This window comes from Balaenoptera acutorostrata, chromosome 6 (assembly GCF_949987535.1).
Source record: "Balaenoptera acutorostrata chromosome 6, mBalAcu1.1, whole genome shotgun sequence".
Lineage (NCBI taxonomy): Eukaryota > Metazoa > Chordata > Mammalia > Artiodactyla > Balaenopteridae > Balaenoptera > Balaenoptera acutorostrata.
Genome location: NC_080069.1, coordinates 121,723,361 through 121,938,544, shown reverse-complemented (window position 1 = coordinate 121,938,544; position 215,184 = coordinate 121,723,361). Strand labels below are relative to the sequence as shown.

The 215,184-nt window shown below is 49.2% G+C and overlaps 4 protein-coding genes across 13 annotated transcripts; 2 read left to right on the top strand and 2 right to left on the bottom strand.

Annotated features, from left to right (window-relative positions):
* Positions 1 to 22,178: 22,178 nt before the first annotated feature.
* TSC1 (TSC complex subunit 1) lies at positions 22,179 to 69,109 on the top strand. Of its 4 annotated transcripts, none has more exons than XM_007194443.2 (23): positions 22,179 to 22,237; positions 31,950 to 32,012; positions 38,655 to 38,840; positions 40,285 to 40,388; positions 41,500 to 41,652; positions 43,591 to 43,735; positions 45,280 to 45,434; positions 45,819 to 45,892; positions 51,589 to 51,764; positions 52,384 to 52,499; positions 52,886 to 52,997; positions 53,315 to 53,433; positions 55,179 to 55,248; positions 55,660 to 55,764; positions 56,052 to 56,610; positions 57,692 to 57,735; positions 58,332 to 58,498; positions 59,297 to 59,479; positions 60,381 to 60,491; positions 61,964 to 62,086; positions 65,083 to 65,270; positions 65,352 to 65,513; positions 65,922 to 69,109. In XM_007194443.2, the coding sequence occupies exons 3-23, from the start codon at positions 38,735 to 38,737 to the stop codon at positions 66,418 to 66,420; spliced, it is 3,471 nt and encodes a 1,156-aa protein (XP_007194505.2). In that variant the 5' UTR covers positions 22,179 to 22,237; positions 31,950 to 32,012; positions 38,655 to 38,734; the 3' UTR covers positions 66,421 to 69,109. The 4 variants fall into 4 exon arrangements, with proteins under 4 accessions (XP_007194505.2, XP_007194504.2, XP_057404149.1 ...); XM_007194442.2 differs by having other exon boundaries at positions 22,184 to 22,237; positions 31,810 to 32,012; XM_057548166.1 differs by having other exon boundaries at positions 22,214 to 22,266.
* On the bottom strand, positions 27,554 to 28,225 carry LOC103009869 (40S ribosomal protein S8). The gene has a single exon (XM_028161953.2). The coding sequence runs from the start codon at positions 28,199 to 28,201 to the stop codon at positions 27,575 to 27,577; it is 627 nt and encodes a 208-aa protein (XP_028017754.2). The 5' UTR covers positions 28,202 to 28,225; the 3' UTR covers positions 27,554 to 27,574.
* A 3,230-nt stretch (positions 69,110 to 72,339) lies between the features above and the next one.
* On the bottom strand, positions 72,340 to 82,465 carry SPACA9 (sperm acrosome associated 9). 4 transcript variants are annotated; one of them, XM_057548868.1, is made up of 5 exons: positions 81,572 to 82,271; positions 80,206 to 80,398; positions 76,503 to 76,680; positions 74,165 to 74,367; positions 72,340 to 73,406 (listed from the first exon to the last, which is right to left on the bottom strand). In XM_057548868.1, the coding sequence occupies exons 3-5, from the start codon at positions 76,647 to 76,649 to the stop codon at positions 73,013 to 73,015; spliced, it is 744 nt and encodes a 247-aa protein (XP_057404851.1). In that variant the 5' UTR covers positions 76,650 to 76,680; positions 80,206 to 80,398; positions 81,572 to 82,271; the 3' UTR covers positions 72,340 to 73,012. The 4 variants fall into 4 exon arrangements, with proteins under 4 accessions (XP_057404851.1, XP_007194508.2, XP_028017812.2 ...); XM_007194446.2 differs by having other exon boundaries at positions 81,602 to 82,271; XM_028162011.2 differs by lacking the exons at positions 72,340 to 73,406; positions 74,165 to 74,367; positions 76,503 to 76,680 and adding an exon at positions 77,070 to 78,025 and having other exon boundaries at positions 81,572 to 82,465.
* Positions 82,315 to 214,948, top strand: AK8 (adenylate kinase 8). Of its 4 annotated transcripts, XM_007194447.3 has the most exons (13): positions 82,315 to 82,473; positions 85,101 to 85,185; positions 91,768 to 91,817; positions 94,038 to 94,151; positions 104,564 to 104,632; positions 129,519 to 129,600; positions 130,124 to 130,195; positions 130,690 to 130,890; positions 134,298 to 134,429; positions 141,909 to 141,998; positions 162,381 to 162,522; positions 213,111 to 213,191; positions 214,375 to 214,946. In XM_007194447.3, exons 1-13 carry the CDS (start codon positions 82,333 to 82,335, stop codon positions 214,610 to 214,612), a joined length of 1,497 nt encoding a protein of 498 aa, XP_007194509.2. In that variant the 5' UTR covers positions 82,315 to 82,332; the 3' UTR covers positions 214,613 to 214,946. The 4 variants fall into 4 exon arrangements, with proteins under 4 accessions (XP_007194509.2, XP_007194510.2, XP_057404848.1 ...); XM_007194448.3 differs by lacking the exon at positions 134,298 to 134,429 and having other exon boundaries at positions 214,375 to 214,947; XM_057548866.1 differs by lacking the exons at positions 91,768 to 91,817; positions 94,038 to 94,151 and having other exon boundaries at positions 82,423 to 82,473; positions 214,375 to 214,948.
* The last annotated feature ends 236 nt before the right edge of the window (positions 214,949 to 215,184 follow it).

Genomic DNA, 215,184 nt, shown 5'->3' with positions numbered 1-215,184 from the left:
CTCCCCCTGGGCCCTGAAATGAGGGGGTGGGACCTGATGGCCTCTGGGGTCCGGTCCAGCTGTCAGATTTTGACCTCAAGAGGCTCGGCCAGCCTGCTGTCCTCCACAGGCTTGTGGGGCAGCTCTTATCTCCCAGGGACAGTCTTCTTCCTCATGCCTCCTCCCCTCCCCCCGCCCAGGGCTCCCCACACTCCCCCTTCCTTCCCCCTTCTAACTCTTGGCTTCAGGAGCCCCCCTGAAGAGGCCAGAGCCTGGGCAGAGTGAGAGGAGACCCCCACGTTCTGGGGGAGGGCTGGGAGGCTGGGTTCCCCTCTCCTTCTGTTCTGGGGGGACCTCCGTAGCCATGATTTTTTAAAAACATAGTATTTTATTAGTCAATCAACTAGAACCAAAAGTAGGTATTAAAGCTGCTGAGCTAGAACACCAAGAAATACTTCTTGCAGCCTGGATCTGCAGAGCCTCAGCTCTGATAATCCTGGCTTGTGAGCTGAGTGGCTATTACCCCATTTTACAGAGGAGGAACTGAGGCTGAGAGACGGGCTCACAATCCCAGGGCAGAGTGAGGCGGAGCTGGACTCGGTCCTCTGCCTCCCAGGCCTCCGTGCTCTTGGCTGTCAGACCACGGGGTGGGCTCTTGTTCAGGGCGGTGGCAACTGAGCTGACAAGCTAAGGAGGAAACCAGGACAGCACGTAAAGTTCCCCAGTGTGCACTGTGTCACTGAATCTGACACCCACGGGGGCAAGGGAAACAGTGATTGTCTTCCCGGGTCACGGGGGGCGGGTGGAAACTGAGGCTGAGAGAGGCAAGTGGCTTGTCGAGGGCCTCATAGCAGAGCCAGACCCAGAGCCCCTGCCTGCTAGGACTTGACTCCTGGCCCCAAGCTCTGCCCATCTGCACCTGTAGTCCTTTCGACACCGGATGAAGATAGCCTGCCTGGAGCAGGGAGGAGAAGTCTCATTGGTGGGGCAAGATGGGGGACAAATCAAATTCCCCTGATCTTTGGACCCTTCCAGGATCCAGCAGGCCCCACCTAGGCTCGTGAGGAGTTTGGGGTGGAGAGGCAGGCGAGGGAACAGGCTTCTTTTAGGAAGCTTCGGTGATCCCTTGGGCTCAGAACCCAAGGAGACCCTAGAGGTCAGCTGATTGGAACCTGGGATGACAACACAATGGCCCTCTGGGGTTCAGAAGCACGTACACAGCGGAGCAAGGGGGTCCCAGGAAGGTGATTCTCAGGGCCCACTCTAGTGATCCCCCCAGCGCCCCCAATCTCTTCCCCTTCCCTCCCTAGAACATTCTCTCCGCTAAGCCTGGCAAAGTGACAGTGGCGAAGGCAACGCTACAGCTGAGCCATCAAGCTCACTGTGGAGGCCAAGTGCACCCAGAGAACTTCCTTTTGACCCCTGTGAGCTGAGTTAAAAAAAAAAAGGAACCAATCACCTATACTGTAGTTAATTAACAACCACACTGTTTGATTCACACTAACCTGTCCTGAGAAAGAGCTAAGAGCAGAGATTGTGAAAGAAGCCCAAGATTTCTTCATAAAACAGAGGCCTTGATGGTATCGGGCCTCCGGAAAGAGCCTCACTGTTAATATCTCTTCAAAAACCCCCAATCCCAATAGAGGGTTCCCCGACCCTGAGTCAGAATCTCGGCCAGTACTTCTGAAGAGGGGCAGCCCTGCACCCCGACTTCCAGGTGGAGCCAGAGCCGCAGGCCTGTGATTTCCGTGCAACGAGGCACCTCCCGTGGGGCTGAATCGGATTCTGTGACCTTGAGCTTAACCACGTCAGCCGCCAACCTGGGGCTTGGTTTTCCTATCTCTCAAAAGGGACGGTTGGACTAAGAGATTTCTAAACTTCCCTTTTGCTCTAAAATCCCATGCTGGGGTTCGTTGACTTTTAGCACGGGAGCGACCTACCTTGACTAAGAAACTCATCACTCGGGTTCCCTTTTTGGGAGGGTTGAGTAAGACTCCGTTGTTTCTCAGAGTCTGCTACGGAGGACCCTTTGGACTTCCTTTATGTTTAAAGACACGACTCAAGGGGAAACACAAACAAACAAACAAAAAATCACCCTTTCCATGTAGGAGTCAGGGGACGTGAGCCCAGGTCCTTTTTGGGGCCCCAGCAGAGGGTAGTCATTACTTTTATTCGAAATTTGGAAGGAGTTCTCACATGTCTCTTCCTAAGTTCAGAGGATGCAATGTCAAAAAGAGGTGAATCCACCTCTGGGTATATAAAAGTATCGAAAGCAGGGACTTGAACAGATATTTGTACACCCAGGTTCATAGCAGGGTTATTCACAATAGCCAAAAGGTGGAAACAACCGATGTGTCCATTGATGGATGAATGGATAAACAAAATATAGTATACACATAACAATGGAATATTATTCAGTCTTCAAAAGGAAAGTGATCCTGACACACGCTACAACATGGATGAACAATGAGGCCATTATGCCACTTGAAATTAAGCCAGACACCAAAGGATGAATACTGTATGATTCTACCTATGTGAGTTACCTAGAGTGGTCCAATTCAGAGACAGAAAGTAGGATGGTGGGGGCCAGGGGCTGGGGGCATGGGAGGAATGGGGAGTTATTGTTTACTGGGGACAGAGTTTCAGTTTTTTGCAAGATGAAAGAAGTTCTATAAATGGATGGTGGTGACGGTAGCACAGCAATGTGAATGTGCTTAATGCCACTGAACTGGCCACTTAAAAATGATTAAAATGGTCCGTTTCATGTTATGTGTACTTTACCTCAATAAAAACAAAAAGGAGTGTACAGCAACTATACTCCAATAAAAATTAATTTAAAAAGCAAAAACAAAACAAAACGGAGTGAACAAAACATTTCCTGAGCATCTCTGAATTAGAGGCTAAAGCAGTTCCCATTGGTTTGAATTCCTGGAAACAAAGGAACAAAAACCACCCTCTAGACTGAGGAAGGGTAAAGTTTTCTGTTGTTTCTGAAAAGGGTTGAGAGGTTGTGTCACAGTGAAGCATCACATGTGATCAGGCTAGTTTTCCCAGGGGGTGCGATCTGGCCCCAAAGGCTTCGGGACCGCTTGTACTCTCCAGTAGGACACCGCCACCCAGTCTCCTGAAAGCCTTGAGAAAATGCTCTGCACTGGTTTTGAGTGACTCCATCAATCAAACCTAACCCAAGTATAACTCTCTGGTGGTCCCCAAGAACTTTCTGTTGGGAAACTGACATACCAACCCACAAATCTTTTTTTTTTTTTTTTTTGGCCGAGTGGCTTGCAGGATCTTAGCTCCCCGACCAGGGATCGAACCCGTGCTCCCTGCAATGGAAGCACATAGCCCTAACCACTGGACCACCAGGGAATTCCCTCCGATCCCCAAATCTGAGTTGGAAGAAACCTCACACATCTTCTTATCCAAAGAATCCCTTCTGCACCACCTCTGAGGACAAGAAACTTGCCCCTTCTCTAAGACTGAAGTCTTCCACCCGTTGCCCACTAAGAAATATGCAGAGGAGTGAGCCCGTGTGGGCAGGTGCAGCTCAGCTGGCTCCCACCAGATCCACGTCCAGAGACCGAAAATTACTTTGCACCTCCCACCATAGTATCTCACGAAAGCTGCGGACTTTCTTCCCAGCAAAATGTACACAGGCACATACCCACAGTGATTCTGTGGACTGCCCCCCTTAACAAGCCCTATGTTAGAGCAAGCACCTCTCCCCAGATGCCCAGACTCTAACTTGGCTTTTCTTCAACATTCGGTAGAAAAGGCTGAGGCACCGCCTCCCCATCTCTTGTTCCTGGAGGCTGGGTGGGAGGGTGCAGTGGAGATGGCAGTCCCCTGTTCCCCTTAGGAGGCTCTGAATGTGCAGCGCCTCCCTCTCAAAGTGTCCCGGGAACTTTGGGGAAGGTCGCCTGGGACTACGGGTGCTGAAGCTAAGACTTCCTTCAGAGTCCTCAATCCCACGCTCTTATTTCACAGCCAAAGAAAGGCTCAGAGTGCCCTGGGGACAGAAGCAGTCTGTCCCCGAAGATGGACACCAACTCGGGCACCTCCACGTGTGTCCTGCCTCGCCTGCCCAGGTCCCTGGGAGAGCTGGGGTGTGGGTCTGACATCGTGCAGGTAGGTGATCTCTGTCAGCCTAAAATCAAATCTTGAAAGGGCGTTCATGGGACCTCCCTGGCGGTCCAGTGGTTAAGATTCCGCGCTTCCACTGCAGGGGGCACAGGTTCCATCCCTGGTCAGGGAACTAAGATCCTGCATGCCATACGGCCAAAAAGCAAAAACAAAAATAACAACAACAACGGGTATACACGCACAATTGGCGGAAGGTAATTCCTCCACGGGTACACGGGGGCTCGCAGCATCTCAGAGAAGACTGTCTCCTTGCCACCTCTTCTCTGGGTTCAAGGACTGAAAGCCACCTCTCATAAAAGAGATTTTTCCAGCCCACCTTAGTCTTCCTAAGACTGCCAAAGGGACTAGGTAAACCGCTTGGAAACGATCTAAGTCGGATATGCAAATTTCAAAAGAAGAGGCCGGGGCGCTCTACTCACTCACCTGTCCGGAGCTCCGCGTCCACGGTGGGAACCTCGCCGCTCCCTCTGGGGACGGTGCCACCCGGTCAATTCGTGACTCTCTGCTCAAGTTGATACTTCTCCTTTTCCCCCCCTTCTGTGTGTGTGTGTGTGTGTGTGTGTGTGTGTGCGCGCGCGCGTGTGTGTTTCCTCTTCTGTTTCCCTACCTGATTTTCAATCTGATTATTTGTGTCAAAATCTGGCGGTGAAGAAACAGCCAATAGAGAGCGCGCCAGAGCGCTGGGCTGTATTTGCTTATCAAAGCTTTCCAGGAGCCAAGACACTCCATTCTCCTCTCTAACCCTCCACTCCTGCAGCGGCACTCACTCTCCGGAAATTTTTAATAACATGTGGATTTAAAAAGTAATGGCTAAATTATTAAATTTTAAAAATTGAAGTTAAAATAAAACATTTACTTATAAACCTGATTTTGTGTAGAGAACTCATAAGTTAGTCTCTTTCTTTCTTTCTTTCTTCCTTTCTTTCCTTCCTTCCTTTCCCTTCCTTCCTTCCTTTCCTTTTTTTTTTTAGATGACTTTTTTTTAAATTTTTTAAACATCTTTATTGAAGTATAATTGCCTTACAATGGTGTGTTAGCTTCTGCTTTATAACAAAGTGAATCAGTTATACATATACAATATGTTCCCATTTCTCTTCCCTCTTGCATCTCCCTCCCTCCCACCCTCCCCATCCCACCCCTCTAGGTGGTCACAAAGCACCGAGCTGATCTCCCTGTGCTATGCGGCTGCTTCCCACTAGTTATCTATTTTACATTTGGTAGTGTATATGTGTCCATGACACTCTCTTACCCTGTCACATCTCACCCCACCCCCTCCCCATATCCTCAAGTCCATTCTCTAGTAGGCTTCCTTTCCTTCTTTTTCTTTCTTCCTTTCTTTCTTTTCCTTCCTTCCTTCCTTCCTTCCTTTTCTTTGTTTCTTTCTTTCTTTCTTTCTTTCTTTCTCCTTTCTTTCTTTCTTCCTTCCTTCCTTCCTTTCCCTCTTTCCTCTCTCCCTCCCTCCTTCCTTTCTCCCTTTCCTTCTTCTCCTTCCCTCCCTCCCTCACTCCATGAGCTCAGCACTCAGCATCCCCAGCCTGGAGCACTCGCCTACAAAGCCCTCGGCTTGTGCTGCTGCAAACTGCTTTTAGAGTGGCCCCTCTTGTCCTTGCAGAGGTTGCCGTTGAGAAAAAAGTCAAATTCACGCTTCCCCAGACTTGACCCTAGACCGAGTGAGGAGCAGCAGGTGTGATACTGAATGTGGGTGATTCCGGCATGTGCGGGACCCTCAGCCGCTCAGGCCCACGGGCAGGCTGCTCTCGGGTCCCAAGGCCCGCGTGTGCTGCCATCTGGTGGCCGCTGTGGAGGACAGGGAGGGCCGGGTGTTGGGGGGTGCCTCCAGGTGTCCGTCACCAGCGGGAAGGCTGGGATGGCCAGTCTCGGACCTTTCAGCCCACTGGGCACAGAGGCCACCTCCTGATCACCCCCACCTCCTTCCCCCTCTGCCCCTCAAGCCTCCTCCAGCTTATGGGATGGCTGATTTATTTCAGGAGGTTTTGCATATGAGAACTCACAAAATAGAGCACTCTTAGGCTGATTTGCATGCTCTGCCAGCCCAGAGCTGGATAGATTATGTTTCCCTCCTAAAGAAAACAAGTTTGGCGACAGGAAGCCCCGACATAACTGAAGTCCAAGGTCCGACATGGAGAGAAAGGCGGGGTTTCGGGGCAGGGTCTCACTGCTGCTAGGCCAGGCCATCGGGGGAGCACCAGCCTGGGGTCACCCTGGTCTGTGCAGTGCTGGTGCTGGTGGACCGCAGGCCAAACACAGGAGACGACTGGTCTCTCTTCTTGGTGGAGAGAGATTAGTGGAAACTCCTGGAATATTCTTTGGATGCCGCAGTTTGCCCACAGTCAACTAGAACTCTTTGTCATTATACAGAAAACTTGACAAAGGATTCAAGGACGTTCAGAAAAATAAAAAATAATTAGAAAAATGATTACAGTAGAAATAAAAAGAAAAATAAAACTTAATTCAAGGACTCGTCCCTTAATTCACTTTGGTATACACACATGTCCACATTTTGCTATTGTCAACCAACAGGTCTTTTTTTCTTTTCACTGAATGTTATTTTGTTTCAGGACCTCCTAAATTCTCTTGTGGCTTTTATTAACATGTTTAATGATTTCACGGTTTTTCATGGCTTACCTTACCAACCACCTTCTCCATTCAGGGCATTTAGTTTTTGGGGTATTTTCTAGTGTAAAGCTGCTGTATCAGGCATGTACAGTTCAGCTGTTGTTCTAAAATGTAGGCCCACTTAGGGTCCTTCTCTTCCCCCTTGAGTAACCAACTCAGGGACTCCTTTCCTAGACCAGGATCCCAGCCTGCAAGTAAAGGCAGGCCTTCCCTGGAGGCACCTGGGAGCCCCTCTATGGGAGAGCACTGTCCAGGCCCCATGAGCACATCAGCTGAAGCCAGGAGGCCCCAGGCAGCCTCTCATAGGCTCTTGCAGACTGAGACCACCCAGCCTCTGGATCCCCTCCAGGGCTGCCTGCAGAGCCATCACCACTCCTCTTGGTAGGCAGCCCTGGAAATGAAATGCCTTCATTTAGACTCTTCCAAGGGCTAGGTCACATCAGCATCCTTGTGCCCATTCATTCATTCATTCATTCGAGTTCTGTTGGTACCTTTCACGTGCCAGGTCCCCCCCTTCTTCCCCCCTTCCCTCCTCCCAGCTCGGGCTGCCAGAACAAGACACCACATGCTGGGTGACTTAAACAGCGTTTATTTCTCACAGAGGCTGGGAAGTCCAAGGTCAAGTTGCCAGCAGGTTGAGTCTCTGGTGAGGACAAGCTTCCAGGCTTGTAGACCGCCACCATCTTGCTGAGGCCTCACATGGCAGAGAGAGGACAAGCTCTGGTCTCTCTTCCTCTTCTTAAGAGGACACTAATCCCATCATGGGGGTCCCAACCTCATGACCTCATCTAAACCTATCTCCCATCCAAAGGTCCCACCTCCAAATACCATCACATTCATTCATCAACATAATGAATTTTGGGGAGACACAGACATTTGGTCCATTACATTCCCTTAGCTAATACATGTTTACTGAGTACCTACTAGGTGCCAGATGCTAGGGTTTCAAACAAGAACCAGACAGGAGCCCTAGTGAGCTTCTTCTTTGTCTAGCAGGTGGGACAGAATACCCAGAAATTTACAATTTGGGCTAAGAAGTGCTGTGATGTGAACGTGGTTTGCATGTAAACAAGGAGCTTGGGGCATGGGGAAATGGACCCAGACTTGGAGAGTTAGTGAAGGAAGTGGCATCTAAGTGGACGCCAGGCTGAGTTAGCTGGGAGAAGGAAAGTAGGGAAGGATGTGCAAAGGGCTGGAGGCCAGGACCTTCAGGGAAGTGATGGCAGCCAAGTTCAGTTTGAGTGGAGGGTGGCAACTGAAGGAAGGGGAGGGAAGGATAGGACATTCGAGAGACGAGCCTAGAGAGGAAAGAAGGAGCAAGATCAGGAAGATTCCTCCCTAGTTTAAAAACCTTTAATGAGTTCCCTCTGCCCACAGGACAAAAATCTCAGCTTCAGAGATTAGCGCTCAGTGTTTTCATGGTGCCAGAACTCTTCCAAATGATGGAACTTTTTCAGGTGCAAGTTGCAGAAACCCGATTTAAACTTGTTTAAGAACAACAACAAGGGACTTCCCTGGTTGTCCAGTGGTTAAGAATCCGCCTTCCAGTGCAGGGGACGATCCCTGGTCAGGGAATTAAGATCCCACGTGCCATGGGGCAATTAAGCCCACGAGCCGCAACTACTGAGCCTGCGTGCTCTGGAGTCTGTGCACCGCAACTAGAGAGAAGCCCGCGTGCCGCAATGAAGAGCCCGCGCACCTTGATGAAAGATCCCGCATGCCACAACTAAGACCCAATGCAGCCAAAAATAAATAATAAATAAGTAAATAAATATTTAAAAAGAAAATGGTTCCCTGTGGTCAGGGGCCACACAGTTGTTAAAAAAAAAAAAAAGAACAACAACAAAACAATTACTTCATGTCACTGAAAAGTGTCTGCTTCAGGTATGGCTGGATCCAGATGCTCACATGATATTGCCTGGATCTCATTCATTCCAGCCTCAGGACATTTGCATTTGTTGTCCCCTCTGTTGGATGGCCCAACCCCAGATCTTTCTATGGCTGACCCCTTGTCATCCAGGTCTCAGCTGAAATGTCACCGCTGTAGCGAGACCTCCTTTGCCATCAACTAGCGCCTGACTTTCCCACCCCAGACACTTTCTGTTTCATCAGCCTTGCTCTTCTTAGCATTCATAATTAACTGAAAATATCTTGTGGATTTATTTCCTCTTTATTTATTTATTTTTGGGGCCTCACTGCCCACAAGGAATGTGGGCACTACAAGAGCAGGGGTCTCCTTTCCCTGGCTCACAGCTGAATCTCAGTGTATGGTGGATACTGATGATGTAGTTACAGAATGAATGGATCAATCAATCAATGCATGAATATCTCACTTTCCATCTCTCAGCTTTACTTTATCCTGCGGCTGAGATCCTCAGCATTACCAGTTTGAGTCTATAAGCTTAGAAACTCCAGTGGAAAGAAAGCTGCTCTCTCAATAGTTTCAGTTAGAGGCCAGGGAGTGACTCTGATTGGCTCATCTCTGCACCACTCACTGTAGCGGGGAGAGGGATATGGGCCTCCCATTGGCCCGGGCTGGCCGACCTGCTAAAACCACGGGAGAGTGGAAAAAGGGTTTGGGCAAGGACACAGAATAAAACCAGAAAAGTGTTTGTAGCTGCCACCTTCTAACCATCTTCTCACTGTCACCTCAATATGCTGTGTCCTTCCTGCTGGAGTAAAAAAAAAAAGCACAACCTGCAAAGTTGAGAGTTATATTTTATTTGGGGCATTACTGAGAACTTAAGCCCAGGAAACAGCCTCTCAGGTAGCTCTGAGGGACTGTTCTAAAGAGGTAAGGGAGGAGCCAGGATATATAGGAGTTTTTGCAAAAACAAAACAAAACAAAACAAAAAAACAGGTGGTCGAACATCAAAAGATTATTGCTAATTAAAGAAAAACTGGGGAACTTCCCTGGCGATCCAGTGGTTAAGACTCCGCGCTTCCGCTGCAGAGGGCGTGGGTTTGACCCCTGGTCGGGGAAATAAGATCCCACATGCCACACAGCGCAGCCAAAAAACAAACAAACAAACAAACAAAAAACCCAGGCATCTCAAGTTAATGAATTTAGGGCTTTTCTATGAATGGGAAAATGCAAGAGTCTGGGCTTAATGAAATTATTCCTTTGATATGCATCTTAACTATCTAGGGTTAGTATCCTGTTTTTCTCCATCCTGAATCCCCTGGGGTGCACCCTTGGGGGTGGCTGCAGTGGCTGAGGGCTTGGTGGCCACAACATCCTTTGTTTACTGATATGGCAGGTGACGTTCTTTATCCACCAGACCAAATTCCAACTCCTGCCTTTGCCCTTCCTGTTCCCCCTGCCTGGAATGTCCTTTTTCTTCAGTCTACTCCTCCAGGAAGCCTTCCAGGCTTCCTACCATCTCTGGGTCACCTGTAGTACAAAGAATTTGGCCCACCACGACAACCCTTGGATTCTTGCCTCTATCCATTGTCATGGGCACTCAGCTGCTTCTTAATAAGACCAGCAGCTATCTGTGGGGAAGGACGCTGTGGAATCCTGTCTCAGCAGACGACAGGCACAGACTGACCCCGGTAAGGCTGGCCTGTGTTGTGCTGGGTGTGCTGCAGGGTTCAGCCTCTGGTCCCAGCATCAGCTGGCAGCAGCTCTGTGACCTTGGGTACATTTATGGCCTTGGCTTAGAATGGCCACAGAATGCAGCAAACGGGAGCTGAGCTGAGCCCACCCGTCCTGGGGACGAGAGGATGGACCAGGTGGTCTTTGCCCTGGGGGTGAGGGCTCCCAGATGCTACCCAGCGGTGCCCCTCCTACCACCACCACCAATCCTCCTCTGTCTCCTGGCGCCGGAAGGGCACCCATCGCGGTCCTGCTGCGACTCAGTCATTCCGGGAGACTGGGGAGCTCTGTCCAAGCCCAGGAGCTGCAGGCAGCTGAGGTGGAGGGAGCCCCGCGCTCCCGTGCGGGCCGACCCCACCTCCCAGGCGCCCAGGCTCCGCGGGAGGCAGCAATTCGCCACATGGTGGCGCTCCTGCCTACTTTTCCTCTAGCAAAATCCAGCCGAAAACTGTCTGTCTATCCATCCATCCGTCTGTCTATCCATCCATCCATCCATCCATCCATCCATCCATCCATCCATCTAATTACTGCTTAAATTACAAGAATGAAATATGATCAGAGCAGAAAGAAGAAAATAAAATATGCACCTCGATCCTGACGTGTATCCTTTTAATTTCCCTCCCTCTCTCCCTGCCTCTTCCCCCCTCCCTTTCTCTCCCTCTCCTTCCTCTCCCCCTCTCTCCAGTCTCCCTCTCCCCACACATACACATGTGTGTATAATATTTTCGATTCAAACAAATCTTTATTGGCCCTTTGCTCTTGGGTACCACACAGGCAGTATCTCCCTCGGTCTGTGAGCTCAACCCTCCCATCCTCCCGCCTCCATGAATCTCGAGATGGGGACGGGCAGCTTCCTGGTGGAAGACCACGGTGTGAGGTTCTGGGGTGCCTTCACTTCACAAGATGGTTGGTTTGCCTAGAGGAGCACGACAGGAAAGAGGGGCTTCGAGAAATCAGGCAGGGAAGCAGGGGGTACAAGAGAGGAGCCTTCCAGGGTCAGCGTTCCTGCTTGATGCCTCCCAGCATCCCCGGCAGGGGCATCAAACAGAGCGCCAGGACCCTGTTTCTAGGTTTAGGAAATAACCAGACGATCAAGTAGCTCATCTGCTCTTTCTACCCCACAGTGACTTCATGAAACCCTCTGGCAGGAGGCTCGTGAGGACTGGCGGGGCAGGGTGACTGCACATCCCCAATTCAGCCGCCTGAGGCTTCAGAAGGGGAAACTGAGGCCTAGAGAGAGACCTGTCAAGGTCACACAGCTCCCAGGAAGCAGAGCCAGGGCTGGGCCTCTGGCCTCCTAACTCTTCTTGACAGCCCTTCATAATGGAGACTGGTGTTTTATTGCCTCCCATCTAGATGATTCATATATGTTTTATAAAACATAAATCCCCGGTGGCAATTAACAGAGCGGATAACTTCGGATTCTCCAGAGTCACTTGGGGGCAATGGGTGCATCGTGCAGGTACTCAGACCTGGGCTTGCTCCTGGCCTTGACACACACCCGCTGCAGACCATAGGCAGGCATTAGCCTCTCCGAGCCTCAGACTTGCCGTCTCTAAAACAGGGCTAAGATAAAGCTTCCCTTGGAGCCGTAGGTAGCAAATGAGATAATACATGCAAAACGTTTTATAAATGCTAAGATGCTTTAAATGTGTAAGTTATCACATCTCATCAGAAATATTCAACTGTGGAACTCTGCCCTCTCTTTCATGGGATAGTCCAGAAGCCTTAGCTGCTGAGGGCAAACAAGCAAACAAGGCGTGTCAGCCTGATTCCTACCAGCTGGGTTGTGCTAATTTACATGGCAGGCTGGTTATTAATGAAACACATGGCATCTGGTTACTGCTCCATAAACTCCCGGTGACTTCTGCGCTTGTGTTCTCTGGATACTCACAGGAAGCCCTCGCGAGGCTGCAGGCACAGAGGAAGGAGTGAGAGTCTCGTGAACATTCACCCATGCCAGAGATGGTGCAGGGCCTTCACAAGCCTCGCCTCTTTTAGTCCCAGGTAGCATTTGGTCACTTGGAAGTATTGACCGAATGACGGGAAACCAAGCACCAACCCCCAGGTGCACCTGGCACCACAGCCAAGCCCACTCAGTGATAAGTGGGGGCATCTGCCTGATCCACCAGGGCAAGGACCCCACCTCCTATTCCCCAGGCTTCCTCCAGCACCATGCCTCGCACATCCCAGGATCAGTAAGCTTGTGATGCATGGATGCAAGTTTGTATTCTTCCCAACAAGCACTGTACGTGTGTGTGTGTGTGTGTGTGTGTGTGGGTTCATTAGCCAGCCTGAGGAGGGTGAAAATCTCCCAGTGGGTCCTCACCTCCCCGGTCAAGCCCCATCAAGTAGCCTCAGGGAGTGGTGGCCTTGGTGCCTGCGTAGTTTCAGCCACCAGAGGAGTTTTCTGTGGCTGTTGAGCAGGGAGAGGCCCTGTCTTCCCCGACATCCTACGTGGGTCAGGGGGCTTTGGGCCTGGGGCATGGCTTCAGCCTCCAGACCGAGGAAGCAAAGCCTCAAAGGAACCCATAAAGAAGTGAGAGCCGAGGAAAGACATTCAGGACGACATACACCTCTCTGCAGAGAACTCGAAATACAAACCCATCTGGGAAAGAGCAGTCTATCTCAAGGCTGATCAGCACTAGGAGTGACCTGCAGGGGGCGCTGCCTTCCAGCTTCTAGGATTTGCACTCAATTTACATTTATTTTGCCTGTACCTTCAGAGGTTTTCAAATTACCATTTTATCATTGTCCCCTGAAGGGTGAGCATTTTTCTCTTCCGGTTGTTTCTTATCTACCCAAGAGCATGTAGGGAGGTCTCCTTCTCTGAAGAAAAGAATGTAGAAGCTGGGGAGAGGGTGAGGACGTAGCAGTCTTGTGACTACAGTTGGTACATCCTTGAAAGGTGGTCTGTCCACACATTTCTGCAAGATGTGTGGTTTGCAGTTTAAAAGGGCACGTGTAATAAGCTCATTTGGAAAGCAGGAAAGAATCCTTTACAAATCACCCCACCCAGATCCAGCCATTCCTCTCCTGGGTATGCACCTGAAGCATCAAAGGGGGGACTCAAAGAGATACCTGTATGCCCGTCTTCCCAGCAGCGGTATCCACGACAGCCAAGCGGGGGAGACTACCCAGTGTCTATCGACAAATGAATAAGTAAACAAAATAGAGTATATCTGTGCAATGGAATATTATTCAGCCTTAAAAAGGAAGTGAATTCTGACACGTGCTACAACACAGATGAACCTTGAAGACATTCTGTTAAGTACAATAAGCCAATCACAGAAAGATAAATACTTTATTCTACTTACACGAGGTATCTGGAGAAGTCAAAATCACAGAGACAGAAAGTAGAATAGTGGTTGCTAGAAGCTGTGGGTGAGGGATGAGTTATTTAATAGGTATGGCGTTTCTGTTTTGCAAGATGAAAAAGTCCTGGAGATGGATGGGGGTGATGGTTGCACAGCAATGTGAATGTGCTTAATGCCACTGAACTGTACACTTAAAAATGGTTAAGATGGCAAATTTTATGTGATGCGTAGTTTACCAAAGTTAAAAACAAACCATCCTGCCGAATGCTTCATTTTCACAGACACAGAGAGTGAGAGTGAAGCCTGGAGAATCTCACCGTCTTGTGATGAGAATCTCAGATTTCCCTTCGCTGCACAGTCCAATTATTATTTTCTGATCTTCACGTAGTTTTGCAAGTTTTTATTATGAAAAATTTCCAAAAAGAAAGCAAGTGAAACATGTCTAATGAACACCTATATATCCCTCACTGTTATTCAACAATAGTTATCATTTGCCAACTGTGCTTTATGTCTCTATATGCATATATATGTACATATAAATGTGTTTCGTTTTGATAAAACATTTTGAAGATGTATTGCAGACATCATGACACTTCACCCATAAATACTTGAGCATATATCTCCTAAAAACAGATATTCTTACATCATCATGTAACTGTCATTATCACACCTAAGAAAACTGTCAATAATTTCCTAGTATCATTGTATATTCAGTTCAGACTCACTTTTTTTTTTTGCAATCTCCCCCAATTTTCTTGTAGAGTGGCTCTTTTAGAATCAGGATCATGCCAAGTTTCAAGCATTGTGTTTGCCTGTTTCTTTAGCCTCCTTTATGATAGAACAGCGCCCCCTACCCCTTTCTTTTGACATTGATCCCCCCACCACCACCCCCCGCCCGACCCACACCCCCTCAAAAGAGCTCAGGTCAGCCTGGTAGAAGGGCCTGCTTTCCGGATTTGTCTGATTGTTTCCTTGAGGTGCCGTCTAACCTGTTCCTCCATTCCATGTATACCGGACGTTAGGGCCAAGGCTTGATGCAGTTCAGGTGAGATGTCTTAGGCAAGGATATTTCTCAGGTGATGCTGTGTGCTCCACAGCATTGGCGGTACCTAATGTCAGGTTGTCCCACCTTAGTGATGTTAAGTTTGGTCACTGGGTTAAAGAGGTGACAGCCAGCTCTCTCCATCATAAAGGTGAGGTGAGTAGTCCTACTGTAGAGTAGGACTTTGTCATCATGCAAGCATCCTGTTCCCCACAGCTTCTCCTAATGGGTTCAGCCTCCACTGCTGAATCAACTGTTTCATTGATGGTTGCAAAATGGTGATCCTTCTATCACCCCTTCCACATTTATTATCTGTTTGTTTGTTTTTTTCTGTAAAGAAGAGCTTTCCCTCATCAACTGTGGATGAGCCAGAGTTCTTCCAAATATCAGGGTGTAAATGATTCATCTTTTCTTTTTAATTGCTGATTTCCATAGTAAGGTGTTGGCATAATTGGATTTTTAAAATCTTCTCTCTCCTTTTTCCCCCCTTAATTTTGAGTATCACTATGAACTCATGGATCTGTATTTTTTCAATGATTTACATTACATTCCAAAAATTCCTTTTTATGGTCAGTGTATTAGTTTCTGAGGGCTGCTTTAGCAAACGACCACAACTGGGTAGCTTAAACGGCAGAAATGTATTCTCTCTCAGTTCTGGAGGCCGGAAGTCTGAAATCAATTACATCTCTTTTTCTGTGAACTTTCTGTTCATGTCTTTTGTCCTCTTTTTCTATGAAATAAGTGAGTTAAAAAAAGACTTTAAGGAATTCTCTCTATATTGGAGGCTTATTTGTGAAATAAGTTGTAAATATTTCTTCTCAGCTTATTTGTTTTGTCTTTGCTTGTTTTCTTTTTGCCTTACAAAAGGGGTTTTGTTTTGTTTTGTTTTTTACTTTGTTTTGGAGGTCGTCTGATTCATCAGCCATTTCTTCTTTTGCTTCTGACTTTTCAGCCATTTTCAGAAAGGTTTTCTTCACTCTTTTTTTTTTAACGTTTCTATTGGAGTAGAATTGCTTTACAATGGTGTGTTAGTTTCTGCTTTATAACAAAGTGAATCAGTTATACATATACATATATCCCCATATCTCTTCCCTCTTGCGTCTCCCTCCCTCCCACCCTCCCCATCCCACCCTTTCACTCTTGATTACAGAAAATTCACCTGTGTTGTTTTCTTCTAGCACTTTTATGGTTCCACTTTTGACACCTAAGAGCTCTGATCCCTTTGGAGTTTTTTCCTGATTACAGGGTGTGAAGTAGGGATCCAGATTTATCTTTTCCAAATAGTCCCTGTACATTCTTCAAGGGAGGCCCAGCTAAAATGAAACCTCTGGTTGTGAATGCTTCTGCTTTGGGGAAGGGGGACGGTCTCATGATGACCAGGAAACTCTTAAACATGGAGAATACTGTGTAGTGTGGTCCTACACATCATACTGCAAGGGGTGTACAGAGATGTGCTCGGGGATTTGGGTGAGGAAGCGGCCTGCCAAGGAGACAGATAGCCCAGGATTTCAAAGTTACATTGGTAGGCATGAAAGTCAAGATTGAGCCTTTGTCAATATTCAACAGACAACTTCCGCCTCTTCTCTCTTCAACTCTCAAACCTTCAGAGGATCCTCCTTGCCTCCAGATACAGTTCAGGCTTCTTTATTTATTTAACATCTTTATTGGAGTATAATTGCTTTACAACGGTGTGTTAGTTTCTGCTGTATAACAAAGTGAATCAGCTATACATATACATATATCCTCATATCTCCTCCCTCTCACGCCTCCCTCCCACCCTCCCTATCCCACCCCTCTAGGTGGTCACAGAGCACCAAGCTGATCTCCCTGTGCTATGCGGCTGCTTCCCACTAGCTGTCTATTTTACATTTGGTAGTGTATATACGTCCATCAGGCTTCTTTATTTTTTTAGCTCGGGACCCTCCATGCCTTGCCTTTCTTATCTCCTGTTTCATGTATACCTTAAGTCTGACAATTTATCAGCCAATGAGCCTTACGTGGTCTTACGTCCATGCCTTTGTTCAAGCTGGGTCTTCCTCCTGAAAAGCCCACCTGCCTCAACACCATTTATCAGACTTCGGATTAAATTGGAAGCAAAGGTCAAACCTCATCCCCACCAATAAGTTGCCCTCATCGTTCCAAGTGCAACCACTGTGCAAGGTGGTTCTGGGCTGGACCTGACTCTGAGTCACACTATGGTGGGTCCCCCTTCCATCTCATCTGCTGGACTCCATGCACCTTAAAAGCAGGTGTAGGGGACTGACTAGTGTTCCCCCCCCAATTCACACCCACCAAGAACCTCAGAATGTGACCTTATTTGGAAATAGGGTCTTTGCAGATGTAATTCAGTTCAGATGAAGTCATACTGAATTGATGTGGGCCCTAAATCCAATGACTGGTGTTCTTTCTTTCTTTCTTTACCGCGCCACGTGGCTTGTGGGATCTTAGTTCCCTGACCAAGGGACTGACCCTGGGGCCACGACAGCGAAAGCGCCAAGTCCTAACCACTGAACCACCAGGGAATTCCCCATGACTGGTGTTTTTATAAAAAGAGAGGACACACAGTGACACATACAGAGAAGTGTGTCGCCTCTTTGTTGTCACCTCTTTAACCCAGTGACCAAATTTAGGCCACGTGGAAACACACAGGGAGAGAGACGGCCACGCAAAGATGGAATCAGAGAGTGGAGGGATGCAGCTGCAAGCCAAGAACATCAAAGATGGCTGGCAACCCCCAGAAGGTAGGAGAGGGCATGGAACATTCCCCATCACAGACTCCAGAAGGGACCAGCCCGGATGACCCTTTGATTTCAGATTTTTGGCCTCCAGAACTTAGAGAGAATACACTTTTGTTGTTTAAAGCCACGCTGTTTGTGGTACTTTGTCACAGCAGCCTGAGGACACTCATGCATCAGGGAACAGTAATGACGATATTCATAGGTGCCCACACTTTGGCATGCGCTCTGATAAGCATTTACATGAGTCTCTCACTGGACTGTCCTAGTGACCCTCTGAGTTGGGTATTTAAGGTATTGGTGGCATCCCCACGTCCAGGTATAGAAACTGAAGCTTGGTTACTCATCCAGGGCACACTGCCAAGCTGTAGAGCCAGGATCCCAACTCAGCCTTGCTCCCTCTGTCCTCCCCAGGTGGCCTGGTTCGTGCACTGCACACCTGTGGCCGCCATGCCAACTGTCCTTTATGAATAAGGGCTGGAAAAGGCATTCTTGAACAAAACCTCAGAAACCCAAATTATAAGTCAAAAAAGAAGGGGAAGGAGTTGATTACATCAAAATTAATGTCTCTTTTCCAGCGAAGTACAATATAGTTAATAGGAAGATAATGGATGGGGGAAGACACTTGAAATATCTATAGTCAACGAAGGACACATTTCTGTGTGTTGCAATCCTGCAAAGCAACAAGGAAAAGATAGTAACTCTCCTGGGAGAAAAATGGTCAAAAGATAAGAACTGACCATTTATGGAGGATGAAACCCACAAGACTAACATGAATATTAAAAAATGCTCCATCTCATTAATAGAGAGAGGTAAAACCAAGAATGGGTCACTACAGCCCTATTATACTTTACAATTAAGAGTGTTGGCAGGGATGTGGGCATTTTTGTAGACTTCTAGTGAGACTGTAGCCTGGGGCAGCTGCCCTGGAGAACAGTTGGGTGGTGTTTCTTGAAAGTAAGTCTGTGTACAAATTTTGGAGGTGACGGGTATGTTTAGTACCTTGGCTGTGGTGGTGGTACCACAGGTGCATGCCATGTCCAAAGTCATCAAGATATAACATTAATCTTCTGTGTATCAATTATACCCCTGTAAAGCTAATTTTTTTCCTCTGAAAACAACAGAGTAAGTCCATGCATACTCTATGATCCACCAGTTTTACTCCTAGTTACGTATCCCAAAGAAATTCTCAGCTGGACGCATACGGGAACACCTAGTGAAGTTTATCAGAGTGTTGTTTCTGGTGGCACTATGGGTGTCGTTCCCTGGGAGAGTGGAGGGTAGATCAGGGTAGATCCACATCATTGAATAATCGTCAGCAGTTAGAAGCTACTGGCTGCACGTATACAGGGCAGGGTGCATGAAGCTTCAAAACATAAAGTTGAGTGGGGAAAAAAGTAAGAAGCAGATTGCCATCTATGACATAATCCATTCAACTAAGTTAAAGATATATGCATATATTTATATACATATGTGTCCATTCGGACACAGTGCTAGACAGCAAGGGGACAATGACAGGACTGGAGAGGCCAGGGCTGCCCAGAGTCTCAGGGGCTACTGTCAGGAGCTTGGAGTCCATCCTCCAGTAAATGTGTGACCCCTGAAAGCAGGGGGCTGCCACACAGAAAGCTGAAGCAAGAGAACCACTCAAATGGATGAACTTATGACATTGAAAAGGACATATTTTTGACTAGTGGTGTCCTTCCAAAGGCCTTCAAATCTCATTGCATCTGGAAGGTCTTTTGTTTGTGAGGGACAGAAACCCAACTGAAACTAGCATCAGCGGAAATAGTTTTTGCCTCATGGAACTCGGAGGACCAGGGTGAAGCTGGCATCAGGGACTCCGGAGTTTGAGGGGGTAGCAACCTACATTTCTCTTTCCATCTCTGTCTCTCTTTGTCTCTGTTTCTTTTCCATCTTTTGGCTGGACTCCTTACAGCGCTTGGTGTAGGGGAGGGTCACAGCTTTCTCATCCCAGTTTAGTGACCCCAGAGGAAAGACAACACCTCTTTCAGCATCCATGTATAAAGACTCAGGGAAGCACCCTGATTGGCCCAACTTGGGTCACATGTCCAACTGTACCAACCCCTTTGGCTGGATGCCCAGGATCTTGGATTGGCTAGACCTGGTCCAGGTGCCTGTGGCCTGAGGGTGATGCTGTGGTTGTCCCCAGGAAGGGGAGGGGGAGAGGCTGCACGGATGAATGCCACAGATGTGCCTCACACACATCAAGTGGGTGCCACCTGCCTCCGAGGGCCCACCCCTTCTGTTTTCCGTCACACTCAGACAGGCTGGACGTGACGGTTGGAGAAAGCCCGGTCAGGAAGCCCCTGCCATGGGGAGGCTCCAGGGGGGTACGTGGAAGGTAGTGGTCTGATTAACGTCTATTTAGCCAATGACAAAAATCAACCCCAGAAAAGCAGAAAATAGCAAGGCAGCCCCTGGGGAGTGGACGGAGACAGTGGTAGGGTTGCCTCTGTCTTTCTTCCCAGCTTCTTCTCACAGCCCCTGGTGGTCCATATTGAGAGAACAATTACCATTCTTCTTCCAGACACTGTATAAACAGTAACAGTGTGGTTATGGCCCCCTTGAGGTCCAGGAGCTGATGAGCCTCCTGTATCATTGCTCCCTTCCATGGAGGAGAGCATTGCAGCAGGATGAGATCACGGAGCCCAGGAAGACTGTGGGTAGGGAAGGGGGGTTCCTGGGCTGGAGCTCTGGAGCAGTGCCCATCCCCCAACTCCATCCCTTAACCTAACTCTCCCAATCACTGGTGGTCTCAGAATGTGCCTGAGTTCCTGCCATGGTGCTAATGCAAAGGCAGGCATCTGTTCCTGAACCCAGACCGCCCCGCCCCTTCTCCCCCAAACTTTCCATCTCTGGGCCCCAAGCCGACTATGTTGGGTGACTACACAGCAAGTCAGCACTGGGTTGAGGGACTCCAGGCAGTGACTAGATGCTGACTGTGAGTGCAGTTAACAAATCAACAAAACTAACATTTATTGAAATAGGTTCTATGCTGGTTACATCTTAACGTCTCATTGAATCCACCCCAAATCCCCATCAGGTAGGCATTATTATTACCCCTATGTTGCAGATGAGGAAACTAAGGCTCACCCAGTCAGCACGATGGCAGAAACCTGCCTTCACACTCTCGTCTGTTTGAAACACGACCTCTTGGCTTCCCCTAGCTGCCTCCATGATGTGTTAGGCTGGTGGAATTTCCAGGTCAATGCTCACCTCCCCCATAAGCCAGTATGATTATAAAGGATGTGCACGGCTCAAGGGTCCCCAGGAGGAGTCGGGGTGTGGAGAGGTGGGTACAGGCCAAAATACAGCCCGGGCTCTGCTCACGTGGGCTATGGGCCCAGAAGGAGTGCCTTTTTTTTAATTCTCACAAAGGCAACCCACGGGCTAACAGCAGCCGACCCGCTGGGCCTCTTGGAATTCTGACAGCACCCACCGTGCTAGCCACTCACACCGCAGGCCCCTTAAGCCATATGCTGCCTTGCCTTGTGACCCAACTAGTTCCCAGGACAAAACTTGTTATTTCCATAACTCCCCCAGCGCTGATTGCCTGCAGGCGCTTGCTTCTTTCAGTTCTTTTCTTCCCAACCGCCTCTCCCATTCCTATTTCATGAAACCTACCTTTCCTTTAAAACCCAGCGGGATGCTCACTCTTTCAGAAAGCCTTTCAGACACCACAGCTGAACTGCGGCCTCTCTCAGGCTACTTTGTATCAGTCACAGCGTCTACTATACCCTGCCTCTGATAAGGACCATCATCCTTCGAGCATTCACTCGGCGAGGGTCGCTGTGCTAAACACTCTCCACACTTTTTCTCCCTGCATCCTCACTTCACTCCCGTTATTATGCCCATTTCACAGAGGAAGAAACTGAGGCTCAAGGGACTTCAAGACTTGCCCAGGTTTACACTGCTAGGAAGCAGCGGAGCAGGAACTGAACCGAGGGGTTCTGCTTTTAAAGCTGCCTGCTCTGATCAGGGTGGTTTTCCATAGACGTCGCGATCAGGTCTGAAACGCCAGCAATCTGAGGGTAGAAGCCACTGTGGGTCTCCGCAGGCCCAGAGGTGGGCTTCTGTAAATACTCGGCGAAGGAAAGAAGGCTGCCCTGGTGCAGCTTTTCTCTTTCCCCAGATGAGCCGCCTCTCCTCCAAGGCTCCACAGCAGACCCTTCGCCCACAGGGGCCCTACGGGCTCTTCGGGAAACATGAACGCAGCTCTGAGGCCGGGCACACGGAGACCCTGGAAGGGGCACCCGTAGACCCTGGAACAGGCACCCGGGTCTGCGAGCGGAGAAGGAACCTCCGGAATGCGCGAGGCACTCCAACCACACCCAGCCGGGCCAACTTGTTTACGCCTCTTGCCCGGCCCGGCCCGGCCCGGCCCGCCGCCCCGCCCCTCGATCTCTCGCGTGGCTCCTCCCGCCGCGCCGGCCCTTCTTTTTGCCTCCTTCGCAGTCACAAGATCTCTCAGCGGCTCCCTTTCGGAATCCTTCCGCCCGTCCCCGCCCCCCTACCTTACAAACTCTCCTTGGTTCTTTCTCGACTGGTTAGCATCATCAGTAATGAGCAGAACTGCTCCTTCCTTCCAAAGGTGCTGCCGACCGCGGTCATCTGTCGTCGGGTTCGACGGCGTTGGGGGGGCGAGACCCCGCTGGGACTCTTTTTCGTGGCGGAGGCTGCAGCGGCCGCGGACATTTCACGACGGGGGGGAGGTGCTGTACGTCCAAGATGGCGGCGCCCTGTAGGCTGGAGGAGCTGTGAGGTAAACAGCTGAGGGGGAGGAGACGGTGTGTGAGTATGAGGGTGTCGCCCCCTCCCTTTCATGGGGGCTTCTCAGGGCAGTCCTAGCACCATGGCCTCAGTCTGGGAGGCCCTGTGGGGCTGGGGCAAGGGGCTCTCTTGCCGGAGAAGGGACTCCGGGAAGGGGGGTTCGGAGAGCTTTCCCCTGCCTCTTATTACGCGCTATCTCCGGCGGGGCCCGGCCGGGCTGGCGGCTCTCTGGGGAGGAGAGGCGGCCCCGGCCGGCACGTCGCCCCTCTTCGGCGACGGAAGGGACGGCTGCAGCCCCGGGCCGCGGAGCCTAGGGCAGGGGTGAGGTGGGCCCGGTCGCCAGCCCCTCGCTGGGTGGGGTGACAGGTTCCCGCGGGGTGCGGAGAGCGGGGGAGAGACCCTCGGCTGGAGGGCGGAGCCGGGCGGTGGGGCTGGTCCCCGGGCTTGTTGAGAGGGGTCAGGGGTTGGGGGGGCGGGGGATGAATGGAGGCTGCCTGTGGGCATCAAGGACCCGCCTGGACTCGGTGTCTCCGCTGAAATTTGCATGACCGAGCGCGTCGCTCCGGGTGTGCTCGTGGGTATTTAATCGACGGTGAAAGACAGTTGCTTTCGAGTCAGCAGAGGTGATTCTTAAGAGACAGCTATTTGCAGAGGCACTCCTAGACGCTCATTCATTCATTTGAGGAACTGGAGGGCGAAGAGCCCGCAGTCAGAGAGCCCTTGGAGAATGAAAGCTGTTTCTTTGTGTCTCCTGTTCAAGAGTTTTGCTTCGTGTGCTTTGGATTTGGGGGTGTGGGGGGAGGCTTTGGAGGGGGCGCGGTCCTCCTGACAACAGCAGCTTGTTTATGGGGCACTCGCTGTGCAAGTGCTTTGCACTCATCCTCTCCTGTAGCCCCCGAGACAAAGGGGAGAGGCAGCCACTCTTAACGGCTCCATTTCTCAGATGAGGAAACTGAGGCCCCGAGAGATGAGGGTCCCTTGCCCAAGGTCACCCCTCTAGGATTATGTGAGCCAGGACGGGAACTGGGGTCTGACTGCCTCCCAGACTGTGCTCCCGTCTCTATTTGTACACTCATGACTCTCTCATTTATCTCTTATTTGATCAAAGCTGGCCCGTCTTTCTTTCTAAGTAGGTGATTAGAATTAATCAGTTGGCCGAGGTCTGTGCATAAGTGCCTGTGTGTGTGTGTCTTTAATTTTGAGGAGGGGCACCCTTGCTTCTATACCTTAGCTTTTGTTGGGGGTGGCAGTGTTGTGCCTGTAAACATGTTAGTCTAAATTACGCCGGAAAGTATTTGATGTTTCCATAAAACTCACACGTTTACTTGCAGAAAGAAGTCGTGCTAAAATCCTTGCTGGATTATTTTATAGAAAGCATGGAAATAGCCCTTCACTTTACATAGCGTAAGCTGTAAAAGTACTAAAATAGAATAATACTCTTCTGAGATTCATAGGTTTATAATTTGGGGATCAACTTGGAGTCGTCTGAATTCACACATGCTGGCAAAGTGGAGCTGTAAATTTCAAGAAGCGTCATAAAACCAAACCTTGTGGGAGCCCTTGATGTACAGAGCAACCACCTGTGATTCTTAAGTTGACCATTCCTGAGTAAACCTGGAACATGCACGTGTGAAAACTGATGAAGGGTCGTGTGGGGAAATGCGCCTTTAACAGTCACGCATCAGGCTAATGAGGTGCCTCAGAAACACTGACAGATTCTTTGCTGTTGCTCTGGGGAGTCACAGGTTCTCCCTCTGACCACCTGATGTAAACTTAAGGGGTTTTATAGAGGGTGTCAATGGAAACTGTCCTCTTACCAAACTTCCTATCTGACCCAGACGCTCTTACCTCACGTGCATGGAAGGGCGAACGACGTAAGCTTTCTTTGCTTTACGCATTTCCTGGCGTCATAAAGACTTTGGGATGCTCCTAAATGCCTAGCTAGACAGATTCCTAGGCAGCTACACGCATTCTTACTTGTTTTCATTCAATTGGAGTGTCTCAAATCCTGTGACTCAGTTGTACTCTTCCTCACTGGTTTCTTAAGAGCAAAGACGTCCCATGCCGCTGCTGTCCGGGTGTAATAAGATGCCTTCTGTGCGGGCCTGTTTTCATTTGTGAGGCGAAACTGAACAGTCTTACTAGGACAAATCAAAGACATGCCTGTCTATGGGATGTTTATAGAGTAATGAAATTACCGGAAACGAGAGATCTCTAACAGTAGCGTCCATCAGAACCTTCATGCACAGGTATCTGGCCCCATAGTAGGTAGATTTGCATATTCGGTCTTTAAGGACACCCTGGATGTGTATTTTGGAAGAAGTCATAGGTGATTCTGATGTGCACCAGGGGTTGCGGACCAGTGGCTAAAGTAACCACTTCGGCTATTTTTCTTTTAATTTATAATTTACTGCAGAGGCATTTCTTCAAATAGCTTCTAACCTCTGGTGTATATAGTGGTGGGTAAGTTTGGGGCTCTGAATTACAGCTGACTTGATCTTACAGATCTGTCTTCTTTCAGAGTTTGTTAAGGTACAGGTATGGTTCTTTTCCAGGTTCTAGGGCCATGGTAGACTAAAGTTAACTTTTTCTGGAATTAACTGGATATTCTTGGCTGCAGATGAGCCAAATACAGCAATACATCAACCATTTCAAGCTTTTCTAAAAGTCAAATAGCTTTCGACTTCTAACAAGCCACTAAGTTCTCTGAGCTTCAGTTTATTCATTTGTGAAATAAGAGAGTTGGATTGTAAATGAGTATTTCAAAGTCTAAATTTCTGAGATTTCAAGTCCTTCTGGGGCTTCAGTTAAAGATTCTACATTGATTGAATCAAAGTGTTAATGGCTTTATAATAACTGAGCAAATGGATGACTTTTAGCGCGACCTGTTTTTATCCTTTCCTTTATATCACATTTTTAAGAAGGTATTCCTTAAAAGTTCCTCATATTATAAATCTCTCTTCGAGAGATTAGTTTTACTTGTATTAGTTTTGTTTGTTATTTAAGTAGCTGCAAGCATGAAAGAAAAGTATACTCGATAGCATTTAAATCTCGAGCTTTTTGCTTTAAAAATACATATATATTTATAATTAGCATATACTCAAAAACTGAATTTCCCCCTTCTGTGTTTAGTTTGCATGAAATACTGATTTTTTTCCATTGGTCTGAAAAAGGTTTTAGACCAGTTAAATTGGTCTAAAATCACCATCAGCAATTTTAGATTATTCTTTTTCTGATTTACTTGTTAAGCATGTAGTTCCTAGACATTAGTAATTTAATATCTAGTGTCTATTTTTGGGAGGGGGAGAATTTTTAAAAAAATATGTATATATAAAACATATATAATCCCAGGACCTTGCTCATTTCTTCTTGTCCATTCTCTTGTGCAGTACTAACTTTTGTTCTATACAGGGAAGTAGCAAAAGGTTATAGAACACTTTTTAAGGTTGAATGAATTCAGATTGTCATCTAATGAGTAAAGTGCGCTAAAAACCTAGCTTTGATACAGAGCAAGACATGGTAGTTACTGGCCTAGAATTCACAGGTCACTTTCTAAAGTAAAGATAATGGCAGTAGAAGCCAAGAAGTATTTGAGTAACAAGGGACAACTTTACCCTTTGGTCGGTGATGGAGGACACAATGGGCCGTGGTAAGAAAAAACAGATGTGGTGACCGTAATGTCTGCAGTTGTTAAGACCTGTGCTGCTCTGAGTAGTTCCACAGATCCCAAGAGTACAGAAACAAACATGAAGTGTATCCATTCTAAGCTACAGAATGACTGTATCAATGTTTCAAGTATAAGTTATTAAATGTAGACTTCTAAGGCTTATGTACCCATTTTGTTTAGTAGTAATATTGTTATAATAAAGTTTATATTTATTGGCACAGTGCCAAACAGTGTGCTGTGTTTTTTACGTGCGGGATCCTGTTAGCTCTTCCCACAGCCTTAAGGGACGGGAGAGAGAGATGAGCACGCTGAGGCTTAAGGCCACTTTTTCAGTGGCTGAGCTGGGATTGGAGCCCTGTTGCTTGACTCCAGAACACACACGTTTAATCTTTCACTGGGATAAATTGTCTGAACTGCTGATCTCAGAAACTAACTCAGAGGTCAATGGTTCTTAAGTTTTGGGGGGGCCTCCGTTACCCTCTGAGAATTTGTGGGAAGCTGTGGACCAAATATCCTTTTCTGTCCCATCAGCACCAAGAACAAAATTCATACAGATATGAAATTTTGGATATGGCTTCAGGAACTTTACAGACCCAGCCTGAAGCCCAGCTGATCATTCTAGATAGATTACTGCTCTTAAAAATGGACTTGGGCTTTAAAAAAGAAACAAACAAACAAACAGCAAACAAAACAGTAGATAGGAAAGGCCCACGTCTTTTAAAGATGGACTATGTACTGTTTGTATTATAAATCATTTTCTTAAACTTTAATATTGGAAGGTTCTTTATACTTCACTGGAAGATCAACCTTAGTTGTCACATTAAAAAAAAAAAATTATAAGTGGAGAACTCAGGTGTGTAACTTGCTAAATGCTTGTCAAGCTTGGCATTCAGTCTGTGTGTACGTTTAGCACCTGGCAGAATTCCATTGGGCTTTTTTTCCCAAGGTTTATGCACTATTTTTTTTTCCCTTTGAACCTCAAAAGTATATATACAATATATATTAAATATATATTTTTAATATTTCTTGCCTTCATCCTTCTTCCTAGGCTAGTGGTTCTCAACCTTTTGTGGGCATCAGAATCGCCAGGAAGACCCCACTCCCAGATTCAGAGGTCTCTGACCACCAAGGCTCAAGGCCCAAGAATTTGCATTTCTAACAAATCCCCAGGGGATGCTGACGTTGCTGGTGTGAGGACCACATTTGAGAACCACATGTTTAGTCCTAGGCTATCAAACCCTCTGCCTTTATTCCCTCAGATATTTCTGTTTTAGTCCTGTGAACTTGAAACCTAAAGAAATCGTCACAATTTTCCTCAGGTTTCTTTTAAGGGAAGCTCTGTTTTTGAAACATACATGATATTTGGTTTATTTTCTTGGTAAATAATTTTGTTCATGCTAATAGAAAGTTAAAACATAAGAAACATGATTTATAGAAGAGCTACACCTTACCAAAATCAAGCTCTGTCCCTGCAGGCAAGTTACTAGAGGATTTACCTCTGAAAGAGGGTATACGCTTCAGCAAATTGTCCTTCCAGGTCCCTCATGGCAAAAGTTCTGAATGGAGAATCTGGAGCTCTCCTGCCCCTGTTTTTTTTTTTTTTTTTTTTTTTAGAACAATAAACACCTTTATAACATGAGCTAAGATAGGAAAGAAGAGGATTTATTTGCCTTTCCGGGCCTTGATTTTCCTCAGATAGAACTCCAGCTCCTTTCCCTCTAGCACATAGCCATCTGCTCGGCCACACTGGCCTGGTCTTGAGGCGATGCAAGCAAGAAGTTTGCCCTGCTGGAACTGCTCCTCTAGAAGACTGCTAATTTTGGCATTCTTTTTCCTTTCATCATATTTCTTCTGAATTTTCTTTGATCGTTTTTTGTTTAAAATCTCTTCCTCCTCAGGAGTCAGCTTGGCCCCCTTCTTGCGGCCCAGGGGCAGTGCATAGTGGGACTCGTACCACTGTCGGTACGGTGTGCTGTCAATGAGCACGATGCAGTTCTTCACCAGGGTCTTGGTACGGACCAGTTCATTGTTGGGTGCATTGTAGACAACATCAATGATCCTTGTCTTGCGTGTACAACACTCCGAGCCCCAGGAGAAGTTCCCCACGTCCAGCCTCAAGGCCCGGTACTTCTTGTTGCCTCCCCGCACACGGACTGTGTGTATGCGGCGGGGGCCAATCTTAGTGTTGGCAGCGGGGCGTCCCAGCTCATACTTCCGCTTCTTGTGGTAGGGCTTTCTCTTGCCCCCGGTCTTGCGGCGCTTGTGCCAGTTGTCCCGAGAGATGCCCATCGCTCGGCGCTGGCTAGAAAGAGCCTGCCCCTGTTTATACAACCTTGAGAGGGGCCACAACTGCTGAGACCATGCAAATCACACGTGACTACACATTTTGGCAGGTTTTGCTACCAGCTGTTTTACTTTCACACACTGAGTGGTATTTCCTACCCCTTTCTTTCCTTCTGTGCATTGGTAGGAAGAGTGAATTGGAGCTTGTATCTTACCTTTTTTGGATGCATTTGTGCTGAAGGCAACTTTATTCACTTGATAGAATATTACTCTAAGAAGTCACCTGAGCGTTACTGAGCCAGAGTCAAACATAATTGTGTAGTAGTGTATTATTAATTTTAATAAATTTATTTATTTATTTATTTTTGGCTGCGTTGGGTCTTTGTTGCTGTGCGCGGGCTTTGTCTAGTTGCTGCGAGCGGGGGCTACTCTTCGTTGTGGTGCGTGGGCTTCTCATTGCGGTGGCTTCTCTTGTTGCAGAGCCCAGGCTCTAGGCGTGTGGGCTTCAGTAGTTGTGGCACTCGGGCTCAGTAGTTGTGGCGCACGGGCTTAGTTGTTCCACGGCATGTGGGATCTTCCCGGACCAGGGCTCGGACCCGTGTCCCCTGCGTTGGAAGGCGGATTCTTAACCACTGTGCCACCAGGGAAGCCCAGTAGTGTGTTATTGACATATTATTATTATCTGTATTATCTGTGTAATGTTTCTGTTCTACCTATACTGTACTTGATAATGAAATAGTCCATCTATGCCTGAACCTGTATCTGAATTGTCTTTGAACTTTTTTAGGTAAAAACCTCAGTACAGAAAACAAGTTACAGTGAAGAGACATCTGCTTTCGTTTATACCTGTAGTTGTGTTTTTACATCATAGAAAAGTTGTACAAAATTATCTAGGCGATGTGATATGCAGTTACATATTTTATGTGATTTGGGCTTCTGAGGAGTCCTAGGGGATAGAAGGCCACACACAACACTGATTTTCCAAAAGTCTGAATATTCAGCTGATATTTTCAGATAAAATACTTCGTGAAGGCATTTAGGTACCTGCCACTAGTATTTCATAAAGGTATATTACAGCTCTCAGGTCTCTCATGGCTTGTAATGCATTTTGCCTAGGGCAGAGATGTGTGAAAAAATGTGTACAAGTCCTGCTTATGACTCTCTACATGGCTGTTCAGCTGGAGTTTGTGTGTACCCCACATATACACACCATCTCTCTGTAAACACCTACAGAATGAAATGAAGGTGAAATGTGAAAACAAGTTGACCTGTGTTCCTTCTGCTTAATCTCAAAACACTAAAGCACAGAGCCATCATCTTCCTCAAACCTACCCTTAATTTCTATTCAAAAAGACTTGTAGAAGTGCAATTACAGTGTTGCTTTCTGGTGAGAATACACCTTTTGGGTCCAAGAGGAAGAGTCCAGATCTGAGGGCACGTTTCTTTTTTAATTTGGCTTTCGAAGATAAGAACATGGATTGGCCCTGTTATGCTCTGACAGGTGTTTCCATCCATACCCCTCAGGGGTACACATTTTTGAGGAGGGTCTTCGCCATTCCTCACTTCTGATCAGGAAGTTCACAGGTCGCATGATTTTACCTAGTAGTACATCCATAGGGCAGGATTTAAATATAAATGAATAAGTAAACACTTAAAAATATAAATAATGCCAGGTAGCCCCTGACTGGCCAATATTTATCACCATTACCATTTTTTAGCATAGCAATAAAGAAGGTAAGAAGTCTTAATGTCGAGCATTGGACAAAAAACATTCTGATTTCCTATGCCAGTTCCTTTATCTAGGACAGTGATCCTGGCTAGGCAGGCTATAAGATCTCATCTTGTATACATCCTAATTTTACCCTTGCCTTAGATATTCCTTTTCAGGTAAAAGATCCAACTGGAATTAATTGCAAGAGGAAGTCTACATGACTCAGTGGAGTAACAGCTGAAGTTAAGATTCTGAAGATTAGAGGCTCCAGTGTTTTAATTCTAGCTCTTTTGGTTGAGTGACTGTGGCTGGGCAAGCACCCCCTGTGTGAATGGTTTCATTGGCCTTTTTGGAAGGCCAGCCTGCCTTCCAACTCTGCACACACACTTGCAGTATGCCACTGAGGACCACAGTTAATGGCATTAATGCCTAGAATGTGTTCTACAAGGAAATATAATTACCCCGTCATCTGGAGCAAGAGGTTTTAATTGTTAGAGAGCCGCTCAACACACTAGTTCAACTTTGACCAGGATTGTATGTGGAAGGGCTTGTTTCCAGGCTCTTCCGTGTTCAGTGTAATTAGGCATATATAGTGTATGAGGTTCAGCTTTTCATATCTGTATTCAACCCTGGAATGGCTACCAAAGAAGCTGATGAAGTCTTTGTTGACCTGAACAGGGTATATTTGCCCCTTGTGTGCCGGATGCTGCAATAGGCCCTGGGTGTCCACTGGTGGTCCCCCACCAGTGGGGGTCCCCGTCCCCATGGAGCTTACAATCTGGTGATCAGGCCGTACCTAAACGTAGTTTGAAGGGCCCACATTTTAAAAGCAAACTGGAATGTATTTACATATACTCATATTTAACAAGGATATTTAATATGAGGTAATTTAGGTAGAAGGCAGGGCAAAAAGGGAAAGAAAATAGGGAGAAATGATAGCTGTTCTCATATATTTTATGCTCGTCATGTAGAAGGATTAGATTAAGGTTGTGTGGTTTCAAAGGCAGAATTCAACTTTGTACATTTATTTAAGAAATATTTTAACTCCTGATCATTCAGTGAACAAGTCCCAGGCACTGTGGCAGCTGCAAGAGGCACAGTACTGGAGAAGCCCCTGTCTCTCCCTGGCTGGAACTGCTGTTCTGGTGAGGGGGACATATTCAGTAACTAATTGCACTTGCTTAGTCGGGTGTGGTCCCTGACACCAAGAAATACAGGCTGCTGAGAGTACGTGACGGTGCCTGACCTGGTCTGGCCCTGAGTGGAGGGAAGTGAAGGCTTCTCTGATGAAGCGCATGTTTAAGCTGAGGTTTTTCAGGGTGAAGACTGAGCTTGGGAGGGGGCAGAGGTAGAGTCTCTCGGGCACAGGGACAACATGTACCTGGTCCTGAAGTGGGGACGTGTGTGGCTAGTGGGGCAGGGCCGTGGGGAGGGAGGGGGTGTGGTGGGTTTGAGGTGATGCGGACCCACCAAGTGCTTCATGCCTGGCGCTGTTCTTCCTCTCGGGCTCCTTGGTTGGTTTCTCTGTGCCACGCACCATGCCGAGGGCTATGGACGTTCATCTCCTGCAGGCCTCACGCAGCCTTAGGAGGTAGACGCCACCGTTCTTCTCACTGTACAAGTGACGTAATTTAAGGTTGGACATTAGAGACTTAAGATAAATCACCCAAAGTTACACAGCTACTCAGTGGCAGAGCTTGGATTTCAACTCGGAGCTCTAATTCTGGAGCCCATCCTGCCCATGCATTTCCTGCCCATTCGTTTATAGCTCTAATAAAGACAGTTAACAAAAGGCAGAGTTTACAAGTTCAGCACAATATAAAGAATTTTCCAGCAACCAACTGTTCAGAAATGTAGACGGGGAGAGGCACGTGCACCCACTGATTATAAGTGTTCATTCCAGCGGAAACCAGATGGCCACCTGTCAGGGATGTGCAGTAGGAAAGAGGTGGAAGCCAGCGAATCCTGAACTTCCTCTGTTGTGTCTGGGATCTCACTTCATCGTGCGATTGGTATTGACAGATGCGTGTTTCTTCTCTTCAGTGACCATGAAAGACACCAGGTTGACAGCACTGGAAACTGAAGTACCAATTGTCCCCAGAACAGGTAAGGTACAAACTCAGTCCAGTGGTTGGGGGAAGGTGGAAGAGAATCATTTATCCTGTCTGTGGCTGTACGGGGGCAAAGATGTTTCTTTGCATTCAGGATTAATGTGGATGGTTTTAGCTACTTGCCAGGAACTAGACCTTCTGTGCCGTGAAGTAATTAGTCAAATTACCGGTAATTTATTAACTGCTTATTCAGTGCCAGGCATGGTGTTAAGTGCATTCTGTGGTTATTTATTTTTTTCTTCACAGCCACACTTTTGGTGTATCTCCGTTTTACAGATGAGGAATTGGGCTCTGAAATTACGTAATTTTCCTAAGGTTGTATAGTTAGTACCTGGTGTACCTGCGACTCAAATCAGTTCAAGCTAGCAGCAGAATTTGGTTCTAACGCCTAGATAAAATTGAAACCTGTGTGTCTGAGCAAGTCATTTAACTAGCACAGAGGTTCTCAAGCCTGGCTGTGCCTTAACAATCCACACAGGCCTGTAAAACAAGCCAGATGTCCTGTCTGGACCCCACCCCTTAACCTGCTCAGGATCGTGTGGACTCTCCAGGTGATTCTAATGTACGTCCTGGGCTGAGGACCCCTGAGCTAACGAATTCGCATTTCCATTGTAACATGGCTTTACTTATTAATTGTCTTAATTTGTTTTTTGGGGATGAAGTTGCATGCTATCGTGGTTTCTAGGAATTGGAGGATTCTCAGAGTCCTGGAATATATCCTTCCTAAATATTGAGGCTTTGGCATTTCTGTGGATACTAATGTAGTCTGAGTGACCTGACTGATCCCTGAGCTCTAATTTTGAGTTTACTGGCAGGAGTGTGCAGTGCAACAGCTTTCCGTGTCTACAGGAAGGGTGTAGGGGAGATAGGGAAGTGTTTGGTCTGCTGTCTTTATGCACAGATGGCTAATGGGATTCATTTAATGCCTCACTGGTTGCTATTTGCTGTATTCTGTCACTGTCTGCCTCACCTTACCTCGTAGGAATTGTGAAATAAGGTGGAGATTTTTGCCTTAAAGATTGGTGTCTGTTCACAAACAGGGACTTAATACAGATTGTAGACTGTCTAACAAGAAGGTGGAAGTATTGTTCCCTCACGAGTAGGGGAAGCTTTCTAAGTTTGACTTTTTACTTTCGAATATTTTATGTGTACTTCACCCTGTCCTTTGTCGGAAATCCACTGCATATGAATTTGAACCCAGTGTCAGATGGTCATGATCAAATCATTGAGGCCCAAGCTGAACATCACACATCACAAATCTCAGATTTTTTTTTTTTAATTTTTATTTATTTATTTATTTATTTATTGGCTGCATTAGGTCTTCGTTGCTGCGCACAGGCTTTCTCTAGTTGCGGCGAGCGGGGGCTACTTCATTGCGGTGCGCAGGCTTCTCACTGCGGTGGCCCCTCTTGTTGCAGAGCATGGGCTCTAGGCGCACAGGCTTCAGTAGTTGTGGCGCACGGGCTTAGTTGCTCCACGGCATGTGGGATCGTCCCGGACCAGGGATTGAACCCGTGTCCCCTGCATTGGCAGGCGGATTCTTAACCACTGCACCACCAGGGAAGTCCCACAAATCTCAGATTTTATTAAACATTTTTCAATATTGCATTTGTATTCCGTTTTAGTAGTCAGATTGTTAAAATTTGAAATTTTAACAAATTGGTCAGCTGTGTCAGCTGCTAGATTGCTCCTGGGTTAACACGTGTGTGATACTGGAAGGACATTTGTCTTCAGCTGCCACGTTTAGTCCCATCACTAACCTTTTTAGACAAAGCAGAATGTAATTCGGGAGAGTTTCTGGTAAATTGTTTTCTGGAAGGAACCTGTACCTGGGATTCATAGCTTGGGCAAGCCTCAAGGATCCTTCATCTTCAGCTACTAAAAATTGTTGACAATCTATACCAATCATTTTGAAAAGCTTTTTGATTAAATTTTTAGCCTCCGTATACACACAGCTACAAGAAATTGTCTTCTTAAAACAGTTTTGTAAAGTCTGTTTTGAAATTTGATTAGTGAGTACAAAATGTGTTTGAGTATTTCATTTTTTCTTAACATTGTTTTCTTTTCTTCATACTCTATATATCCTTTATGTTTGGCTTGAAGATGATTTATCATGGATATTGTTGACTGTGATTTTTGGTTTTTTTCATGTCATAAAATTGAGGTGACAGGTTGGCATTTTATTTTTAATTCACCCTCACAAGATGTGAGGTATTCCCAACTATGACTTTTTCTTGAAAGACTACAAATCAGGACTACAAATTAAGTGAAGTTCTTAAAGATTATTCTGTTTGTAATAAATGTTATAAAGCAATTCTATAAAAGTTAGAATTAAAATATAGTTTAATTTCTGTTATTTAGCCATGTGTTACTAAAATTTTTATAAACATTTGGCTCAAAGAATAATTACTGTTATTTGTAAAGCTATCTAGCGAATCTACCTTAATACTCATAATATTAGTTAATATATTTAACTGTTTGAAAGTTCTTAATTGTTTTTGAACATAAAAATCACATCGTTAACTGAAGCTTTTATTTTTGTAATAATAAATGTATAAATAAGTATTGTATTGACAGAATTTCAACTTATAAAACACAAAACTTAGGTGTTACATCTAGAATGTTTTTACCTTTATTCAGATATTAATAGTAATTCCGTATGCATGCCTTGTCTGCATTACTGGCATCATGTGGATTAGGTCTGATGGTAACATTAACATATAGTTGTTGGTCACACATGCACAGTCAAAGGTGCCAGAAATGCTGCTGAGGTGGGCGATTGCTCAGCTTTCAGTCCTAAAGACCAAGGTGCAGCCAGATTTTGGCCAAGTATAAAGACTAACATCGAACTTTGGTAAATCTCTATTTTCCAACCATAAATCTCAAATCTGGTTACCAGTGTAGAGTTTCAGTTTGGTTTATTCAAAGGTGGTGACTAAGAGCCCCCCTGTTGCTTTAGATTGGGTGGTCGGGGAGGCCTCTCAGAGACGGTGTGACATTTTGAGCAGAGACTTGAAACAAACAGCCACACGAGGATCTGGGAGAAGAGCAACAGCAAGTGCAGAGGCCTGAGCAAGAAGCTGTTTTCCTGAGTTTAGGAGCCTGAGACTAGAGCAGAGAGACGAGGGGGTGGAGTGCTGTGAAACGAAGGCAGAGGGAGTGGGGACTTCACAACTGGCCCAGTCTGGTGGAGCCTTGCAGGCCCCTTGGGAGCTGGCGCTTATTAGCCCCGTGGGAAGCCACTGGATGATTTTAAACAGGGGAGTGAAAGATTCTGATTTCCCTATTTCAGAGTCTTTTGTGGTTGTTTGGTGGCAGGTAAGCTGTAGGGCGAGGGTAGTGAGGGAGCCTGGTGCTCCCTTGTCTCCCAGCGGGGATGAGGGGGGGCTTGGGCTGGGGTGACAACAAAAGGGATAAGTCAGTGGGTTTGCCAGCGGATTAGATGTGAGGGTACGAGTGGTGGAAAAGCACGGATGTCACCTAGACGTTTGCTAGAGACTGATGATCATGCCTTTTGCCGAGGTCCAGGAGGCTATCAGAGTGACAGGTTTTGGGTGGGGAGTGGGCGTTGAAAGTCACGGCTCCCTAATGTAAACAGCGTCATCGATAGCACTGTACTGTGGCTTGTGGCCGCCAAAGGTAATAGTAAACTAAATGGAATGTTGCTTTGGCGTGTAGGATACAGAAATGTATTAACTAAATATTGGCTTTTGGCTTCTCCTGTCTCCTATTTTCTGTACTTGGTTACTTCCAAAACGGAAGAGAGACTTTCATGGCTGAAGTGGATGCTTCATGTGCCTGTGGTGCTAACCTCTCAGGGACTTTCCCCTTATCTTCCCTAGGCTGTAAAGTGTGTTTAACACGTGTGCAACTCACCCATTCCCACCACGTCCAGGTGGAGCTGGTCCCTTCCCTCCTTTGTGTACTCACTACATCATGTCCATTTCCTGCTCGTGTACATATAGTTCTTCATTGCACTTGCTAAGTCTGTCTTCCCTACTTAGCATCCTGCACTCAGTCCCTCCAGAAATATTTGAATAAGTTTAAAAGGGGAGATACTCCAATCATGGACCTAATTCCAAAAGCTTATGATTGAACTCCCGTGAGGGCTTTTTAGAATGTCAAAAATCCTTGAACTTGAGGCACTTAAATGAAGAATCCCACACAAAGCCCATGATTTATATTTTTTCTGAGGTTTAAAAAATATGGTTAAAAGGTAGAATTTTCGAACTGGAGAGAAGAGCAACAAAAGCTTGTTGCCAAAAAAAGATACTAATGTATGTTAGAATAAAACCTTATTTTTGCTTTCTATAAAGCATTTGGAAAGAGTAGGCTCCAGAAATCAGACTTTTATACCTAAATTACATTTACAATCTGGAAAACAAGCTAGGTGACCCATGACGGTCAGCCCTGAGTATCGCCAAGGTGACTGGATGGGCGCCATCTTTGTTTAGATTTGAGCTCATGTCACTCTGCTCTGGGCTGCTTGCATTTGGAGGAACAGCTCTGACATTACCGTCTTCTGAATATACAAAAGACAAATGCGGAGTGTCACTAGCCTGAGACTGGGTAAGTAGCAGTTTTATTGGAACAAAACCAAACTTAGGGACAAATTACTTTTAAGCCTGAGAATCATTTGTGATTTACCTGAAGTAGAAATGAATGTGGAGGCTAGCTAGATAAATGTGCTATTCCTGTCATCTTGAAAGTGGTGGCCCAAAGGTTTTTACCAGTATTCTTTCTGACAATACGTGAGTACTACTCAGTGAGTGTGTATCTGTGCCAGGTGCTGTGCTAACTGTGTGATACACGCTATCTCATTTAATCCTCTTGATGAACAATAAACCCTGACAGGTTGGTATTATCTTCACTTGTAAATTTAATTTAATCCAACTCACAATAAGGTGAAATTTTATTGTTTTCAGCTTTGAACTTTTACAATAAAATCTTACCGTTTATGGTCTCACATTTCTGAGTCCTTTGAAATTGACTTCCTTGATGATTTACCTGTAAGATTTATATTTACGTAAATATAAATTTGTATTATATTCCTACATCATACTTTCTACATCAGGATTTGCTATCAAAAATGCATTTATACATTTTAATTGATTTTTCTGGCTAATGAATTTTTGATTCACCAAGAGCAAAATCAGTGAATATCACCAGGTCGTAATTAAACAAGAGCATAGATGATAGTAAGTTAATACTCACCAGTTTCAGGGGTCATTGCTACTTTAAATTTGGCATCCTTGTAGGAGCTTAACTCTTCAGCGGAGTTTTTCCTTAGTGTGGTGTTTCTCAAACGCGGCTTATTTATCACCCATATAAGAATTGTTCTGCGGTGCTTATTAAAATGCATAATCCTAAGCCCACAATTCAGTTCTGGAATGGGCCCAGGAAGTTAGATCCGAGGTAGTTTTGATACACACTGAAACCTGAGAACTGCTACTTTAGCTTACCCAAAGACAAGCAAATAGAAAATAAGAATATATTTTAATGTGACTGCAAGTGACGTATACAGTTGTTGGCCTGGGAGCTGAGGCATCTAAGTTCTGCTTTACTATGTGACCTTGGCAAAATTATTTATCCTTTTTGAGTATCCATATTCTCATTTGTAAAATAAGGATAATATCTGCTTACCTCACAGTTACTGTGAGGATCAAAGCCACAAGTTAGTTTAATGTCACATTTACGGGCTTAGTGCTTTGAGTGAAGCAGATTTCGGCTCAAATTTCAGTTCTCCCTGGTTTTGCCTCCTGCTAGCTTTTTGACCGTAGGCAAATGGGGTTGATCTTTGTTCCTCTCCCTGTAAAATGGGGACAAAAGAACCAATCATACTGTAGTTATATAAGGAGTGTATCTGATGATGTTTGTGAAAGGTGTCCAGTGCCTGTCTAATAAATGGTAGCTGTCTTTACTTGGTTTTGAAAATATAGCTTTAGGGACCATAGTGGGGAGAAATGAATAATTGTAAATGTGTATAGTGACACTGGAGAATGAGCTGCTTTTTCTCTATAAAGATAAGGTGACTGCTCCACTGCCGTGAAGGACTGAGTTTTTGAAGGTGCAGGGTTCCCCCGTTCATGCCTACTTCCCTGTAACTAGCAGCATTCGAGTGTGTGGTAGATGTCTGGGATGAGGAGCATACACTAAAAATAGAGGAACCATCCCTGGTTCAAACGAGGTTTACGCACTTGTGACCTAACTGGCCATACTAACTTCTAGACTCTGATGGGCTTGTCAAGAAGAAGATAGCATGCTTTCAGTTCTTTTTCTGAAAATAATTCATCTACTCTTTAGATCACTGATTTGAAACATAAACATAGTGTTAGCCAAAACCCAAGGTAGAATCAGAGTAGGAATAAAACTTAGATTTAGTCCCATTATTAAGTTGCTGTGATGATTCCAACGGTATTGTTTTTTTTTTTAAGGTTTCTCTCTGTTGCATTCCCTAGAACTCCTCTTCGTAAATTTGTCAGGGACAGAATTATTTACACGCCCTAGCTTCTTTTATCAACAAAGCTCTGGACAAACTTTTCACTGCTTCGAATATATGCTCAGTTTGTCTGGCAGGTAGTTTTTTGTGGGGAAAAATGGGGCCATTTTGTTACACCATTCCTGTTCTTTTTTTCAGTCTGGTAGTGGCACCAATGAAGAGCCTTCAAAGTCTTTAACACACATCCTGGACCCAGCACAGCGCATTCGTGTAAGATAATGGCCCAACAAGCAAATATTGGGGAGCTCCTCTCCATGTTGGATTCCCCCATGCTGAGTGTGCGTGATGATGTAACAGCTGTCTTTAAAGAGAACCTCAATTCTGGTAAGCAGAATCGTACCCTGGTTAGCTTATCTGCTAATCAGACGAGATTGACCTAGAGGTGACTAGAATCCTGCTGATAAATTTTGGTTTTCATCTTCTAAAGAGAGTCTTTAAAACCACCAAGGAAAAGCATACATCGGTGGATTCATTCTACATGTGTTTCAAGCTTTTAGTTATGGAAATACTCAAATATACACACAAACATAGAAGTAAGAGTCACATAATGAACCCCACATACCCAGCCTTTCCTGTTTCATCTTACCTCCCTGACTTCCCCCCACCCAGGTATTTTAAAGCAAATCCCAGGTATATCATTTCATCTGTAAATCACATGTGATTTTTAATATGAAACATGCTTAACCTCTCTTTTTATCAGAGAAATATAAATTTAAACAGTACCCTTTCCTGCTTGCCGGGTTGGCAGAAATGAAATATTGGTCATAGAAATGGGCACTGTTAGCAGGCCAATACATGGGCGCTCTGCCCTTTTGGAGCATCTGTCATCGACTTGAAAGCATGTGCCATGTGGCTTACAGACTTACAAGAATCTGTATTTCTTTATAGCCTTGAATGAAGTGTGGTGGAAACTTGGGAAAACCTACGTACCCTTCAGCAGGTGAATGGTTAAATTAATTATGTAGGGCCATGCAGTGGAGAACAAGGAGCTCAGGAAAGAGAATGAAGTAGGTCATAGATGCTGTCGTGGAAAGGTGTCTACAACACCTCGCTGAGAGGAAAAAACACACATACACAGACCATGGATATATGGACATGGGGCCTGGGTGTGTGTGATTGTACAAGTGTGAAAAGTTTTGAAAGGACATGAACCAAACCCAAGGGTGTTTGTCTCTGGAGAGTGGGTTGGGAGGCAGGTGGTGAGGAAGATGTTCACTTGTATTTTATGTACTTTCATATAACTTGAATTGTTATAACAATAGACATGAATTATTTTGTAATTAAAAAAGCAATAAAAAAAGAAGTTAGGGGACTTCCCTGTGGTTAAGAATCCACCTTCCAATGCAGGGGACGCGGGTTCGATCCCTGGTTGGGGAACTAAGATCCCACATGCCTCGGGGCAACTAAGCCCGTGCTCCGCAACTACTGAGCCTGCGTGCCACAACTGGAGAGCCCGTGCGCCACAATGAAAGGTCCCACATGCCGCAACTAAGACCCGATGCAGCCAAATACATAGATAAATTAATTAATATTAAAAAAAAAAGAAGATAGTATTTCATGTGCTCTTACGGCTATTTAGGCAAATAAACTTGGTATTATCCTATTGTTAAACCTAAATTCATTTAAGGAAGCAGAAATACAACACTTCATGTAACTTTGGGTAGCATGCAAAGAAACGTTTTCTGGATTTTGTGACAGGCAACTATTTGAGGTAAGTTTAGAATGTTAAAGGAAATAACTATTATAAACTGCCCTTTTCTTTCTTTAGACCGTGGTCCGATGCTTGTGAACACCTTGGTGGATTATTACCTGGAAACCAATTCTCAGCCTGTATTGCACATCCTGACTACCTTGCAAGAGCCACATGATAAGGTAACTGCTGGAACTAATGGTAGAGATTTGATACATTTTCTATGAGTGGTGTGACAGTGTCTGTGTAGCCCCAGTGCACAGTCTGTCCAGAGCTCACTCCTTCGACTTATACGTGCCATTGATCATACTGCCCCCAGATTATAACTACATATAAAAACAATTGTCAGGACCTATGTTTCCTGAAAAGTTTTCAAAATACAACACATTCAAGAGGCTTTTAAGGTTCTTGCTGCTTAAAGAAATCCTGTAATCCTAAACTATAATTGTATAGTGACAGTTTGATCCGTAAGGTACCCATCTTTAAACCCATGCTCTGAGTAGGATTTTCAGACTTTTGATCAACATGGCAGAATCTGTAAGTGTGGCAACTAATGGGGCTAATTGACTAGTGCTGTTTCACAGCACCAGGCACTTGGAAGACTCCTTCATGTTTTTGCTTTTATTTTTGTTGATGGTAAATAGCTAACAAAGCATTGCAATTGCAGATTTTGATACGTCTTGTGTTTGTATGTGCTAGTGATTTACTTTACTGGGATTTGAAGGCCTTGCAATTGTCTGCCTTGCCTTTTACAGGACATCTTGGGGTTTTTTTGTTTTTTTTTTTTTACTCTGGGCTGAATTTTGACTTCTACTACTACCTGATTTATATCTGGGGCCAAATCCATGTAGGCTGGGCTATGGGAGCACTAAGTAACAGCTTCCAGCAGGATCCTGTGAAGCTTCAACAACCTACCACAGGCTTACTATAACATTGGTTATTATAAGAAGTGGCCTATATGTATTTCAAAAAGAGGGCCTATGAAGGAGTCCTCCTCCCCGCTTACAGACCTGTATTGTGGGATCCTCTTTCAGGAGTTGCAAACTGGCTTCCCTCTCTCAGACCAAATGCAACAGTGGGTTGTTTGCTAGCATGGTTTTAAATAATTTTGAATTTGATCTCTACCTGCATGAGCCTTTCTTTACATCAAAGGGAAGACTTGAGAGACTGGGCTATATCACTGCTGCCTCTCCTTGTGTGAACTTCATACATTCATATATGCGTGTCCCTTGGTTCCCTTGATTTTTCCCAGCTTTACTGAGATATATTTCTCTTGTTCTTGTGCATTTTCAGCACCTCTTGGACAAAATGAATGAATACATGGGCAAAGCCGCCTCTCGGTTATCCACCCTCTCGTTACTGGGCCACGTTGTGAGGCTGCAGCCGTCTTGGAAGCATAAGCTCTCTCAAGCACCTCTTTTGCCTTCTTTACTAAAATGTCTCAAGGTACAATGTTTGTAAGGATTTGAACGAAATAGCTTTGTGAATATAATTTCTGAAATTCTGAGTACCTTAAAACAAGCAAGCTAGATTTTAACTTTGAGAGTTTGAAAACTTCTGGTCATTTGTTTTTTCTCAAATGTAACGTAGTCCAAAATTGGTACTTAGTAAGCTCTCAGTGCATCACTGTGACTATTGCAATATGTTTAGTCCAAGCAAATGTGGTTACATTTCGGTCAGATTGGTTGACATTATGCTGTTCCAGCCCTCTTTGATTTCATCATTGTCTAGCCTTTCCTCAGTTGAAAACATACTGGTTTGTCTTGGGGGAACCCCCATTTCTAAGTTCTCTTTTGGCTAATAGAAAAATGGCTGAAAGGCTCTTTCAGCTATTTAGGAACATGTTCTGGTTGCAGCTGAGTTGCATTCTACTTTTTTGCACTAACCTTAGTGCGTTTTTCTACAGAGGGAGTCAAAACCTGAGTAGAACTTTGTGCTTTTGGTTTTGACCATGGCTTGCTGAAATACTCAGTGTTATTTGCTTAGTCTGTTTTAGTTCCTGGACTTGTTTCCTATCTATAAAATAAGGAAATGTGGTTAATATGAACTACCTGTACCTCACAGAGATATGACATGAAAATATCCAGTAGTGTTTGTTCCAGAATGTCAGTGCCTTTGGAGTCATCTGACACAGCACCATGCAAATTGATTTTTGTCTCTGCCAACAAGGGTAACTGTTTTAATCTCCCTAGAGGTGGATCTCAGGGAGTCACATTGGTAGGGTATCATAAAAATGTGCATTTAATGTTCAGGAAAAGCAGGAACAGTTTTAACAATTTTTTTAAGTGAATGGATAGACGAGAATATAATCCGATTTTGAGGCACACTGTTTAGTTCAGATTGCAAAATACTTACCTTTTCCAAAAAAATAAGCCTTGAAAATTACTTACGGACTGTTATTCAAACCTTCAGTAAGAATGTTTTGTTAACCAAAATTAGGGTTAGTCCTTTTTACCCGAACTCATTATAGATTCTTGATTCTCCTACCAGGATTGTATGTTCTTCCTACTAGATATCCGCCATAACAAATGGCTTGGTGCTTGATGTAAAAACTAAATATATTTAAAACTTTATTTCCAGACTCGTAGATTCCTTTTTTAGTAGGAATAATGAATGTCTTAGCCTGCATGGTAGTCTTTTGATTACTATCTTGTTTCTTCAGTCTGAATTCCAGTTACTTGGCAAACATTCATGACTTAATTGTGGATCACATGAGCTGCTGTAGCTAGTCTGAGTTGATTCATTATTCATTGGTTATTAAGTATCTTCAATTAGTCTAAATTTATATGACTTGATATTTCAACTGTAGACATGGTCAGAGGTCACCATATCTTCTTTTATTTGCTGGTCTCTAAATATTGCTGTGAAGGTGAGCCATTAAGTAGACTTGTTAGTGCTATACCAATTTCTTATTAAATTATACTTCTGTTGTAATACTTTGAAAATAGTGAATGACTTGTCAATGTATAAGGTTCTTTTTAATTGACTTTAAAAAAGTAAGTATTTTATGATTTGGTTGAATGAACAAGAATAGCAACATTCTTTCGTTCTGTTAAAAAGCAGCTTCTTGTGCTTCCCTCCAAGGGCTATAAATAGCACATCCTAAGTCTCTGGGTTTGGGTGTCCCCAAGCCCCGTTTAAGCCCCTACCCCGGATGAGTTTGGTGCATCAGCGTGGTCCCTGCAGACTCAGCATGGTCGCGCTGGTCCCCAGTGGCTTTTGGTTGCGTGTGTTTCAGTGTTGTGCCCCCACCCTTAGGGGTAGGAGGATAAGTCTGTGCTGGGCGTCTAACCTGTGACGCCTTGGTGGTAGACCCTCCAAGTGGGCGGATTCTAATGCTGCACCTGACAGGTGTTTCTTCTTTCTTGACCTTCCCGCCTGCAGATGGACACTGATGTCATTGTCCTCACAACAGGGGTCTTAGTGCTGATAACCATGCTACCAATGATTCCGCAGTCGGGGAAACAGCACCTTCATGATTTCTTTGATATTTTTGGCCGTCTTTCGTCATGGTGCCTGAAGAAACCAGGTAAAGATCTCCTTCTATACCTGTCATGCCCCACCAAGTGAGTGCTTTCATAATTGATTAAGAGGTCATGTGCTGGAAGGGAAGGTCATGTAGAATTCTAAAGATGAAATGGCTGGTTGTCACCAGCCAGATGAGGAAATACCTCAGGTACGTCCACCAGAGGCACAAATAAGAAGCATGACTGTTGGGACTTCACTGGTGGTCCAGTGGTTAAGATGCCATGCTTCCAGTGCAAGGGGTGCAGGTTCGATCCCTGGTCAGGGAACAAAGATCCCACATGCCGTGTGGCACGGCCAACAAATTAAATTAAAAAAAAGAAGCAGCACGACTGTCGAGATACCTTCCTTATTTTGTTGGCTTAAAAGGATTAGTTGTCAGAGAAACTGAGTGGTAGGTACAACTTCCTGATTTTCAATAAACTGATAAACAACTTCAATCTGTGTCATAGCAGTATAGGACTAAGCTTGTGGGACATCTTTGTCTTCCTCTGCCGGACTATAGTGACAGAACACAAGCTTCTGGTTCAGAGAACTTGTCCATTGTAAATGTGGAAGGAGGAGAGAGAATGCAGCACGTCCTAATTAGTGTTCTAGTTTCCAATGCAGTGGGGTTTTGTTTCCATATCGACAGGTAGTACGGCTCTATCAAAATGATTCAGAAGCTATATAAACACGTGAAATTTGGAATCTTTTGGTCATCCCAGCATGAGATATTCGTGTTGAAAGAATGAAATGTGTAAGCCCTGGGAAATGGAATGCGCTGGCTTTCCTGTGCAGGGTTAAGTGACAAGCCCGAGGCGCATATGATGCCGGCTTGTCTCGTAGGCTTTTCCTGGGGAGAAAGAAATGGCCTGTCCATTAATTTCGAGGAGCTTTATGTATACTGTGGACTTGGGGTTTTCCATAGGGTCTAGGTAAGGCTAGATGAATTAAATTTTCTATTTCTCCCACTCTTAGCTCTTTAAGCTAATTTCTGGATGGTAGTTTTTCACTCTATAGTTACAAATCTGCATAGCTAAGACTACAAACTGATTTTAAAACGTTCTTGCGCATTCGTTCCACACACATATGAACACCTCTTACGCATCAAGCCCAGTGCAAGGCACTAATGAGGGTACAGAGGTGAGTGAGTCAGTGCTGTTCTCAAGAGACGCGTACTGAGTAGGGCCGTGGAGAAGCATGATTACAGATTTCAGAGAGTACCGTTGTAAAGGTGGTTCAGTATTATGAGAACGTCTGGGGTCCTGTTTTAGGGGTGACTGGAGAGGAGGGCAGAGATTAGATCAGTGTGAGCTTTTATGGGTCACTCTGAGTAGATGGGAGTTTATCCAGAGGCCATGGGGAGCCACTGATGGATTTCAAACAGGGGTGTCCGGTGTGTTCAGATTTGGATTTTAGAAAACCGCTCTTACTTACCATCTTTGGAGCGAGGTGGGAGCACACGTACGTGGAGAGTCATGCTGGCAGCCCTGTGCTCGTGTCTGTTTCGCACACATCAGTCTTGTGTCCAGCTTGGTGACTCCTTTCAATGGTTTTCTTTTTTAGGCCACGTAACGGAAATCTATCTCGTCCACCTCCACGCCAGCGTTTACGCTCTCTTCCATCGCCTGTATGGGATGTACCCTTGCAACTTTGTCTCCTTCCTACGTTCTCACTACAGTATGAAGGAGAACCTGGAGACTTTTGAAGAGGTGGTCAAGGTAAGTAGCAAAAACTCATTTATTAGCTACTTAGCATACTGTGTAAATAGGCTGCATTTATAACTTTTGTATTAAATGATAGGGAAATTTTGAAAAGAAATTCAGCCTTCTCCCTGTGCTGCCCACTGCCCCCAGCCCTGGTAACCACTGATCTATTTTTTGCCTTTATAGGACTTGCCTGTCCTGAACATTTCATTTATATGGAATCATATAATATGTGGTCTTTTGTTAACGGCTTCTTTCACTTAACATAATGTTTCGGGATTCATCCACGTGTGGCATGTATCAGTAGTTCATTCCTTTTTATTGTCAAATAATATTTCATTGTGTAGAAATACCACAGAAGTTAAGCCTTTTATAACTTGTCAACCCAAACTCTTCTAGCCAATGATGGAGCATGTGCGAATTCACCCAGAATTAGTGACTGGATCCAAGGACCATGAACTGGACCCTCGAAGGTATAGAAACTGAACTAGTGACAGAATTTTATAGGCTCACTTAAGAAATTGAAAATGTGACCTCGGAGATGTCCCTTTTGAGGTGTTGTTGGGGGAGGATGTTCTTCTATTTATGGAATCATTCCATTTTAAAGGACTCGTACAGTAAAAAAACTTTGTATGTGTGAGTCTAGAGCATATTCCTCACAGGCAGGATGGAGGAGGTGCAGTGCAGGCACCCGCGCCGCAGAACCCCAGAAAGGCTCACAGCTCAGTGTGATTGTGCAAGGCGGGCGCTGAGGGGTGTGGTTGGAACCAAGCGCACTGTGGAGAGTCTGGACGTCGAGTGGCCGGGCTCCCCGGGTCCCTTTCTCTGTCCTGCTCAGCCAGGTGACTGCCATCCTCCACGGGGCTTGGCAAAAGTGCCCAGGTTCCTTCTCTGGGGGAGTGGAACCTGCAAGGCTCCTGATTTGAGGACGCCAAGCATGATGGAGGGTGGAGCTGAGTCATGACTGGAAAGGAGGGACCAGGGTGAAATCCTACACACTGAGCTGTGAGAGGCTCAGCCCCTCCCCTCCGCTTCTCTCTGGCTGGCTGCCAGCCTCATGCTCCCCAGGCTGGGGATTGAAGCCTTCTGGGGGAGAAGGGGTCCACGGTTATTGACATTGGAGGATCTCCCGCTGGGAAAGGTGGCTCACTGCCTGATCCCCCTTCAGCCAATTTCACTTCTCTACGAGCCCTCCTTCTGCCACACGAACCTCAGGTTAAAGCAACTTGCTGTGAGATATATGTAGAGAAACATAGCAAATGTGTAAGAAAAGTTTAGTAGTAACGCATGGATACTTGTGTAGCTGCCAGTTGGCTGAAAAAAATGGGACATTAACCTCCGCAGTTGCAGCCATCTTTCTCCCTGTTCCATGTCTCACCTCAGAGGCACCTACTATTCTTGCTTTTATTTTAATCATTCTCTTTCTTTTCTTTATAGTGTGACCACATGTTTGTTTCATTTTGAAAAGCTAATTAGGAAGCAAAGTCTGGCCTTGGAAAAGGCCGTCTTGTCATCATGAGGTGAAGGTTCCCAGGAGGCGAGAGGAGGAACTGAGTGTCTGAGTCTTGGTTGGGCGTCCCCTTCCTTGAGAGTTTACAGGAGTCCCTTCCAGGGAAGTCGGCGGGCAAGGTCATGAACAAGTCCTGGGAAACATAAGCCTTCCCCTAGTCAGGGCATCTGGCGAGGCCAGATAGTGAGGGCCAGGGGCTGGATGTGCTGCCGAAATATGGCAGAGGGAGGGGACTGCTCTGTTTGTGCTCCTGAACTCACTGCGGCTGCTTCCAGGAATAGGTCAGAGCAGAATCATTTTGTGGGATGAAATGAATGTCCTCAGCTGATCCTGGCAGAGAAGGGAGGGTAGGAACTTCATTAGTGCATAACGAGACAAGCTCAGTACCAACAAGTTATCGTCACCTAGACCCTCCCTCAGTTAGAAAGAGGGTATGGTGGCAGCAGAAACCTTAGAGAATGGCCTGCAGCACGCTTGTCTCTTGGCATGTCTGTTCTGATCTGACCGGGTTGTCTTCTGTGCCTCGTACACAGCTATCATCTTGTTCTCCTGGGGCTTCTCTGTGCCTCTCTCCTGTGCAGGTTCTCCCATTTCCTGTATCTCATGCCTTCTTTTTTGGGTCACTCTTATTTTCATGGAATATATCTTCTAGTAGCTTTTAGAGAAAGGATGTCATTTTCTGTGTAGGTATAGATTTCTAGATTGGGAGTCATTCTCATTCAGCAATTTGAAGGCATTATTCTATTGCTGCCTTGCCTCCAATGCTGCTATTGAAATCAAAAGACATTTTGATTTCTGATCATCTGTGTTTACTGTCTTCTGTTTGTTCTTATAATATTCTGAAATTTCCTAGTGATGTCCCTTGATATGAATGTGTTCTCATTGTCCAATCTGGAAGCTCCTATCTTTAAATTCTAGGAAATTTTCTTTAATTATTTGTGCTTGATTTCTTTTCCTTGACTGTCTCTGTCTTTCTTTCTGGAACTCTTAGCATTCTGCTTGGGACTTCCTGGAGCGGTTCTCTGCTTTTCTTTGCTCTCCTCTTTAGGAAATCTTCCTAAAGGTTTCCTTGTCTTTAGCTCTTAATCTTTCTATTATAGTTCATTTCTGCCACGTTTTCAATACCTAAGAGCTCTTTTTAGTCCTCTGAATGCTCCTTTTTTACAGTAGCCTGTTTTTATTTCATGGATGCAGTCTCTCATGTCTTTGATAAGATTGATAGGTGTTTTGTAAGGTTTTCTTTTCCCTACATAATCTGTTTCCTTTAAACTGCTCTTTTGTTGTTCTTTTTAAAAATTTGAGGCTTTCTGCAAAGATTGGTTTATATCTGGGTGAGGAGACTAAAAAGCTCTGCTCACAGGGATGGGGCTTGTTGACTTTGAGCTTCCTTGTAGGTCGATCTGAGCATCTGTTGGAGATGCTGGTGTCAGTATTGGTTTCCATTTGAGCTGGTCGGACTTTTTCAGGAAAGGGTCTTCTGATGTCTAGTCTGGCAAGGATTTGGCTACTCCTAGAGGGAAGAGGCTGCTTGGTGGGGAGAGGTTAGTGGTCTTGGCATTCAGAATGTACATGCTCACTTAATCCTCTTGTTTGAATAGTACTCGTGCCCTCAACCATTTCTGGAGTACCTCAATCCCGATACTCTCTGTTTAACCTCCTCAGAGAATAATCTGGATTTCTGGTGAGAAAAGTGGGAGTGTAGAGTCAGGGACAGAGTCTCAGGGCTCTAACTGCTCCTCAGTAGATTTTACCCTGTCTTGCTGATTTTAGCTGCCCTCACCTACCTGTCACTCATCTCCAGAAGTACAGGTGTATAGAAGTATACTCGACGTATACAAATTCTTTAGCTTTTTAAGGGTTCCTCAGTATAAATCAGGTTGACTTTTAGCTTTGAAACATTGGCAGCTTAGGATTCTGCTTTCCTGGATTCACTGAGTTAGTCACCACTTGCCTATCTGCTTTCTAGTTTCAAAAACATGTGGTGCTGTTCTCTTTTTTCTCATTCTTCTCTTTCTTGTGGGTTTATATTTAAAAGGAAACAAAGGAATCTTTACTCTAGGCTTGGTGGGGTTTGGGGAGAGTCTACAATTGGACATGTATGTCCAATCTACTGTGTTAACTCGGAAGCCTCCTGGATCAACTTACGGAGCCTCCTTCACCTTGGATAGATGGGTCATCTGGCCTTTGAAGGAAGTTCTAACACCAAAGATAAGAGACAAATGTAAAGAGAAGAAAAAGGAGCTAGAAACAATGATAATACAGAGAGCAGAAGAAAACATCTACAGTAGCTACAGAGAGGAAGCATTTGTGCATATATAAAGATCAGGATGCCACAGAAGGGCACAGTCAGAGACTAAAGAAAGCACTGTTGAAAATGAAAAATGATAGCCAAAATAAACATTACAGTAAAAGAATTGAAAGATACAGTTGAGAATATCTCAGAAAGCAGAATCAAAGGCTAGAGATGAGTAAAATGAAAGAAGAAATTTAAAATAATCAGTCCAGGAAGCCTAGTAAAGAAGAGTCTTTAAGGGGGAGGAGAAAACTTTGGTGGGGGAAGAAATTGTGAAAGAAATAACAGAAGAAAATTTCCAATACAAGTATAAATGATACAAGAAAATACAATAATACAAGAATTGAAGGACGTGAGTTTCCAGATTGAAGGTGCTTATCTAGTTCCCAGCACAGTCAATGAAAAAGAATGCTACTAAGCCTCAATACTGTGAAATTTCAGAACACCAGGGATAAATCTTAAAGAGAGAAAAAACCAAAGCTATAAAGATCAGAAATCAGAATGAGGTTAGCTTCTGAAACACCTTCAAAATTGAGAGAAAAAAGGTTATCAGCTTAGAATTCTATACCCAGCCAAACTGCCTATCAAGTATGAGACATTTTTAGATATGCAAGGACTCAAATTTACCTCGCATATACCCTTCCTCAGTGAACCATTGGAGCATGTCTTCCACGAAAACGAGAGTAAAATCGAGGAAGACACAGAGTTCACAAAATGGGGGACCTGACTTAGGGTCTTGGTCAGGGGAAGTCTTGGTATAACACAGCAATGTTGAGAACAACCAGTGGGAGAGGGAGGGCTGCAGCAGGGAGCTCTTTAGGAGAGGGTGAAAAATCCTGGTAGACTATTTGCATTTCATTATGAACAAATTACATTGGGCATTATTTCAGAACTGCTGGGGCCACATTAGGAAGGATTAGTAATAGACACACAGAAGACTGAGGAAAAGGAGCAACAGCATTCAGACTCCAGGAGAAACTAGATTGAGCAGCAAAGGAAATACTGTAGTATATGAGTAGTGCTTATCTAGTCATTATAATGAATTGTTCAAAATCAATTTTGAAACAACCAAACGATATACTATTTTGAGAGCACTGGGGAGAAGGGAAAAGGATATACGGAAGTGACCTAAATCCTCACCTACTATAAGGACCTTAATAGTTGATGTCTTGGGACATCCCTGGTGGTGCAGTGGTTAAGAATCCACCTCCCAACACAGGGGACACGGGTTCGAGCCCTGGTCCGGAAAGATGGCACATGCTGAGGAGCAACTAAGCCCGTGCGCCACAACTACTGAGCCTGTGCTCTGGAGCCCGTGAGCCACAGCTACTGAGCCCGCGTGCCACAACTACTGAAGCCTGCACGCCTAGAGCCCATGCTCTGCAGCAAGAGAAGCCACCACAATGAGCAGCCCTTGCACCGCAACGAAGAGTAACCCCAACTCGCCGCAACTAGAGAAAGCCTGCGCACAACAAGGAAGACCCAACACAGCCAAAAAATAAATTAATTAATTTTAAAAAATAGTTGATGTCTAAAAATTCAGACATCAGGAAATTTGAAGCATAGAAATATGGAGGTAGGGTAACAATTCAGCTGGAAGCAGCTAAAATTGGAAGCTGCCCAGAAAGTTCCTTCATGCCCTTTGAGAGGTGTTCAGTCTCCTCTCTCACTCCTGGCAACCACTGATCTGCTGAAAGCATGCTTTTTCATGGTGGTGTAATAAGTTTTCTTCTGCAGAATCTACCTCTTTGGTTGGACCTTTCTTCTTTCTATTACAAGCTGTGATGAGTGTTGTCCATCTTGATGTATGTCTATTTCCATAAGCTAAATTCTTAGAAGTGGAACTCTGGATCACATAACAGGACTCTTTAGACAATTCTTCAAATATCCTCAGGGGCTTTCTCTCAGTTTGAGACTTGCTGCGCTGTATTTCTGGTCTAGGGATGGATTAGAATCCTGAGGCTTTGATAGGAGACCTTAAGTCAGCCTCAGCTACCTGGCAGTTTCCAGGTCTCCCTCTTGTTTGATTACCTTTGTGCCAAAGGAGAGTTTCCCCTGGTGACTGCTCTGCATAGTTTGTGTTCTGTTCTGAGGCTATGCCTGATCTTTTGTTGATGGAATTTTTGTTTCGGATTAGTTTCTGATAACTTGATATAACCATTTTAAATAGGGAGGGTATAGGTTTGTAGAATGAATGGCTAATTCTTTATATCATAGTGCTGATTAGTGCTTGGGCTGGCGTGGTCCTGCCTGTTCTTTGCTAGTCAGAGTTCAGTGGCTGGCATTGAGGTAGCACTCTTCAGTATTTGATGGCTTGAATAAATGGATTATAACTTGCACTTCTTGACTTTCGTTGCCTTTTACAGGTGGAAGAGATTAGAAACACATGATGTTGTCATAGAATGTGCCAAAATCTCTCTGGACCCTACCGAAGCCTCCTATGAAGATGGCTATTCTGTGTCTCACCAAATCTCAGCCCGTTTTCCTCATCGTTCAGCCGATGTGACCGCCAGCTCTTATGTTGACACACAGAATAGCTATGGTAAAAAGTGACTTTGGTACTTATCTGCTTTACAACTTTGTCTCTAGAAAGCATTGTTTATTTTTGTTGACTTTTTTTCCCTTTCCTAGAATAAGACTTAGTTCAGCTCCTAGGAACTGTTTCCCAAATATTTAAAATTTGAATTTGCCTCCATTTTCCCCTAAGTTTAATTTACAGTCCCATGTCCTTGATCTCCTTCTTGATAGTATGTCAACAGACTTGGGATGTGTCAACATTTAACAAAGAAAATGGATTAAAGGATTTGGCTTCTAGGCTCCAGCTCGTAAAGGAATCTTAGATTTTTTTCAGACAACTTTTAGTGAGGCCCTCTGGACTGTCACATTGACACAGTTTTGAATGAATCTGTACAATTCAGAATTGGATTCATGTAAAAGTCTAGGCTTATCTATAGGTAGCACCCAGCGAAGTTGTCATACAGGTTGTGCTTTTTCAAGTTATCCTAAAGCTTAACTAGACATCAAACCTTACTAAACTTTATTTCCAAAGGGTATTTAAAGAGGCTTTTAAATTATCAAATGGTCTCGAGGACCATAATTCTTTATCAGAATAATCTGAAGCCACACACTGACCCCCCTGTGTTCTTTCCCTTCCATTGTAGGGAGTGCTACTTCTACCCCTCACTCCACTTCTCGGCTGATGTTGTTAAACACGCCAGGGCAGCTACCTCAGACTCTGAGTTCCCTGTCGACACGGCTGTTAACTGAGCCGCCACAAGTATGGTGTCAAATAGTGTGCCTGCTTTCTTCTCTGCTTGCTGGTGAAGCTGACCATTTGGGTCAGGATTTAGCCTATGGTTGGGAAAAATCTCTCACTGCTCATTTCAGGAGTTAGTTTTTAAGGATGCATGACATTTGCAAGAAAAGTTACTGTTGCCACTTGAGTTTCTCTTGGAGTCTAGACTTACAAAATGCAATGTGTCTCTTGATAAGGCTTTAATAAGATGCCTTTTTCCAGTTGAAAGGCTAAATTTAAGATCATTGGTCATGGACTTAAACCTCGGGAAGTTGCCCTCAGGGGTATTCGTTAAACCCGGGGGGGGGGGGGGATATACCCTCGGGGGTATTCGTTCCTCATCGCTGACCTGCCTTATTAACTTCCAGGCTACTCTTTGGAGCCCATCTGTGGTTTGTGGGATGACCACTCCTCCAACTTCTCCTGGAAATGTCCCACCTGATTTGTCACACCCTTACAGTAAAGTCTTTGGTACAGCGGGTATGTATGTCTTAGGTTAGATTTGACTGGTTGGTTCGGGCCAGCCTTTTATGATAAGGAACTATCTCTTAGGTCGAATAGTGAGTTTGAGAGCCATTTGTAGTAGTAAACCTATTTTTGACAATACAAACCCCTGGAGCTTTCAGAACACATAAAGTGAACCTAAAAAAAAAAAAAAGAAAGACTGATCTAGATCCCCAGAAAGTTAACTCTGGCAGCTTTCTTTGCAGTAATAGTTAAGCTGAAAAAAATTTGGCAGTTTTCCTAATTGTTTTACTTCCTCAAAGTGTGTATATTCTGCTCTTGTCTCTGAGCAGGTAGAAAAGGAACTCCTCTGGGAACCCCTGCAACCTCTCCTCCTCCAGCCCCACCCTGCCATTCGGATGACTACGTGCACATTTCACTCCCGCAGGCCATGGCCACAGCCCCCAAGAAGGTTTGCCTGGGCTCCTCTGCTGCCCTCCCCACCCGCCCACCCAAGCACAGTGACTTGCTTCCAGCCTCACTTTGTGAAGCCTGTTATGCCAGATAGAAGTTTGACCTAGAATGTAATGGGTTTGAATCAGATCAATTCAAAATAGACTAACCAGCAGCTCTCAGAGTGTGATCTGCTGACTGCAGGGGTCTCAAAACACTTTAAGGGCATCTGCCAGGTCAGAACTACTTTCACAGTAATATTAAGTGGTTATTCGCCCTTTTTACCGCATTGGCACTTACACTCATGGCACAGAAACAATGGTGGGTAAAAGGGCTGGCCCCTTAGTATAAAATCATACTCTCCTAGTAGGCATTGCATTCTTCTTCCTCGACGTGTTCTTTCAGTTTAACAGAAGAAAAGAAACAACAACAACAACAAAACAAACCTTGAGTGTTCCATAGAAAGAACGCATATGTTTAATATTGTTTGTGATGAAGTAGGAAATAGACATAAAGCGCCTTGAGTGCATACCAGTGTGTGGTGGTCACCACAAGCACCTGTGCCATTATTTGAGTTAAGAGCTGAACTAGTTGCTTTTTTTTTCATGGAGCAGCAGTTTTATTTGAAAGAACAACTGGTGACAAACTATGGTTACTCATACTTGAGTGTCTGGCAGTTAGCTGCTTAGATGACAAACTGGGTCTGTCACTTCAAGATAAACAACTGACGGTATTTGTTGCCAGTGATAAAAAGGTGAAATTAGAATATTAAAAAACTGATATCTGGCACCAAGAGCTTAATAGTTTCCCCAAGTCTTTTATGATGAGATTGAGAAGTCTTGGGAAGCTTGGTTAATAATTTGAGTTTTTGATATTGTATAATGAAATGTTGCCACACTTAGAAGATCTGCATAACTTGGTGACCCAGTATTCTACATGCCCAGTATATATGTTATAGAATCACACGTAGGTAAAAGACGCATTTGGGGGACAAGGCAGACCAGGGGATCTTGACCCAGTGTGAAGAGTGAATTGCCATGGTTTCAGATTTTGCATTGTAACTAACCTTGAAGAAACACCCCTTGTCGAGTTCTGGTGGAGCATCAAAGATGCTCATCCACCATTATCTAAGAAGTCTGTTTACTCTTTATAACTACTTATCTGTGGGCTCTAGAGTTTCCTTCATACACTTGAGCCAGAATAACCTAGCAGCAGAGCAGAGGCAGACATAAGAACCCAGCTTTCTTCCCCTAAGCCAGATATGAAAGGGATTGCAAAAATGTGAAACAGCTTGATGCTTCTCACTAAACTTATTTTTATTTATCATAAAACTATGTTATTTATGTTTACATGTATTGGGTCGGTTTTTTTCGGCCGCGCCGCACATCTTGTGGGATCTTAGTTCCCTGACCAGGGATTGAACCCGCGCCCTCAGCAGTGAAAGCCGGAGTCCTAACCACTGGACCTCCAGGGAATTCCTGGGTTTGTTATTTTTAAGTGAATTAATAATTTTAAAATTCTGTTTTAGTTTGTAACATGGTAACTATCAATAGGTATAACCACATAAACAAAGTCCTTGAGATTCTCAATAATTATTAAGAATAGGAAGGTGTCCTGAGACCAAACAGTTTGAGAACCATGGGGCTAAACTTTAAACTCCTTTATAATATGCTAAAGTTTTAGGTGTTTAGGATATTTCTCTAATATTAGAGAACATGTACACAATTTTCTGCCTTGTGATGTAAATGGTACCTGTCTTTTCAGGAAGAGAGAACAGATTCTGCAAGGCCCTGTCTACATAGACAACACCATCTTCCGAATGACAGAGGATTAGGTAAAATCTCTGGGTAACAGTAGACCTTGCTTGATTCTTGATGGGTTATATGTGGAAACAGGGAAATTCTGGAACACCACAAATCACTGAAGCCCAGAGATAACGAAACATATAATTAATTCTAAAAGCCAGCCTAATAACAACATCCCCCAAAGCTTTTAAGTACCTGTGTTTTGAGCTGGTCAAACTGTGGCTTTATCTGTTCTCTGAGATGTTAAGAACAGAGAGTTATATTTTCTGTGGGATTATTTTTTGGTACCTTTAGTTAGATTATTGTAATATTTTGGCTTTCTGTGGGAGCTTCCTCTCTTCAGCAGAAGGAATCATAGTAGACCCATTCTGTTACAGTGGAAGCAGTTTTCACAGTGACGGCGATGACCAGTGTGTGTCTTTGTCTTTGTTTTTCTTCAGAAGAGCTACCTGGGAGCAAAGGGTCTGTCACTCTCAGTGATCTTCCAGGGTTTCTAGGTGACCTGGCTTCTGAAGAAGATAGTATAGAAAAAGATAAAGAAGAAGGTAACATGTGCGGGATTCTGGGCTTGTGTGGGATTGCTGCGAGTTGATAAAGCCCTTGTTCTGCCCTAGTACCAGGATTTAGCGTCAACACACACAGGCTTGCTTGGTCTTTCTTCTCTTGGGGGAGGAGCTGGGAGTTGTATTCTGAGTCCTGTGCCCGGTAAAGGGAGGCCACTGTGTACCTGTCCCTCTGGGGGGCCCAGGGCGGCGTGCGGCCCCACACTGCCTGGCCTTCCCCAGGTTGGCCTGTTGACTGTGCTGTCTCTTCTCTCCCTCCCTGCTCGCAGCGGCAATATCTAAAGAACTCTCTGAGATCACAACAGCCGACGCCGAGCCCCTAGCTCCTCGCGGAGGCTTTGACTCTCCCTTCTACCGGGACAGTCTCCCGGGCTGCCCGCGGAAGACCCACTCAGCCGTCTCCAGTGCCCAGGGCACCGGTGCGAACCCTGAGCCTCTGAACTCCACCCTGGACAGGCTGGGGCCTGACACCCCAAAGCAAGCCTTTACCCCCATAGAGCTGCCCTGCGGAGGCGCCGAGGAGAGCCCTGCCGGGGACAGAGAGCGCCAGGCCTCTCTGGAGAGCGGCATCCTCGCTCCCAGCCCTTTTAAGATTCCGCCTCAGAGGGGAGTGGGGTTTGGCAGTGGGCAGCCTCCCCCATACGATCATCTTTTTGAGGTGGCACTGCCAAAGACTGCCCGTCATTTTGTCAGCAAGAAGACGGAGGGACTGCTAAAGAAAGCAAAAGGGAACACAGAGGAGGACTGCACGCCCTCTGCCTCCCCCATGGAAGTGCTGGACAGACTGATACAGCAAGGGGCGGACGCGCACAGCAAGGAGCTCAACAGGTAAGGCGCGGCAGCGCTGTTCTCTTTTTCTTTAAATGTTCCGTTTGATTATAAACTACAAGAAGCCGGTGGTTGGAAACAGGAATTATTCTTGTGCTCGCCAGAGGCAGCTGGTTCTCTGTTTTGTCAGGCGTCCTCCTAGCCTGTTGCCTTTCACGTACATGAATGTGTGTATCCTCCACACAGGCGCGTTAAACTCGGCTAATTCCTTAGGTAACAGGCCATTTAAAAATGAGTCTTTTATATTTGGGCTGTTCTGTGCCACTGTGCTGTGAGGAAGCTCAAATACTTTCATCTTTGCTCTCTGGAAATTTGAGGATGAGGTTATGGTGTTCAAATAATACAGAAAGAGCGGTCACAAAGTGTCCTTCTCCAGCTGCAGATTTGTTGTTGTTCTGTTTTGGTAACATAGTCCATTAGATGGAAGATAAAAGCCGTCAGCATCTCAATGCAAGTTCATGGTGGCCTGCCCCTGCTCACATGGCTTAGGAACCTGTCAGAGAGCGCTGTTTTCACCCCTTCTTTATTACACTTTTAGAGGTGATCTAGAGAAAGAATAAGGGAATCACTGGTCCACAGTGATGCCATTTCTAAACAGGCTCTTAGGGAATGCTAGTTTTAATTTTTCTTCTGTAGAATAACCTAATGTGGAATTTGACAGATAACTGTAATGTTTAAGATATCTTTTTGAGTGAAGTTTAGTGTAATAGACTCAGGTAAATTACGTGCTTTTTCCTTAACCGTGGGTGACAGTAGCTTCTCAACAGAGAGGGTTGAAAACAGCTCTCAGTGTGTTTGATCACTCAGTTGCCTTGGAGAGCTGACCAAAATTCAGAGGCTACAGTATGAGCTCCGAGTTAGGGCATTTCCACTCTGGAAACTTGGTCGTGCTTAATGGGGGCCCCTTCCATCTGCTATAAGGCCCCTCATCTTACCCCATGTGGGCTTTGTGTTTGAAACTTTCTCATGCCTGTGCACTTGCGACCACAAGGAAGTGATCTAATGTTGCTGCAATTAAAAGTCCAGTTAAGTTTTTCTAGGTAAGATCTGTAACCTTGTCACTCAAAAACTTTTTTCCTAGGTTGTCTTTACCCAGCAAGTCTGTCGACTGGACCCACTTCGGAGGTAAAGTTGTTACTTTAGCTCCAAATCCAGCCCATAGAGATCCTGCTTGCTTGTTGCCTTTTCTGTCCTTGAAGGAGGTGCCCTGTAGGAAACATCTCCCCTTCCCTACTGCTCCAGCCAGGTTATCTGCTTGGGTACAGAGTCACTCACATGTTGCAAAGTCAGCATTTCCTATTTTTGTAAAGTGGCAAGTACCACGTGCTTGAGAGCAGAAGTGCAAAGAGGCAGGCCTCATGCCAGCCTTCCCTAGAAAAGATCCAAGTGAAGTGAGTGGTGCTGGGACAGTTCTCGAGCGAGAACCTACCAAGAAGTAAGAAAAGGAGTCATAGCTAGCTAGCTAGCTAGCTAGCAGATTTGTGGGGAAAAACACTTGGAGCTCTCAAAGAGCCATCCTACATGTACCCCTGTGCGTTCCTTTAAAAGGAAGATGGGTAGTAGGTACTGCCCCTCCCCGTTCCCCAGTGAGTGACTGTGGCTGGAAACCAGGTGGTCATTTGCAAAGGGAGTGACTTTGTTTCTTCAAGAATCGTGGCCGGGGCTTGACTGAACGCTATGTAAAAGGCATCTCTGCCGCCCTCCCTCTGCTTTACAATCAGGCTCTGCTCCCTCAGATGAGACCCGCTCCCTCCGTAACCAGTTGCTCTTACTGCACAACCAGTTACTCTATGAGCGTTTTAAGAGGCAGCAGCACGCGCTTCGGAACAGGCGGCTCCTGCGCAAGGTGATCAGGGCAGCTGCTCTGGAGGAGCACAACGCTGCCATGGTGAGCACCTCGGGGCCCGGGCGGGGCTCGAGGCCAGAGCTCTCCGTCCTGGCGCTGCCCGCTGGCGCGGCCTGGGGCAGGTCACTCTGTCTCTGCGGTTAATACGCGAACGGCCACATCCCGGAATTCCCTTGCAGCTCTTCGAACCCATGGGGACAAGTGTTTTTTTGTGTGTCTGTTGGTCTGTAATTGGCTGTGATGGTAACAGAGGCAAAAGATGATTCTGTTTCTCCAAAGGTAAAACCAGCTCTCCTGGAGCAGTTTTATGGCAGAAACTTGGAGGGCAGTTAAGCCAGTCAGACCTGGAGAGTGACCTTGGCTCTAACACTCATTTCCTTAGGAAAGTCATTTAGCCTCTGGAGGCCTCTGTTACCCATTCTGTAAAATGAGAAGAATAATTGCAGCATCTACTTTCTAACTGTGATGGTTAAAAAAACCGTGTCAGTAAACATTTGCCCATTGCTGGTGCAAGGTAAGCTTTCAGTCAGTGTTCGTCACTTTAGTGACCTTGGCCAGTACCAGCACTTACTTCAGTGCTGGGGCTTAGGACTTTTGAAAGTATCAGGAGCAAGTTGATCGCTGAGAAAAGTCCTTTAAGCAACTTTTGATCCATTTGCTAATGTGGAATTTGGAAACCCTTGACCAAAAGCCAAGTTAGACAGCAGTGAGCTCTCAGATTCTGGGCCTGTGGTTAGCTCGTGCCTGTTCAGATGAAGCGTCTGCAGCACGCATTGTACTTGAGGGTCACTGCCCATGCTGGAAGGCAGCTAAAATGATGGCCTCTTTGGTCTCTGCTAGAAAGACCAGTTGAAGTTACAAGAGAAAGACATCCAGATATGGAAGGTTAGTCTGCAGAAAGAACAAGCCAGATACAGTCAGCTTCAGGAGCAGCGAGACACGGTGGTCACCCAGCTGCACAGCCAGATCAGACAGCTTCAGCACGACCGGGAGGAGTTCTACAACCAGAGCCAGGAGTTACAGGTACGAACTGCAGCGCCCAGCAGAGGCCGCCAGGAAAGGGTGGGAAAGCACCTGATTCATCTCTGAAATCGTGGCAGGTAGATTTCACATCAGGTACATTTTATTTAGGGCAGAGGGTCCCCAGCTTTCTGGGTTCACGGTTCTGTTAGCATTTCAGTAATTTTTTCCTGGTACTCCACAGCCAAAAGAAACATCTAACAGTTCTGCCTAGTAAGTAGATCCAGACAACTTAGGCTTTAGGTCCTAACGACTTAGTAGCTGTTAGAAAATAACACACATACTTTATTTTTCAATTTTCAATCTCATTTTTGAGTGACCATGGTCACTTACAAATGCGGTATGTGTACCTGTTGGGCACTGCTGAGTCTCAGACCTTGGAATCAGATGAGACACTGACGCCCTCAATTCCTGTTTCACATTGGTTTTCTCATGGTGATGTTTGTCACAGCAACCACCTACAAGCCCAGCTTTGCAAAGATAATACGTGTTCCACAGGCACGTAGAACACCTGATACTGAAACGCTGAGCTCCCTCTAGCTAGTAGTTCACATCATGACCAGTAGATGTCGCTGTGTTTCCCTCGAAATTTAAAACTAGCCCCACAGCGCCTCTGTGAGCCTGCTGTGTAGCCCTAGGGCTCTTTGGTGCACAGTTGGGGAACTGCAGATTTAAGGGTTTTTTTTTGGTTTTTGTTTTTCCTTTTGATAATCAGTCAGAAACTCAGAAATTAACTATAACTTACTTTTTAAAACTAAGAAGTTAGTTTTAAGCCTGATGGCCCAAGAATAGTAGAGCAACAGAGGCATGAGGCTTTCCTGGTTCTCTGTGGGCCGATGGCCAGGTGCCCCCGTGGCCTGGCCTGCTGGCACTCTGTAACTTCCTGGCACGTCCCCTTGGGCAGACGAAGCTGGAGGACTGCAGGAACATGATCGCGGAGCTGCGCGTAGAACTGAAGAAGGCCAACAGCAAGGTGTGCCACACCGAGCTGCTGCTCAGCCAGGTGTCTCAGAAGGTAAGAGGCGGGCAAGCTGGGCCGTGCTCACACCACTGCTGATGTTCTTCCTCCAGACGGGACACGTGCATTACTTGTGTGTCTGTGTCAGGCGTTCCCAGCAGGGGGTGACGCTGCTCCCCTCCCCCCAGGGGACACTGGGCAATGTCTGCAGACATTTTTGGTTGACGTTTTTTGTTTTGTTTTTTATTTATTTTTGGCGGTGTTAGGTCTTCATTGCTGCACGCGGGCCTCCTTTAGCTGCAGCAAGCTGGGGCCACTCTTCTCTGGAGTGCGTGGGCTTCTCATTGCGGTGGCTTCTCTTGTGGCAGAGCATGGGCTCTAGGCACACGGGCTTCAGTAGCTGTGGGACGCGGGCTCAGTAGTTGTGGCTCGCGGGCTCAGTAGTTGTGGCTCATGGGCCCTAGAGCGCAGGCTCAGTAGTTGTGGCGCATGGGCTTAGTTGCTCCGCGGCATGTGGGATCTTCCTGGACCGGAGCTCAAACCCATGTCCCCTTCATTGGCCGGCGGATTCTTTTTTTTTTTTTTTTTTTTTTTATTATTTATTTATTAATTTATTTATTTTTGGCTGTGTTGGGTCTTCGTTTCTGTGCAAGGGCGTTCTCTAGTTGCGGCAAGCGGGGGCCACTCTTCATCACGGTGCGCGGGCCTCTTCACTATCGCGGCCTCTCTTGTTGCGGAGCACAGGCTCCAGATGCGCAGGCTCAGTAGTTGTGGCTCACGGGCCCAGTTGCTCCGCGGCATGTGGGATCTTCCCAGACCAGGGCTCGAACCCGTGTCCCCTGCATTAGCAGGCAGATTCTCAACCACTGCGCCACCAGGGAAGCCCTGGCCGGCGGATTTTTAACCACTGCACCACCAGGGAAGTCCTGGTTGACATTTTTGATGCTACTGACACCGAGTGGGCAGGGGCCGAGGTGCTCCTCAACATCAGACAGTGCGTGGACGGCCCTGCAGCAGGGGACTGCCTAGCCTGAGCCCTGGTCTGTGTGTATCCCGGGAACTTGTTCTCAGTACTTTGTTTACATAAATGTGAAGAGTTCGTTCAGGCTTCTGAGCTATGATCTTTTCCTCTTTGGAAGTCATTGCACTCGTAGGTAAATCACTTACTCAAGAACCTGTGGGTTTATCCCAGGGCTTTATCCCCCTGGACCTAACATCCCTGCTGTGGTGGTTGTGTACATACCCATCTCCTCGAGGTGCCCTGTGGGTGGCCAGTTTTGATGTGGAGCATTTGTGCCTCTTCCCCTTTGCGTAGGGACAACTTTGAAGTACGTCTCTGTCCATTTTTGTTGCCCTTGTATGCCTTCCTCCCCAGCAGCCGTTGCGGTGTGGCCTTTGAAACCACGGGGGTTGTTTACACCGACTCAGCCCTGAAATAGTGTGCTCCTAGCTGGTTCCCTGTGTAACGTCCATTTGCTAGCTTGGTGTCGTCAGATCTCTCACTTCGCTTGTTTCTGTGTTTTTGTTAGCTCTCAAATAGTGAGTCGGTCCAACAGCAGATGGAGTTCTTGAACAGGCAGCTGTTGGTTCTTGGGGAAGTCAACGAGCTGTATTTGGAACAACTGCAGAACAAGCATTCAGACACCACAAAGGTATGTGGGCTTGGGGAGCCAGACCCTACCTGGGACGCTGTTAGGACCCAGGCAGTATGCCTGTGGCACAGGACAGAGAATGGCTTATGAATTGTTTCCTGAAAGATGGCATGGCAGACCTAGTGTCATTTCCACCTCTCCCTGGTCTGGCAACACAGGCACTTTTCAGCTATCACACAAGCTTGTTTCCCTTAGTTGGGTTGCTTTGAAATTAAATCAGTTATATGTGAAAGCACATAATGGTAATTGGTACAGACTAGGTGATAAAAAATGTTTTTCTTCTTTTTTTTTTTTTCTCTTTTTTTTGCCACACCGCGCGGCATGCGGCATCTTAGTTCCCTGTCCGGGAATCAAACCTGTGCCCCCTTCATTGGAAGCGTGGAGTCTTAACCACTGGACCACCAGGGAAGTCCCAAAAGTGTTTTCCTTCTCTTACCCATGCCCCCTTCTTTAAAGAGAGAGAGACAGGCTGACAGATAAAGAAAAAGGATGGGGAGCCAATTCTGTTTAGCATATAACTCTCAGGGCTGTGGGTTTATACTGCTATAAATATTTTTTTCTTCGTAACGTTGAATTTAATTTCAGCAGATGGTGGTTCAGTCCTGGCAACAAGGCCAGCGTCGGGATGGTCTTACATTAATTAGTGCCTTACCAGTGGTGTCGAGGCAGAAGTTTTATGTCACTTTATAAATAGCCTCGGGTAATGTTGGTGAATGAGTTGGGAATGGAATTTTAAGAATAAATGCTTAGATGCCTCCTGTCACTAACTTCTTCATCACACACAGGCTTTCTTTTTAGGATTTTTTGGGCTTGTGCTTTGTAAAGCTTTTTTTTCTTTTTCCTTGGCCAAATATAGGGAGTAGTCTTAGAATCAGAGAGGTGGAATTTTCATAATAGTTATTCTTATTTCTCAGCTTCTCTCAACTCTCAGATTCAGACTCCCTTTAGAAGGATGTTAAATGTGGAACTTTCTCTAGAAACCAGCTCTCACTTATTTTGGAAGTATAATGGCCTCAGAAAAAGAAAGAAGGGAAAAGAGACCTGAGGGACTGGAGAACCTCTGAAAAAGCTTACTTAAACACACTCCTAGCTCTCCCAAGAGAAATGTGGATGGGCGCCGCGGTGCTGTCTTTTGGTTGGAACACTGACGCCCTTGGGGCCTCAAGCAAGCCACCTGACCTCTTTGGGCCTGGCTTCACAGTTCATAAAATGCGCATGGTGATACTGACTTGCAAACCTTCAGCTGTAAGCAGCAACAAAAAAAGACTTCACTGGCTTAACCATAAAGAGTTTCATTATTTCTCTTGACAAGAAGTCCCCAGGCAGGTGAGTTCCAGGTTGGTCAAGTCAGCAGCTGAGGGACAGCAGCAAGGAGCCTGGTTCTTTCCACTCTTCTGCACCACCCGACCTATCCTCTCAACCTTGTCTTTGGGCTGTCTGTGCTCCTGGTTGCAAAGTGTGTGCCACAGTTAACACTGTCACAGGTAGATGTCATGATGTCCCCTGGAGGCGGAGAGCATCGCCTCCTGCAGGTCTCTCTCATCAAGGAAACCTTTCCCAGGAACTCTCCACCAGACCTCCCACCCTTGTTATTGGCCACGATTATGTCATGTGTCCATCCCTAGCCAGACATGGCTTTAAACCTGTTTTTGGACCTGGAGCTGGGCTTCCTCTTGTTCAGTCAAGTAGGGGACGAGAAATGGGTATCTGAGCATCAGGTGGGGAATGGCTGGTAGGTACTGGGTGTAGCCCCTCTTACATGGCTGTGAGAGTTAGTGATAGTGCATAGATGTTCCTAGTTCAATACTTTGTTTGATTCTCCGTAAATACTTACTGTCGTTTCCGACAAAAGTTCAGTTTGTTCACCTAACCTATGCTGAAGTCTGGAGCCATTAGGCATAGCCGGAACGGCCACATTATCTGGTCCCAGTCCTGAGCTTAACTCGATCCCGTTCTGACCGAGGAAGCATTGGACTTGCTGGTCATCTTCGAGGTGGGGTGTCTTCAGGGAAGCTCATCTCCTTGCTCCTTATGGTTTATTATCTTTTTTAAAAAAACAAATGTATTGTAATTTTAAGTTTATGTATATTTTACCACCATAAAAAAGCCACACAACACAAACATAGCATATACTTGTTAGAAAAGCATCCTTTCCACTTCTCTTCTGAGCATAGTGCACACTTGCTGTTTCCATCGGTCAGCACGCAGGTTGTCTTCCTGGCACGATTGACAAACTTTGTCAGGGTACCTGGTCTGCAGATGTTCATTCCTGTTGCGTCTCTAGCTTTATCTTAGTTGGTATTAGGGGAGGGAGAAGAGTAGAAAAGAAAACAAACGACCCATACCGCCACCGTGCCGGCCCACACCGCCACCACGCTGAACCGCACCGCCACCACGCCGGCCCACACTGCCACCGCGCCGGCCCACACCGCCACTGTGCTGAACCACACCGCCACCGTGCCGGCCCACACTGCCACCACGCTGAACCGCACTGCCACCCTGCCGGCCCACACCACCACCGCGCTGAAATCATAACTGAATATTGGCGTGTTTTCAGAATGTGTGTGTTAACATGGTTGATCACACTATTCATGTGGCTTTATAATCTGCTTTTTTATCTTTTACTGATACACATAATTTTAAAAAACTTATTAAATAGAAGGTGTACTTTAATTTACTTATTTTCTTGACGTTAGACTTCATAGTTTCTAGTTTTTTGCTCTTCTGAATATGCTGTGCTGATTATTTTTGTGCCCAAATGTCTATTCATGTTTCAAATGATTTCCTAAGGGATAGATTTCAGGGAAGGATTAGTAGGTACTTACTGCCAGCCTACTTTCCAGAAAGTTGTACTAGTTTCTATTTCCACTAGCAATATACTAATAAAGTACCTTCTCAATGTTTGTTACATTGCTTTTGCAAAGTGGGTATGGCATTTTCATTTTCTAAAAGTACTAACTCCAATTCCATTTTTTGTTTGTTTGTTTTGTTTTAAGGAAGTAGAAATGATGAAAACTGCATATCGGAAAGAACTAGAAAAAAACAGAAGCCATGTTCTCCAGCAGAATCAGAGGCTGGATACTGCTCAAAAACGGATTTTGGAACTGGAATCTCATCTAGCCAAGAAAGACCACCTTCTTTTGGAACAGAAAAAATATTTAGAGGATGTCAAACTCCAGGCAAGGTAACTTGGAGGGGGAAAGGTTTTTGTTGTGATGTATTTAAGTAGAACTTCCCACATTCTGGGGTGGTCTGTATCTTTCAGAGGACAGCTGCAGGCCGCAGAGAGCAGGTATGAAGCTCAGAAGAGGATCACCCAAGTGTTTGAATTGGAGATCTTAGATTTATACGGCAGGTTGGAGAAGGATGGCCTCCTGAAAAAACTTGAAGAAGAAAAAACAGAAGCAGCCGAAGCAGCGGAAGAAAGGTAGGAGCAAAGAGTCGGCAGCCGTGGCCTTGTCGTGAGGCTGCCACTGACAGAGCGGGGAGGCATCGTGTGGTGTTAGCAGCGGTCCCAGCCGGACAGGCGAGCCTGCAGCTCTCAGCTGCGTCCCTCAGAGCGCCCAGCCATCCTTCTGGGTTCCTTGTCCTGGGGCCCGAGTCACTTGATAATGGTCCTGGGAAGCGTTCCTATTTAAGATCGCCGTCCGATATCCCTGGTTGTGGCTTAGCTTTCTCTTCATGAGCTCTCAACACGGGAGTCCTCTCTTCTAGAACGTAGAGCGGGCCGGCAGAGCTCAGCGTCGGTACGAGCGCGCGTCCGCATAATTCCGTGCTTCCCAAACACGGGCACTGCAACCACCAGCTCCCTTTCTCGTCCTCGGATTTCTTACAGGCTCGACTGTTGTCGTGACGGCTGCTCGGATTCTGTGACAGGGCACAACAATGAAGAGGCATCTGGCCCTAACGGGGAGACCAAGCCCCCCAGGTTCGGAGGCAGCAGCAGCAGCAGCAGCGGCGGCAGTGAGCTTTCTACCCCGGAGAAACCCCCAAACCCGAGGGTGGGCCCGCTCAGCAGTCGCTGGGAGACTGCTGTGGGAGAGCCCACCGCGGGCATCCCTGTGACTGTCGGCTCACTTCCTAGTTCAAAAAGCTTCCTGGGCATGAAGGCTCGAGAGCTATTTCGTAATAAGAGTGAGAGCCAGTGCGATGAGGACAGCCTGACCAGCAGTAGCCTTTCTGAGACCCTAAAGACAGAGCTGGGCAAAGACTCGGGTGTGGAAGCCAAGCCCTCCCTGAACCTAGACGGCCCGCAGCCGCCTCCCCCGAAGCCAGACAGCGTGGGGCAGCTCCGTATCATGGACTATAATGAGGCACAGCACGAGCACAGCTAGGGACGGTGCCAGGCAGTGTTACCGCGCAGCGCCGGCCTGGAGCGGGACGTGTGAGCGCCCGTTTCGGAGCTCTCCCGTTTCCAGGGTTTGAGGGGCTAGCTCCCGCAGCGGAAATGGGGTGGGGGGTCCTTTGACAGTTGACTGAATGCAGAACGGTTTTTGGATCTGGCATTGAAATGCCTCTTCAGTTTCCCTTCGGCCACCCTCTCTTTCATTTACCTGGCAGCGTGTACTAACCCGAGGGCCAGGGTGCGTTCCTCACTAGCTTTATTTTCTTCCTTTTCCCCCCAAATGGTTGTGTCCTGTGCAATATGAGGCCAAATCTAATCCTGGAGTCTCACACACCACCCGCTCCTTTCCTGAAGCTCAGTTAGCTGGGCGGGCTCTCTGTGAGCCTGGGTCCTTGTTGGCATCACAGGTAAGTCTGGCTTTGTCCCTTTCCAGGAGGATGTGACATGCAAAGCTGATCATCTTCACATGAGAGCTTTCACATGAGATGTTGTCACTGCTTTTGGTTCTAACATCCATCATCTAAAGCCGCAGATCTAGAAAAGCAATGGTTTATTCTCTCTTAAGTTCTTTTGGCGGTTCTGATAAGCTTCCTAGAAAGTTCCATGTGAACAAAGGTCTGTTGTTGGAAAAGTCTGGAGCTGGCACTGTGGAGACCATGCTCCCCTTTGGGAATGCTCTGTCCCCCTGCCCCACTACCTCTTGCTTATGTGGCGTTTGCTCGAAAGCTGGTACTGTTCTGATTACAGGCTGGGGTGTGGGTGGTCAGGCGTGCTCTCTGCAGGAGGGAGGATGGTGGCTGGAGCAGCTCCCTGGAAAGGAAAGTGCTGGGGATGAGGACCTGCGCCTGCAGGCGGGGCGGTGCTAGCTGTTTGCCTCTCTCCCCTGTCCCGTGTGCCTCCTGTTTACGTCAGCTTCTCTGGAATGCTGCAGCAGAAAGGCTCTGAAGGTCCAAAGAGTTTCTTCAACGTTTTATGACCATCATGTCTCAGGCTGTGAGAGTTGCCTCGCTATAGTAGATTCTAGGCCACCAAAAAGGTAACAGCTTTTTCACACCAATGCTGACTTTCAGGGGCCGACCCTGCAGGGGGCTTGATGCTGTTCCCCTTGCACGTGTTGGTCATGGCAGAGCATTAAAGGAGAGTCCTGGAGAGGGTTGACAGAGCTGACTGCCTGGGCCCAGTGGGCTGCCTGCACGTGCTTGGGAGAGGTGACACAAGTCAGAACATGGGTCGTGGCAGAGAGTCTGAACTCAGCAGGTGCTCCTGAAATGAATGCTAGAAGCCTAAGACTTGTTGCCTAGTGACCCAGCCGAGGCTGAGGCGGGTGGGGGGAGACTGGTAGGAAAGAGCCAGTGAACTTGGCTTTTTTCTTTCTCATCTTTCAGTTAAAAGTGTAGAAGGGTTCATCCATGAAGAGGGAAATGGCAAACTGAAATGGTACGAAACTTTAGTGCATATGGAAGCTTCCAGCACATGAGGGTAAAAGTCTCTTTTTTAAAGTGTGGCAATAAATATTCTAGCCTCCCAAATAACCAAAGGGAGCTAGAGAATGAGACTCCACGTCACCATGGCTGTACTGGCAGACCACCTCCTTGGGACAGGATTTCTGGGTGTGACTGATGGATCCCAGCTTGAGGGAGGGTGTGTGCCCGACTGCTGCAGCCCAGCGCGGGGCCAGCAATTGCCGCTGGATGCCTGATGTGGAGTATTAATGACACCACGGATGTTTAATTCAGCTTTTTCCAAAGGAAAGCTTAAAATCCAATATGTTCTGGTTTCCTATTACAGTTTTATTTAGAAAAGGAAAACATGAACAAATCCAGGGAAAAAAAAGTTACCAGGTAACTCTTAAAACTGTTTCTAAATGCTTATCCCCTCCCCAAGCCCAGGAGATCTGTGCCACAGAACAAAGATACCAGGCACTTAAATCAAAGCCTTTACCCTAACTGCAAAAGCAAGGAGGCCAATGTAAAGAAAGAAAAAAAAATTTTTAATGGACAGATTGTAAAAATACAGGGAAGAAGGAGGCAGCGTGGTAAAGTGGACTGGGGCCCGGGCTGGAGGGCCTTGGCATGCTCCTCCAGCCGGGGCATCCGTTTGCTCAGCTTTATAACCATGGCTGACCCCAGCAGCTGCAGTCAGCTTCCTTTGGGCTCTAGGAGGCCATGGATTTCATTCAGCCAAGGCTGGGGGATGGAGGCCTGGAGTCATGCTGAAGTTACCCAGCCTGAAAATTTAGGCTTTTATATTGCAAAGGACTTGAGTCGATAATAAAGTTTGGTTTGGTTTTGAAAATCATAGACTTGCCAAGAGTCAGCGGGTCACTTGATTATGCTGCAGTGAGTATTTTTAAGGATGGAAAGGTGATAGTGGTAGAGGAACCCCCGAGAGAGAATTCAGGCCTGGCAACAGGCAGGGCAAAGGCAGTAGAACCGTCACATTCAAGGCAGAGCCTGTATTCCCAGACGTTAGGGTTAAGCTCCACTGGAGTCACTTGGAGCAGGCTTGCCTGCTTCAGAGCTGTTTGGCCAGTGTCCATAACCTGCTCCGCTCACCACCTGACACTAACCAGGGTCAGCGTAGACCCTGAGAGAAGATGGGAGTCTGTTTCTTGGGAGTCTTGGGAGCGTGAAACCTTGTTTTAAAAGGGAGCACTACAGTATCATTGCGGGGGGGCGGGAGGGGAGATGATAGCATGGTCTCCGTAGAGAAAATGAGTTCCTGAATCTACTACAGGTAAATAAGTACATGGATCTCTATCAGACAGAACTTTTCATGGATTTTAAAAAAGCTTTTGACAAGGTTCTGTCACAAGCCTATGAAATTTGTTACTGTGGAATTGGAAGAAATATCTGGTCATGAATAAGAAAACTAACTGAAATCCAAAGGTAGGAGATGAAGACCATTTCTTGGGTCAGAGGTTTCCTTGGAGATGAGTGCCGGGACCAACCCCATAAGGTGGGTGGGTAGATGTGACCTCCCTAGGTTTGTCAGCAGAGTTTTTCAGGAGGGAAAACTACCCAACCTTTGGGAATAAGCTGCTGAAGGTTCTTATTAGGCTCTGTGAGTGGAGAGAGAAATGATAGATAAGCTGCTTTGTGAGCCAGAATATATGTCATGTGTTTAGGTGGAAATAGTCCAAACTCTTCTTAAAAGGTAAACTGTTACAATCCAGGGAAATGTCCTGGAAGCCACTGACAGTTGGAAAGATTAGCCCACCGTGCCACCATGGCCACAGAGGCCAGCTCCCCACTGGGCAAAACCAGGACAGTGGGAAACAAAACTCCAGACCTGGGCCGTCCCCATTTGCAACAGCACATGTAGTTTCCAGTGTTTTTGTTGAGAAAGGTAAAACTCTAGTAGTTTTGTAAAAAGGATAAATAAGACGATCATGATGATGAGAGGGTCCGTGGAGACCACAGAGGTTCAGACTCACAGTTAAGAGTAAAAAATTGGGTGTTTCTGTGTAGAGAATATGACAAAAGTGCTATGACCAGTCAATGTGAATTTTCACCAAATACTAGAACATACCACTTGAAGCCAGAAAGAAATAACTGAAGAACAAGTGAAAGAGAGTACTACATGGAGATGCGGTTTTTCTAACCAAAAACAGTAAGAGGTGTTAGAAAGTGTGGACAGGTCTAAGGAGGGTTTGGGCAGAGTGAAGACTCAGTCCAGAGCTGCTGTCGAGGTGGAGTGCCACCCACCTTGTGCGGATGCTCTGAGAGGCTGCCGTCTCCTCAGAGTGGCTCCGGGAGCAGCCCGAGCCCACCCAGAAGTGTGTGTCTCGCGTGGGGAAGAAAGCTGTCTTTCGTGGAATGACCCAAATCGGCATGTCTCACTCTGGGCATTTTCACTGTTCGAGGTACGTGCGTTAAAATTGACCAGCCATGAGTATGGGAAGATGTTTGCGTATCTGTTTACATCCAGAGTTCTCTGACATGTGCCCCTGCCCTCCCCCAGACTGTGACAGAGGAATTGATTGCACTTGATTAAGCTTTTCTTTATAGATGAAAGAACACATTGAGGTTGGGGCCTGGCCCCCGGGCTGCTGCTGTGACCCTTGTCCCCACGTGGCTCGTTTCCCCGTCCGTGACTCTGATGTGCCCGGGGGAGCGGTGTTTCCGTCTTCTCCACTCCGTCCTGCAGTCTGTATGTGCCGCCCTGAGAGAAGATGGCTGTAGCTACAAGGGGAACCTGCCTGCGATAGTCGAACACCTGGGCCCACGACGGCTTCTGGCCTTGAAACGAGTTAACGAAGGCAGAGGAGCTTTCTCTCCCCCTTCCCGTCCCGGTGCCACAAAATTGTCCATCCTTGGGGATAAGTAGACTAGTTGAACCATTGGAGTAGACGTTTAGAGGAGACCCTTCCCCCGCAGGCCAGCCCCTCCTCCCTTGCCCCACCTTGATACAGTGTTTGGACGGGAGGGTACGGCGCTGCTCTTGGCAGCAGACACTTCGGCTTATTGAAGAGGCAGCCAGGCATTTTGCACTAGGAAGAATCAGTGATCACTTTTCAGAAGACGTCTATGGACCATAAATATATTATGGAGGAACAGATTTTGCTAAGACATAATCTAGTTTTGTAACTCAATCATGGATCAACCATATGTGGCTAACTTGCAGTTTAAAGGGGTCCCATCACTGAAAAAGAGATTTTTTTTGGCTGACTGCTTTTAGCTAAATTTAAGAAAGTCATCTCGTCAAAAGGTTTACACCTTCCCGTCTCGATCTTAAAAGCATGTCAAACAATCCACATCAGATGCCATAAATGCGAACTGCAAGAGGAAATGGTACAATCTTAGTGAATGGGAATTGGAATCAAAAGGGTTTGCTGTCCTTCTTAGAATGTTCTAAAATGTCAAGGCAGTTGCTTGTGTTTAACTGTGAACAAATAAAAATTTATTGTTTTGCACTACTTTGCTGTATTGACATGAAGTGACTCAGGTTGGCCTCTGAGGGGCTTATAGGCAAAGTAGGAACTTGTCCAAAGATGGAAAGCCTCAGGGTCTGGATTGGTTGGTTACCTTGGGTGGCCGGAGGGGGTGCTGACAAGTGGAATCTGGCTTTAGTCCCTGTAAGATCCTTTTGTTCTGGCAAACAGCCACAAATCCTACCTTTATCTGCCTCAAATTCACGCTCTTCCCACAGAGTGTCATGGTGGTGTTGGGGGAGTTGACTGGAGCCATCTCTAGCAGAAAGCTCTCAAAACCAGGCGGCGGGCCGGGTCTGCACAGCCATCCAGCCTCGCTTTTGGTGTGTGCTTGCCTTCCTAGGGGCTGGCCGGCACATGGGGCTTCACGCAGCCCTTTTGGAGCAGCCCAGGTGGCACCGAAGTTGTCAAACGCTTACAGACCCTGAGCCTTGCCGATTGTGTCTTACGAGTGTGCTGAGGAGGGAGTGCAGCTCGCGTCCACCCCCTTCCCTACGCCGTCAGGTGTTTGGAGGAAGGCAGGAAACTACCTTTAAACGATTGCAAGGTCCACCCTGGCCTTACTGGGAAAGGAGCGGTGGTGAAGAGCCATGTCTGCAGCGTGGTTTTCCACTGCTCGCTTCCGCCCAGCTGCCCTGGAAACTGGTCGGCTCTGCCCAGTTAACAGCGGAAGCAGCTCCTTTGGGACAGGACGTCGAGGTGGCAGTTGTAAGTTTTGTCTGGAAAATTCAGATGTTCTTGTCTGAGTGGGTCTCTAACTATACCAGGAGTTACTGGGCTGGCCTTCTGCGGGCCTTTGGCAGGAACCTCTTCACAGCGGACCCCGTTTGGAGCGGGCTGTGTTCCCCTCCACAGTGGTAGCGCTTTGCTAGTGGTTTTGCTTGTGAGGCTACTGCCCAGCGTCCTCTGGGGTCTTAGGGTGAATGTCGTTTTCTTTAAGGGATAAATCCCAGGAAACCAGGCCAGGCAAAGAGGTGGCAGAACACTTTTTATTCTTGACCGTCGCCCCCGAGGAAGCAAGAATACAGAAGCTAAGTCGCCCCCTGTGAAGGCAAAAACCAACAGTCAGACAGTACTTCTGGCAAGCCCGGAAGCCAGTGACGCATTTTACAACGTCTGGGCCTCAATTATGTTGTGGAAACCAGGTAACTGTCCTCGGATGGGAGCCACAAAGTCAATTCTTCCGGCTTCTCTCAGTCTCCCTTCCAAGTAAAGGAGAGGCAAGGCGGGCTCGTTCCCCCTTGGGCTTTGGTGCAGAGACCTGATCACACTGAGCAGTGCAGCAAGCTGCCCTCAGCACCCCGGGAGGCGGGAGCAGCTCTGTCTTGCGGAGAGTGGCGTCTCGCCTATGGCTGCCGCCGCGGCGGGAAGGGAGCTGAGTGGCTCAGCTGGGAAAGCTGGGCCTGGGCGGCACAGTCGGTGCCCTAGCCCTTTCCCAGCCTCCCCGGGACACCCTCTACCAGCAACACTAAGTGACGGTCCTCTTCATCAGCACGGAGCCTGACGCTCGGAGGCGAGGAAAAGTTAGAAGTTAAAGCACGAGAGGGAGAGAGGTTCTCAGACATACATGGGGTGGTCCCCTTGGGGGTTAATAAGGGGCAAAGACTGTGGGCACCAGTGAAAATGGATCAACTAGTGGAAACTAAGCTTAGTAGCAAAGTGCCCCACGGGACGGGATGGGACAGGATGGGATTGGGATCAAGCAGGTCACCGGCTGAGTTAGTTTCCCACCAGGTGGTCTCCAGGGTGGTTTTGAACATTCTTTGTTTTTCCCCCTAGGTTTGAGGCTGTCTTGTGTCGGTTGCCCACACTTGTCTTTTCTTAACCGAGGCTGGGTGCCTGTGGCCTGGGGAGCACGAGCGGCTGCCCTGGTGGCTGCCTGGGGCTCACTCACGTGCTGCAGCGCTTTGCGGGGCAGCTTCTCCGAGTGGGCGACCCATTCTTTCATCAAGTCTAGGACAATGGGGATGAGGCTCACCACGCCTCCATAGTGGTTCCTGGCCTCGTGGCAGCTGAGGTGGTTCACCATGTCGTGAGGGTACCTACAGGGCGGCAAGAGGGGCCTGCTGAGCCCTGCTCCGGGGACTCCCGTGCCGCGGCCCGGACCTCGGGCAGGGGTTTCTAATGCTGCCCCCACGGCAGAACCCCCTTGGGAGGTTTTAGAGCTGTGCGCCCACCAGGCCAGGCTCTCAGTGCCAGACATGGTGGTTGAGCGGGTTTAGGGCCCAAGAGCCCCCAGGAGATCCCGGTGTGAAAGGCGTGGGTCACGAGCTGTGGAAGCCTGCTCTAATCACTCCCAAGTACACCGTTTAGCCCCTCTGACTCTTCTTACCCTAATATCTCAACAGCTTCCTCCAGAATTTGGTACTCTGTGCTGCAGATTCCCCAGGGCTCAGAATCAGGGAACCACGCTGGTGGTGCTGATGCCCATGGGACCGGGCTCCAGACATCCCACTTCTTCCCGGGCTTCTGGGAACAACTGGTCTGTGACCCCCTTCTCCTGGCCTGGTGCAGGCTCCAGCAAAAGGATTTGTGTCCTACTAGATCTGGGCCTCAGAATCCCCCATTTTCAATAAGACGATTTGTTGGGTCAGAGTCAGTCCACTAAATCAAGGGGCCTAGGACTTCCCAGCCGGGGGCGTCTGGACAGTCGCCTGTGATTCACCAGCTTAGACTCACCTGCCCTCTCAGCAAAAGCCCGCCCTTCCTCCAGGACCCCTCCTCTCCCGTCCCCGACCCCTCCCCGCTCCTCCCACACGCAGGCGCTGAGGCCTCGGGAACCGGATCAGAAGGGTCTTACTTTGCTCGCAGGCTGCTTAAGTCGTTGCTTTGGCTAACGAGGGTCTTGCATTTCTCGAGGAGGTCGTTGGTGACAGGGGTGCCCGAGTGCAGGGCCTCGAAGTGCTGGCACAGCTTGCCGAGCTCTGTGCAGATGTCCAGGAACATGAGCAGGACACGCCGGTCTGTGGAGTTGCCGCAGTGGTGCTCCGTGTAGCTCTGCACCTGCACGGGCCGCGCGGAGTGAGCCGGGAGGACCCGGGAGCACCTGCCTTGGCCCTCCCAGAGTCATGAGGGACATGCCAGTAATGTGTAAGCATTCGGGTCTATAGACAGCGAACATCTTGAAGTGTCCCGGGCACCAGGCAGAAAGCTTTGCAGGCCTGAGCTCACTCAGTCCTCACCTAAATGCCATACACTGGGTACCTTTTTAAGTCCTCATTTTACAGATGGATACCGAGGCCCAGAGAGGTGAAATGCCCTGCTTATTCACCCCAGCTCGAGGGCTCTGAGCCCCATACGTCTCACCAGTCCCAGGCACCTAAGCCAACACCTGAAGCAAAGAGGGCTAGTCCCTGACTCTATATGCCATAGTCCCACCTAGAGGACCCACTTTGAGAACCGCTGGTTTGGGCCACCCAGATTGAGGAGCAAACTAGAATCCCTTGTAGTTTTGTTGTCCTATGCTTCCAAGGCTAGAGAAAGGAGGGACAAGTCAGTAAGTAGCTGGGAAAACGATCTATATGAGAAAAAAATTGTAGTCTCCACATCACACCACAGACAAAAATCAACTCTAAGAGAATGGACAGCTTAAATACTAAAAACAAAACGAAACCTCCCATGTGAACGTGTTTTAGTGGGAGGGAAACCTTTCTTAAGCCATAAAAGGTGCTAAGAATAGTGATAAAATTGATCTAATTTCAACTCCTTTCCTTGGGGGGCAGTGGGGATCCTCCCCGGCCCAGGACTCTCTCCACACCCGGGACCCCCAGTCACTCTGGATCTGAGATTGGGCAAGGGCTGGGGAGGAGTTGGCTCCAGTCCAGGCAGGATTAACTGACCCATTTCACATGGTCCTACTCTCCACGGTCTGGTGGAAGGGGGTGTCGCCTACCTCCTCCAGTGCCCAGAAAGTTCTAAGACAACCAGGGTTTTCCTGCTGCCACTGGTTGACTTTTTGTCGCTAAGGATGTCTCCCCAAATGATCTCAAGTAGTTCCTTCCCAAGTACAATAGCTTTGTAGGGGGGTAGAGGTTTTTGACACCCACGGTATATGCCCAAACACCACACACACCTGCCCCAGGGTCTGGGGCAGGGCGGGGGGTAAGGAGGAACCTGCACTGTGGCGTAACTACAACAGAGCAGCGTCACTGGGCTACCAGGTGTGCGCGCAGGTAACCTTTGGATACCTCAGTCCAGGAAGGGCAGGGTGAGGGTTGAGAGTCAACACACATGGGGCCATTATCTACCAAAAGCCTTCTTGAACGTAAGGCAAGGAGGAGTGGGTCGGGGTCACTCAGCCCTGATGTAGATTCTGAGCAGAGGTGGGGGGCGACTCAGGTGCTCCTTCCTGATACTGAAAACCTGTTGCGTGCCCTTGGAAGTCTGAACCTTTGGGGGATAGGCTGAAAAGGATGCAGCCAGTTTACTTTCAAATAGTTCAGAGGAAAGAGGGTACATACAAACAAGGGTGCACCCTAAATATTACAGACTGATGTATCTAGGTGAAAGTTATACGGGTGTTCGTTTTCTGTAGGTTTTTAAAATTCCAAGTTAAAAAACTGGGAGAAGTTTGTACAAAAATTAAAAAAAAATGTTTGAAGGATGCTGCCAGGCAAGGGTCGCACACATCTGCAAATGCGACCAGCAAGGTGCGCGGCAGGTCGCAGTTTCTAAACCGCAGTGGAACCCAGTGGCTGGGCCCGTGTGCATCTGTTCACCATACATCCCTGCCCTGAGCCCAGGCCGATAGCACCAGCGGCTGACAGAGTGGGTTCTGCTGATGATTTCATTAAACCCGCGTAGCAGCCCTAGGAGGTGTGTGCTGCTCTTCGTACATTTCCCAGACGAAATGTATGAAGAGGTGAATCGCTTGCCCGCAGTCCCAGAGGTGGCATGTGGCAGAGCCGGGACCTAAACCCTGGCCGGCTGAGTCTTGTGGGCTGAGCCCACACTTTGCAACCGCTTTGCCGTTCACTCACATACTTGGTGAGGGAATGAGTGAACGGCTTATTCCACCAGCTAGGATCTGAGTCCCGATGCTGGCACGCATGCACTGGCCCTCTCTGGGCCTTGGTGGTTTTCAGCGTTCTAGTGAGGGGAGGAGGGCCGGCCCCGCCCGCGAGCCCGCGAGCCTCCACCTGCCCGATGCTGGAGACGGGCCGGATCTTGTCGTGGGCATTCTCCCTGCAGTGCTCCAGGGCAGCGATGAAGGTGAACTGCTGCTGCTGGAAGAGCCGGTACTTCTGCTCCACACTTCGAAGGGATTCTTTCACCTCATTCATCATCCTGTCTGCTCATTCACAGGCGAGAAGGAGTCTGTGCGAGGAAGAGGAGAGTCGAGCTCCCAGGGCCAGACCCGCGGATCCAGCTCGGGGGTTGTGAGATGCCCACGGCCCCTCTCAATGGCGCACGGGGCTGAGCAGCTCCCCGCAACCCTGGGGAGCAGGGACGATTTTCATCCCCATTTTGCAGAGAAGGAAACGAGGCCCTAGGAGGCTGTGCACTTGCTCAAGAACCCAGCAGGCTGTCCGCGATGGAGCCAAGCCCGACCCAAGCCTATTTACCCTCCAGGGACACATTCTTTGCTGTGAAACAAGACTTCCTTCCCTCAGCTGTAGACATGAGTTTCTCCGGGCCTCAGTTTCTCCAGATTGTGGGTGTCTCTCTCTCTCTCTCTCTCTCTCTCTCTCTCTCTCTCTCTCTCTCACACACACACACACACACACACACACACACACACACACACGGCCTCCAGCACCTCCCTGTGGTGTCAGCAAAGGCCGGGATGGAGAAATGTGTCACAGCATGTAAAATCTGTGATTTTATCAGTTGGGACCAAACTGTTTTAAAATATCTGCCACTCTGCAGCTGGTGGGAAAGTCTAAGGATTCTTTCCAGGCTAAGCAGGGGAAGGGTCGGCACTGAGACCCTTCTGGTCGAGTCTGAGGACATGCCGTTTCCCTACTCTGTGCTTGGGGCAGGAGCCCTGAGTTGAGGTCCTCCCATCCCCAGGGTGGGGTTGGCCGCTGGTGCCCCCTCCCTGCCTCCTGGGGAGTTTGCAGGTATGACCCTGATTGGAAGAGTTGACGCTGCGGAGAGTACTGTCTTTTGGTGCCTCACAAACTGTCCCAGTGTCATCCAGGAGGTCCACGACGTGTCCACAATCTCCTCTGAGCAGCAAGAGGCAGTGGGTTCTGCCCTCCATGACATCACAGTTTTGCTGAGCACATGCAAAACGCTCCAGGTCACGGATTTATGGAATGTTAGGGCTGGAAGGAAGCTCAGCAGATCAACTCCTCTTAACTTCCGGGGGAAACTGAGGCCCAGGGGGTCACAGCAAGCTTGTGCCAGAGACGCACTAGGTCCTGGGTTTCCTGATGTCTAACCAGCATCCTTGAAGGTGTCACAGCCATCTGTTCCTGCACCACGAGGCCCTGGCACACATGGAGCCCAGGCTTGGACGTGCCCCGCGTCAGTCAGAGGAGGCTGCACTGAGGTAGGGCCCCAGTGGGATGCTGCAAGTGGAAGGAGCCAGAACACTGGGGTGGGGGGGCGGAGAACACATCCAGGCTTCCTGCCAGGTCGCAGGTGGAGAGGAGGCTTGCTTTCTGCTGGGTCTCCCTCAGCATCCTCACACAGCAGGACCGGAATGAGGGAGTCTCTGGTAAGAGGAGACGGCATCAGGGGGATGAAAGGAGAACAGACCACCAGGTGGCCTCCACGACACGACAGGAGGGGTGAATCAGAGAACTTCAGAGGGCTGGGGACCTGGAGCTGGGAGCCGCAGTCCTGGGCTGGGAGCTAAACGCAGCCCCGCTGCCGTAAAGGAGCCATGCCAGGGAACTCCCTGGCGGTCTGAGCTTTCACTGCTGAGGGCGTGGGTTCAATCCCTGGTCGGGGAGCTAAGGTCCCGCAAGCTGTGAGGCACAGCCGAAAAAAAAAAAGGAGCCATGCCAGGAGGGGGCCCGACAATCGTGCCCCACCAGCCCAGGTGGGTCTACTGCAAACTGAATGGAGCAGCTTCAGCGGCAGCGTCCTGAGGCCACCCCTGGGAGCCATAGCCTGTGTTTGCCAACAGAGCAGCGCAGCTCCACTGGGGACAGGCCTGGTCCAGGGCCACGCAGGGCAGTGGCCTCCTTCTACTCAACCTCCTCCCCATTCAGCACAAGCTGGGAGGGGAGCCGGGCTGTGGGGACGCGGTGGGACCCGCTGTTTGTGGAACACGTGCCACAGCCAGCCAAGGCCCCCCTGCCGCCCCATCCTGGAGGCAGAAATGAGTCGACCCGGGGTGCAGCGGTTTTCTGTCATCTCCCATGGAGGCAGGCTGACCAGGACCTGGCCTAGGGCGAGGAGAGCGAGGCCCACACCTCACTACAAAAGGTAAGGGGGTGCCAGAAACGCAGCAATGAAGATAGGTAAAAGCAGGCGTGATGTGCACCCTGAAAGAAACCAAGGCTGCTGAGGGCTCGACCTCCTGGGGGAGGGAAGGTTTGAAAAGAAGGCCAGGGGCTTCCCTGGTGGCGCAGTGGTTAAGAATCCGCCTGCCAGTGCAGGGGACACGGGTTCAAGCCCTGGTCCAGGAATATCCCACATGCCGCGGAGCAACTGAGCCCATGCGCCACAACTACTGAGCCTGCGCTCTAGAGCCCGCGAACCACAACTACTGAAGCCCACGCACCTAGAGCCCGTGCTCCGCAACAAGAGAAGCCACCGCAATGAGAAGCCCACACACCGCAATGAAGAGTAGCCCCCGCTCGCTGCAACTAGAGAAAGCCCACATGCAGCAATGAAGACCCAACGCAGACAAAAATAAATAAATACATAAATAAATTTATAGAAAAGAAAAGAAGGCCGGCTTTGGAGAGGAGGAGGGCAGGTGGGCGGAGGGGTGGGACCCTGGGCAGAGGGTGGGAAGAGGGAATGTCGTGAGCAGGTGCAGGGGCAGTGGGCAGGGCGAGGCTGAGGGCCCACTGCCAGGCAGAGCTGTGAGAGCAACCACGGAAGCTTCTAGCCAAGGAGGTGCAGAGCACTCCAGGCGTTCATTCATTCGTTCATTCATTTATGCTGCAGTGCCTACCAGGTGCCAGACACCTGTGCTGGGCTGGGTACACAGCATTAACAAAATAGACAAGACTCCCTACCCTGGAGGGACTTTAAGAATGGGAGGCAGACAATGAGGATAAGTGAAGTGAACGGTAGTTCAGAGAAGGAGGAAAGCAAGCAGGGAAGCCAGATGGGAATGGCCAGAAGGGCTACACAGTCTGCAAGACGGGCATTTGCAGGAGGTGGGTGGGTGCAGGGCAGGGCAAACTGGAGCCGAGATTCAGCCTTCAACGAGATCCCAGATGGCTCGGCCCAATCCTCCTAATAACAGCCGGTTCGATGAGGCCCTAGGTAAACCCTGGACAGGCATCACCTCAGATCCTTGCTACAGCCCTTTCAGCGGGGTACCACGATCACCCCCACGTGACAGATGACAGAGCTGAGGTCAGGCAGCTAGGATGGGAGCAAACCGGCATCCCCACTCAGTTCTGCCCGACTTTATTAAGCCTGGGATCTTAACTTGGATACCTCCCTTCCTTCCCCCACCCCCCAGTGATGGTCCATTGAGAGAAACACGCCAGATACCAGATTGACTGTGGCTGGGGGGGTGGGGTGGGTGGGGAGTGGATACCAAGGGCCTGCACTACCTAGACCCTTGGGCCTCGCTTCCACTCGAGTGAGGCTGTTCCCTGTTCCCCATGCCAAAGCAATGAGGACTAGCATTCAGGGGGCTGCCCTGTGTGCCCAGCTCCCTGCCACCCTCCTGGGACTGCCAAGTTCTCTAGGGATACAGCCTACCTTGACTGGTGGCCCCAAGAGCCCCTGAGAGCAAAACCGACTTGGTTCTTGATCCTATCGACTTGTGACATGCACACCAGGAGTACCGTGAGAGGAGCTGTAATAAGCTATCCAAAGTGATCGTCCCTTGAACAAGAGTCACTGCAGCCAGATTAGTCTGGATGAAAGGCGCAGGGTGCAGGCACTTCTTGATCTGCGGGAGGAGGAAGGAAAAAAATGATTACCCGATAGGTTTTAGGCTTTAACTGATTTGTATTTTTTCAGGCTGCTAAAGATTAAATCGTGGTATGAAAAGTGCCTAGGGCTTAAAATAAATGAGGAGGAAGGCAAGTCATTTCAGAAATGTCCAGGAAGCAAACTGAGCCTCTCCAGTGCAAATTGCAGGCTTGGTGGTTATGTTCTTTGTTCAGGGTGAGGCAGCTTCCTTTTCTTCCCCAGCTGTCTTTGCAGTTGAATTTGACAAGCCTACCAAAGTGTGTACGTGCTTTGAGAAGGCAGTTCTGAGGGGGAGCGAGCCTCTTCCCCTTGGAGGGCATGTCTCCGGGCTGGCAGCTGCTGGAAAAGGCTTTGGCTAGGAGTCAGGACGCCTAGTTCCAGCCTGGCTCTACCTTTAACAAGTGACCTTGGCCTAGAGTTTCCCCCTTTCCAGGCCTCAGTTTATCCATCTGTAAAATGAGGGAGTTTGGATTAGAGGCTTTTCAAGGGCTCTTCTGATTCCAATGCTCCATGATCAACAGCTGATGAGGAAAGAGGTCCAGAAAAGGGAAATGGCTCAGCTAACAAATTTTTACCGTTCTGAGCCTCCAATTTCTCACCCGTAAAATGGGAATGAGGGTACCTATTTCTCAGGGTTGGTGCAAAGATTAAATGAGATATATTACTAATAGTAGCCCCTCTGCATTGTGCACTTACTACACACCAGTTACTGTCTAATACTTCTGACATATTAGCTCGTGGAAGCCTTCCATAATCCCCACTTAATAGGGGAGGAAAGTAAGGCACAGAGCAGGCTTGCACAGCTAGTAAGAGCGGAGCCAGGATTTGAACTCTGGGCAATCTGTATTGACTATGCCATACTCCCTCTCCATAATGTTCACGTTACGGTAGCTCCTCCTAAGAATAGCAACGGACAAGAGCTAGAGCTCCCCGTTCAGTGCCGCGTCAGATACCAGGCTACCCACCGGGGATTAACACGATTCGCAGACCTCCTTCCCCCCTCCGCGTCCCACCCCAACTCTCTCTCTCGGGGCAGCGGCAGCAGCGGCGGCCCCCTCCATTCTCCACCCCCCTCACCCTCCAGTTTCCAAATCCAGGGCTTGGGTGGGCCCTCCCGGGTGGGCCCTCCCCTCCCCGGGCCTGCTTTAACCTTGCTTGTCCTAGAGCGGCCTTCACTCACAGAGTGCCCTGAAGCTGGAGCGTCTCCGTGGGTGTCTGGGGCTCCGGAGGGGCGGGGAGGCCCTTCCCAGGGCTTGGGAGACGGGGTGGGTGGGGTGGGGAGATCTGAGGTGAGAAGGGGCGGGGCCGCGGGCCTGATTGTTACCGCCGGTGCCATAGCAATCGGGTCACGGGGCAGCCCCGCCCCGCCCCGGGAGCAAGTGGCGGGGTCTCGGGGGCTCAGAAGGTGCAAGCTGGGCTGAGGGTTTCCGACGGGACCCTCGACCCTCCGCCCCTCTTTTTTCAAGCACCCTGCCCCACATCTACTCAGCGTCTTCATTTTAAAGATGAGGAAACTGAGGCCCAGAGAGCAGAGCCGGGGTGGCTCAAGGAGCTCCTAACGCCTGGGCCAGGGCGCGATGACGGAACCAGAAGCAGGATCCGCCTCCCGCCCTCTCGGGGGTCGACGTGCCCTCGGGGTCTCTCAGCACAGGGGGGCCCTATCAGGGGACACGTCTGACCCCAGAAGGCCACAGCTGGAGGAGACTTGAGGTGCCCCGCTGGGGGCGCGCAGAGGGGCGCGGACGAGGCCAGGGCAGGGAAGCACTTGCCCCAGGCGGCTGAGCTCGCCGGCGGAGGAGCGGGGGCCCAGGCCAGGCGCCAGCCTCGCCGGTGGGCGGGCGCGACGCGTGATGATGACGCAACGGCGCGGCACCCCTGGCGACGGCCGTCACCAGTGAGCGGCGCGCGCTGATGACGCGCGGCCCTAGCGACGGCGGTCAGCAGGGAGCGGACGCGTTGCACGGCGATATGGACGCGACCACCGCCCCGCACCGCATCCCCCCGGAAATGCCCCAGTATGGGGAGGCGAACCACGTCTTCGAGTTGATGCAGGTGACCCGGGCAGCCCTGCCCTGTCGCGACACCAGGCGGTGGCCGGGGAACCTCTTGCTGCGGTCCGGCTGCGCGCCGGCGACGCCGCATCAGGGAGGGGTCACGTTTGTTACCCACGAGGACGCCCAAATTGGGTTGTTCGACTCCTGTGCCATCGTATCCCAAGGGACCGCTCGACCAAAAGATGCTCCCTGACCCTCCCTGGAGGGAGGAAAGGGGGCAGGCCATGCTGGCCATGATTTGGTCCTGGCCCCGCCCCAGTCAAGTCCATGATCTGGAAGAGGTGTCTTCCTTTTCTCAGTTCCCCCATCTGTGAGACGCCAGGTTGCAAGAGGTAGTGTCCAAGGGGCTCATCTGGTGCTGACAATTCCCAGGGCGTCTGCAGTGTTGGTTTCTGAGCTGGGGAGTGTCTGCGTTTAAGGTGGCCCTCTCCGTCCTCTGAGAGGGCCACCACCTGGGACAGCAGCAGCCCTGTGGTTTGGACAGCAGCATTTCCTACCTGGCCCTTCCTCCTCAGGGCCAAGAGTTCAGGGCATCTCCCAAGCCCTCATCCTGAGTTCCTGACCTGACCGACCTACTCCCTGTGTGACCTTAGGCAAAGCCGTGCCCCTGCATGTGCTCCAGGCTTCCCTTCTGCATCTCGTGGAAGTAAAGGCTTTCAGGAGCTGGACCGGAGGAACTTTCAGCCACTCCGAGGTTCTGAGGGCCAAAGGGAAGCTGGAGCGTTTGTCTGCTCCTCCGGGTACACCCAGTCCCCAGAGGCACCTCCTTAGTGATGCCAGTGGCCGTTTGAGCCTCTGACAGCGCTGAGAGAAGAACTCAGACTAAGAAACCTGAATCTCCATCCCTCCAGCAAACATAGGCCTCCTTTGGAAAGTGTTAACTGATAGAGGGCACACGAGAGATTTCTAAAACTGAGTGGCCAATCTAAGTGAAGAAGATGGCTAGCTGAGTCCTAAGTCACCGGGTGGTGGGCAGGATGGGGCAACTCCTGGGAGCACTGTGCCCCGCTCTAGAGAATCTGGTGTATCTCATAGCAGTTGTTGGAAGGAGCAGCCTGAGGAAGCTTTTGGTCCAGTATTTCCAGTCCTTAGTCATTTGTGTGCTCCCTCCTTGGTTTTTACCATTTCCATTTTCTGGCTTTTTTTTTTTTTTGCTGTGCAGCGAGGCTGTGGGATCTTAGTTCCCTGACCAGGGATTGAACCTGGGCCCCAGCAGTGAAAGCACTGAGTCCTAACCACTGGACTGCCAGGGAATTCCCAATGTTTTTATTTTAAAATAATTTTAGACCCACAGGAAGTTACAAAAATAGTACAGAGTTCTGATGTACCCTTGATCCAGCTTCCCCTAGTAGTAACATCTAAGGTAGTTGTAGTACATTGTCAAAATCAGGAAATTGACGTTGGTACAATGCTATTAACTAGACTACAGACCTTATTTGGATTTCATCCATTTTTACCAGCATTCATTTTTTGGGTATGAGTCTATGAAATATTATCACAGGTATAGATTCATATAACCAACACCATATTTCCATTTTAACTTAATCATTTCTTTAAATCAACCCACTTAAAAAAATTAACTTATTTCACCTCATCCTAAGCAATATCCTTGAAATCGTAGGTTTGACATACTGATTTTTCTAATACACATTAGATATGCAACTGTGTAAAAGTGAAATTTAAAATATTCATCTGAGAACCATCTAAAATCAGCTCACACCATCTCACCAGTGATATGTGACTAGGGATCTCGTCCAACTGTGCCTTTTAATGAGCAGGGAACCTGAGGCCCAGAGAAGGGAAGGGTCTTGATGGTGAGAAGTGGAGTGGGGCTAGGACTTCTCATGGTTCATGCTGTTTTTACTGCACTGCTCTCCCTCTGCCCCCAAAGGGCTACAGCCCCTCCCTGCTTGTCCCTAGGGCACAAGGCTGCTCCTTAGTGCACCAGCCCTGCTGCTGTCAGCCACCTAGTCCATTTCTGAGCCTTTTGTTCTGGAATCGTGGAAGCTGCTTTCCCCTAGGATTAAATAACCAGACAATCCCAGGACTCTTTTAGATATCTGTTCCACTCTGGAGGGACACAGGTAGCAGCGATGGCCACGTCCCCCAGCAGACATCCGCGTGGGGCACCTACTGGGATTGTGCCGGGCACTGGGACAAGGGGGAGGCGATAAAGGGGATGCACGGGGGCTGCAGGAGCATATGACAGGATTGACCTAGTGAGTATCATCGGGAAGGTATGTTTCCATTGAGGCCTGAGGAAAAGTGTTCCAAGCTGAAGGAACAACATTTGCTAGGGCTCTGAGGGTGAACGGGTGCAGCGCGGGAGAGAAGGCTGATCTGGGAGTCACCAAGGAAGTGAGGGGCGAGGGCCCTGAGACTGCCTGCTCTGAGTCAGGGGCGCCATCCCTCCAGCTCCGCCTCCGTCCGGGTGCCTCCCCAGCAAAGCCCACACGGCCTGCTCACAGGGACCCAGACAGATGCCAGCTAGGGTAGGGGGCAGGGGAGAGATCAGGCCCCGTAACTGGTATCCACTGCGATACCAGGGTGCTGGGCCACCTGAGCCTGGGGCCTTGGGTGCTCATGCAGGTGTTAACCACCTGGGTGTCTGCCCTGTGCCCACAGAACATGCTGGAGCAGCTCCTGATCCACCAGCCCAAGGACCCCATTCCATTCATGATTGATCATTTGCAACGAGACAATGATTACGGTGAGCACTGGAGTGGGCCTCCTCCCCCCTCCCCAGCTGTCTCCCTCCCCTCCTCCTCCTGGGAACCTCTGGGAACCACTCTGTCCTCCCTGTGTCTAAAGGGAGGTCCAAACAGGGTGGGGAAAGGTTTTGCCAACTTGGGGAGGTGGTGAATTGAAAAATGCCTTAATTTCTTTTGGAGCACAACTTATACAAATTCTCCTGCCAAGTGATTAAAATGAAAACCTCAGAATGGCCCGCGGAATTAATTATTAATGCCTTGGCACGCCCCAGCTGATGTCGCCTGTTGGGTTTAAGCTCTGTGATCACTCCACTTGTCAGGTGTAAATGTGGTTTCTGGTCTACCCAGACAGGCAACACTCGGGTTTTCCTGATGGTCTCGTTGTCGGCGCCCGTTAATGAGTTCCAGAGCTCCCTAAACCTCGCCCAGGCGAGCGCAGGCCGACCAGACCCAAGGCCGGCGCCCGGGACAGGGAGGGGGAGAGGAGGCGCTCCGTCCCACGGTCGATTTGCCAAGTGGAGGATCGTTGCCATCCTGTGTGAGCTGTCAGGGAGGCCAGTGTCTCGGAGCTTTGATGTTTCTTTCATTGGAGCATTAGCCGCTTTGAAGGAGCTACCAGCGCACCAGTGAAATGAGGGCTTGGTGCAGCCGAGAGGGATGGAGGCCTGAGATGCCCCGTGGTGGGGTTCAGAGGCCTCAGATGAGAGAGGATGCTAAGTAGTTTAAAAAAGAAATGGTGAGAGAGGAGACTCCAAGCCTGCAGGTTGCCAGGGATGCGTGGCCTGGGCAGGGTCAGGGCATCGGAGTGAGGGGCCGTTTCAGAGACCTAAGCAGGGTGGTTCAGTGTGGTGCGGAGAGCCCCAGGAGTGCCGTTTTCTGAGCCTCCAGGGAGGCATATTCGAGAATGGACGCTGAGTGTGAGGGCGTGTGCCCCAGGTGGAGACCGATCAGGGGTGACGGAGGTGGGGGATCCAGTCTGCCCCACGGAGAGTCTTCTAAGGGGCCTCCGTTCCCTGGTGCTCTGGTCAGGGCGGGAGGGAGGCTCACCTGCTCTGGGGGGTGAGAAGCCCCCTTGCTTCCTGGTGGTCCTGCTCCAGACCCCAGCTTGCTGCCCGGGCCTCACCAAGTGGCCTCTGTTGGCCAGAAGAAGACGTTTCTACAGCCCCCTGCCCCCACCCCCGGCTGTTCGCGGGGCCCGGTGTTGCTAAGTTCTGTTACTTGAGGGCTGCCGGGAGCACTTCTGCCCGTGTTCCCCTCTCGTACTGCCCCCGCCCAATCAATACAGCAAAGCAAAGTCAAAAGAAGTAAAAGTTAAAGGCCAGATAAAGGTAAAGTAACAGTGAAGTAAACTCAAAGTGAAGAGTGAAGCAAAAGCAGGGAAGTGCAGGGAAATGCAGTTCAGGGAGGTGTCCCTTCCCGCCATCCCCCCCACCAGGGAGCCTCCAGCACATCTGTGCTCACATCTCCTAGTTAAGTGCGACGAAATGGCGAGAGATCTTTGCTCTCCCTCGGCCTCAGTTTCCTCCTCTGTAAAATGGGCATGTCTGGTAACAGAGATGGAGGCGGCAAAGCTCCGGCCTCATCCGTGGCGACTGGTCAGTGACACCGTGGGAAGGGATGACAAGGCCCTGATGCTCCCGCCGGGCTTCAGGTGGTGTCATGCAAGTGTCCACTTGTGAAAAGCTTAATGAGGTTTTTCTCAATGGAAACCATACTTGATAATAATAAACCATTTGAACCCTAAGTTGGGTTGTGGTGGCACTTGCTACTTATGGTTTGAAAAATTCTGTTTAGGGGCGTGTGTGCCACGCTGTGTGTTCTACCACAGACCTCAAGGCTTCGCTGGTCTCCCTGCTAGAAATCCAAGAGCCTGAAATCTGAGGCACGGTCCCTCTTTATGCTTTAATCTTCCTCCTCTGTGTGCAGAAATGATTTTCAGTGTCAAACTATCCACTTGACCAGAATTTTTAAGTTCAAATGTCGTCTGATGCGGTGCAGTCAGCGTCGGCGGGACAGTCCTCTCGGGCGCTGGCCTTACAGCCACCTGTAAGAGCCTGCTTCTCTCCCCTTTCCCACCTCCTTCCACCCTCCTCAGCACCCCTTTCCACTCGTTCCTGGGCCTCCTTTCCAAGGCTGCCCTCCACAGAGCCCTTCCTCCTTTCTCCACGTTACACCTGCTCTGTTGCTCTCCAGTAGGGGTGGAGAATTCAGACCCTCCCCGTTCAGCTGGAGCTGGGGGCCGGCCTCCTGGCTGTCCTCCCCCATGGCTGGAGTGCAGGCTTTTGGTCCAGATGCTCTCTCAGGGAGTCGAGCCACTGGATCCCAGTAACCACTGTTTTGAGGGGTTGATTTGTTCCCAGAGCCCTCCATCCCCACTCCCAGGCCTTGGGCCGGCAGCTCTGAGGGATGCTGACACATCTTTGCCCTTTGGCTCAAGTCCGTCCCAACCACTTAAATGAAGAGAGGGGCATCTCTGGGTTTCCCTCCTATGCCCAGGCCTCCACCTACAAGTGAAGAAAAACGTGGGAGAAGGAGGGGGGGAGGAGGAGGAGGAAGGGAGAAGACCATGCTTTCAGGATTTCTCTAGGAGAGGGGGAAGGTGAAAAGAGTTTCACCCAACCCTCGTGGTTCTAGAAGAGGACAGGAGGCCTGGAGAGGTCCCCTGATGTCCAGCGAGCACTTCTGCAGCCCCAGGCTAGTGGGTCAGTCGGTCCTGCCTTCTCCCGGCCATGCAGTGGCCCGTGTTAACTGCAGCCGGGCGCTCAACCCTCCGCCTCCTGGATGTGGGTGTTGGGTGGGTAGGGGTTCGCTGTGACGCATGGTGGCATGGCCAATGGCTAGTGTAGAGGGACAGAAGGCTCTGGACTCTTGGCGGTGAGCGTGCACGTGAGGGAACGAGGGGAGCCGCCGGCACAGGGGCTGGCAGCCCCTTCGCTGCGAGAAAACCAGATTTAGTACAAAGTGAGCATTTACAGTAGCCCTGGGCAATATTAAAGCAGGCGATGGTGTATATAATGGTATGTTTCGTTTTTTATCAAACGTTTGTCCAAGAAAGCTGTGTATTAGAGCTCCAATACCTAAGGGTTTTCTTGTGAATTTTAAATCATGCTCCTAGTTAAACCTCAAAAGGCTCTGTGGATGGAAAGGTTTTTTGATTTCCTTTGAAGTGGGTTGAAGAAGTTGATTACTCTTGGCAGTCAAGCAGCCTTTTATGACACTGTTTATAAATAATTACTCATGAGCAGGGCTGGAGTTTCAAGGTGTTAGATTTTAAGAAACTGAAATTAATCACATAAATGTGTGCGAGAAATTAGGGGGGGAGAAAGGCCGTGGATGTTCCCCTTTTAAAGTATTTCCATAGATGTGTACAATTTGGGTGCCACTTACAGAGCCAGGAAGGGGAGGGCTTCCCCAGCAGCCGTGGCGCCTCACGACTTTGTCGAAATGAACGTGCAACCTGGGAGTCGGCTCGTTCCCAAAATGCTCTCGTCAAGGTGCAGGCAGCCCCTTCTTCTCGGTCCCTCAGGCCCCGAGCCTTGTTGCGTCTGGCCCAAGTTCTAGGGAGCTTCAGCGGAGGCCTGGGCTTAGAGCCCTGGAGAGGCAGCAGGGCGTCGGCGCCTGAGCCGGGCCCCCCTCCTCCCCACGCCGCCCCACTGCCCTTTCCTCCTCTGGCTTCCGCAAGCAGGCGTTCTCCCCACGGTCCGGTCCGAGCGAGCTCTTTGCTTCAGCGCACCGGGCCCCTCCGCCCTCGCCCTCCCTCCCTGCTGCCCTGATGCAGCCCCTCCCCGCGAGCCTTCCCTGGCGTCCCAGCTCCAATCTCCCCCGACCAAGTGTTCCCAGAGCCACCTCGTTTCCAGACTCGTCCCATGAGCAGTGTTTTCCGCCCGCTGTGGCTTCTCTCCTCAGGTTGCAGGGCCCCCGGAAGGCCTTGCCCCAGGTTACAAGGCCAGAGCAGAGAACGGGCTGCGAAGCCCCGCCCTGGCTCCCACCCCCGCAGCCGAAAATGCCTTGCCTGCCCTGGGCCTGTGCCCTGAGCTTCTCCGCTCGCTGGAGCCCCGAGTCTGGACGTGGTCTGGCAGGTGCTCTCCCTGGCGGCCCTGCAGAGCCCGGCTCCTGGCGGCCGTGGCCGTGCCTGAGCGGCATTCTGGACACAGGCTGCAGTGTCAGGTGCCCAGTGCAGCTCCGCCCACACCCCTTGGTGGCCTCACGTGGGGCATTGTTCCTGGTAGGTGGCCCCGGGCCTGCCTCCCGCCTGGGCAGGATTCTCTGAGCCACGCTGGCCTTTGAATAAACCCGCCTCTACCCGACTCAGCCATGTCTGGTTCCTGCAGCTTGTAACCAAGAATGCCAACGGGCAGAAGTTGCCTTTGTAAGGAGGTAGTGATGGTGGTGACGAAGGTAACCAAACACTCAGTGGCCACAGAGAGGGGGGCAGCCGAGGAGGAGGCCACCAAAGGCCCTGCTACGTGACTCCTCGCAGTTCTGGCTGCAGGAAAGGAGGATGAGACTCAGTCCCTGCCCCCTGGGGACCTGCTCAGCTGCTCAGCAGGGGACAGAGCTCACCAAGGCTGCAGCAGCCCCTTAGTCAGGAGTGGGCTGAGAATCTCAGAAGAGGAAGTCAGTGGGGCTGGGGGCTGCTGGGGTGAGGAGGACATTCCTGATGGGGAGGTGACAGGTGACAAGGTAGGAACATGGGAAGAACATCGTCAGGAAGAACGAGCAAGTCCAAGATCGAGGGAGAGGATTGCTCAGGGCTCCTGGGCGACCTTCTGGATCCCCAGCTAGGCGAGGCTGTGAGGATGCCCAGGACACAGCCCAGCCTCCTGTTGAGGTCAGGCCCCTCAGCAAGGGTCCAAGGGGACTTAAAGGAGCACGGAGCCCCTTGGCCAGAAGGACACTGGCAGCTGAGTCCACCCTACTGAGGAGGCCCGGAGGCTGCCTTGCCGAGCGTGACTTGGAGAGAAAGGGTACATGCAGGGGTTTGCTGAGCTGGAGCCTGGCAGCGCCTCCTGGCAGCAGGCCAGGTGCTGCCCTGACCGGGGCCTTCCTGTCCCACATCCCTGATTCACATCACCAGCCCCAGGAAAGGCTTCGGGCTTCCAAGAAGCAAGTTGCTTACATTTCACAACAGTGGGGCCAGTGGACCAGATTTAGAAACATGGGCAGCGACAGTGTTTGCTCTAAAGCCATCAGCTGGAGGCACACAGACATCAAGCAGCAGCAGAAAGCTGTGATGCGTGTCTGACATCATTCCTGGGCTTGAGGAGGGGTAGTTCCCTCGCGGAGATGGGGCAGAGACCGGCCCTCCCTCTCAGGTGTGGTCTAACGCGATTACCTCGCTGACCCGGTGCGGGCCTCAGGCCACCTTGCTTTTCTCGGCAGCATTCAGCCCAGGGCGAGCTTGGATGAGGCGCTCGATGAGTATTTGTGGAGTTAATCAGTGAATTATCCTGAACTTGCCCTCTGCGTTTCCCCTGAAAATGAGAAGGTGCTGTGAATTGGGGCACAAGTCTATTTAAACCCAAGCAGCCTGGCTGGGTGTAGGTCTGCTGATGATCATGAACTCGGGGGCCAGACCCTCTAGTTCCTTCCCTGTGTCCACTCCCAAACTAGCAGGTCCTCCACCTGGACGAGGCTCCCTCTCGGAGGCCTGGGAGGAACGGGCTCCGTGAGTTGCTGTGCACACCTGTTCATCCTTCCCTGTGGGCTGGGGCCAGGCTGACAGGCCTAGGCAGAGGCCTGGTTCCCCAACCTGGGTGCTGCGCCCCTCGCTTCCCACAGCTGGGGGAGGGGTGACATAATCAAGGTGGCACTCAGGGAGGAACCAGCGTGGGTTCACCTGTCCAGACACCACATTCCGTTTCCTTCATTTTGACCCAAGCACACGCCTTCCAGCACTTTTCTTAAGATGCTGGGTTTTTTTTCTTTTCCAATGACCAGTACCTACTCGCTAGTCTGGTAGTGTCTTCGGGAGCTCTGCAGGGTCGGGAGCCTTCCAGAGCCAGGAGTATCACACTGAAGCCAGCGGTTTCCATCTTCATAGAAATGCCCGTATTTGAAAACAAAGCCTTTTCTATCTGGGGTTTAATAAATCTGGCCCATACACTCCAGGCTTTTCCCTATTATTTCCCTCTGTAAAATGATGGGGAATACAAGTTGCTAAATAAAAAGGCATAGATATTAAAACAACAACAACAACAACCCACCTTTGAAGGTCGATTTACATAAAATACAGCTTCATTTGAGAGCGTGTCCCTGAGACAAAGTCCCTGTTTAAAATGCTTTATGGTGTTTGAAATCCCAATTGTTCTTGATATTTATTAGTTTGGCAAACAAGTTACCGTGTCCACATCCCCTTGGAGACAGAAAAATAAACCATCTCAGTGATCGCTTACCTCTCTAAACACAGAGCGTATGTTCTGTGGTGGGAGCATCTCGGAGCCACTGGGTTACAAACGACTGCGTCACTCCCAGAAAATGAAATCTGGGGAGGAAAGAAATAAATACACCCAGAGCTCCGCAGACGCGGGAGGTTGCTTTGTCATATTGAATGGTGACACTCAAATCTCCTTATTCCACAGTGCCGAAGATTGTGATATTAGGTCCACCCGCCTCGGGGAAAACAACTATAGTAAGTGTATCATATTAAGTGTTGTAATACGGTACTATCTCATTTGTCCTGCAGAGACGGAATGAGACTGCACCTCTGCGAATTTTCAACATAACTCAGCTTTTCTTCATCTTTTCTCTCTCCTGCTTCTTAACTCATTTTCTCATGACAAGAGGCAGTATGTGTTTGTAGTAGAAAACCTAGAAAATACAAAAAACAAAAGTAGAGTTCCCCAACCATCCAGAGATAAGCATTCTTTGAATGTGTGGGATATTCCTTCCAGGGTTTTCTCATGGCTACATGGCCACCATCATGGCAAACCCTTCGTTCCATCCTTAGGATACGTTTCTAGAAGGGGAAGTGCTGGGTCAAATGGTGCACACATTGCAAAGACTTTTGGTGTGGAATCTTCAGATGCACTCGTAAAATTTTAATTATGAAATGTTTTAACCAGTCAGAAAAGCAGAGAAACTACACCAGAGATACTCATGTATCCCACTCCCGGATTTTACAGGAACTTATCCTTTTGTCATACTTGCTTTGACGACTTTCTCTCCATTTCAAAGATAGTAGAACTTTAAAGATACGGCAAATACCTCACCCCACTTCCCTCACTCCTTTTTGTCTCTCCCTCCTTGGAGGCAACCCCTGTCCTGAAGCTGCAGCTTCGTTCCATGTATGGTTTTAATCTTTCAGCTCCTTTTTTAAGTGCCAAAAGCGTCTTCAAATTATTACCATCTGAGATGGAACTCTGTTTTTTCAAAAGCCTGGTTAGTGAGCATCAGGTAACATAAGTTAATGATAAACAACAAGGTCCTACTGTAGAGCACAGGGAACTGTATTCAATATCTCGTAACAACCTATAATGGGAAAGAATCTGAAAAAGAATATATATGTATCTGAGTCACTCTGCTATACGCCAGAACCTAACACCACATTGTAAATCAACTGTATCCTTTGCTTAAAAAAATAAACATTAGCGAACTCTTCCTCCATCACTGTGTCATCGCTGTCAGCTCTCCTCCTGGGCCCAGATGATGCAGCAGGTGGTTTCCCCCGACTCACTGGCGCCTGGCTTTATTCTGAAAAGGAATTAAGATGTCTGGTCCTTACGTAAAACCACGTGCATCGGCCCTGCTTTTGGAGTTAGGATAGCCAGTTCTTCTATTTGTCTGTCATCCGTCTGTCTGTCCATCCGTTCATCCATCCATCCGTCTATCTCTCTGTGGTTTTTCTGCTTCGTTCCTCAGGGTCAGGCTGTCAGCTTTCACTCCTCTCCGCAGTTCACCCTCCCGATCGCCATTTCACTGTTAGAAACCAGGGGCTCCTGGACCTGGGGACCTGGCAGTCGCTGGCACTAACTGGTGTTTCAGCTACAAGCCTTTGGGCAAATTCACTGTTCCCACCCCTGTCTGCTGTGTAGGGACACACAAATCTAATTTACAATAAGATGATACATAGTGAAAGCCTAACGGGCTATTTCCTGGTCTTGTCGCTAACATTTCCCAGCACGAGGAGCAGAAAGATGAAGGTTCATACCTGCCCTGGGGGACCTCTAGGGCCTTCTTTTTCTTTTTGGCCATGCCGTGCGGCTTGCGGGATCTTAGTTCCCTGGCCAGGGATTGAACCCCGGCCCCGGCAGTGAAAGCACCGAGTCCTAACCACTGGACTGCCAGGGAATTCCCCCTCCGGGGCCTTTTGAATCATCCCACTGCTGAAATGGTCATCAGTCTAATCTTGGTGTTAAGAACATTGTGTTGCACGATTATATCTTAAAACGTGTTCTTCCCTGGTACAGTATATATAGTGGTCATTGGAACTAAACATTCACTTGGCGAGAATATGCCATCCCCCATTCTTTAAGAAAAAATGAACATTGAGTATGGGTCGTGACCCCTATTAGGGCCTGTCCCCGTGTTTCCTGTTCTAAACCTTTCTTGAGTTAAGAACTCATGGTCCACGGAGCTTGAAGAGGCAGGCCCAGGGCGGTAAAGCATAGGTTTCCCAGGTCCCTTTAGAGTCAGTGGCTGGTTGAAGAAGAAATGGCAGGCAAGCAGAATTCCACGGCTGGGAGGGACTTTATGGCTTTGTCTCCCTTGGTGGCCTCCTTCCAGCCAGAAATAATTATGCTTCCCTGTGACAGCCTTTTCTAGTAGCATATGGAAGTACCCGGGCATTGTAATGGCGTTCTCTTAATTATTCCTTTCACAAAAATTTTCTTTTCCCCTTTCCTTTCTTCAGGCAATGTGGCTTGGCAAACACCTGAATAGCAATCTCCTCAGTGTGGAGAGCTTGATAGCACAAGAATATTCCTCTCTGGCTGCAGATGCCAGGAGGCATTATCAGAAGTTCCAGGTAGGATGGGTCCTGGGGAACAGGAGGGGGTGAGAGCTCCCAGTTCTCCCCCATCACCTACCCCACTCTTTCCATTTCCTGGTGGATGAAGTGAGAGAAAATACTGGGGTAAAATGAAATACAGGCAGGATGTGACAGAAGGAAGGAGAGGATTCTTCAGTAGGGCCCACGGATCCCGGTGGGTACGGAGGTGAGGGGTTTGTGGTGGGAGAGGATCAGTAACCGTGAGGGTGCGGTACCGAGGGAGCGGCCCAGCCCTGCTCTTCTTAGGGTCACCAGGTCACGTGGGTGGGGGCGGGGCGGGGGTCTCCATCCCACAGGTGGTGCGCCTGCCGACCTGCACCAGGACCTGCAGGCCTGAGCTGGCGGGGGGTTTAAAGGGCAGTGGTCCAGCTCTCCCCAGAGTGGAAAGACCCTGAGTGCTGCAGCTCGGGGGCACTTCCTTCCACCCCTCGGGGTGGGCACCCTGTGGCATCCCAGGAGGATCAGGGGTCTGTTTCTAAAATCCCACCAACACTATATTGGAAAGACTTTTTTTTTTTTTAATTTATTTTTATTTTTGGCTGCGTTGGGTCTTCGTTGCTGCACGTGGGCTTTCTCTAGTTGCAGCGAGCAGGGGCTACTCTTCATTGCGGTGCGCGGGCTTCTCATTGCAGTGGCTTCTCTTGTTGTGGGGCATGGGCTCTAGGCGCGCGGGCTTCAGTAGTTGCAGCACGTGGGCTCAGTAGTTGTGGCTCGTGGGCTCTAGAGCACAGGTTCAGTAGTTGTGGCTCATGAGCTTAGTTGCTCTGCAGCATGTGGGATCTTCCCGGACCAGGGCTCGAACCCGTGTCCCCTGCATTGGCAGGCGGGTTCTTAACCACTGTGCCACCAGGGAAGCCCCGAAAGACATTTTTAAAAGGGAAATATAGGGCTTGATCATGTTGGTTCTCTTAAATGCAAATAGAAATGTCCAAATATCTTTTCAAAATCCCCTTTGGAGCGTAAGCAGATGCCTCAGTCCACTCAGGCTGCTGTCGCAGAGACCGGGTGGCTGGGAAACAGAACGTACCTCACAGTTCTGGAGGCTGTGAAGTCCAAGGTCATGGCGCCCGCAGACTCAGTGTTGGCTGACGGCCGTCTTCTCACTGTAGCCTCACGTGGCGACAGGACAGGGAGCTCTCTGGAGCCTCTTTCTTAAGGGCACCCGAAGGCCCCACCTCCCAGCACCATCACCTTGAGGATTTCAACACATGAGCTTGCGGGGACGCAGGCCTTCAGCCCAGAGCAGCACGGGTGCCCCTTCAGGCGTTCTTCCCGGACACGGAGACGGCTCAGAAGCGTAGGGGTCCTGGTGTCTGCTGAGCGCTAAGCGTGCGCAGGCCCCCCCTCCTCCCCTCACGATTTTCCTGCGAGGTGTGCTGATACCTGGTGAGGTTGAGTAAGTGCCCCGGGCCGGGGCAGGATTCAGGCCCCACCCGGGGCTGCCCAGGGCTCGGGCCGCCAGTCGGGGTGAGAACCCTGGGTCTCCTGCCCGTCTGCAGAGGCCGCAGCCGAGAGCTGGTCGCCGCCCGTCTTGTCTTCATCTTCGTTCATCGGGCCGAGTCTTGACCATGTGGCCGTGTGGTCACTGTTCCTCCAAGAACTCGGAAGGAAGCTTCCGGGCCTCGTGGGCTGCCCATGAATGATGGCTGCTGGGACAAGTAGCAGAGATGGCCCGGGCTGCCCAGGGCAGAAGAGGGGATCAGAAGGGGAACGCAGTGACTCCTGGGCCCCGGATGGAGGAAGCGCCCGCCTCCCTGGCTCTGTGGCCGGGAACTGGGCAGCACCCTGGCCTCCTCTGCCCTGTGCGGCTGCTTGTCTCTGTCTCCGTTCTCCCCGTGGTTCTGCCTTCCTTTCGTCTTCTGCCTTCCACGGCCACTCGTGCCCACCACCCTCGTCCAGGTTCCCGTGTCTTCGGTTCACACCACCCACAGAGGCAGCTCCAAGGCCAAATTTCCAGGAAAGGGATTTGTGTGGCCAGCTGGTCAGGTGGCCCCGGGGCCGGGCCAGCTCTGGGGAGGGCTGTGCACAGCAGGCGCATGGAGGCCATGGAGCACGGCCTCGGCCAGGAGGGCCCGCAGGGTGCGGGCAGTTCCTGGAGATGAAGGTGTCACTTAGGCAAACTCCCAGCCTCAAGTTTGCTGATAGTAACAGTTTGAGGGACGTGAAGGAAAGCCTCCTTCAGCAAGGTCAGCGCCCACCCCCCGCCCCGCTACCCAAACGGTGAACCGGTTCTAACACCGCTTAATCCAGAGCGCTTCCGGACCCCACGTCGCCTGGCCGGGGCTCTCAGGGCAAGCAGGTGACGCCCCTGCACTGCCCTGCCATCTTGCAGGGGTCAGAGTGTGTGGGCAGAGTTTGGGGGATCCCAGCTTTTGGGGTGGGAATACAGTTTTAGAAAGAAAGTGGCTATCATTTCCTGCAGAAGATGAGCTTTTCAGGGTGGGGGAGGCAGGCTCATTTCTAGGATAAAGATGCTTTTATTAGGGTTAGAAAATTCAACGGCGAGGAGGGCGTTTAAGGAAATTCCTCCTGGGTTTCATTACTCTAATTATCAGCGTATTTCAGACCACATCGAAGTGCTTTCAAGGGTGTCTTGTTGGGGTTCTTTGGTTCAGAAGCGCGGGTGGAGGGAAGATGAAAGGCCGAGGCGTCAGGACTGATCAAGGAGGGAAGGGCTCTGAGGAGCCGGGGCGGGTGCGTGGCCTTGCCGCAGACGCCGCCCGCCCGGCGAGGCCACTCATTAAGTGTTGTCTTTAAAGCATCTGCTGATCTGGAGCCTTTATAGCTCTTTCTGCAGGCAGCAATAATACCTTCAAATACGTAATTTTCTCCTGCTAATCTTGGCTCTGCCCTCCTGTACAGAATTCTCTTATGTAGCAGGTGTTAACCAAGACGCTTCCATCTTCAGAATTTCCAAATGGTTTCTGAAACACTTCCTCATCACCTCCTGTATGCCAAGCACCGTCCTGCGTGCCGTGCCGTGGGAGACCCAGAGATGAGTTCCTTCTCCTCGCCCCTGGGGACTTCTAGCCAGTGGGGGAGACCGAGGGTACCCAACTGAGGGTGCAGGGCCAGAAAGCCCTCATGCAGTCGGTGGCTCGCTTGACTAATTCATTTCCTGAGTGTCCTCTGAGCACCTGCTAAGCCCTAGACGTGGCTCTGGGCAGGGAAGAGCGTACAGGTGGCAAGATTTAGGGGCTCTGTGGAGCCATCACCAGAGTCATGCCGGACGATGATGTGGAAGAACTCAGAATCTGGCAGAGGGTCCCAAAACCCGCATGGGCAGGCATAGCCTGAGGAGGCTGGGGGCTCAGGGCAACCAGGGGTGGGAAACGGCTTTGCTGTTGGCTTGTTTCTAGCTTTATTGTAAGATATTGTAAAGAATTCTGCTCAGGAGCAATGAGAACAGTATAAGAACCACCACGGACTCATCGCCTGGCTTCAACTAGTATCAGCTCACGGCAATCTAGTCGCAAGTAGATGCCCCTTATCCCCTGCTCCCAGGTTATTTGAAAGCAAAACCTACGCAGCACTTCATTTCATCCCTGGGTATCCTGGTCTACATCTGCTGAGAGGCTGAATGTACAGTGACCAGAGACCAGGCTTAGAAAGAGACCTCTGCGCCACAGCCTCAGCAAGCTGCCCAGGAAACCAGCCCACTGTCTTCAGGAACCAGCCCAGGAGGCCGGGCTGAGAGTCAGACCCGGGGGGAAGTCAGCCTGCGCCTCTAGTTCAGTCCAGGAAGCCCAACAATAACCCCGGTGACAGTCGGTCCCAAATGGCCAGGACTTGATTCATATTGAATTGCCAGCTTCCCTCGTCTTTGTTCCCACTTCCAGCCAGATATGCTCCCCTAACCAAGCACATAGGATGCCCTGCTTCCAGCTGGCCACCCGCAGCCTCCATCAGGGCGCACCCATAAAGCTGTCGCGTTGCTCTGCCTGCCTTTGCAGGCATGTCACTGCGTCCCCCTTCCGATCCCCTCTTCTGCCCTGGGCAGCCCGGGCCATCTCTGCTACTTGTCCCAGCAGCCATCATTCATGGGCAGCCCACGAGGCCCGGAAGCTTCCTTCCGAGTTCTTGGAGGAACAGTGAGCACACGGCCACATGGTCAAGCCCAGGCCCGATGAACGAAGATGAAGACAAGACGGGCGGCGACCAGCTCGGCTCAGCACCTGCTAAGCCCTAGACGTGGCTCTGGGCGGGGAAGAGCATACAGGTTCCGTGGGGAAAGGACATTTCTTTGCAGCAGGAGCTGGATGGAGCTGATTGCTCTAGAGTGTATTAGATTTTTACTGAAAAAAAAAAGAAAGAAAAGAAAAGCTTTATTATTGAAATCCCTGCAGGAAGCGTATGTATTTGCAAATTTAAAACTGCAGAGTCCGGAGGTGCTCAACCTGAGCAGCACATTAGACTCACCTGGGCCCCACCAGACTCTTTTAGTCTGAATCCCTGGAAGTGGGGGACCAGGCATCTGCATTTAAACATGCTCCCTAGGGAGTTCTCATCTGGTCATCTGGGAGCCCAGCCCAGACACCATTCCCCTTTTCTCACGGCAGTTATTACTTTTACAGCACAGTTATTGCTAAATCAAGGTTTCTTTGGAACGCAACTGTTGCGTTAGAGCAGAACTGCCTGTGTTTGTTGAATGAATAAATGAGCCACACTCTAAAGGCTGCTCAGACCAGAAGGAGCCAAAGCTGGATTCTTCCTAACTTCAGTTCCGTTTAATTCCCAACTTCAGTCCCATGTAAAAATCAAGAACCTGATGTAACATGATGTACCCAAGCGGCCAGTTGTCAGTCACCATTCTTTAACGCCCAAATAATAGCACTCGTGCCCTTATCTTGCCTCTGTCTACACAGAGAGGTGTAGTGCCCTGCAAGTATTTCTGAGGATTTCCGGCGTTGCCCGGCAGTCCTGGCTTCCAAGTCCTCTGGCTTGTCTCCTTCCCCTCCGGCCATTCCATCTCCCACCTGGCTGCTCTCTGTCTTGGGGGCTGTGTTCAGACAGAGCCAGCAGGAGCCCGCACCCTCTGTCCTTCCCTGTCCGACACCCAAGGCAGTGGTGCGGAATGGTCCCTTTTGGAAGGTTTGGGGCGGGGGAGGATGGGGACAGAGAAACCCAAAGACTAGTCTCCGTAGCTCCTTTAAAGTTCGCTGGCCTTTCCCACCGCCGGGTCTCCCTTCCCAGCCACCTCCCTCTGCGGGCCCGTCGGTGCCCCGTGGTGGGGTCTCCGCTCTCCCTTCAAAGCCTCATCTCCTGTCCTCTCCCTCCTCTCACCTCCTGTTCCCGTTCCAGACTCTGCCTGGGCCCTGCCTCTCAGAACCAGGAGAGTCCCTGCCACGTAAACCTGCCCTGACAGCCCCGAGAAGCAGCAGAAACTTTGAAAGGAGAGTTGTCTTTAACGGATTCTCGGATCAGTTCTTAAGTGAGCGCAAGTCCAAGTAGGGGCCTTCCCTCCCCCACCAGCAGCCCCTCTAGGGAGGCCCCTCCACTCCTGGCAGACCAGGAGTCTCAACTCTTCCCCTTCCCGCTTTGCTCCAGATGGAAGTTCATACAGTTGATCAAGATGCCCACAACTCCTGAGCAAGCGTTACCCAAAGGTGACACAGCGACGTCAGGGGCCCTGAGGCTGGGGCCTGGTGATGGGACCATGTGAGCTGCTGTCATCCTGTGGAGGAAGCCCAGGCAGGAGAAGCTCAGTGAGGTGCCCCGGGGGCCAGAGCCAGGGCTTGGGAGCTGGGAGGAGAAGAAAGGTCCAAACGGGGGCCAACGCAGCTGATTCTGCCCTTTACGGCAAGGAGGCAGGCTGGCAGTCTTGTTGCCACTGAGTGGGATGCTGAGGGGCCAGGGGCCTGCACCTGGGGTGGGCCTTCTAGGTGACCAGCAGGGGCTGCACTGGGCTCCATCCGTTTGTTTGTCCCTGATTCTCTCCCAAAAGCCAGGCTCTGGGGGCTGGGGTGGGAGAGCACAGCAGAGCTCGGGAAGGAGGGAGCCTGATTCCTGCGAAGACAGTTTGGCAGGGCTCCGAGCAGCGGCCCCTGGGAAGCCCCCGCTGCTGACGTGACACATCAAAGCTGGCACCGAGACAGCACAGAGGCAGTGAGCGGCGGGGGGTGGGGGTGGGGGGCACTCACGAGGGGCCGCGCTCAAAGTCACCGGCCTGTCCCCCGCCGCCGCGCGGGCCATGGGGGGCGCCGCGCTCCACCCGGACCTGTCGCCTTTCAACCCGTGTTCTTTGATTGGCTTGCACCCCCCTCGTCCCCCGCGTCCCAGAACCTGTTTGAATGCTGCTTCCCAAATGGGTGATGGCAGGGAAGGGAGAGGAATCTCGGGATGGAAACTGGCTGCGCCTGGGGTCGGCGGGGGACACCAGGGGACACAAAAGGATAGAAGCCATGTGGAGGGGAGGGGCAGGGCTGCTTCCTGTTCCCCTTGGCAGCCCCGGGGGTGGGGCGGCTCCTGGGATCGTTGGGCCATATGGGCACCAGCAGGACACTCTCCCTCTCCAGCAACTTCTTCCACGTGGGGTCGGGTCTTGGGTGCTGGAGTTCGCTTAAGTCAATGGTGGTCCAGGTGTGGTCCCCCAACCAGCATCCTCAGCATCACCAGAAAACCTACGTGAAATGCAGATTCCCAGCCTAACCTGGACCTGCCGAGTCGGAAACCCTGGGGCGAGGCCAGTGATGTGTGAGTTAACAAGCTCTTCCGGGATGCACGTTCAAGTTGAGAACTCCTGGCTTAAGCAGGAAATGGGCAGAGGGCAGATGTAAGGACACAGAGGTGTCTTAGGAGATCCTGAGACCAGGGACCAGGTGCCGGCCAGCCTCCCTCTCGTCTCCGGGCTACTCACTCATTCATTCTCTCTCTCCCGCTCACTCTTGCTCTTGACTTTTGCTGTCCACTTCTAGAAGCCATAGCGGCCCCATAACTTTCAAGGGGAGACATTGCAAGTTCCCATTGGAGGCGCCCCCTCCCTTATCCTCTTGCTGTCTGCTCTTCCTCGTCCAATTCCACATCCTGGAAAAGCCATTCTGGGGCTGAGAGGCCTGGTTTCTCTCTCTCCTTTTGTGCTGGTTTTATTCCCTTATACTCCCCCCATGCCTGCAAAGTGGCTGCTGCAGCTCCAGCTGTTACATGCTCTCAGCTTCAGATCCAGCGGAAAGCAAGGTTCCTGCCCCTGATGATTGCACTCATGTCCTGGGCCTGACTCTCACTCGCTGGGACTGGGCCTTGGGCAGCCTCTGAAACAATCACAGTGGCCAGGAGTGGGATATGCTGATCAGCTTGGACCAATCAGGGCCCTCCTCTGGATCCGATGGTGGGCTTGACCCCACAGAAACTGTAAAGGCTGAAGGGCAAGACAGTGTGGCCTCAAAGGAACTTTGGGGGACTGTATATTACTGGAGGCGGGGTGTATGGATGCTGGGCAGAAAATAAAAGCAAACACTGAAGTATTGTTACTCATTTCTACTGGTGTAGTGTGTGAGGCCTGAAGAGGGCAAGACCCAAGGTCACCCAGCTGGTTGGAGCTGCAGCAGCCATTATGTAGGCAAGAGGTGGGAGTTTGAACCATGAATGGAGCCAGCCTTGGGCAGGGGTTGGGGGGATGAGCCCTAATGCTGAGGGTGAGTCTCTGCTCTACATAAAAACGCCTGTTCCAGGAATCCCCCACCCCCCAGCAATGGGCCTTAGCATTTGGAATTTATTTTGACTTCCCACATCTTTTATCAGAGATGTGAGTGGGCGTTGGGAGAGATTTGGGCCCCTGGTTGTACACTACAGGGGTAGGTGACACAGACCAGGCATCAGTGGCCCACTGGGTAGAGCTGCTTCCTCATCTACATCCTCGCTGAGGAAGGAGGTGCAGGATTTATTAAGGGGGCCTGAGGGTAACAATTGCCATAGCACTTAGCCCTTGCTGGGGGCCACGCATGTCCCAGGCGTCACATGTATTACCTCATTTAATCCTCATGGCAACTCTTTGAAGCACTTGGTCTTCGTCTCGTTTACAGACGTGGAAAGTGAGGCTCAGAGCACTGAAGGCACTGTCCAGAATCCCTCAGCGGGTGACCAAGGTCCAAATCATGCGTGCCTGAGTCCCCAGCCAATCCAGTGGTCCCCCAGGGTTCTCCCTGGGAACATTCTTTCCCCACTCAGGCCATCCTTCTCCTGCAGCCGGAGAGAACCTCCTGGATCACGGCTCACAGGCCTTCCACCTCCTCCCCCTCTAGCCCCTGGCCCTCCCCTGTGAGCCAGTTCCCGGGACACCCTTCACTGCCACCTCCACATGCCCAAGCCCAGCCTGCTCTTGTCGGGGAACCCATTCAAACGGCTCAAAGAGAAGACAGATCAGGGTGCTGCCTGTAGAATCCAGGAGAACTTGAGCCCCCGTAGGGATTGGCCCCCTACCTCCCAACCCTTCTCTGCACATCTGGTACCCCACTCCCTCTCTCGGAATTGCTCTGTGTGCGAACTGACCGAAGCCGGTTCACTGTGTGCAGGTAAACACGGAGGGGGCTGAGTGTTGTCTATTGCCCTGACTCTCGCTCCCAGGACGTAACGAGAGTGAGGCGTGGATGGGTTCTGCCACGTGCATGGATGCTTATTAAAACGCCATTTCTAAGTCAGCAGCCCCGAACATTCCCACAGCCTCTCCCAGAGGCTCCGTGATGTCCCAGCTCTCTGTCCCTTTAGGTGCTCCTTCATCACTCCAGACAGACACGGCAGCATTCCCAAGGCAGGATCTGGTCACTCTGGACACTGGCTCTAAAATGAGAGGTCCAGACTTTTCTCCAGCATCACTGACGTGTTGCCAGGCCCACCGCTTGCCCTAAGGATACTTTGGGAAATTAGGGAAAGGTGCTCGTCCCCCTGGGCCTACGTGTTCCCCCTTCAGGGTCCCCAGCTTGGCAAAAGGAGTGTAAGGTAGATTTCCCCTGCCCCTCGCCGCACAGCTGGGTGCCTCTGGGCTCCCCTGCTGGGCCGTGGCCCTGAGGGCCCTCACCCGCACCTGGCAGAAGCCCTGCCCCCTCCTGGAGGCTGGTCAGCCTGGACGTAGCTTGGGATGTGTGGCCTGGGGCTGACCCAGGAGTCTCCCTTGGCTGAGTGTTGGGGAGTTTGGGGAGAAGCACCCGCTTTTAGTGACCGGGGGTCAAGGGCACACCTGGGAGCGGGTTTTCCAGGGGCATGGGCTCTGGGGTGTTTGAGGCTTTGTTAGAAAGAGCAGAGCCGGTTGTGAAAAATGGGATGTCACTTCCGGTCCGAGAGAGACAGCTGAGAAGAGGGGAAGCAGAAGGAAGGCCGCTCTGGGTATCACTCCCGCGTACCCCCCGACCGTTGCTTGTTTGTCCTTCCCGAGCCTGGCCTGCCCGGGTTCAGGTCCTGCCTCTGCTCCTCCCTGGCTGTGTAGCCCAGGGAGGTGACCTAACCTCTCTGGCGCCCAGCTTCCCCATCCGTATAAAGGGGATGAAGGTAGTACAGACCGCACAGAGCTGTAGACATTGACTGCTGTAGCCTGACACAGTGCCTGGCACCCAGCACACGCTCAGCAGAAGCCACCAGCATTTTCAGTACTGACTGAGCGAATTAGGGAACATGGAGTTTCGTTAAGTCATCAGTCAGCAGGGGCTTCCTCCACCCCTGACGCTGTTTTGGTGCAGGGGAAGAGGTGTGCTGGTCAATAGTTCACAACCAGCTCTCTGAGGGAAAAAGCCCTCCTTGGTAGCATTTGCCCATTTCCGTGGTACAAATGCCATAGAATACCAGGGCCCACTTCAGGCTACCACCGTGAGGTCACGGAACGTGGGTTTGGGAAGACATGGGCACCACCGACTCCCTCTCGTACACCATTGCCTGGGGGACAAAACGAGTAAGACTCAGTCCCTTTCCTCCAGGAACTGTGAAACTTTCTGGGGAGACAGACATGTGAGCAGGCCCCTGGAAGGACGTCTGGTTAGTGCAGTAACAGAGTTTGCCATCGAGGATTATGGCAGCCGCCAACCCAGCCTGGGAAGGGTCAGGGAGGGCTGCCTGCAGGCAGTGGCACTTGGGGCTGAGGCTCAGCGGGAGCCTGGAGTCACCCAGGTGGCGGTGGGGCAGAGCATCGGGGCGGGGGCACAGGAGAAGCCAGAGCATGGAGGTGGGCGCGCGTGCATGTTGGGGGGGGTGGTCATCAAAGAGGAGCCCAGGCTGGACGAGGGCAGGGCCACGAGCTGGGCCTGGGCTTCATGGAGGCCACAGGGCCCTGCTCCGGGACCTGGAGAAGCTTTGTGTCCACAGGGCCGGGTCCTCGGTTCTTAGCGAGCCCGCTGGCCTGCCAGTCTGTGTCCCTTTGAGCCCCACACGGAAGGTCAGACTCTCATCCTGTGTCATCTCTCCTGTAGACGTTGCCCAACACGCTGCTCGTCAGACTGGTTCAGGAACGCCTGAGGGAAGAGGACTGCGTCAGGCGGGTGAGAAGCCCTGCGTGGAGCCAGCGGGGGCTCCGGGGAGAGGGGGCCTCCTTTACCAGATGAAGGAGGCTGAGGGCGGTGTGTTTATGACCCAGAGCAGAGGTGACCTGCAGAGAAGGGTAAGAACCGAAACTCGGGGAAGGTCAGGCTGTGCACGTGGATTTCACCTTGGATGGAGGAAAAATAACAAGGTGGCATCTAGGGAGCCCATTGGGGTTCCTGTAGGAAAGAGCTGGCCCACCCCCACGCGGTCACAGGAGAGCCTTTAATGGAAGGACAGCTGCAGAAGTGGGGAGGGAGGCGCCCCGGACCTGGAGGGGCAGAGGGAGGATTGGGGGGGCCCCGAGCTCTCCTTCCATCCTCTGACCTCTCATCAGCACTCTCTTCCGCCAGACCCCGTGAAGCCAGAGGGCAGGGGTCCAGGTGAGGCCGTCCGTGGAGGTCAGCCTCCTGGGGCGTGGACGGGGGTCGTGACACTCTGATTTATAAGAAGAAATGTGTATCTGGTCTTCGTCCAATTTATCAGTTGTTTGGGATTTTTTTAGTATTCCATGTTAATTTTTCGCTTGTGTGTTTTACTGTATCTCTTTGTAGGTTTTTTTTTGTTTTTTTTTTTTTAGTGGATGACCTAGCGATTACAATATACAAACTTAGATTTCCACAGTCTACTTAGAATCGGTATTTTACCATTTCAGGCAGAATGTGCAATATTGGTCTCTTTCCTCTCTTCTCTTTATGTTGTAGCTGTCTTACGTTTTCATCTATATGCATCAAAAATCTCATCGGGCAAATGTTATAATTTTTGGTCTCAATCATCAAACATATTTTAAAAACTCAAGAGGAGAATAGTTTGTTATATTTATCCAGGTATTTACTATTTCTCTTGTTCCCCCCTGCATTCCTGATGTTCCAAGTGTCCCTTTCTTCTGAAAAACTTTTTAGCAATTCTTCTAGGGTGGGTATACTGGCAATGAATTCTCCTGCTTTTCCTTCATCTGAGAATGTCTTTATTTTGCCTTCTTTCCTGAAGGATATTTTCTTCTGGATACAGAATTCTAGGCTGACAATTTTTTCTTTCAGCACTTTGCAAAATGTTTCACTTTTAACACTGTGGTTTCTGGTGAAAATCCATAGTCATTCAAACTCATAAATAATGTGTCCTTTCTCTCTTGCCCCTTTCAAGAGTGTTTTCTTTGTTTGTAATTTTCAGAAGTTTATGATATGTCTAGGCATGAAGTTTTGGGGATTTATTCTTTGTGGGGCTCCTTGAATTTATACGTTTATGTTTTTCTCCGAACTTGGGAAGTTTTCAGCCGTTGTTTCTTCAAATAAATTCCCACACCATTTTCTTTCTTCTCCCCTCCGAGGCTCCACTGGCATGAAGGTCAGACCTTTGGGTGTTCTCTCATGGGTCGCTGAAGCTCTATTGTTTTGTTTTGGTATTTTTTTCTATCTTTTTTTCTTTCTGTTGATAAGATTGATAATTTGTATTGAACTAGCTTCAGGCTCATTAAATCTTTTCTCTCTCATCTCCAGGCTACTCTTGAGCCCATCAAGTGAGTTCTTAATTTTGTTTATTGTATTTTTCAGTTCTAAAAATTCCATTTGGTTCTTCTTTCTGTCTTCTGTTTCTTTGCCTAGGATTTCTATGTGTGCATTCGTTTACTGGGAGCTTTGTCATTGTCGTTTTTTTAGTACTAGCTGCTTCACTGTCTTGTCTGACAATTCCAACCCTTGAGTCATGTTGGTAGTGGTGTCTAATGTCCCATCCCATGTGAGCTGAATTTTCCTGGTTCTCCCTGTGCTAAGTAATTTTGTACCCTGAACATTCAAAATATTGCCCTCAGACTCTGGGTCTTGTTTGAACCCTATGACGAATGTTGATATTTTCGTCTTAGCAGACAATTGATTCAGTTGGGCTCGGGTCGCAAGTTCTAACCACCTTCTCTGGGCTGTGGTTTCCACCTCAGTTCTGTTCGCAAGCCTTTGCAGTGCTGTGTGGTTCTCTACAGCTCTGTGCTGTGTGGGTGCCACTCGGGGGCCTGGGCAGCGGCTGTGCTGTAGGTCATTTCTCAGGAAGGCTGGAAGGCTGTTCGGGGTCAGCCCCATGCGTGCACAGCTCGGGGGGGAGCCGGGAGTCCATAAACAACTTCATTTGGTTGCTTTCCTGCGCTCCCCTCCTTGCCGTCTTCTTGGTGACCTCTAGTTCCCTGGTGTCCCTCTATTTGGTCTTTTGGCCAGAAAGCTGGGCCTTTATCTACCTGGCTCTCTCACAGGCTGCCTGTGACAATGCTTGTGACCAGGGCCAAGTGGCGGGAGGACAGTGAGAGGAAAAATTCATGGGGCTTTGCTGCCTTTTCTAGGGACTGGAGAGGAAGGGTCCCCTGCACTCTAAGAGTTTCAGGCCCCCTCAGGCCCCCGCAGGCCCCCTTTGTCACGCAGGATGGCCTCAAGGCAGGAGTGCAGAAAAACAGAAAAGAAAAAAAAACACAGGGAGATTTCCCCTGCTCTCTCTGCGTGTTGGGAGCCCCCTTTCTTACTGCTCAAGCCGGAAATAGGGGCTCCTGGGTTGTCTCTGTCCCTCCCTATTGCCCATCTCAGGTTTCAGGCTGCCTGGAGAGACCAGCTCGGGGATACTGGTTTGGTGGGATCTTGAATTTTGATCTTCTTCCCCAATTCACCTACTACTGTATACTTTCTGAGTCCTCTAATAGCCGCCCTTTGCATTCTGTCCATGCATTGCAGCTGCTTTCAGTGGGGGTGACAGGTTACAGTGGGCTTACTCTGTCTTGCCCAGAACCAGAACTCGTGTGCACACACACACAGACACGTACACACATTCTCTTGCTTAGAAATTGATTGAGAGGCCCACATCTGGAAAGATGCCTGGGCACCTTCCCAGGGCACTGGTGAAGGAGGGGCAGTTCTCACAGGCTTGCTCTGCGTGGTCCTCAGCCATGTGGGTCTAAATCGCGAGAGAGCCTCAAGTAAGCTGCAGTCTGAGTTTCAAAGTCTGGTCTGAACAGCCTGTTTTCCTCTGACTTCAAATTCTTCCCAGCGAGCTGATTGTCTCCTACTGCCCAGGCCTAGGCAAGCGCCCAGAGCTCAGAGGCCAGGCTACAGCGGGGGTAGACACATTTTTTTCTGTCCAGGCTAGATTGTAACTATTTTAGGCTTTGCAGACCCTACGGTCTCTGCTGTAATTTCTCAATTCTGGTGTAATGTGAAAGCAGCCATACGTAATATATAAATGAAAGGGCATGGTTTGTTCCAGTAAAACTTTATTTATAAAAACTGGCAGCAGGCTGTAGTTTGCTAACCCTTGTCCTAAATGATACTTTCACATGATGATAAAAACACTTCTACCCTTTCTCTTCAGTTCTAAATAAAAACCAGACTTCCACCTTCCAGCAATGTTAGGAGAAAGACCACTTAACCACAGACTTTCGTTGTAACCAAGTTCCCTCCTTGTGACCCGGCTCCCAAGCTCCCCGGCTGGATTCCACCCACTCCAATCAAGTGCCCGCTGTAGGCACTGCATTGTCCATCCTGCTGGGACCCTGCCCCCTGTCCCCGCTCATCCTCCTCAATCCCCCATGGGCAGGGTGGTACCCTGGGCCCCAGGCTCACCACCTTCAGCTGGAGACAGAGGCTCATGTGCCCAGAGCAAAGCCGACTGGGAAGGCTTGTGATGGGGCCACAAACACAGTGTGAAGGGAAACCAGGCCCAGGGGAGTCGAGTTGTCCCCGAAGCCTCTCGAGGTGGGGGCGGGGCAGTCGGCGGAGGGGCCGTCTTGGGCAGAGGGGCCGGCAGGCAGACAAGGCAGGGCTGGGAATATAGCTCCCCCGACCCCTACCGCCGCCTTAGTTCAACCAGCCTCAGACCAACTCTTCCTAAAACTGACCCACCCATCGGTCACCCTCTTATCTGGGAAATGGTGAGAGAATCGTTTGTCAGGAGTGGAGGGGAGGGCAGAGCGCCCTAAGTGACTGGAAACGGGGCGGGACTTTCTCGTACAAAACGCCCTATGCCTTAATCCGTAATTGGTTATGAGTTGCCGAGTCTAATTCAACTCTGGCCTTGCGGGCCCCCAGGCAGGAAGCGTTTGGGTCTGCCTTTCGTCTCCTTGCCCTTCAGAGCTGAGCCGTCTCTCCTCTTCACCAGCACTGCTTGTCGCATGGCGGGCGTCACTCCTTTGGTATGAGTGCACCCAAGTCACCCAGACCGGAACCCCTCAGCGGGATGGGGGCTGTATTTTTTTTTAATTAATTAATTTATTTATTTTTGGCTGCACTGGGTCTTTGTTGCTGCACGCGGGCTTTCTTTAGTTGGGTTGAGCGGGGGCTACTCTTCATTGCGGTGTGCGGGCTTCTCACTGCGGTGGCTTCTCTTGCTGCAGAGCACGGGCTCTAGGCGCATGGGTTTCAGTAATTGTGGCACGTGGGCTCAGTAGTTGTGGCTCGCAGGCTCTTGAGCGCAGGCTCAATAGTTGTGACGCACGGGCTTAGTTGCTCCGCGGCATGTGGGATCTTCCCGGACCAGGGCTCGAACCCACGTCCCCTGCATTGGCAGATTCTTAACCACTGCGCCACCAGGGAAGCCCTGTATTTTTTTAAATTCAAGTATAGTAGATGTACAATATTATATGTTACAGGTGTACAGTATAGTGATTCACAATTTTTTAAAGTTGTACTCCATGTATAGTTATTATAAAATATTTGTGATATTCCCCATGTTGTACAATATATCCTTGTAGCTTATTTTATACATAATTGTTTGTACCTCTTAATCTCCTACCCCTATCTTGCCCCTCCCTGCTTCCCTGTCCCCACTGGTTACGACTAGTTTGTTCTCTAAATCTATGGATCTGTTTCTTCTTTGTTATATTCACTAGTTTGTTGTATTTTTTAGATTCCACATATAAGTGATATCATACAGTATTTGTCTTTCTCTGTCTGACTTATTTCACTTAGCATAATGACCTCCAAGTCCATCCATGTCATTGCAAATGGCAAAATTCCATTCTTTTCTATGGCTGAGTAGTATTCCATTGTATATACACCACATCTTTATCCATTCGTCTGTTGATGGACACTCAGGTTGTTTCCCTATCTTGGCAACTGTAAATAACACTGCTATGAACATTAGGGTGCATGCATCTTTTTGAATTAGTGTTTTTGTTTTTTCAGGTATACCCAGGAGTGGAATTGCTGGGTTACATGGTACTTCTATTTTTAGTTTTTTGAGACACCTCCATACTGTTTTCCACAGTGGCGGCACCAATTTACATTCATGGGGGCTGGATTTAAAAGTACAGCTGGGGGCTTCCCTGGTGGCACAGTGGTTAAGAATCCGTCTGCCAATGCAGGGGACACGGGTTCGATCCCTGGTCATGGAATATCCCACATGCCGCAGAGCAGCTAAGCCCGTGCGCCACAACTACTGAGCCTGCACTCTAGAGCCCGCGAGCCACAACTCAAAAAAATAAATAAATAAAAGCACAGCTGGACACAGCCTTGCCCATCAACAAATTCAGTGTGCCAAGAGCTCCTGGTAGCAGGATATCACGTGACTGGCTGTGGCCGTGAACAGTGGGCGGGGTGCACGTCTGTCTTCAGTTCCTGTCCCAGGGATTGCACTTGCCCTGAGGAACACGGGCTGCTCGGGAGCCATGGTCACACCCCACCAAACAGAAGTCCCGGTGGAGACAGCTCCACGATCTGGCTCAGGCTCAGCAAAGGCAGCAGGGCCTCCCACGCCTAGTCCAGATTTCCTTTCAAGACGCTTAAACCTCCAACCACCCTGTGATCCAGGAGCTTGAGCGGGAACTGCCGGGTCCCAGCTGTTCTGCTTGCAGGCCCTCCCTCACCCTCAAGGGTGTTCGCTTTCACTGACTGCCTTGGTGCAGCAGAGGCCCGGGGCCCAAGCCCCACGGTGGTGATGCAAGAGGCCCTGTGGTTCGGGCAGGCGGGAGCACAGACCCAGACCTCCCACCAGGCCCTGAGAAAAGCTGGGGGCCCTGGACCAGGCACCACGCTCAGTGCTTCACCCATCCTCACACAACCCTGTGAGGTCCCTGTTACTATTATTATTATCGACCCCATTTTGTAGGGGCAGGACCTGAGAGCGCCCAAAGCCACAGCGCGGAGTGGCAGTGCTGGCCGGTGTGGACCGGGGCCTGTGGAGCACAGGGTGGGCGCTCTGACTGCTGGCCCCAGGCTGTGGGCTGAGGGCTCCGAGGCCGAGCACAGGCCGAGTGAGGCGCCTCCTTCACCGTCAAATCCAAAGGCATCGCCAGGCTTTGCCGACCCACCTGCCGGAGTTTCCGTTTGTTCATCTGTTTATTCTCTTGTGCAACAAATGCCAAGGCAGTGAGCAAAAGAGTTAAATGCCTGCTGTCAAGGAGCACAGATTCTAGCTGTGGGGAGACAGACGATAAACCAAAAAAACAAGTGGGGTGTGCAGTCAGGATGTTAGCTAGAGATGGGCGCCCGGGAGGATATGCTTCCAGAAAGAGGGCCTGGCAGGGGACTTCCCTGGTGGCACAGTGGATAGGACTCCGCGCTCCCAATGCAGGGGGCCCGGGTTCGATCCCTGGTCAGGGAACTAGATCCCACATGCATGACAAAACTGAGGGTTTGCGTGCTGCCACTAAGGAGCCTGCATGCCACAACTAAGAAGCTGGCGAGCCACAACTTAGGAGCCCGCCTGCCGCAACTAAGACCTGGCACAACCTAAATAAATAAATAAATAAATACTTAAAAAAAAAAAAAGTGGGCCTGGCAGGTACTCCCAGCGGAGAGGTGTATGTAGGAGGAGGGAGGGATGCCTCTGTGGGACCCGCCCCAACCCACACCTGCGAGCTGTGTGGAGGGCCAAGGGCCTGTTGGAGGTGGGCAGGGAGGAAAGAAAGGAAGGGAGGAACCACTGTCGTATTACTTATTGGTGACCCTGAACCGACTGGCATGGAAGCCGGGCGTCTGGACCACTGAGTGACCCTAGAGACGCCGCCCTTCCCAATCTTGAAATATTTGGAGCAATCTCGTTTTGTGAAAGTTATTTTTATAATTGACTTGCATCCCAAGTCAAATGTTTCCGGAGTGTAAGCATTCAGCCTAGAATTCAGAGGTGTGGAATCGTGAGGTTGGGTGCATCCCACCGGTGAGATAAACCCCCTGGGACTCATGCTGCGAAGATCCAGCCACTAGATCCAGACACAGGAGCCAGCTGGCCTGGGCTGATTTGTTCATATGATTGTCTATGTTTTTAAATTTTTAATCTCTGAAAGTCAGTGAGTCATGGTTTCTGGGGAAAATATAATGACTTTCTCTGTGATTTCAACTGGGCATCCCAGATTTGCCCTCAGTAATCTAGAATAGTCTCTCAAACACACATTTAACTTCTATAAGCCTTTCTTGAGCTTATCTGAAAGCCCAGGCTGCACAGATCACCTGCAGCACAGACAAAGCGTGAGCCCAGGCATCCCAGGTCCTTGCCGACAGCTACCACCATCCTCAAAATGGTCATAACATTTAGGAGCATTATTAATTAATTATATCATAAGGGATATTACTATTAGTTATATTGTACTATATGACTGTATTGTGCATTATACTTAACACTGTTGGTTGAATTAATACTATTTGTATTAATATTTATCGTATTAATTATCATTATCATTCCTATTTTGATGATGGTGGCAGATGTTGTCTGGACTCCAAACAAAGGCTTGGGAGCCCCGGTCTGGCACTTCGTCCCCTGCACCTCATCGAGAGTACACCATGCAGAGAGGCCGTAATTATTATACTGTTGATGGTGACCACTGATTGGGGGTTTAGGGCTGAGTGCCACGTCAGCGATCTCATTTAATTTGTACAACAACGCAGTGGAGCCTCGCGGCTGTCATCACCCCTGTTTTAGGGATGTAGCATCTTAAGACTCGCAGAGTCTTGCACAAAGCCCCACAGTCAGTCCCAGAACCAAGATACAAACATGGAGTCATGCTTTTGGCCACTCTGTTCTTGCCTAACCATCACACGCTGTGTGTCTCCAGTGAGTACTTCACTTCCCGGGGTCTCTGTTTCTCTATCTGTAAAACACTGGACTCGGGGTTGAGCACTGGAGCTCCTTCTGGCCTGACATTCTGACTCTGATCGTGTCCAAGCCGTTGTTGCCTGCAGAGTAAAGAAATATCTTCTTTAATTTGTTTTAAAATTTCTCTGAGCTTCGAGGGACATCCAGTACCTTTTTCATCTCTTCCCGGTGGAGACAGGATTTCAAGAGTAAGAGATGAGGCTCCTAATTATGTGCTCTGGTTGTTCAGAAACAAAACAAACCCTCATCCAAAATAAACAGGCTTTCTTGCTTTTAGGGAGAAAAATGACACATATGCATATTCATTTATATGGTAATTATTATTATTTAGCTTCGCAGGGACTAGAATTGGTAATTTAGAGCACAAAAAGGAGGCAGGGAATAGTGTTCAGGGAAAAAGAATGCAATCATAACCCATCAGGATTCTGTAGTTAATGTTGCCTTTTTTCCTTTTCTTTCTTTCTTTTTTTTGGTCTAATGCAATCTCTTTGAAGAACGTCTTTGAAGTGACCATCAAATACATTAGAGAAAGAGAAATGAGCACTTTGTATTGGAATTATCGAAAGCAGGTGGGCGCTACGTTCAGGGACCAATTGGCTTTTCTTTAGGGGCAGCCGAGTTCTTGGAGTCCGGGAGTGCCCAGTTCTTGAGACTACATCTGTAGGGCAAAGGGGAGCTAAGAAGTAAGGCAGGGAGTCCAGGAAATGTGAGGGGAAAGGCTCAGTACCAAAGAGAATCTAAATCTCACCTTCACCATAGTCACCGTTTGCTCTCCATTTTTTTTGGATTACCAAGAATCCCTTTCCCTTCTTTGACACCTAATCCATCTCCCTGCAGCTACCGTGGTCTCTTTCTTCCTAATCCTGTCTTCATATCGCTGCCAGAGAGAGTGCTTTAAAACAATGAACAAATTTATTTCTTGACTGCAGAACATTCATATTGTTCAAGATTCAAAAGGTCTCCAGGTGCCCCTCAAACTCTTGTCCCCCAGCCACTTGGTTCCCTTCCCTGGAACCAAGCTGACCTGGAGTCAGCTGCTGTTAACACTCCCTTGAAAGGACATCCTTCTGAAGAGTATTTGTTACATAGAGAAGCATCTGTCTTTTGAAAACAAATGTCGTGTGTCCCTCCACCGCTGAGCACCTTCCCTGCTTCCCATCCCTCTTGGGGTGCGTACTCGAAGCCCTGAGTGAGGGGCCTGGGCCTGGGTGCAGCCCAGCTTCCTCCCTCTGCCTCTCTCATCCGTGCCCTCTGCCTCTCAGACCTCCTCCAGCTTCAGCTGCACTTGCCCCGTGCAGGGCCTGTGCAGACCCTGGAGGACAGAGCCTGAGGGGACTCCCAATGGTGTCCCCCCTCCTGGTGTCCACACCTTGGAAAATCCTCTCCCCTTGCATGGGGGCAGGACCAACAGAATGGGGCAAAGGTGATGAGGATCTGCTCTCGTGATTACACTGCATTATCTAGGACTTCATCTTAGCAGACCAGAGAGAGACATGCTCCTTGCCGGCTGCCATGTTGGAGAAGCCTGTGTGGGCTGCCTGGAGGACCCCACAGCCTCCAGCCTCCAGCCAGCAAGGAATGAGAGCCCGCAGTCATAGAGCACGTGGAAGGAAATTCGTCAACAACCTGAGTGAGCGTGAAAGCAATTCTTCCTCAGTTGAGCCTCCAGATGAGAGTGCAGCCCAGCTGACACCTTGATTGCTGCCCTGTGAGACCCCAGCAGAGAACCCAGCTCAGCAGTGCTCGGACTCCCGACCCATGGAAACCATGAGATCAACGTGTGGCTTTAAAGCCACTACGGTTGTGATCATTTGTTATGAAGCAATAGAAAACTAATACACACATGCTCTTTTCACTGAGATACCCCACCCCTCCTGTCCCCTAGCCCTTAGTCTCAGGTTTAAGTCACTTCTTCAGGGAGGCCCCCTGACCTCGCCCAGCCCCAGGGAGGATGGGTTTCCTGTTACACGAGTTCGTAGCATCCTGCTGTCCTCTGTGAGTTCTGGGAGGGCAGGGGCCCCGTCTGTCCCATTCACTGCAGAGTCCCCCAGCATCTCACATGGTACCTGGCACGGACTCCAAGCTCAGGAAATATTTATGAAGTGAATGAGTGAATGAATGCCGTTCAGATAATTCCCCAGTCTGCACCACCATGGCCATGAAATCCTTTGCCAACTTGCTATTGGCCCAAGGAGGGGTAGGTGTTTAAAATCCATCACGACTGCTCGATGGAATCTGAACATCCTAATGACGGTTTCGACCATAGGAACAGATTTGTCCTGAGGCTTCTCTGGGGAGAATATTTGGGGGTGTTGCCCTGGCTTTTTCTGAATTGTGGAGATCCACTTAGTGACTTTCCCCATCACATCTGAAGATTATTTTCCATTATCAGTGTTTTCAATGTTCTCATTTGGCCTTGGTCTCCTATAGCTTGATCAAGTTCAACCACTGCACCCAGGGGTGGCCATGCACACCAGACCCGGGGTTCCAGTGTTTGGGAACCTGTCTTCCAACTGGATCTTGTTGCCCTATGTCAAGACTACCTGTGCCCTTCTCCTTCATTCCTTTAACTGACTGTAACAAGAATCAACCACCAGGACAGTTGATTTTAAAATATTAAATAACAGCATTTCATAGAAGTCACTGTGCCTTGTGGATGAATTCCAATTTGTCTCATCAACTTTTTTTTAAACATTGTCTTGAGAACTATTCCTACCTGAAACCTTTTATGAAAGGGGAAACTGAGGTCCAAATGGAGGAAGGGACTTAGCCTAGGTCAGGGGACCAGCGGGCCAGGACAGGTGTGAACTGCCACCACCCCTGGCTGCCAGGCCCGGCTTCAGCCCGGGACCCCGTGATCCTGTGCTATCCCTTTGACAAAGGTATTTCTGCATCACCAGGACCAGGCCGATTGGAATGTCACAGGCAGGGACTGTCAGGCTAAGAGAGACAGAAGAAATGTTTCCGTGTATGGTCGGCCACCTCGCCCAGCTGTGGGGAGGAAGCAGCTGTGCCCAATTACGATGGCTTGTCAGGCGCTGGGAGTTTCACCCCCCCGTGAAAAGTCAGAGGCCTCCACGGATGGCTCGTGTCTGCCCCTGCTGGCCTGTGCCATCCCTCGCACATCTGGGCTGGTGGGCGGCAGCGGGACCTGGTGGGAGAGCTGGGCGGGCCTCGGTGCGGCTCGGTGTGGGCGCCCGGGGATTGCAGGCTGGCCTCGGGGGCTCTGGGGTGCGCAGCGCATCGTACAAGCACCGTGCCTGGCCCTGAGGCCCACTAGACAGGGTTACCCCGCTTTCCCATGCAAAGTGAGCCAAGTGAGAGCAAACCAGGATCACTAACAGGTGGGGGAAGCCTGCTGCCCCCATGGGCCGCCTTGTGTGTTAGGCAGGGGTCCTGTACCCTCCGGGGTTGGCTCGTGACCCGCCAGCAAGCCCACAGCATGCTTTTGGAATCATTGCTCCTGTGCGTTCTGGAACATCCCGTACCTGCTTGGATGAGAGTTAGCAGTCTTTTTTTTTTTAATGTTTATTTTATTTATCTATTTGGCTGTGCCGGTCTTAGTTGCAGCGTGTGGGATCTTTAGTTGCAGCATGCGAGCTCTTAGTTGCGGCATGTGGGATCTTAGTTCCCTCATCAGGGATCGAACCCAGGCCCCCTGCATTGGGAGCGCAGAGTCTTAACCACTGCGCCACCAGGGAAGTCCCAGCAGTCTTTTAATTGTAGTGCCTGGAGGGAAAAACAATGAAATTTCAAAACTACCTGGAGCCTCCCCGGCCCTGGTTTCTGTCCATTGCCCTTGGCTTTTCTTTCCTTCTGTGAGCGTCCACTTGGGCTGGAGTTCACTGCTCCGGAGGTTAGGGCTGGTTCTTGCCAGGTGTAAGGCAAGAAGCCCCTGCAGGCTGAGCCGGGCCGTCGGCAGCGACCTTTAGTGTGACCTAGGCAGGGATGGGCACGCTCGGCGCCCACGTGGGAGTCAGCGCCCTCCTCGGTCGTGCTCTGTGTTGCAGCACCTCTCCTTTCTGTTTGCCAAACCAGGGTGCTCGGAGTGCCACACACCGGAGCGGATAACACAGCCTGATAACACAGATTGACCTGTTGCGCCCGTGTCCCCCGGGGCGGCCCGGCAGAGGCCTGCGGAGGGACACCGCCCCAGCCTGCGCTCAGGGTGCTGAGTTCTAACCGTCTCCTCATCCCCAGCTGCTGGTCAGGAAGTCTTCCCAACGCCTCCACAAAAAGCAAAGGCGTGAAAAACGGAACGTTTCCCCGGAGACCTGTGGTTACTTAAATGGGATGCAAGCAGGCCCCTCCTTCAGCGAGTTCAGAAAATATCAACCCACCCCATGACTCGTCAGGCCTGAGACTGTGGTGAAGATCAGAAGAATAAAAATCGTGTGATATCATTTACGTGTGGAATCTAATAAAAAGTGATACAGAGGAACTTATTTACAAAGCAGAAACCGACTCACAGACTTCGAAATCAAACTTATGGTTACTGAAGGGGAAACGTGGGGTGGGGGAGGGATAAATTAGGAGATTGGGATTAACATATACACACTACTGTATATAAAATACATAACTCATAAGGATCTAGTGTACAGCACAGGGAGCTCCACTCAATGTTCTGTAATAACCTATATGGGAAAAGAATCTGAAAAAGAATGGATATATGTATACGTATAACTGATTCACCTTGCTTACACCTGAAACTAACACAACATTGTAAGTCAACTATACTCCAATAAAAATTTAAAAAACAAAACACCGAAGGCCAGCACTAAGCCCAGCACAGGTGCTGGGGAGCATTGTGGGTCCATTGAGGTAAAGGTACCAATAGGCGTGAACCAGCCTTGACTGGCACATGGTGCAAGTCACTGCCACGCTCGGAGGCACTTTCTGGTGAGATCCGCACAGCTGTCCTGCGAGGTTTTCAACAACCAAGACTTAACAGGCACCTGCTGTGTGACAGGGACCATTCTAGGTTGTGTGAGGGACAAAACAGAACGAAGGAAACAGAGTGCCCGCTTTCACGGGCCCGTGGCTAGTGGTGCAGGTAGGCGTTTAGCCCTGTGATTCTCCCACTTTACAGAAAAGGAGGCTGCAGTGCCGGAGCCCCGCTGCTGACCCAAAGGAAGGATACGTGTGTTGCCTGAAAAAAGAACTGCTCTTCCAGAAATCCAGCAAGTGCCAGTGTCTGGCACCACGTCATCTCCCTCCTTGAGCTGCAGAACGACATCACCACAGGCAAAACTTTGACCACGTCCCCAGCTTGCTAAGTCAGGGAGAAGGTCTCCGAGGCACCCCGGAAGGGGGTCGCTCCCCCCCGCCTCCCGTGATCAGTGCAGGTTGGAGGTGTTTCCTTTACAGAAAATGCAAAGTGAGACTTTGCGTTCACAGGTTAACTTCTTTTTGATCTCATTTCATATCGTGGAGACGCTCCATTACTTCATGATAAAGGAGGTGTCGCTGGAGCACGCTTCTGACTGTGGAACCGAAAGTCTAACATTTACTTGGCAGGTTTCTAGACTCTTGTTTACTTTTTCCTGTCTGGTCACAGATTGACGCGTCCCCGCCCGTAACGGGAGTGAGTATTTTATAGTGGAAACGCTAACGGAACGCCAGGAGCCCGATTCTGGTCTACAGAACCCCCCGCTGTTTGTTTTACTTCTCCTGGCGGCGTCACTGGGCTGGCATGAATTACGCAGCTCTCATCCTCTGATGGTGGGAACACGGGATTTTCTTGCCGTTGTTCTGACACTCGCGGGTTTGTAGATGTCAATCGCATCCTCTGAGGAGTGCGGGTTTATTGATCAACAGCTCTGCTGAGGCCCGGGGCTGTGTGTTCCTCTAACACAAATGCAGTCAGGATGGCTGGGCATCTGGAGGGGAGGTCTGAACTCCACTCGGAGAACTGAACGGCATGCATCACGGCAAGGCAGGGCTCTGCGGGCCGGGCTGGAGGCCGTGAGTACCCCCTTGTGGGTCCCTCGTTTGTGGGTGTTTCTGGACCCTGCGGTGTGGTCTCGGGCTTGTTCATGGCATGTGTGGCCCACTTATCTGCTGGCTAAGCAGCAGGCACCCCGGGTGCTCTGTGGGCCTCAGATGCCTGGGATGCCCTTAGGATCCTTCTCACTGCCGTCGGGGAGGGAAAAGAGATGGCTGGAATGCAGGACAGAGCCTGATGTTCGAGCCACTGTAAATGGGCTTCGGAGCAGCAGAGAGCGTTGGAGAGGCCCAGTGATACTGGAGACCGCATTGGACTCAGAACCACCAACCACGTCACCCTTGGCAGGTTGAGGTCGGATCCAGGGGCCGGATCAGAGACCTGCCTCCCGAGAGCTGGAAACGCCCACCAGGAGGACGGAACAGAGGGGCATCCTCAATCCCCCATTCCCAGGCTCTTGGTGTGGCTTAGTTTTGCAGCTAGCTGTCAACCGTGAAAACATGGCGTGTGCCAGAGACCGGAGACGGTCGCAGCTGCCGTTCTCCAGCACCTGCAATTGGCCAGACCTCGAGCTGCATGCTCACCACTGCACCTAACCTTGAACACCAGGAAGTGTGGGCCCATCAGCATTAGCCCTACTTTGCAGATAAGGAGATTGTTAAACAGTTGGTATGTGGGGGTCTGGGGGTCCCCTTGTAGCTTAATACCGTCAGTCAGTGGGATTTGAAAGAACTGTGGAAACTAAAGTGGATGATTTTTAGCTATAATCTGTAACATATTAACTACCCCCAATTTTAATTATAAACCTACTACCTATAATATTAATTATAAATGAGAGTATTGGTTAGAATACCAGAGCAAGCGTATATATATATTTTGGCGTGCCTTTTATTTGTTGAGACTGCGTGGAATTCACTAGTCTTTAGACTGATGTGTTCTCATTCTCTGAACACGTAATCGATCCTCTCACGTTGCGCTTTCCACAGCTGGTCAGGTTGGGTTTTTCCTGGAGCAGCGCTGTGGTGTCTAGCCTCTGGCAGCAGGAGACCACAGGCCCGAGTTGAGATGAGCTTAGGAAGATGTGGAAAGCGGTCCCGGCCTCCGGGTGGGCTGAGAGTGAATGTCCCCAGGGAACTGAGCCCGCGGGAGAAGGCTGTTTTGACTGGGAGAGAGGGAATGAAAATGGGATGTGTTTCTGAAGGAAATGACCCAGACACGCCGGGGACAGCCAGAGAGAGGGAAAGTGACCAGTGGTGGCCAGCACCCACCGAGGGAGGGGATGGAGGGACAGCTGTTCCTGGGGAAGGTGAGGCCCAGAGCATCCCCCAGACTACTGCCCACCTTTTGGGGCCTGAAACGGCAGCCTTGTAAAGTCAGCCACTTGGAGATTCAACCTCTTTCGCCTGCGGAAATGCAAATGCCCTTGCACCGCAGACGGTTCTTAGGAGAGAGAAAGGCACCGGCGTCTGTGAGGCGCCTGCTTTGGGTCAGGAGCTTTGTCATCACACTTGTTATCAATAATCTTATGCAATCGTTGCAGGGATTTTCTCTTAGGTAGGTCTGACTGCCCCCATTTTACAGACTAAGACTCAAGGCTTAGGTGATTGACGATCGCAAGGCTCCAGAGTTGTGACCCAGCCACAACTCTGCCCATGGCCAGTGCTTTCCCTGCACCAGGGCCCGATGGACAGGTGTGGCGGTCCCAGGATAAGGCGGAGAGAGCGCCAGCTTGAGGAGGAGGCGTGAATCAACAGGCTGGCTGCTTGGCTTTGAGCCGTGCCAGGCTCAGTGGATTTGGAATGGAGAGAGAGAGGAATGCGGTCTGAGAAACCATCGGGTCAGTGAACTCGGGCCATTGCAGCCTCTGAGAGTGAGGCCAGGAGCTCTGGGCTGACGTGTGTACCCAACTCAGACCCAGCACTTGACCTTCAGTGGGTACTTCGGAATTCCCTGGGAGAAGAGTCATTACAGGTGTTGATCAGACCCAGGTAGCTTGTCAGCGGCCCCCAAGGTCTGCCCCCACTGCCTACGGGGGTTTCCCCCTTCTTTTCATGATTTCGGGAGCTGGCAGAATTTCACAGGAGAATCAGGCTGCATGATTGCAAGTAAATTATCATGTTTTAATGTGCAAAGACCCTTAGAGGCAGGGCAGTCCCTCGTCCTGGTTGATGCCTATTTTCCCTGCATAATTATGAATAGCTGTTCACTCTTAAAATGTCTTTGTTAGACCATAAATGTCTTTGCTAGAAGTTGCCTGGTCCAATCCTCTCGTTTTACAGATGAAGTTCAGTGCCTTGCACAAGTCAAATGGCGAATTAGGAAAGAGTCCTAAGTAACAGAGTTGGGTCAGCCAGACTTGCGGGGGGCGGGGGAGTTAGTTACATGAACCAGTGACTGATCACCCCCAGGTGCTATCTATTGGACAAGCCCCCAAACCCAGGGCTTCTGAACTTTTCAATATGAAAGAACAGTGTACCACACACAGTGGTGGATAAATACACCAATGAATTGATGAATGGATGGGTGAATGAATGAATGAATGCACCCCAGGTCTTCCTGTGGAAATGCCCAGCCCACTGTAAAAGCATGATTGTTGTTTCCCATGTGCTGGACCCAGGCTGGCAGCCCAGGTGGCTCCTGACAATGGTTTCAGAGGAGCAAACTCCCTGGGCAGGCTCCTGGGCAGGCACTGGAAAACGTATGAGCACGCTGGAGCGGGTGTGCGCCAGCCCACGACTCGCTAGGCTCCCTCACTTTTATTGAAATGTGTTTTTCCTACATCCTCGTTGATTAGAAAGCGTTCCTCAGGTCACATCTGGGATGCCAGTTACTGCTCTTTCCAAGAGATTGCCTTTTTTTTTTTTTTTTTTAATCTTTTGGCCATACCGCGCAGCATGTGGGATCTTAGTTCCCCGTCCAGGGATCGAACCCGTGTCCCCTGCATCGGCAGTGCAAGGTCTTAACCACTGGACCACCAGGGAAGTCCTGAGATTGCCTTTTGAAATGAATTCTTTATATTCAGTTCTACAGTCTTTTTTGTGTTTAAGATTTTTTTTTTTTTGATGTGGACCATTTTTAAAGTCTTTATTGAACTTGTTGCAATATTGCTTCTGCTTTACGTTTTGGTTTTTTGGCCCTGAGGCATGTGGGATCTTAGCTCCCTGACCAGGGATTGAACCTGCACCCCCTGCATTGGAAGGTAAAGTCTTAACCACTGGACTGCCAGGGAAGTCCCTTAAGTTCTACAGTCTTAAGTGGGGGTTCCTTCCTGGCAGGAGGTAGAGGAAAAGAACAGAGTTCACCTTGCTCAAAAGTATAATAATGATAAAACCAGTTAACATGGACCGGGTCATTTCCCCATCGCCAGGCACTGTGCTCGTTTTGTTGTTGTTTATGTGTCTGTTTGTTTATGGTCCTCATTTAATCGTCCCAGCAGCTGTGGGGTAGATTGCTGTCAGTGTCCCCGTTTTGCAGAGAAGGAGAATGAGGCCCCAAGGGACTGAGTCCCTGGTTGAAAGTCCCACAGCTGGCAGTGGCACAGGCTGATTGCCAAGGCCCTGCTCTTCACCAGCGTGATAAACTGACACCCTAACAGACTAATCTTGTTTCTGAAGAGATGGGTCTACACCACAGACATGCTCTAAAGTGTTTGGAAGGAATGGACCCATTAACTGGACGTTGTTGGATTATCCATTTCTTGTGCTTTCAACCAGAGGCCACTGTGTCTGAACCTGGGAACTAGACGTGATGCCGTGAAGCACGTTATCTCTGCGGTGGGTCATCTCGGCATCGCCCAGCCTCGGAGCTGCGGTGGGACTGGTCCGCTGGGGACGCAACAGTGTGTTTTTCTGACTGTATCTTCCTCTGCAGGGCGGCCCCACAGACGTTTTATATGAATTTGACTTTAAAACATTTTTTAGCTATTTGGGAACGAATAAAAAGCCTCTTAAACATTCACATTCATGCTTTACCAAATTTTAACACCCTGGAGATCAGTGGCTTCTAACCTGCCGACCTAGGAGTACGGATTTTCCCACATTCACCTTTGTATAGAAAAACGTCAGGCCTGTGTCCACTGATTTGCTAGCAAGGGTGAAACTTGGCACTGTCGGTTGTTTAGAAACATCTCTCCTGCCCATCTCAGCCTGTCTGGGCACGTGCGTTTTGGGGCTGTGCACAGGAAACGGCCAGGCAAAGCCTCGGCAGGGCAGCAGAGCCGGTGTGCAAGCGAGTTACAGAGTATCTCATCCTGCTGCAGCGTGTGCTTGAACGTGGTCAGGAATGCCAGCAGGTGTTGCCTATTGTTCGAGATGAAACTTCAAAGTAAAACTTCCCGCTAGTCACCTTTCAGATGAGTTGCATGTGGAAGGCGTCCTAAGATGCCACGGCAGGCTAAGACTGTCATGTTTCTGTATGAACCAAAGGAACCAGTACTGGGGCTATTTGATGTCAACATTTTTTTGTATTCATCCAAATTGTTCTCACCGATTGTCTTGAAACACATCAATTTCCCAAACTTGATCTTTTTTCTAAATAAATTTATTTATTTTTTATTTATTTATTTTTGGCTGTGTTGGGTCTTCGTTTCTGTGCGAGGGCTTTCTCTAGCTGTGGCGAGCGGGGGCCACTCTTCATCGCGGTGCGCGGGCCTCTCACTATTGCGGCCTCTCTTGTTGCTGAGCCCAGGCTCCAGATGCGCAGGCTTAGTAGTTGTGGCGCATGGGCTTAGTTGCTCCGTGGCATGTGGGATCTTCTGAGACCAGGGCTCGAACCCGTGTGCCCTGCATTGGCAGGCAGATTCTCAACCACTGCGCCACCAGGGAAGCCCCAAACTTGATCTTTTCTTCTTTTATTTTTTTTTTATAAATTTATTTATTTATTTTTGGCTGTGTTGGGTCTTCGTTTCTGTGCGAGGGCTTTCTCCAGTTGCGGCAAGCAGGGGCCACGCATCATCGCGGTGCGCGGGCCTCTCACTATCGCGGCCTCTCTTGTTGCGGAGCACAGGCTCCAGACGCGCAGGCTCAGTAGTTGTGGCTCACGGGCCCAGTTGCTCCGTGGCATGTGGGATCCTCCCAGACCAGGGCTCGAACCCGTGTCCCCTGCATTGGCAGGCAGACTCTCAACCACTGCGCCACCAGAGAAGCCCCCAAACTTGATCTTTTAATATGCATTTCTTTTCTGGCTGATAAAAATCTCCCGTTTTTTTCCTCTTTTATATGTTGGGAAACCGTATAACGTTTCATCAGAAAGAAGCGAGGGAGGTGGCGGCCCATGAGGCATCTTGAGATGTGTCTCCCGGTTCACACTCTGAGCTGAGTGAGTCGGATCGAATCCGAACCTTCAGCCTCAGTCTGCCTCCTTGGGACGGTGAGGAATCAGCATTCGGCTCCGGGGAACACCTGGGATGGAGGCTCCAGAGGCTGCAGTTGGAAGCCGGGAGCTGGATCGGGGCGTCCTAGGGAGACCTGCCCAGGGGAGCACCCCGCTCTGGCCTTTGGGGGAGAGAGGAGGAGACAAGGGGCACCGCATCACACAGGCAGGGGGCCCGGAGGGCAAGTGGTCCTGCAGTGCGAAGTCGCTAACCGCGCTTTAACAGCAGTCAGGAGGGCAGAAGAGGCCATTGTCACACAGAGCCGGCCGCCCACTCGGCCTCCGGCAGCACTCTGCTGGGCCTCGCCCTGTTCCCTAGGCTGGCTGGCTGCTCTTCTTTCCCTTTTTTTCATCTGTGACATCTGCTCGGTGCTTGTCCCTCCTGTGATACCGTACCCCTCGCAGCTGTGCAGACCTCCAGCTCTGCGCCAGTGCAGGGAGTGCCCTGAGCATACGGCCTTTTTGATGTGTGATAAAACAGAGCCGAGCCACAGGGGTATGGCGCGTGAAGGCAGCAGAATATCAATTAACCTGCCCTGAACAAAGCTGCAGCTCCAGAGTGGAATCGACATTTCACTGAAGTGTCAGGAAGATGGATAATGTATTCTAATTAGGGACTGACTGCTATCTCCGCATGCAGCCGTTCCTGGAAGTCAGAACCGCGACCCTCGCGATGCACCTCACCAGCGTCCCATCCCGGCATTGCTCGGATGCTACTGACTGATCGGTGACTCCTTGCTTTGCCAGAATTTGCAGCCATTAGCTTGCTCTCGACCAGAAGTGCTGTTTCCCCTTGGAAGTGTGGTCCATTTTGCCACTGGGCAGTTGCGTATAACCTCTATACAGTCAAGAGCTCTGGGAAGGAAGATCTCTTGCAGGCGCTAAGCCTGGGGCTCCCATCTTGAGGATGCTCCAGGACCCACACTCCCTGACGCAGAGGCTGTGGTCACTGTGCCCTTCCTTCCCAAGCGGACTGATGCGGGGACGCAGGGTCTCCACAGCTGCGCCAGTGGGGTGTGGGTGCTGCCCTAAGAGGTCCTCCAGGGACCTCGTTTCTTTGCACCTGGGTGACGGCACCGTCTCCCTGAGTCTGAAGGAGTAACCCGGAGGGCAGGGGGCCTGGGATTCGCTTCGAGCGCCCCCCACCCACCTTCTCCTTCCTTAAATTTCACATCCAAACCAGAATGATGCACCAGTGAGGCCAGCTAATTAGGGAGATGTTCCTCATTTTGCTGCACTTTTCCTGTGTAATTGGAAGGCCCGCTTTCTCCAGTCGGCGAGAGCTGTTCCCCTGAATAGTTCTAAAAGCTTTGGACCACATACTGATATCAGCTGCAAATTTATGGGCAAGATTATAATGATTGCTCAGTAATGCAATATTAAAAGCGGAGGTCTTTCTCAGTGCTGAGTGAAGGCGGGGTTCCAACCTTCTTTCAGCTTCAAAAAGGGATTCGAAACAGAATTACCAGCCCTCGTCCTAGAAGAAGCAGTCAGGGGGCTCCGACTCCCTCCCCTCCAAATAAGGACAAAATAAAGGGGTCTGAATGTAGCCAAAGTTCAGAACATTTGGGTTTGGCTTCCAGAGCTGTAAGTGGGGGAGCTCTCAGACCCTGTGCTTCCTGGTTCCTGGAGGGGTACGCACGTCTGTAGGTGTTTGCTCTTTTTAAGAGCTGCAGCCAGCGCTTGGTTGCCTATAACAAGGACTTGAGGGAGCAAAAGGCTGTTAAAAAAATTTTTTTTTGCACTTTTGCTTCATTAGTTCTAGAATCCAGGGGCTCCGTGGCTGCGCGTTCTCCTGCATAATTTAAGAAATTAATGAAAGCATGCCTGATTTTTCCAATACTCTTTACTCTGTAAATTTGTTTAGCTTTTTTTTTTAACTGTCAGTTGAGGCTGTTGGAAACTAAATATTTTAATATTGAAGAAATGTGCTCCCCCCTTTTTTTTAAAAAGAAAGACATTCCTTGCCCTCAACCACGCGGTGTTCTGTACATCAGGTGTTATATGAGTTATGGGTGACCTTGGGTCTGACTTCACCCTATCAGTCCATCCTCTGACCTTACAGCAGGCAAGTTCTTATAATGACTGAGAGCAAGGGGGTCCCTTCTGGGAGCCAGCATCAGAAACCTGGGCTTCCACTTGGGGCTGTCTGACCCCACCTCACTGCAGAATGGAGACCTGAGGGGACACGTAGTTTTTCGAGGCAGGAGCCCGCTGTGTCCCCCTTTGCCTGGCAAAGTAATAAAGCTATCCTTTTCTACTGCAGCCAAAAAAAAAAAAAAAAAAAGAATGGAGACCTGCTGAGACAATTTGCGTCTTTATTTCACTCTTCCAAAGCTCACTTTATCTATTTTATCTGACCATCAAGTTGAAGGCATTAGTGTATATGTGTATAACTCTAGGCTCATAGGATTTGAAAGGACTTTAGAAATTGTTGAATGTGAATATTGCTGAGGTACATTAAAAAGAAAACAGCGTAAGCAAATGGGAAGATCATGGTTTTTGTTTTTTTGTGGTTTTCTTTGGCCTCACAGCTTGTGGGATCTTAGTTCCGAGACTAGGGATCAAACCCGGGGCCCCGGCAGGGAGAGTGCCAAGTCCTAACCACTGGACTGCCAGGAGATTCCCAGGAAGATAATGTTTTGACTTGATATTATAAAAATGTCCATTCTCCATAAATTAATCTATACATTTAATGTCATTCCCAACCTTGTAGAATTTATATTTTTGGAACTTGACAAAATAGTCTTCTGCCTACTTGGAGGAACAAATTTTTGAAAAATAGAAAAAGAAGGAGGAGCATCTCCTATTAGATAGAACAATAAATTACAAAACAGCGATAATTCAGATGGCGTGAGGATGGCACAAGAGTCTACAGGCAGAAGGATGCCAGAGCCAACATCATATCAGCATGTAGCTGTGACTCAAAAAAAGTTGACATTCAGAGGGGAGAGGACAGGCTATTTCATAGATGACCGTGGGATAGTTGGAGATCCACAAAGAAACAGATTAGATCAAGGCTCACATCATTTCCAAAATAAAATGTGGCTCTTTTAAATATTTCAGTGTAAAGAGTAAACTGTTAAGAGAACTCAGTTTAAATGCAAGCGAACACTTACCAGCTTTTGCAGTGGCAAGGGCCTTTTTATACATCCACACAACACCAGAATCCAAAGAGGAAAGCACTGATTGATTTGGCCAAAAACTTGTGTGTCAGAAACAACACCATACACAAAAGACAAACTGTGGAAAATGTTGGCAATATCATTTTTCTCAGAGTCTGTGGTAGCAGTTGCCAAAACGCATTAATATTCTTAACATGTAAAGAGCTCCTGTAAACAAATAAGAGGACAAAACCCCAAGGGCAGAGTGAATAGACAGAATGAATGGACATTTTGGAAAAGAAAAAATTCAAATAGCCAATACACATATGGAAAAAATATTGAACCTCATTAGTGATCAAAGAGATGTAAATTAAAGCAGCTACGGTGTACTCTATTTTGCTGGACAGATTTTCCCCCAGGATAAAGCCTGACATTGACAAAGATGCAGGGAAGCAGGTTATCTGCCATTGGATTCAGAAACTGGTGGGCAATTTTGTAGCATGAGGTGGCAAAATGTGTCAAAAGTTATAAAAGAAGGTATCAACTTTTAGAACTTTATCATGAGGATATTCTGTGTACCTCAAGATGTACATATAACACTTTTTAAATGATAGTTTTTGTTTGTTTGTTTTTCGGCCGCACGCTGCGCAGCATGTAGAATCTTAGTTCCCCCACCAGGGATCGATCCCGTGCCCCCTGCAGTGGAAGCACGGAGTCTTAACCCCTGGACCACCAGGGAAGTCCCTAAATAATAGTTTTTTTTAAATAATGGAATGAAACTAAGTGAGCAGCAGTATGTGATTCATTAGCATTTGGCAGGTCAATTCGTGCAATGCCTGGCAGCTACGAAAACTCCCAGGAGAGGAGCATTCCGTGACATGGGAAAATATGCATGAAATGTTCTCACTATATGAAAAGAACAGACTACAAAATAGTATGTGCAGTGTGATTTTCTCCACCCGCCCCGCCAGCCAGGAGAAAAGATATCTGTATGTGAAGCCTGGAAGGAGATACACCTAAGTGTTAACAGTGGCTAGTTTGGGTCGGTGGTGTCACCAGTGACTAGCATTATTATTTCAGCTCTTTAGCGTTCCCACAGAGTGTACAACAATCATATGACTCTCACAATTGGACTTAAAGGGTTAATGAAAATAAATCTTCTAAACCAGCTCCCCAGCTGATCCAAGAAGATGCCTGAGGGATTTCAGCCCTATAATGAGTTCACTTAGGAACAGAAACTTGAACTCGGGCCTCTTAATGCTCTGTTCGGGACTTGTTCTTAAGAAAAATGGGCTTTTGTTTTGCCCTTGGTGGTTCCTTTTCTCTCATATCTGAGAAACTCCCTTTAGGAAGTAATCCGACATGTGGAAAGAGCTGTAGCACAGAGATGTTCTTACGGCGTTATTGGTAACGGTGCGAGCGCTCAGCAGGTGAAGCGTTTGGTCGTGGGGCACAGCTCAGCGAGTGAGGCAGCTCACTCGGTGGAATGTTATATGGCCAGCGAGGAGGTGGGCCGACAGGGAAAATACGGTGGTGGTTATAACACGGGATGGAAAAAATCGGGACAGAAAATATGTATGGTGTGATTATCATTATAAACGTAAGATTCAGAAGGGGATGTGATATTATGAGAGGAGTTGTTAAGTGAGGTGAGGCAGCTATCAGAAACGTTTATTTTCTCTTACCTTAAAAGTTCCAGTCTTCCTACTAGAGAATGGACTTGAGGATATGGGGAGGGGGAAGGGTAAGCTGTGACAAAGTGAGAGAGTGGCATGGAAATATATACACTACCAAACGTAAAATAGATAGCTAGTGGGAAGCAGCCACATAGCACAGGGAGATCAGCTCAGTGGTTTGTGACCACTTAGAGGGGTGGGATAGGGAGGGTGGGAGGGAGGGAGACGCAAGAGGGAAGAGATATGGGAACATATGTATATGTATAACTGATTCACTTTGTTATAAAGCAGAAACTAACACACCATTGTAAAGCAATTATACTCCAATAAAGATGTTAAAAAAAAATCCCTTAATTGGATCCCCATAGTTATGGACATTCAACTACCATAGTTATGGACATTCAACTACTTGTAACTTGTAACTCTGCAAAACTTCCTTTTTTTTCCACTTTGCCATCCTTTCCAAAATGTTATCATGAAACATCTAGTTCTAATTATTGTTTAGTAGAGAGATGCAATAATTTTTGTAGAATTCCTATAGTTCAAAACACAAGTGACTCTCTAATAAAAGCAAATTGAATTAAAAAAAAAAAAAGTTCCAGTCTTTCTATAAAGGTATGATGTTCCTGTTATAGTAATTCCAAACAAATCTGAAAAAGTAAACATAGGTGCGCACCTTTCCACATTCTCTGCCTAGGGCTGGATCCTGGATGGCATCCCTGAAACTCGGGAGCAGGCCCTGATGATCCAGACCCTCGGGGTCTCCCCCAGACATGTCAGTGAGTAGCCCCACCCGCGCCCGGAGAGCCCTCCCCCGAGACCTGCAGCCCCCGCGAGTGAGCGCTCCACTCTGTGTCAACGGCTCCCCGGTGCCCAGGCACCATCGGGAAGGGGGTTTGATGGGCCTGTGACCCAGCAGGAAAAAGGACAGCACAGTCGAATTTTCCACGGAGCTAAATGCATTCAGGGCTTGTTCCGAGAAACGTGGGGTTTTGCTCTGACCCTGGTGATTCCTTGTTTCAGGAATCTCACATCTGAGAAACTCTCTTTAGGAAATAATCCCCAAATGTGGCAAAAGCGTCCTGCACAAAGATGTCACGGAGTTATTGAGGACAGTGAAGCCTGTCCTCGGGTGAAGTGTTCAAGCGTGGGCTCCCTCTGTCCCGAGATTACGTGTTTGTGTTCTGACCTCTCTTTTAAGGCCTTGCTGGGGATGGGAGATGGCGGTGCTTCTGATGTCTTTACACACAGCAGATGTGCTGCCCACCATGCCTCGTTTTGCTTCTTTCCTTCTCTGCCCAGTCGTACTGAGCGCTCCAGACACGGTCCTGATTGAGAGAAATTTGGGGAAGAGAATCGACCCTCAGACGGGAGGTACGGCTGTCTCCACCTCCACCCAACCACCCCGTGGGGTCTCACAGGGAATCCTAATAACAACCCCGCCCACCCCTCACTGAGCACTTACTCTCAGGCCCGGGCAGCAGACAGACCCGGGTTTGTGGCCCCTGCCCCTTTCTAGCTGTGTGACATGGGACAAGTTGCCCGGTGTCTCTGAGACTCAGTTTTCTCACCTGGACTTGAGGCTGAAAACGCCAAGCCCTGCCTTGTGACCTGATCACCGTGAGGATGAAATGAGAGCCTGAGGGTGGGAGCCTGGCACAGAATATGCGCTCGGAAAGTCACGGCCACCCTTCCCCTCGTGCTGAGCGTCATCACCGCTTTGTGGTTGTCAATAGCAACGGGGGAGCAGCCCCGGAGCCAAAGCCGAGTGCGGTGCCGCCGGGGTGGGCGGACGAGCACCCCTGGGACCCTCAGGCCCCGCCCCCAGCTTGGGCGGGCAACTCTAAACGTGTCCCTCTCTCTTGCAGAGATCTATCACACCACCTTCGACTGGCCCCCCGAGTCCGAAATCCAGAACCGACTGATAGTGCCAGCGGGCGTCTCGGAAGGGGAGACGGCGCGGAGGCTGCTGGAGTATCACAGGGACATCGTCAGGATCCTCCCCTCGTACCCCAAAATCCTGAAAGTCATCCCTGCCGACCAGCCGTGCGTGGACGTCTTCTGCCAGGGTAAACCCGGGTGGACCCTCGACCCTTCTCTTCCTGGTGTCACCTCTTCTGGCAGTGATGCCAGTGTCCAGGGTGTGCCTGGGAGCCCGGGAGTCAAGTCACGGAAGGCCCAAGGTCCCTGCCCAGAAACGAGTCTGGGGTCCCTGGGAGCGTCGTCCTCTGAGACCCTGGGCTAATATTCTACAGCCCGCGTGGTCAGCGGACTTGACAGTGATGGGGTGGGGCGAGGAGAGGTGAGGGCCGGGGTGGGAGGGACATGCAGCAAGAAGTCTTGCCCTGAGGATGAAGGAGGAGGAAGAGAAAATTTATAAATATTCAAACAAACAAATGTACAAACCAAACCCACCGGCGCCACAAAACCCAAAAAACCACAGCACAACTCAGGTGTCCTGAGCCCATTGAGGGCAGGGCTAGGCCATCACATGCCGGGCACGGCCCTGCCGCTGGGAACAATAACAAATGTTCACAGCAGCTTCCCAGAACTGGCTGAAACAGGCCTGTTTGGGGGTCAGGGGTGTGACCATTGAGTCCCGAGACTTTGGAGCCAGGTGACCTCAGCCCCACCACACGTCAGCTGTGCAGTCTGTGGCAACTCTCTTAACCCCTCTGAGCCTCAGTTTTGTCATCCCCAAAATGGGAACAAAAATCCTTCCTTCCTCACGGACTTAGGTGAGGGCGCCATGAGATCCTGCAACGCAGGTATCCGCCGCCCTGAGCCCAGTAGCTGGTGCAGAGAACGGCTCAGTAACCATCGGACGCTGCTATCATCAGGATTCAACGTCCGGTCCCGAAAGACAAGGAAAGTTAGAAGAGTTCTCCCCCAAGGCAGCTGCATTTATCATTTTCAATTTTTTTTAATTTATTTTTTTCTTTTATTTATTTCATTTTATTTTTATTTTTATTTTGGGCCACGCTGTGCGGCTTCTGGGGTCTTAGTTCCCTGACCAGGGATCGAACCCGGGCCCTTGCCAGTGAAAGCGCGGAGTCCTAACCACTGGACCACCAGGGAGCTCCCTCATTTTTTAAAAGTCTTGCTGAGCTTCCGTTGTCTCCACACGCAGTTTTCCCCTTCTGTGCGATGCCGGTGCCTGACACAATAAAAATACCTCCGCAGGGATTTTAAGACACTTGACGGTTTACGATGCCCTTTTTTGGTATATTCTCTCAAATCTCTTCAAGAGAAGTTTAGTTTTGGTGGGGAGGTGGTTCTGAGCTCCCTGGACCGGCCTTCCCACCGACCCCCACCTGCTGGGGCCTTGTTGTCTGAGCAGCTTTGCTTTACCGAGAGCCGGAGCTTCGGGGTTGGTATACGAGGGGCCATGTCTGGAGAGTGATGCTACTTTGAAAAATGCCAGGCTTATGGATGCCTTATAAATTTCGAGTGATTTCGCATCTCGGAAGAGTCTTTAGTAGCAAACACTGCACTCCGAAGATAAACAACCACAACATTTATCTTATGCCATGATTCTGAATTTACACATTAATTACTTCCAAACTACTTAATTAAATTTAAAAGTTCATATGATCGTTCATTAAGAATTCATGCCTGAAATTGTAAATAAAAATGTGAGTGAATATTAATTATTATTAATTAATAATGCAGAGAGATAAATTGAAAATTGGAATGCAAAATTCTCTCTGTGTTGTTTTTTTAATATCTCTGCAGTGCATCCAGCAACCACATATTTTTTAAAAGAATAATTAGATGTTGAGACCGTCTGGGGGATCATTACTTCTAATTAACTTGGTTATTTACTGTAAATTAAGCATCATTTGTAAGCAGGCTGCTTGGCCTGTAGTATTTGTGCTCTTCAGATGGGCTGGATCCTGGAAGGTCTGAGGATAAAGACAGCCTTGCTGTCTTTATCTCTTCCTCCGGGTGCATCTCGCTGATGGACAGTGTAACCCATGGCAGTGGGCTTGGGAGAGTTGCCCCAGCCCTGCCAACTCTCTGTAAAATCGGGACAAGAAAAGCACATCCCTCGTGGGACCGTGCACGGATCAGATAAGATAAGGCTGGTAGAGTTTAGCTTAGCAGCAAATGCATCCCTGCCGTGATGATGCTGGTTATCATGTTGACCCTGAAGACAGGTAACTTACCTGTGCCTTTAGTTCTAAAACAGAGGGGAGTCATAGTATCTCTCATGACCCTTCCAATCAAAAAATCCTACAAAGATTTGAGAGTTCAAAATTTGCCCAGTGAACATATCCCAGTGGTTCTCAGTTTTGCCCTCTCCCCACACCGGGACTTGTGGCAATGTCTGGAGACATTTGTGGCTGTCACAGCTAGGGAGCGTGACAGCACCTGGTGGGTAGAGGCCGGGGAGGTGGCCCGACGTCAAGCACAAGGTTGGAAGACCCTGCACACCTGTCGCGGGTTTCAGGGTGGTCCCCGGGGACACCTTCCTGTCTTCGGATGGATTCCATCCCGGGCGAGGGGCCAACGTGCTGACTTCAGGCGCCCCGGCACCTGCGCAGGATGGTCCAGGGTCCCTGGCAGGAGGCGGGGCCGGGGAGGGAGACCCCCTTTGGATGCAAGGGGGACTGAGGAGGAGGTACCCCCGGCCTCGGCCTCAGCGGGCGGGCCGCTCCCCTCGCCCGGGTGCCGAGTGGCTGCCCTTCAACGGCCTCCTCAGCCCGCTCGTGCCCCCTCCTCTACCCTCCACTCTCGAGGGAGGTGACCTGGTTTGATGTTCAGTAGCTTTGGGCATCCAGTGCCCCCCACGGTGCATGCGCCTCAGCCCTGTCTCCCTACTTCTTTGTTCCTCAGATGCCAGGGGCACCCCGGGCCAGGGCTACATCTGCCCTCTCCCGGGACCCATTTGATCACTGCCTCTTTGGAGACTTGCAATAAAGTTGGTGTCACTGGAGCGCGGCTGCAAATTATCCTCCACCAATTCCGAAGGCCTTTAGATGTCCCCGAGTACGAGGCCCCCGCGTGGCCTGTCGTGTTTATCAAAGCCTGTGTCTGACTCTAGGAGGTCGTCCTGGTCCCGGGGCTTCAGGGTGAGGCTCAGCCCAGATTCAATTTGGAAACACCCTAACCCAGTATTCAGTGTGTGTTCTGTGTCCCGGGACCAGCCCCCAACCACACAGCCCGCCCTCCTTGGACCAGGAGGGCAGTGCGGCCCCTGTGCTGTGTCGGAGGGATTCAGGGCAGTGCTCTGCTCGGAGGGTGGCTTCTGCGCCTCTCCTTGTCCCCTCCCGCCTTGGTGCCCAGGCCTGAAGGGTAATTCCTTCCCCGCAGCTTCACCCTGTGGTTACCCGGCAGATTCACAGAGGGTTTCCACGGAGCTGTAAAAGAGAGAAATAATTACTGCCGTTAAAAGAGCCCAGGCAGAGGTGTCGTAAGCTGGTTCCCTTTCTTTCGGACCCTGGTTTATTATCCTCACATCCTCTCATTCCAGCTCTGACCTATGTCCAAACCATGCATCGATCTAATGCCCCGTTCACCCCGAGGGTGCTACTTTGCGGGCCCATGGGCAGCGGGAAAAGTCTGCAGGCCGCCCTCCTGGCCCAGAAATATGGCCTCGTCAACGGTGAGTGCCCCGGCGGCCGCCCGGCTTCTAGAGCCTCCCCTGCTTCCTGCCCTCCCAGACCTTCCCGTGTTACGGGAGCGGTTAGGAGATCGGCATCACTTCTCTTTCTTGCTCTCTGCTGCGAACAATTTTCATTTAATCCATCTTTGCAGGGATAAGGTTTTTGCCTCCCAAAGAATATGGCCATAAAAACATTAACCAATAAAAACATGCCCGCAGCCCAAAGAGCTGGAACGTTTTCTGGTCATCATTTTTTATGTCCTTTGGCGCAGTGGTTTTTCTGTGCTCTGCCCCAGAGGCACCTCCATCCTGCCCCTGCAGGATGGGGAGTTCTTGCATAATGTGGACCTGCTGTTTAATTATTTTCTCCGGTCTTGTTTGGTTCCCCCAACCCAGGTCAGTGTGTTCACAGGCAAACAGTTTCTGAACCGGAGGAAGACTTATAGCTCAGCACGGTTTCAATAAATATTTTACCAGGAAGAGAGAAAATATTGAAATCAGTCCTCCAGGTCTTTCCTGGGGTGGTCCCAGATGGTCTTGGATGCCAGCCTGGTTTCAGGAGGATAAAGGGCTGGAAGGGAGGCTGTAGCAGACACACAGCACTGGAGAGAGTTAAAGGCACTGACCCCCTCCCACTTCAGTGCTCCAGAAGCCTCAATAACCTCTACTTTATTTAAGCAGGAGACATGAGACCTGCACCCCGAAATATAGAAATATGCATGTATATGCCCGCAAATGATACACATACACCATACAGATATACATGTATACTGACACACACAAATATATACATACCGCCCCAGAAAGATCAAGTTTTGAATAAAAATGCTTTTCAGTTAGGTCTTCTCCAGCTTAAAATTCCAAAGCCACTGAGATTCCCAGCCAGGAATCAATGACAAAAATCATACCCATAGATTAAAGGTGGAGAACTGAGCAATTATTCTGACTAGTATGGAAAAAAAAACACTAATAGTTGTATTAGTATTTTAGTAAAAATACTAAATAGTAGTATTCTGATTTAATTAGTATGGAAAAATCACCTGGATACTTTATGATAAAAAATGCTTTTGCTTGTATCACCAGTTTTTTTTTTAAATGGAATTATTCAAATAATTCCTTCTCCTTCCGAGTTTACCTCTTAAGAGTATTACAAGCATAAAATTCCAGCTGTGGTTAGGGATGACTTTGTAAAGAATGAGTCACAGTCTACTTGTGGCCGCGCCCACGTTTATTTAAGTGCCTGCACTTATTGTTATGTGAAGACATATGAAGAGTTACAGTGAGAAGAGCCTTAATGGCAGAGGGAGGGTCTGAAAAACACAACAGTGATACCTTAATATAGTGCACAGCTTCATTTAATTAATTGTCGCTGTGCCGAAGTTTGTTTATGCAGACACTCCCATTCAAGAAAAGTATTTTAAAACTTAAATTGTTTTCAGCACACCAATCACAAAGAAATGAAATTACCCGCCTAGAGTTTTCCAAAAATGAAAATAGAAAAGCTCACCATGGTTTTTGCTTTTGTAGCAGAAGAGCCATTTTGGGCCTCTTTTCAATAACTGAGCATTTGGAGACTAGCTCAGAAAGTTGACATTTCTCAAAGGTGTTCTTGAGAAATACAAGACATCGTGAGATTTCCGTAAACCTGTTTAGGGGACCTGTGGTCTGCAGAGGCAAGCACTGAGTTGTCCGTTAGGGTCTCTCTGCAGAGGCCTGTCTGCACCCAAAGCTCCAGGAGCTGCCCGCCCAGCCCCCCAACAGCCCGGCCCCCCTGGCCATCCCCTGCCTTGGGTCTTATCTCCACATTTATGAACCTCTCGGTCGTGGGAAAAAGTCTCCAAACAAATAACCAGCACTCACTCCAACAAGGTTTATTGAAAGGCTCCTGTCTATAATTGGCGAGTATATAAACAGGCACAACCTTTTGAAAGATAAAGGCCACTACTGATTACCAAGCTAATTGTGCAAATCCTTTGGTCCAGTGATTTCACGCCCAGGATTTTATTCTGCTGAAACACTCCCCACAGTATTCAACAAGAGATGTGAAGGACGCATAATGAAAAATAAAGGCAACCCCAAACTCTGTTCGCAAGGGGGTTAGTTAAAGTAAGCTCTGGGCAGCTATTAAAAAGAAACCTGTAAAGTGACTCGATGTCCGTGAAATACTGTTACGTTGGGGCTGGGTGGAAAGCAAGTCACTCAACAGTGTTCAGGGAATGGTCTCTTTTTTTTTTTTTTAATTTATTTTTGGCTGTGTCGGGTCTTCGTTGCCGCACGCGGGCTTTCTCTAGTTGCGGCGAGCGGGGCTACTCTTCATTGCAGTGAGCGGGCTTCTCCTTGAGGTGGCTTCTCTTGTTGCGGGACGGGCTTCAGTAGTTGTGGCTCGCGGGCTCAGTACCTGTGGCTTGCGGACTCTAGAGCGCAGGCTCAGTAGTTGTGGCACACGGGCTTAGTTGCTCCGTGGCCCTTGGGATCTTCCCGGACCAGGGATCGAACCCATGTCCCCTGCATTGGCAGGCAGATTCTAATCCACTGCGCCACCAGGGAAGCCCGAATGGTCTCATTTTTGTTCAAAAAAGTGTGTTAGTCTATGTTCAAGAAAGCATCTGAGGGCTTCCCTGGTGGCGCAGTCGTTAAGAATCCGCCTGCCAATGCAGGGGACATGGGTTCGAGCCCTGGTCCGGGAAGATCCCACATGCCGCAGAGCAACTAAGCCCGTGCGCCACAACTACTGAGCCTGCACTCTAGAGCCTGGGAGCCCCGACTCCTGAAGCCCGTGTGCCTAGAGCCCGTGCTCCACAGCAAGAGAAGCCACAGCAATGAGAAGCCCACGCACCGCAACGGAGAGTAGCCCCCACTCACCACAACTAGAGAAAGCCCGCGTGCAGCAACGAAGACCCAACGCAGCCAAAAATTAAATAAATAAATAAATAAATTTATTGGAAAAAAAAAAAAGAAAGAAAAGAAAACATCTGAAGGAACATCCATATACCAAACTGATTATCTTTGTAGAATCACGTATTACACAATTCTGACTTTTTTTTTTTTTTCCCTGCACCGAGCATGAATTTTCTAACCAGAAACAACCATGAAGCATTTTATTAAAATACTATTAATTTTACTCACTGAGTGCTTGCTATATGCAGTGCATGTTATTTGGTACACAGATAGGGAACATGTAGAAAGAATAAGAGAGGCCCTTCAGGATGGAGGTGGGCCCTGCTTGGGGAAGGAATGAGGTGAGGCGGGGCTCCTCCCAACGCAGTCCCAGGTCATGTGTGTCTAAAGCCTTGGTACTTGGAACCTCTAGGAAGAGAAGACTGTTAGCAGTTCTGTCTTCACAGGATCTTGCAGAATGAGGTGGCTATAGACAGGAGTTGTAAAACGTTCTTTCCTAATATAAACATTAATGTTACACACTTTTCTCCAAACACTTCTTTAGCTGCATCTCACAAAATTTTAATGTGTTGTGTTTTATCATTCAGTTCAAAATATTTTCTAATCTCCTTTGTGGTTTCTTTTCTGACCCATATATTATTTAGAAGTGTATTGCTTACTTCCCAAATATTTGGGAATTTTCCACATTTTTTTTTCTTTGTTTCTTTAATTCTATGTTGGTCAAAGAACATACCCTATATGATTTCAATCCTTTGAAATGTATTGATACTTTTTATGGACCAGCCTATGCTCTCTATTGGTGAATTCCATGTGCACTTGAAAAGAATATGTATTCTGGTTTTGTTGAATATTGTGCTCTAAGAATGTCAATGAGGATAAGATGTTTGATAGTGTTGTTCATTTCTTCTACGTCCTTAATGATTTCTCTCTACTTGTTATTTCCGTAACTGAGAGAGGTGCGTTAAAATCTCCAACTCTTAACTGTGGATTTCTCTATTTCTCTGCCAGTCTTTGCTTCGTGTAATTTGAAGCTATGTTAAGTGGGTATACACTAAGGATCATTATCTCTTCTTGATGAAATCATCCTTTTATCATTAGGAAATGCTCCTCTACCTCTCCAGTAAATTCTCAAAGTCTACTTTGTCTGATAAGTATATACTCTATTCTTTTTTTTTTTAACTATGTGTCTTATATTCTAAATATGTGTCTTGAATACAACATATAATTGCTTTAAAAAAAATTCAGCCTGACATTTCCTGCCTTTTAATTGTTTAGTCCATTTCCATTTAAAGTAATTTTTTTATATGGTTGGTTTCAAGTCTACCATTCTGGGTTTTTTGTCTTCTACTTGTGTTATCTGTTCTTTGTTCCTCCTTTCCTGCCAACTTTTGGATTGATCAACTATTTTTTTAGTAATCCATTTTATTTCCTCTGTTGCCTTTTTTGGCTATATCTCTTTGCTTTATTTTCTTTGTGGTTGCTCTAGGGGTTAACTATTATCCATTACTTATCACAGTCTATCTTGAATTAGTATTATACTTCTTCATGTATAACACAAGAACCTGACAGCAGTGTATTTCCCTTCACCTTGCTCTAGTTCTTTGTGTAATTGTAGTCATACATTTCATTTCTACATATGTTATAAACCCTACAGTATACTGTAATTATTTTTGCTTTAAACAGTCATTTTTTTAAGTCAAGAAATGGGGGGAAAGAGCTTTTATATATACTCAATATCAACACTTTTCACTCCTTTGTTTAGATCCAAGATCCATCTGATATCATTTTCTTTCAACCTAAAGAACTTCCTTTAACATTTCTTGTAGTGCAAGTCTGCTGGTGAAATTCAGCTTTCATCTGTCTGAAAACGTCTTTATTTCACCTTCGTTACTGAAGGATGTTTTTGCTGCTTATAGAAATCTATGTTGACAGGGTCCCCCCCACCTTAACACTTTCAACATGTCATTTGGTTGTTGCGTTGATTCATTCTGTTGCATTGCTTCTGATGAGAACTCAGAGATTATTTTTATCTTTGTTCTCCTATATATAAAGCATCTTACTCCCACCCATAGCTGCTTCTAATATTTTCTGTTTAGTTTTCAGAAATTTAACGATGATGTACCAAAGTGTGGTTTACTTTGTGTTTATTTTGCTGGGGTATCAGAGTCTTGGATCTGTGGGTTGATATTTTTATCAAATTTTGAAATTCTCCTCCCATTATTTTCTCAGATATTCTCTCTCTCTCTCTCTCTCCCTCCCTCACCCCCCCCCTTTCTGGAACTCCAGTTACATGTATGTTGAACTGTTTGCTATTGTCCTCCAACTCCCTGAGGTTTTATTCCTTTTCTTTTTTTCCGGTCCCCTCCCCACCTTCTCTTTGCTTCAGTTTGGATACTTTCTAGTGCCTGTTTTCATGTCTTCAGATTCACTGATGGCAGCCCGTCCAGTGATGTTTTCCATTTAAGATATTGTATTTTCCAGTTCTGGAAATTCCATCTGGTTCTTTTTTATAGTTTCCATTTCTCTGCTGAGATTCCCCATCTTTTCATTCATTTTATTTATCTTTTAAAGTTTAAACATTTTCATAATAGACATTTTATAGTTCTTATGTGCAAATTCTGATATCTGTGTGATCTCTTGATCTGATTCTATGGCCTGTTTTCTCTCCTTGTAGGGGGTCACATTTTCCTGGTGGTTTGTTTGTTTGTTTGTTTGTTTGCCTCTCAAGTAGTTTTTTATTATATGCTGGACATTATGGTTCTCACATTCTTGAGAGTCTGGATTGTGTGATCCTGCTTTGAGAATATTGCATGAAAAAGAATCGAGTTCTAACAGGCAGTTAAATAACTGGAGGACCAACTTGACCCCACTGAGGCTTATTTTTAGTCTTTGTTACTGTGGGACTAGGGTGGGATTCGCCTGGGGCTCGTGTATCCCTACACCCGAAGCGTGGCCTTCCTGGAGTCTCACCTGCGTGTCTGGGGTGTTGAGCGAGATCTCTCACTCTGGCTGTCAGATGCCACTCAGTTCCCAGCTTCCCCGTAGCTTTTGTCTCCCAGGCCCTGTGGAGTCTCCCCTGCACATGTGCAGTTTTGCATTGACTCAAGTAAACCCTCATGCAGATTCCCGAACCCCTCCTGGCCCACTCCCGCCTCCATTATTCTGTCCCACATGGTCCAGCTGCCTCAGGGCCCCAAACTCCAATCCTTGTTTCCTGCTGCTGTGTTTGGGTTCCACTTCTCCCGAGCCATGGTTTGGAAAGTGCCCGTAGGTCGAAATCCAGGGCGAGTGAGGGTCTCACTTTGTGTGTATCCCTTCTCTCAAGGATCACAGCCCGTGCCTGTCTTGTCCAGTGCCTGAAAAGAGTTGCCTCTTATATTTTGTTAAGTTTTATGGCTTTTTGTGACAGAAGGTGAATATGATACCTGCCCCTCCCTCCTGTCCTGAGCTGGAAGCTAAGCCTAGGTTTGATGTCACACGGACCTGGGTGTGAATCCAGCTCTGCCACTTACCGGCTCCGTGACCTAGAGCAGTATATACAGCCTCTTCAGTTCTCAGTTTCCTTATCTAAAAAGCAACAGTTTGTTGTGAGGACTGGATAATACAAAGCATGCCTAGCATAGTGCTTGGCGTAGCTGAAGGTCTCAGTAGCCGACAGCCTTTATTAGTCCTTACATTTCCCTTAGTGAGCAAAGCTGCCAGCCACCCTGGATACGATCACTGCCATCACACAGTGAATTAACATGTCATTACGGAGGAATACGTCTTTGGTGGTGGTCATCGTCTTAAACGTTCACTTTATGCAGTTAATTTTAGGACTGGTTTTGGTTTCTTTAAGGCAGGAAGTAAAGTCCTTAGCTTTAAAGTTAAGAAAGTAAGATTGTGCAGTTCCCAACTCATGAAAACATGGCTGGACCCTTCTGGCTTTGGCCGTTAAGGTTTTCATAGCCAAGAAGAGGGCAGCTGTGTTAATTCTTCCACACTAGTTAACTGACACGCCCTGTGTGTTGGCCCCGGCTGGGGTCTAGAGACACAGTGGTGCTTGTGACAGGAAGGCACCTGTGTGTCCCTTTGTGGTAGAAACTGATGATGTCTGTGGACCCGTCATCCCAGGGGGCTGTGGAAACAAGAAGCGTCCCCACCCTCCCCTGCGTGATAACAGCGTGGACATGGACGTCACGCAGGTCCACGCGGTTCTCCGCCAGAACGTTCGCTCTCAACACCCTCCGGGGCTGGGGCCAGCAATCCTGAGTGTCGCCGAGGCCCTGCGGGGCCTTCTCTGGTGGTGACATTCCTTGCTATGTCTTCTCCACACCGTCCATTTTTAATATGTTCTTTGCCAAATGCATTCTTTTTCATTCCACATCTTCCTCCTCGGCTTCTTTTTTATTCCTTTTTAATACTTACTTTCAGTTGGACACACACCCACACTCAGAAAAACCCTTTTATATTTTCTTTCAGTGACCTTTTTTTTTTTCCTCGCAGCTGGCAGCACTGGGGGGGGTCTTTTTTTTTTTTTTTTTCTCATTCTTCCTTCTATTTAAAATTTAACGGGCGTCTTTCTGTTCCTCTCTCCTCTAGTCTGCTGTGGGCAACTGCTCAAAGAGGCCATGGCAGACAAGTCCAAGTACGGCGAGATGATCCGGCCCTTTTTCGAAAAGGAGATGGCAGGTAGGCCACACTTGCCGTGACTGCCACGACCTTCCGGGCTCTGAAGAGAGATTCCTCTGTGTGAGGCTCGCTGGGCACGCGGGGGCCCAAACTGGGGAAAACAACCAGGGAATGGAAATTGGGCTTTCCGGCAGGCAAAGGCTCTGGTTTTGTTCCCTGGTTGGTCCCCTTGGCTTCCAAGTGAGGGGGAGGGGTCTGTGGACATGATGCGTTTCACTGGTGGTGTGGAATGTTCCTGTTTCTCAAGAATGCTTGCCTTCCATAACTGATAACGCTTAAAACTGGGAGCCGGGGGGGACTTCCCTGGTGGCGCAGTGGTTGAGAATCTGCCTGCTGATGCAGGGGACACGGGTTCAAGCCCTGGTCTGGGAAGATCCCACATGCCGCCGGGCAACTAAGCCCGTGCGCCACAACTACTGAGCCCGTGTGCCACAACTACTGAAGCCCGCGTGCCTAGAGCCCATGCTCTGCAACAAGAGAAGCCACCGCAATGAGAAGCCCACGCACTGCAACGAAGAGTAGTACCCGCTCGCCGCAACTAGAGAAAGCCCGCGTGCAGCAACGAAGACCCAACGCAGCCAAAAATAAATAAATTAAATAAATTTATAAAACAAAACAAAAAAAACTTGGGAGCTGGGAGAGACCATAGTGCTGCCCACCTCCTTCATTAATTGGTGTACAAAAAAATACCATCGGCCAAGATTCCAATTTAATCAGCAGTCAGAAGCTAGAAGGTTCAGACAGCTTTGCAGATAGGGAGGACTGACCAGCCATTGGTCCTCAGGATAGGCTGGACCAGATCATCTTTCCAGAGCCCTCTGTGACCTACGCTCTGAAAGCATCCCCCAGATCTGAGCCCCAGGAAGGGCACCACTGAGACCACTCTCTCCAGTCTCCTGAGTCCACAAAGGAGCCACAGAGAAGGGACCGAGGTACTGAGGACCTCAGAGCCGGTTCACGTCTGGGCTCGTCCCCGGGGCAGTGCGTTTCCCACACCCACCTCTTCCACTCTTACGTAAAGGGCTGTAGCTCCTCTGTGCAATCAGTACAGGCTCGTTATCAAGTCTGATATGGACAGGTACTTGCCGTGAAGAAAACCGACCCAGAGAGAAGGGGCCATTGTGATGGGCAGCGCGTGTGTTGTGCGGATGCCCTCCCCTTCTCCCACCGTTCTCTGGATGGAGTAAGCTGACGAGGAGGCGCGGGACAGGCCGCTCGCTCCTGACCTCAGCCCAAAGAGCCCCCCAGGAAGGACGTCCCGGCCTGGCCCTCCCAAGGCCCTCCTTAAGGTGTTCTAGTCTCCAGGGTGCAGTTCAGGTGAGGCGGCACGGGATCCCTCAGACACAGTGATCTGCGTGGTGAGACACGATGATCTCGGTGGGCAAATCTGTTCATTCCTGAGTCACCGGGGTGGTGACTAGGATGGCGTGTGAACAGGAGCCCTGGGCGCCAGCAGAAACCAGTGCCAGCTTTGGTGCTTCCCTGTCCGGTTCAGATCCCGCTGCCCCCGACCCCGGCCACGTGGCCCAGGCCTCTCAGTGGCGAGATGGAGACAGAAACCCCGGGTTGCAGGGTTGCCGTGAGGATGGGCTGGGGTGTGCGCGCCAAGGGGTGGGAGCAGCAAGCAGGGACGGGGGCCTGGCGCCCCCTCAAGCACACTTGCCCTCCAGCGAGGCCAGCTTCCCCTTTATTGGGGCAGGGGGGTGGGGGGGTGATTAGCACCCCAAAGAACATTTGTTGCATAAATGAGTGAATAGGATAACAAGTTAATAGACTTATGTCATTGTAAACGTTGCTGCGTAGTATTCCATTGTGCAGACTGGAGGGTAATCTGTTTAATTCTCCACGAGAAAGCGTTTCGTGGTTCAGAAAGAGGGACCATGACCAAGCAGATGAGGCACTGTTGACAGTGGGTAAATCTCGGGCAAGGGGATGCAGAAATTCCTTGACTCTTCTTGCAACTTTCCTGTACTTTTGAATTTTTTTCAACATAAAAATTATGGAAAGTAAATATTCAGGCGGTTTCCAAATTTGCACTCCTTCAATAATACTATGATGCAACCTCTTGTACTGGCACAGGTTTGCAGACACCCCTAATTATCTTAGGATAAATTGATGCCTGGGACCCATGAGCAGGTATGACTCGTGACACTGAAGTGAAATGTCCCCCTCCCCGCCGTGTACAGAATGCTCGAGTCCTCCACGGCTTTGCCATCTCTGGGTATTGCCAAGTTATTTGTTTTCTATCGCGGCTGAAACAAACTTAGTGGTTTAAAACAACACAGATTTATTATCTTACAGTCCTGGAGGTCAGAAGTCCTAAAATCACGTGTTGGCAGGGCTGCATTCCTTCCTGAGGAATCCCTTGGGGAGAATCTGTTTCCTTGCCTTTTCCAGCTTCTAGAGGCCCCTTTCTCCATCTTCAAAGTTAGTAGTACAGCATCTTCCAGTCTCTCTCTCTCTCTCTGACCCCTAAAAATAAACAAGGAGCCTTTTCACTGGTGGGCAAGAGGCAGAGTTGTTTTGGGTTTTTTTTCTTTCTTTCTTTCTTTTTTTTTTGGTGTATACCTAGGAGACAGTGCAAAATTCCCAATTTCCTATAAAGTGAGCGAGACCCCGGTAGCTTCGATCTTCAACGCTTTGTGCTAAATTTTTTCCTCTGCGACCCTCTCTTTGCTTAGACAATGTAGCTCTATACTTTTGCACTTCCTACAGAATTAAAGACCCAACAACCACCAATATCATATCTTCCTAACAGAAGCAATAAATTCTGTCATTTCACGAATCCTGATCTCACAGGGATAACAAAGAATGCATTTACATTCATCACCACTAACAGGGGCTCATTAGTGGGCTGTGGAGACGCTGCCGAGAGAACCAAAGCGCTTGGTTGGCAGGACGAGCTCGGGAACCACCCGGGTCTGGCCGCCCGCATCACCACCAGCGGAAACAGGACCAAAATTTAAATGATTCTCCACTGAAGTTGGGTTTGAAAACGAGGTCAGACTGAACCCGGAAGTTCTGCGTGGCCACCTCGCATGACGGCGGTTGGCAGCTTCTGGAAGCCAGCACTGCTGGCATCTGGCATCGGGGTCTCAGGTGCAGGTGCAGATCTGGGGGTGGGAATCAACCACATCGCACCTGAGTTCTGAACCCAGTAGGAGACAGACCCAGGGTCTGCTGGGAGCATCGGATGGAGAACGTGGCAGGGATCTGAGGGCACGGTTGGGCTTCCTAACATGACCCCCACCCCCCAAGTCCAGGCCTTGGGACAAGCCAGTTGGGATGCAGAGGTGACACCTTACAATAAACGGCCGCACCCCGACGATGAGGACGGGGAGACCAGGCCAGGCCCTCCCCAGGAAGAGCCCTGAGTAGGGGCTTAAATGGGAAGGGAATCCCTCCACACCAGGGGTGAGGGCCCACCAGCTGGAGGGACAAGGCCCATCGGATGAGTGATTCTCCTTTCCGGGCAAGAGTGAGGCGGGATGGAGGCAATACATCCTCCCAGCACTGCCCTGGACCAGGAGGTTCCTCCCGAATCCTCATGAGCAGCGAGGCACGGCCCTGAACGCTTTCAGCCCGTTGACAGAATTCCTGGGAGAAGGAGACACGGCTGACTCTCCGCCTCGTGGGACCATCGAGGCGACGCAGATTTCCCGTCTCAGAACCCTGGGCGTGTTTCGGACATCTCTGCTGGGTGTCAGCAGCATTCCTGGGAAGCCCCTGCCAGTGCTCTGCGTGTGAAATCCAGAAGGTTCCAGAAATCCTACATGGTTCAGGGAGCTCATCTAAAGGGGCAGAGAGTCTTGTAAGGACATAGAGGCCTCATCCCCGGGGCAGAGCCCCAGCACCTCAGAGCTGGCGGATGTCACTGCCGGAACATCCTGCCCTGCAGCCAACCTAGTGTAGAAACCGCCCCCCTCACCACCCCCCCTGAAGGCCATCAGTGCCTTTCTGGGGGCTGGACCTCCTCCACTGGGGACTCTGCCCCGTGCTCCTGGCCGCTGGCTGACTCGGCCTCACCCGCTGCCCGTCTGTCTCTCTGCGGGATCCCTGCCCTCTCCCCACGTGCCTCGGAGCCGCAGGCCCCAGCGACGGGCAGTGTGGTTACCACAGTGCACCCCGGCCACCCTCACAGCCCCAGCTGCCACCAGCAGCTCGGAGAAGAGATCCAGATGCCACCTTCCCCCCAGGGAGCCACTTCGTCTTATTTCCCCACTGCGGGGCCTCGTGATGTGATGTCCTAGCCGTGACCTCTGCAGGCTCAGTTACGTTCTCTTTTGTCCTCACAGGTGCTGCCAACACCTCCTCCTTTCAAATCAGCAGCAAAATTAATAACTGTTGCTTTCCCATCTTTCCACATGTACTGGGCAAAGGACCCCAGGGCCCCGTCTTAGCTCATCCGAAATCTCTTGATCCTGGGCTTTTGGCGGCCACTCTGGATGCTGTGGGGAGATGCTTATTCCGTGCTCCGGATTTTGAGATACATAGGTCTGACCTCCCAAACTCGTTCCGACTTGAGCTGCGCTGAGCAAATCTATTCCCTGGGCTCCGCGCGGCGCTCCCAGCGCAGCCATCTCCCCGGCGGCCACGGAGCGGGGCCCGCACACGACACACGGGGCCCGCACACGACACACGGGGCCCGCACACGACACACGGGGCCAGGCCGCACGTCATAAAGGCTTGACGGCCCGGGAGCTCCCGTCGCCTTTACGTGGCTGCAGAACACGTAAAAACTCTTCTGGGCTTTTGGAAAAAGAACTTCTCAGCTGCTCGTATGCCATTTAAAGTCCCACGGTCGGTGCTGGTGAGCGCTATGGCCAGTGTGCACTAGGGCCATGCGTGCAGTTGTTCTTGTTTTCTCCCCCAAATCAGGCAAAGGAGCAGCTAGAGCTCAATGCTCTGCTTCAATCGCCGGTGAGTCACAGTGGCCACCAGCCCCAAATGATGTACCCTGAGCCTTCTCTGGGCTTCATTCCTACCAAAGGGCCTTCTGGAAGGTGCGCTTCCTTAACCCTCAGGATGCGGAGCTTCCCGAGGAAGGCAGCCCCCTGTCTTTGCCCATTGGATTGTCTCATTTCCCAAGTTTCACTTAGTACAAAACCAGCCCTTCTCATGGGCCTCAACTCACCCCATCAGAAAGAAGCCTGCATTGCTTTACTTCTAGTCCTTCTCCTGGGAATTTCGGCCATAACTTACGGTCCCATGGCTGTTGGCAGTAGGTATAACCTCGTTCCAGACTGCTGGGTCTAATTAGTGGTACACCACCGTCTCTTTGGTTCAGAAGGGTTGCCTTCTACCCGGGCTCTGGCCATTGTTTTCATTCTCGAATGTTGCTTGCGCTTCCTCTGGAGCCCGGTGACCCAGGGGAGATATTAAAACAGCCAAAGGCATATTTTGTCTTCGTTGGTTTAAGTCTTTGCTCTAAGTGTGTGAGATGGTTGTCTAGATCCGTCCCCACTGCGCTCCGAACGTGCTGGGATTGTCAGGTTGGGGGACCGCCGGCGAGGGCGTGTCCCCGGGGTGGGGTTTTCAGGTTAGACCCTAGCTTTTCCCACCTCCTGTCTCTCCAGGAGCAGAAGGCGGAACTGTGCACCCCACCACCTGCCAACCTGGCTCACTGGCCAAGTTATAGGGAGCTCCTAAGTCACTTCACCTCTGTCACCAGCCCCTGCCAGCACTCCAACAGCAAGAGTGATTCAATTAAAAAAGGCCCAAGTTCCTTGGTGCACACGCCACACATATACTGACCTTCAGCTGAGAAAACAGCTATTTAATTGGCATAATAACTTTCCCCTGAAAGCGCAAGTCCTGGTGTGTAGAAAAGATAACGCGGAAGACAGATCATTACCAAGTGTTACCTGTGCCCCCTCCCGTATACCCCGTGTCTCTGAAATATTTCTATCTGGAGAAGGTCCCTCATGGCCTAATAGAACCTGAGAAGAGGTGGGAGATTTGAGGGAGATTCCAGACTCTAATTTGCACCCTTTCTGGTAATGAGACCTCACCACAGCCAACGCAGCCATCGGAGCACAAACAAGCCAAACCAGCCCCAAACTGGCATGATTATGAGCGTTTTCGAGAGCCTTCCACGAGTCCGTATCCCAGGAGGCATGGATCAGAGCTCAGCCGAAGTGCTGCCTTTTTTTTTTTTTAGGGGAAATTAATATTCTCATCACTAAATGCACACCAAAGATTCGACAATACACCAGCTTTTCTCCTTTGTTAAAACCTTGCAAAGAGTTGCTGAGTTGAAAGACAAAGTAAATCTTCCCATCCGAGGAGGTAAGCGGAACGCTATTTCTTGTTTTTTAACGGTGCGGCCTCGGTGAGCTGCAAGCTGTCTTACTGCAGAGGGGAGACCCCGAGGGACCCCGGCCCGTTTCCAGCAAGTCTTTGCATGTGGTGTGTTTGTACCAGCTGAAGACAGCGCATGACTCTCTAAATAATTTACCAGTTGATTAATAGACTCACAGGGGTATAATTAGAAGAGGGAGAGACAGTGGGTACAGTAACCGGTACAGTGCTTGGGGGAACAGGAGCCTTTATTTTTTTAAAGAAACTTTCTAGGGTGCTGGGCGTTTGAAGATAACTTGGGAAGAGCTCAGTGCCTCTTCTCTTTTGAAGTGGAAATAGGACAGTTTGAATCCATCGAGTTTAATTTTTCACAAGCTTTAGGGGCCCCGCAGTGCAACTCCCTTTTTATTATTGAAAAAACTCTACATTTTTCTTTCATTTTTCTGCACACACGCGCGCGCACGCACGTGCACTCCAAGCAGTGAGTAATAAACACATTAATTTACTCTTTTACCCGGTGTGTATTTTACACGCTGCACCTCCCCCGGATGTGTCCCCACACGTCCCCTTGGTGCCCCCATCCAGAACCCCACTGTCGGGCTGCCTATCGGTTGATGAATGGACACCCCTGTAATTTATGCATTTTGAAGGCACCCTCACCTCGCGGTCTGACAATGCTTTTGAAGTAGCTCCTTTTTTCCAGTCAAACTTTTGACTTTTCCGCTGGGACTACTACAAAGGTTTCCTTCTGGAAACTAGGTAGGAGTCTTCCTGCTGAGACGGCCCAGCAGAAGCAGTGGGTCTCAAAGTCGGGGTGCGTTGTGAGGGCCAGAGGCCTGTAATGAGGACAGCGGTAGAAGGCTTTATCAACAGGTTTGCACCCCTAGAGGGTCCAGCTCTTAGTTTGTAAAAACTAGACTTTGACTGCAAAAGCATCATTATTAAAATGATGCTTTGCTGGGGCATCAGCCAAAGGTCTGTGGCCAAAAGGTCGCAAAGCTGTTTGTTCAATGGCCAGAGCAGCGGAGAAACTGAGGCAGCGAGGGGCTCTCAGTTCGCTCGTGCATCTGGTCAATGAAACGTCTCTCTCCCCCCAAGAGACAGGGGCCTGTCTACTGTTGCCGTGTCACCAAAGAGGGGCAGCTCAGCTGTTCTTGTTGGGCTGAATGTTCGTCGGGGGCTTGCTGTGTGTCAGGCGTGCAGATCACAAAACAGAAGGGGAGCCCAGAGGTGCAGAGCGTCCTTCTCACTCCGACCAAAGCTTCTGGAAGCATTTCCCCTCCACGGGCAGCCCTGGTGGTTTCCAACCCACTCAGCTGTGAAATCGTCTTCGACAGGCCAGGCCCCGAGGCCCAGCCTTCTCCTCCAGCTAGGAGGTCTCCCTGCGCAGCCGTCTGGCCAGCCCCTCACGACCCCCTCCAGGCAGGTGCAGCTCGAAGCCCCTTCCCCTCTCAGAATGCCCCGGAGGGGGAGCTGACGCCGGCTTTCTCCTCGGGCTGTGAGGGAGGCCTGAGGGGTGGAGGGGAGGCTGCCCTCGGTGACCTTCTGCGGCCCCTACACCTCGGACGGTCGCCACGTCCCTGGAGACCTGCCGGGGTTTGTCAGCCAGAAGGCAGCGCTGCAGCTTCCCCATGGGGAACGTGGCACAGCTGTGATCACCGGGGAGGGGAGTGCGGGGCCCATGCCCTCCAGCTTTGCCCTGAGCGAGAAGGGGGCTCGGGGTAGAGCAAAGGGTGGGGGGGGGGTGCGATGGGGCAGAGAGACGCAGGAGGCGAGAGGTGAGGGAGAGTACAGAGCGTGAAAGGAAGTGCCCGTGCCCTTCCCTCTCGCCCATCCTCCCTGGGGCCTGCTCTGGGACCCAGGGGAGGGGCCGGGGAGAGACACCTCCCTCTTCCTCACCTCTCACCTCAGACCTCCATCTACCCCATCTGTGACCTTGGCTGCTAGAACTCTGATCTCACCACCCTCTCTCCACTCGGTCACGGTTGGGTTACCGGGAGGTAAGAAGGACCTCGTCCGGGACCCCTCCCAGCACCTCCCGCTGCATGCTTCTGCGTATGGTCTGTCTGCTCCCCCGTCCCCACGGCCAGCGTGGCTCATATTAGGAGCTCAGCTATGTTCGCGGGTGAACGAACGATTTCACAGCTGAGCGCCCAGCACGTGCCCTGGGACAGTGTGGGGTGGCAGGAGCAGGGAGGCACGCCCCGTGGCGTCGGGGGCCCAGAAGCTCCCCTCTGCTGCCTGCATTTCCGTGTAGGTGAGACCCCGTTTGTCTCGAAGGAACAAAGGGAGAACAGGCGATAGAAGGCAGCAGGCAGCCTGACGGGTTTCTAGACAGGTGGCCAGCGACGGTCACTCCTCGACAGTCAAGGGAGCGGCTGCAGGTTTGGGCTGTGCAATCACCACTTGATTCCAGTTCAGTTTCTGCCACCGCCCAGCTGCGTGACCTTGGGCAAGTCACCCGACCGCTCAGAACTACGGTTTCCTCATCTACAAGGGTGAGCTTTTCACAGTATCAAAGTCATGGCTTGTTAGATATCTAAATGAAAACGTGTCTGTAAAATGTTTAGCACTGTGCATGGTACACGATAGGCCACTTATTGGATACTTGCTACTATTATTATTGATAGTCACAGTATTGTCATTGTCGTAATTGTAGGAGAAGTCATGGTAGTAGTAGCAAGATTGTTCGGTAGACGGATGTTTCACATGTGGATTTTTTTGGTATCGTATTCTCTTCCTGTGACTAACGTCAGCTTCGGGTGCCTGGTCCCTATGGTCACCAGGAGCTGGCAGGAGCCCAGTCTGCTCCACGTCCGGGGCTCAGTTATCTATTGCAGCCACCCTGCAACGTGACAGCATAAAAGGACATCTGTTTCATTATGCTCCTGATTTCGTGCACTAGGATTTCAGGCAGGGTGTGGCAGGGACGGCTCCACCCCACACTGCCTTGGGCCTTACTTGGCATGGCTAGAACAGCTAGAGGCAACTGGGCTGGCTCCTCTGGGGCTCTACATGGGGTTCTCAGTTCTGCTGTCAACCTGGTTCTTTGGTTCTTCTCCCTATTGCATCTGCTGGGGCAGGATTCTTCATCCCCATGCCTGGGGCCTGGAGTGAGATGCTTGGACCGTCTGGGGCTGGTCAGACCTCTCTCTGTGCAGCCTCTCCACGTGGCTAGCTTGGGCTTCCTCCCAGCATGGCGGCCTCGGGTTGGTCAGCCCCCCTTATGTGGTCCTAGCTTCCCCCAGAACAAGCATCCCAAGGAGGCCCAGGGCGGCAGTGGTGGATGGGGTGGAGGATGGGGTAAGCTATGTCTTCTGCTGAGCCAGCCTCAGAAGACCCAGAATGAACTTCCATCAAGCTAGTCAATAAGACCAGATTCAAGGTGGTGGGGGGGAGGGGGGGAGGGGGGCTAGAGTCCCCTCTCAGCGGTAGGAGTGGCCACCTCTAATCTGCCACCCTAGGGAAGGCTTGCATTGAACGTTCTGGTTTGGTTCAGGATTGGCTGCATCCCGTGACTGGGTGAGGCTGAACCCAGATGGCCTCATGGGTCCTCAGAGCTGGGGGTGGCCTGACGTCAGACGTACCACGTGGGGGCTTGCAGGGAGCTCAGAGAACTGAGAGTCCATTTCTCTTTTAAAGAGGAAGAACCCCCAGCTGGGAGGTAAAGTCACTCACCCAAGGGCACGCTGCAAACGAAATGCAGAATGGAGGGCAGAATTCATGCTGTTTCTTCCCCTGAAAGGCAGGCAGAGAGCAGAGGTGGAGCAGGTGACCCCAGAGCCTGATGGCCTGTGTTTAATTCTGGGCTTCATAACCTATTAGTGTGTGGCCATGGGCAAGTTACTTCCTCTCTCTGTGCCTCAGTTTCCTAATCCGTAAAATGGGGTTGTTATGAAGACTACATGAATCAGTACTTGTATTAGAGAAAATTACATGCTCAGAACAGAGCTGAGCTCACAGTAAGCACTATGGAACACATGCTTGTTAAGTAAATGCGCCATCGCGTCTTTTTGACCCCAGAATATGGGGCTCATGGCTGTTCCCTGGTTTCCCAGTAGTTGCTGATTTTCTCCTCACAGATCATGTGGGCAACAGCTTTCTCGCTGCCCTTGAGATGTGGGCGGAAGTAACTGGTTCTGAGCCCCGACTTCATTAAAATGGAAGGAAAATTGTGCTCCTTAAACTCTTTGATCCGCAGTGTACCGTTAATGTTAATACTCTGCACTTTACAACAATCTGGTCCGCATCTGGACTGCTGGCCTCTTCTCATTTTCCACTGAAAGATGTAAAACTGCGTTTTAAGATTAACTAATTACGAAATCGTTATACACAGTGTGTCTAAGTGAGCATTTTTATTAGAAGTCTTATTAATTTGCTAAGTGAAGCCCCATTTATTTACAGAAGAATGGGGGTTTTTTGAATTTTATTTTATTTTTTATACAGCAGGTTCTTATTAGTTCTCTATTTTATACATATTAGTGTATACATGTCAATCCCAATCTCCCAGTTCATCCCCCCACCCCAGAAAAATGTTTTTAAATGGTCTTTTTTTCCTCATCTAAAACCTCAGTAGCAAGAGAAGCCCAAGGGCTGGAGAGCCGCCTCTCAGCTGTGACTGGGTCAGCCGTGTTGGCACCTCAATCTTATCTTTACTTTTGGCCCCAGTAGGCGTGGCAGAGGGGAGTGATAGAAAGCGGGTAGCGCTCACGAGAGGTGGGCAGCACAGACCAGCCTCCTGGCTGGTGAGAGTCCCGGGCCTAACGTACTCTTCTGGACTTGAAAAAGAAAGCCAATATTAAAAAATTGTCGGCAACTATAAGGAGAAAACTTCCTGTTGAAACCCAGGAAGTTTCAACTTGTTGGGGGAAATAAAACTTTTATTTTATTTATTTATTTAAAAAATATATATCTGTTTAGTTATTTATTTGGCCGCACCGGGTCTTAGTTGCAGCATTTGGCATCTAGTTCCCTGACCAGGGATCAAACCTAGGCCCCCTGCATTGGGAGTCTGGAGTCTTAACCACTGGACCACCAAGGAAGTCCCAAAAACTTTTAAATTATTTTTAAAAAATTGTTATTTCCTGGCACCATTGTCTGCCAAGCAGATTTAAATGTTGTTGTTAAGTAATAGAGATATTAGGATACAGACTTTTGGAACCTAAAGAAGTCTTAAAAGACATCCGTTCCATCTTGTGCCTGGGAAACACTGGCTGGCCAAGGCAGGCACTTGGCCGGGGGAAGTGACATGAGTTTATGAAGGAGGCAAGCGCTCCCAGGGGCTTGGTCCCGCCGAAGAATTGTGGAGTATACCCAATTCGAACAAGCTGGTTTCTCCTTGTCATCTGCTGTACGGGTTTTAGAAATGTTCTGTTTATCATTTTAAGTGCTCACTTGGGGCGCAGGATCCATGGTTGACCAGCAGGTGGCAGTAAATAACAAACAAAGAGCGTCGCTACTGGAAAGCCTGGCCCGAGGTCCTGGCACTGTGGCGCTGCAGGTCCTTCTAAGACACTCCTGATTCCTGGTTACAGCAGAGAGGAGGGCTTGCAGGCCTCAGCTGCCAGGAATCAGTGTCATCCGAAGGGTAACGGTCTCCCAGAAATGGTGGAGTTTAGCTTTCACTGAATTACAGTGATAGTAAGTCGGGGCCCGGAAGAGCCCAGCCCATATCCTGGGTCAAGCCCCCAGCAGTGCGGGGAAGAGACAGATGTGTGGGGGGAATGGGAGCCCCATTTCTTTGGAGCATCGGTATGCATGAGATGGAAATGAAAAACAGAAACGAAAGCAACCCCTCTTTCTCCTCCGCAGCTGGGTTCCTTTCCAAGACTCTCCCACTGGGTCAGATCAGGAGGGGGCGGGGTCCGGGAGCTGCGCTGGGATGTTGGGAAGCGGGAGGAGAAGAAAATGCTGAGTCTCCCACGACCCCCGACAGATGCCAAGTGTCCCCTTTAGTTGATTTCAAATGGGGCCTTGAAGAGGGAAGGACGTTGCAGGGGCAGTTACAGGCTGCGTGTGTCTGTGTACGTGTGTGCATGTGTGTATGTGTGTGTGCATGTATGTGTGTGTGCGTGTGTGCGTGCGTGTGTCCACGTGTGTGTGTGTGTGTGTGTAGGGGAGGGGGTAAGTGCGTGCGCTGTATTGTGTGTAGAAGGGTGTGGGGCGTAGAGCGTGTGTGTTGCGCATGGTGGGGGTAGCGTGTGTAGGGTGCAGGTAGGCGTGTAGCAGGTGTGTAACGTGCGTGTCCTGCAGGGGTGTGTAAGGGTGTTATAGGTGAGTGCCTGGGCGTGTGTAGTGTGTCGGTGGGTTTCTGAGTGTGTGTGTCGGGAGTGTGTAGGGTGTGTGGTGAGGTCCTCAGCTTTTTCTGATCTGCCCGGGGATGGTGGGAGGGTTAGATGGCTTGTCCTGGGTGCGTCAATCAACCTTGGGTCTTTTTACCTTGAAGCCCCGGCTGAGGGAGCCCTTTCCTTTTCTCCACTTTCCGTCCTAGCCGTTCAGGGCCAGCGCCAGCAACCTCGGTGCCCCTCGGGCCCCTCCCCCAGCAGCTGAGCCCCGTGTCAGGGACGCTCACGGGGATGCAGAGGTTTGGACCACAGGCGGCAGGAAGGGGTCGGGGCAAGGGCTCCGAGAGAGTCCCTTCTGCCCTCAGCTCTGGCTTCCACTGGACAGATCATGAGCTGGCCTAGGTATTCTCTCGGGGCCCTCCCTAACGAATGCCACTGGCATTCTGAGCTGGACTTGACTGAGGATGTCAGACCTGCAGTCTGGGAAGAAGAGTCCTGTCCAGTCACCTCATGGTGGCCTGACTCACGGGGGTACTTTCTTCTGTCTGAGCCGTAGGATTGATATGTAGGAGGGGGCTTGACCTGGGGCCCAGGCCTTTGAACAGGAATGCCTCCCCTTCAAGACCAAGGGTGGGCCAGGTGTCCTGGGTGGGGTTGGTGGGGGACCTGGGATCCTCTCGCCCGTGACCAAGGCTCCCCGCCCACCCCTCGAGCACAGCCGGCCGGCAGGGAATACGTGGATTGAGATTTTTAATAACCTCGAGGTCAATGTGAGGACTGCCATCTTTTATGGAAGATTTTCAGAAAAAAAAAAAAAAAACCACCCGAAACCATGTGGTGTGGCCTTTATGAAATAATGGGATATTCATATCTTGCACTTTGCTAAATTTAGGGTTGACAGGACATTCCGGAGAGGTAGCCCTTGGCAGTAGCTTATACGCAGGGTAAGATGTTAACTGTCAAGCCCAGAAATCAAGCCTGAGGCACCTGACTCAGTGGAGAAAGACTTGAGAGCGCACTGAAAATCTCTCTCCGAGAGGAGGATGAAGGCCGATGGACAGCGTTATCAAGGAGACTTTCAACTTCCAGCAGAACACAGCGGCCGAGATCTGCTCTGAAAAGGCTGCATTTTTGCTCAACCGGCTGGTCAGACCGTGTGGGGTTGGAAAAGTGAGTCGATGGCCTACAGAGGGAAAAAAGGCAGCAGCCAAACAAAGGCACAGAGCAGAAAACCTGATACAGGAGATGCAGGGGTAGGGCCAGGAAATGCACTGAAGGCAGGGTCTTCCCGCCTCACCCTTCACCCCTGGGCCTGCACGCCGTGTCTGTGTCCGGGAGGGCCCCGGAGGCAGTATCCAGAGGGGTCTGTCATTTGTTTTTGCCGCCAGCATTGTCTCCCAGCTTCCAATGGGGGAGCACAGCCCGTCCCTGCAAGGGGACCCCTGGTGTTGCCCAGAGCCGTCCGTGCTGGAGGGGGAGGGGACCAGCGAGCCTCCGTGGCCCGGCAGCCTCTGTCTCCCAGGCCCCAGGAGCCCCAGTTACCAATGTTCAACCGTGATTGAGACACAGAGAGGGTAATGGCCCGGTGTGCGGGTCTGAGCAGCTTCCCTGGGATTGCCCAGGAAGGCAGATCTGTGCAGATGCCAGGTTCCTGGGCAGCGCTTCCAGGGTCCAGAGCAGAGTGACAGAAGGGCTAGGGCTCCATCCAGCCCTCAGGTCCCCCCAAAGTGGAGCCGCTTCTGGGGTGCAAGGACAGCCCTCCAGGGAGATTTCATCCTTTGTCCTTTTGCAGTGGTCTCTCACAGTGGTCATTTCAACCTCCTTTAGGCCTTTAAATTGTTTCCTTTAAACAAAAAACCCACTTGGTTAATGGAGGCCTTTAAATGTATGTAAAAAGCAGAGAGAATAGGATAAGGAACCTGAAGGGACCCATAACCAGTATAAGGGACCCACGTGAGCTCGTGGTCACCCTCGGTGCGTCTGGAATCCTCCGGGAAGACCCCCCCCCCCCCCCGCCATCAGGAGTATTTTGAAACAAATCCCAGACGTCAACACGTCTTCTCTTGACTGCTTATTTAATTCATAGATGGGCTGTGGCGTGGATGAAGGGAGCCCTGAGAGAAGGGCTGTTTCCCATTGCCACAGGACTTGACTCAGAGCTCGGGAGAACAGTCCAGGTTTTGGGGAATTGGTACTATGCATTCATTCATTCATTCATTCATTCAAAGTGTGTTTATTACGTGCCTGCCATGTGCGGGACACAATGCCAAGTGCGCGGGTGTAGCAACGAGCCTGACTTGACGGGGGTCCCTGCTTTCTCCAGTGGGGGGTGAGGGTGGGAATGTAGGCATTAAACATATACTGCACCAATAATCATTGACTCGCAATTGTGGTACGGCCCTCTGAGGAGAAGTGCTAATTTGAGAGCCTGAAGAGAGGGGCTTGTTTTGGTTTTGGCTCGAAGCTGGAGTCCATGTGAGTATCCATCTTCTTCCCCAGTCCTCCAGAAATGTGACCTTGCCCTCCTCCGAAGCACTCAACACTGCCACGCCTCCCATGTCCTTAGGCCTTTCCAGCCAGGATGTGTTGACTTGTGTTATTGTCTCTCTCAACTCCAGGACCCTGAGCCCCCAAGGGACCGTCTGTCACTCGTGGGGCATCAGTGAGGCCCTCCTGTCTCCCCCGTGCGTGTGTAGTGTGTGTATTTGTGCGTGTGTGTATATGTATGTCAATATACATTTAAATTAGACCGTATTATACAAACCGTTTACTTTTTTCCCATTTGATATTCTGTTCGAGGCCTCTTTCCAAGTCAACATAAATATAAATGATTTTTTAAAGTTTACCTAATATCGCATTGCATAGATGTGCATCCTTTATTTAAGCTGTCCTCTACTGATGGACATTTAAAATCGTTTCCGATTGTCACTATTATAAACAGCACTGAAATGGACATCTTTATGTGCACATCTTTGGTCGTACGTGCTGTTGTATCTTAGGTGTAAATTCTTAGGAACGTGATTGCTGGGCCAAAAGGCATGTACATTTTAACTTTTGATGTCAGTTGGGAAGTTCCCTCTAGAAATCTTTGCCAACTTAATAAGGAAAAAAACCCACCCCAAACCAAAAAGTCTCTTTGTGTTTCTATCTGGTCAGATTTCTTAACCTTAAGTCAGATTTCTTCCAGGCTGAGAAACTGGCTTGGGCGGGTCACATAAGTCACAATCTTTTGGGGACTTGGTTTTTCAACTTTGAAATGAGGGGGGTGGTCAAAGGGATGACCTACCAGGTCTTTCCCTCTCTGAATCGCCAAAGCTCCGAGCTGCACGAGCAGCCCGCTGTTGCCCCTAGAAGCTCAGTGGCTCAGACGTCCCTCCTGGAGTGCAGCTTGGTTTCCAAACAGCACTGACTATTGAAGAAAACAAATTATTGGCCCAATGCCATTCTCACCACCAAACAACTGAGGCCTTAATGGGCCTGGGGTATCACTGGTCAGCAAACTAATTACCCAGTGGACCTCCTCTCCCAAGGGCAAGCCCGTTTCTCCTAAAGCCAGATTCAAGCTCAGATGCTGGACTTCATGTTTATAATTTAAGGGTCCCATTTTCTTGCCAGTGGCTTCATCGTAGCCATCTGATGGGAATCTGGGTAAACTTTTAGGAGGAATTAAAACTATATGCACACAGGGACTTCCCTGGTGGCGCAGTGGTTAAGAATCTGCCTGCTAATGCAGGGGACATGGGTTTGAGCCCTCGTCCGGGAAGATCCCACATGCCGCAGAGCACCTAAGCCCGTGCGCCACAACTACTGAGCCTGTGCACCACAACTACTGAAGCCCACGCACCTAGAGCCCGTGCTCTGCAACAAGAGAAGCCACCACAATGAGAAGCCCGCGCACCACAACTAAAGAAAGCCCACGTGCAGCAGTGAAGACCCATCCCTTAAAAAGAGCTCTGATCTGGCAGCTCCCATGAGTTGTCTCCAGGCCCCGTAACAGCCAGTGAGGCAGGTGTCCCAGAGGAGGACTCTGAGATTCAGGGAGGTCCCACGGCCGGACCACTGGGCTCTCTGCTCACACTTGCTCGAAGAAAGGAACCCAGGGGAGCTAAGAGCTGAGTTATTCTGGGTTTTATTCTAAGGAACTCTCATATAAGCAGCAGTATTTACAAATCTTCCTGCAGCCCCCCACTTAGAGCTCAGCTCACCCACCTTCCCCGTCTGCTGATGGAGAGACTGGGGCTGGGAGAGGGGTGCAGAGACTGCTTTCTGCCACAGCCGGCCTCTCTCTAATGGGGTGTTGCTGGGAGCTTGCGGTGTCCCTCAGCTGCTCAGGTGCCCAGGGACTCGAGGGCACTGTGCTTGTGGGGTCAGCAAAAGATGGTTTCTTTCCTTTTATTTATTATTATTATTATTATTATTTTTGGCTGCGCCGCGCGGCTTGCGAGATCTCAGTTCCCCAACCAGATATTGAACCTGGGCCACCACAGTGAAAGCGCCAAGTCCTAACCACTAGACCACCAGGGAATTACTTTTTTTTTTTTTTTTTTTGGTTTCCTTTTAGAAATTTAGAAAGCTGGAGCTGTTCACAGCTGGTTTGCACTCAGGGGTCCTCAGCCCAAGCTCTTTGCAGACTTTACAGGAGGTAAAGTGTTCTTCACTAGCCACACCCATGGGACCTGGGGACCCCAGCCGGGGACTCCACTGGCTGATCCCACAAAATAAGCAGTCCTTGTGCAAACGTGGCAGAGCGCACGTTCCAGGACGTACTAGCTCAGGATCCTGAGATCAACCCCCATGCGTTCATTCAATAAATATGCACCAAGGGCCAGCGCATGGTCATTCCCAAGATGGCCCGGGGGTGGCCAGATCCCCTTCCTTCCTGAAGACCTGGCAGGGCCTCCCCACCCCCACTTCCCAGAGATCACTCTGCTCCAGCCACACTGGCCCTTTCTCCGTCCCTTCCACGTGCCAAGGTCATTCCAGCCTCAGGGCCTTTGCCAGTGCCATCCCGGACATCCTCCCCACATCTTCACGAGGTGGACTCACCGTCCAGACCTCGGCCGCTTGTGACCGCAGAGACCATCCTGGACCCAGTCAAACCAGCAGCATCCCATCATTTGGTTTGCTTTCTGCATAGCATTTATGACTCTCTGAGATGGGTATTTATCTGTGCATTGTCTGTCTCGCTGGCTAGAACGTAAAATCCAGGAGGGCACGGCCCTTGGCTTCTTGTTTGCCGTGTGTGGCAGCGTCAATCCCTTGTCCCTGGACACAGCACAGATGCTGCATAACGCTCCATTGGATGGATCCCTGGGATAGGCTTGTTTTTGTATTAGTTACTATTTCACTGAGAATATCTGTACATATTTAGGGGTAGACCTGGATTGGAAAGCTCTATGGCAGATTCTTAACCCACATTGTCTTTAATCTGTATTTCTCTTGACAGAAAACATGAGGTTTCTGGATCAGAGAAAAGACCCATTATTTATTCACACAGTAGCCTGAGGGCTGGCTCCCCGCACCCTGACTCCTCACAGGGGCCGCTGGCGGGAGCCGGTGTGCCCTGCGTGCGTGGGGAGGGGAGCACGGGGTGGAGGAGCCGAAGCTGTGACAGCTGCCCCTCTGTCCCCCCCCACCCGCCGCTGCCCTGAATATAAACAGCCCCTGGGGAGTGGGGGCAGGGGGATCAATAGACTTACTACCCCCACCACGTGAACAGAGGACTCAGGACAGAGGTCCCTAAGTCTCTCCATCTTTAACTGCCCAGGCTTGTTTGAAGTCAACCATCCTTTATCCCAGGAGCCAACTCAGCACACCGTGACCTTGACCTTGGGGAAAACATGAGCGTATTCATGAAACATTGTTTCCGGACATACATCTCCCGAACTGAAAAGTACCGGCCCCCATCGCTGAGTGCCATCTCCCACGTGCCTGGAGCTATGCGTCGTGTTGATGCTGTGGTGAGAGGTCCCGGCATCCTCTTTCGGCGGTTGAGGAAACTGAGACTGGGAGAGCCTGCCTGACCGAGTGGAGGTCGGTTGGCACCTAAGGGCAGGGCGGAGACCAGCCCCCGCATTCGTGTGTGCCTCCAGCCCAGCTCCTCCCCCTCCTCTCTTCTTCTGAGCTCCCCAAAGCGTGGTCGAGTTGGGTTTTAACATCTTTGTTTAGTTGCAGTGAAGCTTTGAAAAGGGAGGGCTCCTGTCTATTTATTCCATACCTCCTATCTGCCAGGCACTGTGTTAATCATGGAAAAGCGAGGTGGGCATGGTCCTTTGTCCTCGTGAGAGGCAGCATTACACAAAGAATTAGCCAGAGAGTTAATAACAGGGGTGGCGAGTGAAAGTGAAGAAGCACAGGCGCTAACCCAGCGACTGGCCGTCCAGGGAGCGGACACTCCTCTGGGGCCTGGCCCCAGGCAAGGCATGGGGGAAGGATGCTCTGGATGGAGGGACCGGCTCCTTCAAGGGGAGGCGAAGAGCTGGGGGAGATTCACAGGGAGGGGAGGCAGGACTTGGGCCCTGCAGGGCCCTGTTGACCATGGGGAAGTGTACTGCTCTTATCCCCAGAGCACTGGGGAGCCATGGCGGGTTTAAGCAGGGAAGGGATGGGATTAGCTGTATCAACTTCTCACTGATCTGTCTTAGCCAAATCTTCTCATTAGAGCAAATTTCCTGCTCTTTCCTAGGGACTGGGGAAGAAAGGCTGGAAGATGTGAGAAAGAACAAAATCAGGGAAATGCAAATGACTTAGATGAGGTTTATGGTTCTTTGGCAACAGGGCAGTAACCCGGCATGTCACAGCCATGGAGGAAAGCAGTAATTTTTCTGAATCTCTCACCGCCGCGTTCACCTGGCTGGGGGCCTTTGGGGAAGTTTCAGTCATGTGCGTCAGGGCCACTTGGCTGACTCTCGGAGGGAACCCGGCATCTCCAGAAAAGCCGCTGAGCTGCCCTGTCACTGCAGCTCCAGGAAACCCGCTTGCTGGGGGGGCCCACATTCATAGCAAACAATGGTAATATTTACCAAGTATCTCTGGAAAAATGAGTGCAAAGTGCAGGAAATGCAGTGCAAATTGCTAGAACGCAGTACATTAGCAACATAGGCCTTTTAATGAATCTGAGAAGAGAGGTATAAATTTCAGGAAAATGTCAATTGCAGTAATGTAAACAAGAGGCTTCTCAACATCTCCTTCTGGCTGAGACTTGATTTCAGTCTCTGGTTATAACTAAAGCTGTGATTCTTGAGAGAGATTTGATTCTGAACATCAAGGAGGGGAGAACTGGGGGAAGGGGAAAAGAAGGGGGTTGCTTGTGTATCGTGAATTAGCAGAGAGCCTCGGGGGCACCTTGCCATCCCATTGGAGGAAAACAAAACCTTCCACTGGGGATTGGTATGCTTCCATGAAAAGTCTTTTTGCTGCAAAAACTGGATCCCTGCGGTTGCAGGGGGATCGGGGAGGGATGCCCACATATCACTGGAGGACTGGGAGCTACCCTGGTTGCCGATGGGCGTATATCCTGTCAAAGTCAGGGAAAGCTCAAGCTCAAGGTCAAGGTCACCCAATGGTTTTCCCTTCTTGGGTGGCCATGTTCCTCCCATTGCCAGGACCTTGGAGGGTCCTGGGAAACGGGCGCCCACAGCCCTGTCCACCTAAAACGGCCTCTTCACCTGTTCAAATCAGGGTCAAATAAAGTTAGGAAGACCGTGAGCCAGGGCCGCGGAGGCTCCCTCACCTTCCTGTTGGCTCAGGAGAGGTGGCCAGGGCGGCCGAGTGACCAGCTGTCTTCCTTTCTCTGCAGTCCCCGACAACATCATCATGAAGGTGCTGAGGCAGCGCCTGGACCAGCAGGACTGCGTTGAGAGAGGGTGGGTGCTGCACGGCTTCCCGCGAGACAGGGACCAGGCGTGCTTGATGGACGGCCTGGGCTACAAGCCCAACAGGTGAGCAGCCCGCTTCCGGCGGGGCCTCGGCCCTGGCCACGCCGCCTCCCAGGAAAAGGTCCCCACCACCAGGCGCTGTCTGTCCAGATCCGGCTGACTGCTGGCAGTTTGCCGGAGCCTTACCACGTTCCGGAACGGGGGGAGTGTCTCTTAGTCATTCCCATTGCCACCCACTCGTCCCATTTATCCTGGGAACGAGGAGTCAGGCTTGGGTTCAGATCCTGGCTCGGCCACTCGCCTTGCTGGACCTGAGCGTCTCCTCTCTGAATGATAATACGCAGCAACCAGTCTTGCCTTCCTCATGGGATTGTGGTGCAAAGCGATCCGTGTTTTCTTCTACTGTTTTCACAACTTCCTTTTTTACATTTGGTTCTTTGATGCGTCTGATATTTATTTTGATGCGGGTATGCAGTACAAATCTCTTTTTTTTCCCCCCTCAAATGTTGAATATTGTTGAATACTCTGTCCTCCTTCCACTAACTTGAACTTGAGGGCACCCCGCCACAGTAGATATTGTGGAAATAAACTAAGACCTCCTAAATGAAAAAAGCAAAGGCTGTTCAGTCAGAGCTTGCTATATATAGCAAGGGAGTTGGCCCAATCTTAAAGGCAGGCAAAGGGGAGGGAGAGCCTTCTAGTGGGAAAGGTGAGGCTTGAGGGCTTCCTTGAGGGAGGCTGTGGGCCTGGGGAAGCTGGGGGCGGCCAGCTGGAAGCAGGGTGTCCTATGTGCTTGGTTAGGGGAACATATTCAGCTTTCTCTAATTTGGTTCTAAACTGGAAATGGTGGCAAAATTAGGGAAGCTGTTAGTTACTGATCAAGTCCTGGCTCTTTGGGGCTGATTGCTGCAGAGATGGTGATTGGGTCCTGGGCTGGTGGCTGCAGGGGATAGGTATTTATATATGGTCTGAACACTGTCTGCTCGTAAATACAGTCTCTCTGAATGCTTGGTTGTACTTCTAAACTTTCTATTGTTTCCCAAAAGTCTATTTCTGCAGTAGTACCACACTGTTTATCTACTTTAGTTTTATCATGTATTTCAAGTCAGTGCAGGACAAAGCCCTTTCATTACTCTTCTTTATTGTCTATTTTATATGTTTGTTTGTTATTCCAAATGAGCACTATGATAATTTACTCGTGAACTGCCATTGACTTTTTAAAAATATTTTATTTATTTATTTTAGTTGCGCCGGGTCTTAGTTGCGGCATGTGGGATCTTCGTTTCGGCATGCAAACTCTTAGTTGCGGCACGCACGCGGGATCTAGCTCCCCGAGCAGGGATCGAACCCGGGCCCCCTGCATTGGGAGCAAGAAGTCTTACCCACTGGACCACCAGGGGAGTCCCTGCCATTGACATTTTAACTAGAATTGCATTAGGTTTATCACTTGGTCTGTTGCAGTCTATGGCCCTGTCCTCTCTTTGCCCCTTTGTGAAACGACCGACACTTTATTGGGCCCATGCTTTTCATTTTAAGTGCATTTCTAGGTATTATATTACCTGTTGTTCTTCTTGTTGGTGCTGTGATAAGAGGGTATTTTCACTCATTTTATTTTCTAACTGGATTTCTCAGGAGTATAAGAAAGATATTGATTTTTCTTATTTGCTTTATACTCCAGCTTCTTACTAGAACTTTCTTACTGCTTCTGATAGTTTTTCAGTTGATTCCCTTGGGCTTTTCAGGGTGATGATCATGTCATCTACAAATATTTATCCTTTTGCCTCTTCCTTTCCAATATTTATATTTTTCATTTTACTCTTTGGTCTAATTACATTGGGCAGTACTTCCAGAACTGAGTCATGATGGCAGGTGTTTTTTTTTTCCTGACCTGAAGGACTGCCCTGCATTCTACCACTAAGGCACTACTGTCATTTGAGGTATATACAGTTTTTATAAAGTTAAAGAAGTATAGCTCTTAGGATTTAAAATATCTGGAGTTGATGCTGAATATTATTCAAAGGCCTTTTTAGCATCTTCTAAGACAAATGGGTTTTTTTCTCTTTTTGATGTATGAATATAATGAATTATGTTAGCAGGTTTTCTAATAATAAGTCAGCCTTTCACTTCTAGAATGACTGTCACTTGGTCTTGGTGTGTTATTCTTTCAATATATTGCTTGTGGCAGGTGCAATTTTGATTCCCCATCAAAACTGAGCAGTCCCCCTCCCTGCCATGTCATGCCAGTGAATGTTATATTACATGGCAAAAGGAACTTTGCAGGTGTAATTAAGGTAACTGATCAGTTGGCTTTAAAGTAGGGAGGTCATCCTGAGCGACCTTGATCTTAGTGCAGTTAGGCCTGTACCAGACTTCTGACCTACAGAAATGTAGTATAATAAGTTTGAACTTTTTAAATCAACTAAATTTGTAGTAATTTATTATAGTAGCAATGGGAAACTAATATACTGTTGGATGATATTGGCTACATTTTTATTTAGATTTTTTGCATTAATATGCATATGTAATATGGGTCTGAATTTTTCCTTTTTTTTTTTGTCCTTTGTCAGGCTTATAGTATCAAGGATGTGATCATTTCATAGGTTTTCATTCTTCCTCTGTATCTGGAATAGTTTTTAAAACTTCAACACTAACTGTTCCTTGGAGCTGGCCCTTTGGGGGAGAGGTAGCTTATTAATGATTTGATTTTGTGTTTCCTGCAGTTTTTGCTTTATATGTTTTGGTGCCATGTTATTTAGTTCATAAAGGTTTTTGTCAGCTGTGTGTTCATTGTGCAGTGTCATCTTGATGAAAGCGACTGTCTGTGACAGGACCGTTACTTGTCTCCTCCAACGTGAATTTTCCCTTTCCTCCTCAGTAACAAAACATCAGTTTTCAGTAGAGCATGTTGGTGCTGAAATGAAAGACCCCATTTTCCAGCCTCCTTTACAGCTCTGTAGAACCACAGGACTAAGTTCTGGCCAATGAGATATAAGCACAAAATTGTGAGTGTAATTTCCAGAAAACCTGTTTTCGGAGAGCTAACTCAGCTGGAAGGAGGTCTTTTTTGTCCTTTTTGTCTGTTTTGCCTTTCTCTTCTCATTTTGTTTTTCCTAATGTTAATAATCACCTTGTTTCTTCACTTGCCTAGTTTTCTTTGAATCTATTTGCTACTTATTTCTACAGCTTATAATAGCCCCTCAGAACAATATTCCACAAAGTCCATCATATTATGTAAACTGTGAGTTCCAGGTTTTTCTTATTTACTCCCGTTCCTTTCTTGTTTGGGCTGCTTTTTCTGTAGGCTCACTGCAGGGCTGTTCCAGGACTTTTCTGCACTGTGATTGAGGGATTCCCTTGGCCTGTCTTCTGAGTTGGGGTCCCTGTTTCCTGAATCACACATCTTCCTCTTTCTCACATACTCCCTTGTTTTAGTGTAGCATACCTTCCAGTTGCTTCTCAAGTTAAAAAGATGGTTTGACAACAGTAGGCTGTTATACCCTCATCACATTTGCTCCAGACTGAAGAAGTTCACAATGAAATTTCATTTATTTCTTTGGTCTGGGTCTCATTTACTCCATCGGACCAAAAATTAATGTGAAAACCCATGTCCTTCAGTTCTGGGAAATTCTCTTGAATTATTTTGTTGATTTTTCTCTTTTTTTTTTTTTTTTTCTGTTCTCCCTGGAACCCGCTATTTGGGTGTTAGATCTCCTGGACTGGCCTTGTAAATTAAAGAAAAAATCTTTTCTCTCTTGTATCCTATGGCTTTTGTTTTTTGTGTGTTTGTGTATGTGTGTGGTTTGCCTTTGTTTTGTTTTGCTCTACTTTCTAGGAGGTTTCCTCAACTTTCTCTTTCAACCCTTTTATTGAATTTCTAACTTCTGCTGCAGTTTTTACTTTTATAACATTCAAGAGGTCTTTTTTGTCATCTGAATATTACTCTTATAGTTTCTTGATCTTATTTCATGGATTTTTTAAAAATCTCTTGAAGATGTTAATGGCAAGCTTGTTTTTGCGGGAGGGTAATGAGGAGAGGTTTTTTTCTCCTCCTGCATAGTCTGTTCCTACTGAGTTTTTGTTTGTCTTGGTCTCATTCTTTCTCAGTAGAAAGATGTTGCATTACCCTTGGTTGTTTGCTCACATGTAAGAACAGGAAACTAAAAAACTATTTGGGAGCTCTGAGGGCATAGATGGAGCTCATAGAATTTGTCTTCATTGTAGGATGAACTATTTGGGCCTTTTGTGCAGAATCCTCCCACCAACTCAACATCGTTAAGTCTTTTCCTCTGGAAATGTCAGATTCCTCAGAGAGGGCTCACCCAATCTCCTGCTGGAGGGTGAAGGTCTGGGGTCCGAGGGAGAAGCAGGACAGTGGGAATTGGGAGGAGGCGAGCAGAGGTCTCACGTACTGCATGCCATGTGCATATATTTTTTTTAACCTAATTCCCCTAATTTTGGTACAGACTCAGACTCTCAACTGTGCTCAGCATTCTTCAAGTCCAAGGAGCCTATATTATATCCTCTCTAGAGAATAAACCTCCCATTTCTACGAAGTGGAGGAGCATTCCCTCGGCTGGGTGGAGTGAGGAGGGGATCTGGGGCTTAATCTCTTCTTAAGCAAGTTTAACCAATCGTCCTTATTTTAGCCATCCAGTTTCCGAGTGGACTCTTACCGGCGCTGCTCGCTGCTCAAAAGCCAATAAAGAGGCAAGTCTGGTGGAAAGGAAAGTTTGCTTTATTTCCAATGCTGGCAACCCAGGGGGGAGGGGGGAACTCCTGACCAAAGGCTGACTTCCCCCTACTGACAGTCAGGGGGCAAGAGCTTTTATAGACGGAGGGAGGGCGCTACATGCAGAAACAGCACAGTCAGCTCTGACACTCATCTTGAAACTGGTCCTGCGGTGCTCTGATCAGTGTCGTCTTGATTGTTTTAGGTACAGTTAGTCTTCAGTTCCAGGATCAGTTTGTTCCCATTTCCTTGAGGCCAGTTCTCAGAATTGCGGCAGCTTATGTCCCGTCTACAGCCTGGTCATCATGTAGTTCACTTCTTCCACCTCGTGGGGTTTCACTATCTACAAGACGGCTCACAGGATACGGCTCAGAATATTATCCATAGCCCTTGAGGGGGAACTAAACGTCCTTAACTATGCTTAATGACTAAACTATGATTATTTGTTTGACTGTTTTCTTTGCCTCTGCATTTTCTCACTTCTCTGATTAAACTTATTCGTTGGCTAAAGTTTTTCCACAGACAAAAGGCAGGAGGAGGACACGGGAGGGAAGGACCACAGGGCCCTGCTCCGTTTCAGTACCTCTGCCTGAGCCTTTTGAGGATTTGCTGCTGAGGGCTGGGTTTGTTCTCAGCTTTTCCTACTGCTGACTCGGGATTTGGCTTGCTGACGTCTTGCTGCTTGTTGTCACAGGTCCAGCTGCCTTCCAGCCTCAAAAACACTTGTTTAGTTGCCTTCCCTTCCGCCGTTCTCCCTGTCGTTGCTGGTTAGGTGTTCAGTATCCCTTTCCTGTCAATCTTCTGTCGGGTTTGGGGAGGAAACAGAATGTGGTGCATGTTTCAATGTGCCATTTTTACCCGGAACTCAAGCCTTGATTGCTTTGTTGCATTTGCATGTCTCTTACCTTCATTTACTTTGCTTCCTTTATTTTAAGTTGTCACGTAGGGCAGAATGAAATTGGGTTTAACATTTTTTATTCAACCTGCTTGCCTTTTCCTTTGAACAGTTGAATTTATCCCACTTATTTTTTACTTTCATCACTTTATTTTATGCTTCATCATGGTTTCCTTTGTTTTCCATCTTTTTTTAATGGTCTGTGTTTTCTTTTTTTTAATTTTATTTTATAAATTTATTTATTTATTTTTATTTTTGGCTGCATTGGGTCTTCGTTGCTGAGCGCAGGCTTTCTCTAGTTGTGGTGAGCGGGGGCTACTCTTCATTGTGGTGCGCGGGCTTCTCATTGCGGTGGCTTTTCTTGCTGCAGAGCACGGGCTCCAGGCGCGTGGGCTTCAGTAGTTGTGGCTCGCGGGCTTAGTAGTTGTGGTGCACGGGCTTAGTCGCTCCGTGGCATGTGGGATCTTCCCGGACCAGGGCTTGAATCCGTGTCCCCTGCATTGGCAGGCGGATTCTTAACCACTGCGCCACCAGGGAAGCCCCTTCTTTTTGTTTTATTATTGCTATTGTTGGCTCCTCTCCTCTCCCCCCAAGTTGGTTTCGAAGATAATCTGTTTCTAGTTCTACTACTCTCGTCAAGATGGTTTAATTAAACTTGTATTTCTCAATTTGTCAGTTCTGAAATGAAACAGAATAATTTGACTCTGTCAGTGAAAGATGAAAGAAAAAATGCTCCCATATGTACCACCTCCTCATTCCCCTCCTCCATCCACTCTCCATTTCTGGCAGGCTGGGGCTGTGGGTGGGGAGGGACAGACACATTCTGAAATTTTTTGGCCTCAGTCTATTATACACAGATTATTATTTTTAAGATCACTAAGCTTTTCTTTCTAGAAATATAACAATTACATTATGTTTTTAGCCGTATTACTGTACTTGTGAAGTTTTCATTCTCTCTGCAACTGGATTCAGATTTCAACACCAGCTGTTTACATGATTCAAACTCTCCACTTATCAGTTTTGATTCATTGTTCATTTGAATGGATTATGTCTTTGAGTCATTTTCAGCAAGGGTACAGACATGCTAAACTTCCTAAATTCTTGCACATTTGAGAATGTCTTTCTGTTAGCTTTATCTGTAAACAGCATCTAGCAAAGTAAAAAATTCTCCCATCACATTTCTTACCCCTCAGCATCCTGTACCATCTCTGTACTGTGCTCTGACACCTGTGGGGTTGCAGTAATGTCTGAGGCCAGTGAGGTTTTTTTCCATCATAGGTAATGTTCTTCTTATATCTGGATGCTCTCTCTCTCAGTTCATTTACATTCACTAGGCCATGCCTCAGTCTTCGTTCTCTTTATTACCTTTCTCTGGAATATTATGAATCCTTTCCATTTCCATGATTTCAGGAGAATTTTCTTCTAGTACATATATTAATATTTTTCTGGTTCATTCACTTGGTGTGCTTATTCAGGAAGACCAATTACGTGCATGCTGGATATTTATTATCTGTTTCCATAATTACAATTTCTTTCTAGTAGCTTTTATCTTTTCCTTCTCTTTTCCGTATTATTTTTCACATCTGTCCTTCATGATAACTTTATTTTTTATCATATTTATTTCTTGTTGCTTCTAATTTATTTTTCATTTCTATAATGCTTTTACGTTTCCCTTAGTTTTTTCCCTTAACGTTGTCAGTTTTCTTTCATCTCCTTTTAAATTTTATCTCATCCTCTTTTCTATGATTTCTTGTATTACAGAGTCTGTTCTCTCTAAATTATTTTGAGCACGTTGATAAGGTTTTATCTAAAATGTTCTGCTGTTTCCTAGAGTACTTCTTCTTCCAAAGGGTATTCATTGTCTATGTCTCTCTCTCTCCCTCTCTCTCTCTCTTTTAACTTTTAGGACCCTTATTTAGCAATGTCCATACCTGAGTCCCAAGGTGGGTATATTTTGCAAATCACTTGTCTTTGAATAGCTCTGTGGTTTGTCTAAGAATAGCATGAGTTGGTTTTAGAAAATAGACAGAAAATTAGTTTTCTCTGACTGTTGTAATAAATTACCACAAACTTAGTGGCTTAAACAGTACACATTTATTGTCTTACAATTCTGTAAGGTTAACATCAGTATGTCAGACAGGCTGCATTCCTTCCTGCAGGCTCTAGGAAGAGTACATTTCCTCACCTTTTCAGCTTCTAGAGATTGCCCCCAGTCCTTGGATCATTGCCCCCTTCCTCTGTGTTCAAAGACAGCAATGTTGCAACACCTGATCTTCTTTTGTGGCCACATCTCCCTCTGACCAGAGCTGGGAACCGTTCTCAGATTTTAAGGACTCGTGTGATTGGATTGGGTCCACCCAGATAATCTAACCTATCAACGTCCTTAATGTAATCTCATGTGCAGATCCCCTTTTCCATGTAAAGTAACATATTCACAGATTCTGGGGGTTAGGAGGTGGACCTCTTGGTGGGGGGCATTATTCTGTCCCTCACGGTTGGATTCTCCTCAATTCTGTCTTAATTATATCCTTGGAGTTGGGTCCGGAGAGCTTCCTCCTAGAAGACTGAAAGGTCTGTTTAGTTCTAGGGCAGCAGGGACCCAGCAGGCAGCCTGAGCATCCTGTCTTTCCACCTATGTTGACCGGGAATTGCCAGGGGACCACAGTGCTATGAGGCGAAGTTTCCACCCTCCGTTTTCTGGGGATGGAACAGACTTTGGTGTCAATAATTAGCTTCTGAGTAAACTCATCTACCTGAAGATGAAAGGCATCAGGGAAAATGCAAAAACAGTCACTGAAAAGAAGGCTGGGGGCGGGTCATTGAAAAGACATAGGGAGAGAATCTAGTGCTCATTTTTCTGAACCCCGAGGGGAGGAACGCCTCTTTTATTTACCGACCCTGTGCACCATGCCAGGACTGCACGACCAACGGGGGGAGGGCACGGTGTTTATTAAAAGCATCGCAGGGAAGATTATTCAAGAACCTCTTTGATTTAGGGCAGGCTTGCAAGGAAATACTTCTCCATTCACCATGAAGTAAAAAGCAGTTTCTAAAGACTTAGTAAATAATGCCAATTTAATTTATTTGACCCTAAGGCAGAGGACAAGCAGAGAAATAAAAAAGGTATTTGTTTACAACATAGATTTAATCATATGCCACTGTTTAATCATCCTTCTGTATTTCTCTCCCAATCACTGAGGGTGTATTTTCCCTCCTCTTTCTCATCTCTGACTAATCCATTTTCTCCACCTTAGCTTGCAATTTAGCATTTTCTGTGATTAATTCAGAAAGTAATTTTAGCCATGAACCTTCAAGTCCAGATATAGGCTAAGGAAGAGAGAAACATTCTAAAATGAACCCACCTAGCACTGGGATGAATATCAGGGCTGTAATTCTGGTTCGGTTGTGATGCCAATTATAAAGCACTCTAGCTGTGGTGCTGCTGTTTTTGACACCAGGAGGAAATCTTGACAGAATTATAGCCTAGAAATCAATCTGGGAATACGATACAGAAATCTATAATTCAGATATGAAAACAGTCTACAAAGGCTCTTTTTGTTTTTAGGAGGATTCAATGAAATTAGATTAAAATAAATTTACATATCTATCAATTTTACTATAAAAATATATTCATACTAGTAAATAGAGTTATTGGGGAAGGGTAAGCTACTCTGTGTATTGGACACAGAAATAGACCCCTCTGGCTTATCAGGGAACAAAGTTATTGTCTCCTTGTCAAATATGAGTCTCTTCTTAGAGATAATAAATGGATAGTGTTCAAATGCCATGTTTTGTTTCACTCCTACCTCATAAACCCATGGCACATAATACTAAATTATATTCCTCTGAGCAGTATCAACCTCCTGGTTCCAAGATCCCACAATGAGGGAAACAAACCAAGTAATTGATGTGTCACAAAGAAGGAGAAAAAGTTATTTGAGAACAAATAAAATGGGCTATAAAGTTTGTTAAAACGTAATAATAATGGTAAAAAAAAAAAAATAGAAGAAGAAGAAGAAAGAAACAAAGAAAGAAGTATCCAAGGCTCCATCCAGAAATCTGCCCTCTGCCTGGCTGTAAAATAATTCATTTCGTGCTGCAAGTTTGTAGCACGGTATTTCCTTTTAAAATTAATGTTTACTATGGAGAGGGAGTATAGGATTCTGATTGATGTTGGGAAGTTTGCAGTGTATCAGACAGACTGGTGGGGTTTTTTTGTTTTTTGTTTTTTCCTTTGCATCCTCCCTCACCTTGATGCTGTGAGGAGGGGGCGGGGCGGGCCATGACTTGAACCTCTTCCCCCGACCCGGGCTGTACCGCTGTAGGCCCAGCGGGCAAGGTCCGGGTCACGTCCAACTGCAAGGCCCCAGGTCAGAACTGCTGCTGCGTCTCTCAGAAATCCCTGGAAAGAGGGTAAAAGGGGGGAACCCTCGCTGAGTCAGTGGCAATGGAATTCAGCAGAATGGTAGCAGAGATTTTATTATTGCTGTTTTCTTTAGTATTTCTCTCTTTCTGTACTCCATTGGACTAAATTTGGGGACTATGAAGAAATCACCCAAGGAAGGTATTTTCGATTAGCTTGTTGTGTCCCAGGTTGTTTTGTGCAAACTGGCAACTGCTCTATAGGTTCCTTTTCGAGTGTGGTGGGTTTTAATTTATTATTATTTCTTAAACTAGACAGTTGTGTGTCCCACATAACCGTGGGAGCCCAGAGGGGTTCGGTTGTCCCTGGGAAAGCAGTGACAGGTCTCCTCTCATTGCACTTGGATCCCAGTTGGTGCTGGGTGTCTTGTTGGCTTTTGCTAAAAGCATAGCCCTTTCGCCCAGGGAACCGGAGAGCAGAGCTGCCGAGGGGACCCAGGCTGGCTGACGTGAACTCCCAGCCTGGAGGAGCTGGGACTCCCACACCCAAGTGGAGCCTGCCCGGTGCAAGCCTGGCCCCTCAGACACGTGGGTCTGAAAGCTTTCAGATTTCCTGGGGCCAGACCCTAGAAACAAGCCTCCGCTTAGTGGTCGGAGGCGGCCCAGAATGTTCTGACCAGGCTGCTGCTGCTGGATCCCTTGCTCTCCTCCTCTCCCCTCTGCATCTTCGCATCCAGTTTCTGACTCTGCTCTGCAGTGGTCCTGCCTTGTTTGTCCCTGAGGACACTTCTCCCCTTCCCGGTCCTGCCCCCTCATCTTGGACCCTCATCATCACCCTGACAACAAGAATGATGATCGTGATATCTGGTATCTACCGAGTGCCAATTGTGTGCCTGCTTTGCATCTCCTTTATTCCATTCAATAGCCCCATAAAGTAGGTTGGTTCAGTTAAAGGCATGTGGGCTCAGAGGAGCCGTGTCCCTTGCCCCAGGCCACGTGGAGGAGGCCAACCGGGACCCCAGGTCTTTGCTCTGAACGGCTCCATCGTTCCCTTTCTGCAATGTGACGAGCATCCATCCTGCTCTCTGGCTTGCTGGCTTGATAAAACTACAATTAACCTTAGTTTTCCTGTCTGTCAAATGGAGCAATAACCTCTACCCTTTTAACCTGACAGCACCAGTGCTCTGGAGAGTGAGTGGAATATGTGTGCCTGTGATTTATAATTGGCAAGTGCGGTGGATGCAGGGGGCTCTATGAGCTGGCTCTGAATATCCCTCCCACAGCTTTTCTGGGAGGACAGACTCTCTTTCAAAGTGTAGGATGTAGTTTTCTCTCCTGTTCTCACATAATGAATTACACACTCCGTGCCCTAAATAGTTGAGCTATTGATTTGCCTACACTTTAAGAAGCATGGAAACATTTATTATAATCGTTACCCATGTGCTTTTGAATTCCTATTACATAAAAAGAGGCTAAAATGGCAAACACTGTTATACTCTGAAGGACGACTGTCAGAGAGTAATTGCTGTATCTACTCACGGTGGGCTGGTACAAATAACTCATTTCTACTCAAAATATTTTCCCTCTAGTCACAATCTGCTTGCTTTTCTTACCTACAGAAGACATTTTAAAGACTCCCGTTGGTTGGAATTGGGGAAGGTAGCTCCTTGTTCACCAGGCGACATGTGGGATGAGAGAGTAGCCCTGAAATAGACAAAGACAAAAATCACCCTTTTGTCTGGAAGGGCCCCGTGGATCCAGGCAAACTGGAAAATTGTGATCAGAGCATTTAACAATGTTGATAAATTATTCTGCTGAATGCTGGTTTGATTTCTTGGGTTCAGCTATGTTAAATTTGAACAATGGAAAATCATGGTATGTTATGAAAGTAAAAACTGAACTGGCGTATAGTTAATATGCCAGAGCTCTCTAATTTAATTTAAAAGCATATTATTTTTTAGTTGCATATGACACTGTGTTTTGGAGGACAGCACAGCGAAACCCTTGGAGAATGGCTTCACCATTTCTGATGTGTTCCAAAGTGAAAAGGATGCTATAATCTCTTAAGAGAACAGCAGTTGGACCAAAGAAAAATTAAAATGCGCAACAAGAGGATTTCTCGCCTCTCCTCTCTCTCTTTCTCTCTCTCTCTCTTTTTTATTATCACTTGGTCCTTCCAGGAAGCTCTCATATTTCTGCAGCTGATCCTTATGTGGATTAGGGATAATAAACAGCCCATTAATGGAGGCCTGAACTAGGAAATGGAGCTGGAATCAGCAGCAAAATTCAGTGGCTGACTGAGGTTAATAACTCCATTACTCCAGCCCCGTGCCAAGCCGCCCAGCGAGCGGGATGTTAGCCTTATCTTACTCCACATTAATTGAGCTAATAGAACCCGGCTGACCCTGCCTTGCTGCCACCATCCGAGAGTTTACCAGACATGGGCTGGAATACATATCATGGACTGTGTGCTCCACGGTGCCTTTTGTTTTTGGAAGAAAGATCTTTCCTTAACATCGGTGAGCCGGAAGTCCCCTCCTAAGAGCAGAGTCGCTGCGCACCTATCCACAGCAGGGTCCGCAACCACTCGGATTCTGTCGCACGAGCGATGGCGTCCATTGGCCCTTCTAGGCAGATGTCCGCTTGGGTTCGAGGGCTTTGGAGGAAGTAGCCATTGTCTCAACAAAGTGTCTGGGTTCAAGGGTAAAAAAGAAAGTGTGCATGTGATGCAGGTGGGAGTGGGGGCAGCTCCAGGCCTTGTCTCTTCTGGTTCTTTCTTTCTTTCAACATTCAGCAGCTGTCTCTTTTTCGTCCGTCTTTCCCCTTCCTGATAGTTCGACACACGTTTCTGACAATCTTGCTTTGCGGCTCGCTGGTAAGCGGTCCGGGGGCTCTGCGTAACCTTTCTAAGCCTCGGTTTCCTTATCCGTCAAATGGGGTGATAACCCAGCCCTTCTTACCTCACCTTTGCTGGATTCATGTACCGTATTTGCTGGGAAAATGCGTATGGGTGGGGCTTAGGAATTAGAAAATGCTCCGTACAACCAAGATGATGTTGTCAACAGATAAATATCGAAACCTGAATTTCCTGCAGCCAGTTGTTATCCTTTCTGTGCTCCAGTTTCCTCAACTGAGGACCAGGGACCATGGCATTGAGGACGTCAGGTCGGGGGTAGGAGGCGGTGATGCGGAAGCACTCTGCACAGAGCCTGGCGTATGTACGAGGGCCTCCGGGTGTGAGAGCCGCATTTATTCCTAATACGTTGGGAGCTCTGGGCCTGTGCATGGAGACCAGAGCTTCTGCAAAGCAAGGGCAGACCAGTTCTTCACCAAGGAACTGTGGCCCGGGCTGGCCCCTCGGCTGCTCGGGGCACACTGCTCCCCTCTGGGTGGAGGAAGGTACTTCCTTGTTCACCTGCGATTTGCGGGGCAGAAGATGATCCCGCAGATACACAAAGACAAAACTGCACTTTTGTCAGAGAAGCCAAAGAGCCAGACAAACGGGGAAATCTGAATGCTGGAACAGTCTCGCAGGTCGTGTGGCGGCCGTGAAAAAGCGTGGATCACCTGTCCCCTGTTGTTTTGTAAGATTTAAAGACTCCTTTTTTTTTGGCCATGCCACATGACTTGTAGGATCCTAGTCCCCCGACCAGGGATCGAACTCGGGCCCCGGCAGTGAAAACACCGAGTCCTAACCACTGGACCGCCAGGGAATTCCCTAAAGATTCTTTTGATGGCAGGACACAACCAAATGACACTCAGAGAGATGAAAGGCAGAACTCTGTTACTTACAGCTCCAAACGAGAGGCGGCTGCCACACGGGGCCGGTGCGGGGGCTTCACCCTGGGGCCAGGGTGACTGCAGCTGAGCCGTGGAAGGCATCTTCTGTCTGGCAGGAGGGCAGTTAGCTAGGTTTTGCAGCCTCTTGCTGGATTGGCTAATTTAAATAATTTCGGGGGCTCCGGGGCCTGGGGGCTGTCCCCGGCTGGAGTGTAGGAGTCCCGGAAGGGGAGTGCTTGGAGTGGGGCTTGGCAAACTGCCCAAGAAGGGAACTTGAGGGTTGTGAGCCATGACTTGAAAACTGGGTCGAGACAGCACTTGTCAAATGCCGTATCACACCTGTCCTGCTTGGGATGGACTTTGCCCGCCTGTCCTCATTCTGTATTCTTCACCTTTCCGCGGTCGAGGCATACTTTTGGAGACAGACTTGAAGAGATTAAAACTCAACCCGAAGGTCTTCCGTCCCAGCAACACTTGCATCTCTCCAGCGTCTCTGAAATCTCTGCCATCACCTGCTCCGGCGTCCCGTTCGGGTAAACTGCCTTGTCCTCACTTTCGCATCCTCTCCCCGCAAGACGTAGGCCATCTTCCCAGGCCACCAGCTCGGTCTCCACCACACTTGTTACACAGCCACTTAGCACATTGCGACAGCACACGCCGACTGTCCTGGCTCTGAGAGTGAGTGTTGTGCTTCCTTGTAGCAAAAATAAATACTAGCTGGTGATGGGAATTTGGCAGCCTCCTGGGAGGTCGGAGGGGATGCAGGCGGTGGTTCTCAGAGCCGGTGGCTGGGTCACCGGGCCTGGAGTTAGGAAAGGAGGTGCACCCTGGGCCTCCAGCTCAAGACTGTGGCCAGTGGTGGAGTCGGGGCCCCCGGGCCTGGAGCATTTTAATCCTTCGGTAAATAAGGACTGAAGTAGAAAAAGGGAAGTCCTCCCATTATTTTCCCGCCTAGGGACTGTTGACATTTTACCACTTATTTCCAGTGTTTGTGTAAGAAAAAGTCTGGTGAGGATGATTCTGAGCAAATGTGGAAGGTCGGCACCGCTTTTTTTCGAGGGTTAAAACTTAGTTTATGACAGTCTGTTACTAAGGTTTGTCGTCTGTCTTGAAGAGCATGAGAGCAATTACTTTTGAAGCAGCGACATCAAAAATGTACCTGACCTTTCAACTCTTTGCCTGCAGCCTCCAGGATCTTGCAGAGTATAAAATATAAAAGTACAGTGAATTATCAGAAAGAGAGAGCGAGCCCAGACGACCACAGGCTTAGCTCTGCTGTTCCCAACGGGCAGCGGGGACCAGAAGGCACACTGCGTCGTGTGCTGGTGGCAGGAGACTTCAGGGCAGCTGGCAATCCGGGAGCCTAAGAGACGGCCTGTGCTGGGTGATGGAGGGCCTGGGAGTTTAGTCTTTAGGAAGAGACAGGGCACACGTGTAACAAGGGATCTGCGTGGTATTTTCTTGGTTAGTAACGTTGTTAGTTAAAGACTGACAATAACCATCTTGCCGTAGTATATTGAAACTCAGTGTATTTATTTATTTATTTATTTATTTATTTATTTTGGCTGTGTTGGGTCTTCCTTGCTGCGTGTGGGGGCCTCTGCAGGGGCCTCTCCCGCCGCGGAGCACAGGCTCTAGGCGCACAGGCTTCCGTAGTTGTGGCGCACGGGCTTCGTTGCTCCACGGCATGTGGGATCTTCCCGGACCAGGGCTCGAACCTGTGTCCCCTGCATTGGCAGGCGGATTCTTAACCACTGCGCCACCAAGGAAGCCCCTAACCCAGTGTGTATATTAACCGTTAAAATATTTTTTTCCTAAGAACTTTCTGAGAGCACCCGGTTCTGCCTCGCTGGCTCTCCTGCTGTCTAGGAAGGGGTCCAGGGTGAGTTTGCCACACTCTACTTGAGTACGCTTTCTCCCCAAGTGACACCACATAAATGTGTCATTTGGGGAGGAAGTGACAACTTTTCTCAGTTTCCTAGTTTAGTGTCTGATAACCTTCGCAGTCAGAAAATTTCTCTCATGCCCAGCTCTCCCTTTTCCCCCCATCAAGGTTGACTACTCTTCATTGGCAAAGCACATCTCAATTTCTGTTTCCCCCGTGGATTCCAAGCTCTTATTAGGGGTGCAACGGGTTTTATCCAACCAGTAACAGTTGGGCCTAAGCCGGTGGTGCCTGAGACATCAGGGGAGATAAACACACCTTCCCTGCTATCAGACATCCAAAGCAATCTCCAGGCCTCGGTGGAGAGTGACAGGTGACCTTTAGCAGAATGGAGCCCAGGGTAGTTGGCATTTGAGTCCAGCTCTGATGAAGACGCCCCCATTTTTGGCAGGTGCAACGCTAGACCGTTGACTTAAATTCATTTCCCAGAGAAAGGCAAGAGGACGGAGGCCGAGATGACCTGGAGAAATCATATTTGTTTTCTTTACCCATAGGAGACTTTGGGAGGCATCAGAGTGTACTTCAATTTTCCATCTTCCTTGGAGGCATAAATAAAGTGCTGAACTGTTGAACCCCGCTTGTGCTTTAAAAGCTTGGGCCTCTGCCAGATTCATGTGGCAGATGTCTAAAAGCTTGAAGCTCTCCTCCCTAAATATCACAGAAATTATTTAATAATAATAAAAAAAAACTTTTAAGAAGGTATCCCACAAATTGAACTTCAGCCTTACTTTTTCTGAGATTATAGAACCCTGGGCCTTGCCTCCTTGTTGGCTTTGAGGTGTCTGCAGATTCCAGACCCCACCCAACACCCGCCCCCGCCCCCAGGGGCAAGTGGGTCGGAACCCCCAGGTGGCTCTTAAGGCCCTTCCTTTCTCTCTGGGCCTCTGTCTCATGAAGCCTAGGTTCTAGATCCTAGGAAAGGACTCCATGCATTGGGAAGAAACCCACCAGGCCTGGAACTCCCACTCACAGAGTAGGAGGTGGGGTGGGGATCAGGAGAGGAGGGCTTCCCTCTTTCCCACGCATCCCTCCCCTTCCTGCCCCCGCACCTGAGCACATCTGCCTACTTCCTGCTTGCTAAACACCGAGTGTTTGCTCCTAATGTGTCTTCCTTCAGAGCACCTTGGGTTTTTGTCCAAATCTTATCTTTCCTACAAGGCTTAGCTCAAACTCCACCACCTCCAGGAAGCCTTCCCTGACGCTTCTCCTTGCTCTGCACCTTCACGGCACTTTACATGTTATCCTGCGGATGGGAAGCAGCTTAACAGGACAGTGTTTAAGCAAGAGGCCCCAGAAACCTGGCTTTGCCTCAAATAGGCTGTGTGAGGCTGGGCAGGTTTTTTTTCTATCATCTCTGAACTTCAGTTTCCTCCTGTGCAAGATGGGGATGACTTTGTTCAGATAAGCACCAAATATTTACAGAGCATCTGTTACGTGCAGGTACTGCTCGACTTCTGGGAACACAAAAGGAAACAAAACCGAAAATACTTGCTGTCACATGGCTTACATTCCTGCTGGCGTGAGAAAGGCTATATACAGCCAACAGATACCTACTATGCTGGGTCCCATGGAGAGCAGTAAAACAGAGTAAAGGGGAGAAGGGAAGGTGGGCAGCAAGGTGGGGAGGGACGGGTGGGGTGGCACATTGCTTGGAAGGTGGTCAGGGATGGCCTTTCTGATAAGAGCACATTTGAGCAGAGGTTTAAACAAATCCTGGGATGATCTGTGGTCGAGCAGTTCGGACCAGGGGAACCGCAAGTGCAAAGGCCCTGGGGTGAGAATGTGCTTGGCACGTTCAGGGGGTATCATGGAGGCTGTTGTCAATGCAGCGGCGACGGGGCGGGAGGTGGTGAGTCAGAGGTAGACGGGCCTCCTGGAGGACTCGGGCTTTTCCTCTGAGTCAGGTGGGAGCCACTGGGGGTGGGGAGTGATGGGCAGTTGAGTGATGATACTTATGTTTGGAAAGGATTACTCAGGGTCCTGGGTGGAGAATGGACTGTAGGCAGGAAGACAAGGGCAGAAGCAAGGAGGCCAGGCAGGGGACAGTTGGCATCATCTAGGTGAGAGATCCTGGTGGCCTGGCCCAGGGTAGTAGCCATGCAAGTGGCAAGATGTACTTGGGCTCTGACTACATTTTGAAGGCAGAACAGACATGGTCAATATGGACAACTCCAGTTTTTGCTGGAGCACAAGGGAAGAATGGGCTGGCCATCTACTGACCAGGGGGATGTGGAAGGAGCAGGTGTGGGGGACGGGACCACCAGTTCCATTTTGGACACGGTAAGAGTGAGATACCTATTAGGAATCTGAACGGGTTTCCCAGGGCTGCTATACTGCAGACTTTGTGGCTTAAAAAATGGAAATTCATTTCCTCACAGTTCTGGAGGCTGGAAGTCCAAGATCAAGATGCTGGCAAGATTGGTTTCTTCTGAGGCCTCTCTCCTTGGCTTGCAGACGGCCACCCTCTTCCTGCCTCTTCGTGTGCTCTGTTCTCTGTGTACAAGTGTCTCTTTGTGTGTCCAAATTTCCCCCTCTTCTAGGACACCATTCAGATTGGGTTAGGGCCCACCCTGACAGCTTCATTTAACTAAATCACCTCTTTATTTTTATTTATTTATTTATATTTATTTTTGGCTGCCTTGGGTCTTCGCTGCTGCGCGCGGGCTTTCTCTAGTTGCGGCGAGCGGGGCCTACTCTTCATTGCGGTGCACAGGTTTCTCACTGCGGTGTGTTCTCTTGTTGCGGAGCACAGGCTCTAGGCACGCGGGCTTCAGTAGTTGTGGCATGCATGCTCAGTAGTTGTGGCTCGCGGGCTCAGTAGTTGTGGCTCGCAGGCTCTAGAGCGCAGGCTCAGTAGTTGTGGCTCACGGGCTTAGCTGCTCCGTGGCATGTGGGATCTTCCCGGACCAGGGCTCGAACCCATGTCCCCTGCATTGGCAGGTGGATTCTTAACCACTGTGCCACCAGGGAAGCCCGCGCTCTCTTGTTTTGCTTTTAAGTGCCGTGTGTATTCTTTTTCTCCACCCGGCACACCTGCTGTCTTTCCCCGTGTCCCCCTTCCCTTCCCCCGCCTGACCCCCGGCGGATTAGGATGCTGGGTTGGGATGGCCTGGAATGTGGCCGCCCTTGTACCTGCTGGAGGTTCCACCTGCGTTTGCTTTAACCAGAGGCCCCTCTTCGTGTGGAGCTCTGGGAGCATCCCCCGTTCTCCTCTCAACAATAATTAGCCTTGTAAGACTAATGGACGAAATCGTGTCTAATTACCCTGTTGAAGGCCCAATTACGCGATTAACATTCGAGGGCTATAAGCTAATGATGAGAAGAGCCTCTCATTTGCATAGCATTAAGTTAATTGAGCTGCAAGCCGAGGGGTGGATGGGGTGGTGATGGCAGGATTCTCTTTCTGGATGGATACTAATGACCAGAGAGGATGATTCACCTGACAGCTTTATTAATTAACAACGATCTGATTACCTAGCAGGAGTGGCAAGTGGCAGTGGGTAGAAAGCCTCGGCTTTGTGAGAAATGAGAGATGGGAACGCCGTCTGCTGATTTTTCTTCCCAGCACTTGGCTGTGTTAGAGGCAAGCTCACCATCACCTTGAAGAACCATTTTAGAAAAATTTCCCTTTAAAATCATGCTCGAACACTTCTGTTATGCACTTCCTTGCACGTTGACTTCACTCATTCCGTCATTCATTCATTCTACTCACATTTACTGAGTGCCCCTGACCTGCGAGGCTGGAGTCCCTGCCCTTGGGAGTGTCCTGGTAGAGGGTTCCCTTGGGCTAAAGACACCCAGCTTCCCCCAGAGGTTTGGGATTCAGCCCTGAGTCGACCTTGCATTTGACGAATGTCAGCATAGAATTTCAGACTTTGAAGAATCCTTAAGCATCGTCAGTTCAAATCTCTTACTGCCTAAAAATGGGGGCTCAGGGAGGCTGGAGCTCAAGGTCACTTGGCAGGGAGTGGCGGCAGTGGGATGGGGTCTGGTGCTCCTGGCTCTGCCCTACACCCCCTGCCCACAGGACTGTCCTGCCTTTTCAGCACCTCCATCAGCCCCTCTGCACTGTGTTTTGAGTATTTAGTGTTGTCTCCTGGGAAACTTGCTGAAGTCCCTCCCTCTCCACTCACAGCCTTGTCTGCTTCTCCTCCATGAGGGCAGAGACTGTATCGTGCTCACCTTTGGTAAATAGATGATTGAACCAAGTAGGGAACTGTTCAAGTGGCGTGGCTGGTACTAAAACCCAAACTGCTTTCCAATGAATTTCTTTAAAAAATAAAATAAAATAAAATCATGTGTATGTCCTTTTGTAACTTGCTTTTGTACTTTGTAAAATATTTTGGACATCTTTCTCTATCCTTACGTAAAGTTATAACTCGTTAACTGTTTGCATAGTATTACACTGCAAACTATTGCATAGTAATAGTTTTTGAACAGGATTACATAGTTCAGATGTATTATAATGTCTTTAAATGCCCTCTGTTGGCAGGCATTTAAGTTATTTACAGTTGTTTTTTTTTTTTCTATTACAAACAATGCAGCAACAATGGTGTATACACACACTCATCTTTATGCATTTGTTGTGGTCAGTGGAAAGACAAGTTGTAAAAGAACATATACAGCATGATACCAAAAACAAGCAAAACTAAGCAATGTGATACACCACAACCAAGTTGGATTCATCCCAGGGTCACAAGGATGATTCAACATAAGCAAATCAATCAATGTGATACACCACATCAACAAAAGAAAAGACAAAAACCACATGATCATCTCAATCGATGCAGAAAAAGCATTTGATAAAATTCAACATCCATTCATGATAAAAACTCTTACCAAAGTGGGGAAAAGCTATTTATGACAAACCCACCACTAATATAATACTCAACATGAAAGCCTTCCTGCTAAAATCTGGAACAAGACAAGGATGCCCACTCTCACCACTTCTGTTCAACAGAGTATTGGAAGTCTTAGCCATAGCAATCAGACAAGAAAAAGAAATAAAAACGTATCCAAATTGGAAGGAAAGAGGTAAAATTGTCATTATATGCAAATGACACGATACTATATATAAGTAATGTGTTGTTTAAGTGTTCATACACACTTTTCAAAATTTATGATGGTGGTTCTCCTGGGGTGTGTGTGGAGACAGAGGGAGGGGATTGGTTAGGAGCATCCAGAGTGTGTCAATATTGGAGGGATGCATTTCTTAGGTGACTGTATCCACCAGAATAGAAATTATTCTAGTAAAGGATTCTTTGCCTTATTCACCAATTTATCTCAAGCTCCTAAAATAATAATACCTGGCACATAGTAGGTGCTCCATAAAGAGTTGTGGCCTGGATGATTATATGTTACATAACTTATTTTTATGTATCCAAATATGTCATAATAAGAAATGGGGAAAATATCATTTTCTTCTCATCCTTCCCCATAAGCAAAAACTCTTTGTAGTTTCTAGGGTATTCGTCCAGAAAATTTCTCTGCATCAATAAGGAGATTATAAATATATGCATTTATTTTATATAGATGGAGACATACTGCACACACTGCTTACTCTCTCTTTTCTCTTGGCAGCGTATCTGGACATATTTCCGTGTAGCACATTAGCTCTGCCTCATCCTTTTTAATAGCCACATAGTATTCCAGCCTTAGACTAGGCAGTAAGTAATTTGACCACATCCCTACTGAAGAGCATTTAGACTGTGTTCCTTCTTTCATTTTGCAAACACTGCTACAGTTGATGTCCTGTAGTATGGTTCTGTATATTCATGGGACTATCTCTACAGATTAAAATCCTAAGAAGTGGAGTTGCTGGATTGCAATTTTTATTTTCAGTGGGTGCTACCAAAGTGCCCGAGAGCTCCTAACTCTACTGGTGGAGATAAAGCACTGTGTGACCAAAGGAGGTGTGTGTGTGGAAACCGCTAGACCATCCAAGGAACAAAGGCTTCGTGTAGGTTTGGGGATGCCACGCTGCGGGACTCCAGAGGACACCTAGGCAGCAAAGTGGGTCCCTGGAACCACCCAGGTTTGTGACACAGTTCGGCTGAATCACCACGCAAATGCTCAAGCCATGGAAATGTTTGACCGCAGGAAACTTAAGTTTTAGGGAGCATATTTTTTTCTTAGGCTCGATGATGGATTTAAAAGATACCTAAATGTTTTCTTTCAAGAATGGTTGTATTGCCCACGGCAGTTCCTCTTTGATTTACTGAGAGTATTTAAGTAATGACAATTATTCCAATTTTTAATGCTTTGAGCTTCTAGCCACAGCTAAAACATGACAGGCTTATGAACGTAAAGGCCAATCATGAAGGAAAGTGGTTCTCGTGAGAGCCGTGTTGCCTCTCCAAGAAACCTCAGTGCCTCTGCCAGATGCAGAGCGTGGGCGCCGACTCGCCATTGGGGTGGGACCCAGGCATCCAGCCTTCAGGAAGACAAGGCCCTGGAAACTCTGCTCTTCGTTCAGGCTGCCTGTCTTGGTGCCGGTGGCAGAAACATGCCAGGCTCGTCCGTCCTTTGTGAGAGCAGTTGTGACCCTCAGAAGAGCGTGGACGTAGAGCTCCTCCTGGAAGCAGGCCCATTCGGCTCCCCTGGGGACAGACCTCTGGCTGGCATTGCCATGACGTCTTCTAGAAGCCGTAGGTTTAGTGTTAAAGACATGAGCTTTGGAATCAAAGACCCGAGGGGTTTTTTTTGGTTTTTTTTAATTGAAGTATAGTTGATTTACAAAGTTGTGTTAATTTCTGCTGTACAGCATAGTGACTCAGTTACACACACACACACACACACACACACACACACACACATATATATTCTTTTTTATATTCCTTTCCATTATGGTTTATCCCAGGATATTGGATATAGTTCCCTGTGTTATACAGTACGACCTTGTTGTTTATCCATTCTACATGTACTAGTTTGCATCTATTAACCCCAAACTCTCAGTCCATCCCTCCCCTGTGCCCCCGTCCTTGGCAACCACAAGTCTGTTCTCTATGTCTGTGAGTCTATTTCGTAAATAGGTTCATTTGGGCCATATTTTAGATTCCACATATGTTATATCATATGGTATTTGTCTTTCTCTTTATGACTTACTTCACTTAGTATGATAATCTCTAGTTCTATCCATGTTGCTGCAAATGGCATGATTTCATTCTTTCTTATGGCTGAGTAGTATTCCATTGTGTATGTATACCACATCTTCTTTATCCATTCATCTGTTGATGGACATTTAGACTGTTTTCATGTCTTGGCTATGGTGAATAGTGCTGCTATAAACATTGGGTTGCATGTATCTTTTCAAATTAGAGTTTTGTCCAGATATATGCCCAGGAGTAGGATTGCTGGATCATACGGTAATTCTATTTTTAGTTTTCTGAGGAACCTCCATACTGTTTCCCATAGTGGCTGCACCAATTTACATTCCCACCAACAGTGTAGGAGGGTTTCCTTTTCTCCACAGCCTCTCCAGCATTTGTTATTTGTAGACTTTTTAATGATGGCCATTCTGACCGGTGTGAGGTGGTACCTCATTGTAGTTTTGATTTGCATTTCTCTAATAGTTAGTGACGTTGAGCATCTTTTCATGTGCCTATTGGCCATCTGTATGTCTTCTTTGGAGAAATGTCTATTTAGGTCCTCTGACCATTTTTCAGTTGGGTTGTTTGTTTTTTTTTCATTGAGTTGTATGAGCTGTTTGTATACTTTGGAAATTAAGCCCTTGTCGGTCTCATCGTTTGCAAATATTTTCTCCCATTCCGTAGGCTGAAAGACTTGAGTTTGAATTGGTGTTAGTCGACAGATGTTTAGTGAGCACGTACTGTGTGCTGGGACGGTGAACAGATCAGACGGACCAGCTTACCCTCTAGGTGGGAGCGGAATTTTCAAAGTGGAATTAATAGCCTGTATGGTGTAAAGTCGCTGTTAGGTTCAACAAGGTGGTTTCTACTAAATGTGAATAATAAACCGTAGCAGTTAGCACTTTTGTGCCAGCTTGGTGAACTGTGGTTCCTTCCATGTTTCAAAAAGAGGATTGGATTAACCAACAGGCCCCCAGGCAGGTAGGTGCTGCTCATCAGAGGAAGGTACGGCCTTTCTTTCTGTCTCATCTGTCTTTTTCATTTGCTGTGAGATGCCGGCCCTCCTGTCCCAGCGATAAGCGGGTTGGGGGTGGCCTGGTTGGTGGAATGAGGGTGGGAGAGTGTCCTCCAGAGATCTGCCTTTTGCTCTCAAATCCTTCACGTGCCAGTGAGCCATGGAAACTTCTCTGCCGCTGCTGGTGGTAGGCACCAAGTCCCCCAGCCGCTTCCGGATTGAAACATCAGTCACTTCGGCTGCCCCCGGACAGATGCGTTCAGTTATCATCTGCTGGGCTCCCATGACAACCACTGCAGCGTAATAGAGACAAATGTAGTGCCAAACTGGAATTTGATGGATTTGAAATTATGTCTTTAATTCACAGTTGGTATAGAGTGCTCATAAAATCTTGATCCTGATAGAGAGGCTAATAAACATTTGAGAACATAAATATTTGGGGAGGAAATGGCTTTGTGAAACATTTAGTTGTGGAGTACTTAGAAGAACAGAGAAAATCAGCCGGCAGAACTCTCTAGATAGCAATCTGGTGAGTTGTATACGTAGGGTTGGTAACGATCTTGAGTGCGCCGTTTTATGGGTGTGCAGACATTAATTTGACGAGCACAGCCACGAGGGCGGCACTGCCTCACACCAAGCCTCGAGCTGTATGCCCTTCAGCTACCTGAATCGAGGGGCAGAGGTACAGCTGGCCGGGGGTACCAGCCGGTACACAGCGCTGCGTTAGCCAGAAGGCCAGCCAGGCGTGCACCTGTGCAGGGGAAGACCTGCCTTGAAGCCCTGAACTGCTGTGGTCCCTGAGGCTGGGTAGAGCAGCCGTGTGGCAGTCAGGTCCACATTGCCCAGGTTCAAATCCTGCTTTGCCATTTACTGGCCATGGACCTCGGGCAGGTCACTCCCCTCCTCTATAAAGTGGGCGTGATCTAATGGCATCTGCCCCCAGGGGCTGGTGAGAAATCAATTAGGTGATGCATGTCCATTGCACAGGAAAGCACATTTTCAGCTCCCAAGAGTGAGATAATTGGGAATTCCCTGGCGGTTCAGTGGTTAGGGCTCCAAGCTCTCACTGCCAAGGGCCTAGGATGGATCCCTGGTCGGGGAACTAAGATCGCACAAGCTGTGAGGTGCGGCAGAAAAAAAAAAAAAAAAAAAAAAGTGAGATAATCCAGTGAACTCTGACTTGGCCGGAAAGATGCCAGCAGGGGTGCCAGCGATGCTGGCGAGAGGGTGGTTCAAGTTTGATTTGTGTTTTGGAGCGTGGCCCCCGGGGTGCTGAGCCCCACCCACCCCTGCCCTCCCCTTGCCAGGGCACCCTTGCCCTCCCCTTGCCAGGGCACCCTTGCCCTGTGGGGCGAGACGTGGGTCTGTGGTTGGTGGGCAGGTGGGTCAGAAGGAATTTGTTACCAAGAACAGTGAAAGTTTAAAAATACGCGAATGATTTACTTAATGTTCTTACAGGTTTCAGGCCCCGCCCCACGCCCCGCCCCCCCACGCCCCGCCCTGCTTCCCCTCCGCGCCCAGCATCCCTGTGCCCGAGCGAGCGTTGTCCTTCCTCTGGACGCTGCAGAAGGCAAGAGGGTTTGAACCGAAGCTTTTTCTCTGTAGAACCTGGGGCTCCTTTTGGGAGGGGAATTCTCTCTACCTATAAAGAGTGAGCTGCTGCTTTGGGATTTCCTATGAGAGGAAAACAAAGGGAAACAGAATTGAAACGGACAAGAGTCTGGACAAAAAGAACTCCTGTTGTGTCTGTAAAGGTGATGATAAGAGAAAAAAACCAAAGCAGGCTGAGGGCTAAATCTCTTCCCTTGGAAATCTTTGAGAATTAGCGATGGTCACTGGTCCAAGGCAATTCTGCCTGTGGAACTGGAGGGCTTCTGGGGTTCTCTTTGATTCTGGGGTGCTATACTGCACCGCTACTGGGGCTGCGCTTCTGGAGCTCATGGGCATGGATCTCAGCAAATAGGAAGGTCATTTATTCATTCTGCAAACTTTGCATTAGCCCTATGATGAGTGTTACGTGCACCCAGTGCAGGCTCTGGGGTTGCAAAATGGGTGAGACGCGGTCCCCTCCCCCCGGAAGTCTGCCTTTCAGAAAGGGATTCGAGGATGCTCGACCCATAGCAGTCTCTCCTGGGGGTGTTTCCTGGGGTGTAGGGTAGGGCACTCGACCCTGGGAAGAGACCCTCAACAGGAAAACAATTGAGGGGGTGCCAAGGACGCGTGACCTTCCAGGTCCCCAACACACGGAAAATACGAAACCCTGTTAAGTATTTCAGACGAGCAAGTTATAATCCAAATATCCCAGCCCGACAGTGAGTGCTCCCTGCTGTCAGCTGGAAGAAGGGAAGATGCTGATAAAAATATCAGCAAAGCATGGCTAATCGGGTCAGCGGTAATGTTTTGGCCGCAAGGCCTTTTTCTGTAAGTGGTTGGGGAAAAGTGGAATCAGAAGGGAAAAAGTCAGCTGGCTTTGCGAGGCAGGCACGGCTGGGCAAGAAGAGTCAGGGCAGCTGCCTTTGGCTGAGGTGTCCCTTCGTGGAACGACCGGCCTCAGAACGAGCCAGCAGCCACAGAGAGCGCGGTGGCGGGAGTGATGGGAGCCCAAAACACCACCTGGCCAGATGGAGACGAGCTATTAAAAGGCAGAGGGCTCCTGACACTCCCCACGCCCACTCAGGTAGGCCCGGGAGCTTGGTGCTGTTCCCTCACTTGCGTGCTTAGCCATCTTCTAGGAAAACGTCATCATCCAGAGTCATCGGTGATGCAATGACAGTGTTACAGGCTGGGGTCACCTTGGGCTCCCCCCGCCCCCCGCCCAACAGTAAGCTGCTTTGCTCCATCATCACCCCGTTGGTATCTGCAGTCCTGCTCAAAGATAATGAAACGCAAATAGCCATTTCTGTCCTGAACCAAGATGCACCTGTGTGCCTGCCTGTGGCCGAGGCACTTCCGAAACATCAGAGAGCAATCTGCTCGGCGTCTCCCCGTCCCCTGACCTCGCACGTCCGCGTCTCCCGTCCCCTGACCTCGCACGTCCCCGTCTCCTGGGAGCCGTTGCGCAGAGATTCTGGGCATCAGCATCCTTGTCTCTTCCTTCCCCGGACTTTGTGTTGCGCTGAGTGGATTCTCAGGGTCGGCCTGCAGCTGGTCCTTGAGGGAGAGGCCCCGTGGAGTGACAGCGAAGGGCCGGCCCCTTCTGAGCTGCACTAACTGAGGCCAGTTTTTTCTCCTCCAGGCCCCTTTTCTGCATCGAAGAATGGAGGTGATAGTAGTACTTAATTCAGAGCTGGCAGGACACCTTTGCGCTTGCCACCTGCCGACCCACTGTCACCGTAGTGCCACCCCAGGAGGCTGCAGGGATGGGCCGTGAGAGCATTTATCTCCTGTGGTCGCCAGGGCCCCACCACGTGAAGGTGCCTGTTCCATCCCCGCAGGCGGGGGGAGGGGGCCACCTCAGGGGGATGACCTCCAGTCCTCCGCAAGGAAACTAGTATGTCCTGGAGCTACAGCGGGCCCTTCCCTACCAAGGACAGGGAAGGACTCTCACCTGGGGGAGAGTCCAGGACGGCTTCAGCACCCTCCCCCAATAGGCTCCCAGCCATCGTCTAAGCAGCATGAGACTCTGCAGACGCATCTCATGCATCACTTCTAACCAGGCCACTGCCCCCAAGCCCTTCCCCATAGATATTCCAGGGCCCCGCCCTTGGGGCCAGGCAGAGGGCCAGGCTCACCCCCTCCGGTGGGCGTCCTGGCAGTGGAGGGGCAAGATGAAGAGGCCCAGGGATGTGAGTGCTCGTTGAAGGGGGACTTGGGCGGTGACTTTGCCTCTCCGAACGTTTGACTCCTCGTCACTGAAAGAAGCCTAGAGTAAGATTGGCTCCTCTCTCGTGGGCATGCCGTGTGACTCCCTGGGGCAGAGCGCTCGACGCAGAGCCCAGTCCTACTAATAAGGAAAGCACTCACGCATCGATCTGTCCATTCCGTGTGTGTTTATTATGGGCTGCTCTTTGCCAGGCCCTGTCCCAGACCCTGGGGCTACAGCAGTGAACAGAACATTCCCACGGGCAGAGACACACGCCACACAAACAAGCACAGGGGAAACACGTGCCAGGACGGAGTGCCCCGTGGGGAGGTAAACTGCCGAGTGTGGCGGAGAAGGGCGAAGTGGCAGGTTCCAAGGGGAAGGCGCCTCTGAGAAGGGGTTGTTGAAGCCAAGACTTGAATGAAAAGGAGCCAGCGGTGGGGAGAGGGAAGGAAGAGCCATCCAGGCAGGTTACGGGGCAGCTCGTCTCGGGATGGGGGTAGGGGGTAGCGGGGAGGCTGTGAAACCTAAGCATGAGCCTGAGACCCAGCCCTTCATAAGCCAGGGTGAGGCCAGGGGAGGCCCCTGGGAGCTGTTCGGACACCCGGGGTGCGGGGGTGGGGGGCCCTGGGGGTATTGTCTGTATATTTCAAACATTTTATTACACGGAATCCATTTGTTTGTAGAACAGCTAGAAAATGTAGCTAAGTAAGAATATTTCCAGTACCCAGAGACAATCATTGTTAACTTTTTGATATAGTATGCATATTCTGACATTTTCAGGGATACTCTGCAAAAACAGGGTTTTAACTACGCACATTGTATCCCATCCTTTTCTTGCACTTAATGTGTCGTGAATCCCCGTTCACAAGCACTCTCCCGGCCCCTGTGTTAGTGGCCGCACAGCTCTCCTTTGAGGGCAGCTGTGCCCCGACACAGACACAGGATTATTGCAGGGAGATGCCCTTGGGGTAGATTACTCCAGACCCGGTAGGCTTCTGGGCTCGAATAATAGATGTAATTCCTAGGCAACTAGGAACCCAGAAGTTTTAAGTTGCAGACCTGTGTCCGCAGCCAAGGACGTGGAAAAGCTTTAAGTGGAGACTCAGGTTTCACCTCATAGGTAGGTTCACTTAAGAAGTTTAACCCAGGAATGTAACCAGATAAACAGTTTAACCCTGGGTTTCTCCTCGGTAGGCGATCAGGGGCGTCTTCTCCTGGCACTGCCACTGCCAAACCTCGGGGCTGTGCTTTGAGCGAGGCCTCCCAGGGCAGGCGTCCTTCATCCCCCAAATCGAAGTTTCCTCCGGTTTTGATCAATGAAGTTCAGGGTTCAGCTTCTACCCAACTTCCATTAGTCACTGTCTCTGGATGCACCCTGAAGTTGGGTGCAGATTCAGGAGGGGACGGGGCCCAAGGGAGCCCCTCTCGGAGGCTGCCCACGGGGGTAGGTCTGAGTTGTGCCCGGATTCTCCAGGTGGAGTCTATTTGGCTTTGTAGAATCCGAAGCTATGTCTTTCTAGCCCACAAGTAGGAGCTTCCTATCATATTTTAGACATTTGAGAAAAAAGAGAAAGTGCCTTTCCTGGAATGGAAGCTCAGAGGGGATCTCCCAGAGTTGGAACGTTCTGGAAAGTCCTTTGAATTGTGCCGGGAATGCCGTGGAGGTGTGTCTCCCATAGGGTCTCTGCGGCCTCTGCTCTGGGAAAATGCGTGGACGAAGTGAAGCTGGTGGAGGCCCGACAGAGGAGAGACTAGTTCAGGGGGGCACGGGGGGTGGGTGAGGCCTGGTCCACCCCCCAGAGGCTTGTGCATGGCGGAAACTCAGTAAAGGTGAGCTGAGTGTGAATCCAGCCTGCAGAGGAAGGCAGGGGAAGGAGGTGGCAGAGGAAATAAGAGGAGACACGTGCAGGCGCCGGGTCCTGTCCACCCTGCGTGGTGACCTTTGTAGCCGTGTGTCCCTATGGCTTGTGGCTGTGGCCACCCTCCCCCTGACTCTTCCAACTGCCCTCAGCTCCAGCCCACCCTTCAAAGGACGAGATTCTATTTTTTTTAAAAAATATATTTATTTATTTATTTATTTTTGGCTGCATTGGGTCTTCGTTGCTGCGCGCGGGCTTTCTCTAGTTGCGGCGAGCGGGAGTACTCTTCGTTGCGGTGCAAAGGCTTCTCATCGCGGTGGCTTCTCTTATTGCAGAGCACAGGCTCTAGGCTCACGGGCTTCAGTAGTTGTGGCTCGCAGGCTCAGTAGTTGTGGCGCACGGGCTTAGTTGCTCAGCAGCATGTAGGATCTTCCCGGACCAGGGCTCGAACCCGCGTCCCCTGCATTGGCAGGCGGATTCTTAACCACTGCGCCACCAGGGAAGTCCCAGGACGAGATTCTTGAGGACAACATAGTTGAGTCAACCAACGTTTATTGAGCACCTACTGTGTGCTGCGCACAGTTCTAGGAGCTGACAGTAGGGCAGAGAACAGCCCAGACACATCTGTGCCTACAGACAGTAAACACAAACAGATGCATCCGTGATGTCTCCCAGGGAGGGGGGCTTCAAGGGGAACAAAGCAGGAGGCGTGAGAGGTCGGGACCCTGCTCACCACTGGGGCCCAGTGGGGAGACGTCTCGGCGGAGTTCTGGATCAATAAAAGGGGTGGCCGCGTGGCCACTGGGAGTCCGAGGGCCAGGGGCCACCTGTGCGGAGGGTGTGCTCCTGACAGCAAGGAGGCCGTGTGGCCGGGGAGTCAGGAGCAGGGGCGGTGGAGGGGCTGGGGGTCTGCGAGCAGCCGACACCCAGGAGGTGAGCTGAGCACGTGCACGCATTCATTCGGTCCCTCCTGAAACAAATCATCCAAAGGAAACTGAGAGCCTAGACACAGAGCTGGTACAGCTATGGGCTCTTGAATCAGACGGACCTGGTCGGAGCCTGGCTCTGCCCTTGACTGGCTTCATGGCCTTGGGCGAGTTCCCTTACGTGGAGCCTCCGTTTTCTCATCTGTAAAATGGGGCTGGTTTCAGAACGACTTCGACCTCAAAAGCACGACGCTGAGTGACAGGAGCCAGTCACAGAAGGTCATGTCCTACGTGAGATCACTTATACTAAGTGTCCAGAACAGGTAAACCCACAGAGACAGAAAGCAGAATACAGGTCTACCTTTGAATACAGGTAGTGGAAATGCTCTGGAGGGTGATGCAGCGTGTTGCCTCACCTGTGAAATGGGGAGGTGGTGTCCGCACATCCTCAGCGTGACGCCAGGCACGGGGCATCTGAGGAGCCAGAGCCGTCTACGAGGTGCTCTGCACAAGAGCATCCAGAGGGGCACTGTGGCCCAATGGTTACAGCTCAGCCTGGGGTGTCCAACTAACCTGAACTCAAAAAGTCTGCTGTTGGGACTTCCTTGGTGGCGCAGTGGTTAAGAATCCGCCTGCCATTGCAGGGGACACGGGTTCGAGCCCTGGTCCAGGACGATCCCACATGCCGTGGAGCAACTAAGCCCGTGCGCCACAACTACTGAGCCTGTGCTCTAGAGCCCGTGAGCCACAACTACTGAGCCCACGTGCCACAACTACTGAAGCCCCCGCGCCTAGAGCCCATGCTCCGCAGCAAGAGAAGCCACTGCAGTGAGAAGCCCACACATGACAACGAAGAGTAGCCCCTGCTCGCTGCAACTAGAGAAAGCCCATGCGCAGCAACGAAGACCCAATGCAGCCAAAAATAAATAAATAAAATAAATAAATTTATTAAAAAAAAAAGTCTGCTGTTACTGAGGATGTGACCTTGGGAGTTTCACTCACTGCTTGGAGCCCCAGTTCCCACACCCATCAAATGGGGCATAATAGTCGTACCTCCCTGGTACAGGGAGAGATTCCATGACATAACATTATACAGTAAGTCCCCTACATATGAACCTTCAAGTTGCGAACTTTCAAAGATGCGAACGTCAGGCATGAGTGAAATTGCAGCTCTCCCTCCGCCTCCTATTGCTGACGATCCTTCAGCTCTACCATCTCCCACCTCCTCTCCCTCCTCCGGTCAGTAACTCTCTTTGCCTGTTCACTCGATGCCACCCCTGTATCCCAGCTGTTGTACTTTACTACTGTACTTTTCAAGGTACTGTGCTGTAAGATTAAAAATGTCTTATTTTTTGTGTTTGCTTTTTATGTATTATTTATGTGACAAGTATTATAAACCTATTACAGTACAGTACTATCTAGCCGATTGTGTTAGTTGGGTACCTAGGCTAACTTTGTTGGACTTACAAACAGATTGGACTTAACGAACGCGCTCTCGGAACGGAACTCGTTCATGTGTAGGGGACTTGCTCTATCTGTAGCATGCTTAGCCCGTAACAAACACTGTCAATATTAGCTGATTAACAACAGCCATTCATTGGAAAATTATTCACTTAAGACATTAGGGTGTGCTTCACCTGCCTTGCCTGAACCATATTTGCCAAATACCTTGTGCATCTCATCTCTTTGTTGGTTGCCAACTGGTCTTTTCATACTACATCTTTTAATCTTTTAATAGCAGGACCAAACCCAAGTGCCAAGAACAGGAAATCTTTCTTCGTATGTGTACAAGCACACCTTGGAAGCTTTGTGAGGACAGGACCGTGTCTGGCTCATTCACCGCTAGGTCCGTGGTTCCTGGGACAGTGGGTAACTAGCACACAGGAGGGACTGGGTCAATATTTGTTTAATGAATGAGCATAAGTTGATTCTCCTAAAGCAGAGGCATTGGTTTGCACTGAGCTTTTTCTCACCTGGCCCCTCTTACCCCTGGGCACGTGGGAGACTAGGTGAGCAGGGCGGTCCACACACAGATTCATCTCACTTTCTGTGGCTCTCGGTGGCCACCATCTGTGGTGTCCTGTCTCCGGTCTGCCCGCTCTCGTGAAATGAAGTGCTGACTCCATGATGATGTCAGGGTGTCAGGCTGGTGCCTGGACCCATTAAACTATAACTCTGTGCGTTGTGTGCACAAGAAAACCTGGTCCACTCATGTGCGTTCGCACCATCACGCTGGTCCTTAGCTTAAAATCGATAATTTCCCTTTTTAAAAATTAGCTTTTTCTTGTTATTGTATAATTAGCGTTTTTCCTCATTGTAGAAATAATACATTCTCATTGTAAAAAAAAAAAGCAGATATGTATAAAGTAAAAAGTCCCCTTTTTGCCCCTACTCCCTCCCCCCAAGATAAACATTATGGCTAGCTTGGTGTACATCCTTCTAGATTTACTTCTCTTGTTAAACAGGCTCATATAATAGATGTTATTATGTAACTTTTTGTTTTAAATTTAAGAGTGTGTCTTGGCCTCTTCACCAATGTCAACACAAGTGTTTGCTTGGAAGAAATTCCTGAACCGAGACGGTTGGTTGCCCTGTGCCTCAGCTTCCCCGTTTGTGCACTGAGAATACTACTGTTTACCTCGCAAGATGATACAAGGCCATGTTTGTAAAATATGTACGACAGTTGGTTGCCCATGGTAAGCATTTGATGAATGATACTTTGGTTTCCTTTTAAACCAGAATGCATTAAATCCACCTGGACTACCCATTGCTCTTTAAGCATAGGTTGCAAGGAGATAATTTAGGCCGAGTTAACTTACTTTCTGTTAGCCTGCCATTGGCCCTTCTTCCATCCTTGAAGTGGCGACCGTTTGGGTGCTCTTCTTACCCGTGGTCCCTCGGTTCCTGCAGTCTTGCCACCTGGATCTAGTCAAAGAGACACCCCGTGCTTGTAAGAGGAGGGTCTGCTGACTCCTTGGGCCTTCTGGTAGACCAGCAGTCACTTCATTGGACAGCAGAGCATTCATGTGCAACTGGGGGGTAGAGGCCGACCCTGACCATGATGTGCATTGCGGAGGCGAGGAGTGGTGAGATTGGCCTCCCTACTTGCATAAGTTAGAATCTCTAATATCACACGATAATAATATTGGCTGAAATAACATGGGCTGTTATGACTTGCCGGACCCAACCCTAAGCATGTGGCTGAGTCTCTTCATCCCCATCCCCATCTGCATCCCCATCCCCATCCCCATCCCCATCCCCATCATGGAGCCAGAGAGCCTGAGGCTTGCCCAGGATCACAAAGCTCTTGAGTGTGGATGTGGAGAAAGCGTGTGAGCATTGATCTGAGAGTGCAGCTTCTGGCTGCTGGCCAGTCCCTCCTCCCAGCTCTGGGTGCCAAAAGTGGAAGCCAAAGAAATTCTTTCTCAGGCATCCACCGGGGGATTGAAGCTATGAACCCCAGGGTTTTTAAATCATTTATTTTAGGGGTGTGTGTGTCATGTGCGCACGTGTGTTTAGCTCCCGTGAAATCCAGACTTAGAAGCCAGGGGAGAGAGCAGAGCCATTTCAGAGGCCGGCCAGTTGGCCAGGCTACTGAGAGCAGCAGACCCTTGAGGCAGGGCTCTGATGGTCTGGGATGCACTGGGGGACGCTCGCCCAGGCCTCGAAGAGTGAGCTGGGATGGTTGGCAGGAAGGTGGCGTCTCTCGGAACCAGGCACCCCGCTGGGCTGCGTTCCCCCTGCCCTTCAGGCCCGGAACCATGGACTCGAGTTCTCTCTTCCGGAGCATCGGGATAGTTTTGCTCTTCTCTGCGATTTCCTTCCAAGCACACGGCAGTGTGCTGATGGCAGAGCTTCACGATGGGTCCAAGTCTGCCCCTACCTGCGAATAATGAAACTCTGAGCAGCTACCTCGTGCCGACGGACAAAGTCGGGCCTGGAGGAAACCCTTAGCTCAGGATGCGTCCCTGGTGAACTGCCCTGGGGGACACTGGGCCCTCTGGGTGACCCGAGGGACCCCTGAACTCTAGACGTGGGCGTGCTGGGAACAGTACAGCGGCTGTGGACTTTCCCTCCCACGTCCCCCACAGAAAAGGGGGTCAGGGCCCTGGTGTGGCCACTGTCCTGAAGCCAGCATCGGAATTGTCAGTAAAACAAAAGGCGATCTTACACTGAGCCCTTTTAATCACCTAATGGCGGGAGACACCCGATGCCCCGGCTCGGGTTTCCGGCCTCGGCCGCAGCCCGGCCGCTGTAACTACAGCCAAGTTTGGCCCGGCTTCTCCACATTACAGCCGCGACACGGACGCACACAATTGAAGTATTTGAGAACAATGAAATATGCATGCCTATCAGTGACAGCCCCATAAAGTGCGGCAATTAGCCGCGTAATCCGAGAGAGGGAGCCGGCCCTCGCAGCCCGTGGCTCCCCATTAGTTAAATGCATTTTGTACGTCCTCATCCCATCACATCAACTAACACTTCCTTTAATTGGTTCATGAATTATACAGCCGCCCCGCATTATAATTTAATCGCCTGTAAACATTCCTAGGGCCCCACTGTAAAGCGGGTCGCGCTCATTAATTCGTTAATTTCAGCAGATGGAAGGGGAGCTCGGATGCGTGGTGGCAGAACAGAGCGCCTTGGGCAATGGAAGAAGGAAAAAAAGGTGGGGGGCCGTTTAGGTTTTTTAAGGGCTGTCAGAAACTCAATCTGTGGAGCTGTCAGCAGCCCGGACCCATCCCCACCCCCTCCACTCCACCGGCTGCGGGAAGTGACTGGTGGATTCATCCGGAGGCTTGTCAACCGTCTTTAAACATCAAGCCAGCGGGTAAACCGAGCCCAATGTAAATTAATTCTTGTCTTACGGCCCCCCCCCTTTCTCTGTCCCCATGAATATTTCATGGCGGGCAGCATAAATATTAATTCTAATAGCTCTGCACAGTGGTTATTATTTCTGTTTTATGACAAATATTCATAAAATATTCAGGACCCTTTTTTGGAACATTTACACACTTGATTGTGAATTTCCCCGGTCTCCTGGGGACACTGTAAACATATTGGGGTTCTCTTGATGGACTTTTCCGCCTTAATTAATACCACTGGTTATTAATATTTAATCAGATTTAGGTTTTTCGAGAAGTAAGACCTATTAGGTTGGAGGGCCGAAGGGCATTTTCCCCCTTCAGTCTGTGAAATGGGAGTCTGTTTCTCTTTGACACCTGGGTGATCTGACAAAGGATGACCTCCCTGCCTTTTTATCTTGAAAACAATATATTTTCTGCATGTGTCTGTTCTCTTACTTCTTAACCCAAGCTCTGGCAGCAGCCCAACTTGCTGTAATGAAATTCTGCGGAAGATGCCACTGCAATATTTATGCAAGGTTTTAACATAATTTTGGAGTAATTAAAGTGTGGGTTTAACAAACACAGTGGTGGAATCCTTAGGCAAGACAGCTGCGACTGGGGATGAAGGATCTTTTGGAATCCACATTATTTATCTTTAACCCCGAGAGGCAGCTGTGCACGGAGTCCCCAGGGAGACAAGCTGAGGAGGGAGTCCCAGCGGCTGGGGAGCCATCCGCCAGGTGACGGAGGACACAGATGAGATGGTGACTTTGGCCCGAAGGAGTCTGAGGTGGGGTTCAGTGAACCTTGAGGTTGGGGTGCATGGACAGTGGGGACCTCACCCCACTCGCTCCCCTCCTAAATTGCTTCAGGGTCAGTCCCTTTCCCATTTTCTGATTCTCACCAGAGACTTCAGGGATGTTCTAACAGCTGCAGGGAACAAGTGGTGTTATTTTACACGTAGGAAGGTAGTGGAAGAGCGACCTAGAGTCAGCTGGACCTGGAGCCCAGCCTGGGAGCACCACTTAACCTCTTGGGAGCCTGAGTTTTTTCACCCTTGAGATGGGCAGGATCACAGGACCTTACTTGGATGAAATGGGACAACACACATGTGTAATATGCTTATTAGTGCAGGTGCCTGGCACGTAGTAAGTATAGAAAGTTTTGCCGTGACGGTGATGATGGTGATGGTGGAGATTAATGAGTGGCAAAGGGTTAAAATTGAAGCCAAGAAGTAAAATGCTTTTCGCTAGAGAGATTCATGGAGGAAAACTCCAGCTGTGGAAGGGGTTAAAGCAAAAGCTTCTCTGCAGCACCTTATTAAAAAAAATATAGAGTGGAAAAGTCAAGAGTGGAGATTCTGATGGTGGCCGGGACATGCTTATGTAACTCTTCACCGGGGCAGGTCTTCGTGTGCCATTTGTCATTGAGGGAGACTGGCTCTGGGAAAGGAAACCTCGAAATTAATTCACCTCCCCCTCCCTCGGCTTCCCTTTTCTGGGGACCGGCAACAAGGTGAGTGCACTTGTTTCCCAGGCGGTCCAAGGGTCCAGATCTTGCTCACCCTGCTCTCTGGTCCTTGAAGCAAATTCCTGCTCCTAGAGCAGTGCCTGGGACGTGCACCCGGTAGCAGGGCAGCTGAGAGGAAGGCACATGGTGGAGGCCCCCTTGGCAGAGCATCTCCCCATCTCCTGCCCCACAGCCCTTCCAGCTGATCTGCTTAAAGTAGAGGAAGGTGGCTCTGACTCCAGGTGACTCTGCAGCTCAGCCCAGAGAGCTAAAGCTGAGCCACACATTTGGGATTTGAGGTTTGGGGTTTGCGCTGAGCAGTGGACGCCAAGACCTCCCTCCCTCTCCCCTTCCTTCCTCCCTCCCTCCCCCCCCCCCTCCCTCCTTCTTTCCTTCCTTCATCTTTCAGCAGATTCATGATGGTGTGCTGTGCTCAGCTGCACGGACACTGGAGCCGGCTGCCTGCGTTTGCGTCCGGCTCCACCACTGTGTTAGGCAAAGTTCTCCAGAGAAATAGAACCAATGGATGTGTATTATATATAGAGAGAAAGATTCATCGTAAGGAATTGGCTCATGTGATTATGGAGACTGACAAGCTGCAAGATCTGTGGGGTGAGTCCGAAAGCAGGAGCCCCAGGAAGAGCCAAAAGGCAGGAAGGCTGAAGTGGGGTCCAGTGAGCCTTGAGGATGGGGTACATGAGCTTGTCGATCCCACCTCCACCCCACTAGATCTGAAGGTAGGAGAGAGCCAATGTCCCAGTTCAAAAGCAAGCAGACAGGAGGAATTCTCTCTTACTTGGGAGAGGGTCAGCCTTTTTGTTCTATTTAGACCTTCAACTGATTGGATGAGGCCCACCCACATTAGGGAGGGCAATCTGCTTCATTCATTCCACTAATTAATTTTTTAAAATTTATTTTATTGAAGTATAGTTGATTTACAATATTGTATTAATTTCTTCTGTATTCCACTAATTTAAATGTTAATCTCATCCAAAAACACTCTCACAGATACACCCAGAATAATATTTGTCCAAATATCTGGGTACCCTATGGCCCATTCACGTTGACATACAAAATTAACCATCACGGCCACTTTCTAGCTGGGGCACTTTGGCAGGTTGAACCTCTCTGTCCCTCAGTTTTCTCACATGCTATAATGGACATAATAATAATCCCCTTGTAAGGTCACGATGAGGAGTTACGACCTAAGGTAAGTCAAGTCTTAGAAGACTGCCTGCCATGTAGGCCCCATAGATATGCTGTCTTATTATCACACACTAAGCAATTTGTATGGATTATCATATTTAATCCTTCAAATAACTTTGCAAGGTACTTTTTTTTTTTTTTAATCCTCGCATATGGAGACTTGGAGGGTAACATGGCTGGTCCCACAGTGGGCCAGAAGGTGGCGCTGGAATTTGAACCCAGGTCTTTCTGACCTCAGAACCCATGTCCAAGCCAGTCCCCTCTTCTCCACTGCCACACGAATGCACTGGTCCCTGCCTCACAGCTGATAGCCTGGTGGAGGATGGGCATGCAAACAGGAAGTTGTGTTCACATAAATGGGACCAAATGCTTTAAGGCTCCTGGTGCCTTTCAGGGCACATGTCACAGGTTGGGTTCTCCTGGAAGCAGAGGCTGAGACAGTCATGGGGTGGAAAAGGCTTCGTGAGCAGGTAAGAGCTGAGGCAGGAAAAGGGATGAAGCAGGATGGGGCGGGGGAGCCGTGGGATCAGGGGGCAGGCTGACCCAGACTCTACCAGCCCAGCGGGGACCTCCTGAGGGAGGGCTGTGAGGGGCAGAAGTGGCCAGGCCCTGGTACCCCTCCGTGCTCATTCACTGGCCAAGGGTCACCCCAGAAGAATGTGACCTTGCTCAAAAGCTTGGGTTAAAAGGTCCATCAGTCGGTGAATGAATACACAAAATCTGGTCTATCCATACCCTGGGACACCATTTGGCCATAAAAGGGAATGAAGTTCTGATACATGCTACAATGGGGATGAACCTTCAAAACATTAGGCTAAATGAAGGATGCCCGGCACGTAGGGCCACATGGATATTCTATGTTGTTATTATGCATTAAGCACTTTATATGCATTATTATGTTTAAGTTTTAAAATGACCTTGTGAGGTCCTCTTTTATTTTTTAAATTTTCCTAAATGGAGACTTGACGGGCGGGCCATGCATTGTATGATTCCATTTGTATGAAGTGTCTAGACGAGGCAAATCCACAGAGACAGAAAGCAGACTAGCAGTTGCCAGGGGCTGGGAGCTGGGGACTGGGGAGAGCCTTCTCCTAGGAACAGGGTTTCCTTTGGGGATGATGAGACTCTCCCAAACTTACATCGCGTTGACGGTTGCACACGCTGTAAATACACTAAAAAGAATTGCATTGTATACTTTTAGGGGGGTGAATTATATCTCAGTAACTATGTTAAAAAAAAAAAAAAAAGAACGTAGGGTTCAAGTCCCTGGAAGATATTTACAGCTGGAGGCTGTCAGCTGACCCTGCCCCTTACAGCTGAGACACAAATTCTTTCTTGAAGGGGGGGATCGGATGGATGTCGGCCAGACCACGGGGCACTGACAAAATGTTCACCAGCCCAGTCGTCCTTTTGGGACTGAACTGGTGTCCACACCGGCATGCTTCCCGGTTGACCAGCGTTGATCAGTGTTCCCACTGTCGGGGGGACCCCAAGGCAGCCAGGTGCTGGTGGCCGCAGGTGCTCTGAGCGCAAGATAGAAGGGCGCGGTGTGGCTTCTAGCCAGCGCACAGGGAAGACACGTTTCCATGAACACACAGGAACTTCTCACACAGAAGAAGACCAGCTGGGTGGTGAGCCAGGCCCCCTCAAACACAGACACGGAGCTGAAGGACGACCAAGGGAAAGGCAGTGATGAGTGTAGGTGCCCAGTGGCCCCTGAGAGCCGTTTTGGCTCCGCCCGGGTGATTGCCCTGCACTGATGGCTGACTTGCTGATCTTGTGTGGGCACGAGAGATGCAGGGAGAGGGCGGTGTTGCGAGAGTTTGGACACCGGGCCTGCCCGGACCCGGGGAAAGCCAGAATTTTTAGAGTCCTCCTGTGTCCACACACGTCCAGTCTGAGAGCCACTGGTATAGCTGGCGCCCCGAGTTGGCAGAGACTGGCTAGTCCTGGAGTGTAGCTCTGGCTTGCTTTCCACTTGTCCACTGTCATGTTTTTGCCTTAAACTCATCTGCCTTTCTCTTTGGGGAAAGTTTGCAGAACTTTCTGACTTCCAATGATGTGCATTTCATGATCGTCTAGCAAGTGTCTGGGTGGCCGTGTGCAGAGGAATTATTCCCTTTCTTCCCAGTGGTGATGGAGGCAGAAATTTTTCGAGGACCCTCAGATGGAGACCGATTATGCAGGAATTTGAACCTGGGGTCATTCTCCTTACACCGGACTGCTGCACTTTGCACAGCGCATGCTGAACCGCCAGGCATGCTCGTTAATTTCCCAGTTAATGACAGTCGTGGAGACTGTCCTTCCTGCCCCTGGAGAGATTTTAGACGTGGGCAGTGTAGATTTGCCACTATCAATTATGCACAGTTTTAAACAAGAAATGGCCAGCGGGAGCCTTGTTTCCTTAAGGAGTGGGGAGCGGGTGGGGAGGGGACCCTGCAGCGGCTACCCGAGGGCAGGAGGCATGCTGCGCGCAGGGGGTTTAAAATGAGGTTGAGACGTTTGGCCTTTTGTTTTCAAATTGTACTCTTGTCAGAGTAAAAAAGATACATAGTAAAAAATTTAAAACTCTGGCCAGGGCCTTTTCCGGTCTCCAGGGGGGACTTGCATCCAAACTCTGTCCAGCATGGCATTCTGTGATGGGAATCAGCCTGCACCTGTGACTGGGTGGACCCAGGGGCCGATCCCAGAGAGCTGACGGGGCCCGTCCCTGTGAGATGGAATAGGGCCTTCCACGGCATCACAGCTGGTTCCCTCACGTGCTAACCCACTCATTCGCTGCACGTTTATTCAGCCCTCACCACATCCCCGCACGAAGGTTGCAGCACAGACAAGGTAGCCCGGCGCTTGTCCTCAGACAGCTCCTCCCGCAGTGTCCCCAGAGGTGTGGATTCTTCTGCAGCTGACCCAGTTCTTATTTTTTGTTTTTTTTTGATAGTCTGTGCATAATTCACTTGTTCCCTCTAACCACTCTCTCCCAAGTCCTGCCATCCTCAGCTCCGTTCATCTTTCATTCCCATTAGAGTCCTCTAACAGCTTGCCCATCCCTCACTGCCGTCCCCAAATGCAGTCACCTCTAGACACGATGCGGTCTCTCCCTGCCCTTGGACTAGGCAGAGGCCTTGTCCTGACGCGTCTGTAACAATGGTTACTCCCGCTTTGTGCTATCCAATGGCCCCACTTGTTGTAGTCATATGAGGACTATTTTGCAGTAGCTTTGATGTTGCCTCACCTCTCTGATATGTCAGGGGCACACATTTTAAAGGTGAGCAGACCATTCTACTGTACAGTGTCACTTTGCCTTTTTTCTTGGTGGCTCTCCTTTCTCTCTGATTCCCTGCTTCAGTGGCGGTCATTGCAAAGTTCCCCTTGAGAGAAGACTCCTTGATTATATCAAAGCTTGAGAGCCACTGCTGCCTACGGTCCAGCCCCAAAAAAGGGCTCCGTGTGGCAGAGGCTGAGGCTTGGTTTAAAGCGTGGATAGTGCCCCTGCCTTCCTTCTGGCCTTTGAAGGAACTGGGGAAGGAGGAGTCGTTTGAGCCTTTTTCAGGAAACTGTTTTCCCGGACCAGACTTTCCCAATTTGAATATCAAATTTGGAAACACAAGGTACTAAGGGATCTATTTGTGCGTCCTCCTTTATGTCATTAGTTGTGCGTGTAATTCACATTTGTACGTAGTCTGGATGCAAATCCTTTATCAGATATAGATTTCATAGATATTTTCTCCCAGTCTATGGCATCTCTTTCATTTTCTTAAGGTCTTCTAAAGAGCAGAAGTTTTTAATTTTTAGATTTCTAATGAAATCTAATTTATCAATTTAAAAATCTATGTGTCCTGATTTTGGTGTCATATGTAGGAACTCTTTAACCAAAAGTCACAGAGATTTTCTTCCAGAAGTTTAATTGTTTCAGGTTTATATTTAGGTCCATGATCCATTTTGATTTAAATTTTGTGTATGGTGTGAGGTATGGGTCAAGATTATTATTATTATTATTATTTATTATTATTATCATTATTAGACATATGGATGTCTAATTATTCCAGCACTGCTGGGTGAAAAAACCATCTTTCTCCATTGAATTGTGTTGGTACCTTTGTTGAAAAGTAATTGGTCATATTTGTATGAGTCAATTTCCAGACTCTTTAATCCATTGTGTCTAGCCTTTCACTAACACTCATACTGTCTTGACTACTGTGGCTTTGTAGTAAGCCTCAAAATCAATTTGTTCTGCTTTTTCAACGTGTGTTAGTGATTCTAATTCTTTTCCAGATAAACGCTCCATATAAATTTGAGAATTAACTTGTGTGGAATCTTCAAAACACCTTCTTGTAATTTTGGTTAGAATTGCATTGAATCTGCAGATCTAGTAGGACTGACATTTTAACACTATTGAGTCTCTGAGTCCATGAACATGGTATAGCTTCCCATATGTATTTAAGTCTTTGATTTCTTTCACCAGTGTTTTGTAATTTTCATCAGACAGATCTTATACATATTTTGCTAGCTTTAAACCTAAGTATTTCATTTTTATATTATAGTGAATGGTACTTTAAAATTTCCATTTCCAGTTGTTTATTGCTAGTGTCTTGAAAAGTTGGTTTATATTTTGTTTATTGATTTTGTAGTCTGTGAATTCACTAAACCTACTTATTAGTTATAGTGGCTTTTTTGATGATTCTTTGGGGCTTTGAATTAGATGATCATGTCATCTGCAAATAACACAATTTTATTTCTTCCCTTTCCATTTGTATGCTTGCTATTTCCTTTTCTTGATATATTGCACTATCCAGGGCTTCCAGTAAAATGTTGAATAGGAGTTGTGAAAATGGACGTCCTTGCTGTGTTCCCAATCTTAAGGGGGAAGCATTCAGTCTTGATGTTAGCTGTAATTTTTTGGTAAATACCTTTTATTAGACTGAGGAGGAAGTTACCTTCTATTTCTAGTTTGCTTAGAATATTTATCAGGAATTGATATAAAATTGTGTTAAATGCTTTCCTACATCCATTGAGATGATTATTTATATAGTTTTCTTCTTTAGTCTAATAATATGGTTATATTGATTTATTTTCAAATATCGAACCAGATTTTCATTACTAGGCTAAACCCCATTTATTGTAATGTATTATTCTTTTTATGTATTGCTGGGTTCAATTTGCTAATATTTTATTGAGTATTTTTGCATCTGTATTCATGAGGGATATTGGTCTATAGTTTTCTTGTAGTGTCTTTGTCTGGTTTTTGGTATCAGGGAAAGGCAGCCTAATAAATTAAGTTCTATTCTTTCCTTTTCTATTTTCTGAGTATATATAGCATTGGCCTTATAATTAGTATAGAATTAGTACTATTATATGGTTCATATTTTTTGGTCCATCCATTTATTTGTATACATATGTATATTAAGAACCTCATTAAATTGTAAATTTATTCAAGGCTAGAAATCCACCCCTCCTCCTACCTTCATCATAATGTCTATTAACCACACCGTTGTGCTTATTTTTTATTGTGGCAAAATATGCATAACATAAAATTTACTATTTTAACCTTTTTTTTTTTTTTTTTTTTTTGGCCATGCCACACGGCATGTGAACTCTTAGCTCTCCCACCAGGGATCGAATCCATGCCTCCCTGCAGTGGAAACCTGGAGTCTTAACCACTGAACCATCAGGGAAGTCCCCTAACTATCCTGAAGTGTACAGTTCAGTGGTACTAAGTACATTCTCCTTGTGCAACCATCACCACCATCCATCCCCAGCACTTTTCCATCTTCCCAAACTGAAACTCCATCTCCACTAAACAACAACTCCAAATTTCCCCTTCACCCCAGCCTCTGGCTCCCACCATTCTTTTTTTTTTTTTTTTTGACCGAGCTGCTTGGCTTTGCGGGATCTTAGTTTCCTCACCAGGGATCGTACCCAGGTCCCCTGCAGTGAAAGTGCTGAGTCCTAACCACTGGACCATCAGGAAATTCCCCCACTATTCTACTTTCTGTCTTTATGAATTTGACTAATCTAGATACCTCATATAAGTGCGATCATACAATATTTGTCCTTTTGTGTCTGATTATTTCACTTAGTGTAATGTCTTCAGGGTTCATCCATGTTGTAGCAGGTGTCAGGATTTCATTCCTTTTTAAGGCTGAAAGATATTCCATTGTGAGCATATGTCACATTTTGTTTATCCAGTCATCCACTGATGGACATTAGGGTTATTTCTGCCTTTTGGCTGTTGTGAGTAATGCTGCCGTGAACTTGGGTGTGCACATATCTGTTACAATTTCTGCTTTCCCTTATTTGGGTGTGTATCAGAGGTGAAATAGCTGGATCGCTTGTTGCACCATTTGACATTCCTACTAGCAGTGCACGAGTGTTCCACTTTCTCCACATCCTCACCAGCCAACACTTGTTATTTGCTGTTTTTTAAAATATTTATTTATTTATTTGGCTGCGCCGGGTCTTAGTTTGTGGCACGCGGGAGCTTCGTTGCTGCGTGCGGGATCTAGTTCCCTGACCAGGGATGGAACCCAGGCCCCCTGCCTCGGGAGCACGGAGTCTTAAGCACTGGACCACCTGGGAAGTCCCTTTGCTGTTCTTTTGATAATAAGCATCCTGATGTGTGTGAAGTGGTATCTCACTGTACTTACATCATGGTGCTTTGTATGGAGTTTTGCACAGAGTAGAGACTTATTGGTTGAGATCAAGAGGCCAATAAGGGCAGACCCCTGCCTCTGGACAGAACTGGACATCATATTTATTTAAAGCCAGTTATTGTATGTCATATCTCTCAATTTATCAAGTCTATCCATGGGTCCAGAGAAAATTCTATCCCTCTGTCCCCAATGAGTTTAGCTCTGGAGCAGGGGGTGAGCTTCAAGCCCTTTGAGGAGGAAGGCTTCCTTTGCTCCCCAGACAGAGCCCCAGGCAGTATGATCAGAGGGGTCATAATGGGGGTGGGTCAGGAGATCCCAGCTGTCATTCACTGTCTGTCATCAGTGCCCTGGGTGACAGAGTGTGAGCGCTCTCCTCTCTGGGACTCAGTTTCCCCGTCTTGTACGCTGAGCGATTCAATCAGAGCAGTGGTTCTCAAAGTTGGCTGCATACAACAATCACTTGGGGAGCTTTTAAAAATCTCCACTCCAGGGCTTCCCTGGTGGCGCAGTGGTTGAGAGTCCACCTGCCAATGCAGGAGACATGGGTTCGAGCCCTGGTCTGGGAGGATCCCACATGCCGCGGAGCAACTGGGCCCGTGAGCCACAACTACTGAGCCTGCGCGTCTGGAGCCTGTTCTCCGCAACAAGAGAGGCCGCGATAGTGAGAGGCCCGCGCACCGCGATGAAGAGTGGCCCCCACTTGCCGCAACTAGAGAAAGCCCTCGCACAGAAACGAAGACCCAACACAGCCAAAAATAAATAAATAAATAAATAAATAAATAAATAAAAGTTAGCTTAAACTTAAAAAAAACAAAACAAAACTCCACTCCCAGGCCTCACCTTGGGCCAATTATAGCAGAATCTGTAGGGGTGGGGCTCAGGCCTCAGTATTCTCAAAGCTCCCCTTCTGGTTCCAAGGTTTGGCTAAGGTGAGACCTGGAATTACAGCCATGCTTCCCATACCTGCCCGAGCATGAGACTCACCTGAGCTGCTGACTTACAAACACAGGTCTCCCAGCCCCTCCCCTGGAGGTTTTGGCTTGGTAGCTCTGGGAGGGGTGCCTGGAATGTTTTGTTTTGTTCTGTTTTTTAAGAATTATTTTTTGAAGAATAGATGATTTACAATACTGTGTTAGTTTCAGGTCGGAATCTGTATTTTAGACAAGCCCTCCAGATGATCCTCAATGTCTGACAAATCTGGGAAACACAGGATCAGAGTGGCACTTCTCCAACCTCGATGTGCATACAAATCACTCTAGGTCTCGTTAAAACGCAGACTCTGACTCGGTGGGTGGGAGGTGGGGCTTAAGTCCCTAGCTGGCGCTGGGGCTGCTGGTGCAGGGACCCCACTTTGAGTAGCGAGGGATCAGAGGTACCTTCCAGCTCCCTCCTGAGGCAGCCACCAGCCTGAAATTCTGTGAACCCCAAGGCAGGTGTAGCTCCCTCCCCTGGTGAACCCAAGTACGTATACCAGGGGTGTGTCTCTGCCCGGTGCGCCCTGCTTTGAGTATGCTCTGCTTTCACATTCTGTCTTTCCTGGCTGTTACTGTAAATGAGTAGCATAGTACCCCAAACCGGCAGGTGGGGCACGCACAGGGCAGCAGAGCTGAGTGGGCTCCCCACTCTCCCCGCCACCTGGCTGGGGCACCAGGTCGCCCTGAGCCTGGCTAAGCAGAAGCTTCCAGCATGGAAGCACACAGCTCCTCCCCAGCGAGGCTTTTCCCAGCGACGTGTTTCAAGCACCAATTTGGTGTCCTTGGGCTTCTGATCTCGCCAGCCTTTCACAAGCCATTCCCTCGAATGACGACAAGCGATCTTGATATGCTGAGTTAAAAATCTTTCAATTGGGGCTCCTTTGTTTATGAAGCAGCATCCATTATCACGGATTTCCAAACTGGCTCCCTTTCTACCGGCGTCGGCATCCATCCGGAGCGGCACCGTCAGCCGCCAGCTGCGGTGACAGCCACGTTTTGGTGTTGCTGTTGGGCCTCTCAAGTTCTGGGGGTGCGAGGGGGGGCAGGCATGTTTGGAGTGTAAGAGATGAAAGTACATTGAAACATCTGTGCTCCCCGTGTTCAGACGCTCCTGATCTCGCATGTTTTATTTGGTGGCTGTTATTTTGAGGCACGTGGGGAATGGAGATCATTGTCGAGAACGCGTGCGGGGGAAGAGGTGGATTTTCATGGCTCCCGCCCACACCCCAGGCTGTGCTCACTTCGTGGAGGGGAGGCTGCAGCTTTCATCAGCTACCAGCAAAGGGCTTCTTGGCAACTGGGCAGAAGTGAGCCTCAGCAAACAGTGTGGGCAAAAAGAGAGAACGAGAAGAAAGTCAGTGGGAGACGCTGGTCTTTTTTTAAATTTTTGGCTGCGTTGGATCTTCGTTGCTGCACTCAGGCTTTCTCTAGTTGCGATGTGTGGGGGCTACTCTTCGCTGTGGTGCATGGGCTTCTCATTGCGGTGGCCTCTCTTGTTGCGGAGCACGGGCTCTAGGCGCGCGGGCTTCAGTAGTTGTGGCACGTGGGCTCAGTAGTTGTGGCTCACGGGCTCTAGAGCGCAGGCTCAGTAGTTGTGGCACATGGGCTTAGTTGCTCCACGGCATGTGGGATCTTCCCGGCTCAGGGCTTGAACCCATGTCCCCTGCATTGGCAGGTGGATTCTTAGCCACTGTGCCACCAGGGAGGCCCAGGAGACGCTGGTCTTGAAGAAGAGCATTTGGCTCACATTTGACTCTTTTTTTTTTTTTTAATTTACACATTTTCCAGAAGCAAGTGGCATTGGAGAGACTAGATGTAGTAGATGACCCTTGGATAACAATTGCAGGAAACCCAGCTCAAACTGGTTTATGCAAAAGAGATTTATGTATTCATGTCGGGGAAACATTGAGGGGTGTTTGGCTTCAGGTACAGCTTGATCCAGGGCCCCAAACAGTGTCTCTCACCATCTCTCTGCTCTCTCGGGGTCGGCTTTATTCTCAGGTAGGCTGTCTCTGGGTGCAGGCCCCAGGCAACCCCAGGCTCCCGTGCCAACAGCTTAGCAGCCCCAGAAAAAGTGGAGCTCCTTCCTCTCTGGCAAGCCTTGGGGCAGCCTCTCATTGGCCTGACTTGGATCAGTCTGCACCCTGACCCAACTCCTGTGTCCAGGAGGAGCTGGCACTCAAATTGGCCACACCTGGGCCTCCCTCAGGCCCAGCCCCACAGCCCGGGGATAACTCCAAACAAGTCACAGGGATAAGTGGGCATCGGGGTGGCTCCCCAGAGGGGCTCAGGAAAATCGCCGGGAAGCAGTGAGTGTGAGGACAGAGTGTGGCATCTGGGGCGGCCCAGCTCTGCCACCTCCTCACAGTCGGCCGTGGCCGCATCCTTCATTGCCCTGTGGAACTCGGACCAGTGACTCCTAACCATTTCTAAGAACCAGGACCCTTTTGAGAATCTGTTGTGAAACATGGATCTATCCCCTCCCCAAAATCACACGTACTCCATAGTTTGTGTCTAATTTCCGGGGGTCACAGGACCTTCAAGAGTGCCTGGCCCAGGTGTTCTCCAAGGCAGTGGATTCCAGGCACTGGGTGGTGGGGAGCGGGGAATACTGGACGCCCTCCAATGTCTGCTGAATCAGCATTTCTGGGCCAGGGTGTTGGCATCCAGCAGGGTCACAGTCTCCCAAGGGGATTCTGATGTACCTGGTCCCTGGGAATTAGGGAAACGTTGATCCCTTCCAACCCTGGAATTTAGCATCATTCTCAACTCTACCAGTTGGTTGAGTTTTTTGGCTGGGATGGAGGAAAGTCAGGCAGGAGGCAGAGAGAGTACATAAATAGAGCACTAGAATGGTGTACCACTTATTCATTTATTCCTTCCTTTCCTGAGTGCTTCCCGGGTGTCAGGACACTGGCTGGGGGCTGGTCATTGCTCTGGCCCTAGGGGTGGCACCTGGGCCCAAGAGGCTGGTCCAGGGCCCATGGGGACCAATGTGCCACTGGACCCACTAAAGCTTGGCCTCTTGGCGGCCTGATCAACACATCTGGTGAATTCCTGGGATGCCGGTGAAGGCTTCTTGTTCACTAACTTAGGAGGAGACAAAGGATCCATTCTAAAAAGACTCCCACCCAATTGTGAAGGCGGGAAATCGCTGAGTACGTTTTTCTTACACTTAGAGGTGCTTTTCGCCTGAATTTCTTACTCGGAAGTGACATGAACAAGGTGTTGGTTGCAGTGAGGCTGTCGCCGCTACTGCTGTCCTGGATGTTGTCCCCAGTGGAAGGTGCCTCAGTCACGGGACGCTGACGTCCGAGATGACAATTCTGTTAAATGTCCTGTCTCAGTCCCATACGATGGGCTGGTAAACACAGGGCCTCACTGCAGAGCCCGGCACACAGCAGACACTCAATAAACACAGGCATGAATTAATTAAAGTAATGAATAAACAGTAAGGGAGCCATAGAATATTCCAGAACTTATTTTTTTAAAAAACAAACTGAGATGGTTTGACGCCAGAAGACAGGCCCTGGATTAGATCTGTGGGGAAGAGCCAGAACACTTGGTCCTTCACCCCGACCCGCTTCCCCCAGCCGGACCCCAGCCAGAGCGGTGGCACCTCCCACCGGTTCCATTTGCCTCCCGACTGACACGGGGCGGTAACGCTTTGTGGGAGAGCCTGTCCTACACAGAGTGAGGTGCTGAGCAGTACCCCTGGCCTCCACCCACTAGATGCCAGTAGCACTCCCCCCCCGCCCCCCCCCCCCTTGTGACAGCCACAAACATGTTGCCAAATAGCTTCTCTGGGCAAAATCAGCCCTGATTGAGAACCTCTCTCCTCAGGTTTTATATAAAGAAAGGCTTCCCAAGGACAGATATCATATTGTATCTCTTGTATGTGGAATCTGAAAAAAATGGTACAAATGAACTTATTTACAAAACAGAAATAGATTTACAGATGTAGGAAACAAACTTATGGTTAACAGCAGGGAAAGGAGGGGAGGCACAAATTGGAAGTTTGAGATTGACATATACACACTACTCTATATAAAATAAATAACTAATAAGGACCTACTGCATAGCACAGGGAACTCTTCTCAATACTCTGTAATGACCTATATGGGAAAAGAATCTAAAAAGAATAGATATATGTATAACTGATTGACTTTGCTGTACAGCAGAAAGTAACACAACACTGTAAATCAACTCTACTCCAATAAAAATTAAAAAAGGAAAAAGAAAGAAAGACTTCCACCGCCAAAGAGGGAGGGGATTAGACCATTTGAACTAGGGGTTCAGGAGATGGATTCTCAGGCAGGCCCAGGCGGAGTCCTGAGTTATCAGAAGCGAGGGCTGTGTCTTTTCTGCTGGGACTATTGATTTCGAGGGTCCTGCTCCCTTGGGTCCAGGACTCCTCTGTGAAAGAGAAAGTGAGGAAGCTGAGGCCAGCAGCCCTGCCTCTCTAAGGGGGACGCAGGCAGCCAGGGAGCCCGGACCCTCGGGAAGGGACTCCAGTAAGAAATGTGATTCAATCACTACACTGGCTGCCGTGTCTGAGCACCCAGGACGCATAAGCCCTGCACTAAGCTTGCCACATGCTTCATTTCCTTACATCTTCAACACCAGCAACTATCACTGGACCCATTTTGCTGGTGAGGAAACTGAGTCTGAGAGAGGCTGTGTTAGTGGCCCAAGGTCACCCAGCAGGTCCATGGTGGAGGTGAGGTTCTAACCCAAGTCTGTGTGACTCCAGAGAACACGCTGTCCTGCCACAAGGATGGGGCGTCTGCTCCCCGAAGCTCACCTGAGTGATGCCCCCCCCCACCCCCGGGAGTGATGGGCGCTGGGCGCCGTCCCTGAATCAGGGTGCGGAGAGCTTCCACGGCAGGGAGGCCCCGCCTGCATCTTTCCCTGGTGGCCGTCCAGAGCCTGATACCCCGAGCCCTGAGTGATGGCCACCGAGGCTCCAGCCGCTCTCGGGGGCTGATGCCCACCCTGGTCTCGGACGAGTCCAGCCTGCGGTTCCCTCCGGCTGACCGTGGTGCTTGATCTTCCTCGTAGGGTGTTTTTCCTGAATGTGCCATTCGATTCCATCATTGAGCGGCTGACCCTGAGAAGAACCGACCCTGTCACAGGAGAAAGGTTTGTGCCAGGCTCCCAGTGGGCGGCCCTCTGAGGGCTCCAGGGGCCACGCCCCACCAGGGACCCCCTCTCTCCATGTAGCTGACCGATGCCAGGGCGGGGCTGCTCCAGGGATGACGCCAGTGACGACTGACAGAAGACTCTAGAAAGGGGGTTCCCCCAGCTAGCTCCTCTGCGCTTTCTGTCGGCGCTCTTTTCCTGGAAGAGCAGCAAGAAAATTAATGTCCGGGGCTCTACAGCCGTTGTTGAAATGTTTGCCGGCTCTGTCCTGGGCTCGGCTCTGACCCCAGCGTGTGAAATGGCGCTCCAGGCCTCTGCTGTCACCACAGTACGTCCCAGACGTGGTTGCTGTACAGACGCGTCCCCTCGGGAACCAGTTCACCTCTGAGCCCTCCCACATCTACGGGGGTAAATCCTGAGGTTTATTCTGCATCTGACCACGTACAATCACTGTGTTGGTGTTGAAATACAATTTATAGTTTCTGCGATTGCAAAGAGGTAGAAGCTCCCATCTTCCCAGTAATCAAGACCCTGTTTCTTGGTCACCAGACCACGTTTCTCAATAGGGATTGAAGAGGGGCACGAAGGAAATACCAGGATTTTCCTAAACTATAGGTCTGATCTGTCGCCTTGCTGCTGGGGGACATCTTTTCTCTGACCTGTGTCAAGTACAATGACCTTCACGCTGCCATGCCCCTGGGGTCTCTCCAACAGTGACGGTGGCACTTCCTGTCATCTCTGCTCACACTTGGTGTTATAATGTCCCATCCCCCATCAGACTGTGAGCTCCATAAAGCCAGAGGCAACTGCCTTGCCTGCCACTGCGTTGTCAATAGCAAATGTGTGCCGGGCATACATAGCAGCTGATAAATACTGTTTGGAAGGAAGAAGAGAAGAAAGAAGAAAGGAAGGGAATGACAGAAAGAAAGGGATTTGGCCCTCGGTATATTACTATATTCTGTCCTATTATTGATCTGCATTCTTCTCTCCTGGGCAGGGCCTATGCTTTGGGTCTCTCTGCGGCTCCCGGGCCCAGCTAAGGGTGTGCACACAGCTAGTGCAGAGTAAATGTTTGGAGGCGGTGCTGACGGTGACCGGCTTGCTTGGCAGTAGGACAGAGGGCCCCTCTCTCCCCTGTCCTCTGAGCTGGACCAGGGGTCACCTGCTTCCCCTCCTCTCGCAGGTACCACCTCATGTACAAGCCACCTCCGACCATGGAAATCCAGGCCCGTCTCCTGCAGAGCCCAAAGGATTCCGAAGAGCAGATCAAGCTCAGAACGGACCTGTTCTACAGGAATTCCGCTGAGCTGGAGGAGTTCTATGGGCGGGCCATCACCCTCAACGGGGACCAGGACCCGTACACGGTCTTTGAATACATAGAGAGTGGGATCATTAATCCCCTGCCCAAGAAAGTTCCCTGATGAGTTAAGAGCAAGCAGCGTCCCCCAGGGAAACAAAGTTACTCCTTCTCCCCCGACCTTCTGGAAACTCAGCCAAGCCAATAAAGAGTGCTGAGTGCAGTCTCGTGTGTCCTGAAGGTGGGGTGGCAGGAAGGTCGCCTCGTTTGGGGGTCTGGGAGCACAGGACAGGCAAAGTGCAGGAAATCAGTCAAGTAGAGCGCCGCGGACCCGGTCAGACCCGGGATGCGGTGTGGCCTCCAGCATCAATGTGCTGCGCACCCTGGGATTGTCACCCATCCTCGGAGCCCCTCGTTTCTCACACCTAAAATGGGGTAATGACAGTCCCTGCCTCACGGGGTGGCTTTGGGACTAAATGGGACGATGCTGGTAAAGCGCTCAGCACAGAGCCTGGCACAGGCTGTGCTCTCAGCAAATGTAGTTTTACCAAAGCCGCTGTCTCTAGAGCAGCCTGTCCGGTAGAACTCTCTGGAATGAGGGTCATGCTCTCTGACCGTCCAGCACGGCACGAGCTGCAGGTGGCTGCTGAGCACGGGGAACATGGCCACTGCGACTGAGAAGATGTTTTTAAAATT

Coding starts and splice junctions, on each gene's coding strand:
- SPACA9 (XM_057548868.1), bottom strand. CDS start 76,649: ATGATGAATGAGGTGAAAGAATCCCTTCGAAGTGTGGAGCAGAAGTAC. Junction 74,368..76,502: donor CCGTCTCCAGCATCGGGCAG/GTGGAGGCTCGC, acceptor CGGCCCGTGCAG/GTGCAGAGCTACACGGAGCA. Junction 73,407..74,164: donor TTAAGCAGCCTGCGAGCAAA/GTAAGACCCTTC, acceptor GCCGCCCTGTAG/GTACCCTCACGACATGGTGA.
- TSC1 (XM_007194443.2), top strand. CDS start 38,735: ATGGCCCAACAAGCAAATATTGGGGAGCTCCTCTCCATGTTGGATTCC. Junction 41,653..43,590: donor CTTTACTAAAATGTCTCAAG/GTACAATGTTTG, acceptor TCCCGCCTGCAG/ATGGACACTGATGTCATTGT. Junction 45,435..45,818: donor CTTTTGAAGAGGTGGTCAAG/GTAAGTAGCAAA, acceptor AAACTCTTCTAG/CCAATGATGGAGCATGTGCG.
- AK8 (XM_007194447.3), top strand. CDS start 82,333: ATGACGCGCGGCCCTAGCGACGGCGGTCAGCAGGGAGCGGACGCGTTG. Junction 162,523..213,110: donor CTGGGCTACAAGCCCAACAG/GTGAGCAGCCCG, acceptor TCTTCCTCGTAG/GGTGTTTTTCCTGAATGTGC. Junction 213,192..214,374: donor GACCCTGTCACAGGAGAAAG/GTTTGTGCCAGG, acceptor CTCCTCTCGCAG/GTACCACCTCATGTACAAGC.
- LOC103009869 (XM_028161953.2), bottom strand. CDS start 28,201: ATGGGCATCTCTCGGGACAACTGGCACAAGCGCCGCAAGACCGGGGGC.